The following is a 288,358-nucleotide window of genomic DNA, read 5'->3' as shown; positions in this document are numbered from 1 at the left end:
AATTTTTAGAAGTAGGAGCTCAAATTGTTTGGGTACAGACCTGGATAGTAAGACAGAACTCTGCAGGTTTACTTTGCAGTAGATTGCAACACCGCCCCCTTTGGCAGTTCTATCTTATTAGAAAATGTTATAGTTAGGAATGGAAATTTCAAGGTTTTTGGTGGTCTTCCTAAGCCAGGATTCAGACACGGCTAGGACATCCGGATTGGTGGAGTGTGCTAGGGCAGTGAATAAAACAAACTTAGGGAGGAGGCTTCTAATGTTAACATGCATGTACCAAGGCTTTTACGGTTGCAGAAGTCAACAATTGAGAGTGCCTGGGGGATGGCAGTGGGGCTAGACACTGCAGGGCCTGGATTAACCTCTACATCACCAGATGAGCAGAGGAGGAGTAGGATAAGGGTACGTCTAAAATCTAACAGAACTGGACGTCTAGCACGTTCAGAACAGAGAGTAAAAGGAGCAGATTTCTGGGCACAGTAGAATATATTCAAAGCATAATGTACATTCAAAGGTATAGTAGGATGTGAAAACAGTGGGGGTAAACCTGAGCATATAGTGATAATGAAAGAGATATTGTCTCTAGAAATAGCATTTAAACCAGGTGATGTCACTGCATGTGTGGGAGGTGGAACTAAATTGTTAGCCTTAGCGTTCTGAGCAGTGCTAGAGGCTCTACAGTGAAATAAAACAATAGTTACAAAAGGTAGAGGCAATGCATCATGCTTAGCAGCCACAACTGTCAGTAAGAGTGTCCATGATTGAGTCTTTGAATGAAGAGATGGAGATAAAACTGTCCAGTTTGAGTGTTTGTTGCAGTTCGTTCCAGACACTAGTTGCAGCGAACTGAAAAGACGAGCGACCCAGGGATGTGTGTGCTTTGGGGACATTTAACAGAATGTGACTGGCATAATGGGTGTTGTATGTGGAGGATGAGGACTGCAGTAAATATTTCAGCTAGGGGTGAGTGAGGCCTAAGAGGGGTTTATAAATAAGCATCAGTTTTAAGCACCAGTTTACAGAGGAGCATAGAGTGCAGTGACGTGTCCTAAGGAGCATTGGTGGCAAATCTGATGGCCGAATGGTAAAGACCATCAAGCCGCTTGAGAGTACCCTTACCTGTCGATCTATAAATTACGTCTCCGTAATTTAGCATGGGTAGGATGGTCATCTGAGGGGTTAGTTTGGCAGCTGGGGTGAAAGAGGAGCGATTACGATAGAGGAAACCAAGTCTATATTTAACTTTAGCCTGCAGTTTTGATATGTGCTGAGAGAAGGACATTGTACCATCTAGCCATACTCCCAAGTACTTGTGTGAGGTGACTAACTTAAGCTCATAAATGGCTGAGAGAGCTTCCTACTGCCTGAGCTATGTTGTTGATGTAAATTGAGAAGAGTGTGTGGCCTAGGATCGAGCCTTGGGGTACTCCCTTAGTGACAGGCAGTGGTTGAGACAGCAGATGTTCTGACTTTATACACTCTTTGAGAGAGGTAGTTAGCAAACCAGGTCAAAGACCCATCAGAGACACCAATACTCCTTAGCTGGCCCACAAGAATGGAATGGTCTACCGTATCAAAAGCTTTGGCCAAGTCAATAAAAATAGCAGCACAACATTGCTTAGAATCAAGGGAAATGGTGGCATCATTGAGGACCTTTAAGGTTGCAGTGATACATCCATAACCTGAGCGGAAACCAGATTGGATACCAGAGAGAGTACTATAGACATCAAGAAAGCCAGTCAGTTGATTATTGACAAGTTTTTCCAACACTTTTGATAAACAGGGCAACATAAAAATAGGCCCATAACAGTTAGGATCGACTTTATCTGAATTCAGGCTGTAACACACCAAAATATGCAATAAGTCAAGGGGTATGAACACTTTCTAAAGGCATGTATGTCGACCTCCCCCTTTGGATCAAAGGCGTAAGAGGATGTGAGAGATGTAGGATCTGGTGCTGTGTTTAAGTTTTAGTCTAGTAATCAGCTTGAATTGGGCTCGACACAATATTGCAATAGTTTAATCAGTGTAAACGTTCAAAATGGCTTATGGAGGCCAGGAAAGAACCTGTTAACCAAACAAAGTGATTAACAGGGAGTGTCACAACAACATTGTACCTCATTCCCCCTGCAGTCTCCCTGGGAACCGAAGAGGAGGACTAAGTGATTAACAGGGAGTGTCACAACAACATTGTACCTCATTCCCCCTGCAGTCTCCCTGGGAACCGAAGAGGAGGAGACCTCATTCCCATGTTGGGAGCCGGTCGGAGGGGGAGGAGGATGGGGGACACCGGGAGGGAAGGTGAGTGCCCAGAAATGAGGTCCTGCTCTGAAAGTAGCCTCTGTGTGGTAGGGCCTATCATTACGTCCCTTTTACTAGGCCACTGCCAGGGACAATCCCACCCTTTGTGCTCTGTTATTGCACCGGGCTGTGGACTGTACTGAATGGCAGTGGGAGAGGCAAGCATAAATCTCCGGCCCAGCAAAGCTACATTCAGTCAGCTAGCGGGGGACACCAGTCCGTCAATGGGACAATACATGTTTTTTTTTCTATTTCATTAACTGCTAAATAAAATGACCCAACAAATGCCCCGGAGGCTTCGACCTCTCAAACCAATATTAACTTCTCAAAAAGCATTAAGGTTTTGTGTTGTGTGTAAGAAATGCAGATTGGGTGGATCAGGAGTCAGATGTGTGCACAAGCCACAACAGAGGATGTGGGTTATTGTAATGGGGACCAACAGGGAATCTGTCTCAAACATTTTTACTATACAAACCAATAGCCAAAACTGCCATTGTTCTCTTTATTCGACCACCAAGCCCGGTTTCCCGATAGCGATGGAATTTTGGCTTACTAGTGTTTTAACATACATCTTTCCTACAATGGCCGACGATGTAACATGCGTTTCCCAAAACACAATGCAGAAAGAACGTTCGCTAAGTGCATCGTTGGACCATGTGTCGATACTGACAGGATTGAAAGAAAGACAGCGCTGCTCTCCGATCAGCTTTCTCCTTTCAAACCTTACGTTAACATTGGAATTGTTCCACAATACTGACTATGGATCAGCTCCTACAGAGGTATTATCACCTAATGCTTACCCTATAATAATGCACTCAATCACAGAATCATTTGGCAAATCATTCAAAACACCTCTTCAAATTGGTGGACTTGGCTATTTCAGCCACACCCGTTGCTGACAGGTGTATAAAATCGAGCACACAGCCGTGCAATCTCCATAGACAGACATTGGCAGTAGAATGGCCCTACTGAAGTCAGTTCGTCAAACTTCTGCCCTGCTAGAGCTGCCCCGGTCAACTGTAAGTGCTGTTATTGTGAAGTCGAAACATCTGGGAGCAACTTCGGCGAAGCTGCGAAGTGGTAGGTCACAAAAGCTCAAGTGCTGAAGCGCGTAAAAATCGTCTGTCCTCGGTTGCAATACTTACTACCGAGTCCCAAACTGCCTCTGGAAGCTATGTTAGCACAATAACTGTTCGTCGGGAGCATTATGAAATGTGTTTCCATGGCTGAGCAGCCGTGCACGCAAGCTTAAGATCATTATGCTCCTGAGTGGCGCAGCGGTCTAAAGCATTGCATCTCAGTGCTAGAGACATCACTACGGACCCTGGTTCGATCCTGGGCTGCATAACAACCAGACGTGATCAGGAGTCCCATAGGGCTTCAATATGGCACAATTGTCCCAGCATCGTCCGGGTTAGGGGACAGTTTGGCCAGGATAGACTGTCATTGTAAAATAAGAATTTGTTCTTAACTTACTTGCCTAGTTCAATAAAGGTTAAATACAAATAAAAATGTGCAATGCCAAGCGTCAGCTGGAGTGATGTAACGCTTGCTGCCATTGGACACTAGAGCAGTGGAAACAAGTTCTCTGGAGTGATGAATCATGCTTTACCATCTGGCAGTACAACGGACAAATCTGGGTTTGGCAGATGCCAGGAGAACTCTACCTGCCCCAATGCATAGTGTCAACTGTAAAGTTTGGTGGAGAAGGAATAATGGTCTGGGGATGTTTTTCATGGTTCGGCCTAGGCCCCTAAGTTCCAATGAAGGGAAATCTTAACTGTACAGCATGCAATGACATTCTAGACAATTCTGTGCTTCCAACTTTGCGGCAACTGTTTGTGGAAGACCCTTTCCTGTTTCAACATGACAATGCCCCTGTGCACATGTCCATATAGAAATTATTTGTCAAGATCGGTGTGGAAGAACATGACTGGCCTGCACCCAGCCCTGACCTCAACCCCATTGAACACTTTTGGGATGCATTGGAACGCCAAATGTGAGCCAGGCCTAATCGCCTAACATCAGTACGCAACCTCACTAATGCTCTTGTGGCTGAATAGAAGCAAGTCTCTGCATTAATGTTCCAACTTCTAGTGGAAAGCCTTCCCAGAAGAGTGGAGGCTGTTACAGCAGCAAAGGGGGGACCAACTCCATATTAATGCCCATGATATTGGAATGAGCGACGAGCAGGTGTCCACATACTTTTGGTCATGTAGGGTATATTGATGCAAAAATTATAGACAGTGTAGCCTACAAATAGAACTCAATGGACTGAACATGACATTTATTTCAATATGATTGAAATCAGTGGCTGAAAAAGTACCCAACTGCCATACTTGAGTAAAGTAAATACCTTAAAAGTCTAAAAGTTTTATACTTTAACCTGTTGGGGCTAGGGGGCAGTATTTTCACGGCAGGATAAAAAACGTACCCGATTTAAACTGGTTAATACTCTTGCCCAGAAACGAGAATATGCATATAATTAGTAGATTTGGATAGAAAACACTCTAAAGTTTCTAAAACTGTTTGAATGGTGTCTGTGAGTATAACAGAACTCATATGGCAGGCCAAAACCTGAGAAGATTCCATGCAGGAAGTGCCCTGTCTAGCAATTTGTAGTCATTCTGTTGCATCGCTATCAAAAATACAGCATCTGTGCTATTACACGACACTTTCTAAGGCTTCCATTGGCTCTCTAAAGCGTTCAGAAAGCGGAATGACGTGTCTCCTGTCTCTGGGCAAAGTACAGCAGCAGAGTTTGTAAGTGGCCTGCCTGGGGACAGTGAGACTGAGATGCGTTCACGAGACTTCTCAATTTTTTTCTTTCAGTCTTTGAATGAATACAACGTTGTCCGGTTGGAATATTATCGCTATTTTACGAGAAAAATAGCATAAAAAATGATTTTAAACAGTGTTTGACATGCTTCTAAGTACGGTAATGGAATATTTTGATTTTTTTTGTCACGAAATGCGCTCGTGCGTTACCCTTCAGATAGTGACCTGAACGCACGAACAAAACGGAGGTATTTGGATGTAACTATGGATCATTTGGAACCAAAACAACATTTGTTGTTGAAGTAGAAGTCCTGGGAGTGCATTCTGACGAAGAATAGCAAAGGTAATCCAATTTTTCTAATAGTAATTCTGAGTTTAGGTTGCCCCAAACTTGGTGGGTGTCAAATTAGATAGCCTGTGATGGCCGAGCTATGTACTCAGAATATTGCAAAATGTGCTTTCGCCGAAAAGCTATTTTAAAATCTGACATAGCGTTTGCATAAAGGAGTTCTGTATCTATAACTCTTAAAATAATTGTTATGTACACTGCTCAAAAAAATAAAGGGAACACTAAAATAACACATCCTAGATCTGAATGAATGAAATAATCTTATTAAATACTTTTTTCTTTACATAGTTGAATGTGCTGACAACAAAATCACACAAAAATAATCAATGGAAATCAAATGTATCAACCCATGGAGGTCTGGATTTGGAGTCACACTCAAAATTAAAGTGGAAAACCACACTACAGGCTGATCCAACTTTGATGTAATGTCCTTAAAACAAGTCAAAATGAGGCTCAGTAGTGTGTGTGGCCTCCACGTGCCTGTATGACCTCCCTACAACGGTTGGGCATGCTTCTGATGAGGTGGTGGATGATCTCCTGAGGGATCTCCTCCCAGACCTGGACTAAAGCATCCGCCAACTCCTGGACAGTCTGTGGTGCAACGTGGCGTTGGTGGATGGAGCGAGACATGATGTCCCAGATGTGCTCAATTGGATTCAGGTCTGGGGAACGGGCGGGCCAGTCCATAGCATCAATGCCTTCCTCTTGCAGGAACTGCTGACACACTCCAGCCACATGAGGTCTAGCATTGTCTTGCATTAGGAGGAACCCAGGGCCAACCGCACCAGCATATGGTCTCACAAGGGCTCTGAGGATCTCATCTCGGTACCTAATAGCAGTCAGGCTACCTCTGGTGAGCACATGGAGGGCTGTGCGGCCCCCCAAAGAAATGCCACCCCACACCATGACTGACCCACCGCCAAACCGGTCATGCTGGAGGATGTTGCAGGCAGCAGAACGTTCTCCACGGCGTCTCCAGACTGTCACGTCTGTCACATGTGCTCAGTGTGAACCTGCTTTCATCTGTGAAGAGCCAGTGGCGAATTTGCCAATCTTGGTGTTCTCTGGCAAATGCCAAACGTCCTGCACGGTGTTGGGCTGTAAGCACAACCCCCACCTGTGGATGTCGGGCCCTCATACCACCCTCATGGAGTCTGTTTCTGACCATTTGAGCAGACACATGCACATTTGTGGCCTGCTGGAGGTCATTTTGCAGGGCTCTGGCAGTGCTCCTCCTGCTCCTCCTTGCACAACGGCGGAGGTAGCGGTCCTGCTGCTGGGTTGTTGCCCTCCTACGGCCTCCTCCACGTCTCCTGATGTACTGGCCTGTCTCCTGGTAGCGCCTCCATGCCAGAACCACTCCTTTATTGGGGGTGTCTTGCTAATTGCCTATAATTTCCACCTGTTGTCTATTCCATTTGCACAACAGAATGTGACATTTATTGTCAATCAGTGTTGCTTCCTAAGTGCACAGTTTGATTTCACAGAAGTGTGATTGACTTGGAGTTACATTGTGTTGTTTAAGTGTTCCCTTTATTTTTTTGAGCAGTATATTTTGTCAACGTTTATCATGAGTAATTTAGTAAATTCACCGGAAGTTTTCGGTGGGTATGCTAGTTCTGAACATCACATGTTAATGTAAAAAGCTGGTTTTTGATATAAATATGAACTTGATTGACCAAAATACATGTATTGTATAACATAATGTCTTAGGAGTGTCATCTGATGAAGATCATCAAAGGTTAGTGCTGCATTTAGATGTGGTTTTGGTTTTTGTGACAAAAATGCTTGCTTTGAAAATGGCTGTGTGATTATTTTTGGCAGGGTACTCTCCTGACATAATCTAATGTTTTGCTTTCGCTGTAAAGCCTTTTTGAAATCGGACAACGTGGTTAGATTAATGAGAGTCTTATCTTTCAAATGCTGTAAAATAGTCATATGTTTGAGAAATTGAAGTTATAGCATTTTTGATGTATTTGTATTTCGCGCCACGCGATTCCACTGGCTGTTGACTAGGGTGGGACGCAAATGTCCCACTGGCCCAGAGAGGTTAAATATATCAAAAGTAAATGTAATTTCAAAAGTATACTTAAGTTTCAAAAGTAAAAGTATAAATAATTTCAAATTCCTTATATTAGGCAAACCAGACAGCACAATTTTCTTGTTTTTTTTATTTTACGGATAGTCAAGGGCACACTCAGACATAATTTACAAATGAAGAATTTGTCTTTAGTCAATCCGCCAGATCAAAGGCAGTACGGATGACCAGGGATGTTATCTTCATAAGTGCGTGAAGTACTTTTGTGTGTCAGCGGAAATATATGGAGAAAATAGTATATTATTTTATTTAGGAATGTAGTGAAATTAAAGTAAAACTTGTCAAAAATATAAATAGTAAAGTAAAATACAGATACCCCAAAAAACTACTTAAGTAGTACTTTAAAGTATTTTTACTTAAGGACTTTACACCACTGATTGAAATATATATGCTACTGTATTTATTTTTTATGCATTCATCTCTGTTTTCATTTCAAGCATATTTTATCCATTGCTTGTTCAATTGTAAAGACTTTGGCAACTTTGTATTTGTAGTCAACTTCGTTCCCACGTTATCAGCGACCGATTAACAGCTTGATTATATGTTTAGCGGAGATCCTCTGTGCATGAAAATGCATCTAACGACGCACTTAGCTGTGGTCTGAGGCAGTCGGTAAATAACGATGGTTTTTGGAAACAGCTCAGAGATTCTAACGATGGACTTAGCCTTAAGATGCTTTTGAGAAACTGGGCCATGTACGGTTCATAAACATGCTCATCGTCGAAAATTTGCTTGGTGTGTCGATAAACCTAGTGTTAAACAACATCTATGGAGCATGTTTCATTGATATCATTAGTCTTGAACATATATTCTTATTTAGACAAATCCTTATGTGTCTTGCAGGATTCTGCCAACAAAAAGGCTTCCATTTAAACATTCTAATATTCACAATTCTCCAGAAAGCCCCAATTACTGTTTGTAACAGTTTGATAACCCAATCCTTTCAGGATTGCTACAATTAGTGTGCAGCAGTGTATTAGGAGTCTATACTGTCTTATTCCTGTGTCCTCTGTCTGAATCCTCTCCGTCATTTTTTGTTTGTATCTTTCTGCAGCACTCAAGTCTGGCTGGCCGAGCATGTAGGCATATGCCCTGCTATTCTCTAATTGGATCTTTGTATTCATCTGGGGATTGACTCAACCTAGCTTTCAACAAATGTCAATCCAATCTCTCAATGGATGGAGGCTTTCATAATGCAGGCAGACAGAGCAGAGCTAGGGGAAAAGGTGCGAAAGACAGGAGGTCACACTCCTGATTCTGCACAGGCTTAGCAGGAGCAACTCTGCACCCAGTCATGCTTCTGTTCTGTTGAGACATACCAAAACAATCTTGAGTTAGTTGTTGTTGTTGCGAAAGCCCACAGTTCCTAGTTGAATGTCATAATACAGTAAACCATAGTTCTAATAGTCACTCACTTCTCCCTGAACCAGTACCACCAGGCATTAGGATCCTGGCACATTCTCTGGTGGCTGCAATCAAAGGAGCTCTGAGTGGCAGAATGGCACATTGGTCCCCGCCTAGGGCCCCTCTCAGCTCAGTGTGTTTAATCTACACATCTCTCAGGCTGCATATTGGGGGGCCGGACAGATAGATAGACAGACAGACAGACAGAGACAGACGGGCTGACAGGCAGATACAGACAGACAGGTGGGCAGACAGACAGACAGGCAGACATGCAGACAGACAGGATGGTGTCAGGCCCTCCTGGAGGTGTGACAGGGACAACTGTGTTTGACAGCACTTGTTTATTGCTTTGGATATGAGCGAAAGTTGATTGTTTAGAGCCTTCATGTGGTGCTATGTTTGTTGTCTCAGAGGTCTCATTCTCATTCTGCAATATAACAATGGATAATGGTATGTCAGATTTAGGGATTTTCATTACATTTATGTCATTAAACCTAATAGTTGTTGACATGTGAGTGCAGAATTTTTATAGATTTCATGATTACCTTAATATCCAACATATTATGATTATAGGAGATGCACATTTGGCTTTTGCCAATCCCACTCCAAGCCATCCAGGACATGTCAATAAGCACTCCTGCGAGCAGGAAAGTGTTATTCTCACCTTCAATTAAAATACAAACTACATTGACAATTGAGCAGTTTTCATGTAGCAAAATATTACCGATATCTCACTTGCACATATTCATTTTACTATAACCTGTGAGACATGATTGACAGAAAAATAAAACTTAAGAGCATAACCCTCCGAGCAGCTCGGCAATTACACAAAGGGAAGTCTGACATTTTGTGCTGAGACAAACAGCATGGTACACCATCAAGCTGGCTTTTTAAGAGCTCAGTGTCCATGGCAACGGTTAACCCAGGAGTTGGAGGATTTTATTCATAATTAAGAATGTTTGGGGAGTGGAGGGTGAGGTGCCAAAAACCAACAGCTCTGCCTCGGGTTTCTGTCAAGATTTACATCAACAATTCACAAGGCAAAGGCAAGAGCATTCAAAGTGGCCTCCTTACTGTCAAGCCACATAACCCTAAACAACTCATATGCCTTGGAAATGTATACTGAACAAAAATATAAACGCAACATGCAACAATTTCAAACATTACAGTTCATATAAGGAAATCAGTCTATTGAAATAAGTTCATTATTCATTTCACAAACAGATATGCATCTGTTAGTCACAGATACCTTAAAAATAAAAGTAGGGGCGTGGTTCAGAAAACCAGTCAGTATCTGGTGTGACCATGATTTGCCTCATGCAGCGCGACACATGTCCTTCGCATAGAGTTGATCAGGCTGTTGATTGTGGCCTGTGGAATGTTGTCTCACTCCTCTTCAATGGCTGTGTGAAGTTGCTGTACATAGGTGGGAACTTGAACATGCTGTCGTACACATCGATCCACAGTGTCCCAAACATGGGTGACATGTCTGGTGAGTATGCAGGCCATGGAAGAACGGGGACATTTTCATCTCCCAGGAATTGTGTACAGATCCTTGCGACATGGGGCCGTGCATTATAATACTGAAACATAAGGTGATGGTGGCGGATGAATGGCACGACAATGGGCTTCAGGATATCGTCACAGTATCTCTGTGCATTTAAATTGCCATCAATAAAATGCAATTGTGTACATTGTCTGTAACTTATGCCTTCCCATTCCATAATCACACCACCACCATGGGGCACTCTGCTCACAACGTTGACATCAGCAAACGCCATACGCGTGTTTTGCGGTTGTGAGGCCGGTTGGACGTGCTGCCAAATTCTCTAAAATGACATTGGAGGAGGCTTATGGTAGAGAAATTAACATTAAATTATCTGGCAACAGCTCTGGTGAACATTCCTGCAGTCAGCATGCCAATTGCACACTTCATCAAAACTTGAGATATCTGTGGCATTGTGTTGTATGACAAAACTGTACATTTTAGTCTTGCCTTTTATTGTCCTCAGCACAAGTTGTACCAGTGTAAAAACCATGCTGTTTAATCAGCTTCTTGATATGCCACACCTGTCAGGTGGTTGGATCATCTTGGCAAAGGAGATATGCTTACTAACAGGGATGTTAACAAATTTGTGCACACAATTTAAGAGAAATTAGCTTTTTGTGTGTCTGGAAAATTTCTGGGATCTTTTATTTCAGCTCAAAAAACATGGGACCGGGAGACACGTGATGCCGCGGAGCTGAACAGACGTTGACAAACCGAGCTCTTGAAATTTATCCTATTATTACCTAAATAACAACGTTGAAACAATATTCTAACATCGGCTGATAAATTGTCAAATACTTACCTTCCCAAAGAGCCATGGACCTCCGACCGAGAGGCAAGAAGGACGACCAAAACGTCGTTGAATCCCAAGACAACGATAACGCCACAGCTAGCAAGTTTAGCATTAGCCCTCATATCTCAGACGACGGTTCCAGACTATTGCTCTCGGCAGCCTCGCAAGACATGCTGGCTACTCTCCTCCGGGAAATTCAGGATGGTAACAAAGGTCTTTCTATGAAAATTGACAAGAAATCGGCTGAACTCCATTCTTCCATCGACGACCTGAAATCCTCCATGAATGATCTCCTTCTGAGAACGACTGAGGCCGAGATGCGCATTAGCACAGTTGAGGACACCGTCGCTCGACATGACCAGGTTCTGATAGAACTGCAGAAGGATAATGCCTACCTCAAAAACAAAGTAGACCAGATGGAGAACCAGAGCAGACGCAGTAATATCCGTGTGGTGGGATTGAAAGAGGACAGCGAGGGCCGTGACCCGGTCCGCTTCTTCACTCAATGGATCCCGGATGTCCTAGGCATAATCAACTTCACCAAGCCGCTGGAAATCGAACGCGCCCACAGAACATCAGCGCCGAAACCCCGGCCAGAGGAGCCCCCACGTGCCGTTCTGGTCAGGTTCCTCCGTTTCCAAGACAGAGAGAAGATACTGCAACTCGCAAGAGCCAAAGGGGACATCACCTTCGATGGCAAGAGGGTCAGCCTTTTCCCGGATATGAGTGCCGATCTCGCCAGACGTCGCAAGCAGTTCAGACCTGCCGCCAAAGCACTGAAGGAGAAGAACATCACCTGCTACCTCATCCACCCTGCGCGGATGAAAGTTCAGTACAAAGGCCGATGCCATATCTTCAACACACCGGGAGAAGTATTCACTTTTCTCAAAGAACCGAACCGCGACTGAAAAACGGTCTCTCTGGGGGATAAGATCCAATCTGTTTGTTTTCTCTTATCTGGACTGATCTGCTGATATCGGAGCCGTCTACCCCGCTATCCGGTCGCTATAATTGATTTGTACATTTTCAACTAACCGTTTTTCCCCGGGGTGAGTTCTATTACATTTACAGGAGACTATATTTTGGTTTAGTCAATATCCACTGGACGAAGCAATAAGTGGGTTTAGGCCCACCGCTTCCCCCCCATTTATGTTTCTCCTCTCCCGAAAAGAGACTCAAGCAGCCCTTACCGTGGGCAGTAATTATTCAGCCATAAATGCCTATTCACAACGTTTGTTTTCAATTTAGAGAGCTCGCAGGTTTTAGTTTACGCCAAGGTTTAGCTAGTAAGAGTAAGGTGGAAAGCGAGCAGCAACGTATCTCTACAAGTGTATTCATGTTTGATTGTTGGGATTGTTGTTTTAGTCTGACAATCGGGGTGGGTGGGTTTTTTCCCCCTTTTTTCCATGTTTATTGTTGTTTCCTTCCTAAAGAGGCACATAGGTCACTTCTGTGTTCAAACCAAAGTTGAAACATTTCCTGACTATTTACATATGAGAGATTTCCATTCGGTTACATATTTCAAACCCAACCTATGCTTAATCCACTAAAATATGTCACATTCAACGTAAAAGGCCTTAACAGCCCGATTAAAAGGAAAAGAGTCTATACATACCTTAAGAAATTAAAGGCCGATATTGTGTTTCTACAAGAAACACATCTTACAGCCAGCGAACACAAGAAATTGAAGAGGGAATGGGTAGGACAAGTTTTTGCGTCCTCTTTTAATTCCAAAGCAAGAGGAACTGCAATTTTGATAAGTAGACACATCCCCTTCTGCGTCAACAACACCATCTCTGATCCCTCGGGCAGGTTTGTTTTGGTGCAGGGGCATATGTTTTCAGAGTCTTGGACCCTGCTGAATATTTATGCTCCTAACTTCGATGACCATATGTTTATACAGAATGTCTTCCTTCAGGTCGGTCAAGCACCACCAGGATGGCTACTGGTTGGAGGAGATCAACATTTTTGTTTAGATACAGTCCTTGATAGGTCCTCGGATAAACCCTCCCTTCTTACCAAAGCCGCCAAGCTCACCATGTCATTCATGAAAGATCTTAATTTACTAGACATCTGGAGACAGTTGCACCCACAGGATAGGGACTACTCTTTTTATTCACACCCACACAAGACACACACACACATAGATAACTTTTTACTATCGACCCAACTGTTTCATAGAGTGTTAGATATCGAGTATCTCCCCAGATTGCTTAGCGACCATTCTCCTCTGGTATTATCAATCTCCATTCCTAACAAGGTAAACGGAGCATATAGATGGAGACTAAATCCTACACTCCTAAAGCAACCAGAATTTTGTGCATTTATCAAAGAGCAGATCAATATTTTTACTTTGACAAACAAACCCTCCGCTCCTGACAGTTTCATTCTTTGGGACACATTGAAAGCCTATCTGAGGGGACAGATCATTTCCTATACTAAAGGGTTGAAGAGAAAATACGGTGCGGAACTGAATGTCCTTGAATCTGAAATCTCTGAGCTGGAGAAAACCTACCAAAGAGGCCCGACTAAAGATCTATATAGGCTTTTGGTAAATAAAAAACTGAAATATAATATTCTGAACACATATCAAGCTGAGAGGGCCATCACTAAATCAAAACAGCGTTATTACGAGCTTGGAGAGAAAGCTCACAAAGTACTGGCATGGCAACTGAAAGCAGAGGAAAGTAAGAGGACAATTAATGCTATAGAAACCCTTACTAATGAGATATCTTTCGACCCTACCGAAATTAATAATACCTTTAAGAAATACTATGAAGACCTCTACACTTCCCAATCAAGCGATGATCTGTCGGAGATCGACTCCTTTCTCTCCTCTCTCAACCTCCCATGCCTGTCAGAGGAAGACAGAGAGTGCCTGAGTGAAAACTTCTCTGTTCCTGAATTGGTGGAAGCCATTAAATCCTTACCTTCTAATAAATCTCCTGAGGAGGATGGCTTCCCTCCAGAGTTCTATAAAGAATTTAGGGAGCTGTTGGTCCCCTACCTCATGGAGGTACTTAAAAAAGCCGGGGAAGACAACTGCTTTCCAGAGGCTTTCTCTCAAGCAGTGATTACTGTAATCCACAAGAAAGGGAAAAACCCGCTAAAGTGCGCCTCCTATAGACCAATCTCTCTCCTTAACACAGATTGTAAACTGGTCACCAAGATGCTATCTAAGAGACTGGAGTCATGTCTTCCCCTGTTGGTCAACCCAGATCAGACTGGCTTCATAATTAATAGACTGTCCTCCAATAATCTCAGAAGGTTCTTTGATATAATTCACCTTGCTAACAAAAACAAAATACCTAGTGTCGCAGTCTCCCTCGATGCTGAAAAGGCCTTTGATAGGGTTGAATGGCCATACCTCTTTCGCGTCTTGGAAAAGTTTGGTTTAGGTACCGTTTTTGTAAATTTGATAAAATCACTCTACAAATCTCCTAAAGCTAGGATTGCTACCAATGGGATTACTTCCTCCTCTTTCCCTCTCTATAGGGGGAACAGACAAGGTTGCCCAATTAGCCCCCCACCTCTTTGCCCTCGCCATCGAACCGTTGGCTGAGGCTATTAGATCGTGCCCTGACATACATGGCTTTGAGGTGGGCCCCCATACCCATAAACTATCACTCTTTGCGGACGACCTTATCTTATTTCTAACAAACCCAGAACACTCCCTCTCTCACTTGCAGATCCTACTACAGTGTTATAGCTCTTTCTGTGGATATAAGGTTAACTTCGATAAAAGCGAAATCTTACCGCTGTCTGTCTTTGACCATCATAGCATCAAGCACAAGTTTCCTTTTCGATGGTCGCCTCTGGGCTTCACATATTTGGGCATAATGGTGGATGGTAACCTGAACAACCTCTATAAACTCAATCTGGCCGGCTTGTTGCAGAAGGTGGAGGGTGACCTGTGTAGGTGGATGGACTTGCCTCTCACCCTACTGGGTAGAATCAATGTGATTAAAATGAATATCCTGCCCAGATTTCTATATTTGTTTCAATCTCTCCCTATCCCTGTGCCCGCAGCATTCTTTTCCTCTCTTGACAAGCTGACCAGACGGTTTATCTGGCATGGCAAAACCCCGAGGGTTAGCCTGGACAAACTGACCCTGGATTACGGTCAAGGGGGCTTAAACCTCCCCAATTTTAGAATGTACTACTGGGCTGCTCAATCTAGGTTTCTGGCTCAGAGGTTTGACAATGGTCCCTCCCCCTCATGGTTGAACATTGAAAAGCTTGAGATGAATGATGACACGGGGGCAGAATTGTTTTACAAATGGGACAGAAAATCTATAAAAACCATCACAGACAACCCTTTAATCATACATTCTGTCCTGGCATGTTGTAAACTGCATGAGCTGTTCGGACGAGGGGGATTTCTCTCCCCTAAAACCCCTTTATGGAACAATAGATTGATCCCTATGTTTTTCCAGAATAGTAACTTTAGCCCATGGTCTGATAAGGGGATCACTCTTCTGGAACACTGTTATGAGGAGGGAGTTCTTATGTCTTTTGAACAGCTGAAACAGAAATACCACTTGTCTAACAGGGACTTCTTTAGCTACCTACAACTACGAGACTTTATTAGGGTGACTCTCAAGGGACAATGGAACCTACCTAAGATGTCACCTATTGAACAATTCTGCCATGCAGACCAACCACTACTCAAGACCATTTCCCGTGTTTACGATGCTCTAATGTCAGTACTAACACTGCCTGAGCTAGATAAACCCCGACTTAGATGGGAAAAGATCTGGGTATTGATCTTGATGAGGGCCTATGGAGTGACCTATGCAGGGATGGTGTTACATCCACATTGAACTCCAGATACAGATTGATCCAGTTTAATTTCCTCCATCAGCTCTATATCACCCCATCTAGACTGCACAAGTTCAATCCTGATATCTCCTCCCTATGTTTTAGATGTGGCTCAGATGAAGGAACATTCCTCCATTCCACTTGGCAGTGTTCAAAACTACATGGTTTCTGGCAGGGGGTATGCGATACCATATCCTCAATCCACGGGGTTGCATTCCCTTTAGACCCCGAGGTCTGCCTACTGGGTAACTATACTAACACCAATCTTAGGCAAAGTCATACTATAAAGCTAACAGAAATATTGCTAGCGATTGCCAAGAAATGTATTGCCTTGAAATGGAAATCGGATTCCCCCCTACCAGTGGCAATGTGGCTATCGGAAGTTAATAGTTGTATCCCACTGGAGAAAATCACTTACTGCTTGAGGAATAAGTTAAAGACATTTTACAGAATTTGGCAACCTTTTATTGACTATATGGAGAATCTCCCCCCACACCACATTGATTGAATCTCTATATAATTCTTATATAATGTTTCACACATAATGTATAATATGTAGCTTACAGCAGGTGACCATATGAATCAATGTCTCATTATTATTATTAATATTTATTTTATTATGATTTATGTATCATGTATGTTTTTTATGTATTATGTATGCCCGTATATATAATTTTTATTTTTTTATTACGCTCGTCTGTTACCGTCACTTTGTCCTTTGTTGTCTAACATATTTTCACTTTTGTTTTGAATGTTCTTAATTGGAAAATGCAAAAATAAAATATTAAAAAAAAATAAAAAATAAAACATGGGACCAACACTTTACATGATGCGTTTTATATTTTTGTTCAGTGTATTTAGGGAGTTCATGTTGATTTCCAGGAAATCTGTACGTTTTACAATTAGTCCCTTTCACTGAAAGTATACAGCAAGTATGCAATACAGTTCATACATAGGACTGTATTGACCATTATTTAAACATGATCAATATGTTGATACAGTTAGAAATCTAATATGGACATTGCATGTATATTTCACACCCTGCAGAAGTTTTCTTCTATCATGTAACTGGATCTGACATTCCCCTTCTCTCTCTATGAATCCACCAATGGTTCTCGACAATGATTTTATTCATAATACGTTTTTCGCAAAGCAGTGCGACACAAACAACAACACAGAGTTACACATGGAATAAACAAAGATACAGTCAATAACACAATAGAAAACGTCTATATACAGTGTGTGCAAATTAGGTAAGATAAGGGAGGTAAGGCAATAAATAGGCCATAGTGGCAAAATAATTTCAATTTAGCAATTAAACACTGGAGTGATAGATGTGCAGAAGATGAATATGCAAGTAGAGATACTAGATACAAAGGAGAAAAAATAACAGTATGGGGATGAGGTAGTTGGATGGGCTATTTACAGATGGGCTATGTACAGGAGCAGTGATCTGTGAGCTGCTATGACAGCGGGTGCTTAAAGTTAGAGAGGGAGATATGAGTCTCCAGCTTCAGTGATTTTTGCAATTCGTTCCATGTTCCATACTTAAACATGTATTGTAAATGTTTATCAGCACAGCATTATGACAGCATTTTCTAAACTGCAGATCTGGAAGGAAAGGCGGCCAAAGGAGGAATTGACTTTGGGGGTGACCAGTGAGAAATACCTGCTGGAGCACGTGCTACGAGTGTGTGCTGTTATGGTGAACAGTGAGCTGAGATAAGGCAGGGCTTTACCTAGCAGAGACTTGTAGATAACCTGTAGCCAGTGGGTTTGGCGACGAGTATGAAGCGAGGGCCAACCAACGAGAGCGTACAGGTCGCAATGGTGGGTAGTGTATGGGGCTTTGGTGACAAAACGGATGGCACTGTGATAGACTGCATCCAGTTTGTTGAGTAGAGTGTTGGAGGCTATTTTATAGATGACATCGCCGAAGTCGAGGATTGGTAGGATGGTCAGTTTTACGAGGGTATGTTTGGCAGCATGAGTGAAGGATGCTTTGTTGCGATATAGGAAGCTGATTCTACATTTAATTTTGGATTGGAGATGCTTAATATGAGTCTGGAAGGAGAGTTTACAGTCTAACCAGACACACAGGTATTTGTAGTTGTCCACGTATTCTAAGTCAGAGCCGTCCAGATTAGTGATGCTGGACGGGCGAGCAGGTACGAGCAGTGATCGATTGAATAGCATGCATTTAGTTTTACTTGCGTTTAAGAGCAGTTGGAGGCCACGGAAGGAGAGTTGTATGGCATTGAAGCTCGTCTGGAGGTTAGTTAACACAGTGTCAAAAGAGGGGCCAGAAGTGTACAGAATGGTGTCGTCTGCGTAGAAGTGGATCAGAGAATCACCAGCAGCAAGAGCGACATCATTGATGTATACAGAGAAGAGAGTCGGCCTGAGAATTGAACCCTGTGGCACACCCATAGAGACTACCAGAGGTCCGGACAACAGGCCCTCCGATTTGACACACTGAACTCTATCAGAGAAGTAGCTGGTAAACCAGGCGAGGTAATCATTTGAGAAACCAAGGCTGTCGAGTCTGCCAATAAGAATGTGGTGATTGACAGAGTCGAAAGCCTTGGCCAGGTCAAAGAATACGGCTGCACAGTACTGTCTCTTATCGATGGCGGTTATGATGTCGTTTAGGACCTTGAGCGTGGCTGAGGTGCACCCATGACCAGCTCTGAAACCAGATTGCATAACGGAGAAGGTACAGTGGGATTCAAAATGTTCGGTAATCTGTTTGTTAACTTGGCATTTTGAAGTCCTTAGAAAGACAGGGTAGGATAGATATAGGTGTGTAGCAGTTTGGGTCTAGTGTCACCCTCTTTGAAGAGGGGGATGACCGCAGCAGCTTTCCAATCTTTGGGAATCTCAGACGATACGAAAGAGAGGTTGAACAGGCTAGTAATAGGGGTTGCAACAATTTTGGCAGATAATTTTAGAAAGAGAGGGTCCAGATTGTTTAGCCCGGCTGATTTGTAGGGGTCCAGATTTTGCAGCTCTTTCAGAACATCAGCTATCTGGATTTGGGTGAAGGAGAAATGGTGGGGGCTTTGGCGGGTTGCTGTGGAGGGTGCCCGGGCAGTTGACCGGGGTAGAGGTAGCCAGGTGGAAGCATGGCCAGCCATAGAAAATTGCTTATTGAAATTCTCAATTATAGTGGATTTATCGGTGGTAACAGTGTTTCCTAGCCTCAGAGCAATGGGCAGCTGGGAGGAGGTGCTCTTATTCTCCATGGACTTTACAGTGTCCCAGACCTTTTTTGAGTTAGTACTTCAAGATGCAAATTTCTGTTTGAAAAAGCTAGCCTTAGCTTTTCTAACTGCCTGTGTATATTTGTTCTTAACTTCCCTGAAAAGTTGCATATCACGGGGGCTATTCGATGCTAATGCAGAACGCCACAGGATGTTTTTGTGCTGGTCAAGGGCAGACAGGTCCTATTTATACATTTTTTTGGAGTGGGGCATGCTTATTTAAGATGGTGAGGAAGGCACTTTTAAAGAATAGCCAGGCATCATCTACTGACGGGATGAGGTCAATGTCATTCCAGGATACCCCGGCCAGGTTGATTAGAAAGGCCTGCTCTCAGAAGTGTTTTAGGGAGAGTTTGACAGTGATGAGGGGTGGTCGTTTGGTCGCAGACCCATTACGGATGCAGGCAATGAGGCAGTGATCGCTGAGATCTTGGTTGAAAACAGCAGAGGTGTATTTGGAGGGTGAGTTAGTTAGGATGACTTCTATGAGGGTGCCCGTGTTTACGGATTTGAGGTTCATTGATAATTTGTGTGAAATTGAGGGCATCAAGCTTAGATTGTAGGATGGCCGGGGTGTTAAGCATGTCCCAGTTTAGGTCACCTAGTAGCACGAGCTCAGAAGATAGATGGGGGGCAATCAATTCTCATATGGTATCGAGGGCACAGCTGGGGGCAGAGGGAGGTCTATAGCAAGTGGCAACAGTGAGAGACTTGTTTCTGGAAAGGTTAATTTTTAGAAGTAGAAGCTCGAATTGTTTGGGTACAGACTTGGATACTAATACAGAACTCTGCTGGCTATCTTTGCAGTAGATTGCAACACCGCCCCCTTTGGCAGTTCTATCTTGGCGGAAAATGTTATAGTTAGCGATGGAGATTTCAGGGTTTTTGGTGGTATCCCTAAGCCAGGATTCAGACACGGCTAAGTCATCCGGGTATGTTTGTTAGGCTTCTGTGCAGTGTCTTTAAATACAATGCTCCTCCTACCCTCCTTATTCATCTCCTTGGCAAGAGTCCATTGTCCTGATAATATCCCATCATGGGTTGATGTCTTCTTTTGTATTCCAATGTACTGAGTGAATGTATTAATACAGTCATTTACCATTCTCATTCTCAGAGTGGAAACGTTGTTTGCAGAGTTCACAACCTGCTACACTTGTGAAAAACAAGTGTTTGAAAACATGCTTTCAAATTGCCTCCAGCTGTCCATCACTACTGTAAACCGAGAATTGTATTCTAAAAATAAAAACACAGCATCTACAGTGGTACAAGTATATTATTGAATTTGATTTAAAAAAATACAACTCTTTTAAAATGCATATGTTTACTAGGCTACTGTGCAGTCTGACAAAACCAACAGGACAAATATGTTTACTGTAGCCTACATAGTAAACATCATACAAGTGCCTAATTCCTTACTTAAGTGAGAGCAGGCCATGTCCAGACTTTCTCAGTGACCTCAAGTACTCATTAACTGTCTTTAATGCTTTTTCATCTTTGGTCCAATGCATCAGCTGTCGCCCGTATCTCTGCCCAGAGAGAATGTTTCTCTTTCTGCTGGTCTGCCTTCAATAACTCAAACTCAGTCTTCAAAGTTTGAATCTGATCCATGTGCACCTTCTTTAGATGAGCAGAATAATACCGTCCTGAGCCCCCATCGATTACAGTGGCCTATGATAGAAACAGTAGATCAATTATGAATTACAAGTGACTCCTACACACAAATGCTGCATATAGAAACACATTTTAAGAATCTAGCAAAACTCACTGCTTCCTTGGGAACCATGTCCACTGATCTCCATAGATTATTGTCGGCATGGCTGTATGCTCTGCAAACACACATTCACATTTTTAGTACACAATTATCAATTTTATTACCCAGTATGCCTACACATTTATAGGCTATGTATTTTTTGTTGTTGTGAAAATACACTGAAACAAAAATACCTTTAGTTTTGGTGATCCTCTCAGCTCCGGCTCATTTTCAAGTTTCGACCCAATTGTTCGTCTAACAAACAAAGCACTTCACGTGCTGCAGGCCCAGGCATGGATCAAAGCTGGCAAGACATTCAATGATGTCATCTTCACTGACTAATCAACCATGGCCCTTGAGCAATTTGCTCAAAATTGCTACAGAAAAAAAGATCAAGCAAGCCGAGTCTCAAACATCCCCTCAAAATCCATGTGTGGGGAGCAATTTCTCGCCAGGGACCAGGTCCATATTTGATTTTTGATGGTAAATTTAGCTATATACAAAGCAAAAGGTTACATAAAATATTGTAGTTGAGATGTAGTTGAAATAAACATCTGCATTTTGAAAGTATTTTTTATCATTATTTCATTAACGAAAGCATTTAAGATATTGATGAACAAATACTGTATATGCGGCTGTATGTGTGTTACATGGTCCAGTTACGGCATCTTCTTAAAAAGTAGATGAAGAAAAAAGTGAGTTTTTTGTGTGAAATTGCTTTATCCGACATTTTACGGTTGCAGGAGGATTGGTGATCACCGAATCAGTAGGATTTTAAGCAAACACTCAAATAGGCAACAGAAGCAGGAAAAGCATAGGCCTGAGTGACTCACTCATCCCTGGCTTTCATTCAAAATAAGTTATAAATCTAATCCTTCTAACCCACCCCCTCCCCCTACCCTCCCCCCAAAAAAGATATAGATGTACTATTGTAAAGTGGTTGTTCCACTGGATATCATAAGGTGAATGCACCAATTTGTAAGTCGCTCTGGATAAGAGCGTCTGCTAAATGACGTAAATGTAAATGTAAAATGTTATATGTGCTGTGAAAAAGTATTTGCCCCCTTCCTGATTTCTTATTTTTTTGCACATTTGTCACACTTAAATGTTTCAGATCATCAAACAAATTGTAATATTACACAAAGATAACCCAAGTAAACACAAAATGCAGTTCTTAATAAGTAATAATTGTATTTATTAAGGGAAAAAAACTATCCAAACCTTCATGGCCCTATGTGTTAAAGTAATTGCCCCCCCCCTGTTAAATCATGAATTTACTGTCGTTAATCAAATTTTTTGGAAAGCTGAGTTTAATTTCACTAGCCACACCCAGGCCTGATTACTGCCAGACCTGTTGAATCAAGAAATCACTTGAATAGAACCTGTCTGACAAAGTGAAGTAAGCCAAAAGTTCTCAAAAAGCAAGACATCATGCCGCAATCCAAAGAAAATCAGGAACAGATGAGAAACAATGTAATGGACATCTATCAGTCTGGAAAGGGTTACAAAGCCAATTCTAAAGCTTTGGGACTCCAACGAACCACGGTGAGAGCCATTATCCACAAATGGAGAAAATTTGGAACAGTGGTGAACCTTCCCAGGAGTTGCCGGCCTAGCAAAATTACCCCAAGAGCGCTGTGACGACTCATCCAAGAGGTCACAAAAGAACCCACAACAACATCTAAAGAACTGCAGGCCTCACTTGCCTCAGTTAAGGTCAGTGTTCATGACTCAACCATAAGAAAGAGACTGGGCAAAAATGGCATCCATGGCAGAGTTCCAAGGCGAAAAAGACTGCTGACCAAAAAGAATATAAAGGTTCGTCTCACTTTTGGCAAAAAAACATCTTGATGATCCGCAAGACTTTTGGCGAAATATTCTGTGGACTGATGAGACAAAAGTTGAACTTTTTGGAAGGTGTGCGTCCCGTTACATCTGGCGTAAAAGCAACACAGCATTTCAGAAAAAGAACATCATACCAACAGTCAAATATGGTGGTGGTAGTGTGATCGTCTGGGGTTGCTTTGCTGCTTCAGGACCTGGACGACTTGCTGTGATTGATGAAACCATGAATTCTGCTCTCTAACAAAAACTCCTGAAGGAGAATATCCGGCCATCTGTTCGTGACCTCAAGCTGAAGCGCACTTGGGTTCTGCAGCAGGACAATGATCCAAAACACACCAGCAAGTCCACCTCTGAATGGCTTAAAAAAAACTAAATGAAGGATTTTGAGTGGCCTAGTCAAAGTCCAGACTTGAATCCGATTGAGATGCTGTGGCGTGACCTTAAAAAAGTGGTTCATGCTCGAAAACCCTCCAATGTGGCTGAATTAAAACAATTCCGCAAAGAAGAGTGGGACAAAATTCCTCCACAGCGATGTGAAAGACCCATTGCCAGTTATCGCAAATGCTTGATTGCAGTTGTTGCTACTGAGGGTGGGATAACCAGTTATTAGGTTTGAGGGGCAATTACTTTTTCACATAGGGCCATGAAGGTTCGGATAGCTTTTTTCCCTTAATAAATACAATCATCACTTAACTGCATTTTCTGTTTACTTGGGTTATCTTTGTGTAATATTACAATTTGTTTAATGATCTGAAACATTTAAGTGTGACGTGCAAAAAATAAGAAATCATGAAGGGGCAAATACTTTTTCACAGCACTGTATATGCAGGGTTAAAGACACATTCTTTCTGATTGTCATTAGCATGCAGTCTCTCCTCTCACTACAGCTAATTTTGTTTGAATTATTATTTGAATTATAAAAAATGTATATATTTGTAGGGGTTGATGCATTTTTCGTAGGGCAAATCTGGTCTGTGATATTGAGTTGGAAATGTAAAACTTTAGAGTACTTAAGTATTGAATACATTGAAAGTTTGCCATGTTTTGGCCATTAGGCTACACTTTACAATAGGACTCAATTCTGATTGACCTCAGCATCCATCGGTAGTCTAAACTGTGACACAAATTGGGGGATTTTTCATACCTAGCTGAGCAATTAGACTATCCTTTTGTAAATTAATGGTGGGAACGTTTCAGCCAGTCACTCTCCTATCGCACTAGAGTCCTGTATTAGGCAAAAAATCAGCTGCCAGCTATTGTGAAAGAATACTTGTTAATTTTGTTGATTTCCTCTATCGCTTCAAGAGGTCTACTGTCCACCTGGTAATTTGGAGGTTCCAAAGGATAAAGTATCACCTTCAGATGGATGTGTGGATTTAGAGAGAATCCAATTGCCTCTGTCTTTAATTCATGGGGTGGTTTCTTTTTAGCCAAATGTTGAATAGACATGCAGACAATTTAATTAATGCAGGGAGGAAAAGAGGAATAATAGCCTACTGTCTGTATTCATAAAAACAATTAGGCTAAATAAATTGATATTCATTTGTTGGGTAACTGATCGGCTCTCAGAACACATTAAGAGGCGGCTTCTATCTTCAATAAAATCATTCATTCAGAAGGTTAAACCAATAGGTTTTAGGCCTGCAGTAAATTAAATTAGATTACCAGATATATTTTTCATTAGGTTATAATAATCCATAACTTCTGGGAATGTTATAAAGTCTAAAAGTTCTGGGTGAAGTTAGACATTTCGCTGTCAGAAGTATTAAAATCAACTAATGTCAGCCTTTATATGCTTTATTATCTAAATGTTGAAAGTGCGTGTGGGCGACGGAGAGAAAGAAAATGGTGCAGTTTGAGGCCATGTGGCGGAGAGTGATGAGGGTGCTGGAGAGGGGAAGAGAGCAGGTGGTTCTGGGCAGGTGTTATGTAGTTGTCGTTTGTATGTGTATGTTTTGTATTGTCTAAAAATATAAAATGAAATCTTAAAAAAAATATATCTGGAAAAATTACACGCTTGCAACACGCACCTGATTATTCATTATGAATAGGATATATTTGATTTGTTTCATTTACATTCTTCATTGTAACCACAAGGTCACAAATATTTGAACACACACAACATGAGCAGATTAACTTGTTCAAAACATTTCTTTATTAAAGACAATCAGAAAGAATGTTGGTACTCATTTATTTTGATCCAAAGACACGAAAGAGTGAGTAACTCAGCTTTATGTTGCGAAATAGCCTACTAAATAGGTGAATATATTAAATTGCCTAAATAAAATAGTACATTTCATAAATAAATGAAGTAGCTCAGGTCTTGAAAGTATGGGCAACATTTCCCCCCTCCCTATCCTCGCTGGACTCGCTTTCATTCAGTTTCTTCAAAGAAGGACTCTGTGTTTCAGAAACTCACTTTATATATCAATCTTTCACACTGTGGTAAATAAAGCCAGTTTGTTATTTATAATTCTTTCTTTCTGTTCTTGTCACACCCTTATCTGTTTCACCTGTCTTTGTGCTTATCTCCACCCCCCACAAGGTTTCTCCCATCTCCCCTCATTATCCCCTGTGTATTCATACAGTTGAAGTCGGAAGTTTACATAAGCATAGTCATTAAAACTCGTTTTTCAACCACTCCACAAATTTCTGGTTAGCAAACTACAGTTTTGGCAAGTTGGTTAGGACATCTACTTTGTACATGACACAAGTAATTTTTCCAACAATTGTTTACAGACAGATTATTTCACGTATAAATCACTGTATCACAGTTCCAGTGGGTCAGAAGTTTACATACACTAAGTTGACTGTGCCTTTAAACAGCTTGGAAAATTTCAGAAAATTATGTCATGGCGTTAGAAACTTCTGATAGGCTAATTGACATCATTTGAGTCAATTGGAGGTGTACTTGTGGATGTATTTCAAGGCCTACCTTCAAACTCAGTGCCTCTTTGCTTGACATCATGGGAAAATCAAAAGAAATCAGCCAAGAACTCAGGAAACAAATTGTAGACAGCCACAAGTCTGGTTCATCCTTGGGAGCAATTTCCAAATGCCTGAAGGTACCACGTTCATCTGTAAAAACAACAGTACGCAAGTATAAACACCATGGGCCACGCAGCCATCATACCGCTCAGGAAGGAGATGCGTTCTGTCTCCTAGAGATGAACGTACTTTGGTGTGAAAAGTGCAAATCAATCCCAGAACAATAGCGAAGGACCTTGTAAAGACGCTGGAGGAAACAGGTACAAAAGTATCTATATTCACAGTAAAATGAGTCCTATATCGTCATAACCCGAAAAGCCGCTCAGCAAGGAAGAAGCCACTGCAACAAAACTGCCATAAAAAAAAACACACTATGGTTTACAATTGCACATGGGGACAAAGATCGTATTTTTTGGAGAAATGTCCTCTGGTCTGATGAAACAAAAATAGAACTGTTTGGCCATAATGACCATCGTTATGTTTGGAGGAAAAAGGGGGACGCTTGCAAGACGAAGAACACCATCCTAACCGTGAAGCACAGGTGTGGCATCATCATGTTGTGGGGGTGCTTTGCTGCAGGAGGGACTGGTGCACTTCACAAAATAGATGTCTTCATGATGCAGGAAAATTATATGGTTATATTGAAGCTACATTTCAAGACATCAGTCAGGAAGTTAAAACTTTGTCGCAAATGGGTCTTCCAAATGGACATTGACCCCAAGCATACTTCCAAAGTTGTGGCAAAATGGCTTAAGGACAACAAAGTGTAGGTATTGGAGTGGCCATCACAAAGCCCTGACCTCAATCTTATAGAAAATGTGTGGGCAGAACTGAAAAAGCGTGTGCGAGCAAGGAGGCCTACAAACCTGACTCATTTACACAAGCTCTGTGTGGAGGAATGGGCCAAAATTCACTCAACTTATTGTGGGAAGCTTGTAGAAGGCTACCCGAAACGTTTGATCCAAGTTGAACAATTTTCAGGCAATGCTACCAAATACTTATTGAGTGTTTGTAAACTAATTGAGTGTTTGTAAACTTCTGACCCACTGGGAATGTGATGGAAGAAATAAAAGCTGAAATAAATCATTCTAACTACATTCTAAACTGAGTTTTTCACAATTCCTGACATTTAATCCTAGTAAAAATTCCCTGTCTTAGGTCAGTTAGGATCACCACTTTATTTTAAGAATGTGAAATGTAAGAATGTAGACTTCGATTGGGGAAGCAGATGGTTCCTGCTGGGCCACCTGATGAAACACCTGTAAATGTATCCCACAACAATTGTGACATTGCTTCTTCAGGGTACACTCTTCAGACAAGTGGGCATGGCCACACCTCGAGCAACATTTGACATCTTTTATCCACTCCTCTATCTTGTTCTTAGATTCTCCCTTGATCTTCGGGCACCTGGTGATGAAGTGTTCACTGCTTTTACAGAAGAGATGGTGGATAGTGAACTTGATATGGGTTTCAGTTGCAGGAGGTACTGCTGAATGAGTGTGCTATGTACTCCTGGATTCAGGGGGTCTGCACTGTGATAGGTGTTGGTGGTTTGACCCTTGAAATTGGGGGTCTGCCTCTCCCTGTTATTGATGATAACACTGGACCAGTCTGTGGGACCAGTTGCTGAGTGAATGAGGAACGGATGTCACCAACCTTCTCTTGAAAGTGGTTGACAAAGTCGTCCGCAGAGAGGGAGGGGAAGGGGGTGGAGGATTAAGGAGTATGGAGAAGGAGGAAAATAAAACGGCAATGTATACCTTGAAGTTGTGTGCACCACCCAACAATTATTGATTTATTTAGTTTGACCAAAATTTTACCTTGAGCCATGGAGTAGCCCCTATATAGTCTAACTATCTAAGATAACAAACTTACTGTAGCTCTACTGCTTTCTAATTCAAATACCTTCTCTGTATATTCTAGCATGTCATTTATTCCCACCATAATATAATTATATATACAGTGGGGAGAACAAGTATTTGATAACCTGCAAAATCGGCAGTGTTTCCTACTTGCAGGGCATGTGGAGGTCTGTAATTTTTAACATAGTGTGGCAAAGAAGGGGGTCGAGTGATAAATGCCAGATAGGAGGGCAGAACTAATAAACGGGCTCTGCCCGATCACTAAAATGGCCACCCCAATCAGAACTACAGATCACAAAATGGCCCGACTGCCAAAACTACAATTCCCAGAAGCAAGGGGAACCCTCAGAAGGTGGAGCCGACCCACAGATAAAAGGTCAAGAAAAACCAGGAAGAGAGAGAGAGGGCGGGAAGGATCTATGAACCATAGAGAAAGAGACAATTACATTGGCAGGATTTACCGTGTATGGGCTGGACTGTTTTGGACTTACCTGTTGGCGTTTAGACCTGGACCTACCGAGAACCAGATTTGTGTACCGAACCCTGCTATCCTTGACCTTACCTGCGGCCTGGGTGGACCAGGACAGCGAAACAAACACACAGGTACTGTCATGTTCGAAAGACCTTTCATTCTGGGCTGACTTTGGTGACAGTTTCCCACTTCATTTGTGACAAACGCTCCTAACTTTGAAGAGGTTTGCCACAATAGGTACACTTCAACTGTGAGAGACGGAATCGAAAACAAAGATCCAGAAAAAAAAAAATATATATAAAAAAAAATCATACAGTGTGATTTGGGTAATAAGTATTTGATACATCAGAAAAGCAGAACTTAATATTTGGTACAGAAACCTTTGTTTGCAATTACAGAGATCATACGTTTCCTGTCGTTCTTGACCAAGTTTGCACACACTGCAGCAGGGATTTTGGCCCAGTCCTCCATACAGACCTTCTCCAGATCCTTCAGGTTTCGGGGCTGTTGCTGGGCAATACGATCTTTCAGCTCCCTCCAAAGATTTTCTATTGGGTTCAGGTCTGGAGACTGGCTAGGCCACTCCAGGACCTTGAAATGCTTCCTACGGAGCCACTCCTTAGTTGCCCTGGCTGTGTGTTTCGGGTCGTTGTCATGCTGGAAGACCCAGCCACGACCCATCTTCAATGCTCTTACTGAGGGAAAGAGGTTGTTGGCCAAGATCTCGTGATACATGGCCCCATCCATCCTCCTCTCAATACGGTGCAGTCGTCCTGTCCCCTTTGCAGAAAAGCATCCCCAAAGAATGATGTTTTCACCTCCATGCTTCACGGTTGGGATGGTGTTCCTGGGGTTGTACTCATCCTTCTTCTTCCTCCAAACACAGCGAGTGGAGTTTAGACCAAAAAGCTCTATTTTTGTCTCATCAGACCACATGACCTTCTCCCATTCCTCCTCTGGATCATCCAGATGGTCATTGGCAAACTTCAGATGGGCCTGGACATGTGCTGGCTTGAGCACGTGGACCTTGCGTGCGCTGCAGGATTTTAATCCATGACGGCGTAGTGTGTTACTAATGGTTTTCTTTGAGACTGTGGTCCCAGCTCTCTTCAGGTCATTGACCAGGTCCTGCCGTGTAGTTCTGGGCTGATCCCTCACCTTCCTCATGATCATTGATGCCCCACGAGGTGAGATCTTGCATGGAGCCCCAGACCGAGGGTGATTGACCGTCATCTTGAACTTCTTTCATTTTCTAATAATTGCGCCAACAGTTGTTGCCTTCTCACCAAGCTGCTTGCCTATTGTCCTGTAGCCCATCCCAGCCTTGTGCAGGTCTACAATTCTATCCCTGATGTTCTTACACAGCTCTCTGGTCTTGGCCATTGTGGAGAGGTTGGAGTCTGTTTGATTGAGTGTGTGGACAGGTGTCTTTTATGCAGGTAACGAGTTCAAACAGGTGCAGTTAATACAGGTAATGAGTGGAGAACAGGAGGGCTTCTTAACCTGTTGGGTCTAGGGGGCAGCATTTGCACGTCTGGATAAAAAAAATGTACCCGATTTAATCTGGTTACTAATCCTACCCAGTAACTAGAATATGCATATACTTATTATATATGGATAGAAAACACTCTAAAGTTTCCAAAACTGTTTGAATGGTGTCTGTGAGTATAACAGAACTCATTTGGCAGGCAAAACCCTGAGACATTTTCTGACAGGAAGTGGATACCTGATGTGTTGTATTGATTTTAAACCTATCCCATTGAAAAACACAGGGGTTTAGGAATATTTTGGCACTTCCTATTGCTTCCACTAGATGTCACCAGCCTTTACAAAGTGTTTTGAGTCTTCTGGAGGGAGATCTGACCGAACAAGAGCCATGGAACGGTGATGTCCCATTAGACACCTGGCGCGCTACTTCATGTTGGGTACCCTCGTTCCAATACGTTATAAAAGGCTATGCATTCGTCCACCTTGAATATTATTCATGTTCTGGTTAAAAAAGGCCCTAATGATTTATGCTATACAACGTTTGACATGTTTGAACGAACGGAAATATATTTTTTCCCCTCGTTCATGACGAGAAGTCCGGCTGGCTTACATCATGTGCTAACGAGACGGAGATTTTTGGACATAAATGATGAGCTTTTTTGAACAAAACTACATTCGTTATGGACCTGTGATACCTGGAAGTGACATCTGATGAAGAGAATCAAAGGTAATGGATTATTTACATAGTATTTTCGATTTTAGATCTCCCCAACATGACGTCTAGTCTGTATCGCAACGCGTATTTTTCTGGGCACAGTGCTCAGATTATTGCAAAGTGTGATTTCCCAGTAAGGTTATTTTTAAATCTGGCAAGTTGATTGCGTTCAAAAGATGTAAATCTATAATTCTTTAAATGACAATATAATATTTTACCAATGTTTTCTAATTTTAATTATTTAATTTGTGACGCTGACTTGACTGCCGGTTATTGGAGGGAAACGATTTCCTCAACATCAATGCCATAGTAAAACGCTGTTTTTGTATATAAATATGAACTTGATAGAACTAAAAATGCATGCATTGTCTAACATAATGTCCTAGGAGTGTCATCTGATGGAGATTGTAAAAGGTTAGTGTATCATTTTAGCTGGTTTTATGGTTTTGGTGACCCTGTCTTTGACTTGACAAAACATTACACACAACTCTTGTAAATGTACTGTCCTAACATACTCTAAATTTATGCTTTCGCCGTAAAACCTTTTTGAAATCGTAAAACGTGGTTAGATTAAGGAGATGTTTATCTTTCAAATGGTGTAACATAGTTGTATTTTTGAAAAATTTGAATTTTGACATTTATTTGGATTCAAATTTGCCGCTCTTGAAATGCACCTGCTGTTGATGGAGTGCACCACAGGTGGCACGCTAGCGTCCCACCTAGCCCCAAGAGGTTAAAGAAAAACTAACAGGTCTGTGAGAGCCGGAATTCTTACTGGTTGGTAGGTGATCAAATACTTATGTCATGCAATAAAGTGCAAATTAATTACTTAAAAATCATACAGTGTGATTTTCTGGATTTTTGTTTTGGATTCCGTCTCTCACAATTGAAGGGTACCTATGATAGAAGTTACGGACCTCTACATGCTTTGTAAGTGGGAAAACCTGCAAAATCGGCGGTGTGTCGGGTACTTGTTCTCCCCACTGTATATACAGTACCAGTCGGAGGTTTGGACACACCTACTCATTCCAGATAATTTTTTACTGTTTTCTACATTGCGGAATAGTGGTGAAGACATCGAGCTGTGGAGTAGCATATGTGGAGTCGTGTATTGGCCGGGGGAGTGTTAAACAAATAAATGTTTATATTTGAGATTCTTCAAAGTAGCCACCCTTTGCCTTGGTGACAGCTTTTCACACTCTTGGCATTCTCTCAACCAGCTTCATGAGGTAGTCACCTGGAATCCATTTTAATTAACAGGTGTGCCTTGTTAAAAGTTTATTTCTGGAATTTCTTTCCTTCTTAATGCGTTTGAGCCAATCAGTTGTGTTGTGACAAGGTAGGGATGGTATACAGAAGAAATCCCTATTTGGTAAAAGACCAAGTCCATATTATGGCAAGAAAAGCTCAAAAAGCAAAGAGAAACGACAGTCCATCATTACTTGAAGATATGAAGGTCAGTCAATTCAGAGATTTCAAGAACTTTGAAAGTTTCTTCAGGTGCAGTCGCAAAAACCATCAAGTGCTGTGATGAAACTGGCTCTCATGAGGACCACCACAGGAAAGGAAGACCCGGAGTTACCTCTGCTGCAGAGGATATGTTCATTAGAAATAACTGCACCTCAGATTGCTGCCCAAATAAATGCTTCACGGAGTTTAAGTAACAGACACATCTCAACATCGACTGTTCAGAGGATACTGCGTGAATCAAGCCTTCATGGTCAAATTTCTGCAAGGAAACCACTACTAAAGGACACTAATAAGAAGAAGAGATTTGCTTGGGCAAGGAAAACAGGACCAATGGACATTAGACCGGTGGAAATCTGTCCTTTAGTCTGATGAGTCGAAATTTGACATTTTTGGTTCCAACCGCCATGTCTTTGTGAGACGAGGAGTAGGTGAACGGATGATCTCCGCATGTGTGGTTCCCACCGTGAAGCATGGAGGAGGAGGTGTGGAGGTGCTTTTCCGGTGACACTGTGATTTATTTAGAATTCAAGGCACACTTATCCAGCATGGCTACCACAGCATTCTGCAGTGAAACACCATCCCATCTGGTTTGCGCTTAGAGGGACTATCATTTGTTTTTCAACAGGACAATGACCCAAAACATACTTCTAGGCTGTGTAAGGGCTATTTCACCAAGGAGATTGATAGAGTGCTGCATCAGATGACTTGGCCTCAACAATCACCCGACCTCAACCCAGTTGAAATGGTTTGGGATGAGTTGGACCGCAGGAAAAGAAAAACAGCCAACAAGTGCTCAGCATATGTGGGAACTCCTTCAAGACTGTTGGCCTTCCCTGTAGATCAGTTGGTAGAGCATGGTGTTTGCAACGCATGGTGTTTGCAACGCCAGGGTTGTGGGTTCGATTCCCACGGGGGGCCAGTACAAAAAAATGTTTAAAAAAATGTATGAAATGAAAATGAAATGTATGCATTCACTACTGTAAGTCGCTCTGGATAAGAGCGTCTGCTAAATGACTAAAATGTAAATGTAATGTAAAATGAGAAGGTGGGAAAGAATTTCCTAGGGTAAGAGGCAGATGCTTGACATTTAGTGGCTTTAGCAGCAGACATGGAGGAACATATGGAAGAGAGAGAGTGAATGGATGATAGACCCTCAGGAAGTTTAGTTTTCCTCCATTTTCACTTAGCTACCTTGTTTTGTAAGCTAACAATGAGTCCCTGACCCACGGAGCAGGAGCGGAGAGTTGAGCCAGCCGTGAGGTAAGGGGACAATGAGAGTCAGAGGATGCAGAAAGGGAGGAGAGTAAGGTCGAAGAGGCAGAATCAAGAGACAGGAGGGAGAAGGATTTAGCAGAAGGGAGAGATGATAGGATAGAAATGGAGAGAGTAGTAGGTGAGAGAGAAGATTGTGATGGCGCATGAAGGGGCTAGGTGGCTAAGGTTGGAGGAAAGGGAGACAGAAAGGAAAACAAAGTAGTAATCAGAGACCTGGAGGGGGTTGCAGTGAGATTAGTAGGTGAACAGCCTCTAGTAAAGTTGATGTCAAGTGTATTGCCTGACTTGTGATTTGGAGGGGATTGGGAAAGGGTGAGGTCAAAAAAGGCAAGGAGGGGAAAGAGAGTTGGAAAGAAATTAATCGAAGGCAGATGTCGGGAGGTTGAAGTCGCCAAGTACGTAGAGTGGTGAGCCATTGTCAGGTAATGAGCTTATCAAGGTGTCAAGCTCATTGAGGAACTCTCCAAGGGCCCCTGGTGGGCGATAGTTGACAATGTTAAGCTTGAGTGGACAAGTGACAGTATGGAATTCAAATGAGAAGATGGACAGGTGAGAGAGGTAAAAAAGAGAAGAAAAAAAATTGGTGTCCTAATATGCAAATAAACAATATAATTTAAGACGGATAATAGTGTGTTCATTAACAGAGATAAATAAGAAAGAACGCGCTTTCCTCCACACACTTGGAAACACTACAGCCAAAATGGGAGCCACCTAGAAAAATAATTTCTGGGTCATTTTTCCAAAAACCAGCCTGACACTGTTTCTAAAGACTGTTGACATCTAGTGGAAGCCTTAGGAAGATTACAATCTGGGAGGACTTGGCCTTATTATTAAAATACTAGCCATTGAAAATAGTGGTAAGCTGACATTTTTTGGGGGGTGAGGGGGTTGGGGGGTGGTTTGTCCTTGGGGTTTCACCTGCCATATCAGTTCTGTTATACTCACATACATTATTTTAACAGTTTTAGAAACTTTAGAGTGTTTTCTATCCAAATCTACCAATTATATGCATGTCCTCGCTTCTGGGCCCGAGTAACAGGCAGTTTACTTTGGGCACACTTTTCATCCGGATGTCAAAATACTGCCCCCTACCCCAGAGAGGTTAAATGAATTTGTATTAAAAAAATTATAATAAATAAAAACAATAAAATTAACCTGTTGGGTCTAGGGGGCAGCATTTGCACGTCTGGATAAAAAAAATGTACCCGATTTAATCTGGTTACTAATCCTACCCAGTAACTAGAATATGCATATACTTATTATATATGGATAGAAAACACTCTAAAGTTTCCAAAACTGTTTGAATGGTGTCTGTGAGTATAACAGAACTCATTTGGCAGGCAAAACCCTGAGACATTTTCTGACAGGAAGTGGATACCTGATGTGTTGTATTGAGTTTAAACCTATCCCATTGAAAAACACAGGGGTTTAGGAATATTTTGGCACTTCCTATTGCTTCCACTAGATGTCACCAGCCTTTACAAAGTGTTTTGAGTCTTCTGGAGGGAGATCTGACCGAACAAGAGCCATGGAACGGTGATGTCCCATTAGACACCTGGCGCGCTACTTCATGTTGGGTACCCTCGTTCCAATACGTTATAAAAGGCTATGCATTCGTCCACCTTGAATATTATTCATGTTCTGGTTAAAAAAGGCCCTAATGATTTATGCTATACAACGTTTGACATGTTTGAACGAACGGAAATATATTTTTTCCCCTCGTTCATGACGAGAAGTCCGGCTGGCTTACATCATGTGCTAACGAGACGGAGATTTTTGGACATAAATGATGAGCTTTTTTGAACAAAACTACATTCGTTATGGACCTGTGATACCTGGAAGTGACATCTGATGAAGAGAATCAAAGGTAATGGATTATTTACATAGTATTTTCGATTTTAGATCTCCCCAACATGACGTCTAGTCTGTATCGCAACGCGTATTTTTCTGGGCACAGTGCTCAGATTATTGCAAAGTGTGATTTCCCAGTAAGGTTATTTTTAAATCTGGCAAGTTGATTGCGTTCAAAAGATGTAAATCTATAATTCTTTAAATGACAATATAATATTTTACCAATGTTTTCTAATTTTAATTATTTAATTTGTGACGCTGACTTGACTGCCGGTTATTGGAGGGAAACGATTTCCTCAACATCAATGCCATAGTAAAACGCTGTTTTTGTATATAAATATGAACTTGATAGAACTAAAAATGCATGCATTGTCTAACATAATGTCCTAGGAGTGTCATCTGATGGAGATTGTAAAAGGTTAGTGTATCATTTTAGCTGGTTTTATGGTTTTGGTGACCCTGTCTTTGACTTGACAAAACATTACACACAACTCTTGTAAATGTACTGTCCTAACATACTCTAAATTTATGCTTTCGCCGTAAAACCTTTTTGAAATCGTAAAACGTGGTTAGATTAAGGAGATGTTTATCTTTCAAATGGTGTAACATAGTTGTATTTTTGAAAAATTTGAATTTTGACATTTATTTGGATTCAAATTTGCCGCTCTTGAAATGCACCTGCTGTTGATGGAGTGCACCACGGGTGGCACGCTAGCGTCCCACCTAGCCCCAAGAGGTTAAACATAAAAATTAAGGAAGGTACCATAGTCTTAGAAGAAGGCTAGAGCTAGTCTTAGAAGAAGGCTACAGTGAGGGCAGAAAAAGTTCCACTGACATTTGTCTGTAGGCATTTATGAGATGAAGGACCACTGGTAATATCACAAGGTGTTTTTGAGCACGAGGTGTTATTTGATATGTATAGGAAGTAGCTGCAAGAGAACCGTTAAAGATACATATGTATGCATAGGAGGTAACAACAAGAGAATCATTGAAAATATTTCAGGAGTAATGAGGGAGACTACTGAGTGTGTTTGGGAATAGTACTAAGTGAATGTGGATGTGAGTATTGTGTGACTGACTAATTGACTGAACAGGGGTTTAGCCCCGGTGTGAGAGTTGTGTGAGAGCGGGATGATGTGTTAAGCTGGATGTTTTTTAATGAGTTCAACAAAGGGTTTAAGTATGGCAAAGAGAAATAGTAAGAGTAGGATGGAGGATCTGTGCTGTGAACCAAAAGGTATGTGTAGTGTAATATCAAAGAATTTGGTAGGGGGTTCTGGACCAAACAGAAGACTGGACAAGATGGACAGATGGAGATTTCCCTGCTGATGGGAAACTGATTGGGTGGCCTGGGAAGGAGAGGGAAAGTGGTCAGCTTCAACAGCAACTTGCTATTTCCCATACTTGGCTACTGCAATGACAATACCAAGAAAATAACAAATTCCCATTGAAGCCATGCCTGTGGTATTACAAGATAATTCACACATTGATTGGCTAAAAGATATACCTAAAGAACTGTGGGCTAAATCAAGGGCCGACATTGGGTGCATGAACAGAGCTGCCCCAGTTGTGGTTGTTCCAAAAAATTATGCTGTATATGCTAGAGGACCCCTTGTGCTTAACACTGTTACAATTTTATCCCAGGTTCTTCCAGGTAGTTGTTGTTTTTCAGTAGTTGATTTAGCTTATGCTTTTTTTAGCATCCCTATGGCTGAAGAGTCCCAGGAGTGGTCCTCGTTTATGTTTCTTGGTAAAAAAAATTGACATGGACGGTGATGCCTCAAGGCTACATTGAATCACCGGCCATCTTTGCCCATGAAATGTCTCGAAACCTGGAGGGTTTTGTTGCTCCTTGAGGGAATATTTTGATTATTATTATTTTTTTACTGAACTTTATTTAACTAGGCAAGTCAGTTAAGAACAAATTCTTATTTACAATGACAGCCTACTGGGGAGCAGTGGGTTAATTGCCTTGTTCAGGGGCAGAATGACAGATTTTTACCTTGTCAGCTCAGGGACTCAATCCAGAAACCTTTTGGTTACTGGTCCAACGCTCTAACCACTAGGCTACCTGCCCCATAAGATTTGTTGGTTTGCTCACGATCAGAGGAGATATGTCACAAGGACATTTGGCATTGTTGATTTTTTTTGGCTAGAAAATGGTCCTTAAGTTTCCCCCAGTAAGATGCAATTATGCCGGAGCTCCGTTAAATATTTGGGTCAGGACATTACTTCTGAGGGTTGTGCCCTCTCCAAAGATATATTAGAAGCAATTTTTTAAGCTTTGCCTAAAACTGTTACCAAGCAGTGCATGATGTCTTTGCTGGGTGTGGCTGGTTACTGTCATCCATGGTTGAAAGACTATGCAGAGATAAACAGATTGTATTTATGGGAGAAAGATGGAGGCGAGTGAAGTTGTGGTCTGGACTAATGAGGCTGAGGTGGCATCTGTAAAATTGAAACAAACATTAATGTCTACCCCTTGCTTGGTTTGCCAAACAATACTAGCAGTTTTGACACAGTATCATTGGGTGGGATATAGACCTGTTTGTTATTCTAAAATACTGGATATTGTAATCAGGGGAATGGTTTCTGGTTTGAGATCAGTATTAGCTTCTACTGAGGCTGTTTTGGTATGTGCCCCATGCTGTGCATGCAATTATTACACAAGAAAGAACGCCTGCGAGACTGCTAGACTATCAGAGAATTCTGTTGACAATGTCCCATGTTACTCTGAAACAATGTACAATTCTTAAACTTGGACAAAACAGAGATGCTAGTTCTAGGTACCAAGAAACAAAGAGATCTTCTGTTGTATCTGACAATCTTAATGGTTGGACAGTCGTCTCAAATAAAACTGTGAAGGACCTCGGCGTTACTCTGGACCCTGATCTCTCTTTTGACGAACATATCAAGACTGTTTCAAGGACAGATTTTTTCCATCTATGTAACATTGCAAAAATCTGAAACTTTCTGTCCAAAAATGATGCAGAAAAATGTATCCATGCTTTTGTCACTTCTAGGTTAGACTACTGCAATGCTTTACTTTCTGGCCAGTTGGATAAACTTCAGTTAGTGCTAAACACGGCTGCTAGACTCTTGACTTTTACCAATTTCTTTTATCATATTACTTCAGTGCTAGCCTCTCTACACTGGCTTCCTGTTAAGGCAAGGGCTGACTTCAAGGTTTTACTGCTAACCTACAATGCATTACATGGGCTTGCTCCTAACTATCTTTCAGATTTGGTCTTGCCGTACATACCTACCCGTACGCTACAGTCACAAGACGCAGGCCTCCTTACTGTCCCTATAATTTCTAAGCAAACAGCTGGAGGCAGGGCTTTCTCCTATAGAGCTCCATTTTTATGGAATGGTCTGCCTATCCATGTGAGAGACGCAGACTCGGCCTCAACCTTTAAATCTTTATTGAAGACTAATCTTTTCTGTAGGTCCTATGATTGAGTGTAGTCTGGCCCAGGAGTGTGAAGGTGAATGGAAAGGCACTGGAGCAACGAACTGCCTTTGCTGTCTCTGCCTGGCCGGTTCCCCTCTCTCCACTGGGATTCTCTGCCTCAAATCCTATAACAGGGGCTGAGTCACTGGCAAACTGGTGCTCTTCCATGCCATCCCTAGGAGGGGTGCGTCACTTGAGTGGGTTGAGTCACTGCTGTGGTCTTCCTGTCCGGGTTGGTGCCCCTCCTTGGGTTGTGCCGTGGGGGAGATCTTCGTAGGCTATACTCGGCTTTGTCTCAGGATGGTAAGTTGGTGATTGAAGATAACCCTCTAGTGGTGTGGGGGCTGTACTTTGGAAAAGTGGGTAGGGTTTTATCCTGCCTGTTTGGTCCTGTCTGGGGGTATCGTCAGAATGGGCCACAGTGTCTCCCGACCCCTCCTGTCTCAGCCTCCAATATTTATGCTGCAATAGTTTGTGTCGGGGGGCTAGGGTCAGTCTGTTATATCTGGAGTATTTCTCCAGTCTATCCGGTGTCCTGTGTGAATTTAAGTATGCTCTCTAATTCTCTCTCTCTTTTTCTCTCTTTTTCTTTCTTTCTTTCTTTCTTTCTTTCTTTCTTTCTTTCTTTCTTTCTTTCTTTCTTTCTTTCTCTTGGAGGACCTGAGCCCTAGGACCATGCCTCAGGACTACCTGACCTGATGACTTCTTGCTGTTCCCAGTCCACCTGGTCGTGCTGCTGCTCCAGTTTAAACTGTTCTGCCTGCGGCTATGGAACCCTGACCTGTTCACCGGACGTGCTACCGGTCCCAGACCTGCTGTTTTCAACTCTCTAGAGACAGCAGGAGTGGTAGAGATACTCTGAATGATCGGCTATGAAAAGCCAACTGACATTTACTCCTGAGGTGCTGACCTGTTGCACCCTCTACAACCACTGTGATCTTTATTATTTGACCCTGCTGGTCATCTATGAACATTTGAACATCTTGGCCATGTTCTGTTATAATCTCCACCCGGCACAGCCAGAAGAGGACTGGCCACCCCTATAGCCTGCTTCCTCTCTAGGTTTCTTCCTAGGTTCTTCCTTTCTAGGGAGTTTTTCCTAGCCTCCATGCTTCTACACCTGCATTGCTTGCTGTTTGGGGTTTTAGGCTGGGTTACTGTACAGCACTTTGGGGCATCAGCTGATGTAAGAAGGGCTTTATAAATATATTTGATTGATTGATTGGTACAGTCTGGCCCTCTGTATTAGCACAGGAGTGCTAATAAGAACAGAAGGTTGTCCTCTTGTAAGAAACCCGATAGAGGGTGAGATGAGTCCTGAGCCTAAGGGTCCAATGCAGTCCCGGAGTAGTGGCCAAGGAGTATATGGTCATCAGAGAAGGAGAGCCCTGCAGGGCCCTCAAAACCATGATAACAATCTGTTCCTTTCTAGAGCAGAAATGGTTGCTAAGCCTACATCCGGACAAAAAGACTGTTGGGTGTGTGAGTTGGGGCCAGTTAAGGTAGGAGCAGGTTTAACACTTGTGGGAGTTCCCATAGGGGTAAATCTGATTATGCAAATGGATGTACCTTTCGTAGTAGAGATACAATGTAACCCTGACCCCATGACGTTTTTCACAACCATGCAGGCCCACTGTCTTTCACTAGGCCAGATAATACTTTACTTCCACCCATTTCAGTGACAGGAGGGATGATAGCCCCTTGGTGTATTAGAGGAAAAGGAGATAATACTTTGGGTGAACTAGAATGTAATTGTACAATGTATTACAACGGATCCAATACCTGTAAGTTAATCATTAACAATGCTGACACCGGGGAACCTGGTAATGTTACTTATGGTATTTCAGTCTATAATGTTATTATCCCTTTCAGGAGCCCCAAATGGGACCTATTGGTTGTGTGGTAAGATGGCTTACCATAGCCTTCCCCTGAACTAGGAAGGTACTTATACTCTTTGGTTTGTGGTGACAGCTATGAGAACCGTTCCAAACAATAAAAATAATCTGAAGGCTCTGTTTAGAGACAAACCTCCTGGAATGAAAAGAGATAAGAGGTCTCTGGCTGACATCACTCACTCTCAGGCACCTGCTTCCAGGTCCTTTGGTGTGTTTTTTTCCCTGGGTATGGAGTTGCATGTGCCCTAGACCAAATTCGTTATATCTCTCAACACGTAGAGAAAATTGTCAATGCTACTCAAAATGCCATGGAACAATTGAATGGGGAACTAAAAGAATTGCGTAAGTTGGCTCTGACTATCTTTTGGCAGGTAAAGGGGGCACTTGTGCAATAATTGGAGATGAGTGTTTCACTTTTGTCCCAGATCGGTACTCTAATGTTACTGATCTTGCCGAATACATTGCTACTGTGGCAATTTCCCATAGCCAGAGAGGACACTTGCAACTTGGTTGAAATCCCTGTTTTGAAGTTGGGGATCCCAATTGACCAATGGGCTGCAGCGTGGGTTTTTTGCTTAGTCTGCCTAATTGTATTGCTAACATGCTGTAAGGCTATTTGTAGCTCTCTGGCTAATTAGGTCTAAGCAGCCATCATTTTTAATGCTCCTCAAGAGGATGGTGAGACTGATGAGCTGCCAACGCTGGATGAGCTTCCCTTCCCCCTATAGATAAGGAAGATGAGTAATAATTGAAGGTTGTTTTTGTTTGACAAGTTTTGAAGGTAATGCAATCTCAAAGAAAAATCTGTTTCCATTACATGGAACACTGTCCAGAATTGAAGTAGACCCAAGTAAATGTTTTAGTACAAAATATTGAGCTGATAAGTCAGCACCAACTTTTTGAAGTACCTAGCGGATTTGTTAAACAACAGGGACAGGGACAGTTAGTACAGAACAAATGTCAATGCAACCCAATTGTGGTAAGAGCAATGGTTAAATATTGAGAGATTTATTTTCAGATCCCTTGTGTGTGTATTTTTGATAGATTAACTCCAGTTGCTAGAAATATAACCTTGCCAGTAGATTTGAGCTTTATTATGATGATAATATTTCCATAAAATAAATGAAGCATGTGTGTAACTGTATGAGGTCAAGGTCTTAACCTGTTTAGGATAGGGGGCAGTATTTTCACGGCCGGATAAAAAACGTACCCGATTTAATCTGGTTATTACTCCTGCCCAGAAACTAGAATATGCATATCATTGTTTGATTTGGATAGAAAACACCCTAACGTTTCTAAAACTGTTTGAATGGTGTCTGTGAGTATAACAAAACTCATATGGCAGGCCAAAACCTGAGAAGATTGCATACAGGAAGTGGCCCTCTCTGACCATTTCTTGGCCTTCTATAGCCTCTTTATGGAAAATAGAGGATCTCTGCTGTAACGTGACATTTTCTAAGGCTCCCATAAGCTCTCAGAAGGCGCCAGAATGGGGAATGATGACTGCAAAAGTTTTTGCATTTTTGAGGTATTTGAATATCGCGCCACGGGATTACACTGGCTGTTGAGTAGGTGGGACGCAAGCGTCCCACCGAGCCCATAGAGGATAACAAAAGAAATCCAGAGAAACACATGTCAAAAATTGTAGAAAATGATTTGCATTTTAATGAGGGAAATAAGTATTTGACCCCTCTGCAAAACATGACTTAGTATTTGGTGTCAAAACCCTTGTTGGCAATCACAGAGGTCAGACATTTCTTGTAGTTTGCCACCAGGTTTGCACACATCTCAGGAGGGATTTTGTCCCACTCCTCTTTGCAGATCTTCTCCAAGTCATTAAGGTTTCGAGGCTGAAATTTGGCAACTCGAACCTTCAGCTCCATTCACGGATTTTCTATGGGATTAAGGTCTGGAGACTGGCTAGGCCACTCCAGGACCTTAACCTGTTGGGTCTAGGGGGCAGCATTTGCACGTCTGGATAAAAAAAATGTACCCGATTTAATCTGGTTACTAATCCTACCCAGTAACTAGAATATGCATATACTTATTATATATGGATAGAAAACACTCTAAAGTTTCTAAAACTGTTTGAATGGTGTCTGTGAGTATAACAGAACTCATTTGGCAGGCAAAACCCTGAGACATTTTCTGACAGGAAGTGGATACCTGATGTGTTGTATTGACTTTAAACCTATCCCATTGAAAAACACAGGGGCTTAGGAATATTTTGGCACTTCCTATTGCTTCCACTAGATGTCACCAGCCTTTACAAAGTGTTTTGAGTCTTCTGGAGGGAGATCTGACCGAACAAGAGCCATGGAACGATGATGTCCCATTAGACACCTGGCGCGCGAGTTCATGTTGGGTACCCTCGTTCCAATACGTTATAAAAGAGTATGCATTCGTCCACCTTGAATATTATTCATGTTCTGGTTAAAAAAGGCCCTAATGATTTATGCTATACAACGTTTGACATGTTTGAACGAACGTAAATATATTTTTTCCCCTCGTTCATGACGAGAAGTCCGGCTGGCTTACATCATGTGCTAACGAGACGGAGATTTTTGGACATAAATGATGAGCTTTTTTGAACAAAACTACATTCGTTATGGACCTGTGATACCTGGAAGTGACATCTGATGAAGAGAATCAAAGGTAATGGATTATTTACATAGTATTTTCGATTTTAGATCTCCCCAACATGACGTCTAGTCTGTATCGCAACGCGTATTTTTCTGGGCGCAGTGCTCAGATTATTGCAAAGTGTGATTTCCCAGTAAGGTTATTTTTAAATCTGGCAAGTTGATTGCGTTCAAGAGATGTAAATCTATAATTCTTTAAATGACAATATAATATTTTACCAATGTTTTCTAATTTTAATTATTTAATTTGTGACGCTGACTTGACTGCCGGTTATTGGAGGGAAACGATTTCCTCAACATCAATGCCATAGTAAAACGCTGTTTTTGGATATAAATATGAACTTGATAGAACTAAAAATGCATGCATTGTCTAACATAATGTCCTAGGAGTGTCATCTGATGGAGATTGTAAAAGGTTAGTGCATCATTTTAGCTGGTTTTATGGTTTTGGTGACCCTGTCTTTGACTTGACAAAACATTACACACAACTCTTGTAAATGTACTGTCCTAACATACTCTAAATTTATGCTTTCGCCGTAAAACCTTTTTGAAATCGTAAAACGTGGTTAGATTAAGGAGATGTTTATCTTTCAAATGGTGTAAAATAGTTGTATTTTTGAAAAATTTGAATTTTGACATTTATTTGGATTCAAATTTGCCGCTCTTGAAATGCACCTGCTGTTGATGGAGTGCACTACGGGTGGCACGCTAGCGTCCCACCTAGCCCCAAGAGGTTAATGTGCTTCTTCTTGAGCCACTCCTTTGTTGCCTTGGCCGTGTGTTTTGGGTCATTGTCATGCTGGAATACCCATCCACGACCCATTTTCAATGCCCTGGCTGAGGGAAGGAGGTTCTCACCCAAAATTTGATGGTACATGGCCCCGTCCATTGTCCCTTTGATGCGGTGAAGTTGTCCTGTCCCCTTAGCAGAAAAACACCCCCAAAGCATAATGTTTCCACCTCCATGTTTGATGGTGGAGATGGTGTTCTTGGGGTCATAGGCAGCATTCCTCCTCCTCCAAACACGGCGAGTTGAGTTGATGCCAAAGAGCTCCATTTTGGTCTCATCTGACCACAACACTTTCACCAGTTGTCCTCTGAATCATTCAGATGTTCATTGGCAAACTTCAGACGGGCATGTATATATTCTTTCTTGAGCAGGGGGACCTTGCGGGCGCTGCAGGATTTCAGTCCTTCACGGCGTAGTGTGTTACCAGTTGTTTTCTTGGTGACTATGGTCCCAGCTGCCTTGAGATCATTGACAAGATCCTCCCGTGTAGTTCTGGGCTGATTCCTCACCGTTCTCATGATCATTGCAACCCCACGAGGTGAGATCTTGCATGGAGCCCCAGGCCGAGGGAGATTGACAGTTCTTTTGTGTTTCTTCCATCAGTGAATAATCGCACCAAATGTTGTCACCTTCTCACCAAGCTGCTTGGCGATGGTCTTGTAGCCCATTCCAGCCTTGTATAGGTCTACAATCTTGTCCCTGACATCCTTGGAGAGCTCTTTGGTCTTGGCCATGGTGGAGAGTTTGGAAACTGATTGATTGATTGCTTCTGTGGACAGGTGTCTTTTTTACAGGTAACAAGCTGCGATTAGGAGCACTCCCTTGATGAGTGTGCTCCTATTCTCAAGCTCCTAACCTGTATAAAAGACACCTGGGAGCCAGAAATCTTTCTGATTGAGAGGGGTCAAATACTTATTTCCTCATTAAAATGCAAATCAATTGATAACATTTTTGACATGCATTTTCCTGGATATTTTTGTTGTTATTCTGTCTCTCACTGTTCAAATAAATCTACCATTAAAATTATAGACTGATCCTTCCTTTATCAGTGGGCAAACGTACAAAATCAGCAGGGGATCAAATACTTTTTCCCCCCACTGTAAGAGAACTGAAGAGACCGCCCTGGCAGACTTGTACAATGTAAGTGTGTTTGTTGTAACATCTTCAGTTAACTGACAATAAAGAGTGATTTGTTTAATATTGACTTCAGGTGTCCCTGGTTTTGAATTTCCACCACAGTACATAGTAACAAAATACATCAGATATTCAGGTAGAGAACTCACTATACTGGAGTATCATGGGATGATGACTGCCAGACAATGAATTGTTTGGTGTGTTGAATGTGTGTGTCGTGAATCCTGCTTCCAGAGTCTGTTTTCTGCCTGAGCTGCCTGTTTTCTGTTTTGGAGTTGTTTCCTGAGGTTTCTGAACACACCCTGTCTGGTTGCCGGGCGACGAAGCTAGGCGGGAGATCTCTCGATTACCCGCAACTGCATCTTATCAGCCATCTGCACACCTGGTCCTGATCATCACCTCTTATCTTCATAAGCTCTGACCTGACATCCATTCCCTGCCGGATCGTTAGCAATGAACAGTATGTTGTGTCAGCGTATCAGCCTCATGTTACCTGAGTTAGTTTTGTTGTTCTGTACTTTTTGCCGGTTACTCACCCCCGTTTACTCTGTCTACAGTCATCCCCCCGGAACATTCAACCCCCTTGCCTGGTCGTCGGTGGTTTCAGTGACATCATTGGATCTGCCTATTCACTCACCTCAGATGCCGCTCCGTCTCCTGGATTATTCCATTCTCACCTCGAGTCTGTAAATAAATACTCACCTTCATTTTACTCACCTTGTCCTGGTCTGCTTCTGGGTTCAGCTTTAGAGAAGCGTGACAGTGTGTCAGTCATTTGGTGGTCACCTGACCCGTCAGGTGAGCTGTCAGGTGACATGGGTGCGATCTTGGATAGGCACTTTGCCACTTTGACAGTGAACTTGGTATTAAACATGGGATTATTTGCAAAAATGGTAGCATCAGTTCATCTGACGCTGGGGAAGTATACTGAACAAAAACATATACGCAGCATGCAACAATTTCAAAGAGTTACAGTTTATAAAAGTAAATCAGTAAATTTAATTAAATTGTTGGTCACAGATAGCTTAATGGTAGGGGTGTGGATCAGAAAACCAGTTAGTATCTGACCTGACCACCATTTGCCTCATGCAGGACAACACATCTTCTTCACATAGAATTGATCAGACGGTTGATTGTGGCCTGTGGAATGTTGTCCCACTCCTCTTCAATGGCTGTGCAAAGTTGTTGGATATTGGCGGGAACTGGACGTGCTATCGTTCACGTCAATCCAGAGCATCCTAAACATGCCAATAGGTGACATGTCTGGTGAGTACGCAGGCCATGGAAGAACTTGGACGTTTCAGCTTCCAGGAACTGTGTACAAATCCATGCGACATGGGGCCGTGCATTATCATGCTGAAACATGAGATGATGGTGCCAGATGAATAGCACGACAATGGGCCTCAGGATCTCATCTCGGTATCTCTTTGCATTCAAATTGCCATCGATAAAATGCAATTGTGTACTGCCCTGCCCTGCCCATACCATAACCTCACTGCCACCATTGGGCACTCTGTTCACAATGTTGATATCAGCAAACCGCTCCCCCACACGACGCAATGCATGTGGTCTGCGGTTGTGAGGCCGGTTGGACGTACTGCCAAATTCTCTCAAATCACGTTGCAGGTGGCTTATAGTTGATAAATTAACATTCAATTCTCTGGCAACAGCTCTGGTGGACATTCCTGCAGTCAGCATGCCAATTGCACTCTCAATGAAAACTTGAGACATCTGTGTTATTGTGTTGTGTGACACATTTTAGAGTGACCTTTTATTGTCCCCAGCACACGGTGCAGCTGTAGACTTCCCTATAGCTCAGTTGGTAGAGCATGGTGTTTACAACGCCAGGGTTGTGGGTTTGATTCCCACGGGGGCCAGCACAGGAAAAAAAAAAATGTATGAAATGTATGCATTCACTACTGTAAGTTGCTCTGGATAAGAGTGTCTGCTAAATGACTAAAATGTAAATGTAATGATCCTGCTGTTTAATCAGTTTCTTGATATGCCCCACCTGTCAGGGGGCTGGATTATCTTGGCAAAGGATTTAAAAAAATTGCATTTATACACTGCTCAAAAAAATAAAGGGAACACTAAAATAACACATCCTAGATCTGAATGAATGAAATAATCGTATTAAATACTTTTTTCTTTACATAGTTGAATGTGCTGACAACAAAATCACACAAAAATAATCAATGGAAATCCAATTTATCAACACGAGGAGGTCTGGATTTGGAGTCACACTCAAAATTAACCTGTCTGGGCCAGTGGGACACTTGCGTCCCACCCTAATCAACAGCCAGTGGAATCGCGTCGCGTGAAATGCAAAACCTCATAAATGCTATAACTTCAATTTCTCAAACATATGACTATTTTACACCGTTTTATAGATACACCTCTCCTGAATCGAACCACGTTGTCCGATTTCAAAAAGGCTTTACAGCAAAAGCAAAACATTAGATTATGTTAGGAGAGAACACAGCCAGAAATAATCACACAGCCATTTTCAAAGCAACTAGCATGCATCACAAATACCCAAAACACAGCTAAATGCAGCACTAACCTTTGACAATCTTCATCAGATGACAATCTTAGGACATCATGTTACACAATACATGCATTTTTTGTTCGATAAAGTTCATTTTTATATATAAAAACAGCATTTTACATCGGCGCGTGACATTCAGAAAATCTTTTCCCTCAAATGCTTCCGATGAATCAGTGCTACAATTTACAAAATTACTATTCGAAAACATTGTTAAAATGTAATATTGTCATTCAAAGACCTATAGATTAACATGTCTTGAATGCCACTGCTTTGCCAGATTTAAAAATAGCTTTACTGGGAAATCACACTTTGCAATAAACGACGTGGTATACCCAGCAAAATAGGCTAGGCTATACATGTTGGAGCCATCTTGGAATGATCAACCATCAAAAATACTATTGTAAATAAAACCTTACCTTTGGTTATCTTTATCTGAAAGCACTTCCAGGAATCCCAGGTCCATAACAAATGTATTTTTGTTCGAAAAAGTTAATCATTTATGTCCCAATTGTTAGCGCGCTCCGAAGGCTACTGAAAATGTACCGTGCTGAGTAGGACTTGTCGTCACGAATGTACAAAAAAATAATATTTAAGTTCGTTCAAACATGTCAAACGTTGTATAACATAAATCTTTTGTGCCTTTTTCAACCAGAGCTTCAGTAATATCCCATGGGGACGTTTGCATTGTCTTTCAAAACGTTTCAAAAGGGGAGGGTAGCCATGGGCGGCGAAGTCATAATGGTAAATGGCCCTCCACCTGTGACCACTTTCCACAGCCTCTCTTTCAGTCAGTTTTGATAGTAGGAGACTCAAACCACTTTGTAAAGACTGGGGACATCTAGTGGAAGCCTTAGGAAGTGCTAAATGATTCATAAGCCCCTGTGTGTTTCAATGGCAAATGTTTGAAGTGATATCCACACATCAGATTTCAGTTTCCTGTCAGGATTTGTCTCAGGGTTTTGACTGCAATATGAGTTCTGTTATACTCACAGCACCATTCAAACAGTTTTAGAAACTTTAGGGTGTTTTCTATCCAAATCAAACAATTATATGCATATTCTAGTTACTGGGCAGGAGAAGTAACCAGATTAAATCGGGTACGTTTTTTATCCGGCCGTGCAAATACTGCCCCCTATCCCCAACAGGTTAAAGTGGAAAACCACACTACAGGTTGATCCAACTTTGATGTAATGTCCTTAAAACAAGTCAAAATGAGGCTCAGTAGTGTTTGTGGCCTCCACGTGCCTGTATGACCTCCCTACAACGCCTGGGCATGCTCCTGATGAGGTGGCGGATGATCTCCTGAGGGATCTCCTCCCAGACCTGGACTAAAGCATGCGCCAACTCCTGGACAGTCTGTGGTGCAATGTGGCGTTGGTGGATGGAGCGAGACATGATGTCCCAGATGTGCTCAATTGGATTCAGGTCTGGGGAACGGGCGGGCCAGTCCATAGCATCAATGCCTTCCTCTTGCAGGAACTGCTGACACACTCCAGCCACATGAGGTCTAGCAATGTCTTGCATTAGGAGGAACCCAGGGCCAACCGCCACAGCATATGGTCTCACAAGGGGTCTGAGGATCTCATCTCGGTACCCTAATGGCAGTCAGGCTACCTCTGGCGAGCACATGGAGGGCTGTGCGGCCCCCCAAAGAAATGCCACCCCACACCATGACTGACTCACCGCCAATCCGGTCATGCTAGAGGATGTTGCAGGCAGCAGAACGTTCTCCACGGCGTCTCCAGACTCTGTCACGTCTGTCACATGTGCTCAGTGTGAACCTGCTTTCATCTGTGAAGAGCACAGGGCGCCAGTGGCGAATTTGCCAATCTTGGTGTTCTCTGGCAAATGCCAAACGCCCTGCACGGTGTTGGGCTGTAAGCACAACCCCCACCTGTGGACGTCGGGCCCTCATACCACCCTCATGGAGTCTGTTTCTGACCGTTTGAGCAGACACATGCACATTTGTGGCCTGCTGGAGGTCATTTTGCAGGGCTAGTGCTCCTCCTGCTTCTCCTTGCACAAAGGCAGAGGTAGCGGTCCTGCTGCTGGGTTGTTGCCCTCCTACGGCCTCCTCCACGTCTCCTGATGTACTGGCCTGTCTCCTGGTAGCGCCTCCATGCTCTGGACACTACGCTGACAGACACAGCAAACCTTCTTGCCACAGCTCGCATTGATGTGCCATCCTGGATGAGCTGCACTACCTGAGCCACTTGTGTGGGTTGTAGACTCCGTCTCATGCTACCACTAGAGTGAAAGCACCGCCAGCATTCAAAAGTGACCAAAACATCAGCCAGGAAGCATAGGAACTGAGAAGTGGTCTGTGGTCCTCATCTGCAGAACCACTCCTTTATTGGGGGTGTCTTGCTAATTGCCTATAATTTCCACCTGTTATCTATTCCATTTGCACAACAGCATGTGAAATTTATTGTCAATCAGTGTTGCTTCCTAAGTGGACAGTTTGATTTCACAGAAGTGTGATTGACTTGGAGTTACATTGTGTTGTTTAAGTGTTCCCTTTATTTTTTTGAGCAGTGTACTTTTGTTCACTGTAGATCTACTTCTTCTACTTCCAGTGCCGACAGTGATGGCGCCTCGCTTCACGTTCCTAGGAAACTATGCAGTATTTTGTTTTTTTATGTATTATTTCTGACATTGTTACCCCAGGTAATCTTAGGTTGTATTACATACAGTCGGGAGGAATTATTGGATATAAGAGCAACGTCAACTCACCAACATTATGACCAGGAATGTGACTTTCCCGAAGCGGATCCTCTGTTTGGCCTACCACCCAGGACAATGGATCAGATCCCAGCCGGCGACCCTAAACAACGACGCCGTGAAGAAGGGGCAGACGGAGCGGTCTTTTGGTCAGGCTCCGTAGACGGGCACATCGCGCACCGCTCCCGAGCATACTACTCGCCAATGTCCAGTCTCTTGACAACAAGGTAGATGAAATCCGAGCAAGGGTTGCATTCCAGAGAGACATCCGAGACTGTAACGTTCTTTGTTTCACGGAAACATGGCTCACTAGAGACACGCTATCTGAGTCGGTACAGCCACCTGGTTTCTTCATGCATTGCGCCGACAGAATCAAGCATCTCTCTGGTAAGAAGAAGGTGTATGCCTTATGATTAACGAGACGTGGTGTGATCATAACAATATACAGGAACTCAAGTCCTTTTGTTCACCTGACCTAGAATTCCTCACTATCAAATGCCGACCGCATTATGTACCAAGAGAATTCTCTTCGATCATAATCACAGTCGTATGTATCCCCCCCAAGCAGACACATCGACGGCCCTGAAAGAACTTCATTGGACTCTATGTAAACTGGAAACCACATATCCTGAGGCTGCATTTATTGTAGCCGGGGATTTTAACAAGGCTAATCTGAAAACAAGGCTCCCCAAATTCTATCAGCATATCAATTGTGCTACCAGGGGTAGCAAAACCCTGGATCATTGTTATTCTAACTTCCGCAACGCATATAAGGCCCTCCCCCGCCCTCCCTTTGGAAAAGCTGACCACGACTCCATTTTGTTGCTCCCAGACTATAGACAGAAACTGAAACAGGAAGCTCCCGCCCTCAGGTCTGTTCAACGCTGGTCCGACCAATCGGATTCCACGCTTCAAGATTGCTTCGATCATGTGGACTGGGATATGTTCCGCATTGCGTCGAACAACAACATTGACGAGTACACTGATTCGGTGTGCGAGTTCATAAACAACTGCATCGGTGATGTCGTACCCACAGCGTCTATTAAAACTTTCCCCAACCAGAGACCGTGGATAGATGGCAACATTCGCGCAAAACTGAACGCGTGAACCACTGCTTTTAATCAGGGCAAGGTGACCGGAAACATGACCGAATACAAGCAGTGTAGCTATTCCCTCCGCAAGGCAATCAAACAAGCTAAGCATCAGTATAGAGACAAAGTGGAGTCGCAATTCAACCGCTCAGACACGAGAGGTATGTGGCAGGGTTTACAGTCAATCACGGACTACAAAAGAAAAACCAGCCCCATCGCGGATCACGATGCCTTGCTCCCAGACAGACTGAACAACTTTTTGCTCGCTTTGAGGGCAATACAATGCCACTGACACGGCCCGCTACCAAAACCTGCGGGCTCTCCTTCACTTTAGCCAACGTGAATAAAACATTTAAACGTGTTAACCCTCGCAAGGCTGCAGGCCCAGACGGCATCCCCGGCCACGTCCTCAGAGCATGCGCAGACCAGCTGGCTGGTGTGTTTACAGACATATTCAATCAATCCTTATCCCAGTCTGCTGTCCCCACATGCTTCAAGAGGGCCACCATTGTTCCTGTTCCCAAGAGAGCTAAGGTAACTGAGCTAAATGACTACCGCCCTGTAGCACTCACTTCCGTCATCATGAAGTGCTTTGAGAGACTAGTCAAGGACCATATTACCCCCACCCTACCTGACACCCTAGACCCACTCCAATTTGCTTACCGCCACAATAGGTCCACAGATGACGCAATCGCCATCACACTGCACACTGCCCTAACCCGTCTGGACAAGAGGAATACCTATGTAAGAATGCTGTTCATCGATTACAGCTCAGCATTTAACACCATAGTACCCTCCAAACTCGTCATTAAGCTCAAGACCCTGGGTCTCGACCCCGCCCTGTGCAACTGGGTCCTGGACTTCCTGACGGGCCGCCCCCAGGTGGTGAGGGTAGGTAACAACATCTCCACCCCGCTGATCCTCAACACTGGGTCCCCATAAGGGTGCGTTCTCAGCACTCTACTGTACTCCCTGGTCACCCATGACTGCGTGGCCATGCACGCCTCCAACTCAATCATCAAGTTTGCAGACGACACTACAGTGGTAGGCTTGATTACCAACAACAACGAGACGGTCTACAGGGAGGAGGTGAGGGCCCTCAGAGTGTGGTGTCAGGAAAATAACCTCACACTCAATGTCAACAAAACAAAGGAGATGATCGTGGACTTCAGGAAACAGCAGAGGGAGCAGCCCCCTTTCTACATTGACGGGACAGTAGTGGAGAGGGTGGAGAGTTTTAAGTTCCTCGGCATACACATCACGGACAAACTGAAATGGTCCACCCACACAGACAGCGTGGTGAAGAAGGCGCAGCAGCGCCTCTTCAACCTCAGGAGGCTGAAGAAATTCGGCTTGTCACCAAAAACACTCACAAACTTTTACAGATGCACAATCGAGAGCATCCTGTCGGGCTGTATCACCGCCTGGTACGGCAGCTGCTCCGCCCATAACCGGAACGCTCTCCAGTGGGTAGTGAGGTCTGCACAACGCATCACCGGGTGCAAACTACCTGCTCTCCATGACACCTACACCACCCGATGTCACAGGAAGGCCAAAAAGATCATCAAGGACAACAACCACCCGAGCCACTGCCTGTTCACTCCGCTATCATCCAGAAGGCGAGGTCAGTACAGGTGCATCAAAGCGGGGACCGAGAGACTGAAAAACAGCTTCTATCTCAAGGCCATCAGACTGTTAAACAGCCATCACTAACATTGAGTGGCTGCTGTCAACATACTGACTCAATTCCACCCACTTTAATAATGGCAAAATTGATGTAATCAATTTATCACTCGCCACTTTATATTTTATAATGTTTACTACCCTACATTACTCATCTCTTATGTATATACTGTACGCTATACCATCTACTGCATCTTGCCATCTTGATGTAATGTATCACTAGCCACTTTAAACAATGTCACTTCATATAATGTTTTCATACCCTGCATTGCTCATCTCATATGTAGTTACTGTACTCTATACCATCTACTGCATCTTGCCTATGCCGTTCGGCCATCACTCATTTATATATTTTTATGTACATATTCGTATTCATTCCTTTACACTTGTGTGTATAAGGTAGTTGTTGTGAAATTGTTAGGTTATATTACTTGTTAGATATTACTGCATGGTCGGAACTAGAAGCACAAGCATTTCGCTACACTTGAATTAACACCTGCTAACCATGTGTATGTGACAAATACATTTGATTTGATTCGAGATAAAGGGCTTCATTGACAAAATCGCAAACTATCCCTTTAACAGATTAAGATTATAAAATCAATACGCTCTGGCATTTTGTCATCTTTTCTGATTCATGTGGATGTTTATCTTTCTGATTCATTCCAATTATTAATTTGCCACTTTATCATATTTGATCTGTATCTTATTATATTTGTAATGTGCAAATATGGTTGCACAAAGCTGTTACCTTGTCAAATCTCAATTCAAGTGTGGGTGGATGGGTGTGTGTGCCCTAGATTTCATGTTAGCACATGCCAAGTGGGCTTTGGCAAGAGATAACATTTCCCATTTTCCTCTTAATTATGGATGATAATGTTGGCTCTAATTAATATCCCTGTCATTAATGTGCTCTGACACATTCCCTCCTCCATTGTGCCTTCAGCACCACAGCACTGGCTAGTAGTGTTGGTTGGTGCACAGACCAACACTGGGATAACTCTCACAGCAATGTCTTGCTTTGACGACCTCCCTCTTAATCCTTAATGGTATATTATTTTTCATTCTAATGTATGTTTGTTTCCGATCACAAGATATGTCTTGTCTTATACTGTAAGTGCCCTTTTCTGAGCTAAAGAAGTGTCTTCGTTTAGTTGAAAATGTGAATACCAACCAACCCTCTGATATTGAAATTGTGGTTTTACGTTTTGGTGAACCATGATAGTTGGAGCATGCTATTAGGTTTTGGGTGAAAATCATTCCAGAGAGAATGGTGGGGACACGTACTAGACAGTACATGTACCATCTCTATGACTGTGTACTTACTTTCACTGGACAGAAGTGCACAAATAATTGATGGGAATTATGTTTTTTATAGAAAGCTGAGGGAGTGTTGTCGCCCGTGACGTCCCTTGACTCATGGTGAGCCTTTCTCCTCTTGTCTTCCAGAGTGTGGACATCGTGTTTTTGGAATTCAGCCACCAGGAGCTGCTTGAGTTCTACAACAAGGTCAGTGCTGCACGTTCCACATGACTGACTGCCTAACACCCTCAGACATGTTGCCTTTCTCCTAATTGTCAAACAAACATTCTCTGTCTCATTGCAGCTAGAGATGGTTCCGCAACAGTTGGACTCCCTCACTTGATGCGGGTCCCATTCTATTTTTACATGTTTGTGTGATGACAGCTTTGCAAGTAGACGTGTCGTCGTTAACATTCCCAATGCACACTGACAAGACCCCTGTCCTGATAATGTGCTGGTATAATGGGAGATATCTCATGTTTCCCTGTTTTTAGAGTGGGAAGGATGTGCATATAAGACTGTAATCCAACTTCACTTTGTCATTCAATTGAGTTGTCTTTTTCTACCTGTCTTTTGATTCACAACATGAATGTTTTTTAATTGTGAAATGCAGGATATGTGTACTTACGGATATTTCTGTATGAAATGGCACTAATGTACAAACCTGTCAAGAAATTATGTATATGTAATCTTTAGCAGTAGGTGAATACAACCATTTTGTAATCTAAAAAGACGTTCCCTCATTATTTCTCATCCTACCCCATCTTTGGTTTCACCAGATAGGGATACAGAGGCACTATACAAATCCTCGTCTCCACTGTTTGCAGAAGAGAGGTTCCCAGATACTGCATATTCTTTTCAATAAGCGTTACAAAATGGAGCAGTATCAAATGTGCCATTCAATGATCTGAATTGTCCAATGGTCAAGGTTTCACCAAAACAGATAGCTACAGGTTTTCCTCCCAACGTCTCAAATTACTCTCCTGTGAAGTTGACATCACTCCGAACAAAAGACGAGTATAACTGTATTCCCCACCGTCTCTAGAGAGCCAATAAAACACTTTATGGCCTTGTTTCACATTTATGAAGTAGATTTTTATTGAGAGAAGTTACCATTTCAATTAGCTGTTTCCTCCTTAAGAAATGTGTAGCCTTTGGTTGTTGATTGTTGTTGTTGTTTTTGTATCAAATTTAGCAGGCAGCATTTGTGTTAATGGGATAATAAGCATGTAGAATGGGATCTATAGCTGTTGTAAAATGGATCAGTTAGTCACTCACTTAAGAGTAGGTTCTGACAGCTGCTCCATGCTTCTCTGCCACAGGCAGGACATGTTGGAGAATAAAAAAAAACTCTTGCTATACATTGGTCCTCTTTGAATGAACTCTGAAGTGAAGATGCCAGGCGCTAAGCACTCTGAACCTGATATTGAAATGCAAAAAAGGCTCCACCTAGTTAACAATTCTTGGGAGAGAGAGAACGTTTTTGTAATGTTACCCGTAATGTTCCCCTAATGTTTGAGTGTCCAGTTTTCTGTTACTTACCGGAACTATGTTAGCAAAAACCTTCTGAGTAGATGTTTAGAATGTTTTGGTGTTAAAGTAAGGAGAACATTTCCTTAATGTCAAGCAGAACTCATCTAGAACGTGGTTACAATGTTTTCAGAATATACAACATTCATGTCCTAGACACAATTTATGGGACACTGCAAGAACATTCATGTGTCCAGTTTTCTGAGGGTTGGGAGAATATTCCATCAACGTCACATCAAACATACACAGAAAATGGTTTCTCGAGGACTAGAGTTGCCCATCCTTGCATTAAGGGAATGGTCTCTTGGAAACATTCCTTGCACATCATTGGAACATTCCTATGAAAACGTAAATTACCTAATGAGATTCTTAAGGGAATGTTCTCTAAAGTTGTGGTAATATTTGTTGCTACCTGGGCAGTCACCTCTCTTTAGAAAACCTCTCTAGTGTTCTGTAATGGCTGTTATTTTACCCAATTTACAGTTTTGCCACCATGTGAAAAAACACCAAAGTCACTGCCTGAGGGAGCTGTGTGTTCCACAGCACGAGGAACAGATGGCATATCGCAGCCTGCCATGGAAAAAAGTATTGGTGCTAAAAGTCTCCAACTGAGAGAAAGCAAAACACAGAACAGAGAGTCCTTCTCGAGTGTCTGTGCATGTGCGTGTGTGACGCTGCGGAGGCCTGTTGGACAGTATTTATTTTATTTTTATTTAACCTTTATTGTAAACACGAAGCATTCAGGTTTTTATGGACAAGTGTCAGGGGTGGCCTGAACTAATCCTGGATAAGACTGGTCGACTACTGTGCAAAGAATGCTGGCCCTGAAAGAATGGCAGCTCTGGTACAAATGGGCCAAGAAGACGCAGACAGACAATTGAACCCAATTACAAACTGACAATGAAAAAGAAACTCAATGGTCTGCACACAATCACCACATCAACCATAAAGATGGACAATAACATGGAAAACAGAATAGGGAAGGAAGTTGAAGGAACTGCAGATTTGATGGAAAATGTCTTTGGGGCACCAGGCTAATGCTTCACAGAACAATAATAGCAACTATATTAAAGTCAAATCTTGCTTTTAGTGGCAGATAATAGGACACAATTTGCTCTTTTTATAGATTTTTAATACAGGTCTCTGTGTGGAGTTATGCAATCCGTATCAGGGCTAGCCTATGTGAGTTGCATGGCTAACAGTGAGCTAGTGCATGCTGAGAGATAGTTGTTTCCCATAAACAATATAACAAGTGTTCTATCTATATGGTGTCTCCACTGTGATGGATGATGTGATGTAATGGCATGGCGGGCCAGGATGGGGTGGGGTGCTCTGGATCCACAGCCAGCTGGGACCGGGGGCATCACCAGCCCTGAGGATGCACACAGCCCCACAACCGCACCATCCACCCCTCCAATGAAGCCAGACTCATCAGCCCACTTACTGTACTGTAGGGCCCGCAGGGTCTTCTCAGCCTCAGTCCGAGCCCTGAGCCTTGCCAACAATGCCTCCTCATATCAGACCCAGTGCTCCCTTATCACACACGCTCATGCCTGAAATCAGCAGAAGGGGCCGAATCATCCCAAGGGTCTGGAAAACAAGCGCCATTGTTGCAGCTGCACTGCTGCTGTCTGAGTGGAGGCCAGTGTCTGCTGAGGACGTCTCCAGTCTTCTTGGCAGCGCCGCTCCATGATAGTAGTGTCAGTACACACTAGCTCCTTCTTTCTCCTCACCCGTTTCTTCAACCGTTGCCTTTTCTCTTCCACTCTGTTAGATCATTGCTTTAAGTCGTTTGCTTTCTCTTTCTCTCGCTCTCTCTCGGTTTGCTGCAGATGTCCTTGTTTTTGTGTTGCATAAAGTGTGGCGGCGCTCCGTTTTGTTGCAGTACATTGGGTAAATAGTTGGAGTCACAGATGGGAGGTGGTGGTGGTACACATGGCAGGTTCAGGGAGAGAAGAGCCCTCTCCGCCCTCTGCTAACACACTGAGGGGTGGCCGTCAGCGCAAACATACTGCTCAGCCCGCAGACACTCCATCAAACAACCAATCCTCGCTTTATTTTCATTTCCTATTTTTTTTTTTAATATTAATTTGTGTTTGTGATCATGCTGTGAGCCATTTATTGAATGCTAACACATTTAAAAGATAGCTTGTAAATGGGACCAGGCTGTGTCTGAGTGCCGAAAAACAAGACTGTTGATATCACTGCGAAATTATGTTTGTCTAGATAGCACTTGTGGAGTTACAAGCGAAGCTGCCATTTCCTCAGTAATAGAGGAGTGACATGAGAGAGGGATGACCACCTGCAATGATCTTCCTGTGTAATTTGTAGCTGTCTTTGTCTGGGGACATAGTTTTTTTGCTTTTCAGTACTGTCAATGCTGTGTGAGAGGGCCCTACAAAAATAACCTGCTCATTCATATTTTACCACAGCCAAGTCCTAAAATTAGGAGAGTCAAATAAATTCTTAAAACTCTGAGAAAACCCATTTAATTCTTGAGATCTTATAATCCTTACCACCCACTGGGCAGACCATGCCATTTCAGCATGGAGAATTGGGTAATACTTGGTAGATACGTTGATCAATGAGTTTTCGACCTATTTTCACCAACTCAAAAAGACAGCCATGAGTTTGTTGAATTCTCTATGTGTTATCAGTATGCTTTCAACTATAAAAGCACAACCAAATTCCAATGGAAAATCACTGTCTGATTTTTGGTTAAGTTGTCACCTAAATGTGTTATCACTGCGATTTCAACCACTTAAAAGCACACCAAAGTTCAAATGGGAATACAGATATTTTGGCAGATATTTTGTTTATTTATACAACTTCATTTGTTATCACTGTGCTTGGTCTAATAGCACAAACAAATGACCTGGATTGCAGTTAGTTGAGATTACATTCAAGTAGAGTACATGGTGCAAGTGATCAATGCCGTTTGAGATTCAGTGCAGATTATTATAGGAATTGTGAAGATTTCAGCAGCCCTGCAACCCTGAGCATGGACGCTTTCTATGATTACACAAGAAGACATTTATTGTTACAGTAAACAAAAAATGTGGCCATGGATGTGTTAGTCATTTTAAGGTTGAATAAATACTGTTATATTAGTTTGTAAAATAGCCTTAACAAGGCTATTTATTTACTGTCTTACAAAAGTAGTATTGAATTGTGTTTGGTTGACAACGCAGCCTTCTCTCAACACATATCAAAGCTGCAGGCTAAGGTTAAATCTAGACGTGGTTTCCTCTATCATAATCACTCTTCTTTCACCCCAGACATAATTTATAGATCGGCATGTAAGGGTGCTCTCGAGCGGCTAGATGTTCTTCATCATTTGGTCATCGGATTTGCCACCAATGCTCTTTATAGGACACATAACTGCACTCTATACTCCTCTGTAAACTGGTCATCTCTGTATACCCATCGCAAGACCCACTGGTTGATGCTTATTTATAAAACCCTCTTAGGCCTCATTCCCAATCTGAGATGCCCACTGCAGCCCTCATCCTCCACACCCTTTCTTCCTGTCACATTCTGTTAAAGGTCCCCAAAGCACATACATCCCTGGGTCATTCCTCTTTTCAGTTTGCTGCAGCTAGCGACTGGAACATGCTGCAAAAACATTCAAACTGGACAGTTTTATCTCCACCTCTTCGTTCAAAGACTCAATCATGGACAATTACTGAAAGTTGTGGCTTCTACGTGTGATGTATTGTTGTCTCTACCTTCTTGCCATAGTGATGTTGTCTGTGTCCAATAATATTTGTACTATGTTTCGTGCTGCTACCATGTTGTGCTGCTGCCATGTTGTGTTGCTACGATGCTGTGTTTTCATGTGTTGCTGCCATGCTATGTTGTTGTCTTAGGTCTCTCTTTATGTAGTGTTGTGGTGTCTCTCTTGTCGTGATGTGTGTGTTGTTGTCACAGTTGTCGTAGTGATGAGACCAAACCGCAGCAGGTATGTGTATGCTCATCTTGACGTTTATTAACTCAGAATGAACGTACAAAAATAACAAAAAGAACAAACGATCAACAAAACAGTCTGGCAAGGCACAAGGCTAAACACAGAACAATCTCCCACAAATGACAAACACAAACACACCCTAATATATGGGACTCTCAATCAAAGGCAAATAGACAACACCTGCCTTCAACTGAGAGTCCCAACCCCAATTAACCAAACATAGAAACAGACACACTAGACTAAACATAGAATACATGAAAATCAAACAGTGCCCAAACACCCCGGAATACTTAAATCAAATGCCCCTTCAACAAACACACCACCCCGAACCACATAAAACGAATACCCTCTGCCACGTCCTGACCAAACTACAATGACAATTCACCCTTATACTGGCCAGGACGTGACAGTACCCCCCCCCCTAAAGGTGCTAACCCCGGAAGCACCTCATGAATAATAAAAACCCCAAACAACAACAAAAAAATCCCCCTAAACTAAAGGGAGGGAAGGGAGGGTGGCTGCCGTCACCGACAGCACTTGTGCTACACCCCCCCTCCCCAACCCACCTATGCAGGTGGTGGTTCAGGCTCCGGCCTATTGTCCTCCAGAGTGCCGACCGACCCGATCAGCCTCGGACTGTAGGCAGACTCCCCCTGCTCCGGATCATGGGCAGACCTCCACCTCTCCACCCTGTATGTAGACTCAGCAATTAAACAGTTAATCTCTTTAAGTTCTAAATTGTCAGGCTTACTCAGTTCAAGGTTGCTGCTAGACTCCCTTGGGTTTTGGTCATCGGCAGACTCTGGGCAGATGGGCCACTCTGGCAGCGCCGGGCAGTCTGGCCACTCTGGCATCTCCGGGCAGTCTGGCCACTCTGGCATCTCCGGGCAGTCTGGCCACTCTGGCATCTCCGGGCAGTCTGCCCACTCTGGCATCTCCGGGCAGTCTGGCCACTCTGGCATCTCCGGGCAGTCTGGCCACTCTGGCATCTCCGGGCAGTCTGGCCACTCTGGCAGCTCCGGGCAGTCTGGCCACTCTGGCAGCTCCTGACTAGTGGGCGGCTCTGGCGACTCCTGACAGATGGGCGGCTCTGGCGACTCCTGACTGACGGGCAGCTCTGGCGACTCCTGACTGACGGGCAGCTCTGGCGACTCCTGACTGACGGGCAGCTCTGGCGACTCCTGACTGACGGGCAGCTCTGGCGACTCCTGACTGACGGGCAGCCCTGGCGACGTCGGACTGGGATGACGCACTTGAAGCCTGGTGCGTGGTGCTGGTACTGGACGTACCAGACTGGGAACACGTACCTCCAGGCTAGTGCGGGGAGCGGGAACAGGACGAGTCGGACTGGGCTGACGCACTGCCGGGTCCGCACGAGAGACAGGAACTGGAAACACCGGGCTATGGAGGCGCACAGGCGGTCTTGATCTTACCTCCTGCACATCCCGTCCTGGCTGGATGGAACTAGTAGCCCTGTCCGAGCGGGGTGCTCGTACAGGGCGGACTGGGCTGTGCAGGGGCCTGATGGTTGCCGTGCATAGAGCGGGAGTTGGGTAGCCTGGTCCTCGGAGGCGTACCGGCGACCAGATGCGCTGCGCAGGCATCCTCCTACCAGGCTGGATGCCCACTCTAGCACGACACCTGCGAGGGGCTGGAATAACGCGCACCGGACTGTGCGTGCGTATGGGTGAGATAGTGCGCTCTTCAGCGAAACATGGCGCCCTCCACCTCATACGCTCCTCCATATAACCACGGGTAGCTGGCTTCTGGCTCTTCCTTGGCCTAGCCAAACTACCCGTGTGCCCCCCCAAAAACATTTCTTGGGGGTGCCTCTCGTGCTTCAACGCCAGTCGTGTTCCTCGGTAACGTTCCCGGTCCTTACCAGCCTTTCGCCTTTCCTCCCTCTCTCTTACCACCTGTCCCCATGGAAGGTGATCCTTTCCTGCTTGGATCTCCTCCCAAGTGCAGGAGCCTTCTCCTCCCAAGATCTCCTCCCAAGTCCATATCTCACCATAGTCCAACTCAAATTCCCTCTGCTCCTTCCTCTGCTGCTTGGTCCTGGTTTGGTGGGAGATTCTGTCACAGTTGTCGTAGTGATGTGACCAAACCGCAGCAGGTATGTTTATGCTCATCTTGATGTTTATTAACTCAGAATAAACGTACAAAAAGAACAAAAAGAACAAACGATCAACAAAACAGTCTGACAAGGCTAAACACAGAACAATCTCCCACAAATGACAAACACAAACACACCCTAATATATGGGACTCTCAATCAAAGGCAAATAGACAACTCCTGCCTTCAACTGAGAGTCCCAACCCCAATTAACCAAACATAAAAACAGACACACTAGACTAAACATAGAATACATGAAAATCAAACAGTGCCCAAACACCCCGGAATACTTAAATCAAATGCCCCTTCAACAAACACACCACCCCGAACCACATAAAACGAATACCCTCTGCCACGTCCTGACCAAACTACAATGACAATTCACCCTTATACTGGCCAGGACGTGACAGTTGTCCCATATTTTTATTTTCTTTTGAATTTTTTATCCCAGTCCCCGTCCCCGCAGGAGGCCTTTTGCCTTTTGGTAGGTGGTCATTGTAAATAAGAATTTGTTCCTAACTGACTTGCCTAGTTAAATACAAATAAATATAAAAACATAAATATAAAAATGTAAAGGAGATGTATCTACTGCTTAGATAGTTCCATCTAAGCCACTGGCTTAATCCTGTATTTTTTTACTTTTATTTTTGGTTGAGATGGGGGAGGCGTTAATCCAACACATAATTTGTTAACTTGTCGACAAGTTAATAGGCTATTTAGGCCTTTTTCTCTTTATTCAGATTACAACTGCTCACTTTCGGTTATTTGAAAACAAAATCATTTCCAAAATATTGAAAAATAAAAAAATATAAAAAAATGCATGAAATGAAATGTATGAATTGTATTCACTACTGTAAGTCACTCTGGATAAGCGCGTCTGCTAAATGACTAAAATGTAAAAATGTAAATGTAAAAAACAAGCCATAGAAAGTTGGTTGCAATTTCAGTTTAATCCACCTGAAAAGACAGAACAAATAATACAACAAATATTGTGGTTAAACTCAAATATACTAATTGATAAAAAATGGTTTATTTTAATATAAAAAAGGTATAATCTTTGTAAATTCTATCATAAATAGGACTGGTGGAGTTATGTCACACACGCAGCTAACACAGATATATGGAAATGTCTGCTCTACCCAAAATTACAACCAACTAATTGAGGCATTACCGCAAAAATGGAAGAGGCAAGTGGAAGGGGGAAAAAGTAAGGAACTTATCAGTCGGCCCTGCATTAAAGACCAAAATTGGTTAAAGAAAAATGTGATGAATAAAAAACATATACCAGTTTTTAAGGACCAAAAAATTGACATATGTGACATATAATTTGCAAAATAGTTGGGAAGAGATTTTCAATGTACCGATTCCATGGCACATGGTTTATGAATTAACATGCAAAACGACGCCGGATTCAAAACTTCAAATTTTTCTATTTAAATGATTGTACAAAATTCTTGCAACCAATGTAATGTTATGGGGATACAACCTTCCCAGCTCTGCAGATTTTGCTACGAGGAGGCAGAATCATTAGATCATTTATTTTGGTACTGTCCATATGTAGCTAATTTTTGGTCACAGTTCCAGGAATGGCTGAAGAATTGCAACATTTACCTAGAGCTAACACTGCAGATAGCAATACTTGGTGATTTGAAAAGTCATAGTCAATCGATCAATAATATAATAATTATTTTTAATTATCTTCAATTTTAATTATCTTTCATTTACAATCTGCAGAAACTATGAGAATAGAAAGGTTCAGAACTTTTGTGAAGCATCACAGCACAGTTGAAAAATATATGGCAAATAGAGATCCAATGTGGATGGTGTTAAGAGATAGATGGAAGGGGTTGAATGGAGCTGAAGGGTAGGACTAAAATCAACAAGGTAACAAATGTATAACATACGGGGTCGGTAAAATGTATATAGGTTCAGAGATTTTGTGAAATAGAACAGTTACAAATACATGGCAAATAGAAATCAAACTAGATGGACATCAGACATAGAAGAAGGCCAGGACTAAAAACAAACAAAATATAACTATTGAAAAATTGATTGTGTCCGTAAAATGTACAGTTGAAGTGGAAAGTTTACATACACTTAGGTTGGAGTCATTAAAACTCATTTTTCAACCACTCTACAAATTTCTTGTTAACAAACTAAAGTTTTGGCAAGTCGGTTAGGACATCTACTTTGTGCATGACACAAGTAATTTTTCCAACAATTGTTTACAGACAGATTATTTCACTTATAATTCACTGTATCACAATTCCAGTGGGCCAGAGGTTTACATACACTAAGTTGACTGTGCCTTTAAACAGCTTGGAAAATGTCAGAAAATGTCATGGCTTTAGAAGCTTCTGATAGGCTAATTGACAACATTTGAGTCAATTGGAGGTGTACCTGTGGATGTATTTCAAGGCCTACTTTCAAACTCAGTGCCTCTTTGCTTAACACCATAGGAAAATCAAAAGAAATCAGCCAAGACTTCAGAAAAAAATTGTAGACCTCCACAAGTCTGGTTCATCCTTGGGAGCAATTTCCAAAAGCCTGAAGGTACCACGTTCATCTGTACAAACAATAGTACGCAAGTAACACCATGGGACCACTCAGCCATCATACCGCTCAGGAAGGAGACGTGTTCTGTCTCTTAGAGCTGAATGTACTTTGGTGCGAAAAGTGCAAATCAATCCCAGATCAACAGCAAAGGATCTTGAGAAGACGCTTGGAGGGAACAGGAACAAAAGTGTCTATATCCACTGTAAAACAAGTCCTATATCGACATAACCTGAAAGGCCGCTCAGCAAGGAAGAAGCCACTGGTCCAAAACCGCCATAAAAAAAGCCAGACTACGGTTTGCAACTGCACATGGGGACAAAGATCGTACTTTTTGGAGAAATGTCCTCTGGTCTGATGAAACAGAAATAGAACTGTTTGGACATAATGACCATCGTTATGTTTGGAGGAAAAAGGGGGATGCTTGCAAGCCGAAGAGCACCATCCCATCCGTGAAGCATGGGGGTGGCAGCATCATGTTGTGGGGGTGCTTTGCTGCAGGAGGGACTGGTGCACTTCACAAAATCGATGGCATCTTGAGGCAGGAAAATTATGTGGATATATTGAAGCAACATCTCAAGACATCAGTCAGGAAGTTAAAGCTTGGTCACAAATGGGTCTTCCAAATGGACACTGACCCCAAGCATGCTTCCAAAGTTGTAGCAAAATGTCTTAAGGACAACAAAGTCAAGGTATTGGAGTGGCCATCACAAACCCCTGACCTCAATCCTATAGACAATTTGTGGGCAGAACTGCAAAAGCTTGTGTGAGCAAGGAGGCCTACAAACCTGACTCAGTTACACCAGCTCTGTTGGGAGGAATGGGCCAAAATTCATCCAACTTATTGTGGGAAGCTTGTGGAAGGCTACCCGCAACGTTTGACCCAAGTTAAACAATTTTAAGGCAATGCTACTAAATACTAATTGAGTGTATGTAAGCTTCTAACCCACTGGGAATGTGATGAACAAAATAAAAGCTGAAATAAATCATTCTCTCTGCTATTATTCTGATATTTCACATTCTTAAAATAAAGTGGTGATGCTAACTGACCTAAGACAGAGTATTTTAACTAGGATTAAATGTCAGGAATTGTGATAAATGTAGTTAAAATGTATTTGGTAAGGTGTATGTAAACATCCGACTTCAATTGTATATAGTATGTATAAGCTGGAAGTAGAAGCTTAAGTGTTGTTGTTTAATAGTTTACTCCAATTAGGGGAGGGGTGGTAGGGTTTGCAGTGAATAATAAAAAAATATATATTTAAAAGATGCGTTAAAAATACTGCTATATACCGAATTGTAAAAGGGATATTGAAATGTGTTTGGTTGTCAACGGAAACAAATATAAACCTTGTATCTTCTGCTTCGACAGCTCCATCTGTGCCACCGAGTCTGGATTTGATTCCAGTTTTTCTACAAGCGTCTCCATTTCAACCAAAAATTTAAGAATAGGACAAAATCATACTTTATATTTTTGTAATTTAGCAGAAACACTTATCCAAAGCAACTTAATTTACAATCTACATTTTTGTACTTTTTACTATTGGTCCCATGTTGGAATTGAATCCACAACCCTGGCATTGCAAGTGCCATGCTCTACCAACTGAGCAACACTGGACAAACATTCAAAGCACTTTAAATACAGTTTCATTTGATTTCAACTTATTCTTTAACTTTTATATTTTTTTTGAGATGGAGATGTGAATCCAAAATATTTATTATTTTGGAAAGGTTCACCCATTTTGAATGCTATATTGATTTTATGCATTTCTGAGTGATGTTCTATCGGTTCCCTGGGTCATTTCATGTTTTCATGTGTATCTGAGTTATTGGCATTCAAGCAGGCAGAAATCCCGCCAGTATTATGTAGCGCTGTGATAAAGTCGCTCTCACTACACTGGAAGTTGATAGGAATACGACTTTTAGATAGTGAAAATGTCTATCATACATGTCAGATTTCAATACTGGCCGATGTCAAGATGTATTCTCTCGAATGAGCCATTGATAATATTTTGGAGATTTTCCTACCTCGAGAAATGTGTAATTTAATGGAGGGTCTAGCACATTTTTCCTTTAGTCCAGGGTGCATTGCATGGTGCAGTTGCCACATATATTAAAGAAAGGAGATAGGAATACAATTAATGAAGGAACGTATAACGCCCCACCCAGCAAACTGGTGAACAATGGCAATCATGTTGTCATGCTGTGACAAGCGGTTGCTAAGCTAATCGTCACAGCAAACCCTTCTCAAAATAGGGGATATGTCAAGAAACGTGCCTATTTTCCTTGAAAGTACGTAATGTCACGATTCCAATGCTATACGATACTACAGATAACAAGTTAATTATCTCATATCTTTGAAAATATTTGTAATGTTGTACTTCTTGTTGACGAAAATTCGTTCTAATATTGGGTTTTTGAGCTAGTGCCCAATAGACTCCCATTCACTCCTTGAAGCAGAGCTCTCAGAGCTTGACGTAGCAAGGGCAATGTTTCCCATCTCCTCAAAAGTAGATCTGCCAATACGAATGTTAGACTTCATTCTGTGAGGCACATCGATCTGCAGGTTGAACATGGTGAGATTGTAGACTCCTAAATTGATATTGCAATTTGTTTTTACAGCTAACTAGCTACGTTACATGCTGATATTGTCTTTGGTATTATTGTGTGTAGTGTAGCTACATTTGCTACCTAGCAAACCAGCCAGCCCTTAGAGAGATCATTGCACTGTGGATGTTGTTGTCAACTTGAGCTGCAAAAATGTCCACAATGATTTTCCATGTTGCTATCCAACTTTGTTATAAGGAGAAAATAAAAATGTGTTCACAAAAAATATTGTTCTCACTTTTGAGTGTTATTTAACACTGTAAATTAAAGGAATTATGGTTGTGGGTGGACTTTTCCTGTAAGAGTCTATTTACCCACCCCTGCGTCAATTGCATTAAGGTTATAAAAAAATCCACATCAAAATCCATCAATTTAAGCTAGAGATATCCGTTTTTTTGCGTGGGCTGCATCTCAATCCACCGCGTCTGCCTATATCAGTATTTCACATCAGTGGTGGAAGTGGCAGAGCTACAGCGCTGTTTGTCAGACCAGGAGACATCCCAAAAATTGGTCTTCTCATGAAAACGGCTGTAGCATCCGAAAAGCCTATGCTAACTAATGTGAAGACTATATGGAAAGGTTAGACTCTCATGAACACAATGTTGTCACGGGACTCGTCTTAAGGTAACCCGGTACAGGTAAAAAAAAATGTATGGAAGTATGGAGGCAGTTTTGTTCAAACAAAAAAAGGGGTTAAATATGTGTCCAAAAAACTAAAATATTTCCTGAGCTTTCTTATATCTCCTTGCCACGGTATCTCTGTGTATTCAAATTGTTTGTTGCCCGTAGCTTACGCCTGTCCATACCATAACCCCACCGTCACCATAGGGCACTCTGTTCACAACGTTAACATCGGCCAACTGCTTGCCCACACAACGCCATACACGTGGTCTGTAGTTGTGAGGCCAGTTCGACGTACTGGTTACCATGATGACATAATCCTGTGGTAGAAATTTAACCCTCAAAACAACAGTTTATGTAGATCATTTCTTCTCCAAATCCAATGTATTTTCCACCAAGATTCCACATCACATTATGTTGCCACGTTACGTTGAAACAACATCCTAAACCCTCACACACCAGAGTTTAGTCTACCCCCACAGCATCCATATTATTACACACCAGCTAATCCTGTTTCCCAAATCCAAGTACCTATGGTTCCAGAGAGAAAATCCTATTGCCTCTGCACATTTTTCCACCTGTTTACCATAGAAGAATCCTTCACTCCAGAATCTTTGTCTTTCTGCAGCTTCCTAATACTGAAATCTACCCCATACCATGGTCTCCCGAGTGGCGCAGCGGTCTGAGGTACTGCATCTCAGTGCTAGAGGCATCACTACAGACCCTGGTTTAATCCCAGACTGTATCACAACCGACTGTGATTGGGAGTCCCATAGGGCGGTGCTCAATTGGCCCGCGTCGTCCGGGTTTGGCCGCGGTAGGCTGTCATTGTAAATAAGAATTTGTTCTTAACTGACTTGCCTAGTTAAATAAAGGTTAAATGAAAATGTTGTCCAACTTTACTACTTGTTGTTTTGGCCTGCTGTTCAGTGCCTGCCTTGCACACCCACATACATAGTCTTTGTTTGAGTCTGTATGTTTGGCTGTTTGCTGTAACTAACTTGCTTGTTTATTTATTATTCTGTTCATTTATTTATGCAGGAATTAAGTATTTATGGGTCTTTATTATGTCCTGTATAATATGAGTGTGTCTCCTAATTTGGAAATGAACAAATCTTTCAATAGCCAAATGATGCCGTCTTCAACCAAAGTGGAAGGACAGCTGTTACAGGACTGCTGTGCCAAATGCAATTTATTAAGTAGTGTGCGAACATGCGTGTGTGTGTGCCTGTAATTGTGCCTGTGTGATCCAGTCATTCTTTCTGCCTGTGTCCCTGTTTGTGCTTGTGTATTTGCTTGTACATGTGTCTGTACTGTAGCTATCATGCGCTTGCATGCTTCCTTGTTTGTGTTTGCGTGTTTGTTTGTGCGTATGTGGGAGGATATTGTGGGATGAAGAGCAGATTAAGGAGGTGTGTCATTGCTTCTAGGCAGGGAAGTGTGCATGTGCATGAGTGTGCTAATGAGATTGACAATGCTGGTTAGGAGCCATGCCGCTTGCTGTGCTCACACACGACACACTACCTCCCTCAGCCCAGCTCAGCCAAGCCCTCCCCCTCACTAACCCCTACTCTCATCCCCCTTCACCTTATTTTACTGGGACTTCTCAGAAACAAGCAATTAGAACTGTACTCATCTCATTACACTTCTGTAGACTTGAATGTTAGACCACGCAAAGAAAATATCAGTCCTCAAATTAGTAGTCCTAGAATTTGTTTTTGGCATGGTCTCTAATGGTCATGGTCTTTAACTGTTACGGTCATGGTCTTTTACAGTATTTCACTGATGTTATAGATGTGACACAACTCATCGACTTTGAGTTAGTAAGTTGCATAATGTTACGAACCCGCTCATAGCCCGTAACAAAGAGTGAGACAAAGCGGAGATAAAGAAATAACAAAATTATATTTATTAAGCAATATATATATATATATTTATATATATATATATATAAGTGACAATGGTGTGTATAGTCAGTAGTGTAAGTGAGTGGATGAGTGCATAGATGATGATAATGAGGGGTGTTGAGAGGTGCCAAAACAAATGAACACAAAGAAGCCTTAAAATGCCACAACAAAAATGTGTGTCTGCGTGGAGAGAGTCTCCTCGATATATGGGGGAAAGGTATATTTATCCCCGGGACACACCCATTTCGCTGACAACCTTTCCAGCTCCGCCCACCGACATCCTAATAAGGAAAACAAGAGCAGAGAGAAAGAATACGGCAGACAGAGTGGGAGGGTCGTCACAATAAGATCATGCAAATTGGACGTTTTGCCTACACTACTAATAAAAGACTGTGAATGATGGTAAATAACTAGCTACTAAAGTAGGCTATATTGTCTGATGAACATTTTCCGGTACCATGTTGACGTAGTGGATAAAAGAGCTTTGTTGCTGTCAAGCTAAAGTAAGTTATAGCTTAGCGTGCTCTCAATGCTGCAGTGGCGATCATGGTTAAATATTACTGTGCACCAGTAAAAGGATCATCCATTTACTGCAGAAGAGTTAATTCCTCTTTCTGTGATGCTACTGTGCTATGATCGGCTCATGGACATGTCACAATATTAACAGGTTTGAAGTATGTGTGCGAGACTAGAGCCACAGTTCTCTGCTAAACGAGTAGGTCTGACAACACATAAAGTCTGCAGTGCTTACAGTCTACTCTACATAATGCCATAATGTGCTTGGCTGAGGCACTGCAGGGTCGGCAGCTACGTGAGGTGTGAGTAACTTAACGTGCATGATTACTACCCATTCAGCCAATGTGAATTACCATCCCACTGGGAACACCACTTAATTTCAACATGGAAATGTGGGTAATATTTGGTTGCGACGGCCAGATGTTTGTTGAATTCACAATGTGTTATCACTATACTTTCGACCATCTAAAACCATCAACAATTCCAGTGGAAAAAAACAATGTCTGATTTTTGGTTTAGTTGTCATCTAAATGTGTTATCACTGTACAACAAAGTTCAAATGGGAATACAATGTGAGATATGTTGTATCTGCACAATAACTTAATGTGTTCTCACTGTGCTTCATCTAATAACACAACCAAATGACCTGGAATGCAGTTGAGATGACATCAAAGGTACGTAGTGCAAGCAGGGCCCTAGCTACATACAGTATGAGGACACCAAATAATAATAATACAAATAAAATGTAGGGACTCAGTCGGGGTCTAAACTTACTTTTGAGGGTTAGAATATTAGAATACATAAAGTGCAATTTCAAAACTTGGTTGTGCATCAGCAGTTTTCCTCTTATATGTCACTCACTGACAGTCACTTAATGAGCCCATGGTAGTTTTTAGATTGGTAAATTAGTGTAGTTAGTCTAGCCAGCTATATAAACTTGTAGTAATCATGGCCAAATTACCGACCGGGCATGCAGGGCACATGCCCAGGGGCCCAGACTTCCTGGGGGCCCTCATTGATTTTGTTATTCACTCTCATTCCGATATCGTATTAACATTTGTAAATGCTATGTAGGGCTAAATAGTATTATTATGATATATGGCTTATAGAGTATGGTTAACTTTAATTTGCTCTGTTAAACCTACCCTTTGGAATGACTTCGATGGCAACTGTGAATCTACACTGAACATAAACTCAACATGTCAAAGTGTATGAACCTCGCTTTGTGCACGGAGGCATTTCTATGCTGAAACAGGAAAGGGCCTTCCCCAAACTGTTGCCACAAAGTTGGAAGCACAGAATCATCTAGAACAGGCCTGGGCAATTCCAGTCCTTGGGGGCCTGATTGGTGTCACACTTTTCCCCCATCCCTAGCAAGGGTACATTCTTCAGCGTGCCCCTTGTGTTAAAGACCACATGTTTTTCCAATCGTGTGAAAAAACCACTGGGAGGATTTCATCTGCTTAGTACAGATTTTGATTCTGAAATGTATAATTGCAATAGAGATCAGAACTAGATTGCAATATACACTGAGCGTAAAAAACATTATGAACACCTGCTCTTTCCATGACATAGACTGACCAGGTGAATCCAGTTGAAAGCTGTGATCCCTTATTGATGTCACCTGTTAAATCCACTTCAATCAGTGCAAATGAATTGGGCTCTCGAGTTGCGCAGCGGTCTAAGGCAATGCATCTCAGTGCTAGAGGGATCACTACAGACACCCTGGTTTGAATCCAGGCTGTATCACAACTGGCCGTGATTGGGAGTACCATAGGGCAGCACACAATTTGTCCAGCGTTGGCTGGTGTAGGCCGTCATTGTAAATAAGAATTTGTTCTTAACTGACTTGCCTAGTTAAATAAAGGTGAAATAAAAAGATGAAGACGAGGAGACCGGTTACAGAAGGTTTTTTTAAGCCTTGAGACAATTGAGACATGTATTGTGTATGATAGGTAGTAGGTGCCAGGCGCACTGGTTTGAGTTTGTCAAGAACTGCAACGCTGCTGGGTTTTTCACTCTCAACGGTTTCCCATGTGTGTCAAGAATGGTGCACCACCCAAAGGACATCCAGCCAACTTGACACAGCTGTAGGAAGCATTGGAGTCAACATGGGCCAGCATCCCTGTGGAATGCTTTCGACACCTTGTAGAGTCCATTCCCTTACGAATTGAGGCTGTTCTGAGTGCAAATGTATTGATTATGATAAGAAGTTTATGACACCAGTAATTCACTGTACTGAGAAAAAATATATTAATAGACAAGCATTATATATATAAAAAGAGGAGGCACTACAGAAATTCTCAGACTGCTTAGAGAGGTTTACTTTATGGATGGAGACATGTTTTCAGACTATTTATTGAAGTTTTAATTTATTTAGTTGTTTTCAGGGAAAAGCACCAGTGCTCCACCATCTGCAGGGGGAGGAGGGCAGATTGACCCCAGGGAACATTGACTCAGTCTGGGCTGAAGGGCTGCCTCCATGGCCCCCCACCAGACATCATCCATGGGCCACTCTAGATCAGTCTAGATGAAGACACAAGGGTCTCTATCTCCAGTCCACCAGCCGAGACAACGGTATCCCTGGCTGCACTATAATCCTAGCTGTATTTGTTACTTCATTATGCAAGGCTGAAAACCTCTAGCCAGCCCCATTAAAAAGCACCCCTCTGACTGTTCCATCTAGTCAGGGCGGAGGAAATACATAACATTATCTGGGTGTAGTAGGAGATGTACAGCCAGCCAGCCAGCCAGCCAGCCTGCCTGGCCTTATCATGTATCTGTAGATGTGTGCGGATAGCAGTTGATCTCCAGAGGCGTTAAGAGATGGCCCATTTAGAAGGTGATCTTTGCGGTACTGTGCAACGCTGTCTAAAGGTACACTACTAGTTCAGGCCTTGTGCTACTAGCCTATATGTACCATAGAAGCATGGTGAGAGCGGCTGTGATGTGTGCTTTGCCGTGGTGGATCAGCTGCATTGTCAGCATAATGAATGCAAGTGGACAAGCATGCATGCAAATGGGGCCCTGGCTGAGAACAGCTGGGGAGATGGAGAGGGAGAGGACAGACCCCTGGGAGGTTTCACCCCCCTCATCTATTATGGATGAAGAAGAGATGGGGACGGAGGACGAGACAGAACCCTAGCTAGCTCACAGCTGGGAACCAACCAACGCATGCCCGCCCTGGTCATGGTATTCAGCCCTACTATCTCACACATCACACATCATCAGCACAGCAACACATCTGAGAACTCACACATTATGACTCACATGGACCTGCATTAGTGCATGGAGAGGGAGATGTGTGACGTTTGGAAAAAATATTAAATAAATTCTGGAAAAAATTGTGCAGAATTAGTGTAAATATGCAACATCAATGTGTAAGAAATAATTGTTAATTTCTGTACATTTTTGCTCACATTGATATTTCAGCATTAGATAGGAACTCAACATATTACTATATAGCATGATTGCATACAATTATTTTTCAACAATACATTCTGTGTTAAATCAATGGAATTGCGGTAATAAATCATTCTCCCCTGTATCTATCAATGATCTGTCACTTTAATGGTTGTGAGCAAACAATGAACAACCCTTAACAGTAATCTCCATAATAATTACAAGAAAAAATAGCAATAAGTGATGGGATAAACGTCTCCAATGGGTTTGGTTCCAATCATATTGTCATAAGGATGAGTTGTCTCAGGCACTCACTCTGCGCTCCCTAATGTGCCTCAGACCAGGGCTGTGTCCCAAATAGCACCCTATTCCCTATGTAAAGCACTATTTTTGACCCAGGCACATAGGGCTCAATATTAAATGTCAAAAGTGACTAATGATCCACCTAGAATCTGTCCGGCCCCTTGAACTCCCTTGTAATGACATGAAATAGGTTTGACACAGAAATTACAATAAGGACTTAGTGTGGTATAAGCTCTTTATTATAAGACAATTGGTTTGCGGTCAGATAATCACAAATGAGACTAAAGAGTTGATTTATTCATTGAATCCTTTAGTCATGCATGTGCTACAGTAAATTATTTCATATTCAGTGATTTTGATTGTAAGCTCTTGAATTTGGGGCTGTGATTATTTGAACTTCAGTCACGTCTCCATATTTGGGAATCGAAATCCTCCCAAACACACTTGACAGTCTATCAAAATCTCTGAATTTATTAATTTCCACACATAAAAACATAATCGTGCCAAAATCATAATGATGATACCTAACCTTGTACTAGGCAACTTCAAAATCTTTCATCGGTTGCGGAAATAAATCTCATCCATGAATTTCCATCCTGTGTGACATAAAAATCAATGGGAGTGCTCCATGCCGGGCCACCTCTGGCGTATAATTACGACACTGGTGACCTCCAGCTCCTCAGTCATCCTCCACGAGTAATCTCCACAGCCCTGGGTGACCCTGGCCACAGCTGTGCCCCCCTGATTATAGCAGAGACATAGAGAGAGAGAGAGAGAGAGAGAGAGAGAGAGAGAGAGAGAGAGAGAGAGAGAGAGAGAGAGAGAGAGAGAGCGTCTGTCTGTATCTGTGGGTGTGTGCGGGGAGGGGACAGACATGACAGCCGTTCCCCATACTGCCAGGATCAGGTGACAGGGGTGGTGGCAGGCAGAGAAGGAAGGAGGAGGGGTGTTGCACGAGGGGCCATTATTCGCCATGTCTGTCTGCGTGTCCAGTGGGGATGTATTCCAACAGGGTGCAGGCCTGGCCAGATAGTTTGGCTTTAGTTTTTGCTCGTCACACATCATGTGACTACCTCCAAGTAATCCTTAGAATGATTATCAACAATGAGTTGTAATGTGTAGTAAATATAGCAGAGCATCATAACAGCACGGCAGGCAGCGGCACGGGGCAAGGTAAGGCAGGTACATGGTGTAGCTAGCGAGGGTAATCTCAGTTTTGGAACAGATGCCAAGTTGAAAATCCTTTCACAACATGGAGAACAATACATCTTGACAAGTAGCTAGGGTTTTTGCGACTTGGTGTTGTTAGAACTCTTCACACCAACGTTTCATCTCACTTTCTTAGTCTGAAGAGAAAGCAACACATTTACATTTACGTCATTTAGCAGACGCTCTTATCCAGAGCGACTTACAAATTGGTGCATTCACCTTATGATATCCAAGGTGATTGAATCCAAGGTCAATGATATCTTTCCACTATACACCTGGGAGATGAACACACACACACACCCACAGCAAGTCTGGGTACAGAGACATCAGACAAGGCCTGATAGCAGAGGGGATGTCACTGGGGCGGTTGCAAGATCAAATCCCCGAGCTGACAAGGTAAAAATCTGTCGTTCTGCCCCTGAACAAGGCAGTTAACCCACTGTTCCAAGGCTATCAATGAAAATAAGAATTTGATCTTAACTGACTTGCCTAGTTAAATAAAGGTAGAAAAATAAATGTATGAAGATGCAGTAAGTGATTCCTATTAGTGGAATGGTGGTGGATTAGCTCTGTTCATTCAGGACTCTGTAATTGGGTGACAGACAGGCAGTTGTTCAAGTGTCTGTTTGTGTATAATTTTGTTTGTTTTGTCAGTTTGAGATAATTACATGGCATGGAAGTGCAAAATGTGTCTGACCATTGGGGAGTTGTTTGTGTCAATTTTGTTTGCAGACAAAAGTTTTGCACTAGGCAGTATTTTTGTGGCCCTATCTAAAGTTAGGTGAGATGTTTCCCTGCATGTGTTCGTGTCCTATCAATCATACCAGCTCCAACTATGTGTCTGTATCTCAAATGGTATTTGGCATCCTTCGATAAACGGCCATGTTGGTAGACTTTCGGACAAGACAGGTGGATGAATGATTCTGGTGCCAGTTCTTCTTGACTTTAATATGCCATGCTAGCTAATGTGTTCATAGTCCTTTATCATGCCATCCATTTCACCATAGCCTTGAAGGCACGCACAGCCACCGTGCTGGTGACACGCTCATTAATAATGTCCGTGACTGTTTGTCAGTGTACTTTACTGCTCTAGCTTGACGCAGCTCTCTGAAAAGTGTAGGGCAAAAAATTATACCAAATAAATATGAAATGATACTTTATATAAAATAAATAAATCATAGAATGACAAAGCCATAGAACAACATACATCTTGAAATCAGAGAAAAGGAAACAATATGATAAAACCAGTGTGTCTGTAGGAAATGTAACTTTCACAACCAATTTTCAGTTACGTGATAACTTTCACATTTCTATGTTTCTTTTAGTTTTGTGTCAGTTGAGTGAGGTGAGAGTTTCTCTACATCGCTCCTTTGACCTCCCACTCTACCACTGTTAATTACAACAGGAAGGGGAACAGTGGTCAGTCTGCGCTTTCTAGCTATACATACCCTTAACAACATTCAGTCACAATTTATCAGAGTGGTCATCATAATGCCAACTGCCATTGGGATGACTGACAATAATCCCAGTCAAACCAGATATCTTACTATTACCCATCATCATGAGGCATGAAACTCATTAAACAATCATTAAGATCTATTATTTCACACTTCTTGAACCAGGTGCTTGTTCCTGATCATGCTACAAAATGGACTGTCACGTGAAAGAACCTTGGAGTGGCCATCAGAATACCCAGAAAACACTGTCATGATTTGAGGTCTGAGTTCTTCCTGACCATGCAACCTTACCAGGAAGAACTCTGGGCCCCTGTTATTTTCAATAGAAAAGGGTCTTAATTTAATCATGACAGTGTTATGAGGACATTGTGCTGCTCCTAGTCAGGTTTCAGCGTATAAACCTATTCCGAGGATTACCCCCCTGCTCCTGTTAGATAGAGCCAGTCAGTCAGTCACTCCCAGTCCTAGGCAGTGGCTTCTGAGTGAGGGGGAGGACCATGTCCAAGTCCCCCTGCTCTGCTCTGCTCTGCTCGGCTCTACTCCCTCACGTTTGATCCCCCTGCCAACCATTATGCTAAGCCACATGTGTGCTCAAGATTTGCACTGAATGCTTCTTCTCTCCTCATTCCCATAGTTCATTCCCCTCTTCCCACCACCACCATGAAGCCCTCAAATTAAACAATGGAACAACCCTGTCCTGCACATGTCACATCAACCTTCCCTCTTTTTATTTGTGTTCTAAAATCTCAATGCCACAGTTGTAGTACCTAATTGTCAAGGGGCCCCAGCATGCTCTTCTTCTTTTGTGTGATTCTGATAGAGATTTCTCAGGGATGTTGTGTCTTGAATACGCATGACATAGGAATTCATATAAGCAATCATTATGTGCCAGCCACCAACATCATAGATTCTTGATTTTACATTCCATTCTCAGTTTTGCTTTGTGTTAGGTTTTCCTCCTGTGGTTTGGGCTAGCAGGAGGTTGAATAGGGTAGAGGACTTAGGGACCGTGCTTCACAATCATACACTGTAAAATAGACACACAATACCATTATGAGAAATAAACCACAACAAACCAGTGAAAATTATCATTAAAGGGGCCATTGGTAGTTAATGACTTGTTGAACTGTATTAATTCAAAGGGACATTAAGAGGGACATTGTTGTACTGTATAGTCTCTGTGATGGTTACTCTTTTGGCTGAAACAGTGGACCAGTGGCAGGGAATGTCACACATACTAAGAGGATGTAGGGCATTACGAGATGTATCAGTAGTGGGAACTGATAGCTGGATGAGAGGTCAAGGATTACTCCACTAAGCTTGTTGTGACCACAGATTGTGGGGCAGCAGAACTCAAAATGAGCACAGAGCCTTGCCAGCAGGGATTGGAGACGTGGTGGTGGAAGGGGGGTGTTATGTCTGTGCTTGTGCGTTTACTGGCAAACACTGAAGCTATCGAGTAGTCCCGCCGTTGTGTCACAGTAGATCACGATCCAAACAGAATTCCCATATATTTGTTTTCTTCCAGGAGAGTATTTATAACATGCAGCAAATGTTATTACGTGCCTATTTTTCTTTGTCCATTATCAGATGCACTATATATACAAAAGTATGTGGACACCCCTTCAAATTAATCGACGTTGCTGACAGGCATAACATACAATTGACCACACAACCATGCAATCTCCATAGACAAACATTGGCATTAGAATGGCCTTACTGAAGAGCTCAGTGACTTTCAACGTGGCACCGTCATAGGATGCAACCTTTTCAACAAGTCAGTTTGTCAAATTTCTGACCTGCTGGAGCTGCCCCGGTCAACTGTAAGTGTTGTTATTGAGAAGTGGAAATGTCTAGGAGCAACAACGACTGAGCCGCGAAGTGGTAGGCCACACTAGCTCACAGAACGGGACCGTCGAGTGCTGGATCTCGTAGGGAGTAAAAATCTTCTGTCCTCGGTAGCAACACTCACTAGCGAGTTCCATACTGCCTCTGGAAGCAACGTCAGCACAATAGCTGTTCGTCGAGAGCTTCATGAAATGGGTTTCCATAGCCAAACAGCCGCACACAAGCCTAAGATCACCATGCACAATGCCAAGCGTCGGCTGGAGTGACGCAAAGCTCGTCGCCATTGGACTCTGGAGCAGTGGAAACATGTTCTCTGGAGTGATGAATCTCGCTTCACCATCTGGCAGTCCGATGAACGGATCTGGGTTCGCTACCTGCCCAAATACATAGTGCCAAATGTTTGGTGGAGGAGGAATAATGTTCTGGGGCTGTTTTTCATGGTTCGGGCTAGGCCCCTTAGTTCTAGTGAAGGGAAATCTTAATGCTACAGCATACAATGACTTTCTAGACGATTTTGTGCTTCCAACTTTGTGGGAACAGTTTGGGGAAGCCCCTTTCCTGTTTCAGCATGACAATGCCCCCGTGCACAAAGCGAAGTCCATACAGAAATGGTTTGTCGAGATTGGTGTGGAAGAACTTGACTGGCCTGCAGATACCTGACCTCAACCCCATCGAACACATTTGGGATGAATTGGAATGTCGACTGCGAGCCAGGCTTAATTGCCCAACATCAGTGCCTGATCTCACTAATGTTCTTGTGGCCGAATGGAAGCAAGTCCCTGCAGCAATGTTCCAACATCTAGTGGAAAGCCTTCCATGAAGAGTGGAGGCTGTTATAGCAGCAAAGGGGGGACCAGCTCCATATTAATGCCCATGATTTTGGAATGAGATGTTCAACGAGCAGGTGTCCACATAATTTTGGTCATGTAGTGTACATATACATTACCTTATATTACATTGTCATTTTATATCCAGCAATGGGCTGTGAGCAATTTGTCTGTTTATTAGCAGGCCCTGATCTCTCTCTATGTGTATTTTTTCCAAAAGCTTTGTTGTTCCTGAACATATCTGTTTAACTGGTTTAACAAACACAAAGACATATGGTAGTTGCATAAGATAACGTTTGCTTTGAATTTGTGATGATATGGAGCTGTTCCAGTGTCCTTTTTTAACTTACTATGGAAAAGAGCTGATTGTGTACTTATTGTGCTCTCTACCACTGACCGTATTGCTATATTAGTGGTGAAAATGTGACTCAAAGGTAATATAAAGGTGAATGAACAATACAAGATTGTGAGAGAACAAGGACCCTTAATGTTAGCATCACATCCTTGTAACCTAATCTCTACGCATTAGTGACTCACCTTCATATCATAAAGGTGATGTTGAATGAATGACTCCAACCTGTAAACCAGTTAATGGCTCCAGACTGATTCTTATCAGCCTGTTTATTCACACTGAAATACTGCCAACAATTCTCCAAAATATCTTGGATCAACATAACATAGGTTTTAAAGTGCTACCTCCTGTACTCTTAGCATAAATAAGAACCATAGCACGGAAGTTAGCTGTATTTTCCCATAAGTTAAAAGCATTTTATCTGTTCTGTTGTACTAACATCAGAGCAAGCATCTTTTTTATAGTATGTTTTGCTCTCAAATCACGGAAATACAACCATCTTCATGACAATATATTTTTTTTTATTACATTTTGCATTTATTAAAGAGAATGTTTTTTACAACATACATTAAGCTGTGAATCAGATGTTAAGTGGAGTAGGGCAAAAAACCTTGTGACATCACAATATCTTACAAGCTTACAGAGTTCAAAACGAGTTGAGTCTGTCTCAGTTGCATCTAGCAGTGTATAGCAAGGGTGAAAGACAAAGGCACACACACCAAAGAGACACACTTTCCACAGTAGCCATGTAGACCGTGGCTAGAGATGCAATCTGCACTATCGGGGTGGAAAGTTCAAATGACCTTTCCTTTACTAAACCTAATCTGATCATGATGCATGTCGCAGTCGCTGCAATCGAACCCTATAAGCATCTATGTACACGTTAGTTCAATTAACACATACTGTATATGCCTCAGAAGTGGAAATATCCTACTCGTTCTTCTTGCATTGGCTGTGGATGAGAAATAGTTGGCTTTCCTCCATTGTAAATGGAAATCTGCTTGAGATCAAGAAACTCACCTATCTACACACAATACTAAAGGAGTGCTCTGTTGATTTGGGGAGATGTGATCAATAAAAATGTGATCAGATTGGTCAATGAAACTCTCATTCATAAGACCTTGATAAAGAGAGTTAGTTCAAATTAAATTACTCTAATCGCCCTGGAACATGTGTTTTTAAAAAACATCTCCTAATATTTTTTTTAACTCTTTTCTATCACAGGAACCAGCCTGCTTTTCACTGCCTAGAAACTGAAGTGTTATCATGTCCACTAGGAACCTGGTGCCATGTCTGTACAGTCTACTGGTGTGTTTTTCATATGTTAGTGTTTGATTATTGCTGTGCACCAGCAAGACCCTAAGAGGCCATTTCAAGAACAAACATGAATCCCTCCAATCAAACAGCAAAGTAAAAAATTCAACACACAACAACTTCATCGACATTGCCAGCACAACAAAAAGGGTTGCTTTAAGCACATCATTGGCACTATCAGAAATGAACCACAAAGAAGAATAGGTCTGTATATTTCTAGGGAACAGAATTACAACAAGAACACATTCTTTATTTGCCTTTATCAAACCAGTGAAAGATGACATAAGAAAATACAAAGAGGAGACATAGTTACCAGCTAAAGAAAATGTCACTACTCAGGGTGTAAGGCACAACTTTACATGTGGAAGAGAAACAGGCTATCAACAGATGTAATTCAATCAGAGGACTGCATGATGCGCCTAGAGAAAACAAGACATTTCAGTACCTGCCAAAATGGCCGCTCTCCACACCTGGCAGAGCGCCCAACATCCTCACGCTTCTCTTTTTCATGTGGGGAATTCCACGTTTTTTTCCCTTTGCACTTTTATATGCAAGAGTGAACCTTGTTAATACACAGTGAGCCAGAAGCCAACCGGGAGAGAGAGACTGACTGCAAAACCACAGTGCCAAACGTATGTAGATGCCCATGGAGGAGTGATCGAGGGAGTGAGTTTCAGGAGTTCTATTTGTTTGTATTTTTCTGACTTCTTTAACATGGGAGGTTCTGCTCCATCATGTAGGTCCCATCTGGCACAGTTAAATAAATATATCCTCCATACAGAGGTCACATATATCCCAAGCTTCAAAAACCCAAGGCGCTTGAAGACTTAGTGGACCTTTTGTGTCAAGAAAGTTGTACTGGCTCCAGTTGATTGACTTTAAATAATTTCATTGTTGATTAATTCATATTTAAATAACTCTTCTCTCTGAGCCTAAAATGTCAGTATTTTCTTCAAAAGCACTTATTAAAAATAAATACAACAAGCTATTACTATTAACAGTCATGTGTTATTCAGTAACCAATGCAGTAGAAGATTCTCAGACCAAGGCTTTTTTCAACCAACGCAGAACTTGATTGCTGTGTCCAGTAGCTGTAACACTGAGAGGCATTTCACAGTTTTCCACGTAAACTGAAGCTGTCATTCCAGTCGGAGCTCGCTGTGCCCAAGTGCTTGCTGGGAGAACACCCCAGTCTCCACTATATAATTGCTCCACTTTTCTCTCACTGTCTATGTGCGTTTAGCAGTCAGTTAAGAAAACAAAACATCAGTCAAGTCATAGTGTTCAAAAGTCCAACACAGCCACCGTCTTGAATGCTACAGGGGTGACTGTTGCTTGTCAATTAAATATTCATGAAAGTCATTTTCTTCTCAGTAGCAAGTGTTCACGTGTTTCTGAGGAACTGGGAGTCAACAGCCTGAGCTTAACATTAACCATTTGTAGAATATTTACATATATATAAAAGAAGAAAAAAAATCTTTAAAAAAGTGTGTTGTGTTTGCTGTACACAGACCAAGGACAAAAGGAGATGCAATTGTGTTTCCTGTTCTGTATTCTAAGCGTGCTGATTATGTGCAGGAGTCATTGGAATTGACTTTCGTTGAGAGGGACACTAAACAGGGTTTGGGCGGTACGTCAGGCTTGAGGTGTTTGACCCCGGTCCGGGGCAATGAACCGTAAGAGCTCATGCTGGGCTGTCGGGAGTGGGACATCCCCTGGGAATTCATGAGCATGGAGTCCACCCTCTGTGGGGCGGGGGGCGGCGACTCCACGTGGTTAAAACTTTGGTGTCTGGACAGGTGAGAGGAGTTGGACGAGTTGGTGTTGTGCTTTTTGAGGGCAGAGCCTTTCTGGGCACTCATCGGGTAGCCCCGCTTGTACTCATGGCCATAGACGGAGGAGTGCACCTCGAGCCGCTTGCCCATCTGGGGCACGGCAGGGGGGATGGTGAGGGAGGCCTCCCTTTGGGGCACTCGGGGCGGCAGTCCGTCGCTCTCCACCAGGTTGAGGCTGTGGCAGGGGCTCTTTAGGGCCTTGTACTCCAGTGTGGCACCCTGGTCACCCAGGCTCATCTGGCTGAGGTCGCTGCGGTGGGGCTGCTCTACATACTCATGCTGGTAGGCCTGCTGATGCTGGAGCTGTGGCAGGGGAAGCACTACCACACTGGGGATGTGGCCTGGGGAGGCCCTCAGGGGCAGGTCAGTGGGGATGACTGGGGAGCCCATGGTTTGCAGGTCCTTGGTGCAGGCATTGATCAGATTCTGGTTCCTCTCCCACTCGCGGCTTCCCCGGCTGGGCTTGCGTCGGGGCTGCATGGGGGTGGACTCTGGGGTGGGCATGCCAGCCAGGTCCAGGTGGTGCTGGTCGGCTTTGATCAGAATCTTACCATTGGTGAGGCGGCCGTTGTGCATGAGCGGGGTGAGGATGGCCTCTGGGCGACTGTCCTTGGCCCCGGTCTCAAACAGGCCTGTCAACTTGGTCACGCTGTTCATGGAGCCCCTCCTGTCGTGGTCTTTGTCCTTACGCCCAGACAGCTCAATGTCTCGTCGCCGGTGGTCACACACACAGTAGACGAGGATACCAGAGAAGATGGCACCCATGGCGAAGGCCAGGATGACAGCGATGGCCAGCAGTGTGACAGGGACCAGCTGGTCACGCCCCTTCTGGTAACTCTCGCGGATAACTCCTGCAAAGACAAGGATGAAATTATTTCAAATATATCAGCAAATTAATTAGTGATCAATGATATAGGTGAAAATCAAATGGTTAAATTAATTGACGAAGAAAGCACAATTAATAACGAAGCATTTGTCCTATCTAATTTGTCCTATTTGCAGCAGGACTGTAGACTCTTGTTTTTGAGAAAATGTTATCAGCTTAAATCCAGCCTTACACTTGGCAAAAATGATGTTATGGCTTCTACAAAGAATTAAAAGATTAAACATCGGCAGCTGAAATGAAAAAAAGATATTAGATAAATGAACGTTCAAAGGGAAAGCTTATTTTCTTTGATGCAAATAGAACTCGTTTTATATGGCTATGATACAATCTCATATATCAGAGAATATATTACATTTATGATTAGACCTCCAAATCAAAGGAGCTGTGTCATAAATTTCTTAGAGGTCACTTTCCAGGACAATCAATTTAAAAAAAAAGAGGAGAAAAAAAAGACAGGCGGTTATGGGCTACTAAAGTGATGATTCAATAAAAGTGCAGCAGAAGAGATGACAAGCATCTTGGCAAAGAAAGGGAGGGAGAAGATACTGCATCAAGTGAAACGGCAGTGGGTTGTTTTTAATAAAATGGGCCAGCTCCATTAGAAGTCCTCTTCACTATAAACATGGAGAGCGATGAATGTGTTAACTAATGCCCATCCATGCTCCTAGAGTTACAGAACCTTCAGAACTACCACTACCAGAATTACTCACATCATATGTATATACTGTATTTTATACCTATTACACCTTGCCTATGCCGCTCGGCCATCAATCATCCATATATTTATATGTACATATTCTCATTCACCCCTTTAGATCTGTGTGCATTAGGTAGTTGTTGGGAAATTGTTAGACTACTTGTTAGATATTACTGCACTGTTGGAACTAGAAGCACAAGCGTTTCGCTACACTCACATTAACATCTGCTAAGAATGTGGAGGAGACACAAAATACATTTTTTGATAGATTTTTTTTCACCCATCTACACACAATATCCCACAATGACAAAGAGAAAACAAATTTATTGAAAAATGAAATACAAAAATATCTCATTTACATAAGTATTCACACCCTCAAGTCAATACTTTGTACAAGCACTTTTGGCATGATTACAGCTGAGTCTTTCTGGGTAAGTCTCTAAGAGCTTTCCACACCTGGATTGTGCAACATTTTTCCATTATTCATAAAAACAATTATTCAAGCTCTGTCAAATTCTTTGTTGAGCATTGCTAGACAACCATTTTCAGGTCTTGCCATATATTTTCAAGTAGATTTAAGCCAAAACTGTAACTCAGCTACTCAAAACAAAAACATTCACTGTCTTCTTGGTAAGCAACTCCACTGTAGATTTGTCCTTGTGTTTTAGGTTATTGTCCTAGTGAAATGTGAATTCTTCTCCCAGTGTCTGGTGGAAGGCAGACTGAACCAGGTTTTCTTCTAGGATTTTGCCTGTGCTTAGCTCCAGTGTAGATGTGGCCTTTTGTTTTAGGTTATTGTCCTGCTGAAAGGTGAATTCATCTCCCAGTGTCTGGTGGAAAGAAGACTGAACCAGGTTTTCCTCTAGGATTTTGCCTGTGCTTACCTAAAAAAAAAAATCCAGAAAAACTCCTCAGTCCTTAACGATTACAAGCATACCCATAACATGATGCAGTAACCACAATGTTTTAAAATATGGAGAGTAGTACTCAGTAACGTGTTGTATTGGATTTGCCTCAAACATAACACTTTGTATTCAAGACAAAAAGGGAATTGCTTTGCCACATCTTTTTATTCTGTACAGGCTTCCTTCTTTTCACTATGTCAATTAGGATAGTATTGTGGAGTAACAACAATGTTGTTGTTGAGCCATCCTCAGTTTTCTCCTATCACAGCCATTAAACTCTGTAACTGTTTAAAGTCACCATCATGGTGAAATCACTGAGCGGTTTCCTTCCTCTCCAGCAACTGAGTTAAGAAAGACACCTGTATCTTTGTAGTGACTGGGTGTATTGATACACCATCCAAAGTGTAATTAATAACCATGCTCAAAGAGATATTCAATGTCTGCTTTTTTTATTTGTACCGTTCTACCAATAGGAGCCCTTCTTTGCAAGGCATTGGATAACCTCCCATCTTTGTGGTTGAAACTGTGTTTGAAATTCACTGCTCAACTGAGGGACCTTACAGATAATTAATTGTATGTGTGGGGTATGGAGATGAGATGGTCATTCAAAAATCATGTCAAACACTATTATTGCACATTGAGTGAGTCCATGCAACTTATGAGACTTGTTAATTAAGCACATTTTTACTCCTGAACTTATTTAGGCTTGCCATAATAAAGGGGCTGAATACTTATTGACTCAAGACATTTCAGCTTTTCATTTTTGATTAATTTGTAAAAAATTCTAAAAACATCATTCCACTCCAATTTAGGCCTGTGGTCTCTAAGTTAATGTCTTGTGACTGAAATTACATCTGGAGATGTTGTTATATTTGAGAAGTGTTGGACTGAAACGTTTGACTTACAGATAAACATAGGGCCGAATAGACAACCAAACAGCACTTGAGGTTAGCAGCTCTAAAATATGTTGTAAAAAAAAAATGCGTGTGCCGTATATGAGCAGTTTTCTGCCAGTACTGGCTTATTCCATTATAATCCTTCTAAAACATAAATACGTATGTCTCTGTCTCACTTGCTTACTTTTGGAAGGGCATGGAAAACTTTGTTAGAAAACTTTAGTGACATTGAATTGAAGCATATTAATCGTCCACAATGGTGCAGTTCACAGAGTTGGATTTGACTTGAGAACAACACAGTCAGACGGCTGAGAATGTCAGACCTAAGCATCCATTGTTGAGAGAGGAGTGCTGTGGAGCTGGCAGTCTGTCTTCTCACAGTGTAGGAGGAGGCATTTCTCAACCAGCAGTGACTTGGTCTCCATCAAACATAGCTCCCCTGCCTAGAGCAACTAGGGGGGATTTAAAAACAACCCCAAGGCCTCCCGAGACCTTTGAAGATTTATATCTTTCATGTATGAAGTCAATTGTTTCTCATCTTAACTTCAAAGAGGGCGCAACCATAAAGGACACTAGGCCTCAGACAAATCCGAAGATGGCAGTCTTTTAAATCAAGGTGGCTTTATTCATTTGAAGGGCTCATTCATCAAGGAAACTGACATTCAACTTTTTACTACTAGAATGTTCTTGGATGACCTTGAGCCCCAGAGTATCAAGGACAGTGTTGAGGCTCGACATTTACAGTAACTTTACAACCCTTGACTTTTTCCACATTTTGGTGTGTTACAAAGTGGGATTCAAATGGATTTAATTGTAATTTTTTGTCAACGATCTACACAAAATACCATTTAATGTCAAAGTGGGGAAAAAAATCCAACATTTGTAAAAAAAACAACACCTGAGTCACCTTTGGTAGTGATTACAGCACACCTGGATTGTACATTATTTGCACATTGTTGTTTTAAAAACTCTTCAAGTTCTGTCAAGTTGGTTGTTGATCATTGCTAGACAGTCATTTTCAAGTCTAGCCATAGATTTTCAAGCCAATTTAAGACAAAACTTTAACCAGGCCACTCAGTAACACTCAGGAACATTAAAATGTACAACTCCAGTGTACCTTTGGCCTTGTGTTTTAGGTTATTGTCCCGCTGAAAAGTGAATTTGTCTCCCAGTGTCTTTTGGAAAGCATTGTGAACCAGGGTTTCCTCTAGAATTTTGCCTGTGTTTAGCTCCATTCTGTTTCTTTTTATCCTAAAAAAACTCCCTACTCCTTGCCGATGACAAGCATACCCATAACATGATGCAGCCATCACCATGCTTGGAAATATGATGAGTGGTGCTCGGTGATGTGTTGTGTTTGCCCCAAACATAACACTTTGTATTCAGGACATAAAGTAAATTTCTTTGCCACATTCGTTGCAGTTTTACTTCAGTATCTTTTTGCTAACAGGATGCATGTTTTGAAATATTTGTATTCTCTACAGGCTTCCTTCTTTTCACACTGTCATTTATGTTAGAAGTGGAGTAACTACAACATTGTTAATCCATCATCAATTTTCTCCTATCATAGCCATTAAACTCTGTAACCATTTTAAAGTCACCATTGGCCTCATGGTGAAATCCCTGAGCCGTTTCCTTTATATCCATGCAATTTATTATGTAACTTATTATGTAACTTAAGGACATTTTTACTCCTGAACTTATTTAGGCTTGCCATAACACAGGGGTTTAATACTTATTTAGCTTTTCAGTTTTCATTCATTTGTAAAAATTAAAAAAAGATATAATTCCACTGACATTATGGGGTATTGTGTGTAGGCCAGTGACATAAAATCTCAATTTAATAAATTTTAAATTCAGGCTGTGACACAACAAAATGTGGAAAAAGTCAAGGGGTGTGAATACTTTCTGAAGGCACTGTAAAGCTATTTTAATTATTCATTGCCTAAAAATGTGTTCTTATCCAAGGTGACTTATATAATCTAGTTTTGACTCTCATTGTCAGATTACAGTGTGAATAGCCACCAGGAGAATACATTTCCTGTCCAACAATCTAATTTGAATTTCATATCTCCAAAAGCCTTAACACAGATATTTAATACGCATTCCTACGTGTCTAAACAACCCAGCACTTCCTTGTAAATGAGAAACATTGTCATCTAGTGTGACAGAGATGTGTGAACATTCTCATAGACAATCTTTTAATCTGTGTAGCTAGTGGAACCCTGTTGTTGCTTATACTGCCTACTTTGTCTGGGCAGACTTCAAAGCCACTTGTACTTCATAGCATGGTTGTCCAGAGCTGTAACCTCTACATACACAGGCATTGTCTGAAAATGATAAAATCTCAATCTCACTGAAATGTGTTCACTGATGTGTCACTGCCACTCGCTGAAAGACTAAATGGTGCAAACACAAAACACAGTACATACCCCGTTGACGAAGGGAGGATAAAAGGAAATGCTTTGAGGTTACAGTACATCTACCATGCCTTGGAGAGAACTCATTTCTGTGTTCAAAGATTACGGTTGTGGTCATGGTTGTCTTTTCAACTTGGAGGAAAAGGCAGACCATCACATCCAGCTAACTATGTTCACACCATTTGGATCTATTCCGCATCTGTATTATATGGATGAATCAGCAAAAACTAGTTAATGCTATTATCTCACCACCCAACTCAGGCATTACCAATGTACTAACCTCCCAAGATCAAGGAAATTCGCCTACTCTCCAGTAACTCTAAGGTGGGAGTGCTTTGCTTTACTGAAACATGGCTAGATAGTTCGATAAAAAACGCTGAGATTGAAAATAAAAATTATATAGTAATTAGAATAGACCGCAATCGCAAATCGGGGGAGTTTGTACTTATGTAAGATCAAATATTGGGTTCAACTACAGATTTAGTTTTAAGCCATGATGAGACTGAAGCTGTGTCGCTGGACATTCTATTACCAAAATGTAAACCCATTATAGTCAGAACCTGTTACAGACTACAAGACCAGTTTTATGAATTGTTGGAGGTGACTTGCTCTAACTGTACAGATTTTGGTAAATCAGAGGTTATTGTTACTGGTGATTTTAATACAGACATGCTTAAAAAGGACAATGTTACTTTTAAAGCTTTTAATAATTGTTTTAATCTGTTTGCCTTACACCAGCTGATTAATGAGCCCACCAGGGTCTGCCCTTCTACCCAAACCATCCTTGACCTTGTGTTGGTGTTGGATAGATCAAGGATGTCAAACAGTGTAGATGTATGGTCCCGTGTGGCTCAGTGTGGTCCTGTGTGGCTCAGTTGGTAGAGCATGGTGTTTGCAACGCCAGGGTTGTTAGTTCAATTCCCATGGGCGACCAGTACGGAGAAGAAAAATGAAATGTATGCATTCACTACTGTAAGTCGCTCTGGATAAGAGCGTCTGCTAAATGACTAAAATGTAATGTAAACTATGGGCTCAGTGATAATTCCATAATTTTTTGTAGTAGGAAGGTTCAGAAAAAGTTTTTAATTGTCATAACTCAATAAAAATGTGGTCTATGAAGAACTATAGTGCAGATGCTTTTGTTAATTGTTTGAGCAAATTGGACTGGTCTACTGTATTGAAATGCAATGAGGTGGAAATGCCTGGGGCAATTTTAAATAATTGTTTTTAGATGCTGTTGACAAGCTGGCTCCAGATAAAAAAAATATGAATTTTAAGCAAAGAACAGAACCATGGATAAACAATAACATTTTAAAGGCAATTAAGCTAAGAAATGAACTCTTTCTGGAGTTCAGGAAATCCAAGGCAGATTACGTTTTTATAGACTATAAGAAATTACGAAATGAGGCTAACAGGATGATAGAGAAGGCCAAGAAAGATTGTTTTAATGACAAAATAGGTGAGAACAGGAACAATCCGAGTAAAATATTGATGTGTCTGAAGCTGTTAGGTTACACTAACAGATTAAAGAACAAAGCTCGAAATCTTAGCCTGGACATTGGAGGAAAGGTTACATCAGACAAGACCATGGTTGCAGACAGTCTGAAAAGCTACTTCACAACTATAGCTAACACATTGTTTAGCAAGTTACCTTGTCAATCAGGTTGTTATATAAAATATATATATATTCAACCTTTATTTAACTAGGCAAGTCAGTTAAGAACAAATTCTTATTTACAATGATGGCCTACCCCGGCCAAACCCGGGCGCCGCTGGGCCAATTGTGCGCCGTCCTATGGGACTCCCAATCACGGCAGGATGTGATACAGCCTGGATGGGGAGAGTCAAGCCCAGCAGTTTCGAGTTTTAATCGAAAAAGTGTCTGAGTCAACTGTGCTACAGAAGCTGAAAAAACTTGACCATGCCAATGGAATTGGCCTTGATAACATTCGTGCCAGATTTCTAAGAGATGCTGAGGTAATTATCACCCCCTGCATAACTCACATTGTAAATCTGTCTTTTAAACTAGGAATTTTAACCAGTCAACTAAAACTTGCAAGGGTCATTCCTCTATATAAAAAGGGAATAAACTGGATCATGGAAACTATCGGCCTGTCTCAATCCTGTGTATTTTATTGAAGGTCATGGAAAAGATTGTTTAAGCAGACTGACAGGAATAGTTCCTTAGATAACCTACTACAGTATATGAGCTCCAAGCTGGCTTCAAGAAATCACGTTCCATGGAGGGAAAGTTTGTGGTATGGTTATGCTAGATCTTTAAAAGGCATTTGATACAGTGGATCACGTGATTCTGTTAACCTGTTAGGGCTAGGGGGCAGCATTTGCACGTCTGGATAAAAAAAATGTACCCGATTTAATCTGGTTACTAATCCTACCCAGTAACTAGAATATGCATGTACTTATTATATATGGATAGAAAACACTCTAAAGTTTCTAAAACTGTTTGAATGGTGTCTGTGAGTATAACAGAACTCATTTGGCAGGCAAAACCCTGAGACATTTTCTGACAGGAAGTGGATACCTGATGTGTTGTATTGCCTTTAAACCTATCCCATTGAAAAACACAGGGGCTGAGGAATATTTTGGCACTTCCTATTGCTTCCACTAGATGTCACCAGCCTTTACAAAGTGTTTTGAGTCTTCTGGAGGGAGATCTGACCGAACAAGAGCCATGGAACGATGATGTCCCATTAGACACCTGGCGCGCGAGTTCATGTTGGGTACCCTCGTTCCAATACGTTATAAAAGAGTATGCATTCGTCCACCTTGAATATTATTCATGTTCTGGTTAAAAAAGGCCCTAATGATTTATGCTATACAACGTTTGACATGTTTGAACGAACGGAAATATATTTTTTCCCCTCGTTCATGACGAGAAGTCCGGCTGGCTTAGATCATGTGCTAACAAGACGGAGATTTTTGGACATAAATGATGAGCTTTTTTGAACAAAACTACATTCGTTATGGACCTGTGATACCTGGAAGTGACATCTGATGAAGAGAATCAAAGGTAATGGATTATTTACATAGTATTTTCGATTTTAGATCTCCCCAACATGACGTCTAGTCTGTATCGCAACGCGTATTTTTCTGGGCGCAGTGCTCAGATTATTGCAAAGTGTGATTTCCCAGTAAGGTTATTTTTAAATCTGGCAAGTTGATTGCGTTCAAGAGATGTAAATCTATAATTCTTTAAATGACAATATAATATTTTACCAATGTTTTCTAATTTTAATTATTTAATTTGTGACGCTGACTTGACTGCCGGTTATTGGAGGGAAACTATTTCCTCAACATCAATGCCATAGTAAAACGCTGTTTTTGGATATAAATATGAACTTGATAGAACTAAAAATGCATGCATTGTCTAACATAATGTCCTAGGAGTGTCATCTGATGGAGATTGTAAAAGGTTAGTGCATCATTTTAGCTGGTTTTATGGTTTTGGTGACCCTGTCTTTGACTTGACAAAACACTACACGCAACTCTTGTAAATGTACTGTCCTAACATACTCTAAATTTATGCTTTCGCCGTAAAACCTTTTTGAAATCGTAAAACGTGGTTAGATTAAGGAGATGTTTATCTTTCAAAGGGTGTAAAATAGTTGTATGTTTGAAAAATTTGAATTTTGACATTTATTTGGATTCAAATTTGCCGCTCTTGAAATGCACCTGCTGTTGATGGAGTGCACCACGGGTGGCACGCTAGCGTCCCACCTAGCCCATAGAGGTTAATCAAACTAAGAGCCATGGGCTTTAACAACTCAGCCATAAAATGGGTTAGCTCTTATCTCCAAGGAAGAAAATACATAGTGGATGTTGGATGGGACAAAACCTTGAACTGTGGGGTACCCCATGGGAGTGTGCTGGGTCCACTTTTCTTTCTACTGTAAATGATCTGAAATCTGCCTGTACATGTGACGTTTTCCTCTATGCAGATACACTACAGTTCAAAAGTTTGGGGTCACTTAGAAATGTAGCTGTTTTTGAAAGAAAAGCCAATTTTTTGTCCATTAAAATAACATCAAATTGATCAGAAACACAGTGTAGTCATTGTTAATGTTGTAAATGACTATTGTAGCTGGAAACGACTGATTTTTAATGGAATATCTACATAGGCGTACAGAGGCTCATTATCAGCAATCATCACTCCTGTGTTCCAATGGCACGTTGTGTTAGCCAATCCAAGTTGATCATTTTAAAAGGCTAATTGATCATTAGAAAAACCTTTTGCAATTATCTTAGCACAGCTGAAAACTGTTGTTCTGATTATAGAAGCAATAAAACTGGCCTTGTTTAGACTCATTGAGTATCTGGAACATCAGTATTTGTGGGTTCGATTACAGGCTCAAAATGGCCAGAAACAAATAACTTTCTTCTGAAACTCATAAGTCTATTCTTGTTCTGAGAAATGACGGCTATTCCATGTGCGAAATTGCCAAGAAACTGAAGATCTCGTAAATCGCTGTATACTACTCCCTTCACAGATCAGTGCAAACTGGCTCTAACCAGAATTGAAAGTGGAGTGGGAGGCCCTGGTGCACAACTGAGCAAGAGGACAAGTACATTAGAGTGTCTGGTTTGAGAAACAGACACCTCACAAGTCCACAACTGGCAGCTTCATTAAATAGTCCCCGCAAAACACCAGTCTCAACGTCAACAGTGAAGAGGCGACTCCAGGATGTTGGCCTTCTGTTTCTCAAACTAGACACTCTAATGTACTTGTCTTCTTGCTCAGTTGTGCACCGGGGCCTTCCACTCCTCTTTCTATTCTGGTTAGAGCCAGTTCGTGCAGTTCTGTGAAGGGAGTTGTACACAGCGTTGTACAAGATCTTCAGTTTCTTGGCAATTTCTCGCATGGAATAGCCTTAATTTCTCTGAACAAGAATAGACTTACGAGTTTCAGAAGAAAGTTCTTTGTTTCTGGCCATTTTGAGCCTGTAATCGAACCCACAAATGCTGATGTTTGTGGGGTCATTTTGCACTTCCTAAGGCTTCCACTAGGTGTCAACAGTCTTTAGAACCTTGTTTTATGCTTCTACTGTTACTGGGCAGAGAATAAGAGCTGTCTCAAGCCTGGGACCAACGAGTTGTTTACTGCGCAAGCACGCAGGCATGACGCTCCTTCTTTTTCCTCTGTAATGAATACGCTATTGTCCGGTTGGAATATTATCGCAGATTTATGTTAAAAAGACCCTAAGGATTGATTGTAAACATCGGTTGACATGTTTCTACAAACGGTAATGGAACTATTTGACTTTTTGTCTCTGGTTTTACGCTCGCCTTTGGATTAGTGATCTGAACGTGCGAACAAAACGGAGGTATTTGGGAACAAAAATAACATTTCTTGTGGGAGTCCTGGGAGTGCATTCCGACGAAGATCATCAAAGGTAAGTGAAGATTTATAATACTAATTCTGAGTTTAGTTGACTCCAGAACTTGGCGGGTAACTGTATAGCTTGTTTTGATGGCTGAGCTCTGTACTCAGAATATTGAAAAATGTGCTTTCGCCATAAAGCTATTTTAAAATCTGACACAGCGGTTGCATTAAGGAGAAGTGTATCTATAATTCTTTCAATAACTGTTGTAAATTTTATCAACGTTTATGATGAGTATTTTTGCAAATTGATGTGCTCATTCACTGGCAGTTTTGGAGGCAATACATGTTCTGAACATCACGCGCCAATGTAAAATGGGGTTTATGGATATAAATATGAACTTTATCGAATAAAACATACATGTATTTTGTAACATTGAGTCCTGGGAGTGTCATCTGATGAAGAACATAATCTAATGTTATGCTTTCGCCGTAAAGCCTTTTTGAAATCAAACACTGTGGTTGGATTAAGGAGAATTTTATCTTTAAAATGGTGTATAATACTTGTATGTTTGAGAAATGTTAATTATGAGATTTTTGTTGTTTTGAATATGCCGCCCTGCACTTTCACTGGCTGTCGTCATATTGATCCCGCTAACGGGATCAAGCCATAACAGGTTAATCAATTTTAGAATAAGGCTGTAACGTAACAAAATGTGGAAAAAGTCAAGGGGTTTGAATACTTTCCAAATGCACTGTATGTAACTACTTTAACTTGGCCCGGGATAACCATAACTATTCCACTAGAAGGAGTGAAACCGACGTTGTTCCTTTTAGATGTATTAGTGGTATGGGGAAAGAAACCTTTTTGTACTCAGCTACTATTCTTTGGAGTAGTCTTCCAAGAATTTGAAACGTATAACCTCCATAGGCAGTTTGAAGTTCTCACTGAAAAATTTGCTAAATAGTAGCATGTCTCAAAAGTGAGTCGTAAGACTACAGTACGTGGGTGAGAAGAAAATGCCTGGGATAGCATGCTATGGTCTGCTGCCTTTTCATGCCTATTGTGTATCATATTGTGATTGTCTTGTATATTTTAGGGATTGATTATTGTATACATTAGGGGTGTTTGTCCAGGGATGTTTATTAGGAAATGGAACTTCACTAATTAGCTGATTTTATGAAATAAGGAACAATTTTGTCTGTCACTGTTTGTTGCCACTACCATTGCTGCCTAAACTTCTGGGTAAGTCTAAGAGCTTTCCACACCTGGATTGTGCAACATTTGCCCATTATTCTTTTCAAAACTCTTCAAGCTCTGTCAAATTGTTTGTTAATCATTGCTAGACAACCATTTTCAGGTCTCGCTATCGATTTTCAAATATATTTAAGTCAAAACTGTAACTCGGCCACTCAGGAACATTCACTTGTGTTTTAGGTTGTTGTCCTCCTGAAAGGTGAATTGTACAACATTTTGAAAAAGTCACAGAATGTAAATACTTTCTGAAAGCACTGTAACAGGCAAAAAAGAAACGTCTGAAACTAGATCTCCTACATACTGATCTTGACAAGAAGAAAAAAAAACTGTTGGGGGAGGTTCTCTTCTGCACTGTTGAACCAATCCAGTAAATGTGGAGGAGGAGTTAAGATGGAGTGCCGCCTTGTTAACGTCCAAATGCGAAAGACGTGCCACAGGCTCTCTTTCCATTTTCCTCTGAAAACCGGAACATCCGGTTGTTGGGTACTCGGCAGAGGATACCAATGTACAGATCCTTTCAACATCCAAGCATACCCTCAAGACATGCTTTGTCCACCAAGAGCCAATGTAAAAGGAAACACTTGACCATAAACCGATTCATGATAGGAGTTGTTATGGGCATATTGGAGACTTCACTGAATTCATACACAATTACTGTACACCTATATACAGTCAAATATGACTGTATTTACATATTCTCTCTGCTAAGCTACACAATATATGTATATGAAACTCTTTAGTTGGCGGCTCGGAAAGGCTATCTCTCTAGTTCAGGGGTGTCAAACTCATTTTGCCCGTGAGCAGTATTCGGTCTTTACATAGGTCCGGAGGGCCCCACTGAAAATTCTTTACATTTCTTTGCTGTCAAAAAAATAGTAATCTATAAAAAATGTTAAATAATCGATACTCCCTGACTATCCAGAGTGAAGAGATGTAAGTCCAATCAAATTTCTTCAGTTTCCATTTGATTTTAGTCCCAATTATAATTTTTTTAACCCTCCGCAGGCCGTATTGAATGGGCCTTGAGTTTGACACATGTGCTCTAGTTGATTGGGCATATATCCTTCTCTGTTGGCTGTGTTTACACAGGCAGCCCAATTTTAATATTTTTTTCCACTAATTGGTCTTTTGACCAATCACATCAGATCTTTTCACATCAGCCTTGGAGTCATGGCTACATGCACCTATGCACATATAACAACTAATTTTGTCAAAGAATTACAACTGAAAGACCACCGATTTATGATCAAGAACATTGTGCTCAAGCTAAGCATGTGATGATCTATTCAGATCAAACTTATGCTGCGGAAATGATTCATTCATTTAATTGCAGTGCAATTTACGGTGAATAATTTAAAGAGAGCGACTTGGGTTTAAATGTAAGACCACCTTAGAAAAAGACAAAGAGGATGCAGAGGCACTGTACTGTATGTGGTCTCTGATGCAAAGGAAAAGGACAACCTAGAGGGGCAACATAATGCAAGCTAATTGGGAGAAAGGAAACCCGTGGCTTGAAGCTTCACATAAAAGGCTCAAAAGTAAAAGTAACAGGTCAGATAATTTTTTCAGACTTCTGCAACCAATATTTCTGAGAAGTCTAAAGAAATGAAACATATAGTACCAGTCAAAAGTTTGGACACACCTACTCATTCAAGGGTTTTTCTTGATTTTTACTATTTTCTACATTGTAGAATAATAGTGAAAACATCAAAACCATGAAATATCACATATGGAATCATGTAGTAACCAAAAATGTGTTAAACAAATCAAAATATATTTTAGATTTTAGATTCTTCAAAGTAGACACCCTTTGCCTTGATGACATCTTTGCACACTCTTCTCTCAAACAGCTTCACCTGGAATGCATTTCCAACAGTAATGAAGGAGTTCCCACATATGCTGAGCACTTGTTGACTGCTTTCCTTCACTCTGCAGTCCAACTCATCCCAAACCATCTCAATTGGGTTGTCAGGTGATTGTGGAGGCCAGGTCATCTGATGCAGCACTCCATCACTCGCCCTATTGATTAAATAGCCTTTACACAGCCTGGAGGTGTGTTGGGTCATTGTCCTGTTGAAAAACAAATGATAGTCCCACTAAGCGCAAACCAGATGGGATGGTGTATCACTGCAGAATGCTGTGGTAGCCATGCTGGTTAAGTGTGCCTTGAACTCAAAATAAATCACAGACTGCATCACCAGAAAAGCACCCCCACACCATCACACCTCCTCCTCCATGCTTCACGGTGGGAACTACACCTGTGGAGATCATCCGTTCACCTACTGTGCGCCTCACAAAGACACGGCGGTTGGAACCAAAAATCTAAAATGTGGACTCATCAGACCAAAGGATAGATTTCCACCGGTCTAATGTCCATTGCTCGTGTTTCTTGGTCCAAGCAAGTCTCTTTTTATTATTGGTGTCCTTCAGCAGTGGTTTCTTTTCAGAAATTCGACCATGAAGGCCTGATTCACGCAGTCTCCTCTGAACAGTTGATGTTGAGATGTGTTTGTTACTTGAAGCATTTATTTGGGCTGCAATTTCTGAGGCTGGTAACTCTAATGAACGTATAACTCTGGGTCTTTCTTTCCTGTGGCGGTCCTCATGGGAGCCAGTTTCATCATAGTGCTAGATGGTTTTTGCAACTGCACTTGAAGAAATGTCTTACAGTAATGATGGACTGTCATTTCTCTTTGCTTATTTGAGCTGTTCTTGCCATAATATGGACTTGGTCTTTTACCAAATAAGGCTATCTTCTATATACCACCCCTACTTTGTCACAACACAACTGATTTGCTGAAACATATTAAGAAGGAAAGAAATTCCACAAATTAACTTTTAACAGGGCACACCTGCTAATTGAAATGCATTCTAGGTGACTCCCTCTAGTCATGAAGCTGGTTGAGAGAGTGCCAAGAATTTGCAAAGCTGTCATCAACGCAAAGGGTGGCTACTTTGAAAAATCTCAAATATAAAATATATTTTGATTTATTTAACACTTTTTTGGTTACTACATGATTCAATATGTGTTATTTCATAGTTTTGATATCTTCACTATTATTCTAACATGTAGAAAATAGTAAAATATAGAAAAACTTTTGAATAAGTAGGTGTGTCCAAACTTTGACTCGTACTGTATATAGACTCAATAGGAGATGGCATATCATCCCAGTTCACCTAAATATTACATTACAGTATATACAATCGGAGGCTTCCTGAGTAATTTTGTTATTTAGACATTACAATACAGGAAATTAGATCGCTGAGCAGTGAGGACCTAATTTATATTATTCCCTTTATTCAGAGTTTCCTAGTAGACTTTCCAGCCTGATAATGGTGAGTGTTCAAACTGAAATGACATCTTGGCACAGTAATTGGCACCACTCCAAGGTTGTGCCTCTATCATGCCACTCTCCTTGGTACACAGGTGCCAGTCAACTGAAGCTGAAAATAACCGATCAAGATGCAACTGGCTAACTGTCTGTCTATTCCAGGTGTAAAATACCAACACTGAAGGTAGTGAAAAAACATCAGAATTGGGCTGCCTGTCTAAACATATCCAATGATGCTCCTGTGTAACTTCATGAGGTTAAACAATACAACACAAAATATGTATCCATGGAGGGATTAGAACAGTGACTGTGCAACAGACGACCAAGGCCACAGAGCGACGGGAGAGAATTCCTCCTCCCTCCCTCCCTCCCTCCCCTTCCCACCTTCCCACTCGCCCGGTCTGGATAGCTTTGGTAATGAACCCATAAATTGGAGAGACACACAGAGATGGCCACAGGTCGACGGGGCAGAGGGAGAGAGGGGGAGGACGGGACTCATTGCCTCAGACAGGGGATAGATAGATAGATAGATAGATAGATAGATAGATAGATAGATAGATAGATAGATAGATAGATAGATAGATAGATAGATAGATAGATAGATAGATAGATAGATAGATAGATAGATAGATAGATAGATAGATAGATAGATAGATAGATAGATAGATAGATAGATAGATAGATAGATAGATAGATAGATAGATAGATAGATAGATAGATAGATAGATAGATATGACTTCAGTTGGTAGAGGGTAGGATGCTCTATAAATATGGTTAGTAATAAATTTGCACTACATAAGGTACAGCCTTGGAACATTCCATCTCGACAGATGAAAGGTCCTGTGGAAGGGAGACTGTTCACAATGGTAGCAGATGGTGGTGCGGGGGGAGGTAGAGGGGGAGGGAGGGTCGCGGGAGGGAGAGGTGGGATATCACACGGATAGATGAGCCCAGACACAACGGTGCTCAAATGTACTGGGACAGCAATGGCCACCAAGCAACATTGGTGCTCTTTTCTGGCAGAGGGTGAACTATTAAATATCCACAGTGCGGATACTCATTATTTTACCATTCTAATCATTCCAATGTGTTGCCCTAATACATATTGGTACTGTAATATTCATTAACAGATCCCACAAATGAGTGAGCTTCAAAATAGAAAGTTGGACTTTTATATCATTTTAATTGCAAGCAAGGATGAATCTGGGGGCTCAGAATTTGGGGAGTTATACATCTGCAATATTTATTGTTTAATTTTTTTAATGAATGTCAATGCAACCACATTTAGTTCCAAAACATCTGGTGATGAAGAATTCAGATTTCCCTGTACTGTATGTTCAGTATTCATGTTCATTTGGCTAAGATGGAGGCTAAGATGGAGGTTATGCTTTGAGACAGTGGATGTCATACCCTATAACCTTAATGTGTTAGATTGGCACTCAGCACTATGTTTTCACAGTACATTTGGCACCTGGAGCTAGGAATGAGAAGAGAAATGCACCTGCACATGGGAGAGGGATAAGGACATAAGGAGATGAGTACTGTTGAAAGTGGTGCTCAATTGCCATGCAGCGATGGTTTAAGCTGCATGAAGGCAAAACGGAGCTTAATACATCAAAGTAATCCAAGCAAGAACATAAATAGTCAAACCAGAGTTTAAAAACCAAGCCATGCAAACAGTCACAGAACCAAAACAGACAATATCATCAGAGCTCACTTTCATATAAGAAAAGCAGCTACAGATGAAACTGAACTGATAATACAGAGACAAGCTGCAAAAGTGACGTTGAAAAGAAAATAGAAAAAAATACTGTGAGAAGCTTGAGTTTGAATGTGAGCCCTTGTTGCTGTTAACTCGGTTGCCATGATGGACGGGGCCAGCCAGGACCCAGGTAACAGCAACGAGGGTAGCAACACCACGGTGATGCTGTTTAAGCATGCTGTATTCTCTGCCACCATTGTGTCTGTCTGGTCTGCCTACAGGTGTCTGCTTCCAGCTTCCAGAGAGGAGAGCGACAGGAGAGAGACAGCTAGCTCACTGAGCTTCACCTAGACTGCATCACCATTCTCCACCCTTCCAGTCTTTTCTCACAATTTCCATCATGGATGGTGACAATGACAATGGAGGAAACTCCCTCTAGTCAATATTTTCACCAATGCTTTCAAATCTGTAATGGGAAGTGCTCACTTCAGGAGAAGGGTGGAGAATTGTGACCCATCCCTACAGTACAACCCCAGAGACCTCACACACTGCCACGTACCAGAGAGAGAGATAGACTCCTCCTCCCTGATGACCTCACCCTAACACACACCTTCCTCTAGCTGTACTCCTCATTGGTGTGTGTGTGTGTGTTTTGTGGATATCTATGAGGCCACCGGTCACCTCTAATCATCCTTATTGATTATCAATATCTACTCATGGCAACCACTTATCTAAGAAGATGACTCAGGTAATGTACCAACGAGACACTACATTTGGTGTAATGGGACTTGTAATGGTTTTCCCGCTCTATTACGGTACATGGCATTGATCATGCCAGTGTAATCATGTCTGTGTTTTCTCCCGGCATCTTTATGTGTCTGGGTTTAAAGTGACCTTGAGCCAGCTGGGATGTTAAGACAGCAAAAAAGGGCATTCAATGTCATGTCCCTGGACAAGATAAAACTGGGGCCATCTTCTTGTGGAAATAAATACAGTGAAAATCTTCCCTTTTTTCCTCAAGCGTAATGGTCTGTATATTACATCTCCTCAGGGACATTAGAGTCTTTGTTGAATAAATCTCTCTCTCCGGGGCGTGGCAATTTGTTCTCTCCTGACACTGTTTCAGTTCCGGGCTAGTCAGCTGGAAGCAGACACAGTAAATCTCATCCCTGCCACAGGAGAAATTGACTTTTCTATTCCAAGGCTTACCATTGGCATCCTGCTGGGTCTGAGAGGGCACTGCCATATAGGGGTCCCTGTTATCTGAGGGCATGGGGGTGTCCGCCTGCTCCACCATGCCGCCCCGACCCAGTGGTCCTCCTGCAGGAGGATGGGCCGTAGTGGGGAATGGGAGGGTGGGATGGCCTGCCGGACACAACACATGTTAACTCTCCTCACACTCTCTCTCACACAGATGTACACACACACACACACACACACACACACACACACACACACACACACACACACACACACACACACACACACACACACACACACACACACACACACACACACACACACACACACACACACACACACACACACACACACACACACGAGGAGCAGATGGGCTGTGAGAAGCTACAAGACAGTGTGCCTGCCTGCCTAGTGAGGCGACCCTGGACAACTGATTGCTGGACCCTGTATCTCTAGGGAGCTGTGACCTTGCAGGAAGGGAGCGATAGAGAGTCTCTGAGGAGAGGAGAACCTTTCCTTTCCTCACTCACATGTCACGCTGCTGCTGGCAAGAACTGAACCGCCTCTCACACAATCTCCTCAGGGAAGCATACCTTTGATATGAAGAGCAAGAAAAAGCCCTATCCCTCCCTAACAATCCTCCCTTCTCTTCACGTCCCAGGCTCTCCTCTACCCGTTACGTTTCAATGTCAATCTATCAGCTATATTTAGTAGAGCGTTTTGAAAAAGCCCAACTTCAAGACCAAATTAATCATGAGGGGTAAGATATTAATGTCCTCTAACCTAAATTACCCTTCTGATTACACTCCTTAATGACACCATGCACTTCTGGCCTATCGCTGGCCACAGTTAAAACAGGACTAAAATTAGACCCTACCATACTCCGTTATTTTTCTATGTTATATCAATATCGTTCTACCTCCGCCTTAAGTTCCAGTCTGTATACTTTGGTAGCTCCTCTGACAATAAAACCATATAAATCACATTATCACATTACCATCCCCACGTCTCTCCTGTTTAGAGCAATAATTTGAGGCTACTCCCAGGCGGTGAGCGACCATACTGTAATCAACAGCTCGTATGTTAATCAGGCCAGCTCACAGTAAACCATTTTAACACGCTTTCTCATGAGTGGTGGTTGTGGATAGAGAGGCTGGTGGGGGAGGGGGAGTGGTGGTAGTGGGCCGGGATTGTTGCTGTTGGTCTTCCATGCACAACAGCCCCGCAGTCTCCGCGTGGCAATAATTAAAATGATTTATTTAACAATGCACCGTGGGCTGAGAGATTAGCGTGACAGGACTATTTTATAATTCATTTTCCACGGCCAGGGGAAGTGCAATTCAGGCAGATGACACACATACGGAGTCGGAGGATCAGCTCCTTGGAAAAGAAAATCCGAAACTGCCGACTTGTGCAGATACCTTTTTTTATAAATTAATTAGAGGCAGTGGCTTGTCTGGGGGGGGCATTTGCAGTTGCATTTAAATATTATATCAACAGTCTGCGTCGGAACCTGAAATGCCTGGGTTTGACTGCCTCAAAAACACAGTCAGACCTTGGGGAGAATAAACACACTACTGTTGAGCTGCATTGAAATAGCAAACGCTTTGTATTTGACCCGAAATCTGACAGGAAGAAATGGGGGAAATGGGGGAGAAATACAGGGGGTAGAAAAGAAGGAGTGTGGGGGGTATTTCTGGAATGACTTCAAAAAAATTGCTATTCTTGTCATTCCTTATGGGAGTGTGAATCTTGAACAGCTCAAGTGTGATGTGTGAGGTGCAATGGAAGACTGTGACATCACTGCAGGCTAACCAAGACTGTTTATAATTTTTCTTCATAAGCCTGGGGGGGAAATGGTTTCAATCAACCAGCACCAAGAATCAAGCATAAACACAGTCAACCACAGTGAACCTCAGAGGCCTTTTCTATTAACAACAAGATCCATCCAATTAGGGAATAAAAGGTCAGGACAAATCAATACTATTGCATTGCAGTCTAGGGATCTTTCACAGCAGAGCAGGCCAGGGCAGGAGGAGGGTGGAGGGGAGAGAAGGTCTGGACTCTGAACACTAGGGAGTGGATTTAGGGAGGGCGCTAGAAGCTACAGTACTACACGTTAAAACAGACTGGGGGAAAACAAAAGGAAAATGACCATGGCGAGCCCTTTCATGACCCTGGCGAGCCCTTTCATGACCTTGAGGACTGGACAGAACATCTACAGAAAGAAAAGAAATGAATTAAATTAAAGCTCAATTCATTTAGTCTCCTGTGAAATAGTGGGCAGGGTTTCATTTCGGTGAGAGCAAAGAATTGCTAGAAGTAAAGAGCTGAAAATAAATAAGGTTGAGGGTAGGTATCATCTTGTTAATTTAGTGTGGTTACTTACCGTTGAGGGCCACAAACGTATCTAAAAAGTCAAAGGAAAGATGTGTTAATGTTTTCAAAGAGCAAAAGCTAAAGCTGCAAGATGAATGATACATTGGCATGATCATTCAATAGCTTTTCATTCATCTCTTTAAAGTAATTGAAGAACGTAACTGAAAATAGGAATTCTTATCTATTGTGATCTATAGTGCTTCTCTGGTTAAAGGATTGTGAAGTGTTCGTTTTATTGTTTTCTTCTAATTAATTGGTATTAACCAGAAACTAACACAGAGCTACAGTGAGGGAAAAAAGTATTTGATCCCCTGCTGATTTTGTACGTTTGCCCACTGACAAAGAAATGATCAGTCTATAATTTTAATGGTAGGTTTATTTGAACAGTGAGAGACAGAATAACAACAAAACAATCCAGAAAAACGCATGTCAAAAATGTTATAAATAGATGTTTCATTTTAATGAGGGAAATAAGCATTTGACCCCCTCTCAATCAGAAAGATTTCTGGCTCCCAGGTGTCTTTTATACAGGTAACGAGCTGAGATTAGGAGCACACTATTAAAGGGAGTCCTCCTAATCTCAGCTTGTTACCTGTATAAAAGACACCTGTCCACAGAAGCAATCAATCAATCAGTTTCCAAACTCTCCACCATGGCCAAGACCAAAGAGCTCTCCAAGGATGTCAGGGACAAGATTGTAGACCTACACAAGGCTGAAATGGGCTACAAGACCATCGCCAAGCAGCTTGGTGAGAAGGTGACAACAGTTAGTGCGATTATTCGCAAATGGAAGAAACACAAAAGAACTGTCAATCTCCTTCGGCCTGGGGCTCCATGCAAGATCTCACCTCGTGGAGTTGCAATGATCATGAGAATGGTGAGGAATCAGCCCAGAACTACACGGGAGGATCTTGTCAATGATCTCAAGGCAGCTGGGACCATAGTCACCAAGAAAACAATTGGTAACACACTACGCCGTGAAGGACTGAAATCCTGCAGCGCCCGCAAGGTCCCCCTGCTAAAGAAAGCACATATACATGCCTGTCTGAAGTTTGCCAATGAACATCTGAATGATTCAGAGGACAACTGGGTGAAAGTGTTCTGGTCAGATGAGACCAAAATGGAGCTCTTTGGCATCAACTCAACTCGCCGTGTTTGGAGGAGGAGGAATGCCATCCCCACCCAAGAACACCATCCCCACCGTCAAACATGGAGGTGGAAACATTATGCTTTGGGGGTGTTTTTCTGCTAAGAGGACAGGACAACTTCACCGCATCAAAGGGACGATGGATGGGGCCATGTACCGTCAAATCTTGGGTGAGAACCTCCTTCCCTCAGCCAGGGCATTGAAAATGGGTCGTGGATGGGTATTCCAGCATGACAATGACCCAAAACACACGGCCAAGGCAACAAAGGAGTGGCTCAAGAAGAAGCACATTAAGGTCCTGGAGTGGCCTAGCCAGTCTCCAGACCTTAATCCCATAGAAAATCTGTGGAGGGAGCTGAAGTTTCGAGTTGCCAAACGTCAGCCTCAATTACTTGGAGAAGATCTGCAAAGAGTAGTGGGACAAAATCCCTCCTGAGATGTGTGCAAACCTGGTGGCCAACTACAAGAAACGTCTGACCTCTGTGATTGCCAACAAGGGTTTTGCCACCAAGTACTAAGTCATGTTTTGCAGAGGGGTCAAATACTTATTTCCCTCATTAAAATGCAAATCATTTTATAACATTTTTGACATGTGTTTTTCTGGACTTTTTTGTTGTTATTCTGTCTCTCACTGTTCAAATAAACCTACCATTCAAATTATAGACTGATCATTTGTTTGTCAGTGGGCAAACGTACAAAATCAGCAGGGGATCAAATACTTTTTTCCCCTCACTGTATGTGCTCTACTCTAGTCTATACAAACAGTTGTTGTATAGGCCTCTTTAGTGATGTAATTTTATTTTATTTAACCTTTATTAAACTAGGCATGGGGCTGTGTGTGTGTGTGTGTGTGTGTGTGTGTGTGTGTGTGTGTGTGTGTGTGTGTGTGTGTGTGTGTGTGTGTGTGTGTGTGTGTGTGTGTGTGTGTGTGTGTGTGTGATGTGTGTATTTTCTGCTGTTTGTGGTGGGGTGAAAGACCCGTCCCTATCCTGTAGGACAGAGGCACATTGAGCCCAGATCAACAGAGGGAAGAGGCCTGCTTACTTTGGCAGTCTCCCAGTCCATCTGTGTTGCCATGCTCCACGTCCTGCTCGAAGGCCGATCTGCATAATTAACAGAGACATCATGGTGAAATACTGAGCACAGGCCTGGACAGATCTGGACTCACACAGGATAAGCACAGGCACAATCAGCCAGGAGGACAACCCGACTGTCTACCATCACTATCGATATAGATCTACGGTCCAATCATCTAATCACACACATCGGGACCAGGGGCCAGGCCAATGAGGAGAAAGGAAGGTGGACACTAGGGCAGCGGCAGCTCTAGTGAAAGAGAGGCCATTTTCTCCCAGCCATACTCAGCTCAGACCCGACTCTCCTGAAGGACCACCAACCATGCAGTGAAACAGAGTGGCCAACTGTCAGAGAGATTACAGTCACGGATGACAGCCCACACTCCGTAAATCACTGCTCACAATCAGAACGTGGATCATGCTCTACACAGGCCAGTCTACAAGGCTTCAAACCAGAAGAAGGATCTTAAATCAAATAATTTGGTCTGAAATGCAGAAAGAAGAAATGCACAACAAAATCCATCTCTTGGTATCTCCTAATCTGATTTGCCTATCATAGACATTTAGTTACAAACCAGACGCACAGTTGCATGAACAAAACCATAAAACCTTTCCACACACATGCTGCATAGTTTTTAATCTGATCTCGATGTATCTAGCATTAGCTTTCTCGGGGAATACGCAAGAGGGAGGTGCAAGTGGGAACCTGTTATTATACTATAGTACAGGTGTTAGCATGGGGAGGAGTAGTCAACAGCAGAACCACATCATATGCAAGCTGTTCAGGGGGAATATGCAGGTGACGAGGGACCAATCTGTTTTCAGACATTAAAAGAGGCATCTTGACATGAAAGAGCTGGCAAATCATCCCCCAAGTCCAGATGGATGTGGAGAGGGAGAAAGAGAGAGTGAGAGAGAGAGATATATTGTAAATATCCAAAATAAGCTTTGGCAATATGTACATTGTTACATCATGCCAATAAAGCAAATTGAATTTAATTGAATTGAGAGAGAGAGAGAGAGAGAGAGAGAGAGAGAGAGAGAGAGAGAGAGAGAGAGAGAGAGAGAGGGGAAAGAGAGAGAGAGAAAGCGAGAGAGAGGGGGAAAGAGAGAGAGAAAGCGTGAGCGGGGGGTAAGAGAGAGGGGAGAGTGAGAGGGGAGAGAGAGCGAAAGGGGGGAGAGAGAGAGAAACCTAGTCTCTCCAGGGCCTGTTCGTATTAAGGCCTTTTGTTAAACACTGGGACGTGTCCGTCCAAATGCTATCAATAGCTTGCCACAAAACCAACAGATAATAGCTCTCGAATCCCCACTCACTCACTTAGAAATATTGTACAGTAAAAAGTGAGGTCATCTAACCTCCTAATGCCTCTGTCTACTCAATTTCCAAAGTGGAAACTCAATCAGAACAGTCGAGAGGCCCAGGCTTTAGAAATAATAATAGGATATCGTAATGTAGCATGCGAGACCAATCATTTGGCTGGGATTAAATTCATTTAACATCAAAAGCTGTTCCTTTATTATGACTTCATCTGTAAAATTGGTTTCCACCCACAGAAACCTCATATGCTGTTTGTTCAAAATGCATCTAGTTCTGTGTCATAAATATAGCTACAAATTATGGTGACCATCAACCCCCTCCTCGCAAACCGATGACCCAGTCCCAGCCTCAGCGCCAGAGCAAATATCCCTTTCCTTCCATCAGCCTTTCCAATGACCATTTCAGCTAGAAGAAAATATAGAGCACCACAAAAATGTGACTAATCATAGAAACTGCAACTGTATAGATAGAGTGAAGTCATTGAGGTCACCAGTCATCATATGGCACAGATTGTATTATGACTACTGTACATGAAATTGATAGTATGATAGTGGAATGAGCAGGAACGCACTTTGGGTCGAGCACCACCTGTCTGCATGCTCCTTCGGACACCCAGCCGCAGTAGGGATCCCTGGAGGCAATACATGATCTGGAGGAAACACACCACAGTCACACACAGCTCTCATCACAGCGTTTATTAGCCTTTCTTTTACTTTCCTGAAGACTGATTAGTTATGACATTACAAATGCATTACAAAAGTCCTGAATCTAAGAGAATGGATGGATTCAGGGTTTTATTTCTAAACATACTTCTTGCATTTGCCATGCCTCTCACAGCGAGAGAGAGGCACCTTGACCACACAGGAGGTGAAGGCCACAAACAGAGAGTGGCCCTGGTTGTCGATCTGCATGCTGACGATACGTTTGTCGTCCACACCATCGATGCTGCACCTGGATGGGGAGTTAGAGTTAGCGACAAGGCAGAGAGCGAGACAGACAGACAGATGGATGGCATGAGTTGTCAACACTAAGAGCGCATTTAAAACAGCTCCAGTCTTTGTTGATAGGAGCTCAAAGCCCCACCCAAGTGTCTTTGTCTGCGGGGTATAAGAGAGCCCCACGCTAATCCCCCTGTGCAGAGCATCCATCTACCCCAGAGGAGGGATTTACCTCCAGCCCTGCATTAGAGCCCTCAATTAGAGCTTATAGTCCATCTACACTATATAGTGCGCGGTGGGCAAACCCAGATCCTGATCCAACCCAGCAAGTCACTTGAGCTATCCACTCGGGCCAGATGGTTGCGGGCCAGAGACTGCTCTGCCTATGCTACGAGGACAGGGGGGAGAGGGAAAGAGGGGGCTCTTACTTTTTCCACACCCACCCATGTCACGTGACGCTACGATGTTGGATAACAAACGCCCGTCACCTTAAAAGCCCTGCCTCTCATCCCCACACACTGACTCTACCCCATCATCAGGCCTGTCATGTAAATATTTGCATTGGCAAGGTCCCAGGCAGATTTTTCCCTCATTTACTTCCATTCCAAATATTCCAAAAGCCCCTTCATAATGTATTAAGGAGAGATCTCAGTCTGGCTTTAAAGACTAACGCAGTCCCTCTCTGTTTTCTTTAATCATCCTGCATTTGTAAGAGTAAAGCTTTGCGGTCAGAGCCCCCGTTACTGAAGCTCCAGGGCCGGCTCTTTAATTTAAGAGCTGTGGTCAGTGCAGTGCAACCTGATGAAACGCTTTAAATGATAGAGTAGCCATCTGGTGGGCTGGGGTAGTGCTGCTGGTTTAGGTAGCATGGCTGGCTAATGGAATACACACTTCTCCGGGTTATACACGTTGAGCTCCTCCAGAAAGAGACTGTCATTCAGCAAACCGCTGTTCATCTTGGCCAGGAATTTCAGAATGATCCCCTTCTCCGAGCCCAGGAAAACGACGGTGTGATTCCGATAGGGTCCCGCAGCGTTGTCCACGGAGATCCGGGTGAGCCGGTATCTGGAAGGGATATGAAATACCGGGAATAACACATTTATGGATTTCCTGATTTAATTTTTGGGCCTGAACTCCACTGAGTGTTATTTAGAAGAATATCCAATTACATTTAGACCATGGAGCCCCTAGTGTTATCATAAGGATGTATAATTTGCAGATCCATATGCAAATACATTTTCATAGCTATTCATTCAGTGAGATGGAAATGATTAAAGACATTATGCAGTAATTTAAGGACCCCACATCCTCTCCATCTGGCTGTTTAAAGACATCTCTTCTTTACACAGGGTCACAAGATATAAAACATGTGCAATGCCTGAACGCTGGAATGAGAGCACAAGATGATTTTACATTACCGGAGTAAATGCGCACATCACAATCAAATTAATGAGAAGAGGCCTTTTCTCCCACTCAGACTGCTTGGTTTGAAATGACATTGAATGTCTGTGTTCACTATGCCCATGGTTTTGTACCATAAACAATAAAAGCAAGTATTATATGGTTATGTCCTATTGAGAATAACCCCAACCTCAAGAACTATGCCCATGATTTTGTCCCATAATGGGAAATCTTAAGAGGGACAATCTACAGATTGTGACTGGCCAGGTGCTGGAACATACTGTACATCGGGGAACGGAATAGGTTTTCATAGTTGGATAGGAAAAGCTTGAATTCAGAGATGTCCCTTTGGGGAATAGATGAGAAAGTCCTATTACAGAGTCAGTTTTCAGTTGACTTCCTGTATCAGAGTCATACTACACACAGAGGCTGTGACATAGATACTTAAACCGCCTCTCCACCATATGCCCTCATAAAAGTGACTGCTTTAGACTTGTATAATGCTTTTAACTGCTGACATTGCATGTAACATAACACTTTGCTATGTGCCCTGCCATTTAAATCACAAATGTTACTACGATGCATTTATATAAAGATTCCACCGGTTATTACAAATAGTAATGCATAATGCATGCATGACGTTGATGAAATCCACCCATAACCCAGACCTATCTGGCAAGCTAGCTAGCGTACCATCCTAGCTAGTGATGCTATACTCACCGCACCATGGTCTTGAGAAACCAGGGCCTGTTAGCGATAGAGGGGACAGCTTCATCCATGAGAGGGTGCTGCTTGATGAAGTTCAGGGTGTCGTCAGGGAACTCGTTGGACACCTTGTACTTCTCTAAGGACGAAGCGCCAGCACAGCACCCGGGCCTGAAGTGGATGAAAGCAGCACGGAATCAAACAGGAGAGAGTCCTAGAGCGGCCATTTGATCTCTTTATAAGGACAGAGGAGCAGAGGAGAGGGGCCCTGTAAAAGTGGAGCTGCCTTCAACAGGAGATCCGTTCAAAGACATCTCACCTCTCGACAGCCATAAAAAAGGTTTTACTGTACTACGGTACACCCAGGCCAAAGAATCCACCAAGTTATCCACATTGAAACGGTCTGATTCAATCTCTTTTCCATGGTAGACACTGCAGAATGTAATAAGGTCTACAGTACATAAAGAGAGCACCAGAGGCAGGTCAGTCAGGGAGACGATGACACATGGCATGTCTGCTGCTGCTGCAGAAGAGACAGTAAAAAAAACCTGGGCAACATTGTGAAAACTCCCTTCTGTTTGTCTGCCGATAACGTTGACAGAAATGAAATTGAATAAACAAGATGTAGATTTCAGATCTCATTAACACCTGACCTTGTTTTACACAAACATATCATTTTATGCTAATCACCAGGGGTGGTATCCTGTTGCTCTCCACATCATCAGCCATATGGGGATATACACCACTTACGATCCCCCTCCACAGATCTCGGTTTTTAGAGAAAAAGAGCTGCTCTTTGCCGGGTAATTAGGAACGCAGAGATGGAGATTTATCAGGCTGGTGCATTTGTAGAAGTAGGCAGCCATCTGGAATATGATCTCATGCTTTGTTTGCTGATATCGAGCTTCTTTCATGCTGCGGGTGTGGCTTTGTTTGTGTGTGGGAGAAGGGGGCATACCTTGGTTTTGGAACTTTATCCTCAGGAACAGGTGTCCAGGTGGAATCAGGGGACTTCTGCTCTTTGAAACGTCCCATGAACGCATTGGCCACCTCAGCCATGTCATAGGCGCAGACGGCCGACCCAGGAATGCTGTAGAAACATCCCACCCCCCCAAAAGAAAATCCTCAGTCCGATTGTTAGGACTCCACTCTGTGCAAACTGTGCATAGCATAGCTCTGAATCACTATTTCCCAGTCATTTCTTATGGGCATTTCAGCTGCCTTGGCATTAAGAGACAGCATGTACAAGGACAGGATTGTGACGGTTACAGAGCTGTTATTCTGTTAACCTCATGGCCAAGGCTGTAAATCTTAGTAATCAGCCAGCGTTGGCTATGTACTGAGCGAGAGGCAAGCCATGCTGCCAAGGAACTTGGTTAAATTAATGGCTAATAAATCCTGAATGCTACCTCCAGTCAAAATCTGTTCCCTCTCATTTCGCTCACTAACTGCGATTCATGCCCGGATCAAATTCGAATTATAGAAATTCCAAGCCGCTTCATTGACTTTTAATGCCCATTAACCATGCTCAATTGCATTGTCACAAGCAATTGTCTTACTGCCTAAAAACCACCATAAAATGGGAATTACAATATGTAGCAGCTCTACCGCTCCTTTGTAATTTCAATTTAGATAAAAACTCACACTTAAATTATTCTACTTTCACAAATATGAATAATGCAGGAATTACATTACACACCTGACCAAAGGGCACACAACTACTGTGACAGTGAGTTACGCGCTGGGGTGGCCTGGGAAATTGATTTCCTTCTGTGTGTCTGCCGGCCCTCGTACCTGTTGTAAGGTGTGGAGAAGGTTGCCATGACAACATCGCGTCCGTTGATGTGGATGACGTCGGTGACGGCCTGCAGAATGTTGAAGTAGAAGTGGGAGTCTCCTGGGATGGAGCAGTTGAGACGGGTCTTTAGGAAGGACGTCCACTGTTTCTCTAGAACTCTCTGGGAGCCGCCCCGGTCGTTCTTACACACCCTGGCCACACGGGGGAACACCACCTGCACAACGCACACACACTCAGTGGATATTTCAGACACACCCAGTTTCAAGTTTTAAGTTTTAGTAGTCTTATGTACGGGATACACATGGCATACACCATCGAACAAAATGCTTACTTGCAGGTTCCTGTCGACAATGCGACAACATCAAGAAATAATAAAAGATAAGAAAATGAACATAAAGTAAATGGCTCAGTAGAATAGAATAAACATTTTAGCATAAGCATAATACAGGAAGGGACAATTTATAGTCCAACATTTACACGTGTTTTGGGGAAGGGGGGATTGGGGGCAAGTTTTAAATTGTGCAGTGAGTAACAGTATAGCTTCCGTCCCTCTCCTCTCCTTGGCTCAAACCAGAGACCCTCTGCACACACGAAGCATCGTTACCCATCGCGCCACAAAAGCCACGGCAAGGGGAACAACTACTTCAAGGTCTCAGAGCGAGTGATGTCACCGATTGAAACGCTGTTAGTGTGCACCCCGCTAACTAGCTAGCCATTTCACATCAGTTACACATGTGTGCTATGGAATGGAGAATCAGAGCAGGTGGTCAGTCCAGTTCAAGTGTTCAGAAGTCTGTTGGGTTGTAGATAGAAACGGTCTCTGAGCCTGTTGGTATCAGACCTCATGCTCTGATACCGTCTGCCCGATGGTAAGGGAGTGAACAGCTCATGGCTGGGGTGTGTGGGGTCCTTGATGATCCTGCGGGTCTTCCTCAGGCACCATTTGGATAGGTGGGAGCACGGTTCCAGTGAGGGCCTTGTGGTCCCGTACCAGGCCATGATGCAACCGGTCAGGACGCTGTTGATGATGCAGCAGTAGTATTTAGAGAGGACCCGGGGTGGCATGCTCAATTTCTTCAGCCGCCTTAGGAAGTAGAGACACTGTTGCGCCCTCTTGACCAGAGTGGTCCATGACAAGTCCTCAGTGATGTGGACACCGAGGACCTTAAAACTGCTGACTCACTCCACTGCAGTCCCGTTGATATGGATCGGGGCATGTTCCCTCCTCTGGTTCCTGAAGTCAATAATCAACTCCTATGTTTTGCTGACATTTACACCACACACCTGTTGTCTGGCTGTTCTCCTTATTCCCCAACCAGCTCACTCACAGAAGGTACAGCTTATTACTATTCGGTCTACATAACTAGGCAGATCTCTTAGACCAGAGCCATGGTCTTGTAAATATAAATCCTGCATAAATATACAACAGCCCACATTATTAATGACTGTGGAACTTCTTACATTTCAGATTGTCAAAAGAAACTCCAGTTAATCAATCAGAAAGTACCATTCCTCTACCGCAATCAACCAAACCACTTTGCGCACTACTCCACATGCTTCGTTATATTGATATCCCTTTCAAAATAACCAGAGGATTTCACTTGGTATTTGGTATTCATGTGCAGTACAACATGTCAGTCGAAATTGGGTGAATAGACCCCCCCCCGCCCCCATTTAATCAAAAATACATAATGTTTATATAATTATAAAATTTCCTTGTAGGTACCCAATTAAACCTTCTCCATACAAACTGAAATGAAAGAAATAATCGAAACATCTTTCATATCCCTCTGGTCTAAAACCTTGAATGAAGAATAAAGTAATTTTCCTTTCCTCTCTTTTCCTGTCTGTCTCATTTCGGAGAAAAACTTCGAAACGCTTTGAGGAAACAGCACGAGTGAGCAACAGGTCAAACAGTAGCATGGACATGCAAGTCAGAGAATATATTTAGACTTCAAAATGACTTTCCAGACGGCATTAACATGTTTTTCAACTATTTTTAGGCCTACATCCTGCAAATGTTTTTCTGTATCGAAAAAGGTTGACCATTTTGGTCTTGCTGAACGCCCTTCCAGATACTTGATACACCCACTTCCTGTTTACTTCCCAAAGCGCTTCCTTTCTCTCCTGTTCAGCAGGAAGTAGCCCTGATCCGAGAAGAAGAAAAGGGACAGACAACCTCAATCAACTTACCTTTCCCATTGTGTTGTACTCCATGGCAATTTCTCGATAGAAGAAGTAGATGAAGTCACCGTAGTTAACTGCCTGTACAAAATAAGGCTCTGGGAAAAAAAGAAGGCATATCATCACAAAACAGATCAGACACCCCATTTTACACCCAATACCTAAAGCATCAATCACAGTCTGCAGTGAGGCACAGCCCAGGCACAGCACAGGGAGTAGCTCAATCCATCATCTCTATTAGGGGGTTATTTACATGTGGGGGGGAATGAGGGATCTCCCCATTCAGCTTTGACAACCTGGTCATGTTCTTTTCGTTCCCAGGGGCAGCCAATTTCCTGAGTACATAACTGCTATGGAACTGGTTGTGAGAGTGACAGCAGCAAATAAAGTGTGCTGCAATAGCAAATCATCCCTCAAATCACCCCCCTTTCACTCTAACTCTGATTTGTTTTCCAACCCGTCATTCATTGTCCATGTTATCACCTCTTTCAACCCTCAGGTCCATATATCCGATGGCTCTCCTCACCTTTGAGACACTTGGAGTCATGTTTGACAGTGCGCAAAGTTGGGCTATCTCCAAGGCTACGATAAATGACTGCATCAATCGCTAGGAAATCTGTTACTGTTGCGGAGTAGAGCTTTCCATCTGGAGGGAGAAGAGAGGGATAAGAAGTCAACCGCCATACCAGTCATGGGCCAAACACACAAAGATGCTGATGTTGATCACTGGATGCACAAACATGTAGAGAACCCAAGACGAGAGAAATGGATAAACACAGAAACATCAGGCTCATTGACAGAAAACAGACACACACACACACACGGTCCTCGATGCGAACAGTATCCGCAGCGAGGATGAACTCAGCTCTTCAGGTTCAAATGGATGGCTGCATTGGAAACTTTAACTACATAATTGAACAACATGGTCTCAGAGCAGTGGTGGAAAAAGTACCCAATTGCCATACTAAATAAAAGTATAGATACCTTAATAGAAAGTTACTCAAGTAAAAGTAAAAGTCAAATATACTTAAGTATCAAAAGTAAATGTAATTGCTAAAATATACTTAAGTATCAAACATAAAAGTATAAATCATTTCAAATTCCTTCTATTATGCAAAGCAGGTGGCATCATTTTCTGGTTTTAAAAATGTATGGATAGTCAGGGGCACACTCCAACACTCAGACATCATTTACAAAAGATGCATTTGTGTTTAGAAGGCATATTAAGATGGTGCCGGAGAAGAAGGCTGACGTTTTACGTGTCCCCAACCAATAGTTTTTTGTTCGTTTCTTTGCATTGTTTGTAACTTCTTTTTTTGACTTATTTTGTACACAATGTTGCCGCTACCGTCTCTTATGACCGAAAATAACTTCTGGACATCAGGACTGCGATTACTCACCACAGACTGGCAGAATCCTTTTTTCCCTTTAACGAGTCTGACGAGCCCAACGAGAATGATATACTGCTCTCCCGGGAACAGGCCCAGATCCCAGTGATTTGCGTGAAGAGAAGGCAGAGAAAAAGGGGCCAAAGGTCGGGCTGCCTTCTGAGAATTTGTAGGCGATCGAATAAACCCCCACTTCCTTCCATTCTGCTAGCAAACGTGCAATCTTTGGAAAATAAAATAGATGACCTACACTATCAACATACTGGTTATACGCTGTACTGGCAGGATAGAACAGCTGCGTCTGGCTAAGATAAGGGGCGGCGGACAATGTATTTTTGTAAATAACAGCTGGTACATGATATCTAAGGAAGTGTTGAGCTATTGCTCGCCTGAGGTAGAGTATCTCATGATAAGCTGTAGACCACACTATCTACCTAGAGTTTTCATCTGTATTTTTCATAGCTGTTTACATACCACCACAGACTGAGGCTGGTACTAAGACCGCATTGAATGAGTTGTATTCCGTCATAAGCATACAAGAACACGCTCACCCAGAGGTGGTGCTCCTAGTAGCCGGGGACTTTAATGCAGGGAAACTTATATCCGTTTTACCAAATTTCTATCAGCATGTTAAATGTGCAACCAGAGGGGAAAAAAACTCTGGACCACTTTTACTCCACACACAGAGATGCATACAAAGCTCTCCCTCGCCCTCCATTTGGCAAATCTGACCATAATGCTATCCTCCTGATTCCTGCTTACAAGCAAACATTAAAGCAGGAGGCACCAGTGACAATGAAAAAGTGGTCAGATGAAGCAGATGCTAAGCTACAGGACTGTTTTGCAAGCACATACTGGAGTATGTTCCGGGATTCTTCCGATGGCATTGAGGAATACTCCACTGTTGTCCCCATAATGACCGTACGTACATACCCCAACCAGAAGCCATGGATTACAGGCAACATCCTCACTGAGCTAACGGCTAGAGCTGCCGCTTTCAAGGAGCGGGACTCTAACCCGGACGCTTATAAGAAATCCCACTATGCTCTCTGACGAACCATCAAACAGGCAAAACGTAAATACAGGACAAGGTTCGAATCGTACTACAACGGGTCTGACGCTCGTCTGATGGGGCAGGGTTTGCAAACCATTACAGGCTATAAAGGGAAGCACAGCTGAGAGCTGCCAGATGAGCTAAACTACTTCTATGCTCGCTTAGAGGCAAATAACACTGAAACATGCATGAGAGCACCAGCTGTTCCGGAAAGACTGTGTGATCACGCTCTCCGCAGCCGATGTGAGTAAGACCTTTAAACATGTCAACATTCACAAGGCCGCAGACTGATTACCAAGGTGTGTACTGCGAGCATGCGCTGACCAACTGGAAAGTCTCTTCACTGACATTTTCAACCTCTCCCTATCTGAGTCTGTAATAGCAACATGTTTTAAGCAGACCACCATAGTCCCTGTGCCCAAGAACACTAAGGTAATCTGCCTTCACGTCTGTAGCCATGAAGTGCTTTGAAAGGCTAGTCATAGCTCACATCAATACCATTATACCAGAAACCCTAGACCCACTCCAATTTGCATGCCCCCCAACAGATCCACAGATGATGCAATCTCAATTGCACTCCACACTGCCCTTTCCCACCTGGACAAAAGGAACACCTATGTGAGAATGCTAATCATTGACTACAGCTCAGCGTTCAATACCATAGTGCCGTCAAAGCTCATCAATAAGCTACGGACCCTGAGACTAAACACCTTCCTCTGCAACTGGATCCTGGACTTCCTGACGGGCCGCCCTCCGCTGGTAAGGGTAGGTAACAACACATCCGCCACTCTGATCCTCAACACAGGGGCCCCTCAGGGGTTCGTGCTCAGTCCCCTCCTGTACTCCCTGTTCACTCATCACTACAGGCCAGGCACAACTCCAACACCGAAATTAAGTTTGCCAATGACACAACAGTGGTAGGCCTGATCAACGACAACGATGAGACAGCCTACAGGGAAGATGTCAGAGACCTGGCCGTGTGGTGCCAGGACAACAACCTCTCCCTCAAAGTGATCAAGACAAAGGAGATGATTGTGGACTACAGGAAAAAGAGGACCGAGCACGCCCCCATTCTCATCAATGGGGCTGTAGTGGAGCAGGACGAGAGTTTCAAGTTCCTTGGTGTCCACATCATCAACAAACGAACATGGTCCAAGCACACCAAGACAGTCGTGAAGAGGGCACGACAAAACCAATTCCCCCTCAGGAGACTGAAAAGATTTGGCATGGGTCCTCAGATCCTCAAAAGGTTTTACAGCTGCACCATCGAGAGCATCCTGACTGGTTGCATCACTGCCTGGTATGGCAACTGCTCGGCCTCTGACCGCAAGGCACTACAGAGGGTTGTGCGAACGGCCCAGTACATCACTGGGGCCAAGCTTCTTGCCATCCAGGACCTCTATACCAGTCGGTGTCAGAGGAAAAATCATGGGCATTAATATGGAGTTGGTCCCACCGTTGCTGCTATAACAACATCCACTCTTCTGGGAAGGGTTTCCACTAGATGTTGGAACATTGCTGCGAGCAGCGGGTTCCATTCAGCCACAAGGGCATTAGTGAGGTCGGGCACTGATCTTGGGTGATTAGGCCTGGCTCGCAGTTGGCATTCCAATTCGTCCCAAAGGTGTTCAATGGGGGTTAGCTCAGGGCTCTGTGCAGGCCAGTCAAGTTCTTCCACACCGATCTCAACAAACCATTTCTGTATGGACCTCGCTTTGTGCACGGGGGCGTTGTCATGCTGAAACAGGAAAGGGCCTTCCCCAAACTGTTGCCCCAAAGTTGGAAGCACAAAATCGTCTATAATGTCATTGTATGCTGTAGTGTTAAGATTCCCTTCACTGGAACTAAGTGGCCTAGCCCGAACCATGAAAAACAGCCCCAGACCATTATTCCTCCTCCACCAAACTTTACAGTTGGCACTATGCATTGAGGAAGGTAGCATTATCCTGGCATCCGCCATACCCAGATTTGTTCGTCGGACTAACAGATGTCGAAGTGAGATTCATCACTCCAGAGAGCACGTTTCCACTGCTCCACAGTCCAATGGCGGCGAGCTTTACACCACTCCAGACGACGCTTGTCATTGCGCATGGTGATCTTAGGCTTGTGTGTGGCTGCCCGGCCATGAAAACCCATTTCATGAAGTTCCCACCGAAAAGTTATTGTGCTGACGTTGTTTCCAGAGGCAGTTTGGAACTCTGTAATGAGTGTTGCAAGCGAGGACAAACGACACATTCTGTGACTTTGTGTGGCTTACCACTTTGCGGCTCCTAGACATTTCCACTTCACAATAACAGCACTTACAGTTGAGGCAGCTCTAGCAGGGCATACATTTGACGAACTGACTTGTTGGAAAGGTGGCAGCATATGACAGTGCCATCACTCTTCAGTAAGGCCATTCTTCTGCCAATGTGTGTCTATGGAGATTGCATGGCTGAGTGTTCTATTTTATACACCTGTCAGCAACGAGTGTGGCTGAAATAGCCGAATCCACTAATTTGAAGGGGTTTCCACATACTTTTGTAAACTCAACAAAAAAAAAAAATATTTCAGGACCCTGTCTTTCAAAGATAATTCGTAAAAATCCAAATAACTTTACAGATCTTCACTGTAAAGTTTTTAAACATGGTTTCCCATGCTTGTTCAATGAATCATAAACAATTAATGAACATGCACCTGTGGAACAGTCATTAAGACACTAACAGCTTACAGACAGTAGGCAATTAAGGTCACAGTTATGAAAACGTAGGACACTAAAGAGGCCTTTCTACTGACTCTGAAAAACACCAAAAGAAAGATGCTGCAAGAAGGCATGAGGACTGCAGATGTGGCCTGGGCAATAAATTGCAACGTCCGTACAGTGAGACGCCTAAGACAGCGCTACAGGGAGACAGTATGGACAGCTGATCGTCCTCGCAGTGGCAGACCACGTGTAACAACACCTGCACAGGATTGGTACATCCGAACATCACACCTGCGGGACAGGTACAGGATGGCAACAACAACTGCCCGAGTTACACCAGGAATGCACAGTCCCTCCATCAGTGCTCAGACTGTCCGCAATAGGCTGAGAGAGGCTGGACTGAGGGCTTGTAGGCCTGTTGTAAGGCAGGTCCTCACCAGACATCAACAACAACGTCACCTATGGGCACAAACCCACTGTCGCTGGACCAGACAGTACTGGCAAAAAGTGCTCTTCACTGACGAGTCGCAGTTTTGTCTCACCAGGGGTGATGGTCGAATTCGCGTTTATCATCGAAGGCATGAGCGTTACACCGAGGCCTGGACTCTGGAGTGGGATCGATTTGTAGGAGGGGTCTGGGGCGGTGTGTCACAGCATCATCGGACTGAGCTTGATGTCATTGCAGGCATTGTCATTGCAGGCAATCTCAACTCTGTGTGTTACAGGGAAGACATCCTCCTCCCTCATGTGGTACCCTTCCTGCAGGATCATTCTGACCTGACCCTCCAGCATGACAATGCCACCAGCCATACTGCTCGTTCTGTGAGTGATTTCCTGCAATAGAGCCCAGATCTCAATCCCATTGAGCCCAGATCTCAATCCCAGATCTCAATCCCATTGAGCACGTCTGGGACCTGTTGGATCGGAGGGTGAGGGCTAGGGACAATGCCAAGAGTGGGGAAACATCTCACAGCAAGAACTGTCAAATCTGGTGCAGTCCATGAGGAGGAGATGCACTGCAGTACTTAATGCAGCTGGTGGCCACACCAGATACTGACTGTTACTTTTGTTTTTGACCCCCCCTTTGTTCAGGGACACATTATTCAATTTCTGTTAGTCACATGTCTGTGGAACTTGTTCAGTTTATGTCTCAGCTGTTGAATCTTATGTTCATACAAATATTTCCACATGTTAAGTTTGCTGAAAATAAACGCAGCTAACAGTGAGAGGACATTTCTTTTTTTGCTGAGTTTATATATAATGTATAATACGAATTGCAATTCGTAACATATCAAAATGAGTGATGGACATCCAGAAATTAATACATACAGTACCATACAAAACGTAACATATCATACTAAATGGAGGGTCTTGGCTTTACATACAGAATAATATGAAATGCCCTGAGACCAGGTTGAATTGAACAAAAACCTCATAAATCGGTTCACAGTGAATATCAATGGGAATGAATCACTAACAGCTCCTCGGTTGGAGGAGTTGTAACCCACCAATGGAAATCTGACTCATTTGGGGTTTCGTCTTTTTGATTCATTTTAAATCCCCACATTCGGGAGAAGATTCCAATTTTTGGGGGGTGCAAAACCACTTATTGTGTTTACAAGCTGCCCACAATCTACATCTGCCAAGCAAAAGAGTCTTCCCAGAAACACGGAACAAATGTGGCCCAGAGTTCAACAATTTGTTCAACAGCATGTAACAGACTGCCACTTATTCCTGACATAGTTAGTATATTGATATCAAAATGGGCCACAAAGTATTAAATGAACGATAGTATACCTAATGCAACCTTGCATTAAAATAGAGAAAGATTCTCCTATCTAGCTAATGTTTAATGACTAAGAGTAAAGGAACATTTGCCTAATACATTTAAGTAATTACTGTGAGCCATATTGATACATTGTAAATAAATACACATTCTTGACCTAGCATTCATACAAGTGGTTTAATTTCTCTTAGTATTGGATAGAATATGAAGAACTTTAATGTCCCCGAGAGGAAAGTTGTCTTAGATACAAAGTACTGCTCAGTGGAGGCTCCTCAGAGGAGGAAGGGGAGGACCATCCTCCTCAGTGAATTTCATAAAAATGCAAATTGCTAAACATTTAAAAAGTTCTCCTTTTTAGCTAAACCTATACTAAATATAATCACGTCACCAAATAATTTTTTGCAAAGGTCTTGTGTAGCCGGAGGACAGCTAGCCTCTGTCCTCCTCTGGGTACATTGACTTCAATACAAAACCTAAGAGGCTCATGGTTCTCACTCCCTTCCATAGATTTACACAGTAATTATGACTTCGAGGACGTCCTCCAACCTATCAGAGCTTTTCAGTATGAACTGACATGTTGTCCACCCAATCAAAGGATCAGAGAATTAATCTAGTACTGAAAGCATAAGCTACAGCTAGCTAGCACTGCAGTGTATGAAATTTGGTGAGTAGTTGACTCAAAGAGAGAAAGACAATAGGTGAACAGTTTTTAACAAATTAATATCTTCCAAAATGAAGGAGAAGCAAGAGAGAAATAGAGAGATTGTCATTTTTTTTCTAAGTTTCACTTACTTAGCTAGCAAATGCAGCTAGCTAGTTTAGCCTACTGAAACACCCTGCTCAAACAGAGGGATACTATGTTAGCTAGCTGGCTATGACTTTCCAACACAACACTGGAACTCTTCCAAGTCAAGGTAATGTCACCGGCATCGTATTGAACAGACCAAGGAGCAGCATGAATAGTGCTCATTCTTGATACTTTAATGAGAAACACTTTACAAAATAACAAACAACCAACAGTTCCGTCAGGTACAATAATTAAACGGAAAATAACCACCCACAAAACCCAAAGGAAAACAGGCTCCCTAAGTATGGCTTGCAATCAGAGACAACGAAAGACACCTGCCTCTGATTGGAAACCATACTCGGCCAAACATGGAAAACGAAACATAGAAATAGAAAACTAGAACAAATTCCCCTAGAACCAAAAAAACCCAAAACACACACAACAACCCCCCTGCCACGCCCTGACCATTCTACTATGGCAAATTACCCTTTTCACTGGTCAGGACGTGACAGGTAAGCTTTTGGTATTACTAATTTATTGCCACCGGGGCCCGCCAGTGTAACTGCTTACTGCTTACTGCTTACTGTAACGTTACTGCATGATTGTAGCGGGTTTACAAACGTGTTAGTTCTATTAGCTATGCTGACTATGACGTTACTTTAGCTAATATGGTGACAACATGTAGGCTGTGTGTAGCGATTTGGCTTGGAAAGGTTTTTTCCCCTTGTCACACAAGCATGGCAAGGGAAGAGGTGAGCGAAGGGAAGAGGTGAGCGGAGTATAGCGCATAGATGCGGCAAGGAATACAAAGTGGCTGCTATCAAAGTAAAATGTGTTTACGTGTGATCTGAGGTGTATTCAGGGAGGCCAGTGCCCTTGTGACAACAATTTTGGACCCCCTTGTGGCCCCCCTAAATGTGGAGTATGAAATAATTTTTACATAACAAATTTTTGCTATCGTTCTTTTTTTACATCCGTTATTAGACAGTGGCAACGCGGAACACTAATGATTATGAACATGGTCTTTTGCCTGCTAATGCCTGCAATGCAGTGAAGAAAACAATATGACAACAATAACGTCTAATGTAACTGGCCCCTCTAACAGTACAACTGGCCCCAGCGCGGCCCCCCCAGTTGAAATGGTCTAGAACCGCCACTGGTAGCAACCTCATGATGGGTATAGAGAAAATTTGAGTATCATGTAGTAGCCTAAACCTATCGCTGTTACATTGAACTGGGTGAATGGAATATGAATGAAAGTCATCCAATATGCTGTAATAGAAATAAGGCCACGCTCATGAAAAAACAATATTCCTCCCTCATATTAAAATGCACTGATCGCCACTGGTACTGCTGTATACAAAATAAACACAGTACATTACACACTCAACATAATATATATATTGCACTCATATTGATGTGGTAATACAAGCTTTAAAAGGCTACGTCTTTAGGCTAAAGTGTACCCTATATTTTCCCAGGCCACATCCACATTCCAGTAACAAATTAGTTATGGTCTCTCACCCGCAAACAGGGCGATGTTAGAGTGTTTGGCATCGTATGGGCACCGTGCCATCCCACTGATCTCCTCCCCTAGATGTTCCATGGTGTCCATCTGCAGTGGGGGAAGGGAAGAAGGTCAGAGGAAAATCCACCCAAAAGCTACCAGTCACCCCATCCCATCCCAACCCAACCCATCCAAACCACAACCCAACCCTATCCTCATTGGAAAATGATGTTATTGTGTTAAATATGGCACCATATTCCACACAACATTGCAGCAGTAGTGGCAGTGGCTGAGTATCATATCCGGGTGAAAGGTCAGTTACCTCCCCCATGGGTGCCCGTGTCATCCCCAGTAGGCATGAGTCTTTCATACGGGGCATAGGTCAAGATCACTGTATGCTAACAAAGCTAACAAAGTTAGCATACTCTTGACAAAGACTGCAGCTTGCCAAGAAAGGCGAAGTGCTTACACTGCCCTTTTTGGTCTCTAAACAGGTCATTTTATTTTCTATTCCTGTCTCGGTGGAAACAGCTATCATCTGCCCACTAAAAAGGTCACACACACTCTCACTAAGTGCAGAAAACCCTGCCAGAGAAATAGATGAAGCTGTTTGGGCAGTGAAAATGACTCGTGACCTTTTATTAAGACAACTAACACCAGCAGTGGATTTTTCTCTCGGCTATCAAGATATGAATAATTGTATAAACAGAGACCCATTAAAGGATACACATTTTTTGAGACAGGAAATTGCAATTACATTTATTTTCTATTAAAGATATGGCGTAGCTAGTCTGAGGGCACTCATTTCAACTGTATCACTGTGGGTGTTGATGCACTATGCTGTCACTGTGGGTGTTGAGGCACTATGCCTGAGTCTCTTGGACTGTCTGTTACTTGGACTGGGTTCTGCTGCAGCATTGGTGGAGGGAGGGAGGCCCCCCTTCTGCCTGTTTAATTTCACAGTGGCAATGACCTCTGTCTACTGTGGGCTTGGCTCTCTGTCAGTGATATATTCCTGCAGTTTGAATAGGAGGAAGAGACTCCAAGGCAGTTGGGAGATATATGAGGTCAATCCACTATCAAACAGCAAGGAGAAAAGGGATACACAATGATGTTCTTGCTCCTGAAGACATTCTTTGATTTTTCCATAAACAATTAGAAACATGGAAAGCTATACCTAACCTTGAGGATATAAATTAATTCATTAACTCAATAATTAAAGCCCGATATGAAAATTAATAATACAAATACAAAATAAAGACATCTCTAGCATGGCCTTCAGGTGGTTGCTTCCACAGTGGAAAGGGGTCTTGTAAGTCGTTGCATGTCTATGTTGCTATCCTATTGGGTTTATCACTGCTATGGGAAATCATAGTGTGCACAATTTCAGTGCAATGACTCTCCCGCTAAGACAGTCACACTCCATTTCTCTGCTGCCTGTCGGGCTAGGGCTGAGGCTGAGGCTTTACACCATGGCTGATCTATATCACCTGGGCCTTCTCAGGACTGTTCCCCTGCTCCGCCCAGCAACATGTGACGTAATGGACACCCATAGAATATCAGGCAGCTAGGGAGGGAGGCTTTATTACACAAAGCAAGCTGGACCTTAGCTCAGGGGAGCGGCCCATGGCTGCCAAGGTGTCTGTCTGAGCGTCCCTCAGGAGTGTGGGGAAGGGTGTGGGGTGTTGCTGCCGTTGACAGCAACATTTGTATAGCCCTCCCCCCTCCCCGTGGCTCTGATTAATGTGGGATGAGGTTGGCCCCCGAAACAGAAGCTCTTTCAGGCCTGTCAGGTCGGCGAGATGGTGAGGCAAACTGTGGCCAAGGTGGATGCATGCGCACACATACTCTCTCCCCCTTGATCAAAACCAGGCTGAGCATTGAGGAGTGGACGCACCTCAAAAGCCTGGAATCGGTCGGCTGGGAGAGCCTGGCAATGGCCTACAGCCAACAGGCACAGCCTGTTCATTTCACCTCTTCCCCATAACGTTTACACATTTTACAGCGCCACTCGTTAAGTGTTACGGTATGTCAGTGAGGATGTCAGCTTTCCGCAGACAATATACCAGTAATAACAATTAAAAGGGTCTGAAATGGGAGCAGAGGAACTGTAAAAATAACCATGCCTATAAAATTTGTGCATACACTCAAGAATGCTCAAGTGAGAACACAAGCCTTTTCTGTGCTTTGTTGAGACCAAAAACCCAATGAAGCAAAGAGTCTTGTTCAGCGGTAAACATACCTCACGATAAACAACAAATCCCTGATCCCCAACAACACCGTCAAATCAAGTCTACTGTGGCACCAATTTATTTCCCAACATGCCAACAACAACTGCCTTCTAGAGATATCTTTCCTAAGGATGACATATAAGGGGAAAGGGGGATACCTAGTCAAGTGAATGCATTCAACTGAAATGTGTCTTCCGCATTTAACCCAAACCCTCTGATTCAGAGAGGTGGCAGGGGGCTGCCTTAATCAGATGGTGCTCCTCTCTAAAGAAGACAGGCTTAATAATTCTGCCAAAGCCAAAGCCAAAGCCAAAGCCAAATCTTGAAACTATTCCAAAAATGCCTTGACAACCGTGGTGGCCGCCTGTCTTGATTAGAGCATCATATTTCAATATAACTGCTATGACTATGTCAGCCTAGGTTTACCTGCTTTTAAATCAAACATGACAAACTACATGTAGAAAAAGAGACAGATCTGACATGGGCTTTTGAAAGTAATCCATCAATGTCCATCTCTCCACAACTCTTCTCCTTTACGTTGTACCCATATTGGTGAAATACAGCACTGTGTGTGTAGCATATTCTTAACAGGTGAAGTCAGAGCATGGGTAGTAGTGAGCAATGCGAGCTGTACCTTGTAAGTTCGACAGGAGGGGTTGAAAGCATTTGTTCCGCATACAAACAAGGTGTCATCGTTTTGCTGCAGGAGGACCTTGATGAAATTGTGACATTCATCCTTGGGGAGAAAAGGGAGAAAAAAATGTTAATTGTGACTGATCCATTCTTGTGCTGAATAGAAACTAGAGCGAAACGACATTGACAGCTACGTTCAAAGAAATTAATGATGGCGACTGACTAGTTTATGTTCATGGAATGCTATTAACTGTACAGTATATTATTTGATGAGAATGTCAAATGCACGGAAAACAAAAACATGCACAATAACATGAATTACACAATAAAGGAAATGGGTGGATTTGTCCATGCCATAATAAAAAAATAACAGGTAAATATTCATTTCACGATAGAGTATTCATATAGAAGCATTTGAAACAGCAAGGCATTCTGAGATGACATAAGTAGGTTTAAATGAATATGCACTTGCATTTTCCTGGTAAGGTCCCATGGTCAAGAAAACCTCCTGGCCCTAGTTATTATTATGCATTCTGTGACATTCAGTACATTGAGGAGAGGGAGAATAAGTAGATCAGTAGTCTGTACCTTGTGCTTCCCCTTCATTCGGCAGGTGTCCACATCTGCCTGTCTGGACTTCCATGTCAGTTTCTGTGGAGAGTAAATTGATGGGGAATCAATTGAGATCTCTGCTTAGTTACCATGGTCATCATTCCTCAAGAGAGCCAGAGCCCGGCCCGGAGCACCAGGCAGTCACCTCGCACGATTGGCTGCACTCTGCTTGTGCCCAGTGGGTCCTCTCAAGGCTGCTCTGAAGCCAGCGAGCTGCCATTCCACAGCAGAGTAGCCTCTACTACAGCTACAGTACAGTGTTAGTGTTTGGAGCCTGGCCACTGATTAAAGACTACTGCTAAACAGGCTCTCGGTGATCAATCTCTCTGTCTCAGATTCCGGCTTGCTCTTATTATTTGCCACAACTAGGTGGATCACACAAACACAGAGGAGACACTGAGGTTGGAGGTTGGGGGATGTTACATACAGTGGGGAGAACAAGTATTTGATAACCTGCAAAATCGGCAGTGTTTCCTACTTACAAAGCACGTAGAGGTCTGTCATTTTTATCATAGGTACACTTCAACTGTGAGAGACGGAATCTAAAACAAAAATCCAGAAAATCACATTGTATGATTTTTAAGTAATTCATTTGCATTTTATTGCATGACATAAGTATTTGATACATCAGAAAAACAGAACTTAATATTTGGTACAGAAACCTTTGTTTGCAATTACAGAGATCATACGTTTCTTGTAGTTCTTGACCAGGTTTGCACACACTGCAGCAGGGATTTTGGCCCACTCCTCCATACAGACCTTCTCCAGATCCATCAGGTTTCGGGGCTGTCGCTGGGCAATATGGACTTTCAGCTCCCTCCAAAGATGTTCTATTAGGTTCAGGTCTGGAGACTGGCTAGGCCACTCCAGGACCTTGAGATGCTTCTTACGGAGCCACTCCTTAGTTGCCCTGGCTGTGTGTTTCGGGTCGTTGTCATGCTGGAAGACCCATCCACGACCCATCTTCAATGCTCTTACTAAGGGAAGGAGGTTGTTGGCCAAGATCTCGCGATACATGGCCCCATCCATCCTCCCCTCAATATGGTGCAGTCGTCCTGTCCCCTTTGCAGAAAAGCATCCCCAAAGAATGATGTTTCCACCTCCATGCTTCACGGTTGGGATGGTGTTCTTGGGGTTGTACTCATCCTTCTTCTTCCTCCAAACACGGTGAGTGGAGTTTAGACCAAAAAGCTCTATTTTTGTCTCATCAGACCACATGACCTTCTCCCATTCCTCCTCTGGATCATCCAGATGGTCATTGGCAAACTTCAGATGGGCCTGGACATGCGCTGGCTTGAGCAGGGGGACCTTGATTTTAATCCATGACGGCGTAGTGTGTTACTAATGGTTTTCTTTGAGACTGGTCCCAGCTCTCTTCAGGTCATTGACCAGGTCCTTCCGTGTAGTTCTGGGCTGATCCCTCACTTTCCTCATGATCATTGATACCCCACGAGGTGAGATCTTGCATGGAGCCCCAGACCGAGGGTGATTGACCGTCATCTTGAACTTCTTCCATTTTCTAATAATTGTGCCAACAGTTGTTGCCTTCTCACCAAGCTGCTTGCCTATTGTCCTGTAGCCCATCCCAGCCTTGTGCAGGTCTACAATTTTATCCCTGATGTCCTTACACAGCTCTCTGGTCTTGGCCTGTTCAAACAGGTGCAGTTAATACAGGTAATGAGTGGAGAACAGGAGAGCTTCTTAAAGAAAAACTAACAGGTCTGTGAGAGCCGGAATTCTTACTGGTTGGTAGGTGATTAAATACTTATGTCATGCAATAAAATGCAAATTAATTACTTAAAAATGATACAATGTGATTTTCTGGATTTTTGTTTTAGATTACGTCTCTCACAGTTGAAGTGTACATATGAAAAAAATTACAAACCTCTACATGCTTTGTAAGTAGGAAAACCTGCAAAATTGTCAGTGTATCAAATACTTGTTCTCCCAACTGTATGTACATAAATCTAATTTTTACATTTACATTTGACATTTTTTTTACATTTTTAGTCATTTAGCAGACGCTCTTATCCAGAGCGAATTACAGTAGTGAATGCATACATTTCATACATTTTTTTTTTCTGTGCTGGCCCCCCGTGGGAATCGAACCCACAACCCTGGTGTTGCAAACACCATGCTCTACCAACTGAGCTACAGGGAAGGCCCTATCTCAGGTTTCTCTCTTGGCCCCGTCCCGCTGACCAGCAATGACGCATGTGGGTTGGTGCCTGATAGGATAACGTGCTTAGTGGGGTCACAGCGTTGCAGTGTCTCACGCCAGACAAGCCGCTGGAGCGGGACTGGACAGGACGGCCCGCCAGGTAATTAGGCGAGTGTTCGGTACGGTCACCCAGAGGACGGCACAGAACAACACGTCTTCCCCCAAAAAATACTCACCTTGCTGAAAAAGATCTCCTCGGAGTTGGCGGTGTCTGTATCCAGTGCGTATATGTGATCCCTGAAAGAGAGGAAATAGACAGGCACTCAACAACAACAATTCAACCATTTCTCCACCAGTAAATCTTAAACGGTTCATATTTGTCTAAACTTTGTTCAAACTGGAAAAAAATAACAATATACAAAGGGGCTATTTACTCTGTCAGACAGAAGCAGTCAACAAAAGTTTACAGTGCTGCTGCCGCCCAGACAAAAGCCTCTTTGTTCATGGGAAAGGTTTGTTGGGGGGGGGGGGGGGTTGCCAAGTCACTCTATGCTGTTCAGGTCAATTAAGCATTATGTTCAGCCATAGGAAATCTGTACTAACACTCATTAAAGTGCAGACAAGACCTATGTGTTTCACTGGTAATACAGACTTTCCTACTCGCATATGGAACACATAAACTCAGGAGTTAACTACCTTTCTGCCAGACTGTGTTTACTGACCATGAAGAAAGGCTCTGAGAGTGATTGACACGCTTGTTTGTGGAGGGAAAGGTGACCGTGCTTAACGCTTTAACCACTTTTGAGATTCATTTTTTTGAGATGACTGTGTGAATGTAGTTTTAATCAAATTCTGTAACAGACACTGTCTGACTTGGGCTTTAATTATGACTCCCAACCTGCACAGAAGTTTGCTGGAGTCTGGAGGAAAAGCAATTCTGAAATTAATCCACTTATATGAGTTTCCTGGGGCTCCGGCATCTCCTAGATCAGTGGTTCCCAAAATGTTTTATAGCCCCGTACCCCTTCAAATGTTCAACCTCCAGCCGTGTACCACCTCTAGCACCAGGGTCAGCGCACTCTCAAATGTTGTTTTTTGCCATCATTGTAAGCCTGTCACACACACGCTATACGATAAATTTATTAAACATAAGATTGAGTGTGAGTTTTTGTCACAATGCGGCTCGTGGGAAGTGATAAAGAGCTCTTATAGGACCAGGGCACAAATAATAATATAGTAATAGTCAATCATTTGCTCTTTATTTAACCATCTTACATATAAAACCTTATTTACATCCATTGGTATAAAACCTTAAATCTCTGAAACTGGAAACACTTATCTCCCTCACTAGCTTTAAGCACCAGCTGTCAGAGCAGCTCACAGATCACTGCACCTGTACATAGCCCATCTATAATTTAGCCCAAACTACTACCTCTTCCCCTACTGTATTTATTTATTTTATTTATTTTGCTCCTTTGCACCATATTATTTATATTTTATCTTTGAACTTTCTTCAAACTACAAATCTACCATTCCAGTGTTTTTCTTGCTATACTTTATTTACTTTGCCACCATGGCATTTTTTTTTGCCTTTACCTCCCTTATCTCACATCATTTGCTCACATTGTATATAGTCTTATTTTTTTTTCTTCTACTGCATCATTGATTGTATGTTGTTTTACTCCATGTGTAACTCTGTGTTTTTGTATGTTGTCGAACTGCTTTGCTTTATCTTGGCCAGGTCGCAATTGTAAATGAGAACTTGTTCTCAACTTGCCTACCTGGTTAAATAAAGGTGAAATAAATAAAATAAATAAAAATTTGTTTATCGAAAATTGTGAATAACTCACCACAGGTTAATGAGAAGGGTGTGCTTGAAAAGATGCACATAACTCTGCAATGTTGGGTTGTATTGGAGAGAGTCTCAGTCTTAAATCATTTCCCACACAGTCTGTGCCTGTATTTAGTTTTCATGCTAGTGAGGGCCAAGAATCCACTCTCACATACGTAGGTATGTGGTTGCAAAGGGGATCAGTGTCTTAACAGCGCAATTTGCCAAGGCAGGATACTCAGAGCACAGCCCAATCCAGAAATCTGGCAGTGTCTTCTGATGAAATAACATTTTCACAGAACCACTTGTTGCAATTTTGATGAGGTCTCTTGTTCAGATATCGGTAAGGGAACTGGAGGCAGGGCATGAAAGGGATAACGAATCCAGTTGTTTGTGTCATCCGTTTTGAGAAAGTACCTGCGTAATTACGCAACCTACTCACTCAGGTGCTTCGCTATATCACATTTGACATTGTCTGTAAGCTTGAGTTCATTTGCACACAAAAAAAATCATACAATGATGGAAAGACCTGTGTGTTGTCCTTGTTAATGCAGACAGAGAAGAGCTCCAACTTCTTAATCATAGCCTCAATTTTGTCCCGCACATTGAATATAGTTGCGGAGAGTCCCTGTAATCGTAAACTCAGATCATTCAGGTGAGAAAAAACATCACCCAGATAGGCCAGTCGTGTGAGAAACTCGGTTAATGTGATTGGATGTTAATTATTTGACTAGGCTACCTGTATTTGACATTGTGTTGTTAATTTGTTGAACACTAGATGGTTTAATTTAATTTTTGGCAGTGAAAGGAGGCTACTCAAGCAAGAAAAAAAACTCACCCAAATGTATAGCACCGTTGAAAAATATAAATGGACTGTTTGAAAATGTGAAGCAATTTTTTTTAACAAAAATATATATTTTTTTAAATATATATTAAAAAAAAAATGGGAATCAGCCTAACCCTAAACCTAACCCCAGTTTGGGAATACCTGTCCAAGAGGATAAAACCTAAGTTATGTTATCAGCGCTACGTCGTAAATTGAATAGTTAATCTTGAGAGCGTAGCATTTGGAGAAGCTCCACCCTCTCTCTCTCTCTCTGGGCTGAGACAGTTGCAATGAAACTACACTACATTACCAAAAGTATGTGGACACCTGCTCGTTGAACATCTCATTCCAAAATCATGGGAATTAATATGGAGATGGTACCCCCTTTGCTGCCAAAACAGCCTCCACTCTTCTGGGAAGGCTTTCCACTAGATGTTGGAACATTGCTGCAGGGACTTGTTTCCATTCAGCCACAAGGACATTAGTGAGGTCAGGCACTGATGTTGGGCTGATTAGGCCCGGCTTACAGTTGGCGTTCCAATTCATCCCAAAGGTGTTCAATGGGGTTTAGGTCAGAAATCTGTGCAGGCCAGTCAAGTTCTTCTGCATCGACCTCGCTTTGTGCACAAGGGCGTTGTCATGAATGTTGTCACAAAGTAGGAAGCACAGAATTGTCTAGAATTTCATTGCATGATGTAGCGTTAAGATTTCCCTTCACTGGAACTAAGGGGCCTAGCCCAAACCATGAAAAACAGCCTGAGACCATTATTCCTCCCCCACCAAACTTTTCAGTTGGCACTATGCATTCGGGGCAGGTAGCGTTCTCGTTCATCGGAATGCCAAATTGTGAAACGTGATTCATCACTCCAGAGAACACATTTCCACTGCTACATAGACCAATGGCGGCGAGCTTTACACTACTCCAGCCAACGCTTGGCATTGCGCACAGTGATCTTAGGCTTGTGTGCAGCTGCTCGGCCATGGAAACCCATTACATAAAGCTCCCGATGAACAGTTCTTGTGCTGACGTTGCTTACAGGGGCAGTTTGGAACTCGGTAGTGAGTGTTACAACCGAGGACAGATGATTTTTACGCGCTACGTGCTTCAGCACTCGGCGACCCCGTTCTGTGAGCTTGTGTAGCTTACCACCGCGGCTGAGCCATTGTTGCTCCTAGACAACTTACAGTTGACCGGGGCAGCTCTAGCAGGGCAGAAATTTGACAAGCCGACTTGTTGGAAAGGTGGCATCCTATGACGGTGCCACTAGAAAGTCACTGAGCTCTTCATTAAGGCCATTCTACTGCCAATGTTTGTCTATGGAAATTGCATGGCTGTGTGCTCGATTTTATACACCTGTCCGTAACAGGTGTTGCAGAAAGACAAATCCACTAATTTGAAGGGGTGTCCACATACACTATATATACAAAAGTATCTTCTTTCTGGGAGAAAGTTCACTCTTATCTGCACTGGCAATTAATTGCACTGCACAGCTGCAACAAAAATTTGATTCAAGCTCGGGCCACAGACATCCTCCTCAAAATGTTCTTCATTAAGATTCTCTGGATTCTCTCTCCACCACATGCTTTGCCTAATTGATCCAAATTGGAGACATTGTTCCAAAAAGTCCATATTTCCAATCATTTGCTCCCTCCTGTTGATGTGGACAGTGTTTCAGAGCCTAGTGATTCCAGCAGTCGAATCAGAGCAGAGCTCCAGCAGAGATAAGACAGAGCCAAGCCATGCGTCATGCAAACATCCTGGCAGGACAATGCTGGAGCTGTCTCTGTGTCAACACCAGCAGTCAAACACTGTCTGCACCTGGGCTCATGTCAGATCAAGTCCCCATTCATTTCCTGCTGGCCTCCATTCCTCCACTAAAAGATATGGTCGAGCTCTTAAATATACAGCAGGTCAGATCGCCTCTCATCTCCACTGCGCTCTATGTGGTAGTGTAACTTCTAAAATACATCTTGTAAATTTCCATGGTACAGTATATTAGCCGTAGTACATTGGCCATATATCACAAACCCCCGAGGTGCCTTATTGCTATTATGAACTGGTTACCAATGTAATTAGACCAGTAAATAGCCATTGTTTGTCATACCCATGTTATACGGTCTGATATACAGTACCATGGCTTTCAGCCAATCAGCATTCAGGGCTTGCACAACCCGTTTTTTATGTGAAATTAATTACTGCGGAGTGGGCTCTGTACTTCCCGAAAATAGGTGCGTAAGAATGTTAGTTGGATGGAAGGTATGTAAATATCCACACGGCTCCAAACATTGAAAGTTGAAAGTAACGCTTTGGTGGGTCTAGGGGGAAAGAGGAGGACTTGGACATCGAACCATGAGAACAGAGGGGCTTTGTGCTAGGGAATGTCGTTTTCATAACACCCCATTTCTTCTGGGGGGAACTGCAGGCCAGTGCGTTCCATCTGGTGACCCTTTGTGAAACAATCTCGCGCTCGGATGGCAGAAAGGGGGCCCTGATTAGTATGCATCCCACACCTATCGCCTCCAAATGGAACCCCCCCACCCCCCCTCCCCATATTCCACCCTCTTAATAACTAGATCATGTGTGGTAGGGGGGGCATTGTACATTGTTTCACTCACATCCCAACACAAGTGTATGGGAGGGTAGAGAGGCAAAATGGGCACCATTACACTCAGGAGTGGCTTAAAGAGGAGCCTCATTGAGTATTTTCTGGCTGTCCTTTTGGCCGAGTCTTATTTACATTTTGTACAGGCAGAACACTGCAGTGGAAAAAATTACGGCCTGGTTCTGAGGCAGAGGAAGTGTAATCCGCGTCATTAACGGGCTTTAACAGGATTTGATGGTGACTAGAGTAATTGAGACCCATGCGCCTCCAGTGGGGCAGCCCAAAGAGACCTAGGGTTTTCAGGAGGACCGGGGATATGCTTTCACATGCACACAGGCAGACTTTCCCATTCCCACCCTTATTGAGGGGCGTAAACAGAGGGTGGGTGCCGTTGCCATGGTTAGCGGGAGTTGAGGGCAGGGAATGGTGACTATGCCCAGCATGCGGCATGACCTGGGTCTTGGGGTACCTGCTGGCTGCTATTGGCAGGCTAGCAGTGGTCGGTTGATCGTCTCTGCGGGCAGACACCAGGACAGAGCTTAAGTCCGGGCTAAGCCTCAGTGTCTGCTCTTCCTCTGATCACAGAGTCGGCCCTGGACAGGGCTAGCAAACACACGCCCACACAGCAGCACCACAAGAACACACTCAACATACAGCAGGGAGTATGCCTATGACAACCCATGCCAGGCTGAGTATGGGCAGTGCACAGAAGGAGCCAGACTGCCCTGAACATAAATCTTTTTGGTTGAAAAGACGTGAAAATATGTATTTTCAACATCTTGTGCTCACTGGGTGGTGACATTAATTCCCACGAGAATTTATTAGAATTCATGACAACATTGATGTATGCATACTTTAGCTTAGAAATATGGTCAATTAAAGCAGACAAATATTACAGCTATCTCATAATGTCATTGTTCATCACCATGAGAATTACTAGATAGGCCTATGACACAAATTGTTCTTAACTGACTTGCCTAGTTAAATAAAGGTTAAATAAAAAATAAATAAAATAGACTAAAAAGATATTACTTAAAAGTAAAATATTTGGTTTTCTTCCCACTAAGATATTAGACTAACAGCTAGTCAAACGTGTAATATCCTGGCATGTGGATTATGTCTTTAATAAAAAGGAATTGAGAAAATTATACAGAATATTAAACCAATCTACAACAGACATAAACTGAATGCATAATTATGGAAGAATTAACATATTACAAGCCACAAATTACTAAAGAGAATGACCTAATCAAGATTACTGTTTAAAACTACTCCCAAAAATACCAAATAATGTCAATTACAGCATATGCTGGAGCTCCAGCATTGCCAAAGATTACGTTTTTTTCTCCAGATTACAATTTTGGCGGTGGATATGTTTGCATGTCCTGCTGCTAAAAGAGCTTGTGGTGTTATTGCTAGCGTAAAACAAGAACCAAAAGGATGTATACCATTCACAAAATGGCCTGAAACAGAGTTGGGTTTTGGACACGGTTTCCACTGACCATCTGCAGGCTGCACACTGAGATGTTTGGTCTTCAGGCGTGGCATAATGGCCATAACACTGGACCCTCAACACCTGGCCCTCAACACTGGTCCACAACAGACACATTTCACTGGGTTATGACTATACACCGGCAGCCCAATTCTGGCAAAAGAGCTGATCTGATTGGTCAAAAGACCAATTGTGACCCGATTCAGGAAACTAGGCATATGTCTCAAGTCACGACTTCACATGAGAGCCTTTTGAATGTAGTTTTTTTTATGCGTTTTTTGGGGGGGCAGAAATGCATTCTCGAACATGTGAACTTTCATGTGCCTTAATTAATATCAAACTTGTATGTCATCTGTAAATACGAATACAATTTTTAAATTACGAGCCTAGTTGGTTTAGCCACAGAGAAAGTCAGCAACCTTCCCGCTAGCCATGATTGGCTGAAATAATGAGTGTGCTCGACATGCCGAGAGATGAGTTTGGATTGGTCTGTGGTGTTGCATCTTGTGACTTTAAAATGAGCTGCTCGTAATAGTATTTTTGAAAGATATAACGTTAGCCATGGAGAACTGCAAATATGCTTCTACTGCTCTCAATAGCATTGCTGCACTGGATTTATCAGGCACTATCGACAAAGGTCAGTGGGAAAAAGTTTTGATGGACTACTTTCTGGACGACGAATGCTGACTCTCTCACACTGAAAATAACACATTTTTGAAATCAGTGCAACACAAAGGGCCAAACAAGCTGTGCAAACTAAACAGAAACAACACAGGATGTCTTATAAAAGGGGTTGCAGTCTGCTGTGAAGCTTTCATCCACGTATACCGGTAAGAATCTAGTTACAGATTCAGATATTAACGTTATACGTTTCTAATTTTGTCAGAAAGTTGTTTTCATTGCAAGCTAAAGCTTGCTGTTAGCTAGCCAGCTGGAGTTCGATGGCTGGCTTGCTAACTAACATTAAACCTAACGTTATTTGTTTAACTTTAGCTTGCTATGACAATCGGTTTGTATTGCTAGTAACGTTACTCTATGGATTGGGATTATAGTTAATTTTTTAGCTAGCTAACGTTAACGTAACTTGTCTAAACGAAAGATCCCAAGTTAAAACTTGCTGTTAGCTAGCTAATGTTAGCTGAGGTTAGGTGGCTGGCTTGCTAGCTAACATTAACTTATGTGTATGAGGTGTGTGTAAATTTAGTGATGTATTCTCAGAATGCCATTTTGCATCGCTAGTTTTAGCCTAATATTTGCTAGCTAACATTGAACCTATTGGTTAACTTTAGCTAGCAATGACAATCGGTTTGTATTGCTAGTTAAAGCTTGCTGTTAGCGGGCCAGCTGACGTTAGATGTCTGGCTAGCTACAGTAGCTAACATTACCTGTGTGAACTGTGTGTAGTGATATAATGCTGACATCCTTCCTCCCACAGGAAGGGCGGCAGCGTAGCCTAGTGGTTAGAGTGGTGGACTTGTAACTGAAAGGTTGCAAGTTTGAGTCCTTGAGCTGACAAGGTACAAATCTGTCGTTCTGCCCATGAACAAGGCAGTTAACCCACTGTTCCTAGGCTGTCATTGAAAATAAGAATGTGTTCTTAACTGACTTGCCACACTTAAATAAAGGTGAAAAAAATAGATGGTCTTCCTGTAAAATCACCACCTGGATGCAGCTAGACAAACTGTCCTTTTGAGAAGATCAGGGAGTTTTGTGACGAAGAGGCTATGGACATCACATGCCCTGCACCAAAGTCAAGGGCAGGACAGAAACAGGCTCTCCGAATATAGATTCCCTTCATGTGTGGTTTGGACGGACCAGTCATCAGCACTATCTGCAGTGCCTCTATTCACATGACACTCTCCTAACACACAAGCCATACACTGCTGCTACTATTTTTTGTTTATCCTGCTTCTCAGTCACTTTATCCCTGATTGTATGCATTTAACTACCTCGTCTATCACTGATATCGTTATTGATATTGTTCTTGTACATACTGTATATTGTACTTGTGTTGACACTATCTATTTCTGATATTGCTACTATGCAAGTAACCATTTGGCTGTACCGTTTACACCTTCGGTAGAGACAATCCACATAGCCAGACTTAGCAAAATATTGATATATAAAATGAATATTGATATGTGTGTTCGTAACATGATTTTGTGACATACCACATCAATATCATGTGATCGTATCAAGTGTCCACCACATAAATATATGGCACATGCGTCTGTTTATGTAATGTACATGTGCACCTCACTCAGGTTTCAATTCAATTTGCATGGAATACTATGTGATAAGTGCATGTGTAACAGTATATAAAGTATGCTAATGTACTGGTATGAAGGCACTTAAGTAAATACTTTAATGTACTACTATTGGTATTATTTTGTGGTATCTGTACATTCCTTTACTATTAATTTACATTTTTTACATTTTAGTCATTTAGCAGACACTCTTATCCAGAGTGACTTACAGTAGTGAATACATACATTTCATTTCATGCTTTTTTGTTTTTGTACTGGCCCCCCATGGGAATCAAACCCACAACCCTGGCGTTGCACACACCATGCTGGCGTTGCAAACACCATGCTCTACCAACTGAGTCACAGGGAAGACCTTGGCAACTTTCACTTCACTACATTCGTAAAGAAAATTCAGTACTTTTTACTCCATATAACAGAACTGATTTGGCAGGCGAAACCCCGAGGACAATCCATCTAGGAATGTATTTTTTGAGGTCATTGGACTTTTCAATGCTTTTCTATGGCAAAGTCTAATAATTAGGACCCAGATTGCAGTTCCCATGGCTTCCACTAGATGTCAATAGTCTTTAGAAATTGTTTCATGCTTGTTTTTTGAAAAATGAAGAAGTATTCGTATTGTTTCGAAGTATCCCTCAGAAGGACTCTAGTCTTTTGGCACGTGCTCCTCGTTCTTTTTCTCCGGTATTGAACACAGTTTATTTAGTCTTAAATTGTATGAATTATTTACATATTAGGGTAGCTGAGGTTGGATTAGAAACGTTGTTTGAATTGTTTGGACGAAGTTTACAGGTAACTTTTTAGATTCCTTTGTAGGCATGTTGGGCGAGTTTGAACAGGTGTATTTCTGAATCAAACGCGCCAAATAAATGGAAATTTTTGGGATATAAAGAAGGAATTTATCGAACAAAACGACCATTCATTGTGTAACTGGGACCCTTTGGATTGCAAAGATGAAGATCTTTATCGCTATTTCTGACTTTAGTTATGCCTCTGATTGGTTGGAAAATGTTTGTGGCGCGCTCCGGTGAGGGCGCGCACTTGGTTATTTATCTCCGGGAATGAACATACTATTTTCCGTCTTAAATTGTATAGTTTATTTACATATTAGGGTACCTGAGGATTGATTAGGAATGTTGTTTGACTTGTTTGGAGGAAGTATATTGGTAACGTTTGGGATTAATTTTGCATGCATTTTGAACGAGGGGAAACCGGTGGATTATTGAATGAAGCGCGCCAACTAAATTGACTTTTTGGGGAAATAAAGAAGGACTTTATCGAACAAAATGACCATTCATTGTAACTGGGACCCTTTGGATTGCAAAAAGATGAAGATCTTCAAAGGTAAGTGATTTATTTTATCTCTATTTGTGAGTTTTGTGACACCTGTGCAGGTTATGAATTCATGTTAATTCAGGAAGTGGGTGAGGCGCTGTCCTCAGACGATCAAATGCTATGCTTTCGCCGTAAAGCCTATTGTAAATCGGACAAAGCGGTTCAATTACCAAGATTCTAAGCTAAAGAATGGTCTATAACACTTGTATTTATATGAATGTTTAATATTACTACTTTTGTTTTTTGAATTTCGCGCTCTGCAATTTCACCGGATGTTGTCGAGGTGGGACGCTTGCGTCCCAATAATCCGAAAGAAGTTAAAGCATTTCTTTCATATAAATTTAGACAAGTGTGTCTGGGTAAGCGTCATCTAATATATTTTTTCAGGAATTTTTCATTATTGAAGGCTACTGCCACTTTTCGTCTTAATCTTTACTACACTACTCACTGTTTAGTACATTTTGTAGCTCTGAGTTTCTACATTTATCTAATGTAAAAAATAAAAAATACAAAAATGTTGCTACATAAGACCGAATCCAGGTGGTGAGTAACAATTAGTGGAAAAATAATCCGAATTGGGCTGCCTGTGTAAAGGCAATTTATGGGCCTCTGCTGAGATCTGATTAGACAAAGTTTTCATTGTATTGTTTGTACGGTTGGCCTGTTGACTTACTCTGAATTCTGTTTTTGCAATGACCATCCAACTATGTGCTTTATACTGTTGGTCATCTAGTTGTTAATATTTGTTTGCGCTCAGCAATCTCGATGTCCACTTTGCTTTGGTGACATAATTCTATCGATTCAAAAAATTCTCCCAGTTAAAATCAATCTACTCTTCTCAACGACAGCAATTCCAACAATCCCTGTGTCACATTCCCCCCTCGCCATGTGTCCGTCGGAATTCCTGTCTCCTTTAAATATGCTAGTGAGAGACACACCTTGTTGTCCTCACACCACCCCCAATAATAAAACCCTCCCTTTCTCATTTCTCCCAGGCCTGGTATAGAGCAGGTGGGAGGCAGCAGTCAGACCAAAGGCTAGGACTCCAAAGCGCCCAACACCTCCTTAATGAACCACAGATGTGTTAAACAGTCCTGCTACTTAGGAACCAGGCTTCAATGGCCCCTTATTTTGTCGCGCTTTCAGAAAACAAAGCAACCCATTGTTGCTTTCAAAAGCATCCAATCAATCGACTATGTAATTAGGCCAATACAAAAAAAGACACAGATCCGTATCATCTGTATCCTCCAATGCATTGGAAAATGCTGTGGCTTTGTTCACATTGCAACATGTAAGGTCTATTATTTTATTTTTTTCACTGTCCAAGCAAGCTAGTACATTTGAGTTTCAGAAAAAGAATGATACACAATGAAATGAAATCAATATCCTTCCCCATGGAGAAAACTATTGATGCAGACTCTGGCATGTCTGTCAGACAACCTCATTTTCAACCTAGACCCTTTATTTATAGCCTGTGTTCAGTGGGGCCACAAGGTTGCAAGAAAGTTCTTTGAGGTGCTTGGAAGAACTTTTACAGCAAGACTGATAGACTATAATAATAAGATTAATACAAAGAGAAATAGCCACAAACAGTATCATACTTAAAAGAGAATATAGTTTATCCGCTGTGCACCTCTGTCTGCCGCAAGATACCAGTCTGGCTAAGTCAGTGTCTTTTTTTAAGTCTCTTCGACACACACATTTACATTAAATCAATGGAATTGTATTCAATGGATTTGAATCTAGTTGATTTTAACTGAATTGAACTGGCATATCTTGTTTTGGTTTTATATTTTATACCATTTCTTTGTGTGCGTATACACTTAAACAGAAATGGGATGTACAAAATTATTATTATTATTAATATGTTACTTCACCCCCCCCCAAAATACATTTCAATAATGAAATCAAAATAACATTCACATACAGTACAATGAAATTACCTGACATTACACAAGGAACGGCCTCACATTATTGGATTAAAATAGCATCACATATTCACAATTCATTGAAATCTCATCTGATATGACTTTGTGGGGAATATCAAAAACTGGAACTGATATGAGAGCTAGTGGCCTGCGAGAAAAATGGCAGGAACTGACCTGGCAGCGATATACAACGTTCGGTTCATTATTATGATGAGCTGGATATCCAGTTTGTGCCGTTGTGTATTGTTTCTTCCAGGTTTGTGACCAACGAAAGCCGGATACTGCTTTGTATCTGTGAGGAGGGGGAACAAAAACAATAAATATCAGAATCAATCCCCCCCCACACACACACAGGCAATATGTTTTTTTTAAATCCTGATAGAAAGAAAGATCTTTCTGAGGTTGCTGGAGGATGCATGGCTGGGAGGAATATAGAGACTTCCCAAACAGAGAGAAAGCGCAATAAACCTATCTTAGGCTCATATGGTATTTACACTATCACACACTACATGAAAGCCCCAACAGGAAAATACAGGATTATCCTTTGATGTAGGGTGGGCTCCGTTTCAAATTCTGCTTTAACTCCTATTTTTTTTTATACCCTGGGCACCAAACTACATTCTACCTTCCAAAAGCACTCAGAGTGAAGGGGGGGGGGGTTGGATAGCAGGGTGTTTGGGGGGAGTTGGAAACAGCTCGGGGTACTCACAGTTGCCATGTGAAATACTGATTGGCTCAGAGTCTTCCGGGAAGCCAGCCCTGGCAATCTTCAGTAGTGTGAAATACAGCAACAAGGCCTCAGACCTCATTGTAGCACTGCTGGTTCCTTCCTCGATAAGTTCTTAACTTTAGCCTGCAAAGAGAAGACAGAGAAGAAAAAAGATTATGGAACAAATACAGCATCTGAATTAGCTGTTTCTGTTTTTCATAGCGATGCAATCTGTCAGAGATATATATATATATATATATATATATATATATATATATATATATATATATATATATATATCAAGAGAGCTGCATTGCAAGCAATCAAACAACAATTGGATTAGCAGGGCAATATTATTCATAGAACGATGGCAGGCCGGGTCTTAATGAAGTAGACCTGTTGTGATTAACTGAGCAGCATCAGGAGTGGTAGTTCGACTGGACTGCATCCTGGCCAATATGCTGAATTAATTGTAGCGCTTCTATGATTGGATCCTGGTGTCTGGGCAGACTTAATAGGGCAGCACCATTTTTTTGTACATAATTATTACTAAGAGTTGGCCCCTGATTGCTAACTGTATTTACAACAGCCCGTGACCATGCTGGTGTTTCTTGTGTGTTGTGGCAACAAATTATCTCAATAAATCCTCCCTGACAATTACTGCAGCCTTAATCTAATCAAATATAAGCATTTAATTCAGAGACCTTTTATCCTGAGCCAAACGGTAGATGTTTTTTGGGGGGGTTGTATGATAAAAGTTGTTTATCCCCAGCACATTTGTTCACTGGCTCTGTATTGTTTGTTGGAGGAGAAAAAGAGGAAAATAGAAAGAGAGAGAGAGAGAGAGAGGGAAGGATGGGTTCTCTCCAAGCTACTGTGAATCTCATTCAGAAAGAGAGTGAAAACATTATTCACTGGAAGATTCACTTTAACAGTGAGGAGAATACAAATAAAACCAAGGGAACGACCTTGGTCGTTGAATTTCCTTCTCGCTAAGGCTATTTTTTCCCTCACCTCACCTACTTTATAGACATGCTGGCACAACAATAGACAGGCCTGGGTATAAGCCCTTGGAATCTCTGTTAGCCCTGTGCATTTTCTTTTTTCAAACCAATATGAGATTCTGCACATAAACCACTATGGGGGCTGTTTTGTTTCATGAACCTTAACCAGGAAGTCGAGCAATAATTGATTGATGAGCAGGATGGGGCAGGAGACATGCCAGTGTTCCTATGGAACTGTCTATTGTAAATGACAAATGGAGTCGACAGAGCCAACAAACACAAAAGTAACACAGAATTGCTAACTGAATAATATACCATGAAATGATACATGGGAGCTGAATCGATTATGATGTTCCAGAAAACAGCTTTATCATTTCTAATTTAGACACTGCAGGGCACAATGCGGCATTGTTGTGCTTCCTAACTGCAGACAGTTCTTTCTGACAAATGAATGTTTGATAGTTAATCTTAGTCATCATAAATCATCTCACAGGACAGAGCTCAATTCACAACCAATCTCTTCATCATATCAAAACCATCCAACAGGGCATCATATAATAGCGAAAATAAATTGAGCACAAAATTATTTAACTACAGCGTGCTCTTCAAAGCCCTTTCATTACCTTCCGACACACACGACTAAACCCAGGGGAATGTGGTCTTTGCTGAATTGCAGTCACTGTGGCAACTAAATTGTTTCAGTCTGTTCAGTCCTGGTGTCAAATGCTCTTTTGACGACATCTCTCCGCCTCTGACTACTGACTGAGATGAATGATTACACGTGCAAACTTTCAGAGTGAATTATTATTTTGCCTCCGAACCAAATGGGGGGTTGAAGTATAGAATCCCTCAAAATCCCTGCTGAAAACGACCACAAACCAAGCACAGAGGTGTCCTGTATTTTTCTTACTGTTAGTAATAATACACGTCAACATTCTGAAAGCTTACACCCTATACACACACTTTAAATTATAAAGTGTCTCTTGTTTTTGTGGAACATAATGGCGGGCTAATCAAGACCAATACTGGCAGAGAGCCAGCAGCAGATACTAAACAACAAGAGAACCCTCTCAGAGTGAAGAAATTGCGCCATGCTCTAGCCATAGCTAGGAATGACTACCGCTCCACTGTGAGTAAAACACAGCCAATCCAGGTTTAGACCCATAGTCCCAAACACCCTTAAATTCCTCCATAAACATATTACCAGCCTAACAATATTATCTTTGCTGTTGCATCAACACGTTAGCTAGGGACATGCGGCGACCATACACAATAACAGGCATGTATTTCATCTACAACATTCACGAGAGGGCACCATGAAAATACAGCATAACTCCTGCGCATGTTTATCTTGTTCAGCGTCCTGAGGTGTGGCATGTCTATCATTAAACACCTACTCATTCATATTCAGCATACCCTACACTACCCATTGAGTTGTCTAATGGGCAAGGAGGAGGCTGGGATTTAATGAAATACCTGCAGATGTGCAGCAGTGGTAGTGGTTGAAGCCCCAATGAGAGTCCAACAGATAAACAGTTCAGGGGTGACTGACGGACAGTTAGGTCACTTACACCAGCCTCTGCAGCTCTCGCAGTGTGGGAATAGCCCTGACATCAGCCTGGCAAGACCAGACATGGACTGTACACAGGGGTGTGAACACAGGAATATACCACACTAACAACACCCAGCACTGAGTAAAGTAGTGAAGAGAGAGAGAGGCTTCTGGACTGAACAGCTCCACCCAGGGTGAGAAGGATCCACTGATGGCATCCATTATCTGATGATGGGGCAAATAAAGTGTTGTGTTCCTATATCCTATGGAGGGAGACCTCAGGGTGGATGCAAAAGCAGTAGAAGTTAATGATCAGCCAATTTCCCCAAACTGCTGCTTATTCAGTCAATCAATGCTTGATTAGTAGAGCATAATAAACAGAATAATAATTTGGCACCCTACTATACACCCTACTGTAACCCTACAGTGCCTTCGGAAAGTATTCAGACCCCTTGACTTTGTCCACATTTTGTTACGTTACAGCCTTATTCTGAAATGGATTAATAAAAACAATTCCACAGCAATCTACACACAATACCCCATAATGACAAAGCGAAAACAGGTTTTTAGACATTTTTGCCAATGTATAAAAAAACGACAACAGAAATACCTAATTTAAATAAATAAGTATTCAGACTCTATGCTATGAGAATTGGCATTGAGCTCAAGTGCAACCTGTCTCCATTGATCATCCTTGAGATGTTTCTACAACTTGATTGGAGTCCACCTGTGCTAAATTCAATTGTTTGGACATGATTTGGAAAGGCACAAACCTGTCTATATAAGGTCCAACAGTTGACAGTGCATGTCAGAGCAAAAACCAAGCCATGAGTTCGAATGAATTGTCCGTAGAGCTCCGACACAGGATTGTGTCGAGGCACAGATCTGTGGAAGGGTACCAAAATGTCTGCAGCATTGAAGGTCCCCAAGAACACAGTGGCCTCCATTATTCTTAAATGAAAGAAGTTTGGAACCACCAAGACACTTCCTAGAGCTGGCGACCTGGCCAAACTGAGCAATCGGGGGAGAAGAGCCTTCGGGGAGGTGACCAAGAATCCAATGGTCACTCTGACAGAGATTTCCTCTGTGGAGATGGGAGAGACTTCCAGAAGGACAACCATCTCTACAGCACTCCATCAATCAGGTCTTTATTGTCGTGGCCAGACGGAAGCCGATCCTCAGTAAAATGCACATGACAGTAGGCTTGGAGTTTGCCAAAAGGCACCTAAAGACTCTCAAGAAACAAGATTCTCTGGTCTGATGAAACCAAGATTGAACTCTGTGGCCTGAATGCCAAGCGTCACGTCTGGAGGAAACCTGGCACCATCCCTACGGTGAAACATGGTGGTGGCAGCACCTGAAAATAGCTATGCAGCAACGCTCCCCATCCAACTTGACAGAGCTTGAGAGGATCTGCGGAGAAGAATGGGAGAAACCCGCTAAGTACATGTGTGCCAAGCTTGTAGCGTCATTCCCAAGAAGACTCGATGCTGTAATCGCTGCCAAAGGTGCTTCAAAGTACTTCGTAACCGGTCTGAATACCTATGTAAATGTGACATTTCCATTATTATTTGTAATACATTTGCAAAAACGTATTCATACAAACCTGTTTTTGCTTTGTCATTATGGGGTATTGAGTTAAGACAAATATTTACTAAATGAACTAAAGTAAAAACTTAAATAGCACGTTGAGGGAAAGGTTGTCCTGGCACCACACTTCCAGGTCTCCTCCCTATAGGCTGTCTCATCGTTGTTGGTGATCAGGTCTACCACCATTGTGTCGTCGGAAAACTTAATGATGGTGTTCGAGTCGTGCTTGGCCATGCAAGCATGGCAGATGTGTTGTTGCCTGCCCTTACCACCTTGGGCGGCTTGTCAGGAAGTCCAGGCTCCAGTTGCAGAGGGAGGTGTTTAGTCCCAGGGTCCTTAGCTTAGTGATGAGCTTTGAGGGCACTATGGTGTTGAACGCTGAGCTGAAGTCAATGAACTGCATTCTCACATAGGTGTTCCTTTTGTCCAGGTGGGAAAGGGCATTGTGGAGTGCGATTGAGATTGCGTCATCTGTGGATCTGTTGGGGCGGTATACAAATTGAAGTGGGTCTAAGGTTTCTGGGATGATGGTGTTGATGTGAGCCATAACCAGACTTTCAAAGCACTTCATGGCTACAGACGTGAGTGTTACGGGTCGGTAGTCATTTAGGCAGGTTGCCTTTGAGTTTTTGGGCACAGGGACTATGGTAGTTTGCTTGAAACATGTAGGTATTACAGACTCGGCCAGGGACAGGTTGAAAATGTCAGTGAAGATACTTTCCATTTGGTCAGCGCATGCTTGGAGTACACGTCCTGGTAATCCGTCTGGCCCTGCGGCCTTGTGAATGTTGACCTGCTTATAGGTCTTACTCACATCAGCTACGGCGAACGTGATCACACAGTCGTCCGGAACAGCTGGTGCTCTAATGCATGCTTCAGTGTTGCTTGCCTCAAAGCGTGCATAGAAGTAATTTAGCTTGTCTGGTAGGCTCATGTCACTAGGCAGCTTGCGGCTGGGCTTCCTTTTGTAGTCTGTAATAGTTTGCAAGCCCTGCCACATCCGACGAGTGTCGAAGCGGGTGTAGTAGGAGTCAATCTTAGTCCTGTATTTACGTTTTGCCTGTTTGATGGTTAATCTGAGGGCATAATGGGATTTCTTATAAGCTTCAGCTCTAACCTTTAGCTCAGTGCTGATGTTGCCTGTAATCCATGGTTTCTGGTTGGGGTATGTACGTACAGTCACTGGGGGACAACATCATCGATGCACTTAAATCAAATCAAATTTTCTTGGTTACATACACATGGTCAGCAGATGTTATTGCGAGTGTAGCCAAATGCTTGTGCTTGTAGTTCTGACAGTGCAGCAATATCTAACAAGTAATCTAACAATTCTACAACAACTACCTAATACACACAAATCTAAGTAAAGGGATGGAATAAGAATATGTACATATAAATATATGGATGAGCAATGACCGAGCAGCATAGGCAAAATGCAATAGATGGTATAAAATACAGTATATACATATGGGATGTGTAATGCAAGATATGTAAACATCATTATTAAAGTGGCATTAATAAAGTGACTAGTGATCCATTTGTTAATGGCCAATAATTTAAAGTCTGTATGAAGGCAGCAGCCTCTCTGTGTTAGTGATGGCTGTCTAACAGTCTGATAGCCTTGAGATATAAGCTATTTTTTAGTCTCTCAGTCCCAGCTTTGATGCACCTGTGCTGACCTCACCTTCTGGTTGGTAGCGGGGTGAACAGGCAGTGGCTCGGGTGGTTGTTGTCCTAGATTATCTTTTTGGCCTTCCTGTGACATCGAGTGCTGTAGGTGTCCTGGAGGGCAGGTAGTTTGCCCCCGGAGAGCCCTCTGGAGAGCCCTACGGTTGTGGGCGGTGCAATTGCCGTACCAGGCGGTGATACAGTCTGACAGGATGCTCCCAATTGTGCATGTATAAATGTTTGTGAGTGTTTTAGGTGACAAGCCAAATTTCGTCATTCTTGAAGCCGGTGACTGATGTGTTATACTCCTCAATGCCGTCGAATGAGTCCCGGAACATATTCCAGTCTTTGCTAGCAAAACAGTCCTGCAGCTTAGCATCTGCGTCATCTGACCACTTCCGTATTGAGCGGGTCACTGGTGCTTCCTCCGTTAGTTTTTCCTTGTAACCAGGAATCAGGAGGATAGAATTATGGTCAGATTTGCCAAATGGAGGGCGAGGGAGAGCTTTGTACGCATCTCTGTGTGTGGAGTAAAGGTGGTCTAGAGTTTTTTTCCTTTTGTTGCACATGAAACACGGTGGTAGAAATGAGGTAAAACATGTTTAAGTTTCCCTGCATTAAAGTTCCCGGCCACTAGGAGCGCCGCCTCTGGATGAGCATTTTATTGTTTGTTTATGGCTTTATACAGCTGGTTGAGTGCGGTCTTAGTGCCAGCATCGGTTTGTGGTGGTAAATAGACAGCTACAAAAAATATAGATGAAAACTCTCTTGGTAAATAGTGTGGTCTACAGCTTATCATGAGTTACTCTACCTAAGATGAGCAAAAAAATCTCGAGACTTCCTTAATATTTGATTTCGCGCACCAGCTATTATTGACAAATAGACACAGATCGCCACCCCTTGTCTTACCAGAGGCAGCTGTTCTGTCTTGCCGATGCACGGAAAAACCAGCCAACTGCATATTATCCATGTCGTCGTTCAGCCACGACTCGGTGAAATATAAGATATTACAGTTTTGAATGTCCCGTTGGTAGGATAGTCTTGAACGGAGCTCATCCAGTTTATTCTCCAATGATTGCAGGTTGGTCAATAGGACTGATGGAAGAGGTGGGTTACCCACTCGCCAACAAATTCTCACAAGGCACCCGGACCTGCGTCCCCTGTATCGGCAGCTTCTCTTCATGTGAATGACAGGGATTTGGGCCTGGTCTGGTATCTGGAGTAAATCCTTCATGTCCGCCTCGTTAAAGAAAAAATTTTTGTGCAGTTTGAGGTGATTAATCGCTGTTCTGATATCCAGAAGCTCTTTTCGGTCATAAGAGACAGTGACAGAAACATTATGTACAAAATAAGTTACAAACAACGTGAAAAAACCCCACACAAAATAGCACAATTGGTTAGGAGCCCTTAATACTGCAGCCATTTCCTCCAGCACAATTCATTCCGCCATTCATTAGCCTGGTTTGTAGTATACAGTATACCTTTTGATCAGACACATTATAATGACTGGCACTGCTGCTTACTGTTGTCCAACAAGGGTAAATTCATTCTAAAGATGATCGAAATCAACAATTAGGCGATCCTTGGCTGAATAAACACTTTGTAGGCTCTCTTTCAAGTCCAATAGCACTGATCTGCACATTACAGATGAGGAGAATTTCTAGCAAACTGGATTTGCTAGACATTTTTTCCTGATCTGCTAGGATTTTTTCCTGATCTGACAGTACTGTACCACTGAGGCCTTTCAACACATCCTGAGGTGGATGTCTTGAACTGAACCGAACAGGGCAGGCTTGGCGTTTTCCACAGGAGCGTCGCCGAAGTAAACATAACCAAGGCGGTCACTGACAACACAGGGTCAGCTACAGTCCAGGGAGCTTCAGCACTGCACTGCACAGCAAACAGTATTAAATACCATGTGCCATATAACCCACTCTCATGTCTCCTGCTCTCTTCATCTCCCGATGCTGAGCGGCAAAAAGCAGTCTGTGGTGCAAGCTGCTTCTTCACTTTGCCTGGAAAATCATTTATGAAGGCCCCCGACTGGTGCTTAGAAGATTGACCCCAAAAAGAATGAGGTTACACATTTAAATATCAGAACCTTTCCCAGTGCTGCCAATCACGCAAGATGATACAGGCCACACAATTTAATCAATCTGGAGCGGGTTGATACTGAGACGGCTGGCAGAAGGGAAAATTATTACAGATAAGGTGGCTTGGTATCAGACGACTTTTCCCTTTCGATACAATTATCTACCTCCTCTAATAGAGCTCTGTCTTCTTCTCTGATGTATTCCATTCTTGTAATCATGCTGTTTACCCATGTATTTCCATTCCTTCTTTTTAAGGAACTGGATCTGGAGAGTGAGCAAAATGTGTCGGCACAACCAAGATCATCAGCCCTCTCTGATATTCTGTTTGACCAAACAAATGCACCACTCAGAAGGGCAGGGTGAAAATATACTGGGCACAATGGCAAAAAAAATCACAAAAGCTAAATGTCAAATTACCTAGAAAGATGCCACAATGACAGCCTAGCACACTGTGTAAATGTGATAGGGCTCTGAATTGTCACACTGAATAATTCCAATTTGCTGGCAAACCATTTGATGCTAACTGCTGTGTGCCTGTGACTAAACTTGAGCACTGAGAGCAGATTTTTTTCACATCACACTCAAATCTATGTCCCCAAAAAATACAAAGGGTCCGGGAACAAACTAGGGCTACGACATCACCTCACAATATCAAGCAGGGGTGTATTCATTACGTAATGCAACATAAATCGTTTACCGTTTAAGAATCATTCGGAAGCAAACAGATACAAAAATAACGGGGAGGACCTACCTGAATATGTCTAATAGAAATTGTTGTTTTCGTTGCAAAACATTTTCCATTTGGAGTAAATGGTTTCTGTTGCAAAACGTTTTGCAACAGAATTTGTGTAATGAATACAACCCCACAACACATGAACGGCTGCTTTATGCGAGTAAACATGCACAAGAACGGCTGCTTTATGTGAGTAAACATGCACAAGGAATCAATCGAGTAACTGAGACAAGCTGTGCGGTTGAGTGCAAAATAAATAAGCACTGCTGTGGGTCTCATTGAAAGTGTTGACTCTACGAGGTATGAATCCCAAAATGACTTTGAGTACGGAGAAGAGTCTGAGGGATGGGTCAGTTCTGGAGGGAGCTCTTGCAGTAGATAAATGAGAAAACAATAAAACAATGACATTCATTTTCAGTGGGAATTATATATTCACAGGTCTTTTTCCCTCAGAGGCAAAAGTCTAAATGAGAAAAGTCTTCACATCAATACAGTTGCGAGATCACATTTATCAATTTGACTGGTATAAATGCATGAGAGATTTGTGGAGTGGAAAGGTGTGATGTTATGCCATCCACACTCAGCCCTTGACCACGAAGTAATAGAGTTAGAGAGGAAATATACTGGTGTGGTGTGCAACGTTTCCAACCTGAAAACAGCTCCATCAACATTTACAACTCCTGCAAGGGGAGAGAAACCCCTTCAGAGTGATTCAAGCAAACGACCATAACCCTACCATATGTCCATGTTTACAAAAACATCTGCACAAATACACTTCCACAAGCTCAATGCCATGTTTTTCACATGGTTCCATTCACTTGTCTTGCTAACAAACAGGTTGTTACAGTATTCAAGATGGATGTGTGAGCGAGCAGTTGTTGCATCCATCTGTGTGTGTGAAGACCGGAGAACACACATTTTGCTCACTCCCTCGTGTTTATAATAGGTGTGATATTGACTTTTGTCTGGGATTCTCAACCCTGGATTATTCCCTTTCTACATGAGCACTCCCACAGACTTGGTAAATGGCTGGCTGCTCTAGCAGAGCCATCTGATCTGAACAAGTATGATGCTAATCTCCTCAAGCTAATAGGCAGGCCAGGGGAAATGAGATAGCATGGCAGCTAGAAGTCACTCTGGACAACTGGACATCAAATCCTTGCAATGAAAACAACAGAACCTAATGGAATTTTAGAAAAAAGGGTTCCAAAAAGGTTTCTTTGGCTGTCCCCATAGGAGAAGCCTTTTTGGTTCAAGATAGAACCATTTTTTGTTTCAGGTAGAACCCTTTTGGGTTCCATGTAGAACAGGGTCTACATGGAACCCAAAAGGGTTCTACCTGGAACCAATAAGGGTTCCTCAAAGGGTTTTCCTATGGGGATAGCCGAATAACCTTTTTAGGTTCTACAAAGCACCTTTTTTTCTAAGAGTGTACCGTTGGAATGGTGCAGCCTAGCCTGTTGTAGTGGTACGTCAGGACGTGAAGAGACTGCTAAGGTGGGAGGGGAGAGAGCACTGACGAGACAAACCCCCTCACCTGCTCTGTGACTTAGCCTTGCTCCACCTAATTGGATATTGTGCTTTAGAGACCAGTGTCTCTACTACTGAACTAAACCTTGACTGATTAGGCCCAAGCCAAGCCAATCAGGGCACAGAGCTCACTGAATGTCAACATTTGCAGATGCAATTGTACTGTACCATTAGCAGTACAGTGAAACCATTTAAGCTTACATATATGGGGCTAAACTTATTGGTTCATATTGGTTAAGACCATTTCATTGTTACAGTCAACACTTGTTGAAGCTGTATGATATCAGTCATTCCCAATATGATAATATACCCAGCATCATGTTGTTGAGTCAAATACAGGAACTCTTTCCTAATGCGATATACCCCGCATCATGTTGTTGAGTCAAATACAGGAACTCTTTCCTAATGCGATATACCCCGCATCATGTTGTTGAGTCAAATACAGGAACTCTTTCCTAATGCGATATACCCCGCATCATGTTGTTGAGTCAAATACAGGAACTCTTTCCTAATGCGATATACCCCGCATCATGTTGTTGAGTCAAATACAGGAACTCTTTCCTAATGCGATATACCCCGCATCATGTTGTTGAGTCAAATACAGGAACTCTTTCCTAATGCGATATACCCCGCATCATGTTGTTGAGTCAAATACAGGAACTGGGAGCAGCTTGGCATGTATTTTCTTGGGAAATAAGCAGATTACTGATGCTGGTGTATGCTTCCTCTAACTGATTGAAAAGTCCATAAAGAGCAACCGATCGTGAAGTTTCACCAACGTACATGTACTGTATGTTACACTACAAAGGTCAGAGGAGAAAAGCAGATAAAGGAACATTTTCAAAAACAAGAACATCCTTCAGATATTCTACAGGATTGTAGACAAACTGATGTAATGCAAGTGCAAGTCCACGGGCACATAGCCTAATTGCATGCTTGGCTGCTTATCCCACTACTAACTACACCAGCTAATTATAAATGTAACAGTGTGTAACACTAATAATACATGTTGTTGACTGAAGTTACACTACAGCAACCCATCTCGGACCATGGCCCCTGGCCAGAATGTGAATCTTATGCTGAACAGTTTTATCACATAAAATAAACAGCAGCGGCCCACCAGAGTGAGACCCCCATACTAGTTGGAGCCAGTGAATACTGCAGGGTATACAAGCTCCCATTGCAGCATCTCAATCACACGGATGGCCCGGTGGGATGAACCGATACACTTTATCTCCCTCCCATCATAGGTGTTACCTAAGGACGATTGACGGTTCTTCAATAAGTAATTGTCCTTGCTGTGTCACAGGACATTTTTGATTGCTAACTTCTTATATCGGCTCTGTCATTACATTTTTCTAATGGAAATGTTTCATTAATTCAGTCACCGGGGCAATAGATCATGGCCATAAATTTCCCTAGAGGGCCTGAGGAGGGCATGTTGTCTTAGCCTTGCTTTCAAGGAACACCCAAGGCAGGCAGTAACATGTACATAACTGGAACAGTAAAGAAATAATATGCAGGGGGGAAGATTGGTAAACTGACAGAAAAAACAATTGGTTGTAGTTTACAATCACTATGCGTAATTGGCAATGACATCCTCATAACACCATAACAGAAATTATCGTCGTATCATTTAACATATTGCCTTCATGTGAGACATTTTACAGGAACAATGTCACTATTCACAGTTACGTTCACTGAAAAAAAGTATTATTTCCCCTCCCAAAAAAACGTATTTTAACTGTTGGTATCCTCCTTGTAAACCTACAAGCTCCACCTCCGAATTCAACAACTTCCTGTTGCTTTCATGTTGACCTTTTAACCTTCTCCATTACCTCCTTCTCGCACTAGATCTAAAGACATCCCGTTTACGAGTTCCTGTCTGACCAGACTATGGAAGATAAAAGTGAAGCGAGAAAGAGAGAGAGAGAAAGAGAGAGAGAAAGAGAGAGAGAAGTTCTGTGCTGTGGGTTCACACCAGTCTAAGTGAGTGAAGATGAAGGATGGAGATCCTTCTTGGATAAAGAGACCGTTCCTGCATGTGGGGAGTATCAGTGTCAGCGTTCTACCTGCAGCTCCCAGCCCTAAGTCTGGAGACGCGGAGGAGACTGAACCTGTCAGCCTCACTCTGTGATGTTTGCCTAATGCCAGGATTACCGCTCCTTTCAGCCAGAAACCCAGCCTGCCAGCAAATAAACACCAGGCATGGAGCAGCTTAAACCAACTTCTGTAAACTGTACTCTGATATCGCAGAGAGAGAAAAAGAGGGAGAGAAACTTAAAAAAGTATCCCCTTATGCATACCAGACGAATACGTAAAAAGTCATTATTTAGAAGATAGACACTGTGGCCGAGCACTTTTCTCAAGTGTTTGATCAATCATTTAGGTACACTACATAGGGGAAAGCTCAGTGGTTAAACTACCTCAATAGATGTCAGGAAAACAGTATCAGTTCATAATGGTGCATGAATGAGATGAGGCATGTGTAGGTAATCACACCAGCATTCAGCTCATTTGTAAGAAAGATGCCAGACAACGGAAATACTGTGTATAGTGTCATGTCAATAATGCTGTAAATATCACATATTTTTGTATAAGGGTTAACATATAGCTGTTTCCTTGACAATGTATATACAAAATACACTTCACAGCTTGCTGTTGCATATAATGAACCAATATAAATCCACGCCATAAACCGACAGCCAACAAATAAAATATGAATTCCAATTTCTGCATAAATTGTTTCCCCCGTGGAATACATCCTCATCTTATTCCATAGGGAGCTATGTTCACGAGTAGACTTCCATTAACATTTCATCCTGATTCCCTCTGTCAATGTGATTCATCATCGCTGGCTGGATGCTGGCTTCCCTGTCTGGGCCTTGAGATAAACACACTGGCCTGGGTTTGTTCATGCAGCTGCAATATCCACAAGGATGAGCACAATCTCAGTGAACTGCACCGACCAAGGCTATTCTGTCTAAGGCTCTCTGACAGAATAGTTTCTGTCTAAGGCTCTCTGACAGAATAGTTTCTGTCTGTCTGTCTGTCTGTCTGTCTGTCTGTCTGTCTGTCTGTCTGTCTGTCTGTCTGTCTGTCTGTCTGTCTGTCTGTCTGTCTGTCTGTCTGTCTGTCTGTCTGTCTGTCTGTCTGTCTGTCTGTCTGTCTGTCTATGTCTCTCTCTCTCTCACACACTCACTCTCTCTCTCTCCTTTTATTTTACATGTTTCTGGTTGACAGGCAGCTTAAATCTGGGGTAAGATTTGGGTTGGGCGGTATCCAGATTTCCATACCTTCATACCGTTGCTGTATACGGTATTATCTGCAGTGCACACAAGGAGCTCTATTTTTTCTTTTTTTCGAACAGATTACTAGCGAATTCCCATAGCGGTCGCTAGCTAAATGCTAACAAGCGCAAGTGAACATAAACTAAATGCAAGAACAGACAACTGGCGCGTAAAGTTACATCTCAAAAGGCTACTCACACTTGTCTCTGCTGTAATCAAGAAGCTTGATATTGCAAGCTAGCCACCTAACGTTATAGCTAGCAAGTTAGCAAACCAAATGCATACTGTAGCTGGAGCCCTAAACTGGAGAAAATGTATTTGGCACATCTTAGATAGCTCATTTATAGTTATAAAATATTTAGCTGGCAAACATTAGTAGTGAATTTGAAGCACCAATCTTGTGCTTCTCAACAGTGGATCATCATTTCGCCATGTGCGCTTCGTAAACAAACATGCCCTGTGACTGGTTCAATATATTTTTTATAATAAAAAAAAAAGCTAAATGTATTTATTTTCTTTGTTGGGACGGTATTGGAAATCATACCGTCTGTACTTCAAAATACCCCAATATACAATATAACCTCTTAGAAAAAAGGGTTCCGAAAGGGTTCTTTGGCTGTCCCCATAGGAGAACCATTTTTGGTTCCAAGTAGAACCCTTTTTGGTTACAGGTAGATCCCTTTTCGGTTCCATGTAGAACCCTCTGTGAAAAGGGTTCCACATGGAACCCAAAACAGTTCTACCTGGAACCAAAAGGGTTCTACCTGCAAACAAAAATGGTTCTGCAAAGGGTTCTTCTATGGTGACAGCCGAAGTACTATTTAAGTTTCTAGATATCACCTAATTTCCCAAGAGTGTACCGCCTAAGCCTAAACTGAATAATGTAAATCAACTTAATGGAATTGAAGACACACAGCGACTATCTCTTTGAGACAGATTAGTTTCAAAATATCCACTCAACTAATGGCAACAGCAACTGTGCCTCTGCTGCTCTGCCCTGCTATCCTCTGCTATCCGTTGCTATCTCCTGCCACACTGTCCTTGGAGAGACGACATTCTCTCTTCCCCCCAATGAGGTAATAACCAGCCTATACAACAACCGCCCCCACCATACCACCAACATGCTTAATCCAAAGACAAGCTTTGCATCCAGGAGTGCAGATAGCAATTACTGTCTGCTAGCAGTAACAATGAAATCTGTGTCTGCTTTACTGGCAGTGTCAGGCCCTAAGACTTAAGAAGATAAGCCCGCTCATCCTCTGCCTTAAAACATTTAACTGTTTGTGCATTTAATACTGGAGACATGCAAATTTGGGGGGAAACAATGGACAAGCAGCCATCCTGCCAGACATTTCTTAGGCCTAATACCTTGTCCAAGTCCTTTACTCACGCTGGCTTAGAGTACTCCTCTGAAGCTACCAGGCTACTTATTTCCTGGGCTTTGAATACACAGCAATAATAGTGTGGTATTTGCATAGTGGTACATATGTCAACATGATTTATTTTATTAAAAGGTGTCAGCTTTAGAAACACATTATTCCTGTACTATGCAAATATTATGACTGCTTTAACGCCATTTTATTTACTGTAGGACAGTATACAACATTAAGTCACTTCTCTTTCTGTGAGTAAGTACAAAGAATCTAGGGATTACTTTCCTCATCAAGAAAGTACTGTTGAAAGAAAGTGGGGCTGACAAATAAAAATAATGGAGAAATTGATAAATTGGGGGGAGAAATCAGTATTACTGCATGAAATTGTTAAACAATGCAGGGCCACATTACAGTATCGAGCATTTCAGGTGAATCCTCCTTGGAGTGGCTCATTGAGGGGATTAGTGAAAGCTTTACTCTAGAGGCTGCAAGATACGGCTCTATCTGGTGGGAACAGACCCCCCCCCCCCCGCCCAGTACTACAAATCAAAGTAGCTCCTCTTCATTCAACTGTACAAGATTAAGCCACCTCCATAATGCCTGAATGAATTAACATTTTCCATTTAGAACTAACACTCTGCTACTCTCTAGTTGATATTTGTCTGTTTTATATTTTATACGAATTCATTCAGAGCAGCGAGCTTGAACATTTCATTCCTACAGGCTTCTGAAATGATGCCTCTGTAAAATTGGCTTGTGGCACATTGACACGGTGCATTCTAATTGCATCGTGTGGTGGCTCAGAAAAAGTAACTATGGCGGAGAAGTACTCCTGTCTTGGACTGCTTTGGAACATATGGTTATTGCTTTTGGCCCTATAAGATGGCTCTATCAAAAGAAATGGCAACAGTATTCCCTATGTGTGATATGAGGCAGCCAGGAGTGGATAACAGAGTTTAATCCACGGCGTGCCTCAGCCATGAGCTACTCCAGGCCAGGGGAAGATGGGGGCGGTGAGGAGGGGGGTTAAAGGAGTCATTGTCCTTTTAGGAACAGATTAACTATTTAAAAAAAGGTGACGTCCATCGCTGCTCGGCAAGCTCTCCATCTAATCAAGGTCTGCCATAAGCTCATTGAGAGCAGCTCGGCGCTGCAATAAAAACGCCCGCGCAACCATGCCAAAAGTGTAATGAAATACGGCCAGCAGGGCTGCTGCTGATTACAACTCATTATACTGCTCCAATGGCATGAATGAACGAGAGAAGAAGGGGGACAGGACACATGGGATATACACTCATGTTTACTTAATGCAACACAAAGAGAGACACTGAAACATGGAAGCTTGGAAGAGCAAATAAATGCCAGCAAAGTCTGAGTTCAATTAACACAAGGACATGCAGCGTTGTGCATATGCTGTCATTCACTCAGATTAAAGGAGGATAATCTCTGTGATAGAAGACAATATAAATGCATTCATAATGCATTACACACAGGAGGCTCATAGAAAGTGTTAACCAAACCTTTACTTTCTAAACTGTAAAGAAAATCCTTCTAAACTCCCTATTGAGGGGACACATTCCTTACATCCTGCTACACTCTTCCACATGACACAAGAACTCCCTGAGAGTTATACTACCCCCGTCATCCCCTTCATAACGATGCTGCGGTGACTGGTGAGAGAGGGAGAGAGGGAAGAGCAAATATACAGCCATTCATTGTACAAGGCTTGTGGAGTCTCCAGGACCCAGCTATCTGGCATTCCTCCCAGAGTGGTGAGGATCGCTGCCATTAGATTCAGGGGGGCCCCACGGGATTGGCCCCTATGGCATGACCTCAGAGCATTCCCTGCTCCAGTCAGGGTTTCGTTCCTCCCTCTCCCGCCTCCCCCGACTCCCTGTTTGATTCCAAGTTGGCTTTCTCCTGCCCCGATATACAGTAGCCCTGATTATCCCTGCCAGTGAACCTTTCCAGGATCTGTCCACTAGTGATGATGTCACTGTCACTGCGGTGCCACTGTGGTGGCAATATTTGAGGGCATCTTGTTGTGGAGTCAAACACCTGCGTGTTAAGGCTGGAGAAATAGTGCTGACTAACTTGTATAGTATGTCGGAGTAAGCGCTCAAGGCAAAATAACATCATTACGTAATATTAATTTGCCGAGAAACATAGAGAAAGCTGCATAATTCATAGATATTACAAGATATCATCAAAATAAATCAAATACTAGAACATTGAAAACAAAGTTTTAAATAAACAGAGAGAGCTGTGCTGGTTATCCAAAAAAAGGTAAATTATAAGAATATAGCATTCATCTTTAAGAATAACATTATATAATTTTATACAATACATCTCAGATGGCTCCTTCTCCACAAAAAGGGCAGACTCCGGAATCTTCACAAAATTGTGTGGGGAAGGACATTTCCAGTACCAGCCTTGTAATTACAAGATTCTGAAGCTCAGCCAGCTTTCATACAGGGTAAAGAGGAATAGCACAGTCAATTCCTCTAGTCTGCAGCCCTCACCCTTAAAGACGAGATAAGGAAATGTTAGAAACTATATCCCTCTCGGGGGGTTTAGCCATTTAGTTGAATTTGCATTTTAACAACCTTTCTGAGTAATTGAAAAAGTGGAGTCAGACCAGTCTTGATCTCTGACATGGTAATTACTTTAAATTTATGCTTGAGTTTCAGTCACGTCTAGAAACGACAGCTGGCTTTGAGAGTCTGTAATGACCTGCATATGGCTCTGGCTTCTTGTTGAGATATCAAAATGCATTTTGTTGGGCATTTCATCACTGATTATAAGATCCAGTAAAGTTGTCTAATCTTTTAATGGCTGCTGAGTGGGAGTGGGAGGGCTCAGGCTGTTTCATGTGGTTTCCTCCCCCAAAATGGGCTTCAGTGAAGGGGAAGCAGCATACACACAGCTTAATTCTAAGCTTTTGAATCCATGCTAGTGGGTGTGTGTGTGTGTGTGTGTGTGTGTGTGTGTGTGTGTGTGTGTGTGTGTGTGTGTGTGTGTGTGTGTGTGTGTGTGTGTGTGTGTGTGTGTGCGCAAGCACGCGTGTGTTTGAATATGTGTGCTTTATATGAGTGTGTGTTGGGAAAAGAAAACTAGAGCCCCATCATCTTAGATAAATAAATAAAAAATGTTAGCTGCAAGCCTGTTTTATACCCCCTCCCCCCCTACATATTTTTTTAAAGCAAAAAGCTTTTGAAGGCCCTTCTAAGCTTCTACGCTGTAAGAGTAGTACCCTACCACAGTCTTTACTCTCCGTTGTAAAAAGCTTTTGAAGGCCCTTCTAAGCGTCTACGCTGTAAAAGTGGTACCCAACCACAGTCTTTACTCGCCGTTGTAAATGGTTGGATCTTTGCAGTCACCCCCAAAACATGGCAGCTGACAAGAATCTGCAGTCTGACCACAATCAGAGACTACTATGATGACACACCAAATGTGTTTTGATGGATCACGGGAAAAGAGCAAGAATAGGCTTTTGTAGGCTACCGTCCAAGCAAGCTATGTCTTCCAATGGTGCGACTGCTGTCGACATCCAAAGATTATACATCCAATTTGAATAAACGCTTGGAGGTTAGGATGACACCAGTGGTGTAGCCTACTGTCCATACGGATATCACTTATTATTGAAATCTACATAGCCCGATGATGTGAATCACACTACTGCTCTCTCATTTAGCTATTTGTGGTTGTTGTGGATGGCTGTTCACAAATGTATAAGTGTATTTTAACCCAATAATGATTGAATTGGAGAAGTTAAAGCTGCCTTTCAATCACTGTTTTTGCGAAAGATTCGCTCTTGCAACAGTTCCTCCCTTCTAAACTCTGTGGTATTGTGTTCCATACTGTCAAAAACAAGTTTAATTTAAGAAGACCCTGAGTGAGGCTTTTATTGCCCAATCTAATTTGTGCTGATTAATAAAAACAAATCCATAGGCCTAATGGACACATGCGCAAACTCACACACTTTTGATAGACTTAAACAGCTGCAAATGATCGAGATTTCAAAGTGTCACCAATAAATGGATCATATGGCATTCATTTTTCACATCTAAATAGCACTTTCCCCATAGTGCTCAAAGCATGCCATTCCATGAGAGCAGAATTTATTTTTCAACACGAAGCAATCAGCCCTCCGTGAAAACAAAATCATAAACAACAGAGTAGGCTAATAAATCCTTCATTTTTGGGTTATGCTCAGGTAAAACAATTTGTCTAATCTATATTTCCAAGTCATATTCTTGAAGATCAAGCGATATTAAATTAACTGGAATGACTGGAAATCTGACAGACTTTGGTTTTTAATGTAAAAATATAGACTAATATTATTATTTTCTGTATTGAAGTAGAAAGCAATGGGTCAGAAGAATCCTACATAACCCATAAAGTAAAATACAACATCCATTTATGGCCAGCTATGTAAACTCTAACACTGATTTATCCTGCAATAGATGTTGTTCAATTGGTAATATACATTTTTGTCTTCTTCGAATGTATCTGAAGGGGAAAGTCATTTCAAAGTAACTGAAAGTAATCAGAGTAATCCAAAAAGATAACTAATAACTGTAACTGATTACATTTAGAAAGTAACCTACCCAACCCTGTGTGTGTGTGTGTGTGTGTGTGTGTGTGTGTGTGTGTGTGTGTGTGTGTGTGTGTGTGTGTGTGTGTGTGTGTGTGTGTGTGTGTGTGTGTGTGTGTGTGTGTGTGTGTGTGTGTGTGTGTGTGTGTGTGTGTGCGCAAGCACGCGTGTGTTTGAATATGTGTGCTTTATATGAGTGTGTGTTGGGAAAAGAAAACTAGAGCCCCATCATCTTAGATAAATAAATAAAAAATGTTAGCTGCAAGCCTGTTTTATACCCCCTCCCCCCCTACATATTTTTTTAAAGCAAAAAGCTTTTGAAGGCCCTTCTAAGCTTCTACGCTGTAAGAGTAGTACCCTACCACAGTCTTTACTCTCCGTTGTAAAAAGCTTTTGAAGGCCCTTCTAAGCGTCTACGCTGTAAAAGTGGTACCCAACCACAGTCTTTACTCGCCGTTGTAAATGGTTGGATCTTTGCAGTCACCCCCAAAACATGGCAGCTGACAAGAATCTGCAGTCTGACCACAATCAGAGACTACTATGATGACACACCAAATGTGTTTTGATGGATCACGGGAAAAGAGCAAGAATAGGCTTTTGTAGGCTACCGTCCAAGCAAGCTATGTCTTCCAATGGTGCGACTGCTGTCGACATCCAAAGATTATACATCCAATTTGAATAAACGCTTGGAGGTTAGGATGACACCAGTGGTGTAGCCTACTGTCCATACGGATATCACTTATTATTGAAATCTACATAGCCCGATGATGTGAATCACACTACTGCTCTCTCATTTAGCTATTTGTGGTTGTTGTGGATGGCTGTTCACAAATGTATAAGTGTATTTTAACCCAATAATGATTGAATTGGAGAAGTTAAAGCTGCCTTTCAATCACTGTTTTTGCGAAAGATTCGCTCTTGCAACAGTTCCTCCCTTCTAAACTCTGTGGTATTGTGTTCCATACTGTCAAAAACAAGTTTAATTTAAGAAGACCCTGAGTGAGGCTTTTATTGCCCAATCTAATTTGTGCTGATTAATAAAAACAAATCCATAGGCCTAATGGACACATGCGCAAACTCACACACTTTTGATAGACTTAAACAGCTGCAAATGATCGAGATTTCAAAGTGTCACCAATAAATGGATCATATGGCATTCATTTTTCACATCTAAATAGCACTTTCCCCATAGTGCTCAAAGCATGCCATTCCATGAGAGCAGAATTTATTTTTCAACACGAAGCAATCAGCCCTCCGTGAAAACAAAATCATAAACAACAGAGTAGGCTAATAAATCCTTCATTTTTGGGTTATGCTCAGGTAAAACAATTTGTCTAATCTATATTTCCAAGTCATATTCTTGAAGATCAAGCGATATTAAATTAACTGGAATGACTGGAAATCTGACAGACTTTGGTTTTTAATGTAAAAATATAGACTAATATTATTATTTTCTGTATTGAAGTAGAAAGCAATGGGTCAGAAGAATCCTACATAACCCATAAAGTAAAATACAACATCCATTTATGGCCAGCTATGTAAACTCTAACACTGATTTATCCTGCAATAGATGTTGTTCAATTGGTAATATACATTTTTGTCTTCTTCGAATGTATCTGAAGGGGAAAGTCATTTCAAAGTAACTGAAAGTAATCAGAGTAATCCAAAAAGATAACTAATAACTGTAACTGATTACATTTAGAAAGTAACCTACCCAACCCTGTGTGTGTGTGTGTGTGTGTGTGTGTGTGTGTGTGTGTGTGTGTGTGTGTGTGTGTGTGTGTGTGTGTGTGTGTGTGTGTGTGTGTGTGTGTGTGTGTGTGTGTGTGTGTGTGTGTTGTTTTGTTGGTGGTAAAACGGGTGAGGAGGTATATGTTGCCTAAGTTATCATCACAATTACTTGACTTCAATGATATGTTCTCAGACCGTACGGGTGGAACACTAATCATGGCCAAATGGAAAGGGGGTAAATTATAAATGATCCATGACCTACTCATTGCTCACAATTCACTGATTCATAGTCTTTATGCCTTTAAAGATAAAGTATCAAGATTAGGTCATCAGCTTCTTCACACAAAAAAAGCACTGACTCCTAAATGGGTGAAAAAGCCTAAGAGACCATAAAATCAGCAGTTGAGAAATTAGCCATTTTCTCATTCAGCATATCCCTTCTTGAATCACATAGCTTTGCAGCCCTTACCCAGCCAGTGTAATGTCTCTGAATGTGCTTTTAGAGGCCAGGTGCTAATTACACAGAATACATTATCCTCAAAAAACATATAATTCTTCTGCCAGCGTAATCAACATGGAGTATGTTAAAGACCCACTAACGTCTATGATTCCATGATTCAGGAGCAATAACGACCTCTCCCTGTATCCTAACGCAGCTGAAGACATTCAGCGTATAGAATAATCAATACTCTCTCCCAGACTGAAGCACTCTTCTGCTTGGCAGAGCCAACTGGCTTATTGTCCTTGGGTCAGGGGGAACAATGTCAGCCCACATGGGGCCTCCTCTCGGTCCCAGTGGAGAAAACAAGCAGGGATATTCAGGAACATATTTCAATGTTTCAAGTGAGAGGAGCTCTGTAAAGAAATGGCTCACACATGGGTGGCTATGTGGGTCAAGGCTAACTTGTGAAGGCCAACAATTGGCAGGATCTGTTCCCCCAAACCGGTGAGACCCCCTTCGGCTCAGCTCTTCCCAGTACAACATTGTATAGGAAACCTGCTTCCCTCTTCCCCCATTTGTGCCTTCTATAACTCCCTCCAGACACCTTTTTGAGAGCCCAGAACAAAAAGGAGCTAGCTGGGATGACCAATTAGCCAACCCCCATGGGAAACATAGCCAATGAATAGAGGGACCTCCAAACAGTTCATACATATAACCTCAGTTATGCCTATGAAGCCTTAACTGTTAACAGTGCAGTATAATGCTTCTAGTTTTTTAAATCAGTATACTGTACGTCTGGATACCACAGTTACACGTTGTTATGAAATTCAATACCATGTTTGTCTCGGTATGTCTCACAAGGTAAACAGCAGTGCATGCTGGCTTTCCAGGTCAGTTGAGGTGGATTTTCCCATCAATCACCAAGTGACACTAACAACAACAGTGCCTTAACATCCATTATCTAAATAAACAAGGCAGCATGCTGGTGGCATAACCTGCAGATGGACAAGCCATATAATCAAATGTGTTGAGTGAGTAAATTGATGTGCTACTCACAGGGTCTCTTTCATCAACAGCTTTTATGGCCATTTGACTTCAAACCTTTTCAGAGAAAGAGAAGGTCTTTGTAGTCATTACTCTATATTCAAGCTACAACCATATTTGCTGTGGTGCCACATCCATCCTAATGGTATTGTACATTTTAGACATCCTTTAATTACAATGCAGCAACTTCATTTGCAGATTTTCCAAACAGTCCTACTACAACATCCAAAATAGCTGATCTGCTCTCCATCATACTCCAGAGAATTTCTTCAATACACCTGGATATCCACTACAGCAATACCGACAGCACCACAGGCTTATCTTTTCATTTTTGGTACATCTATCTTGAATAAATTACTTCTACACAGGCATATGCACAGACACCCACAGCCACATACAAACTGACCCCAGGACTAACCTCGATTCCTTCCCCTGGTTCTTTCACCTCAGGCCACAGAATTCAGACTGACCACTGAGTGTCTGGAATGTAGGCCAAATCTGGACATGAGGTCTCCCCACCAGAGCTGGCTTCCCACGGTGGAACTGTCGCTGGTACTAACTCACGCCAGTAACATCATCCCAAACTATACCACACTCCAGGCCTGTGTGCACCACTCTGAGGAAAATAAACATCGGCAAAAGTCATTACAAAAACATTCCCCTCTCCCTTTTAAATCTCAGAGAAGCAAAAACACTTGGTGAAAAAGAATTATCTTCACGGTGAGTGACGCACATACGGTTTTGTTATTCATAATCAACCGTGCTCAGGCAGGCTATTTAATGCACCATTGGTCAGTCAGTGAGAATTTTATCCTTCTTTTAGTCAACACGCCAGAGAAATACCGACCTGAATTTTGCAACAACATAAGCCAGAGTGCCTAAAATTCAACATGATCTTCTCATGTGGAGATTAGAGAGTTCTTGAGTGAAAAAGTTGACAGGGCTATGTGAAGTTAAGGGCAGGGGTGAAAGTAAGGTGGTACGGTCCGGTACGGTGTCCCGGCAAAATAAATAGTGGGGGTACGCTGGTAAAACGTGAGCCTATCATAATTAATACAACATGCCCAATAAACTATAGACTATTAGACCATTATTTAACATTACTGTATGTCAGCCGCATGAAACATTTGCGAATTGACTGGAAACCGAGTGGTATACTCTCCAAATTGCATTGTGGTTTGAGTAAAACACTTACATTTTGTCAAGGCAGAGATGAGTGGCCGAGATGCTCACAGACAAGGCGGAGATGACAAGACCGAGATCGAGGCGCGCGTGGACAACAGTGCTTGCATCAACTCAGGCTACAAGTGTAAGCCTAATGACAATCACGTAATGGCATTACAATACGCGTTGGTGTTTGTTAACAGATGTCTCTTTCCTTTAATCAAAATGTGGGTGCACAGTGCACTGTTGTGGTTTGGATGGTGAAATGATTTTGTGAGTGGACGGGTAGCCTGCAGGAGCGCCTTTGTTAAGTGATTGTTTGACAATCAGATGAAAACATCATGACTGGTTGTGTTTATGCCACATTAAAAGGCGTAGGTGGCGTGTCCATAAGGCTAGGGGAAGCTAAGCTTTCCCTAAAGTAATTTGAACTAAATTGCCAAAATTATATATCCTAATTAGCTTACTCCTGTCTATACATAAATAAATACAATTATTCAAAATAGGCTACTACATCAGAAAGCATGATTTGGCCACAGAGGATCATTAGCTTCTTAAAAAACAAAGCTGTGGATTGTTTTAAAATGGCATAGCCTACTGTCGGAAGGGCCAGCAATTTGTGCAACTGTCACGCCCTGACCAGGTGAACTCTTCTATTTTGGTCAGGGTGTGGCATTTCTATAGTTTATTTTCTATGTTTTTGGTATAGCCTCTGGGCGACCAAAAGTTCACTAGTTGTTGAGGAATATATAAGTTCTTTTTTGTTTTCTTGACGTGTTATTTCAGTCTGTAATAAATAACATATTGTATTACGATCGTCAGAACAACCTAAAAGGACCAAGCAACGCGAGGGAAAGGAGTTCTGGACCTGGGAGGAGATCATGTCGGGGAAAGGACCCTGGCGGAAGGATTCCCAGGTTGAGGAGGTGATGCCAGCCGGTGGAAGGAGTCGCAGGCGGCGGTCGAGGAGGCCCGGAAGACACCCCCAAGAATTTTTTTGGGGGGGGCTAATGGGGTGGTCCGGAAGGGCAGAGGAAGAGCCACTGCTCTCGTGGGGGATAACGGCGAAGGAGGAGGCAGAGATGTGGCAGGTCCTGGAGGACCTGCGTAGGGACAGCGTGGAGGAAGAGCCTTGGGTGGCAGAGGTGCGCACGGTATCGCCAGTGCGCCTGCACAGCCCAGTGCGCTCTGTGCCAGCGCCCCACATTTGCCGGGCTAGGGGGAGTGTTCAGCGAGGACGTGTTGTGCCGGCTCAGCGCTCCTGGCCTCCGGTGCCCCTTCTCGGTCCGATGTATCCTGCGCCGAGGACGCGCACTGTGTCTCCGGTACGGCTGCACAGCCCAGTGCGTTCTGTGCCAGCGCTCCACACTTGCCAGGCTAAGGTGGGTGTTGAGCCAGAACGGGTGATGTCAGCTGTGCACTCCAGACCTCCAGTGCGCCTCCTCGGTCCAGGATATCCGGCGCCGCTTATGCGCACTGTGTCACCGGTGTGCGGTCACAGTCCAGTCCGGCCCGTCCCTGCTCCCCGCACCAGGTTAGTGGTGCGTGTCCCCAGTCCTGTCCGGCCCATCCCTGCTCCCCGCACCAAGCCAGTGGTGCGTGTCCCCAGTCCTGTCCGGCCCATCCCTGCTCCCCGCACCAAGCCAGTGGTGCGTGTCCCCAGTCCTGTCCGGCCCATCCCTGCTCCCCGCACCAGGTTAGTGGTGCGCGTCCCCAGTCCAGTCCGGCCCGTCCCTGCTCCCCGCACCAAGCCAGTGGTGCGTGTCCCCAGTCCAGTCCGGCCCGTCCCTGCTCCCCGCACCAAGCCAGTGGTGTGTGGCCCCAGTCCAGTCCGGCCCGTCCCTGCTCCCGCACCAGGTTAGTGGTGCGTGTCAGTCCTGCCGGCCCGTCCCTGCTCCCCGCACCAGGTTAGTGGTGCGTGTCCACAGTCCTGTCCGGCCCATCCCTGCTCCCCGCACCAGGTTAGTGGTGCGCGTCCCCAGTCCAGTCCGGCCCGTCCCTGCTCCCCGCACCAAGCCGGTGGTGCGTGTCCCCAGTCCAGTCCGGCCCGTCCCTGCTCCCCGCACCAGGTTGGTGGTGCGTGTCCCCAGGCCAGTCCGGCCCGTCCCTGCTCCCCGCACCAGGTTGGTGGTGCGTGTCCCCGGTCCTGTCCGGCCCGTCCCTGTTCCCCGCACCAGGCCCACGGCGCGTGTCCACAGTCCGGCACGGCCTGTGTCCGGTCCACCGGTGACCAGTCCTGTTCTGGTCGGCGGCTCCGCTCAGCTCCACCGTGGTCCAGTCCGGGCCAGAGGGGTAGGGCTAGGGTGGAGGCAGGGGGAGAAACACGCCCGGGGCCAGAGCCTCCACCGAGGGTGAGGCGCCCACCCGGGTCCCCCCCTCCTAATAGACTTTAGGTTGGTGCGCCGGGAGTACGCACCGTTGGAGGGGGGGTACTGTCACGCCCTGACCAGGTGAACTCTTCTATTTTGGTCAGGGTGTGGCATTTCTATAGTTTATTTTCTATGTTTTTGGTATAGCCTTGCTTTGGGGCGTATTTCTATGTTGGGTTCTGTCGATTCCCAATCAGAGACAGCTGTCACTAGTTGCCTCTGATTGGGGAATCATATTTAAGTTCCTTTTCCCCCCACGATGTTTGTGGGTTGTTGTCTCCTTTTTGTTGGAGCAGTAGCGATACGTTTATTCTCTGTTTTGACCGTGTTATTTCAGTCTGTAATAAATAAAATGAGTTCGCTCCCAGCTGCGCCTTGGTCCACTTCTTCCTTCCTGCACGACGATCGTTACAGCAACGTGCGCTGCAAATACCAAATAGATGATTGTTGAGTTGCAACTGTCAGTGAAAAGCAGAGAGACCCAGCCAGACATATCGCAATATTTCAAAATACAATTGGGGAAAAACTGTTTGGTAAGCAAATGGCTATTGCTTTAAAGAGATAACAATGAAAAGACTCCAATCTTAATTGAGCAAACAGTAGCCTATCTTATTGGCACCAGCGGAGAACATCGGCCATATCCCGATGAGTGTGCATATGCAGACTTTATTATTGGGTCAGTGCCACTTTTGTTTGTTTTTGGATAATAATTTCCTCCTCCAGGTTAGATTATTTGTGTGTCCCCTTTTCAAAGGCCAATTATATGGACAACATAGTTTTGATTTATCTGTTTGTCAGTGTCAGCAGAGTAGGCTACCGTGTACGTTTTGTAGTATAAAAACAAATGTGTGTGCGAACTTGGGTATCCCGTACCGGTAAGAAATTAAATCTACTTTCACCCCTGGTTAAGGGTGTAATTGAAAAGTTTTGCCCATGATGTACTTTCATATTGACCTGTAATATGAAGGTGAAAACACCACTTTGTCGATCCCCACAGTCAGAGCGGGCTGCTATAGATCAATAACTCAATGTTCCCACAGCATGGGAAGTTCAGGGTGCCTTAAAAACAAAGTCCGATATCTTAAGCACAACAAATTTGTAACATACAGTATTGTACGAATTAGATTCATAACATATTCATCAAATTGCCCCAAAAAATGTACATTTGCAGGACGTAACATATCATACGAAATGGATGACATAGTTCACAATTGGATGACGTAGTACACAAAAAACGGGGACCAGTTTTGGTTCGTGAGCACCACTTTCAAAACTACTGGTTGAAATTAAACAAAGGTTCCAGAGCATCACTTTAAAATAGCTACAGAGATTGGAAAACCTTTCTATTCAGCAAGGTCTGGGAAGGTCTCCCTGGTCGCCAGCTCTGATTATAGGCCACCTCCAGGTTGAGACAGATGGAAGGAGGACTGCCAGCCTTCCTGTGGCCTTGCACCTCACCTTTTAACTTGGTCTCTGCAGCCAAGATAGCTTTAATCTGGCATAGACATACAACGACAATAACCACATCCACTTAGGACTTGGTGTCATAAACAAAACCTACCGGGGTCACTAAGTGTTCTCGGTTTCAAGAAAATATGACTTAATAACAATGATTAGAAAATCTCACATAAACAGCTGATGTCTCACTGGATGAAGGACACAGACAAACATTTGTAACTGGCAACAAAAAAAACGAAATAAATATTCCTCAACCCCGTCATGGTAATGGTTACTGTATACAATAAATAGGAAATCAACAGAAATGTAATTATAATGATGATACTTCTTGACAATGTCCTCATTAAAAGAGGGAAGTTCAGTGCATCCATCTATTGTTCTGTGTTTACCAATAAAACAATGGGTTTTATACTAACTAGAAATGCCAGTGAAGCGTGTTGGCTGTGTTATAAGGAAGGCTCCTCTTCCTTTCACCTTTCTACCCTTCAATCTCTATGGAGGGCCAATTAAGCTACCTAAACAGTACATGCTGTCACATTCCATTAAGGAGCATACAATGAACGACTACTTTCATTAAAACAACTCCATTTGAAAAGTTCAGAAAGAATTACCATATGAAATGTGTGGAATAATGTATAACCTTGACAGATCTCCACTGGGACAAAACTGTCAAGCACTGTTATTTGAAGTGTACAATGAGCGCTTGTGTGCCCCGCTGCTGTATGCGCAGGATGCAAGCACCGTTGCTTCACAGGGGGCACACAGACACACACACACACACACACACACACACACACACACACACACACACACACACACACACACACACACACACACACACACACACACACAATGAACTTCCCATCATACTGGGCACTGAGAGGCCAGGCAAAATCATGGAGATCTCTTTATGTAACGATGCCATTACTTATCCACACTTGAGAATGTAAAGGTGAATGCAATACCACCACCTTCTTCTGATTCTCTATCATATCAGTCCTCTGACCCAATAATCCACCACATCCAACAGCATCCATATCCTGAACAGAGGAAATATCATGTTGTTGACCCTATACACAACATGGGCCTATTTGTCTTATCTGTTTTTTTTGGGGGGGGAGTTTGGTGAATAGGTTATTATGATCAACTTCTAGCTTACATTCTCACCTATGGGGTGGGTGGAAACATAATCTGAAATGGAGAACTTTAATCAGTTGTAGTTCCATTGACAGAAAACATGTTCAGCATATCACAGAAAACATGTTCAGCATATCACATGTAGGATTTTTTTAATGTATTTTTTATTTCACCTTTATTTAACCAGGTAGGCAAGTTGAGAACAAGTTCTCATTTACAATTGCGACCAGGCCAAGATAAAGCAAAGCAGTTCGACACATACAACAACACAGAGTTACATATGGAGTAAAACAAACATACAGTCAATAATACAGTAGAAAAATAAGTCTATATACAATGTGAGCAAATGAGGTGAGATAAGGGAGGTAAAGGCAAAAAAGGCCATGGTGGCAAAGTAAATACAATACAGCAAGTAAAACACTGGAATGCTAGATTTGTAGTGGAAGGTAGAAATAGAAATAATGGGGTGCAAAGGAGCAAAATAAATAAATAAATACAGTAGGGGAAGCGGTAGTTGTTTGGGCTGAAATTTTAGATGGGCTATGTACAGGTGCAGTGATCTGTGAGCTGCTCTGACAGTTGGTGATTAAAGCTAGTGAGGGAGATAAGTGTTTCCAGTTTCAGAGATTTTTGTAGTTCGTTCCAGTCATTGGCAGCAGAGAACTGGAAGGAGAGGTGGCCAAAGGAGGAATTGGCTTTAGGGGTAACCAGAGAGATATACCTGCTGGAGCGCGTGCTACCGGTGGGTGCTGCTATGGTGACCAGTGAGCTGAGATAAGGGGGGACTTTACCTAGCAGGGTCTTGTAGATGACCTGGAGCCAGTGGGTTTGGCGACGAGTATGAAGCGAGGGCCAGCCAACGAGAGCGTACAGGTCGCAGTGGTGGGTAGTATATGGGGCTTTGGTGACAAAACGGATGGCACTGTGATAGACTGCATCCAGTTTATTGAGTAGGGTATTGGAGGCTATTTTGTAAATAACATCGCCGAAGTCAAGGATCGGTAGGATGGTCAGGAAACACCATTTCATATACTGCATACATGTGATAGTCAAACATGGCACCGTTTGAGGACTTCTAGCAGACATCTGACTCCAACAACATGAAGGAAACCTAATCACTCTGTCTTCCACAGGATCAGCCACTCATCTGACCACTAGGATATCTGACCCACAGTACATGTCCAACAGATACTTTATACACCATGCCCTGCCCATTAGATACCAGAGTGGCTCACATACCCAGACCATGCCATAACCCACCCAAAGGGCACTTAAGCAAAACAGCAACAACAACTGTTTTATAACTTGGTTTGTCATCTTGAGTTTCAACCGTCACAATGCCATAAAAGGCTTATGTTATCACTGGCATTCTCTGGTATCTAGTCAAACGTCAGCGCCCAACTCTAGAGACTGAGGACTGAGATCTATATCCACATTATCCAATACAAAGACACACGTACAGTATATCTATTCCCCGGGCAGTTTGTGATTGTTTTCAAGTAAAATGTAACTCCACCTTAATTATTCTATGTTAGGCCCTTTTTTCTCTATTCATGCCTTCTGAATAATAACCTCCTCTTGGGCCGATTTCAATCTTATTGGCAACTAGGGCAAGGCCGTTCTTATGACCAGCCCACATGACGATGACAAAACACATTGGCCCATTTGAACAACATGAGTTCTTTGTCAAAGCTTTTGGCTCTGGGGGAGCGAGGAGGAAGTTGTTTGAGAGTACAGGACAAACAGGAGTATTAATGCTTTCATTGATTAGTATCTCTGTGTCCGCTCAATAACCTCCAAGATGTAATACAATGCGTCCAGGTGAATAAATAATCATTACTAATGGCTATAAAAAGCACCCAAGATTCTGCTAACATTCTTTTGGCCAAAATCAATATTCCTCCAACCGCAACCTGTCTTCAATTTCAATATGGTGGCGTGAAGAATTAGGAACTAAAACTGTGTGGGGAATTGTACAGTGGGGAAAAAAATAGAGCCACGCTCCGTTCATACTTCCATTCAGGAAATATATTAGAGTGATGCGGCTGTAGTATTTACTCTATCAATTAGTCCAGCATTATAGCCATGGAAATTACCGTGATGCAGTAATAACTGTCGACATTGCCTTAAGGGAAAGCAATGAGCACTTTGGATAGAAAAATCACGCCTTATTACTACACTCATGGTGGAGCTGAGAAATATGGGGTCCTTGGGTAATTCATCTGGTTGTCTGTTACTCTGAAACAATCACAACCATCCCTAAGAGATACTGTAGTTGGCACTACCATGAGTCCTGATTTTCCTGAGGTAGTTCTTGAGGTAGTTGTTAAGCAGATGACTTTTAGAAGAATTTGTTGAAATCAGTAACTCAATTGATCTCCGCTTTCATGGAATGACATGGAGTGACTCTTACACCAATCATTGCTATTTACTTCTGTAGTCATTCTTGCACAAATAATATTTTGAAACTGAAACCCTGATTCAACAACATAACCTTTTCTACAGCGTCCATTATCTTTGACCATTAATTTGCCAATGACTCAAGCACAGTCAGGAGCAGCCAGCCTGTATAACACAAGGCCACATTAAGCCATTCACCTGTTAGTGTGAGAATTGAGTGATTACACAACGGCGCCACCATTTAACAGCAATGACCCATCTTATCTACCAAGGCCACATTAAACTGTGTTTGCTTTAGATAATGTCTACATACACCATGCAGGGGAATTTAGTTAGCTGGCTAGCTACTGGGACATAGGCCCAGTATGGACGCAGGCAGGCAGCTGCACCTCAATGGGTCTACAGAGGAAAATAAATCCAAACAGCATCACCCTGAGAGGAGTGGAGATCAAAGTCAGGTAGAAAGAAATACTGCTCCAGAAACAACAGTACCAGAGGATCCTTCTCTTATGTAGGTCAGATGATGAACAGGAGCTGTGCTGCGCTGCCTGTAGATTGTCTCCTCCCTTCCTCTCTGGTTACCTTGCATTAGCTCATGTGCACTAACCGACTGACAGGGGAGCCAACCGAAACCTAAGAGGGGGTGACTAATGAATTGCTGATGGTAATTTTTCATAATTAACTAGCTACTTAAAATGGACAGTCGTTGAGGAACCTGTTTGAACTCATAAAAAATGACATGCGGAAGAAAACAAATGGGAGAATGCTCTAACAGATTCTGTTTGTGAAGCATGCTGATGTTTATTGTCATGAGTCTTGTCCTGGAGGCAGAACTGAGTGATTTATCCTTAGGCCAACTGCAATGTCAAAATTGGCTATATTGTAAAAATTCATGACAATAAAAATGTGCTTTTAGATCTTAATTTAAAGTCAGGGTTAGGCATTAGTGTTAGCAGTGTGGTTAAGGTTAGGGTTAAGGTTAGGTTTAAATCAGATTTTATGACTTTGTGGCTGTGCCAGCTAGTGACCATTCTGCAGAGTTGCCTCCAGAATAAGATTCATGAAAAACCTGCATTTGTGAAGTCAAACCATATTCTCAGCGACTGCTACACCTGAGAACAGGGCCATGCATCTTAATACGGTCTCCAAGCGCAATTCAATAAGCAAGCGTTCAATTATCTTAGTAGCATAATCAATAAAGAGCCGAGTTGATGGTTGTACACAGGATGTAAACGAGTGACGTTGATCTAAATACTACCATCTAAACACATCAAATGGCTAGCGCAGCCAGAGCATTCACATTCATCTGAAATGCATAGTAAAAGTGTGGTAGTCGTCAACAGTGTTGTGAATACTGTTTGTGCATTTCTCAATAAAATGTAGAGCTCAATCACAACAACACGCCTCATAATAACAGCATATTCCTCTGCCTGCACACACTAACCTTGCGCTGCTTGCCTAATAAGATGAGAATTTAGATAATGAACACATCACTATGCATGGAACAATGCAGCATCCGCTGCCATACATTTAATCAGGGTTGAGTGAAATGTGAGCAAGGGGGACATTGTGTGGCCTCTATGAGAGTGATGATAAGTGTTCCCAGCCCACCGGTCCACCTGAGCTGATGGATAGGCAGGAGTGCTGAAACACTGGGGGCCTTGTGGTCGTGTGCGTCTCCTACCAGCCACACGACCACGCCACATGACTGCAATTTGTTCATTAGGTAGGTCATAAATGTACACACAGGTATTATTGTTCACTTTCTTGTCCTGATTGGATTCAGAAATGGAAGAAGACTCTCTGGGTTTTTATTTGTAGCCAGCAACTGTGACTGAGCCTTCTTTGTTGTGTGTCTGTAGTAACATCCTTTACTTAGAGCTCATGAAAAATCTACGTCAATTTAATTTATCTTTAAATAAACTAACATGTAAAAGCAGTCAATTGATGAGATTGCTTTCATATAGGTAAAATAAGGAATGTGGAAATACTGTCCCTCATAAAGCACTATTGCAAATAATCTGTCATATTCTGAAAGTTTACATGACTTGGAAGGGCATTACAAATGACATTTTCTGTATTAAATAACACTTACTAACCACGGGTGTACTTTGATAAAAGTTTTCGAGATAGACCTTGCCTCAGAGCAGCATCCCTCACATAGCCCTTTACACAGTGCATTTCTTCACATAAATAACAGACTAGCAATAGTCCACAAGCCCTGCCCCCTCGCCAGTCACCTGCACCTAAAAAAATTATGTCACTGAGTCTACAATCATATCACTTTAAAGCCATAAAACGTCTGCATGGGTAAATTGAGCAAACGGGCCAATTCTCCATTGTAAACCCATGGTAGGATTCCCTCCAGAAAGGTCACCCAGATGAGAGAATTGCAGTGTCTAAATCACCCAGGCTTGGATTACATCCCAATGGCACTAACAATGACAAGGTTCTTTCTTCTTAATGTGGCCCACATGAAAGGCCAAGAAGAAAGTCCCATGATTAGAGTGCTTTGCCCACTATCTCCCCTGAAAATACCACAGGCAAAGTTGAATATGATACAGCAACAATATGGCCACATTAAACCATTACAAGAGTAAACAGATATTACAGACTCATTTGGGAGGTACAACACGGCCAAGAAAGACCATCTTAGAGGAATGAAAAACAAATGCTCAACACACTGGTAGCCTCAACATACTGATATCTTTCTTGGTGGAGAGTGATGCCGTCTTCTACAAATTCTCTACGGTTTGTTTTCTTAAACCAGACAACAAAATGAGTCTCTCCAAACACATTCTGTGTAATAGTGGAGGCCAATTCTATCTCTGAGATCACCCATTGCAAACCCAGGAGGACAATAAGACCCATATTGTCTCCAGTAAACATACAGTAGCATCAGCCTCTTCAGTGAAAGACACATGATTCCAGGGATGAGGCTTACTGTGAAAGCCTCCTTACATTTTCTTCCTCCTTCTATAGAGGGAGTGCACCGCTGTGAGACGAAAGTGGAAACCATTTTGCCTTTTCAAGCAGACACCCATGGAGAGTGCTGATCCGAGTGCTGCCCTGCAATATCTCCTGGCCTTCTCTGGGCACCCCAACACCGTATCAGGCCCTGAAACTATGGCAACTGAATAAGAGAGCAGCCTCAATGATTAATAGATGAGAAATGCAGTGCCAATCGCGATGGGCCTAGGGAGGGGGATAGATGCACGCTCCTCTCTGTGATCCACTGCCACACACCGAGGCACAGAAGGTGGAAGGAGGGCCTGCAAAGCACGCAACAAGCACCCCCTTAACACAGTGTCATGGAACTCTCCCAGGACAAGCTGCTGAAGAGCATCCATGTAGTCCTATGCAAGCATCGATGCATACCTCATGAGCACCCAATGAGCTAAACACAACCGGAAGCCACAGTTGTTCATAATGGAGTGTTCACAGCGAGCGCCGTTTGTGACTCATGGTCACTCACCTGTTTAAGTACAGTACACATTCAGGAAAAGACATTTAACTATTTACAGTTGAAGTCGGAAGTTTACATACACTTAGGTTGGAGTCATTAAAAGTCGTTTTTCAACCACACCACACATTTCTTGTTAACAATCTATAGTTTTGGCAAGTCGGTTAGGACATCTACTTTGTGCATGACACAAGTTATTTTTCCAACAATTGTTTACAGACAGATTATTTCACTTATAATTCACTGTATCACAATTCCAGTGGGTCAGAAGTTCACATACACTAAGTTGACTGTGCATTTTAACAGCTTGGAAAATTCCAGAAAATGATGTCATGGCTATAGAAGCTCCTGATAGGCTAATTGACATCATCTGAGTCAATTGGAGGTGTAGCTGTGGATGTATTTCAAGGCCTACCTTCAAACTCAGTGCCTCTTTGCTTGACATCATGGGGAAATCAAAAGAAATCAGCCAAGACCTCAGAAAACAAATTGTAGACAGCCACAAGTCTGGTTCATCCTTGGGAGCAATTTCCAAACGCCTGAAGGTACCACGTTATTCTGTACAAACAATAGTACGCAAGTATAAACACCACGGGACCACGCAGCCATCATACCGCTCAGGAAGGAGACGCTTTCTGTCTCCTAGAGATGAACGTACTTTGGTGCGAAAAGTGCAAATCAATCCCAGAACAACAGCAAAGGATGTTATGAAGATGCTGGAGGAAACAGGTACAAAGGTATCTATATCCACAGTAAAACGAGTCCTATATCGACATAACCTGAAAGGCTGCTCAGCAAGGAAGAAGCCACTGCTCCAAAACCGCCATAAAAAAAAGCCAGACTACGGTTTGCAACTGCACATGGGGACAAAGATCGTACTTTTTGGAGAAATGTCCTCTGGTCTGACGAAACAAAAATATAACTGTTTGGCCATAATGACCATTATTATGTTTGGAGGAAAAAGGGGGAGGATTGCAAGCCGAAGAACACCATCCCAACTGTGAAGCACAGGAGTGGTAGCATCATGCTGTGGGGGTGCTTTGCTGCAGGAGGGACTGGTGCACTTCACAAAATAGATGGCTCATGAGGAAGGAAAATTATGTGGATATATTGAAGCAACATCTCAAGACATCAGTCAGGAAGTTAAAGCTTGGTCACAAATGGGTCTTCCAAATGGACAATGACCCCAAGCATACTTCCAAAGTTGTGGCAAAATGGCTTAAGGACAACAAAGTCAAGGTATTGGAGTTGTCATCACAAAGCCCTGACCTCAATCCCATAGAAAATTTGTGGGCAGAACTGAAAAAGTGTGTGTGAGCAAGGAGGCCTGCAAACCTGACTCAGTTACACCAGCTCTGTGAAAAGGAATGGGCCAAAATTCACCCAACTTATTGTGGGAAGCTTGTAGAAGGCTACCCAAAACGTTTGACCCAAGTTAAACAATTTAAAGGCAATGCTACCAAATACTAATTGAGTGTATGTAAACTTCTGACCCACTGGGAATGTGATGAAAGAAATAAAAACTGGAATAAATCATTCTCTCTACTATTATTCTGACATTTCACATTCCTAAAATAAAGTGGTGATCCTAACTGACCAAAGACAGGGAATTTTTACAATGATTAAATGTCAGGAATTGTGAAAAACTGAGTTTAAATGTATTTGGCTAAGGTGTATGTAAACTTCCGACTTCAACTATAAGCTGTGTTGTCTGGCATCAGATTAGGTGCCTTATACAACACTTGTCTATCTCAGCCAGTTTATACTGTGTTTGCGAACACATAGCCCAGAGAAGTGGATAATTTCTGATGAAACACAGGCAGGTCGGCTACATCAACTCTCCTCCTAGGATTGCCTGTCACAATTTAATTGTGTTAATTTCCATAAACAAAGTATTGCTTAAGAGCAGCAGTGAGCATGTCAAAAGACACTCTGCCAATTCAGTCAATGGCTTAAGAGGTCTGTCAAAACCCAGCTCCACACTGTACATCCTTGGCTATTCTGACACTAAAAAGGACCTCCATTATGTTAATTTAACAAGTCTAAGGGAAGGGAATTTTACAAGGCCTATTAATTCAAGAAAAATAAATAGTTCATTGAGAATCTAGGAGGGGGGGGTTAATGCAAGGTGAGAAACAGACGCTACAGTAGGTTACAATTTAACCAATTATTACACTTGAAATTAGTTATACAGAACAGGGTGAACCATATCCCACAACCAAATACAAACAGTGCTTTGGATTTCACTGAATATATTATTGTCAGAGCAATGGTCAAGTTTTTGATGTTATGGGATGGGTTTTGCTATTTCACCTTTGAGTGAGGCTTTCCCACTAAATATGATGCCAATGTCATGATATTTGCAATATGGGGAATAATGTGTGGGAAACAACTTTCTCTGAATGTCATGCAGCTTCTGAACACCAGCATGCTATTTATTTCATTTGAGCTTGACACCATTCTATTGTGGGGGTGGATGGAGGATGCAAGGTGTTTAACATTTTCTATCAGTAGGAGGCACACAGAGAGCTGCTCATGGAAATAGAGTTGTTGGAAAATATCCCCACAGACACACAAAAAAATTGAATTTTCCATTTGGCAAGAAGGTGAAAGTTGCTACAGTGAAAGATGGTTCATGTCACATTCAAACTTAGCCTATATCCTGCCACTGGGCCCCTGAGTGGCACAGTGATCTGAGGCGCTGCATCTCAGTGCAAGAGGTGTCACTACGGTCCCTGGTTCAAATCCAGACTGATTCGCCCATAGGGCGGCACACAATTGGCCCAGCGTCTTCCGGGATAGGCCGTCATTGTAAATAAGAAAAAAAAAATGTTAATTTGTTCTTAACTGACTTGCCTAGTTAAATATGGGCTACATGAGATATAATTTCCCCAAAGGATTATGGTATTAAAATGTATATTATTTTGCTATCAGTGGACTACTATGGTAGCCCGTCTACAATGCGATGAAAGCTGAATTTTAAATGATTAAAGTATAAAGAGAACTGCAATAAAAATAATAAATAAATAAAGGGTTAATCATAAATAAATCACATGTTGATGAGTGTGAGGATTTTAATGCTCTCATACACAAATTGTTTAAACAACAAAAAATACACTGGATGCACATTAATAAAACATACAATCATATAAGATGCAGTAATACACAAATCTATTGGACCTACAGTATTGTCACTAAATTAGAACACAATGATTAACAAGGCCTCGCTTTGGGTAACTGAGTTCAATTCATTACACATAGGCTTGCCATTGATCAATTATTCAAGACCAAGCACGTTTATCTATCCTTGACTGACAAATGTAAATACAAACCTACACCCCTGCACAGCGGATCCAAGCACACAAGTGTGACAAATCCACATCAGTCACACACAATGCCAACCTCATTGCTATTGTTGGGAAGCTGCAGATCAAATGTTCCACAGAGCATTGCTCCAAATAGAGGCACCACAATGCATGCTGGTGTTTTGGTTTTCTCCTCTTGTCTGCTTGAAGAAAAAACAATGCTTTCTCCAAAGGTAGTCAGTCACACAGTGGCAGACACACATGTACACATACATCAATGGCAGGATGATCTGCTTTCAGAGTATGTCTTGTAAACAATGTATCATGGCAGGTGTTTCAAAATGGCTCCAGGACTATTGCCCATCACTGTAATAATATTGTAGTGTATATCTCATAGAGATACGTATAGTACATATCTTCTACAGTATCTCGTCTCAACTTTACTGTTACACCATATATCCATGCTGTCACGTCCTGACCAGCAGGTGGAGTAGGTGTATAAGTTTTGGTCAGGGCGTGGCAGAAGGAGTTGTGTTTTGTATGTTCTGTCTAGGTTGGGTTGTTCTATGTATAGTTAATTGGGGTGGACTTCCAATTGAAGGCAGGTGTGTGGTGTTGCCTTTGATTGGGAGTCCTATATTAGTTGGGTGTGTTTGTCTGTGTGTTTGTGGGGAATTGTTTGTGAGCACTGCGTTTATTGAGCCTGCTACACTGTCTAGTCGTGAGTACTGGTTATTGAGACCGCCAGTGCGCCTCTACGGTCCGGTGTTTCCCGTTACACGCACTAGCCTTGAGGTGCGTGTCTCCGGGCTGGCACGTCCAGTACCAGCTCCACGCACAAGGCTTCTAGTGCGTCAGTCCAGCCCCGCCAGTCAAGAGTCGCCAGTGCTGCCCGTCAGTCAAGAGCTGCCAGAGGGGCCCGACTGCCCGGAGCTGCCAGAGTGGGCCCGACTGCCCAGAGCTGCCAGAGTGGGCCCGACTGCCCGGAGCTGCCAGAGTGGGCCCGACTGCCCGGAGCTGCCAGAGTGGGCCCGACTGCCCGGAGCTGCCAGAGTGGGCCCGACTGCCCGGATCAGCCAGAGTGGCCCATTGGCCAGGATCAGCCAGGTTGGCCCATCTGCCCAGAGTCTGCCGATGACCAAGAATCAAGGGAGTCTAGCAGCAACCCTAAACTGAGTAAGCCTGACATTTCAGAACTTGAAGTAATTAACGGTTTAATTGATAAGTCTGCATACAGGGTGGAGAGGAGGAGGTCTGCCCATGATCCAGAGCAGGGGGAGTCTGCCTACGGTCCGAGGCTGATCGGGTCGGTCGGCACTCTGGAGGACAATAGGCTGGAGCCTGAACCACCACCTGCATAGGTGGGTTGGGGAGGGGGGGGTGTAGCACAAGTGCCGTCAGCCACCCTCCCTTTAGTTTAGGGGGATTTTTTAGGTTTGTTTTGGGTGTTCTGTGTTTTCTTTTGAAGGTGCATTCGGGGTCTGCACCTTTAGGGGGGGGGGTAGGTGTATACAGGTGGTCAGGACGTGGCAGAAGGAGTTGTGTTTTGTATGTTCTGTCTAGGTTGGGTTGTTCTATGTATAGTTAATTGGGGTGGACTTCCAATTGAAGGCAGGTGTGTGGTGTTGCCTTTGATTGGGAGTCCTATATTAGTTTGTCTGTGTGTTTGTGGGGAATTGTTTGTGAGCACTGCGTTTATTGAGCCTGCTACACTGTCTAGTCGTGAGTACTGTTTATTGTTTTGTGGATGCTTTACGTATTTTCATTAAAAGAATGAGTATCCACATACCCGCTGCATTTTGGTCCTCCCTTCAACACCACGACGAAATTCGTGACACATGCGGTAGTGCCGAGAATGGGAACGCATCAAATATTTTTTCCAGTGATTTCATGAAATAATGGATCATAGACTATCCTTTTTCCTATCAATGTTTTTACAAGACCATCCAATCTTACAAATAATTCTCCCAAAATATCACATATTACTGTTGCAATAACAGATGACGTGAATAAATATATTTTGCTCACAGTCATTTAGCACTATTCCTAATTTTGTTGTTATAAACACACAAGGGATGGGATATTTCACCATATCGAGAAACATCCCTTATCCTTGACTAGATTCCCATTGTAAATACAGCAACCCCAGACATATTCAAACTGGCTGAGAGAGCTGAGGTGTTAGCAGCCCTTCGTGTTGCATGAGGCCTCCCTGCCCACCTAATAAAAAATAAGGGGCAAACTAAGCATCCAGTATATATGGCTGCTCACACCAGCTGTATCTCTTTCTAAAGGAAATACAATACATACATGTAACACATATTTGATGCCCAATGGAGGAATTACAACAGTGACCATCCCTGAAATGGCCATTAAAGCCTGTAGTCACCAAACCCACCCTGTGTGGACAACGCTTCACTCCTAATCTCTATCTCTGTGTGTGTGTGTGGGAGAGAGAGAGAGAAAGGCAGAGAGAGACAGAGAAAGGCAGAGAGAGAGAAAGGCACAGAAAGTGAGAGAGAGACAGAGAAAGGCAGAGACAGGCAGAGAGAGACAGAGACAAGTGGTGTAACTACAACCATCTACAGTACATCAGTTAAAGAAATGTAAATCTGAAATCAGTTGGACCCAATTGTGGTTAAATAAAAGTGAAAATACATTTATGAAATAGCTACTGTATATTTAAATCCATATCAATAAATAATGTATGATGTGTTGAAGAATGATAAAGGCCAATACATTGAAATAACCTGCTGCGATAATATACCTTGTTTTCCACTTGAAAAGACACAGGTGATATTCGTTTAGCCAACACTGACAATCCAAATGCCCGTCTGTCTTCTCACACATGACAATTGTATCTCATTGCGCAGCCATGGAGGGCACAACAACGAAGGAGAGCTCAGATGATTTAAGTAGACTATAATGTTGAGTCCTGCTAGCCTAAGTTCACAGCACAGTAAAAGCAAGGGAGAGTTTGTCTCCATAAATGACAGGCGTTGAAATTATAAACAATTTCACCACCTGGGGAAAATTGTCGGAGAGTTGTCTATAATAAACTATAATTTCTGAAGCTTTACAAGCACGTCGAAATTGTTCCAAATGGTATTGAATGGACCCGTGACAGCTTGGGTAATAGGCTACATGTATGACTTACGCACAAACGTTCTATATTTAAATGTATCTTTACGAGATAATCCTACACTTTCCCAATGAATGGTTATTGATTAACTGCAACAGACAGATATTTCATAAAGTTACTGAAGTGACGTAGACTACCTTGTTATACGCGCGTTGTGCACTTGTAATAGCCTACAGTGATTTGGAAAACATTAGGCTGTAGTTTATAGGCTCTACGGAAATAGGCTACTATTATGCACATACAAGGTTAAAAATCAAAATACAATACCTTCAGCTCATGAATGGATATGACTTGGTGTAAATGTATTGGTCGTCCTTTAATCCATTAAAACGAATGCTCAAAAAGCAGTTCAGACAGTGCTCATTTCGAGAGAAAAAAAACTATACGAACGCTACTTTTCTAAACCTCTTGGGCTTTTTTTGTTACATGCCGCTCTTGTAGGCTACGCACCTCTTCAAATCGGAATATCCATCGGAAATCCTCTTGAAACCCAGCGGTTTTAAAAACTCATTTGAGAAAACTGAGCAGGACCAACCTGGCGTTCAAGAATTAACAATGGAGCGTTCCGAACCATTCGTGGCAACCGAACTCAGTCCCCTAACAAAAGCTGCTGGTCATCCTATTTGGAGATGAAGCCTTCTTACTAGTGCACAGCGATCCCAGCTGTCACCCGCTACACACAGGGAGGAGCTATAAGCCCTAGACTGGAGCGTGCTGGTGGAATAGGATCTTTTGTTTCATGGGTGCCTCTTATGACGACTGTATTTTTAGATGTACACTGGTATTCCATGAAAAGACATTGACATAATGCAAAAATCTAATCATTATAGCCTAAATGACAAAATAGAATAATTATGTACAGCCTATTATTCGTTTAAGAGAAATAACAACAAACGACGTATTACATTTATATAGGCAATGGAAACGTAAAGCACAAGCCTAGCTGGCTTGCACGGAAACTGTCAGATGCCCACAGTTACGCATTGTACCCCCATTGCTTTGAGAGTTCCGTGCCGGGCCAATGCGAAACGGAATGCAATCATGTTCAAAGCCTCTCTTGTCTTTATCTATGGGAGACCCCAGTCCGGTGGTCCGGTCCTCTCCTGGCACTGCACAAGGTTTATTCGCCCTTTAGTCGGTTCCACATAGTCGTTTGTGGGGTCCTTATCACACACACGTGTCTAGTTAAATAAAGGTTAAATAAAAATGCATAGATACAATTATCAGAATAACAGTAAATCCCTCTGAAGTTGCAGTTACTTTTGTTTTTATGTCTACTACACGAAAAACAAAAACATGTTATACTCTAGATTGAGGCAAGACACATTGAAATCAGGCTTACCATCTGTTACAAGGTGTTTACACTCTAGAAGGCCAAGGATTCATAATGGCTCATGCTCAGATTGGGAGTGTTGGCTTTATGAAATAACAGCCCAACGGGGATGGCTACATTAGTTATGTCCCTTAAACTATAGCCACTTGGCCAGATGCTTGCTGCAACAAATTGTATTTAGACATGCTGATATAATTTACAACCTTCCTCATGGTTCCAGTCCAGTAATGTAAACTGATTTATGCCAGCATTTCGCCTTTATCTTCATGAATTATGGCGAATTCAAGTCTGCAATTTGAGTAACTCACTATTACATAATTACAGTGCAGGTGGATCCTTGTGTGTGAGTCAATGGCCAAAAGATTATAAACTATTATCCCAGATAAATGAGTAGGCCTACACACTGTTGTCTCTTTCAAGTTGTTGTGCCATATGTTCTCGGCCTACATTTATTTGATAGGGTGGACAACATAAAAATGATTTAACGGTAAAATGGTATAATGCTGCGAAGGTCAAGTGCATTTGACATAAATTAACGAGATTATGAAGGATGTCACACCTGTAATTATATGTGGTAATATTATTTATACCATGGCTGCCACCATTACAGAATCAATGTATACAAACATGACATAACCATACTGATGACATCACTAAATGGAAATAACAGGACAAATAAAACAAAACAAAACATATGCTTATACTAGCTTGAAACCCTTAGATATCCAATAAAATAAAATAAAATAACATTTTATTGGTCACATACACATGGTTAGCAGATGTTCATGTGAGTGTAGTGAAATGCTTGTGCTTCTAGTTCCGACAGCGCAGTAATATCTAACAAGTAATCTAACAATTCCACAACTACATGTCACGGAACCCCCTGGTACTGATGCTCATTCTGTTCACCAGTTCCGGAGGTCTACGTCACCGGCTTTGTAGGCTTCACTGAACGGGATTCATTATCATCAACCCCGGACTGTCTTGTCTGCTTACACACACCTGATACCCATTTCCCCTGATGAGTAGGTTATATATGGGGCACCAGCGTAGCCTTACTAGCATTGGACTAGTAACCGAAAGGTTGCAAGATCGAATCCCCGAGCTGACAAGGTACAAAAATCTGCTGTTCTGCCCCTGAACAAGGCACTGTTCCTAGGCCATCATTGAAAATATAAATTTGTTCTTAACTGACTTGCCTAGTAAAATAAATATGTGTTCCCTCTGTTATTGTTCACATGTCCGTTGGTCGAGTGAGTACCTATGCGTTGGTGCAGCTGTTATAATCTCTTTGGGATCGGTGTTTTGCTAGCATGCCACTACGACAACATCCGGTGAAATTGAAGAGCGCAAAAATACAAAAATCGTAATATTAAACATTCATGAAAATACAAGTGTCTTACATCGTTTAAAAGCTTAACTTGTTGTTAATCCAACTGCGTTGTCAGATTTCAAAAAGGCTTTACGGCAAAAGAATACCATGCGATTATCTGAGGACAGCGCCCCACATCAAAATACTTTTTCAAACCAGCACAGAAATCACAAAATCACAAATAGCGCTAAAATAAATCACTTACCTTTGAAGATCGTCCTCTGTTTGCAATCCCAAGGGTCCCAGCTACACAATGAATGGTCGTTTTGTTCGATAAAGTCCCTCTTTATATCCAAAAAAGTCTGTTTAGTTGGCGCCATTGATTTCAGTAATCCACTCTTTCAACATGCATACAAATGAATCCAAAAACGTACCGGTAAAGTTTTTCCAAACAAGTCAAACGATGTTTCTAATTCATCCTCAGGTACTCTAATATCTAAATCATAAAATTTAAGACGGAGAATAGTATGTTCAATAGGGAAGATAAATAACGAAGAGCGCACACCTCATTCACGTGCGCAACTAGACTCCTTTTCTAATGAGGGACACCTTGGAAAAACTACAACTACTTGTTAATTTTTCAAAAAACAAGCCTGAAACCCTTTCTAGAGACTGTTGACATCTAGTTTAAGCCATAGGAACTGCACTCTGGTTCCTATCTATTTGTTTTTCCCATAGGCTAGCATTGAAATGCCATATCAGTTCTGTTACACTCACAAACATTATTTTAACAGTTTTAGAAACTTCAGAGTGTTTTCTATCCAATGCTACGGGGTGAACAGGCAGTGGCTCGGGTGGTTGTTGTCCTTGATTATATTTTTGGCCTTCCTGTGACATCGGGTGCTGTAGGTGTCCTGGAGGGCAGGTAGTTTGCCCCCGGTGATGCGTTGTGCAGACTGCACCACCCTCTGGAGGGCCTTGCGGTTGATGGCGGTGCAGTTGCCCTACCAGGCGGTGATAACAGACCGACAGGATGCTCTCAATTGTGCATTTGTAAAAGTTTGTGTTGGTTTTAGGTGACAAGCCAAATTTCTTCAGCCTCCTGAGTTTGTCCGTGATGTGTACGCCTAGAAACCCAAAACTTTCCACCTTACTCCACTGCTGTCCCATCGATATTGATAAGGGGGTGCACCCTCTGCTGTTTCCTGAAGTCCACAATCATCTGATTTGTTTTGTTGACGTTGCGTGAGAGGTCGTTTTCCTGACACCCCTGGGAGACCCAGGGCCTCAAGCTTAATGATGAGCTTCGAGGGTACTATGGAGTTGAATGCTGAGCTTTAGTCAATGAAGAGCATTCTTACATAGGTATTCTTCTTGTCCAGATAGGATAGGGCAGTGGGGTGGTGGAGGGATGGCGATTGCATCGTCTGTGGACCTATTGGGGCGGTATGCAAACTGAAGTGGGTCTAGGGTGGCAGGCAAGGTTGAGGTGATATGATTCTTGACTAGTCTCTCAAAGCACTTCATGATGACAGTCATTTTGTTCAATTATCTTTGCCTTCTTGGGTACAGGAACAATGGTGCCCATCTTCAAGCTGGGGAGCGATTGAATATGTCCGTAAACACACCAGCCAGCTAGTCTGCGCATGCTCTGAGGACGCGGCTAGGGATGCCGTCTGGGCCAGCAGCCTTGCGAGGGTTAGCACGTTTAAATGTCTTGCTTATGTCGGCCACGGAGAAGGAGAGGGTGGGCCCGCAGTCCTTGGTAGCGGGCCATGTTTGTGGCACTGTATTATCCTCAAAGCGGGCAAAGAAGGTGTTTAGTTTGTCTGGAAGCAAGACGTCAGTGTCTGTGACGGGGCTAGTTTTCTTTTTGTAGTCCGTAATTGCCTGTAGACCATGTCACATACGTCTCGTGTCTGAGCCGTTGAATTGCGACTCCACTTTGTCCCTATACCGACACTTTGCTTGTTTGATTGCCTTGTGGAGGGAATAACTACACTGTTGATATTCAGTCATGTTCCCAGTCATCTTTACATGGTTAAATGCGGTGGTTGGTGCTTTCAGTTTTATCTATCCATGGTTTCTGGTTAGGGTAGGTTTTAATAGTCACAGTGGGTGCAACATCTCCAATGCACTTCCTTATAAACTCACTCACCAAATCAGCGTATAAATCGATATTATTCTCTGAGGCTGCACGGAACATTTGCCAGTCCACGTGTTTTGCGTGGGTATGAATACACTTACAGTAGGTTATACACTTGGGCTAGCTTGAACTCTTAAAATATGTCCATGCACAGTACAGTATCAAAGCTTATCTTGCTGTGAAGATACAGCCATCCTAGTTATAGTAATCCTGAGTTTTATGCATGGAAGATATAGTGCCGATCTGGGAAGACGCAACCAATGATGCATCAGCTTTTTGACAGAGGCTAGATCCCAGGACACTGGAGATGGCCATTGTTTATCTAAATCATGAGGCTGGTAACAGGATGCTCAGGCTTCGGTTAGATTTAAGTCTGGACTTCCTTTTGTTAGCTGCTGTGGCAATGAGACAGCTAAACTGAGCAAAAAAAGAAACGTCCTCTCACTGTCAACTGCGTTTATTTTTTGTGGCATTATTTTTTGTCATGCTGGAGGGTCATGTCAGGATGAGCCTGCAGGAAGGGTACCACATGAGGGAGGAGGATGTCTTCCCTGTAATGCACAGCGTTGAGATTGCCTGCAATGACAACAAGCTCAGTCCGATGATGCTGGGAAACACCGCCCCAGACCATGACAGACCCTCCACCTCCAAATCTAACCCGCTCCAGAGAACAGGCCTCGATGTAACGCTCATTCCTTCGACCATAAATGCTCACCGCTGGTGAGACAAAACCGTGACTCGTCAGTGAAGAGCACTTTTTGCCAGTCCTGTCTGGTCCAGCGACGGTGGGTTTGTGCCCATAGGTGACGTTATTGCCGGTGATGTCTGGTGAGGACCTGCCTTACAACAGGCCAACAATCCCTCAGTCCAGCCTCTCTCAGCCTATTGCGGACAGGCTGAACACTGATGGAGGAATTGTGCATTCCTGGTGTAACTCGGGCAGATGTTGTTACCATCCTGTACTTATCCCGCAGGTGTGATGTTGGGATGTACTGATCCTGTGCAGGTGTTGTTACACGTGGTCTGCCACTGCGAGGACGATCAGCTGTCCGTCCTGTCTCCCTGTAGCGCTGTCTTAGGCGTCTCACAGTACGGACATTGCAATTTATTGCCCTGGCCACATCTGCAGTCCTCATGCCTCCTTGCAGCATGCCTAAGGCACGTTCACGCAGATGAGCAGGGACCCTGGACATCTTTCTTTTGGTGTTTTTCAGAGTCAGTAGAAAGGCCTCTTTTGTGTCCTACGTTTTCATAACTGTGACCTTAATTGCCTACCGTCTGTAAGCTGTTAGTGTCTTAACAACCGTTCCACAGGTGCATGTTCATTAATTGTTTATGGTTCATTGAACAAGCATGGGAAACAGTGTTTAAACACTTTAAAATGAAGATCTGTGAAGTTATTTGGATTTTTACGAATTATCTTTGAAAGACAGGGTCCTGAGAAAGGGATGTTTCTTTTTTTGCTGAGTTTATGTAGGAACTGTATGGGGCCCGTCAGATGCAGTTTAATAGACAAGAGAAAAACATTCACCCATGCTCCAAGAGACAGTTATTATTATCTTGCTGTTGTCTGACGAAGCACATATTGGTTCAACAAACTACACAATGATTTGTGATCATCAATTACGACTTTTAGATATTTTATTATTGCTTACTGTGGAATAGTTAATAATATTCTCATGTTACTTCACAAGGGGATGTGTCAGCTTCCAGTTTACGTGCATAACAAACATTGGAGCATAGCATGCATGACAAGTTGAAATGGACTTATGAACTACAGGTGGAGGATCTTCTGAACAGACAGACAGACAGACAGACAGACAGACAGACAGACAGACAGACAGACAGACAGACAGACAGACAGACACGTATAAATGGCACTTGACGATGATCAGAGCAGTCATCTCATTGCGGCAGGAAAAATATTAATTCGGTGGCATTGGAGAGGGAATGGCATTCTTTAACACCCTCTCAGCTTCACAACATTTAATTGGTCTCAGAGAAAATTGCAGTGAAAACGTTTTCTCATCAACACATAGGCCACCATACTCTCAGTAACAGGATATCAAGATATAAATCAATTTATATTCTGCACAGGTAATAAGCATTTTCCATCATTATATATTCTACTAAATCCCAACAGGATAATTTTCTCCACTAAGCCACTGTGTGTGCAAGTGATGTGTTGAAAGTGATAAATAGTATGTTACCAATATGCAGTGGAGAAAAAAAGTACCCAATTGTCATACTTGAGTAAAAGTAAAGATACCTTAGTAGAAAATTACTCAAGTAAAAGTGAAAGCCAGTAAAATACTACTTGAGTAGAAGTCTAAAAGTATTTGGTTTTAAATTGACTTAAGTATCAACAGTAAATACAATTGCTAAAATATACTTAAGTATCAGAAGTAAAAGTAAAAGTATAAATAGTTTCAAATCCCTTATCTTAAGCAAACCAGGCGGAACAATTTTCTTGTTGTAATTTACTGATAGACATGGGCACACTCCAACTTTCAGACATAATTTACAAATGAAGTATTTGCGTTTAGTGAGTCCAACAGATCAGAAGCAGTAGGAATGGCCAGGGATGTTCTCTTGATAAGTGCGTGTATTGGACCATTTTCCTGGCCTGCTAAGCAGTCAAAATGTAACAAGTACTTCTGGGTGTCAGGGAGGTGTGGGGAGTAAAAAGTGCATTATTTTCATAAGGAATGTAGCGGAGTATAGTAAAAGTTATAAAAAATATAAATAGTGAAGTAAAGTACAGATACCCCAAAAAACGACTTAAGTAGTACTTTAAAGTATTTTTACTGACTAAAAGCTGCAGACATCTACCTCAGCATATTAAATGAATGAAAGGCTGGTGAACTATAATGGCGAAACGGTCTAAAGCTGAGGTAGAGATTCACTCAGAAACTTGCACCTTGAGCCTGAGCTAGAGCATGCACCAAGGCTTGCATATGCATGAATAAGTCAGTGTTTCTGCTCTGAGTCCCTATAATGAGGAGTGACAGTTAAAGAGCCCAGTGTTTTGGACTACAGTGGCACCTGCCTGCCATCATGACTCTCAAAATGGACCTTTTGCAGAAAAGAAGCATCTGCATCAGGTACTGGGTAACTGGATCAGGACCCGCCCTGCCTTGGTTCTGTGCGTCAAGTGCATCTTTGAGTCCCTGGGTTAGGGAGTCTCCAGTAGCCTCATCTCCAGTCTCAGCCCCACATGGGAGGCTAGCTGTGGGTAAACCAGCTGATTAAATGACAACAGTGCTCAGTCCTTGCTGAATAAATAATCCTGCCAGTGCAAACACACGATAGTGCTCATACATTTTTCAGCCAATTCATTTCAGTCACTCTCTCAATGTGGATGCGAATGTGCATGTAAGGCTGGTGTGTTCCACCCATTCAACAGAGCCACTGCATATTTTATCATCATAGGAACTGTCGATTGAGTCATTTATTCTTTCTCAGTGGTCTAGGGAGCTTGTTTTTTTCCCATGATCTGCAGCTTTGTGTTTTTTGCCCATGGTTGAAACTAAGGTGAAGGTGCTATGTGTGGAAAGCATGGGTTTCTGCTCTGAAATCAGTGCACCTTCACCATGTTGTATCTGCAGACCTCTACTGTATATTAACTGTAACAATGTTTTAAATTAACTAAAAGGAATCAAGAGTAGAGGTCTGCAGAAACTGATATCCACCCATGATTAAACATCACGATTAGGCTTTTGACTTTCCAGTGCAGACAAACCTGACTTTGAACTGATTAATGATTGATGTGTCAGATGAAAGCAAGGTAGGTCATTGTGGGTGAGGGTCTACATGGACAGCATAAATCACCAAGGATAATAACCAACTAACATTATTAAAGATAATGGACCACTAGACCATTTTCAGGTGCATTCAAGGTCCATAATGCAAAAAAAAAAAAGGTATTTATACAGTCACTTACCTTTAGGACAGAAACATTTGTGATCTATTTAAGATGTAAAGCATACATCTAATGTTATGGTATACGCAGTTTTGTGCTGTAGTGGGCTATTGATATCAAATGATTTACCGTGATGGCTCAATATTCAGTAAACAGACAACAAACAGCATGGTGCCCAAGGAAATCAATTCATCTTCACTATATTTGAGATATTTATATTCCCTGACAATGGTTTGATATATCAGAAAGTCGGTTCAGTTAACGTTCCTATTACTGCTTTTCATCAGAATAAGTTCATTTACAAAATCACTTTTTCTCTCCCTCATATTATCACTGAGGCAATACATTTATGAATAAATGTATGAATCAAATAATATCTACACTATCTAGAGAAGGGACACGAATAAAATACTCTCTGCACATCTGTCTTTCATTCTCGACTAGATTTCAGATACGTTGGTGAGAGTGCAGTATCTGAGTAAGAATTGCTCAGAGCATCTGCTTATCTCCTATTTTTAAATCATGTAAAAATATTCTCCTCTTCTCATTAAGCCTTGTTCACTTTGCATTTTCAGAGACAAGAGGGAGGCTGCCAGACAACGAATGACACAAAGGCATTTGAAGAACCGGAAAATCAACAAAGTCATAGCTACACTCATAAGGTATACAGACTGTATAACCATAGGTGAAGAGTGCTGTGAAATGTAGCCATAAATCGTTTGAATTTCAAAAACATTTTAACCTGTTAGAAACCAAGTTGGTGCCAAAACAAAATCCAATCTGGTTTAGAGATAAAGAATGCCGTCTGCCACTGGAGTAACAGCTCCTACTGTATGTTAGTGCAGTGCAGACTGAAATACTTAATTAATTGTACATACATTTGCATAATTGAAAATGACCATTTAACAACATTTCATCTTGATGGCTAACCTTATACAACATGCATACATTATAGTACTTCATTATACTCCATATTGTTGTTAATTACCAACATTCATTTGAATTAAAATGTAAATGGAACTTTTCAGTGTCAAAGTGAATTAATCAAATCATCTGATGTGTTATTTATTTAAGTCTCAGATATAGACAACCACAAATTAACTACCCAGAATAACAAAAAGAGAAAGCAGCAGACGATACCTGAGCTATCCTCTGTGAAAGAGTACAGGTGTAGGATCTTAATTTGACCATTTTTGTAGGGGTTGATACATTTTTTGTTAGGGCAAATCAAGTCTGACATTGTTCTGTGGAAATTGCAAACTTTAGAAGCCTTTTAAACCTTGAATACACTACATGTTTACATTTCTTGCAACAACAGGGTGATCAAATTAAGATCCTACATATATAGTTCTGTTGTTGTCAGCACAAGGATGTCAGGCAGGTGATGGAAGGATAATGACAGTGGGAGGAGGCTGCTTGACCCCTGGCGACCTCTTCCTGGACGCTGCTGCTGGGAAGCGTTTCAGGAACTTGTGCAGTTAATGTGATGGGATATCCTGCTGCTGCCAGCCCTTCTTCCTCATACAGTAATTGTTCCCACAGCCCCAATCACCTTTTCAGGATGCTGCACTTGAAGTGCACACAGACACCTCCAGGTGACTCAACAACAAAAGCAGCCAAGGACGCTTTCACTTAGGTCATTAACACATGCAGCAGACACTGCTGTAACCATAACACAGAGAAGATGAATTCAAAACTCAAAAATGCCGATAACAAAAGCAATGTCATCATCATGGTACGGTTGGCCTAGTCCTCTGAATGTGGCGTAGTTGCTGAGTGAGGACAGTTTCACACATTTATGCCAAGAACATAGCTCAGCATTAAAGGGGTGTTTAAAGTACCCTAATTCACCAAAATGATATCATTTACCATTTTACAATTACTGGAGGCAAATGCTAATGGTTTAGTCTATAAAGAATGACTGTTCTATTTGCCATTATGCTTCATTAAGGTTTGATGCATATGGCCTTCTCAGATATTTCTGTGGAAATTCTCTTGTGGAAGTGCTGCATTTCTGTTCTTCAAACATCAAAGGATGGCCACACTGATACTTCAAGCACATTTTGGCTTTGCCCTCCTACCTCTGATCCAGTAATTATAGCTCGCAAAAGACATCAACGTTATTACTAGTCAAGCCTGGATATAATAACGCCACAAAACACTTCAAAGAGGAGAGGAAATAAAAGCCTTGGATTATGCATTATGAATGGTTCAACCTTCTAATGCTAACGGGAACAGTGTATGGAAACCTGAAAGAGAACCCTACATTGATTAACAACACTTTATATTGTAATTTGCTGTACTTCTAATACAATGAGATCTCATACAATGATACAACATAAATTTAGGCCAATGGTCTTTGAACAACTTCCATAAACAAACTTTTTCCATAAGAGAATTGTCCTGTTTTAAAGGGAATATTCCACTACGCGTTACATTTGTTTAGAGGCTGAGGCAAAACTGTTTTGGAAAGCCAGGAAGTTCTTGACACTGAAGTACTTTAATGTTTCAACACTGCCCTCTTGTGTATGATATTTAACATACAAATGTACACACTAAAATAGGTTCAACATGCTCTTTATTTTACACTTTTATCAGACATGATGTTTATACTGTTAGAACCTTAATTTACATAACAACATTAGATTAGATATTTATAGTGATTTAAATTTGCTTTGCGTACAAAAGTGTATTGTGACAAACTGAACAGAGCCAGAACAACAAACACATCTGGCTCATTATTGCTCCTCCCCTACAAATACAGTCCATCACTTTCAGTTATTGCACTAATAACTTTAACTTATAACTTTAAGTTATTTTTGTATGTATGTTCTTAATTAACACATTGCCCATACGTGATCTCTGTATATTGCACACACCTTATAGTCAGTGCTCAGTAATTGCAATTCTTTGTACATTGCACACTCCATAATGTCACACCCTGATCAGTTTCACCTGTCCTTGTTATTGTCTCCACCCCCTTCAGGTGTCGCTTGTTTTCCCCAGTGTATTTATCTCTGTGTTTCCTGTCTCTCTGTGCCAGTTCGTCTTGTATGTTAGTCAAGTGAACCAGCGTGTTTTTCCCTGTACTCCTTTTGCTATTCTCTTTTTGATAGTCCTCCTGGTTTTGACCCCTGCCTGACTCTGGACTTCTTTCCCGCCTGCCTGACCTGACCTTGATTCTGCCTGCACTTCGGTACCTTTTGAACTCTGAACTGGTTTTGACCCTTTTGCCTGTCCATGACCATTCTCTTGCCTTCCCCTACTGGATTAATAAATATTGTAAGACTCCAACCAACCCTCTGCCTCCTGTGTCTGCATCTGGGTCTTGGCTTGTGTCATGATACAGAATGATTTATCAACACTTCCTATAGGCGTACATCCCTATAGACCCCCACTGTTCTCCTTAATGCCTGTTAAGTAGGATAATTGAGCATGAGGTTTAAAAACTGGTTGGCCCTGAGGAACCTGAAGCACCGTTTAGGTGTCGTCTGAGAGCTATATGCATGATATCATGATTGGTGGTCAAACCCATTTAGTTATTGGTGTGTCAAATGAGAAGGACAACAGAGCTCAATCAGCCCTGCTTTGCTACACAGTTGATGGATACAGACCAGGAGGGATTTGTAATTGTTGTTCGCTTTTACTAGCTGAGCTCTCAGTAAGTAAGGAGTGATACCAGTAAATCGGGTATGGGTTAAATGTCCCCTATCCAGCTGTTGCATTTTGGCTAGAAGGATGTAGGTTCGAAGGTGTTGAAAGCGAAGGAGAAATCTATAAAGAGTTTGTCATAGGTCTGTGACTGATCTATGTGTTTGAGGATCAGATGCTGCAGCTATTTCTCTAAGCAAATTGGTATGGGTCCAGTTTCATGTCCACTGTGGTAAGTGATTGAATTACACATCTCTGTTTTCATCAGTACTGGGGCACCTTGGACCATTGAAGATTAGGGATGGGGAAATAAAAATATAGAATGAAATATAGAAATATGTATTTTAAAATGCTATCTTTTCTTAGTTTCCTTCCTTAATTATTGCCAATGCATATAATTATTTGCCTTGACAGTGTAGAATATCTATTTAAATATCTATTTGATCCGTGCACTCACTAACAAAGTCAGCCACCATCGAGGCCTCTGAGAATGAAATATTATCCTGATAAACAAGTTCAGATTATCTAACATATCACATCTGGGGCAAAGCTTTTTAAACGTTCTCTAGAATTTCTCAGTCAGTGAGTTTCTATTCCAAGTCTTATTCAAAGTGTAAAAAACAAAGAGATATTATCAGATGGTGTGACATGTTTATTCTGAGGGAGATGAAACCTACAGTGTGTGTGTGATCTAACTTTACAATACTTTTTGGTTCCAAAAGTCCACACAAAGATAGTAAAAAAGGACAATTCTAACAAGTGGGGACATTTTGCTGGCCCCTGAAAAGGAAATATGCTGCTTTAGGCTTAGGGGTTAGGTGTAGTGTTAGGGTTACAGTTAGGGTTAGAATTAGGGTAGGGTTAGGAATTATGGTTTAGGGTTAAGGTTAGGGTTAGGTTAAGGGTTAGGTCCCCACTTGGATAATAAAGCCAATGTGTGTGTGTGTGTGTGTGTGTGTGTGTGTGTGTGTGTGTCCATGCGTGCATACTCATTTGTGTGTCCGTGCGTACGTGTGTGTGTGTGTATGTGCCGAGTGGTGCCAGAATAACAACGTATCCCTCAACGTAACCAAGACTAAGGAGATTATTGTGGACTACAGGAAAAGGAGGACCGAGCACGCCCCCATTCTCATCGACAGGGCTGTTGTGGAGCAGGTTGAGAGCTTCAAGTTCCTTGGTGTCCACATCAACAACAAACTAGAATGATCCAAACACACCAAGACAGTCGTGAAGAGGACATGACAAAGCCTATTCCCCCTCAGGAGACTGAAAAGATTTGGCATGGGTCCTCAGATCCTCAAAAGGTTCTACAACTGCACCATCAAGAGCATCCTAACTGGTTGCATCACTGCCTGGTATGGCAACTGCTCGGCCTCCGACCGTATGGCACTACAGAGGGTAGTGTGAACGGACCAGTACATCACTGGGGCTAAGCTTCCTGCCATCCAGGACCTCTATACCAGGCGATGTCAGAGGAAGGCCCTAGAAATTGTCAAAGACTCCGGCCACCCTAGTCATAGACTGTTCTCTCTGCTACTGCACGGCAAGCGGTACCAGAGTGCCAAGTCTAGGTCCAAGAGGCTTCTAAACAGCTTCTACCCCCAAGCCATAAGACTCCTGAACACCTAATCAAATGGCTACCCAGACTATTTGCATTGTCCCCCCCCTTTACACCACTGCTACTCTCTGTTGTTATCATCTATGTATAGTCACTTTAATAACTCTACCAACATGTACATATTACCTCAACCCCACACATTGACCCTGTACCGGTATCCCCCTGTATATAGTCCCGCTATTGTTATTTTACTGCTGCTCTTTAATTACTTGTTACATTTATTTCTTATTCTTATCCATATTTTTTTTAACTGCATTGTTGGTTAGGGGCTCGTAAGTAAGCATTTCACTGTTGTATTCGGCGCATTTGACTAATACAATTTGATTTGATTTGAGATCCATGATGAAAACCTACCCCAGAGTGCTCAGGATCTCAGACTGGTGCGAAGGTTCACCTTCCAACAGGACAACGACCCTAAGCACACAGCCAAGACGACGCAGGAGTGGCTTTGGGACAATTCTCTGAATGTTCTTGACTGGGGATTTGTTTATTACGTTACTTAGATTGACGCATGGGTGCATCAATAGACTTAAGGATTCTCAGATTGAGTCCTTCCAGATAGTGTAATACTGTACACCACATTTCATAATGGGATAACCAATATTATGGTCAATACCGTTTAACATAAAGCAAAGCTATTAGAGTAGTGCAAATATGGTCTATATTTGCACATCTATAAAAAATATTGATCTGTATGCACAGTGGTTACTGCAATCTAGCCAGAGGTATTATCAGGGAGTCTGGTGTTATTGCAGTTTGTATCCTGGCAGGGATCTTTGGTCAACTACCTCTTGTCTGACAGTGTGCCTGCCTCCATTGTCACAGTGGAAGTGCATAGAGGGTATTTCAAGCTCAATTAAGTGGTGCAGAGATAAGTGGGACAGACAATCTCCTCATGAATAATTAAAAGGCTGACATGTCATTGACATTAAGATGGTTTATTAAACAGAAGTGTATGGCAGTTGGTGAAACTATTGACTGTGCTGAACAGAAGTAGGTCACAACGTTATTAAATATGCAGTTCAAGCCTCATACTAAATATTACACACACATCAAATCAAATCAAAGTTTAATTGTCACGTGCGCTGAATACAACAGGTGTGGACCTTACAGTGAAATGCTTACTTACAGGCTCTAACCAATAGTGCAAAAAAGGTATTAGGTGAACAATAGGTAGGTATAGAAATAAAACAACAGTAAAAAGACAGGCTATATACAGTAGCGAGGCTATAGAAGTAGCGAGGCTACATACAGACACCGGTTAGTCAAGCTGATTGAGGTAGTATGTACATGTAGATATGGTTAAAGTGACTATGCATATATGATGAACAGAGAGTAGCAGTAGCGTAAAAGAGGGGTTGGCGGGTGGTGGGTGGGACACAATGCAGATAGCCCGGTTAGCCAATGTGCGGGAGCACATTGGTTGGTTGGTCGGCCCAATTGAGGTAGTATGTACATGAATGTATAGTTAAAGTGACTATGCATATATGCTAAACATTGAGTAGCAGCAGCGTAAAAAGAGGGGTGGGGGGGCACACAATGCAAATAGTCCGGGTAGCCATTTGATTACCTGTTCAGGAGTCTTATGGCTTTCGGGGTAAAAACTGTTGAGAAGCCTTTTTGTCCTAGACTTGACATTCCGGTACCGCTTGCCATGCGGTAGTAGAGAGAACAGTCTATGACTAGGGTGGCTGGGGTCTTTGACAATTTTTAGGGCCTTCCTCTGACACCGCCTGGTGTAGAGGTCCTGGATTGGCAGGCAGCTTAGCCCCAGTGATGTACTGGGCCGTACACACAACCCTCTGTCGTGCCTTGTGGTCATAAGGCCAAGCAATTGCTGTACCAGGCAGTGATGCAACCAGTTAGGGTGCTCTCGATGTTGCAGCTGTAGAACCTTTTGAGGATCTGAGGACCCATGCCAAAACTTTTTAGTTTCCTGAGGGGGAATAGGTTTTGTCGTGCCCTCTTCACGACTGTCTTGGTGTGCTTGGACCATGTTAGTTTGTTGGTGATGTGGACACCAAGGAACTTGAAGTTCTCAACCTGCTCCACTGCAGCACCGTCGATGAGAATGGGGGCATGCTCCGTCCTCTTTTTCCTGTAGTCCACAATCATCTCATTTGTCTCGATCACGTTGAGGGATAGGTTGTTGTCCTGTCACCACACGGCCAGGTCTCTGACATCCTCCCTATAGGCAGTCCCGTTGTTGTCGGTGATCAGGCCTACCACTGTTGTGTCATCTGCAAACTTAAGGATGGTGTTGGAGTTGTGCCTGGCCGTGCAGTCATGAGTGAACAGGGAGTACAGGAGGGGACTGAGCACGAACCCCTGAGTGGCCCCTGTGTTGAGAATCAGTGTGGCGGATGTGTTGTTACCAACCCTTACTACCTTGGGGTGGCCCGTCAGTAAGTCCAGGATCCAGCTGCAGAGGGAGGTGTTTAGTCCCAGGGTCCTTAGCTTATTGATGAGCTTTGTGGGCACTATGGTGTTGAACGCTGAGCTGTTGTCAATGAATAGCATTCTCACATAGGTGTTCCTTTTGTCTAGATGGGAAAGGGCAGTGTGGAGTGCAATAGAGACTGCATCATCTGTGGATCTGTTGGGGCGGTATGCAAATTGGAGTGGGTCTAGGGTTTCTGCGATAATGGTGTTGATGTGAGCGTTGACCAGCCTTTCAAAGCACTTCATGGCTACAGACGTGAGTGCTACGGGTCGGTAGTCATTTAGGCAGGTTACCTTAGTGTTCTTGGGCGCAGGGACTATGGTGGTCTGCTTAAAACATGTTGGTATTACAGACTCCAACAGGGAGAGGTTGAAAATGTCAGTGAAAACACTTGCCAGTTGGTCAGCGCATGTTCTCAGTACACGTCCTGGTAACTCGTCTGGCCCTGTGGCCTTGTGAATGTTGACCTGTTTAAATGTCTTACTGACATCAGCTGCGGAGAGCGTGATCACACAGTCTTCCAGAACAGCTGGTGCTCTCATGCATGTTTCAGTGTTATTTGCCTCGAAATGAGCATAGAAGTAGCTTAGCTCATCTGGTAGGCACATGTCACTTGGCAGCTCTCGGCTGTGCTTGCCTTTGTAGTCTGTAATGGTTTGCAAGCCCTGCCACATCCGACGAGCGTCAGAGCCAGTGTAGTACGATTCGATCTTAGTCCTGTATTGATGCTTTGCCTGTTTGATGGTTCGTCGGAGGGCATAGCGGGAGTCCCGCTCCTTGAAAGTGGCAGCTCTAGCCTTTATCTCAGTGCGGATGTTGCCTGTAATCCATGGCTTCTGGTTGGGGTGTACTCCTCAATGCCATCGGAGGAATCCCGGAACATATTCCAGTCTGTGTTTGCAAACAGTCCTGTAGCTTAGCATCTGCTTCATCTGACCACTTTTTTTATTGATCTAGTCACTGGTGCTTCCTGCTTTAATGTTTGCTTGTAAGCAGGAATCAGGAGGATAGAATTCTCGTCAGATTTGCCAAATGGAGGGCGAGGGAGAGCTTTGTATGTGTCTCTGTATGTGGAGTAAAGGTGGTCCAGAGTTGTTTTCCTCTGGTTGCACATTTAACATGCTGATAGAAATTTGGTAAAACAGATATGTTTCCCTGCATTAAAGTCCCCGGCTACTAGGAGCACCGCCTCTGGGTGAGCGTTTTCTTGTTTGCTTATGGCGGAATACAGCTCATTCAATGCTGTCTCAGTGCCAGCCTCAGTCTGTGGTGGTATGTAAACAACTACGAAAAGTACAGATATAAACTCTCTAGGTAGAAAGTGGTCTACAGTTTGTCATGAGATACTCTACCTCAGGCGAGCAATAGCTCAACACTTTCTTAGATACCAGCTGTTATTTACAATTGCCTACCAACTCTCAGAAGGCAGCCTGCCCTCTGGCCCCTTTTTCTCTGCCTCCTCTTCATGCAAATCACAGGCATCTGGGCCTGTTCCCGAGAAAGCAGTATATCATTCCCATCAGGCTCGTCAGACTCGTTAAAGGAAAAAAAGGATTCTGCCAGTCTGTGGTGAGTAATCGCAGTCTATGTCCAGAAGTTATTTTCGGTCATAAGAGACGGTAGCGGCAACATTATGTACAAAATAAGAAAAAAAATAAGTTACAAACAACGCAAATAAACAAACAAAAAAACACAATTGGTTGGGGACACGTAAAACGTCAGCCTTCTTCTCCGGCGCCATTGTCAGACTTGTCCTTAACACTGTCTTTTAGGGGTGATAGTCTGCTGCTTCAGGCCTGCTCACTTGGGCCAACTTCACTGACCCTGATACTATTCCGGGTGGGTGATTTGCTTGTTTGAATTTGATCACTTGGGGCAAAGTCACTGACCTTTATACTGCTTTTGGAGGACGTTTCTATCTCATCAGCCAAGGGTTGCAAGCTACCATCCTCAGAGTGGCAAGGGTCTCCTTCAGTCATTATTGCTCTGAAATTTGGAATGCTCCATGTGACCGAAGTCACTAGTTCTAGATTCCTGCTCGCTTTCAGAATCTCCCATTGACTCGGTATCTCCATTACACTCTTGTTCTATCAACGATGACCCGGAGGCGTCCATAGCCTCATCGACTACTTTTTGAACTGCAGAGGATCCAGACTGCAGTTCCCTGGTCATCACTGCCCCCATCCACATCCGGTAGTAGGTTTGGTTTCATAGTTCTGGCATCTGCAAAACTCTCCTCTGAAAGGATGGAGGGAACGGTTGTATCCTCTTCAGCCTCTCCAATCAGAAGAAAGTTCACAGGAAGTAAGAAGTTGCGGTGTACAACCTTGCTCTTGTCTGTGGAAGGGTTGATTACTCTGTAGATGTGCAGATCTGGGTTGCTCCAGCTGATTACATAGACGGTAGATTCCCACACATCTGCCAATTTCCATTTGCCCCGTTCTTTCATGTTGGCTAAGAGAACTTTGTCACCGACCTCCAGGGTTCATCTTCTCACCTTCTTGTCATATTCTCTTGCCTGCTTTTTCTGTGCCTTTGATGTGTTCTTCTGTGCGACATGCACGGCCTTCTGAAGATCTCTTTGAAAGAAGTCTACAAATTCGCTGTTACCCAAAACGGTCTCGTCTCTCAGAACACTTCCAAACATGGCGTCGACCGGTAGCTGTGGGGTCCTCCCAAATACTAAGTAAAAAGGGGCGAACCTCGTCGTCTCATGTACGGTACAGTTATATACAAACATGAGAGTTTGTATCATCTGAGGCCATTTCACTTTCGTCTGTGGAGGCAAGGCTCGAATCATATTCCTCAAAGTACAATTAAATCTTTCTGTTTGCCCATTGCACATTGGGTGACACGGAGTTGTGTGAAATTTCTTCACTCCTGCCAGGTCCATTAACTCTGATATCAGCTTGCTCTCAAAGTTGGCCCCTTGGTCGCTTAAAAGACGCTGAGGAAAACCGTAAAGACAGAAAAAGTTGTTCCACAGTTTCTGGGCAACTTGTTTAGCTGTCTGATTTGTACAAGGGAAGGCGTGAGCTACTTTGGTAAAATGGTCTGTTACTACTAGTACGTCAATACTCTCTCCATCCTTTCCTTCAGCCGACCAGAAATCGATACAGACCAACTCTAGTAGCGCACTTGTCTTAATCAATTGAAGAGGAGCTCTTGCCTCAAGTCTTCTTGACTTGCTCACAACACAGCGTCTACATCTCATGACATAGTCTTTCAACTGTTCATCCATACCAACCCAAAATAACCTCTTCTTTCCGGTTTTGTCCTTTGATTTCCAGTACAGTATTCCATCCAACTTCTCCCAATGTTTCAAACGTTTCTGCACGTTCACTGTTTCATGTTCTCTTTCACGACGTGATGGTCTCAGTTTCCTCTCCACATAATAGGTAGCACAAGCCAATGTCTCATCTACTTGTTGCTTCTTTTTGAGATCTCCTAGTGAAAAAGCTGGGAGCACTGGAAACCTCCCTGCAGCATATGTTGGGATAGCTGCATCAGAGGGACAGTGCACATGGATATTACCCCCTTTTGGTACAAGCTGTTGTCAAGGAGTGCCTTCACTTCATCACCAGAGACCTCAGCAGCCTTTGTACCTTGATTGGACCCTGTCATGCCACTGTTTGGCAGGGCTTGGCAATTCACAGACAGCCAGAGCGTCTCTTGTACATTCTCTGCTGTGACGTGTTGCGTGGTACCATCCCTGACGAACGGCACATGGCTCAGTAAGTCAGCGGGTATGTTCTGTGGCCCAGGTATGTATTTCAGATCAAAGTCATACGGGGCTAGCTTCGCCACCCACCTCTGCTCACAGGCATCAAGTTTAGGCTTTGTCAGTATGTGAGTGAGTGGGTAATTATCTGTCAGGACAGTAAACTGGTCACCTTTTAGCCAGTCACTACATTTTTCACACACGGCCCATTTCAATGCAAGAAACTATTGACGATGGGCTGGATATCTTGCTTGAGGGATTTACTAGCAAACGCAATGGGTCTACTTTTACTCTTGCCCTCTGGGATCTGGCTCAGAACAGCGCCTAGGCCATCAATTGAAGCATCAGTCGAAGGGTTTACTAAAGTCTGGGTGAGCTAAAACTACAGCCTTTATCACAGCTGCTTTTAACTCATCAAATACAAGTTGACACTCACTCGTCCAGTCTTCGGGTGTCAGCCTACGGGACGGCCTACTCAGTCTTGTCATTTTTATCTTTTCGTTTGGTTTTATGTCCCGCTGTTAAACAGCATAGTGGCTTGCCAATTTTTGAAAACCCTTTGATAAAGTAGGAGTAATAGTTCATCATTCCGAGAAATGACTGGACCCTCTTCAGTCCAGGGTTTTTCCCATTCATCTCTATGAGATCAGTGGATGTCATTTCACTGATGGCTGTCACTTTTCCCTCGTCAGTCTGGATCCCCTTTTGAGATATCACATGGCCTAAGAATTTCACAGAACACCTAAGGAAGTGGCACTTCTTTGGGGCAAGCTTCAAGTTGTTGTTTGAGAGTCTACTGAAAACCAACTCCAACCGTTCAAGTGCTTCTTGTTCATTTTTACCAAAGACTAGTAAGTCATCTAGATAGTTCTGATCCCCAAAGATTGACATCATCATCCTGGCAAACATAGCTGGGCTGTTGCAGAGGCTCTGAGCCATTATGTTATATTCGAAAAGGCAAACTGGTGTGGAAACAGCTGTGTATTTACAATCTTCATTGTAAAATCCCGATGTCAGATCCATTGTGCTGAAAAGGCCGTTTCCGCCCAATGTTGCCCATCACATCCAACGAGTCCTTCAGGAGTGGACATTTTCGAGCTTTCAGTTAAGACATGTTTCGAGGCAATGTATGCTCAGCAGATTAACTTATCATCCAGGCCATTGAACCAGTATCAATGAGTCCTCTTAGTTCGACTGAACATTGCACAGTCACTGGTGCATAGAACAGATTATCATTGCCGGTTATTCTCTGAGTACGTTGATATATCACATTTGTGTCGCCTTGATTTTTCTCATTGCAAACTAAGCAAAAAAAGAAACGTCCTCTCACTGTCAACTGCGTTTATTTTCAGCAAACTTAACATGTGTAAATACACTGCTCAAAAAAATAAAGGGAACACTTAAACAACACATCCTAGATCTGAATGAAAGAAATAGTCTTATTAAATACTTTTTTCTTTACATAGTTGAATGTGCTGACAACAAAATCACACAAAAATAATCAATGGAAATCCAATTTATCAACCCATGGAGGTCTGGATTTGGAGTCACACTCAAAATTAAAGTGGAAAACCACACTACAGGCTGATCCAACTTTGATGTAATGTCCTTAAAACAAGTCAAAATGAGGCTCAGTAGTGTGTGTGGCCTCCACGTGCCTGTATGACCTCCCTACAATGCCTGGGCATGCTCCTGATGAGGTGGCGGATGGTCTCCTGAGGGATCTCCTCCCAGACCTGGACTAAAGCATCCGCCAACTCCTGGACAGTCTGTGGTGCAACGTGGTGTTGGTGGATGGAGCGAGACATGATGTCCCAGATGTGCTCAATTGGATTCAGGTCTGGGGAACGGGCGGGCCAGTCCATAGCATCAATGCCTTCCTCTTGCAGGAACTGCTGACACACTCCAGCCACATGAGGTCTAGAATTGTCTTGCATTAGGAGGAACCCAGGGCCAACCGCACCAGCATATGGTCTCACAAGGGGTCTGAGGATCTCATCTCGGTACCTAATGGCAGTCAGGCTACCTCTGGCGAGCACATGGAGGGCTGTGCGACCCCCCAAAGAAATGCCACCCCACACCAAACCGGTCATGCTGGAGGATGTTGCAGGCAGCAGAACGTTCTCCACGGCATCTCAAGACTCTGTCACGTCTGTCATGTGCTCAGTGTGAACCTGCTTTCATCTGTGAAGAGCACAGGGCGCCAGTGGCGAATTTGCCAATCTTGGTGTTCTCTGGCAAATGCCAAACGTCCTGCACGGTGTTGGGCTGTAAGCACAACCCCCACCTGTGGACGTCGGGCCCTCATACCACCCTCATGGAGTCTGTTTCTGACCATTTGAGCAGACACATGCACATTTGTGGCCTGCTGGAGGTCATTTTGCAGGGCTCTGGCAGTGCTCCTCCTGCTTCTCCTTGCACAAAGGCGGAGGTAGCGGTCCTGCTGCTGGGTTGTTGCCCTCCTACGGCCTCTTCCACGTCTCCTGATGTACTGGCCTGTCTCCTGGTAGCGCCTACATGCTCTGGACACTACGCTGACAGACACAGCAAACCTTCTTGCCACAGCTCGCATTGATGTGCCATCCTGGATGAGCTGCACTACCTGAGCCACTTGTGTGGGTCGTAGACTCCGTCTCATGTTACCACTAGAGTGAAAGCACCGCCAGCATTCAAAAGTGATCAAAACATCAGCCAGGAAGCATAGGAACTGAGAAGTGGTCTGTGGTCTCCACCTGCAGATCCACTCTTTTATTGGGGGTGTCTTGCTAATTGCCTATAATTTCCACCTGTTGTCTATTCCATTTGCACAACAGCATGTGACATTTATTGTCAATCAGTGTTGCTTCCTAAGTGGACAGTTTGATTTCACAGAAGTGTGATTGACTTGGATTTACATTGTATTGTTTAAGTGTTCCCTTTATTTTTTTTAGCAGTATAGATCTATTTTCATATTGTTGAGTTATCTTTATACATGTATTGTTTGTTGTCACTTAAGCATCCTAAGTATTTGATCTTTTTGGTCGTCCACTTAAAGGATTGCTGTACATCATTTGGTATTATTTGCCATCATTTTAGTTTTTTTCCACACTAATTTTATAACCTGAGATTTTAGATTGTTCTGTATATATTTTTTAGTAAGGGGGCATTGAGTTTTCAATATTGGTAAGGTATATCAGGAGATCATCTGCAAACAAGTTAAGTTTATATTAATGTTTACCAATACCTGTTACATTTGCATTTGGGTCCTGTCTAATTATTTCTGCAAGCTGTTTAATTGCCAGTGCAAACGGGGGGGGGGGGACGGGGACGGGGGGGGGGGGGGGGACAGTGGTCCCGTGTGGCTCAGTTGGTAGAGCATGGTGTTTGCAACGCCAGGGTTGTGGGTTCGATTCCCACGGGGGACCAGTACGGAAAAAATGTATGAAATGTATGCATTCACTACTGTAAGTCGCTCTGGATAAGAGCGTCTGCTAAATGACTAAAATGTAAATGTAAAAATGACAGGGGGGGACGGACATCCCTGTCTTGTGCTCCTTTCTAAAGCAATTTCATCAGATAATGTATTATTTATGTATGTTTTTTCTTTAGCATATTTATATAATATTTATTTTAAATGTATTATTTCAGCTGGAAAGTTGAAGGCTTCCAAAGTTTTGAATAGAAAAAGCAAGTCGGTATCATTTAAATCCCCCCCCACAAATAATCTATCTTTTTTTTATTCACAAAAATTCAATTGAGCCACTCACATGGTATGTTTGCTTACAAAGAGCATATGGAGCAAACGTGATGATCAACTAATGTTTTCCAGCTAAATATCATATACCTCCAAGTTAACTACCCAAGATGTGCAAAATACATTTTCTCCAGCTCAGGGCTCCAACTAAGCATTTGGTTTGTTTACTTGGTAGCTATAACGTTAGGCGGCTAGCTTGCAATATCAATCTTCTTGGTTACAGCAGACAATCAATCCACTTCTGGATCCAATCCAATCCATAATCCACTTCTGGATCAAACGTGAGTAGCCTTTTGAGGTAGTTGTATAACCTTACATGTTTGGCCTTGCATTTAGTTTATGTTTGTTGCGCTTATTAGCATTTAGCTAGCATCCACTATGGGAATTTTCTAGTACTTTGTTAGCATATCAATATAAATATCGCCCCTTATGTGCACCGATGGTAATACCGTATACCCCAGTATGGTATACGGTACCAAGGGAATACACCAAGGCTCGATCCTAGGCCCCATGCTCTTCAATTTACATCATCAACATAGCTCAAGCTTTAGGAAGCTCTCTCATTCATCTATATGCAGATGCTAGTCTTATACTCAGCTGGCCCCTCCCCGGATTTTGTGTTAAATGCTCTACAACAAAGCTTTCTTAGTGTCCAACAAGCTTTCTCTGCCCTTAAACTTGTTCTGAACAACACCAAAACAAAAGTAATGTGGTTTGGTAAGAAGAATGCCTCTCTCCCCACCGGTGTGATTACTACCTCCTGAGGGTTTAGAGCTTGAGGTAGTCACCTCATACAAGTACTTGGGAGTATGGCTAGATGGTACACTGTCCTTCTCTCAGCACATATCAAAGCTGCAGGCTAAAGTTAAATCTAGACTTGGTTTCCTCTATTGTAATCACTCCTCTTTCACCCCAGCTGCCAAACTAACTCTGATTCAGATGACTTCGTAAGTATACATCTATGGTAGACGGAAACAAGTTCTTATGTGAGCACATGCAGATTTTCACTGACCTTCTTCAGCTCCATGGTTGGGGTATGCTTGGCATAGCAAGCGCACTCGGTTATTCAATACTGAATTCTATGTTAACATATTGTTTAATGGCTCAATCAGTGGAGGTTGCTCATAATAATGTCCAGAATAGAGTAAATGGAATGGTATCAAACACATGGTGTTCATGCGTTTGATACCATTCCATTCACTCCATTCCAGCCATTACACTCCATTCCAGACAGTATAATGAGCCGTCCTCCTCTCAGCAGCCTCCACTGATCTCAATAAAAAGGTCAGCCATGCCATAGATGTTTTACACTGTAGCCTAGCCAGTACGCCTTAAATCAGGCGGAACTACCACCAATTTTCCCTTGGGGAAATAGTCTATTCTATTCTGTGCTTTGCAGCAGGGGAAGGAGACTCGGCTGCAACATGTATTTGAGGAGGATCTCATTCTGAGCAGTGATCTGACAGATGCCACTCAGGAAGCTCCCGTTACAGACATTAGTAGGATAAGGAAACACACTCACTACTATAACCTTCACTTTGCTCTTGTGTCCCATCTCATTCAGTGTAATAAACATGTCATTGTGTGTTTGTTTTTCTCCTGCAGCCTCCAGCCAGCCAGGCTTCTCTGCCCGCTTCTTCCTGGTAGTGGTAGAGTTTACCCAGACTGGCAGGTCCCTCCTGCATATGTGGCATCTGCAACTGGCAGCTCTCCCAATCATTATGGGTGTGTACCAACAACTCCACTCAAAGATTCATTTATATCTTAAAGCGTTGTGTGCAAGTCAGCTAGCTTTAACTTGGCTAGCAATTTTTGGCTCCCATCTGTTTTTGTGTGTCCTTACAGACGAGACCAGTGGTCCACCTGAGAGGGCAAATGTAACCTCATCAACTCTGAATTGCCCCTTTAACTTTGACATGTTCACTTCCCCTGCGGCCCAGAAGAACAAGCCTTGCACATCCAACCTGCAGAGTGCCTGCCGCCTCACCCTGACCACTCACAGGCTGTACAGTTAGGAGCTGGCTCTTCCAGACGGTATGAAAGTGATCAATGTCACACCTTCAGCAGGTAAGAGAGAGCACTGAAACACAGTCACACTGCCCTTCACTCCTGTATAACGGGGCAGTCCAGTTTGTTCCTCCATGGGAATGTAATCAACTCCCAAGGCGTTGGCTAATTCTATTGAACGGAACCAGTTACACTGAAATTGGATTAGTGTGGGGGATGGTCTTAATTGCTAGGCTGGTGTTTTAACTGTAGATTTCCGGGTTCATATAGCCCAAGTCAATTGTACTGAGTTTTTGTACGAGCTTACCCATGAAGTGTGGTTAAACTAACTACCTAATTATTGTTCTTGTTTCAGGTCATCTGACCGCATCCTCCCTGCAGCCGGCCGGTGGCGCTTCGTATCTCCTGGCCACGTTCTGTTCAGACGTGAAGGTGAGGTTCTGGAAATACAGGGTGGCTGCAGTGGAGCCAGACGCCCAGGAGCTAACGTACACCTGGGATGAGTGGCCTCTGCTGGTGGAAGAGGGTCTGGACAACAGCCGTGCCATTACTGTGCTGGGCACACCAGTAGAGCTCAGCTGTTGTCACACCAGCCGCATCGCAGTGGCCTACCGACACAACCCTAGCCCTCAGCTAACCCTAACCACCTAAGCCATAACCCTCAGCCAGGTGTCACGTAGGGATATTCCAGTGTGAGTCCACAGGCAGCTCCCACTTGGTGCTAGAGCAGACCCTCATCCTGGATGCCACCACTCCCACAGACAACAACATGGAGAGTGGTACCAAGAAGCTGAATCTGCAGAATAATAATCTGGACATCTACCAGCCCAGTGATGACTGCCTGGGGACCTCTGGTAAGAGTCTGGTCCAACTGGACTGGGTCTCCAGGGAAGACTGCTCCCACATTCTCACTGTGGGGATTGGTTCCAAAATCTACATGTACGGCCTGCTCTCTGGTAAACCTCCCGAGCTGGGACTGTCTGAGGGCCACAGGGAGCAGAGCTCCTCCCACCTGGTCCTACTGCGCTCCGTGGACCTTGTCTCCTCCGTGGAAGGCTCCCCGCCCATCCCCATCTCCCTGTCCTGGGTGAAGGACGGCATCTTGGTGGTGGGCATGGACTGCAAGATGCATGTGTACTCCCAGTGGCAGCCTCCTGCTCTGGCCAAGTCCACGGCTCCCAACACCACCATGACAGAAATGGGCAGCGTCCATGACCAGCCTGGCCCAGGAACTGAGTGGTTAGAGGACAGCTTATGACCTGCCTGCAGAGATGGAGGACTAGGGCTGTTTGAGGCAGCGCACCACCTGTTCCCAACGCTGCCCCAATACCACCCGGTACAGCTGCTGGAGCTCATGGACCTGGGGAAGGTTCGGCGGGCCAAGGCCATCCTCTCCCAGCTGGTCAAGTGCATCGCTGGAGAGATCGTGGCCCTCGAAGACAATGACACCAACCAGGAGAAGCGTCTCCGCTTCCGCACCATCAGCATCGGTGGCAGCACCACCAGGGACCCCAAGCCCTTCAGCAAGGGTGAGAGTTACTCAGAGATTGAGTCCATCACTCCACTGCCCTTGTACGCGCTGCTGGCGGCCGACGAGGACTGTTCTCCCAAGCCCAAAGACAAGGTAGCCAGCTTGAGTGGCCACGGGTCCAGTCAGACGGACGCCTACGATGAACTTTTCCAGAGCAGCGGGGTGTGTGTGGAGGACCTGGAGCCCATGGACAGTGACCAGGAGGATGGCAGTGCTAAGGTCATAGACCAGTCCCAGTACAGTCCCACCTTCTTTGGGCCCGAGCATGCCCAGGTCCTATCCAGCACCCTGCTCCACTCCAGCCTGCCGCGTCTGACCCGCATGGAACAGATGTCCCTCAAAGGCCTTGCCAACACCATCACTACCACAAGCACCGGCATCAGGGCGAGTGCACAAACTGCCCTCCACAGTCCTTCTCCAAATAAATGTTGTTTTATAGACTAATATAAACCATATCTCAAGGGGGTGTATTTGTTTTACTCTGGTAGAAGGCCTGTGAGGAGAAGTACTGTAGATGGTAATGTTCTTTTCATTGACTAGGTGGAGAAACTTTAGATGAGTGCGGTCTGAAGTTCCTGCTGACCACCCTGTCCATCGCGCCCAGCTGCTCCGACAAGGTAGGCAAGGCTGAACTCAACAGTATAGCATACAGAACAGTGGGTTTGATTCCTGCATGGGCCACCTATACTGATTTAGCCAATTTATTGTGGGGTTTCCCCTTGACATGGTCAAATATACTAAAAAGACTTTAAAAAATCTTTTCATGAACCATGAGTCAGATTGACTCCAGATTTGGTATATAGACTCAATGAATTGGCCTCTAATTAATTTGAGAATGGTTAGATGCGGCATTGAAAGTCTGCCACGCTACACCACTAGATGGCACCGTATCACACCAGGGCTATAAGAACTGACCCGATGGACATGGGGCCATGAAGTTTGGTATGTAAACCATATGTATAGCTCCTTAGAACAGTGTTTCCCAAACTCTGCCCTGGGGAACCCAAGCGGTGCACGTTTAGTTTTTTGCCCTTGCGCCAGTGGTGGGAAAAGTACCCAATTGTCATGCTTGAGTAAAAGTAAAGATATCTTAATAGAAAATGACTAAAGTGAGTCATCCAATAAAATACTACTTCAGTAAAAGTCTAAAAGTATTTGGTTTTAAATATACTTAAGTATCGAAAGTAGAAGTAAATAATTTCAAATTCCTTATATTAAGCAAACCAGACAGCATCATTTTCTTTTTTTTAAATTTACAAATGCAACCTGTGTTTAGTGAGTCTGCCAGATCAGAGGCAGTATGGATGTTCTGTTGATAAGTGCGTGAATCGGACCATTTCTGTCCTGCTAAGCATTCAAAATGTAATAAGTACTTTTGGGTGTCAGGGAAAATGTATTAAATAAAAAGTACATTATTTATAAGTTGTCAAAAATATAGATACTCCAAAAAACTACTGAAGTACTTTACAACACTGCCTAGCACTACACAGCTGATTGAAATAATGAACACATCCCGCTTTGATTATCTGAATCATCTGCGTAGTGCTAGGGTAAAAACCTAAATATGCACCCCTTGAGGTCCCCAGGACCGAGTTTGGGAAATGCTGCCTTAGAGGCTGTGTGAATATAAAGTTACTGCAACCCATAGAGAATTATAGAGCCTCTAGCGGCCTGTATTAGCATGGGCAGTGCCATTGAGGGCTTCAACCATTTTAATGTAGTCAACTGGGTGGGACTTCCAACTTCATTGGAGTCATGTCCAACCGGGTCATCAGGAGGGATCAGCCAGTCGCGAAGAAGAAAATTGTCTACTTCAAAATGGACATTGCTTCAAAGGTGCGGCCCATGCGCACAGACACCATAATGGGATCTGTATAGGGATGCTTTATTTATTTGTATTAGCTGAAATCACTTTGGATAAATTACCATAATATTAGTATTATATGATCAAGTTTCAAAGTTTATTCGTCCCATGCACAGGATACGACGGGTTTACAACAGTACAGTGAAATTCTTACCTTGAGAGCTCTTTCCAACAATACAGTGATAATAATTATAATAATAGAAAATGGAATACAAAAAATGAGAGGTAAAGAAACATGAGAATGCAAGTATATACAGGTCAGTGCAAGTACCTTATTTGATGTGCAGGGGAACTGGAGAAGTTGAGGTGGGTATATAAATACAATGGCAAGAAAAAGTATGTGAACCCTTTGGAAATACCTGGTTTTCTGCATAAATTGGTCATAATTTGATCTGATCTTCATCCAGGTCACAACAACAGACAAACACAGTCTGCTTAAACTAATAACACACAATTATACGTTTTGATGTCTTTATTTAACAAACAGTGTAAACATTCACAGTGCAGGGTGGGAAAAGTATGTGAACCCTTGGATTTAATAACTGGTTGACCCTCCTTTGGCAGCAATAACCTCAACCAAACGTTTTCTGTAGTTGCGGATCAGACCTGCACAACGGTCAGGAGGAATTTTGGACCATTCCTCTTCACAAAACTGTTTCAGTTCAGCTCTCTTGAGGTCATGCCACAGCATCTCAATCAGGTTGAGGTCAGGACTCTGACTGTGCCACTCCAGAAGGCCTATTTTCTTCTGTTGAAGTCATTCTGTTGTTGATTTACTTCTGTGTTTTGGGTCGCTGTCCTGTTGCATCACCTAACTTCTGTTGAGCTTCAATTGGCGGACAGATAGCCTAACATTCTGCTGCAAAATGTCTTGATAAACTTGGGAATTCATTTTTCCGTCGATGATATCACGCTGTGCAGGCCCTGAGACAGCAAAACAGCCACAAACCATGATGCTCCCTCCACCATACTTTACAGTTGGGATAAGGTTTTGATGTTGGTGTGCTGTGCCTTTTTTTTCTCCACACATTATGTTGTGTTCCTTCCAAACAACTCAACTGTAGTTTCATCTGTCCACAGAATATTTTGCCAGTAGCGCTGTGGAACATCCAGGTGCACTTTTGCAAACTTCAGACGTGCAGCAATGTTTTGTTTTGGACAGCAGTGGCTTCTTCCGTAGTGTCCTCCCACGAATACCATTCTTGTTTGGTGTTTTACGTATCGTAGACTCCTCAACAGAGATGTTAGCATGTTCCAGAGATTTCTGTAAGTCTTTAGCTGACACTCTAGGATTCTTCTTAACCTCATTGTCTTATTGATTGGACCTATTAACCTAGGGGTTCACATACTTTTACCAACCTACACTGTGAATGTTTAAATGATGTATTTAATATAGACAAGAAAAATACAATAATTTGTGTTGTTAGTTTAAGCGCACTATGTTTGTCTGTTGTGACTTAGATGAAGATCAAATTTGATGACCAATTTATGCAGGAATCCAGGTACTTCCAAAGGGTTCACATATTTTTCTTGCCACTGCAGTTACTGGTAGTAGGATATACATGTATAAAGGGCTGAAAAAGTGACTGGTAGCAGGAATATATAAATACTTATGGTAATATACTAGGTATTTGTGTGTGTGTAAGTAACAGGAGTAATAGTGACCAGTAGCAGGATAAATCAAACAACCGTAGCTCCTGAGGCCTGGTGCTGTGTAGACTTGTGTGATGATGGATTGTCTGATAACCTGTATTTGGTTCTCCAGGCTTGTCCACCTGTCACTACGCCTGGGCTTTCCACTCTGAGGCTGAGGAGGAGCTTCTCAACATGCTGCCTGCCCTGCAGAAGGGAGACCCCACATGGCCTGACCTACACGCCATGGGCGTAGGCTGGTGGCTCAGGAGCACCAATAAACTCCGTTGATGTATTGAAAAGGTGAGCCCAAGTGCTTTCAGAAAGTATTCACACCCCTTGACATTTTCCACATTTTGTTCCAGCCTGAATTTAAAATGGATTAAATTGAAAGTATGTGTCACTGGCCTACACATAATACCCCATAATGTGAAAGTGGAATTATGTTTTTTAAATGTTACAAATGAATTGAAAATGAAAAGCTGAACTGTCTTGAGTCAATAAGTATTCAACCCTTTGTTATGACAAGCCTAAATAAGTTGAAGTTAAAATTTGCTCAAGTCAAATAAGTTGCATGCACTCACTCTGTGTGCAATAGTGTTTAACATGATTTTGAAAGACTTCCTCATCTCTGTACCCCACACATACAATTATCTGTAAGATCCTTCAGTCGAGCACCCACAAAGACCAGGGAGCTTTTCCAACCACAAAGACTAAATAAAAAAGCAGACATTGAATATCCCTTTGAGCATGGTGAAGTTATTAATTACTCGTTGGATGGTGTATCAAAACACCCAGTCACGACAAAGATACAGTCGTCCTTCCTAAATCAGCTGCCGGAGAGGAAGGAAACTGTTCAGGGATTTCACCATGAGGCCAATGGTGACTTAAACTTAAAACAGTTAGCGTTTAATGGCTGTGATTGGAGAGAGCTGAGGCTTGATCAACAACATTGTAGTTACTCCACAATACTAACCTAAATGAGAGTGGAAAGAAGGAAGCCTGTACAGAATAAAATATATTCCAAAAACATCCATCCTGTTTGAAGGAATACCTAGGATAGGATAAAGTAATCCTTCTAACCCCCCCCCCCCCCCCCCTTAAAAGATTTAGATGCACTATTGTAAAGTGGTTGTTCCACTGGATATTATAAGGTGAATGCACCAATTTGTAAGTCGCTCTGGATAAGAGCGTCTGCTAAATGACTTAAATGTAAATGTGCAATAAGGCACTAAAGTAAAACTGCAAAGAAATTAACTTTATGTCCTGAATAAAAAGCATTATGTTTGGGGTAAATCAAACACATCACTGAGTACCACTCTTTGTGTTTTCAAGCATGGTGGTGGCTGCATCATGGTATGGGTATGCTTGTCATCGGCAAGGACTATAGAGTTTTTTTAGGATAAAAATAAAGGGAAAAGAGCTAAGCGCAGGTAAAATCCTAGAGGATAACTTGGTTCAGTCTGCTTTCCAACAAACACTGGCAGACATTCACTTTTCAGCAAGTAAATAACCTAAAACACAAGGCCAAATATATAAACTGGAGTTGCTTACTAAGACGGCATTGAATGTTCTTGAGAGGCCTAGTTTCGAATTAAATCGGTTTGAATATCTATGGCAAGACTTAAATGGCTGTCTTGCAATTATCAACAACCAACTTGACAGAGCCTGAAGAATTTTGAAAACAATAGTGTGCAGATATTGTACAATCCAGGTATGCAAAGATCTGACTTACCCAGAAATACTCACAGCTGTAATCACTGCCAAAGGTGATTCTAACATGTATTGACTCAGGGGTGTGAATACTTATGTAAATGAGAGGTTTCTGTATTTAATTTTCAATACATTTGCAGAAATGTCTAAGAGCATGTTTTCAATTAGTCATTATGGCGTATTGTGTGTGTGTGTGTGTGTGTGTGTGTGTGTGTGTGTGTGTGTGTGTGTGTGTGTGTGTGTGTGTGTGTGTGTGTGTGTGTGTGTGTGTGTGTGTGTGTGTGTGTGTGTGTGTGTGTGTGTGTGTGTATGGGTGAGAGAAAAAAAATGTAATCCATTTTGATTTCATGGCTGTAACACAACAAAATGTGGAATAAGTCAAGGGGTTTGAATACTTTCTAAAGGCATTGTACATCTTTATATATGTAGTTATTGATTGATTGTCCTTCTTTTATATCTCAAAGAATAAGACAAAGTCCGGTTTTGCTGCACTACTGAATTCAGTATTGTAAATGAGTGTGTGTGTATTTACAAATGAGCGTGTGTGTATGTACATATTCGTATTCATTCCTTTACACTTGTGTGTGTATAAGGTAGTTGTTGTGAAATTGTTAGGTTATATTACTTGTTAGATATTACTGCATGGTCGGAACTAGAAGCACAAGCATTTCGCTACACTTGCATTAACACCTGCTAACCATGTGTATGTGACAAATACATTTGATTTGATTTGGAAGGACCTATATACTCATGCTTTTTTTATACCTCTGTTATTCATCAGGTAGCAAAAGCATATTTTCAAAGGCAGAACGATCCTCTGGACGCCGCCATATTCTATCTCGCTATGTAAAAGAAAGCGGTGGTCTGGGGACTGTTCAGGTAATGTCTTTGAGAAGATCTTGAATATCATTCCCCAAAACTCCTGACAAGATTGGAACAATTCTTTCACATTATAGAAAGTCAGTCTAATGACAACTTGTGTTGTTCCGTCAAGGTCTAAGAAGAATGTCAAAATGACAGCTTTCTTCAGCAACAACTTCAGTGAGGACCGTTGGAGGAAGGTTGCTTTAAAGAACGCCTTCTCTCTGCTTTAAAGAACGCCTTCTCTCTGCTGGGGAAGCAGCGCTTCCAGCACTCTGCATCCTTCCTCCTACTGGCAGGCTCCCTCAAGGATGCTATGGAGGTAAACATGTCCTCATATCGCTGTAAGCAGATAGATATATCTTTAGTGTGCCACCTTTTTCATACAAAGATTTTCAGGAGAGAGTTAGCTACGTTACCTACTTTAATTTTTTATTTTTTTTTTCTTCTTAAATAATAAATTAAAAAGGTGTTTTTGAGCATTTTATGGAAATTATGTATGGCCAGGCCATGGGTACAGGTGACCTTGTTGGATATTCCTGTGAGGTATTTTTCTGTGCTGCTACTGCAATTGCTTTCAACACTAATGCTGGGTGGGGGTCGGCTTGCCTTGTTCAGGTTTGCCTGGAAAAGATGCAGGACCTGCAGCTGGCCCTGGTGATCTCCCGGCTATACGAGTCTGAGTTTGAGACATCCTCCACCTACAAGCACATCCTGCAGAAGAACATGCTAGGCCAAGCCCGCCAGCTGCCTGCCCACCAGGACCCTTTCCTGCGCAGCATAGCCTACTGGGTACTCGAGGACTACAGCCGGCCACTTCTCACTCTGCTTGAGAAGCCAGCTGCCCTAAACCCAGGCTCCTTCACTTAGTCTGGCCACACCACTCAGCCTGGTAGTAGTTGGAGAATTATCTTTTTCAGATTTGAGGTTCAATAATTTTGTCAGTTATTTTGAGGTCAATTAATGATAGAGCTGTGATTTGCAGGTACCTAGTCCATGTCCCCCTGTAACCCTGAGGTTTTCAACTTCTACACCTACCTCCGGACACATCCGCTACTGCTGCGCCACCTCTCCAGGGTTGGTCTGATGGCGCAGGGCCGCATTGCCCACTCCATCAGCCTGGTGGAGAGGAGGCTGTTCTTTACGGCAGCCTACGCTCACATGCAGGCCGGCTGCCCTATGCTGGCCCTGGAGGTCCTCTCCAAAATTCCCAAAGTCGTCAAAAGATCAATGGGACAGCGACAAGGAGGAGAAGGACGATGATTATGAACCAAAGGGCTTGGCCATGAAAAACACCAGCACTAATAACAACAGCAGCGTCTTCCAGGACGCCGTCTATCCGTTGACGGAGACACCACTAGAAGAGGACAACATACTCATGCCCTCAAGGGACATCCTGGCCACTCAACTCAAGTTCAGCGCCCCCCTGAAGATCCTGACAACAGAACTACGGACGCTGTCCACAGGGTACGAGCTAGACAGGGGGAAGCTGCGCTACCAGCTGTGCCAGTGCCTGAAGAGGGAGGTGGTTGCCCTGCAGAGGTGCTGCAGCTAGAGCTGGCCCAGGGCATGGCAGGACCAGGGAGAGAGGAGGCCCAGGCCCAGCCTAGAGAGGTCCAACACACTCGCAGATACTGGCTCCAGAGCAACCAGCCTCTCCTGCGCATGTTCCTCAGCTACTGCAGCCTGCACGGCTCCCACGGGAGGCTTGGCCTCTGTGCGCATGGAGCTCATCCTGCTACTGCAGGAGTCCCAACAGGTACAGCACACACAATGTATGTTGTAATTCTTACACATAGGCTACATGTTGTCAATCTTATCATATATAGGAACAAATTGATGCCATATCTGCATACTAGTATCTGCATATCTGCAAACCCTTCAAACAAAAAACTATGAACACAACTAAGAAAAAGGCTCTTGCATCTCGGTACTTGACAGCAAGTGTCAGAGGAGGGATAGGGAGGAAGCATAACTATACAAACACTAAAGCAAAGAACCATAACAAAACAAAAGCGTGCTGTTTAGTCTGTTGGTGTTTGCCTTAAAGCAGCAAACCGTGGTTTCCAGCGGGTGGCTGTGGTTTCATGTAGCTGATAGGTGCCATCAATGACATCTCCAGTGTGTGGCTGTGTGACAGGCGGGGCTGATTCTGATTCTCAGCTCTCTTCCCTTCTGAGAGGCCTTGTCCTACTTTTAGGGAGATTTGGAGAAATATGATTTGCGTCACAGACACCAGGAACACACACACTGCTCTCCTCTGAAGCCTTCGTAACATCAGATGCTCGTGTCATACCATGACAGGAATTCCTCTGACTCAACTGTCTGAGATGACTTACTTTTTGTTTGACATCAAAGCAGCAAGTCTCTGAGAAAGTTGTTCATCAGAATTGGTGGAATGAATGCACCCTTGATCATACGCAAACACAGTTCACTTTAATAGCAGCCACATAAAAAAAAACATGATACCTTGGATTGTTGTATTCTTTCTCGCATATACACGCTTTCCTCTCACTTTTTCCCTCCGCTTGTGGACTTCAGTGCACAACATATCAGCTTCCTGTGACCAGGTGAAAAAACCTTGCATGCCAAACCATATCCTAACCGCTAACCGCTACACACAATCTACATCTTTGTCACCATATTACTGTCATAGTTCCAGTAGCTATGTTGACTAACGTGTTAGTAAACCCCCTACAATCATTTTTATGCAGTACAGTGTAAAGTCAGCAGCAAGCAGTCTAGGAGTTACACCGGCGTGCCCCAGTGGCAATTAATTAATAAAACCAAAAGCTTACCTTGACTTGGAAGAGTTCCAGTGTTGTATAGCCAGCTAGCTAACATAGCATCCCTGTCTGTTTGAGCTGGTTGTTTGAGTAGGCTAAACTAGCTAGCTGCATTTACTAGCTAAGTATGTGAAAGTTTTATAAGATTCTAGCTCTCTTGCTTCTCCATTTTTAATAAATGTATTTGTTCAAAACTGTTGTCTTTCTCTCTTGAGTCAACTACTCTGCACATGTTATGCACTCCAGTGATAGCTAGATGTAGCTTATGCTTTCAGTACTAGATTCATTCTCTGATCCTTTGATTGGGTGGACAACATGTCAGTTCATGCTGCAAGAGCTCTGATAGGTTGGAGGACGTCCTCTGGAAGTTGTCATAATTACTGTGTAAGTCTATGGAAGAGATGAGAACCATGAGCCTCCTAGGTTATGTATTGAAGTCAATGTACCCAGAGGAGGACAGAAACTAGCTGTTCTCCGGCTACACCATGATGCAACCCTACAGAGTGCTGTTAAGGCTGCTGTAGACCTTCATTGCAAAACGGTGTGTTTTAATCAATAAGTTGGTGACGTGAATATATTTACGCGAGTTCTGTGCCATCTCGGCCCAGGGCACGAACGCCGCCCAGGGCCGGTCTTGGTAATAGGACCGCAGGAACCTGCCCACATCCGGGTTTACTCTCTCCACCTGCCCATTACTCTCGGGGTGAAACCCTGAAGTAAGGCTGATCGAGACCCCCAGACGTTCCATGAATGCCTTCCAGACCCTAGACGTGAATTGGGGACCTTGATCAAACACTATATCCTCAGGCACTCCATAGTGCCGGAAGACTTGCGTAAACAAGGCCTCCGCAGTCTGTAGGGCCGTAGGGAGACCGGGCAGAGGGAGGAGACGACAGGACTTCGAGAACTGATCCACAACGATCAGGATCGTGGTGTTAGAAAATCCACCAACAGATGCCACCAAGGCCATTGTGGAATGGGTAAGAGGTGTAGCTTCCCTCTGGGCAGGTGCCTAGGAGCCTTACACTGGGCGCACACCGAGCAGGAGGAAACATAAACACTCATGGTCTTAGCCAAGTGTCACGACTTCCGCCGAAGTCGGCTCCTCTCCTTCTTCGGGCGGCGTTCGGCGATCGACATCGCCGCTCCATTTTTCATATTTCCATTTGTTTTGTCTTGTTCCATACACACCTGGTTTTCATTCCCTAATCACACTGCATGTATTTAGTTCTCTGTTCCCCTCCATGTCTTAAATTGTATTTATGTTATGTGGGTATTGTTACGTGCCATACTTTTGTCTATGTTCCGTGTTTGGGCACATTTATGTACTTTTGTGCTTTCGTTGGACCGGAATAAAAAGTGTGCTGTTCACTACAATCTGCTCTCCTGCACCAGACTTTGCCTCCAGTACACACCCTTAACACACAGCCACGGGAACAATGGGGATCCCTAAACTATGGGCAAACGATCTATCAATAAAATTCCCAGCCGCGCCTGAATCTACGAGCGCCTTATGCTGGGAATGCGGGGAATACTAAGAAAAAGTGACATACAAAAATATATGTGCGACAGAGGGCTCTGGGTGAGAATGGTGCCGGCTCACCTGGGGTGACTCCAGAGCGCCCTGCCTGCTGCCTCGATACATAGGGCAACCAACCCGGCACCGACCGGCAGTCAGTCTCCCTGCACACCGCCCCTCCCAGCTCCATGGGTATCGGAGAGGGGGTGTGGGGGGATGGAACCAACAGACCCCGATCTGAACGTCCGCGGGACCAGCAGGTTATCCAACCGGAAGGACAGGTCCACCAGCTCGTCGAACGTGAGGTGGTGTCTCTGCAGGCCAACTCCTGACGGCTGTCCTCGCGCAGACTGCAGCGATAATTGTCGATCAGGGCCCTGTCGTTCCACCCCGCGCCGGCAGCCAGGGTCCGAAACTCCAGTGCGAACTCCTGGGCGCCCTTCGTCCCCTGCCTCAGATGGAATAGGCGTTCACCCACCGCTCTATCCTCGGGCGGGTGGTCGAAGACTGCCTAGAAGCGGTGGGTTAACTCCTAAAACTGGTCCAACGCCGCATCCCCCTCTCTCCACACGCCGTTGGCCCACTCCAGGGCTTTCCCGGTGAGGCACGAGACGAGGGCGGAGACCGTCTCACGTCCCGAAGGAGCCGGGTGGACGGTTGCCAGGTATAAGTCCAGCTGCAAGAGGAATCCCTGGCAGTTCGCAGCCATCCCATTGTATTCCTGGGGAAGGGAGAGACGAATCCACTGGTAGCAGGAGAAGGAGGGGCGGGTAGTGGAGACCCCGGCTGTGCTGGTGGAGGCGCTGGGAGAACTCCCTGTCTCTCCCAGCGGTCCATTGTCTGGACAATGCGATCCATGGCGGTGCCAAGATGTGAGAGACGGAATCTAAAATAAAAATCCAGAAAATCACATTGTATGATTTTTAAGTATTTGATACATCAGAAAAGCAGAACATAATATTTGGTACAGAAACCTTTGTTTGCAATTACAGAGATCATACGTTTCCTGTAGTTCTTGACCAGGTTTGCACACACTGCAGCAGGGATTTTGGCCCACTCCTCCATACAGACCTTCTCTAGATCCTTCAGGTTTCGGGGCTGTCGCTGGGCATTACGCACTTTCAGCTCCCTCCAAAGATTTTCTATTGGGTTCAGGTCTGGAGACGGGCTAGGCCACTCCAGGACCTTGAGATGCTTCTCACAGAGCCACTCCTTAGTTTCCCTGGCTGTGTGTTTCGGGTCGTTGTCATGCTGGAAGACCCAGCCACGACCCATCTTCAATGCTCTTACTGAGGGAAGGAGGTTGTTGGCCAAGATCTCGCGATACATGGCCCCATCCATCCTCCCCTCAATACGGTGCAGTCGTCCTGTCCCCTTTGCAGAAAAGCATCCCCAAAGAATTATGTTTCCACCTCCATGCTTCACGGTTGGGATGGTGTTCTTGGGGTTGTACTCATTCTTCTTCTTCCTCCAAACACGGCGAGTGGAGTTTAGACCAAAAAGCTCTATTTTTGTCTCATCAGACCACATGACCTTCTCCCATTCCTCCTCTGGATCATCCAGATGGTCATTGGCAAACTTCAGACGGGCCTGGACATGTGCTGGTTTGAGCAGGGGGACCTTGCGTGCACTGCAGGATTTTAATCCATGACGGCGTAGTGTGTTACTAATGGTTTTCTTTGAGACTGTGGTCCGAGCTCTCTTCAGGTCATTGACCAGGTCCTGCCGTGTAGTTCTGGGCTGATCTCTCACCTTCCTCATGATCATTGATGCCCCACGAGGTGAGATCTTGCATGGAGCCCCAGACCGAGGGTGATTGACCGTCATCTTGAACTTCTTCCATTTTCTAATAATTGTGCCAACAGTTGTTGCCTTCTCACCAAGCTGCTTGCCTATGGTCCTGTAGCCCATCCCAGCCTTGTGCAGGTCTACAATTTTATCCCTGATGTCCTTACACAGCTCTCTGGTCTTGGCCATTGTGGAGAGGTTGGAGTCAGTTTGATTCAGTGTGTGGATAGGTGTCTTTCATACAGGTAACAAGTTCAAACAGGTGCAGTTAATACAGGTAATGAGTGGAGAACAGGAGGGCTTCTTAAAGAAAAACGAACAGGTCTGTGAGAGCCGGAATTCTTACTGGTTGGTAGGTGATCAAATACTTATGTCATGCAATAAAATGCAAATTAATTACTTAAAAATCATACAATGTGATTTTCTGGATTTTTAGATTCCGACTCTCACAGTTGAAGTGTACCTATGATAAAAAGTACAGACCTCTACATGCTTTGTAAGTAGGAAAACCTGCTAAATCGTCAGTGTATCAAATACTTGTTCTCCCCACTGTAAATATACACACACACGCACACACACACACACACACACACACACACACACACACACACACACACACACACACACACACACACACACACACACACACACACACACACACACACACACACACACACACACACACACACACACACACCCATTGATTCTTAAAGAACATAACCCAGAAATTCCTCATAAGCTTAGTTCAACAGTCATACACCATCACAACCCAAAATATAAGCTTGTTTTACGCCAATGTTTGTAAATCATGATATAAAATATATCATTTTGATATCATGGATGGTTAGTCCTTGCATCCAAAGCTCTGTCTGTGAGAGTGGGCACATTTCTCCTACCCCATCCTTCAGCTTTTTACTAAAGCAGGGGCGAGAGTGGCCTTTGTTTCAACAGCTGATTGCTGCTTTTAGGAAACTGGGCTCTGATCTGCTGCATCAGCCTCATTCATTTTTTTAATGTACAGCAGTTGTATGAATTTTGGATCTATCGTCCCTCCACCTGCCATTGGCATGTCAAGCCCACAGATCTGTAAATGAGTAAGTACTTTGTTTTGAACTGTGCCCAACAATTCCCCCTGTCGTGTGTACAATGAAGCAATGCAGTCAGACTAAATTAGCTTTTTCAAACACTTGCTTTGTGCTAATGCTTTCGAACACACCCACCACAGTCGTGTTAGAGGTTTGTCAAAAGGTTCACTCTAAAGTTAACCCATAGTCGATGATTCCGTCTGGCGAACATCTGAAAATCTTTGTTAGAAGTACGCTGGGCCTTTTATATTGTCACACCGCAGACATTTTCACAGTTCATTCAATCTGCTCTGTCCACCACAAAAGCACTTTAATTTCTGATATTGCGGACTTAGCCTGTAGACTTGTGAAATCAGTGTAATGTTACAGCAAACGGCTCTTTTCATGCAAGCTTAGAGGATTTAGCAGATGCAATGCACTATAATAGGCCCTTCACTATAGCAGTGTTAGCATTTTTCCCCCTGTGAGAAATGGAACTCCTCTGCCTCCCTCTCAGTCCCAACTCATTTAATATCTAGTGAAGGTACTTTGATGTCAGAATACACTTCTGCGCTTGATCTATACTGTAGCTCCTGAATTCTTTATTGTAACCAGAGGGTGAGCAGCACTGCATTTGTATTTAATAGTGTTAAATGGATCAACACTTGTCAGTTGCCTCCAGTCATCTGCTGTGCAAAATGTCTCCTCATTCAGATAAGATTAAACATTTACAGTGTGCTCCATATACAGTAGCAGTCAAAATTTGGACACACCTACTCATTTAAGGGTTTTTCTTGATTTTTACTATTTTCTACATTGTATGATACTAGTGAAGACATCAACACTATGAAATAACACATATGGAATCATGTAATAACCAAAAAAGTATTAAACAAATCAAAAGATATTTGAGATTCTTCTAAGTAGCCAACCGTTGTCTTAAAACTTCTTTGGGATCTGGGGGCAGTATTGAGTAGCTTGGATGAATAAGGTGTCCAGAGTAAACTGCCTGCTACTCAGGCCCAGAAGCTAGGATATGCTTATTAGTAGTAGATTTGGATGGAAAACACTCTGAAGTTTCTAAAACTGTTTGAATGATGTCTGTGAGTATAACAGAACTCATATGACAGGCAGAAACCTGAGAAGAATCCAACCAGGAAGTGGGAAATCTGAGGTTTGTAGTTTTTCAAGTGATTGCCTATCCAATAAACAGTGTCTGTGGGGTCATATTGCACTTCCTAAGGCTTCCACTAGATGTCAACAGTCTTTAGAACATTGTTTCAGGCTTCTACTGTGAATTGGGAGAGAATTAGAGCTATTTGAACCAGGTGTCTGGAAAAAGGGCATGAGTTCAGTCATGCGCACGGCCGTGAAAGCGAGCTGAGTTCCTTTTCATTTCTGAAGACAAAGGAATTGTCCGGTTGGAATATTATTGAAGATTTATGATAAAAACATCCTAAAGATTGATTCTATACATCATTTGACATATTTCTACAAACTGTAATGCACATGTTTTTACTTTTTCGTCTGGACTTAGTGCATGCGCCTTCTGCATTTGGAATAGTGTACTGAACGCGTGAACAAAAAGGAGGTATTTGGACATAAATATGGACTTTATCGAACCAAAACAAACATTAATTGTGGAACTGGGCTTTCTGGGAGTGCATTCCGATGAAGATCATCAAAGGTAAGTGAATATTTATAATGCTATTTCTGACTTTTGTTGACTCCACAACATGGCGAGTATCTGTATGGCTTGTTTTGGTGTCTGAGCGCTGTACCCAGATTATCGCATGGTGTGCTTTTGCCGTAAAGCTTTTTTGAAATCTGACACAGCGGTTGCATTAAGGAGAAGTGTATCTTTAATTCTATGTAAAACACTTGTATCTTATGTCAACGTTTATGATGAGTATTTCTGTAAATTGATGTGGCTCCCTGCAAAATCACTGGATTTTTTAGAGGCAAACATTACTGAACATAACGCGCCAATGTAAACTGAGATTTTTGGATATAAATATGAACTTTATCGAACAAAACATACATGTATTGTGTAACATGAAGTCCTATGAGTGCCATCTGATGAAGATCATCAAAGGTTAGTGATTAACCTGTTAGGGCCAGGGGGCAGTATTGACACGGCTGGATAAAAAAACGTACCCGATTTAATCTGGTTACTACTCCTGCCCAGTAACTAGAATATGCATATAATTATTGGCTTTGGATAGAAAACACCCTAAAGTTTCTAAAACTGTTTGAATGGTGTCTGTGAGTATAACAGAACTCATATGGCAGGCCAAAACCTGAGAAGATTCCATGCAGGAAGTGGCCTGTCTGACAATTTCTTGCCCTTCTTGATTATCTCTATCCATTACAGAGGATCTCTGCTGTTACGTGACACTTCCGACAGCTCCCATGGGCTCTCAGAAGGCGGCAAAAAGCTGAATCGTGGCTTTGCAGGCTCTGGCTGAAAAAAAGTAGCGCGTTTGGGTAGTGGCTGGTTACAGTACTGTGAGACTCAGGCGCGTGCCCGCGTCGACCCCATGCCTTGTTTTCTTTCGTCTGTTTACCTAAACGCAGATTCCCGGTTGGAATATTATCGCTTTTTTACGAGAAAAATGGCATAAAAATTGATTTTAAACAGCGGTTGACATGCTTCGAAGTACGGCAATGGAATATTTAGAATTTTTTGGTCACGAATTGCGCCATGCTCGTGACCCTTATTTACACTTCGGATAGTGTCTTGAACGCACGAACAAAACGCCGCTATTTGGATATAACGATGGATTCTTTTGGACCAAACCAACATTTGTTATTGAAGTAGCAGTCCTGGGAGTGCATTCTGACGAAGAACATCAAAGGTAATCAAACTTTTGTAATAGTAAATCGGAGTTTGGTCAGGGCTAAACTTGGTGGGTATCTAAATAGCTAGCCGTGATGGCTGGGCTATGTACTCAGAATATTGCAAAATGTGCTTTCACCGAAAAGCTATATTAAAATCGGACACCTCGATTGCACAAAGGAGTTCTGTATCTGTAATTCTTAAAATAATTGTTGTGTTTTTTGTGAACGTTTATCGTGAGTAATTTAGTAAATTCACCGGAGGTATGCTAGTTCTGAACGTCACATGCTAATGTAAAAAGCTGGTTTTTGATATAAATATGAACTTGATTGAACAAAACATGCATGTATTGTATAACATAATGTCCTAGGTGTGTCATCTGATGAAGATCATCAAAGGTTAGTGCTGCATTTAGCTGTCTTCTGGGTTTTTGTGACATTATATGCTAGCTTGAAAAGTGGGTGTCTGATTATTTCTGTGCTGACATAATGTAATGTTTTGCTTTCGTTGTAAAGCCTTTTTGAAATCGGACAGTGTGGTTAGATTAACGAGAGTCTTGTCTTTAAAATGGTGTAAAATAGTCATATGTTTGAGAAATTGAAGTAATAGCATTTCTAAGGTATTTGAAAATCGCGCCACGGGAATACACTGGCTGTTGCGTAGGTGGGACGATTTCGTCCCACCTAGCCCAGAGAGGTTAATTTTATCTCTATTTCTGCATTTTGTGACCCCTCTCTTTGTCTGGAAAATGGATGTATGTTTTTTTGTGACTAGGCACTGACCTAACATAATCATATAGTATGCTTTCGCCGTAAAGCCTTTTTGAAATCAGACACTGTGGCAGGATTAACAAGAAGCTAAGATTTAAAATGGTGTATAATGCTTGTATGTTTGAGGAATTTGAATTATGAGATTTTTGTTGTTTTGAATTTGGCGCCCTGCAATTTCACTGGCTGTTGTTTAGGTGGGACGCTAGCGTCCCACATATCCCAGAGAGGTTAATGACAGCTTTGCACACTTTTTAAAACTATAATTTTGATATCATGGATGGTCAGTCCTAGCGTCCATAGCTCTGCCTATGAATTTGAGAGTGGTTACATTTCTCCTATCCCATCCTTCAGCATTTTACTAAAACCAGCTTCACGAGGTAGTGACCTGGAATGCTTTTCCTTCAGTTTACGGTCCAACTCATCCCAAACCATCTCAATTGGGTTGAGGTCAGGTGATTGTGGAGGCCAGGTCATCTTGGTCAAATAGCCCTTACACAGCCTGGAGGTGTGTTGGGTCATTGTCTTGTTGAAAAACAAATAATAGTCCCACTAAGCACAAACCAGATGGGATGGCATATCGCTGCAGAATGCTGTGGTAGCCATGCTGGTTAAGTGTGCCTTGAATTCTAAATAAATCAGTGTCACCAGCAAAGCACCATCACACATTCTCCTCCATGCTTCACGGTGGGAACCACACATGCGAAGATCATCCGTTCACCTACTCTGCGTCACACAAAGACACGGCGGTTGGAATCAAAAATCTCAAATAGGACTCATCAGACCGAAGGACAGATTTCCACCAGTCTAATGACCATTGCTCTTGTTTCTTGACCCAAGCAAGTCTCTTCTTATTATTGGTGTCCTTTATTAGTATATATTTTTTTGCAGCAATTCAACCATGAAGGCCTGATTCACACAGTCTCCTCTGAACAGTTGATGTTGATGTGTATGTTACTTGAACTCTGAAGCATTTTTGGGGCTGCAATCTGAGGTGCAGTTAATTGGTGATTTCTGAGGCTGGTAACTCTAATGAACTTATCCTCTGCAGCAGCGGTAACTCTGGGTCTTCCTTTCCTGTGGTGGTCCTCATGAGAGCCAGTTTCAATATATTGAATATATTTTGATTTGTTTAATACTTTTTTTGCTCACTACATGATTCCATACAGTATGTGTTATTTCATAGTTTTGACGTCTTCACTATTATTCTACAATGTAGAAAATAGTAAAAATGAAGAAAAACCCTTGAATGAGTAGGTGTGTCCAAACTTTTCACTGGTACTGTATGCCTCATCTTTAACGCCCTGGCCATAGAGAGGGTTTTTTTAATCTTTTTTTTGGTTAGGCCAGGGTGTTACATTGGGTGGGTGTTCTATGTTCTTTTTCTAGGTTTTTGTATTTCTGTGTTTTGGGCCGTGTGTGGCTCCCAATCAGGCACAGCTGAAGTTCGTTGTTGTTGATTGGGAGTCACACATAAGGAGCATGTTTTTCCTTTGGGTTTTGTAGGTAATTGTTTCTGTTTGGTTTTGTACCTAGCAGAACTGTAGACTGTCGTTCATTTTCGTGTTTTGTTTAAAGTGTTTCTATTAATTAAATATTGAATATGAACACTCATTCCGCTGCGTATTGGTCCAGCTTTTCCGACGATGACTACTCTGTTTCATCTGACGACGAAGACGTCATCACAATACTCTCGAAAATTTATGGACAGTTCCTTGTACTTCATGATATAGTTTCTGCTCTGACTTGCACTGTCAATTGTCGGTACTTATATACCGTAATTTCCGGACTATTAAGCGCACCTGAATATAAGCCGCACCCACTGAATTTAAAAAATATATATATTTTGATCATAAATAAGCCGCACATGTTTATAAGCCACAGGTGCCTACCGGTACATTGAAACAAATGAACTTTACACAGGCTTTAACGAAACACCACTTGTAACAAAAATAAATAGGCTTTAACGAAAAACGGCTTGTAACAAAAATAAAAAATAACCAGTTAGCTTTAATTGTCTTTTTGCACTGGGTCAATTCCTCACGCTGCTGTTTCCAACGTCTTATCATCGACTCATTAAGACCAAGCTCCCGTGCAGCAGCTCTATTTCCTTTTCCAACAGCCAGATCAATCACCTTCAACTTGAAAGCTGCATCATATGCATTTCTCCGTGTCTTTGCCATGATGAGGGTGACAAAATGACTACCATAATCAGAATGATGGGAAGTTTGAGAGCGCTCGATTTAATCTAAACAGTAAACAAAAAAGTTGTTTGACCTTAACCCGTTCTGCAATTTCATTGGTCTAATGAAAGCTTCATGCCGCAAAAAAACTGAGCACATCACAGAATGTATTTCTTTGGAGAAAAAAAATTTAAAGCGGGAAAAATCCATATCTTAGCCGTGTTTTAAGCCGCGAGGCTCAAAGCGTGGGAAAAAAGTTGCGGCTTATAGTCCGGAATTTACGGTAGGCGTGTTTCTTTCTAAATCATGTCCATATACAGACAGGTATGTGCCTTTCCAAATCATGTCCAATCAAATTAATTTACCACAGGTGGACTCCAATTAAGTTGTAGAAACATCTCATGGATGATCAATAGAAACAGGATGCACCTGAGCTCAATTTCGAGTCAATTCTTTCATAACTGCTCAAAAAAATAAAGGGAACACTTAAACAACACAATGTAACTCCAAGTCAATCACACTTCTGTGAAATCAAACTGTCCACTTAGGAAGCAACACTGATTGACAATAAATTCCACATGCTGTTGTGCAAATGGAATAGACAACAGGTGGAAATTATAGGCAATTAGCAAGACACCCCCAATAAAGGAGTGGTTCTGCAGGTGGGGACCACAGACCACTTCTCAGTTCCTATGCTTCCTGGCTGATGTTTTGGTCACTTTTGAATGCTGGCGGTGCTTTCACTCTAGTGGTAGCATGAGACGGAGTCTACAACCCACACAAGTGGCTCAGGTAGTGCAGCTCATCCAGCATGGCACATCAATGCGAGCTATGGCAAGAAGGTTTGCTGTGTCTGTCAGCGTAGTGTCCAGAGCATGGAGGCGCTACCAGGAGACAGGCCAGTACATCAGGAGACGTGGAGGAGGCCATAGGAGGGCAACAACCCAGCAGCAGGACCGTTACCTCCGCCTTTGTGCAAGGAGGAGCAGGAGAAGCACTGCCAGAGCCCTGCAAAATGACCTCCAGCAGGCCACAAATGTGCATGTGTCTGCTCAAACGTTCAGAAACAGACTCCATGAGGGTGGTATGAGGGCCCGACGTCCACAGGAGGGGGTTGTGCTTACAGCCCAACACCGTGCAGGACGTTTGGCATTTGCCAGAGAACACCAAGATTGGCAAATTCGCCACTGGCGTCCTGTGCTCTTCACAGATGAAAGCAGGTTCACACCGAGCACGTGACAGACGTGACAGAGTCTGGAGACGCCGTGGAGAACGTTCTGCTGCCTGCAACATCCTCCAGCATGACCGGTTTGGTGGTGGGTCAGTCATGGTGTGGGGTGGCATTTCTTTGGGGGGCCGCACAGCCCTCCATGTGCTCGCCAGAGGTAGCCTGACTGCCATTAGGAACCGAGATGAGATCCTCAGACGCCTTGTGAGACCATATGCTGGTGCGGTTGGCCCTGGGTTCCTCCTAATGCAAGACAATGCTAGACCTTATGTGGCTGGAGTGTGTCAGCAGTTCCTGCAAGAGGAAGGCATTGATGCTATGGACTGGCCCGCCCGTTCCTCAGACCTGAATCCAATTGAGCACATCTGGGACATCATGTCTCGCTCCATCCACCAACGCCACGTTGCACCACAGACTGTCCAGGAGTTGGAGGATGCTTTAGTCCAGGTCTAGGAGGAGATCCCTCAGGAGACCATCCGCCACCTCATCAGGAGCATGCCCAGGCGTTGTAGGGAGGTCATACAGGCACATGGAGGCCACACACACTACTGAGCCTCATTTTGACTTGTTTTAAGGACATTACATCAAAGTTGAATCAGCCTGTAGTGTGGTTTTCCACTTTAATTTTGAGTGTGACTCCAAATCCAGACCTGCATGGGTTGATAAATTGGATTTCCATTGATTATTTTTGTGTGATTTTGTTGTCCGCACATTCAACTATGTAAAGAAAAAAGAATTTAATAAGAGTATTTCATTCATTCAGATCTAGGATGTGTTATTTTAGTGTTCCCTTTATTTTTTTGAGCAGTGTATTATATATAATTATATATATATATATATATATATATATATATATATATATATATATATATATATATATATATATATATATATATATATAAATTACAAACATTTCTAAAAACATGTTCGTTGTCATTATGGGGTATTCTGTGTAGATTGAGGATTTTTTGTATTTATTTAATACATTTTAGAAGAAGGCTAACGTAACAAAATGTTGATTAAGTCAAGGGGTCTGAATACTTTCTGAATGCACAGTATTACAATCTATGGTGAGACAGCGTCGAGTCCCAGCCCTTGGCTCCAGTCAGCGCTGTGTTCAAACTGTTCTCTGTCTGGCAGTGTCCTCTCAAACTTTGTCTCTCTCTGTCATTAGTGACGACTTCCTTGTGATCCATGCCCGGGATGACTTCAACACCCTCCACGGCACCACCCCCTACACCCACAGCAGCCCAGGGACACCCATCAACATGCCCTGGCTAGGGAGCCTGCAGACAGGGAGAGTGCTGTGGTGAGGCACATGGTGCTTTTGCTCTGGTTCCTTGTTTTTACCACTGATATACAGCACAACACAATGCAGTAAATTCTACAAATTCTACATTACCAAAAGTTTGTGGACACATGCTCGTTGAACATATCATTCCAAAATTCATGGGCCTTCATATGGAGTTGATCCCCCTTTTGCTGCTATAACAGCCTCCACTCTTCTGGGAAGGCTTTCCACTAGATGTTGGAACATTGCTGCGAGGACTTGCTTCTGATGTTGGGCGATTAGGCCTGGCTCGCAGTCGGTGTTCCAATTCAGTGGGGTTGAGGTCAGGACTCTGTGCAGGCCAGTCAAGTTCTTCCACACTGATCTCGACAAACCATTTCTGTATGGACCTCGCTTTGTGAACGGAGGCATTATCATACTGAAACAGGAAAGGACCTTCCCCAAACTGTTGCCACAAAGTTGGAAGCACAGAATCGTCTAGAATGTCTCTGTATGCTGTAGCATTAAGATTGCTCTTCACTGTAACTAAGGGGCCTAGCCAGAACCATTATTCCTCCTCCACCAAACTTTACAGTTGGCATGCATTCAGGCTGGTAGCGTTCTCCTGGTATCCGCGAAACCCAGATTCGTTCGTTGGACTGCCAGATGGTGAAGCGTGATTCATCACTCCAGAGAACGTTTCCACTGTTCCAGAGTCCAATGGCGGTGAGCTTTACACCACTCTAGCCGACGCATTGCATTGCGCATTAGTATCTTAGGCTTGTGTGCGGAAACCCATTTTATGAAGCTCCCAACAAACAGTTCTTGTGCTGACGTTGCTTTCAGAGGCAGTTTGGAACTCGGTATTGATCGTTGCAACCGAGGACAGACAATTTTTTTACGCGATACGCGCTTCAGCACTTGGCGGTCCCGTTATGTGAGCTTGTGTGGCCTACCACTTCGCAGCTGAGCCATTGTTGCTCCTAGACGTTTCCACTTCCCAATAACGTAGGCACAAGAACTGTTTGTCGGGAGCTCCATGAAATGGTTTTCCATGGCCTTAGCAGCCGCACACAAGCCTAATATCACCATGCGCAATGCCAAGCGTCATCTGGGGTGGTGTAAAGCTCATCGCCATCGGACTCTGGAGCAGATGAAACGCGTTCTATGGAGTGATGAATCACGCTTCACCATCTGGTAGTCCGACAGACAAATCTGGTTTTGGTGGATGCCAAGAGAACGCAACCTGCCCCAATGCATAGTGCAAATTGTAAAGTTTGGTGGAGGAGAAATAATGGTGTGGGGCTGTTTTTCATGGTTCAGTCTAGGCCCCTTAGTTCCAGTGAAGGGTGATCTTAACACTACAGCATTCCAATTACATTGTAGACTATTCTGTGCTTCTAACTTTGTGGCAACAGTTTGGGGAAGGTCCTTTCCGGTTCCAGCATGACAAAGCGAGGTCCATAAAGAAATTGTTTTTCGAGATCTGTGTGGAAGAACTTGGGACACCGTCTGCGAGGCAGGCCTAATCGCCCAACATCAGTGCCCGACCTCACTAATGCTCTTGTGGCTGAATGGAAGCAAGTCCCTGCAGCGATGTTCCAACATCTAGTGGAAAACCTTCCCAGAAGAGTGGAGGCTGTTATAGCAGCAAAGGGGGGACCAACTCCATATTAATGCCCATAGTTTTGGAATGGTATGTTCGATGAACAGCTGTTCACATATTTTTGGTGATGTAGTGAACGTCCTGTGTGGTTTGACAGATAGCGATACCGTTGTTTTTGTTGTTGTGATATTTTAATTTGATTTTTTTACATACTGTACATTGCCTTCAGTAAATTATCTCATAGCTCATAGATAATATATCCATTTATAAAGTGACCAATGATTCGAGTCTGTATGTAGGCAGCAGCCTCTCCGTGTTAGTAATGGCTGTTCAAGTCTGATGGCCTTGAGATTGAAGCTGTTTTGATGCACCTGTACTGACCTCGCCTTCTGGATGGTAGCGGGGTGAATAGGCAGTGGCTCAGGTGGATGTTGTCCTTGATGATCTTTTTGGCCTTCCTGTGACATCGGGTGCTGTAGGTGTCCTGGAGGGCATGTAGTTTGCTCACGGTGATGCGTTGTGCAGACCGCACCACCCTCTGGAGAGCCTTGCTGTTGATGGTGGTGCAGTTGTCGTACCAGGCGGTGATTCAGCCCGACAGGATGCTCTCAATTGTGCATCTGTGAAAGTTTGTGTGGGTTTTAGGTGACAAGCCAAAGATGTTAGTACGTTCTGAGGGTTGAGCTTCTCCTGCACTACCTCCATTAAATCCTCATTGGATACAGTAATTGTCACGTCTGTTTTGCCACTGTATGGGCCTTTTTATGAAAGGCACCAGAATACAGTCTTGTCTGACAACTCAGGAAGGATTTCTGCGGAGTCATCAGCAGCATGTAAGTCCACGTAGGCACCTGACAAGATCACAGCACCGCTGTGTTTGACCTGTGTATATTCTGTATCGCATGCAAAGAGATTACTGGACTTCATTTGGGTCATTCTATCATTCTCAATGGATCGCTACTAACTTCTAGCACAACCATAATAAACTGCTTACTTTGCACAATGTGAATTATGTTTCCTTCTTTACACATCTGTCTGTAGGGACTGGCCCGGTAGCACTGGCTTTATAAAGCGAACCTGAGGGATATGGTAGTGACCAGGAAAAAGCAGTAGTTTAAAAACATAGTTAGGACATATAAATGTTTACATTTTAGTCATTAAGCAGAGGCTCATTTCCAGAGCAATTTACAGTTAGTGCATTCCTTTTTAAGGTAGCTAGGTACGTCAACCATCTCACAGTCATAAGTAAGACTTTGCTTAATATAGCAACTATTAGAAAAGTCAGTGCTGGTTTAAAAAAAAAGATGGAAAAAAAGGCAAGTTAGTGCAAGAAAAAGTTAACAAAGGGTAGGGTGTTTTTTATTTTTTTCTTGGTTAAGTGCCCAGCTTCCACAGATGTACTATCTTAATTTGACCGGTTTCTCACAGAAGGAAAATAATCCTGCAGCAACAGGAAATGTGAATTATGTGGATTACCGGTGTAATTAATGGACATTTTGTTGGGGTTGATACATTTTTACTTAGGATAAATCAGGTCTGACATTTTTAAGTCAAAATTACAAACTTCAGAAGCCTTTTTAAACCTCAAATCCACTACAATTTGAAATTCCTGCTCCCAGGAAAGTTCTCTGTGATAGAGTGATCGAATTAAACGCAGAAATCCAGTAGAAATCCACTTTTTTCGAGGTGAAAGATGATAGATAGCCAGAGCTTACCCATGATGTTGCACTGTGATTGAAGTCAATAAGTCATTGTTTTAGTCAAAAGTATGATATATTTGGTCTTGAAGTGACAAATCTGAACTGCCCACTTCGTGCAAATCCGTGTGAATGCGGTGTCTTTTTCTATGACATACAAATTATTATTTTCAGTTTCATTTCTGGGGTTTTATTGAATACACCAGCATGGCATTGTTTATTTAAATCAGATAGAGCAAATTAAATGAGCCAAACAGCCTTGTGTCCACTTGGCTACCTAAGCCATGGAGCAAATTTAAACCAGAAAATGTATCCGAAATGTTCATAATCCATTGGATAATGTCAATTTTCACATTTATGAGCTAGTCTGTATTAAACAAATTATACAGAACCAGTCAACATTTAGGACACACCTACTCATTCAAGGAATTTTCTTTATTTTTACTATTTTCTACATTGTAGAATAATAGTGAAGACATCAAAGCTATGAAATAACACATATGGAATCATGTAGTAACCCAAAAAGTATTAAACAAATCAAAATATATTTTATATTTGAGATTCTTCAAAGTAGCAACCCTTTGCATTGAAGACAGCTTTGCACACTCTTGGCATTCTCTCAACCAGCTTCACCAGGAATGCTTTTCCAACAGTCTTGAAGGAGTTCCCACATTTGCTGAGCACTTGTTGGCTGCTTTTCCTTCACTCTGCGGTCCAACTCATCCCAAGCCATCTCAAATGGGTTGAGGTTGGGTGATTTTGGAGGACCTGCCCTCCACAATGTCATGTCACTCAGTTTAGAAATATCCTACGTTTAGAAATATCCTACAGTGATGATACTGATTCGATATGGGCCCATATCTAGCCAATATGGGCACTTGTTTGATGCTTGAAAAATACATTTGGCCAGGGTACTAGTAGTACTTAATCTACTCACTTAAATAGAAGACCCAAACATAAATAAATACACACCTGGTTCTTTGTGGTGTCGGTCATAACTGCATCAAGGGCTCTGTTTGGAGGTGCCACTGTGCGCTGAAAGAGACATTAGGTTTAAAGAAGATGGTAGATATCAACCATTTTGTTCTAGAAAAATAATGGTACTTCTGAAATGTCACAGATTGGAAGAGTTACCATTGCTTTATCAGATGTTCTCTTTCCTCCAAAGCCACCAGCCCCCACGATAAACAGTGAGTACTGGTTGTAGAACACCAACTCTTTCCCACTGTACGTGTGGACTGTGGAGAAAGACAGCTATGTTGTCATAATGTTCAGAGTCACCAATAATGAGAAATGATAAAGACCTTCCACACGACAAGTAGAGAAAATATTATTTCAGCTTTTGCTGAAAGAATCTCTAGATTGCATATATTTGATTGCCCTTCAAATCTTACATTCCTCCACTATTTGTTTAAAGAATCAAACCGAGTCATTTCTCTGCTCATCTCATGCAACCCTGTGGAACATCAAACAAAAATAGTAATTCTCAATATATACCTCAACAGAAACTCAACACAATTTTCACTCTAATTATCAGGGAAAGGGAAGAGTAACACAACTAACCATCCAGGAGAATGACTGCTCCAGATCCTTTGTCTAACACATCTGCGACTGCAGCCTGAGAGGTCAGATTTCCTGCAAATGCAGACAAAACCATTTCAAATCACAGGCTTTTGTCAGCAGAAAAATGATGTTGTGCTCAGAGATACTTAGAATCTGTAATGGGACATACCCAAAGTGGGTAATGGAAAAGCTCCAGCTACTGCTCTCCATGCAACAACTGCGAGAGAGTGACAATATCAGAACGAACAAAGGTGAGTTCATAGATAATTACATAGCGGTTTCAGTATTTCCCATTCCGTTTCAAGCAATATAACATTTTAAGCTATCAAAATGCATGATTTACCCACTGAATTAACTGTGCGCAAACAGCAACACTATAAGTGCTCTTCAGTGTATTAAACCAATAGATGGTTGCCAATACTGTGTCGGATGAGTGTTTCCTGGAGCTTTTACCCTGGTGAGGTCAAAGTTGAGTCCAGGCACGGAGCCCAGCCCTAGATCATGGCCGCCTGGGAGGGGATGACACAGAAGGTAGGCAGACAGCTGAAGTCCTCGTTGCCCTCATACAGGAACTTGAGGTGGTCCTTGGTGGACAGGCCCACTCCCAGGTCGTACAGGATGCATTGAGCTTGGGAGTAGCTGAAGGATGACTCTGGAAGCTTCTGTCCCACCACCTCCATCTGAAGGGGAAGCACAGCTAAAATCAGCACAGTATGAAGTGACATGAGCCATGATGTTACTCATCATTGCCTTTAGACAGAACCAGGCCCTGTAGGCCAGCTGGGGACACACTGACTGACATCAGCCAGAGAGAGTTTGACTTGGCCACTTGGCTTCAGAAAGACACTCCAAACAGACAAACATGTGTCTTTGAAGACATTGGTCCACAGTAGGAGACCACATAGCATCATTATGGGGCCATCTGTCACCAACAGGCACAATGTCACTTCATTCCAGCCCAGTACGGTTGACCTCTCCACTCACAGGACTGATCCCAGATGCAGCAGTGGCGGCAATAGCGCTGGTGGGGTTGGGGACAATTCCCTCATCAGTCTCCACTCGACAGCACCTCCCCCAACGTGGCCAGTGACTCTTAACCGGCAACAGGGAAGAGAGGAGACTAATTACAGTCACTCAATAAAGTTGTTATAGAACAAAGTACTCTTATAAAAGGTACAAATAAGGAGCACTACAAAGTCATGGTAATGAGGCACTCTTTGGGAGACTGCCACCTCCATGCTGCTGCTACACATCCAAGGGCAAGCCGAGGGAGAGAGAAGAGAGAATAATGATGAACACTTGCCATGTTCTCGTCTCTGCCTGACCCCTAAGGCGCACTGCACCGCTATATATGGTACTGTACTTTTCCCTTTGTTCAAAGATGGGGGGACTGGTGGTGGTGTAATTTACATTCCGTGTCATAGCAGCACAAGCCAATGTGTTTGTTCACTGGAAAGCTAGCTTGTTGTCTCTTCTCTCATCGGTTTGTGCCCTGATGCTCCTCTATCTTAGTTTACACTTCAGCATACTGTTTAGAACTTGGACCTTCTCCAATGAAATCAGTTTCAGTACAGTGCCTCAATGGTTACAACATCAAAAGAGTTCTGGCATTCGCTGCAGGTGGAATATTATTGAGATGTTTGATTTAAATCTACCTATTCATTTTCTACATTTTGCACTACTGTTTGAAAAAACATATGTTGGTTTGAATTCAATATATCCATGTATTAGTCAACGGCAATTATCAGTAACATATCTGGCAGAGGCAAAATATGGCGTAGGTGTTATGGTCTAAGGACTGCGTGAGTTTGTTACCACTAATGTTGGCAGGTTTGGTGGCGTTGGTGAAGTCACAGATGTTGTCCCACTGGTCTCGCACTGACTCAGGAGACATGCCCTGGTTCTTGTGCCTCACGATGCGGCCCTGGGAACGCTCCCATCGCACTACACACACACGCACATTTGTGGAAATTGAATATTGTAGAACGATGCAAATACTCCCAAAGGAGAATAATAAATTCGACAGACATTTTCCAATCCAGCCAGCCCCAACCTGAACAGGAAGAGAACATTAAAAGAATAATCAGTAAACATTCAGAGTAAGACGAAAGGCATAGCGAACAGGTGATACATTTCTCTTTCAAACCTCCAACAGGCCCCCATTTTCTTGACACTGCTCATGAGACAGCCATAGAACAAGGGGGAAATGTATTCGGCTTTCAAGGACTCCAAGAGATCTATGACAGAAAAAGTATAGTAGTTAGTTGCTAATATTATGACATGACAGAGTATACAAATCATGATGATAAGCCAGCCCTTTGTTTTGATATAAAACATTATTTTATTGAATCTGTCTCTTAAACTCTAGGGAAATCAAGGTTACTGACATATGGGACAATATCACACTCGGCTTTCATACTGGGTATAAAAGGACATCACGTGGCAGATGCCAAGAAGGAAATCACAGATGCCAGTCTGCCAAGCAGAGGCATCCAAAAAATCTACGACGCCTCAGTAAATGCTCAATCCACAAATCAACAAGGTCATTTTTCAGAGTGTATGATTGATTCATCTCTATTTACTCATTTTGTGCATACATTTGTTTGACAATAGCAGTTGACTTCAAGTAGCACATTTACATGTCGATATTAATTGTAACACATGGAATATTGCATAATTATGCAACAGATCAACTCAAATCATTGAGCCTTAATAAGATGACAGTAATATGTGCTGCTCAGCCTGTTTTTAGAGACGTTTCTCAGCGACTCCTCTGACCTGGCGGCAAAACAGTCTCTGTGAGGCGCGAGCCCGCGGTCGGGGTGATGGTGTTATAGTGGATATTGTGCTTTTGACCCTTGATGGCCAGGGTGTTGGCCAGTCATAGCTTCGCCGCGCTGTAGTTCGCCTGCCCAAAATTGCCATAGATGCCAGCAGCCAATGATGTCATAATGATCCTGGGCACAGACAGGGCACCGTGAAATGTCAGTTTAATTCAGTGCGACAGTGTTGAATCAATGTGCCACGGCTGGTGCAGTCGCGCAGCAATAACAAGAAAACACAATATGACACAGCAACTGCAAAGAAATCAGACCGCTTCACTGCCTGCCAAAAGCCAACAACGACCACAAAAAACATTTTTAGGGCCGTTTTGTCACTCATTCTTGGTGCCATTGCTGCAAATCAGAGGGGATCATAAGGATGGATTTTGCTATATGAATCTGTAAAGAAAGGGCCTGGAGTGGAGTGCCGCAGGTACTGCAGGATTTTGTTCCAACTAAGCACCACACCAGGGGTGTGTTCAGTTTCCTTTAACAATTGCTACTCTACGGTAGGGTTTGTACTGAATGACACGTTTTTCCAAAACGTTCTTGTACGTTTTTGAAAAAAAACTGTGATACGTTTGCGCCGTGCCAAGGTGTGGCTTGAAGCAATGAATGACGTATTTCAAGGGCAGCAGTGCATTTTGAACCCACAACCCAACCCTGTTATTTACATTTTAGTCATTTAGCAGACACTCTTATCCAGAGCAACTTACAGTAGTGAATACATACATATCATACATTTCATTTTCATTTCATGCATTTTCTTTTCTTTTTTTCTTTTGTACTGGCCCCCCGTGGGAATCGAACCCACAACCCTGGCGTTGCACACACCATGCTCTACCAACTGAGCCACAGGGAAGGCCCAGTACAGCACAGTTTCCGATCAATTGAACGTTCTATTACGTTTTTATGTACTGAACACAGCCCTGACCAACTGAGCTAATTGATCAATTCAGTGATTGCCTAAATTCAACACACCTGGTCTTCCAGGTTGGTTAAATCAAAAACATGAAGTGTCTGCAGCACTCCAGGACCAGGGTTGCCTAGCCCTGCTCTATACTCTGTACCTGTCATTGCCTAATTGCTTTCTGAAAATATTTATTATTATTATTTTTTTTTAAATTAGGATCCCAATTAGCTAATGCCGTAACGCTAGCTAATCTTCCTGGGGTTCAACACCAATTAACAAGACATTACAAACAACCATAAATCAAGACTTCCCAAACATTCAACAAGTAGACAATACAGACAATTAAAATACCTGACAGGATACCTGACATTCAGTTGATGCTTTCTATTTCCTATCCAGTCATATGGTCTATCACATTAGATGTTCTTTTATTTTTTTCTTGAAGGTGGATTTACTTTTTCCCCTGAGAAATATGGATTGGTAAAGAGTTCCATTCAGCTATGGTTTATATAAAACTATAGATTTAAGGCAATTTGTCCTTGGCTTGGGTTGTCTTAGCTGCCCTGAATTTGCCTGTCTGGTTGTAATGCGTGTTGCTAGTATGTACTAACTGGCTAATCAACCCATAGGCACTCAATTGAATAGGTGACAGCATGGCACAGGCCATACAAACGCTCCACACCGCGTGGCCGCTGCCGCTCTAACCTGGTGGTCCCAGCGCGCACGACCCACGTGGAGTTCCAGGTCTCCGGCAGCCTCTGGAACTGCCGGTCTGCGGCCAACAAGGCTGAGTTCATCTCAGCCTATGCTACCCTCCAGTCCCTAGACTTCCTGGCGCTGACAGAAACATGGATCACCACAGATAACACTGCTACTCCTACTGCTCTCTCCTCGTCTGACTACGTGTTCTCGCATACCCCTAGAGCATCGAGCCAGCGGGGTGGTGGCACTGGAATCCTCATCTCTCCCAAGTGGACATTCTCTCTTTCTCCCCTGACCCATCTGTCTATCTCCTCATTTGAATTCCATGCTGTCACAGTTACCAGCCCTTTCAAGCTTAACATCCTTATCATTTATCGCCCTCCAGGTTCCCTTGGAGAGTTCATCAATGAGCTTGACGCCTTGATAAGTTCCTTTCCTGAGGATGGCTCACCTCTCACAGTTCTGGGTGACTTTAACCTCCCCACGTCTACCTTCGACTCATTCCTCTCTGCCTCCTTCTTTCCACTCCTCTCCTCTTTCGACCTCACCCTCTCACCTTCCCCCCTACTCACAAGGCAGGCAATACGCTTGACCTCATCTTTACTAGATGCTGTTCTTCCACTAATCTCATTGCAACTCCCCTCCAAGTCTCCGACCACTACCTTGTATCCTTTTCCCTCTCGCTCTCATCCAACACTTCTCACTCTCCCCCTACTCGGATGGTATTGCGCCGTCCCAACCTTCGCTCTCTCTCTCCCGCTACTCTCTCCTCTTCCATCCTATCATCTCTTCCCTCTGCTCAAACCTTCTCCAACCTATCTCCTGATTCTGCCTCCTCAACCCTCCTCTCCTCCCTCTCTGCATCCTTTGATTTCCTCTGTCCCCTATCCTCCAGGCCGGCTCGGTCCTCCCCTCCTGCTCCGTGGCTCGACGACTCACTGCGAGCTCACAGAACAGGGCTCCGGGCAGCCGAGCGGAAATGGAGGAAAACTCGCCTCCCCTGCGGACCTGGCATCCTTTCACTCCCTCCTCTCTACATTTTCCTCTTCTGTCTCTGCTGCTAAAGCCACTTTCTACCACTCTAAACTCCAAGCATCTGCCTCTAACCCTAGGAAGCTCTTTGCTACCTTCTCCTCCCTCCTTAATCCTCCTCCCCCCCCCCCCTCCTCCCTCTCTGCGGATGACTTCGTCAACCATTTTGAAAAGAAGGTTGACGACATCCGATCCTCGTTTGCTAAGTCAAACGACACTGCTGGTCCTGCTCACACTGCCCTACCCTGTGCTTTGACCTCTTTCTCCCCTCTCTCTCCAGATGAACTCTCGCGTCTTGTGACGGCCGGCCGCCCAACAACCTGCCCACTTGACCCTATCCCCTCCTCTCTTCTCCAGACCATTTCCGGAGACCTTCTCCCCTACCTCACCTCGCTCATCAACGCATCCTTGACCGCTGGCTACGTCCCTTCCGTCTTCAAGAGAGCGAGAGTTGCACCCCTTCTGAAAAAAACCTACACTCGATCCCTCCGATGTCAACAACTACAGGCCAGTATCCCTTCTTTCCTTTCTCTCCAAAACTCTTGAACGCGCCGTGCTTGGCCAGCTCTCTTGCTATCTCTCTCAGAATGACCTTCTTGATCCTAATCAGTCAGGTTTCAAGACTGGGCATTCAACTGAGACTGCTCTTCTCTGTGTCACGGAGGCTCTCCGCACTGCTAAAGCTAACTCCCTCTCCTCTGCTCTCATCCTTCTAGACCTATCTGCTGCCTTTGATACCGTGAACCATCAGATCCTCCTCTCCACCCTCTCCGAGCTGGGCATCTCTGGCACCGCGCACGCTTGGATTGCGTCCTACCTGACAGGTCGCTCCTACCAGGTGGCGTGGCGAGAATCTGTCTCCGCACCACGTGCTCTCACCACTGGTGTCCCCCAGGGCTCTGTTCTTGGCCCACTCCTATTCTCGCTATACACCAAGTCACTTGGCTCTGTCATATCCTCACATGGTCTCTCATATCATTGCTATGCAGATGACACACAATTAATCTTCTCCTTTCCCCCTTCTGACAACCAGGTGGCGAATCGCATCTCTGCATGTCTGGCAGACATATCAGTGTGGATGACGGATCACCACCTCAAGCTGAACTCTCGGCAAGACGGAGCTGCTCTTCCTCCCGGGGAAGGACTGCCCGTTCCATGATCTCGCCATCACGGTTGACAACTCCCTTGTGTCCTCCTCCCAGAGTGCTAAGAGCCTTGGCGTGACCCTGGACAACACCCTGTCGTTCTCCACCAACATCAAGGCGGTGACCCGATTCTGTAGGTTCATGCTCTACAACATTCGCAGAGTACGACCCTGCCTCACACAGGAAGCGGCGCAGGTCCTAATCCAGGCACTTGTCATCTCCCGTCTGGATTACTGCAACTCGCTGTTGGCTGGGCTCCCTGCCTGTGCCATTAAACCCCTACAACTCATCCAGAACGCCGCAGCCCGTCTGGTGTTCAACCTTCCCAAGTTCTCTCACGTCACCCCGCTCCTCCGCTCTCTCCACTGGCTTCCAGTCGAAGCTCGCATCCGCTACAAGACCATGGTGCTTGCCTACGGAGCTGTGAGGGGAACGGCACCTCCGTACCTTCAGGCTCTGATCAGGCCCTACACCCAAACAAGGGCACTCCGTTCATCCACCTCTGGCCTGCTCGCCTCCCTACCTCTGAGGAAGCACAGTTCCCGCTCAGCCCAGTCAAAACTGTTCACTGCTCTGGCACCCCAATGGTGGAACAAGCTCCCTCACGACGCCAGGACAGCGGAGTCAATCACCACCTTCCGGAGACACCTGAAACCCCACCTCTTCAAGGAATACCTGGGATAGGATAAAGTAATCCTTCTAACCCCCCCCTTAAAAGATTTAGATGCACTATTGTAAAGTGGTTGTTCCACTGGATATTATAGGTGAATGCACCAGTTTGTAAGTCGCTCTGGATAAGAGCGTCTGCTAAATGACTAAAATGTAAATGTAATGTAAATGTAATGTAATATGGTGAGAATTCAAACCAAGCTTTCAGAAGGCAAGATTAAGCAATTGCTATGTTGCAGTTTAGCTTCCGTCCCTCTCCTCACCCCTACCTGGGCTTGAACCAGGGACCCTCTGCACACATCAACAACAGCAACCCTCAAAGCATCGTTACCCATCTCTCCACAAACACCCTTGCAGAGCAAGGGGAACAACTACTTCAAGGTCTCAGAGCGAGTGACGTCACCGATTGAAACGCTATTAACGCGCACCCCGCAAACCAGCTAGCCATTTCACATCAGTTACACTTATGCCTATCCCTACAGGAGTGCCTAGGGGGTAATTTGGATTTCAGCAGAGGAGTCTGCTCTATTTCCTTTTACATAGGCAACATGGTGCTGGGTCTGACCGTTGACCTTTACTGTACAGTACATTACTTCCCAAACTTCTGGTTCTTCATGTGGTTCCAGGCAGCTCTAGTGACCATGAAGGAGCCTCTCAGGTGAAGTCTATGGATGAGGTCTGAAATACAGGGAACGAATGTTGCATTAAATCAAATGAAATCAAATTGTATTAGTCACATGCGCCGAATACAAAAGGTGTAGACCTTACAGTGAAATGCGTACTTACGAGCCCCTAACCAACAATGCAGTTTTAAAAAATACGGATAAGAATAAGAAATAAAAGTAACGATCACTGGTGGTTATCCTGATCTAGGATCAGTTTTGCCTTTCAGATCCTAATGAATAAGGTGATATGGACAGGGGGGACCTAAACATAGATCAGCACTCCTACTCTGAGACACTTTACGGATACAGGCCCTGGTCAATCTCATTACTACTTAGACCGCAACTATATTTGTCAACCTGTTGTATTCGGCGCATGTGACTAATAACATTTGATTTGATTTTGAATTATTTATAACTTGTCAGAAATGTCCAGATCAACTAGCCCATGTCAGCTAAAGGTTTTTTTATGAGGTTTTTTTTAGCCCATAGATATTGTTGTGATTTTTTGGTCACTGAAATATCACATGAATACACATTAGACATGGAAAAATGTATAGAATTGCAAGACAATTTGTTTTAAAACTGCAACATTTTCTTTGCACCATGACAAGAAATAAGCTTTAAACCTGCAAAATTCTCTCCACCAACAAGAAGGGAGTGAACAGTTTGTGTCATGAAGGTCATTAACTGTGTGTGGAGAAGACATTTTGAAATTGCGCCTGGTGTAGTATTCTTACACTCAATAGTAAATTGAGACCCGATTCAGTTCCAGAAAAAAAAGCGACCGCTAATGTTGCTTATGCCTGGAACCGGCACTGACTTTAATACAGTACCTTCAGAAAGCATTCACAACACTTTACTTTTCCACATTTTGTGTTAGAGTCTGAATTTAAAATGTATTAAATATACATTTTGGGTCACTGATCTTCATACAATACCCCATAATATCAAAGTGAAATTTGGTTTGTAGAACATTTTAGAAATGAATAACAAATTAAAAGCTTTAATGTCTTGATTCAATAAGTAACGGCATTGAGTTTCCTGAAAATCTAAACAAAACCATAGAGACCCATTCGGCTTAGGTACTAAAATACAGGGTGAACTCCATGTACTGTTGCCATGTTTTGCAATGCCTTGTTCAAGCATGAACTCCACCTCACTGCAGAGCTTCTCTCTCTTTTTAGGATTCACTCGATAGGCATGTTGTTTGATTAGGGCAGAGTCCCCAACATCAATGTCATGCTTTAGTTACATTTGTCTGAGTTGGCACATCTGAGAATAAACCCTGATATTCTAAAAGCAGTACAACAATGTTGCCTTTTTCTAACAACACATACAGTTGACCGGGGCAGCTCTAGCAGGGCAGACATCTGACATACTGACTTGTTGGAAAGGTGGCATCCTATGGCGGTGCTACATTGAAAGTCACTGAGCTCTTTAGTAAGGCCATTCTACTGCCAATGTTTGTCTATGGAGATTGCAATGCTGTGTGCTCGATTTTATACATCTGTCAGAAAAACAGCTTTTTCTCTTTCTCATTTTTCTGTTTCAACTTAGGCCACTGAGAGACAATGTGTCCTTTCTCACGGCAGTAACGACAAACTGGCAGATCTAAAAAAACTCTTCTCTCACGATCTTTATCTTTGGGCAGTGTAGAAAAAGACTGCATCCTCGTAGTAGGAGGTGACTTTTCTGGATTGCTTTTGCCGTAAGGATGCAGCTAGCAACTGGAACGGGCTGCAACAAACACTCAAACTGGACAGTTTTATCTCAATCTCTTCATTCAAGGACTCAATCATGGACACTCTTACTGACAGTTGTGGCTGCTTTGCATGATGTATTGTTGTCTGTACATTCTTGCCCTTTGTGCTGTTGTCTGTGCCCAACAATGTTTGTACCCTGTTTTTGTGCTGCTGCCATGTTGTGTTGCTACCATGTTGTTGTCATGTTGTGTTGCTACCATGTTGTTGTCATGTTGTCGTCTTAGGTCTCTCTTTATCTAGTGTCATGTTGTGTTGCTGCCATGCTATGTTGTCGTCTTAGGTCTCTCTTTATGCAGTGTTGTGTTGTCTCTCTTGTCGTGATGTGTGTTTTGTCCTATATTTCTATTTAATTTATTTTTATTTTGAATCCCAGCCCCTGTCCCTCCAGGAGGCCTTTTGGTAGGCTGTCATTGTAAATAAGAATTTGTTCTTAACTGACTTGACTAGTTAAATAAAGGTTAAAAAAAGGATAACTACTGTGTGTTTTGTTTGTGAAGGTAGTTTTATGTGTCAACACAAACCCATTTGCAAGAACTGCAGCTTTCTCAAGAGTGAGATCCTTTTGCTCATAAATGTAGGAAGCAACGCTTTCGTGAAGGCAATTCTTGAACTGCTCGAGAAGTATGAGTGTCTTTAAATCCTCAAGGTCCTTGACCTCTTGAGAACCACGCCACCGATCAAAAAAACATGGCTTTGTGATTTTGTTTTTCGTAATTTACGTAATTTAATTATGTTGCTCCAATCTCTCCTCACATTCTCTTTCCTTGTGCTCAAGCTCTAATTTCTGTTGCTCCAATTTTGCCTTTAGTTCTAACTCCCTCAGCTGCACATCTACAGGACTCACCCCACTACCTGTAGCACGCTTTTCATCTCTCTCCGAGAGGAATTCCTTCTCCACCAAAATAATACCTATCAACTCTTTGACTATTGTGTTTGGATCACCAGATGCCACTTTGATGTCATAATACTTTACAATGATGAGCAGATTCACCTTTATACATTTATCTAGCATCTCACATGTAGGGCTTTTTTATTTATAAGCCTGTGTGTTTATGCAACTTTTAAAATTATTCCACCAGTCTTATTACCCCCTTGGGTGGATGTCAGTGACAGAAAACTACCATAAAAGTGTATTTTGAACACTCAAATATCTGGGTACAGGAGAGCTTCTAAGTAGGTGATTAGAGCGACTATCATACTCATGGGAAACAAAATCCCGGACGAGCCCCCATTTTGTTACGTTCCCACAAGACAAATTCCAAATGTCGCTCACAACAAAGGGAGCAGATACCTTTATAAAACAAATGGGCCTCAGGATCTCGTCACGGTATTTCTCTGCATTCAAATTGCCATCGACAAAATACAATTGTGTTCATTGCCCGTAGTTTATGCCTGCCCATACCATAATCCCACTGCCACCATGGGGCACTCTGTTCACATCGTTGACATCAGCAATTCTCTAAAACGACATTGTGGAAAACCCTACATGTGAGATGCTAGATAAATGTATAAAGGCGAATGGTAGAGAAATTAATGTTAAATTCTCTGGCAACAGCTCTGATGGACATTCCTGCAGTCACCATGCCAATTGCACTCTCCCTCAAAACATCTTTGGCATTGTGTTGTGTGACAAAACTGCACATTTTAGAGTGGCCTTTTATTGTCCCCAGCATTAGCTGCACCTGAGTAATGATCATGATATTTAATTCGCTTCTTGATATGCCACACCTGTCAGGTGGATGGATTATCTTGACAAAGGATAAAATGCTCACTAACAGGGATGTAAACAAATTTATGCACAAAATTTGAGAGAAATAATATTTTTATGCAGATGGAACTTTTCTGGGATCTTTTATTTCAGCTCATGAAACATGGGACCAGCACATTACATGTTGCCATTATATTTTTGTTCAGTGAAATTATTTTATATACATATTTCTTGATACTTCAAGGGGTCTTAAAATTCAAAATCAAATAGCAACATGATCCTTGGTATGACATTCTTAAAACAATTCCATATAGCTTAGTAGAAGCCCCCCCCCTTGGGCTTAGACTGTAATGGGTTAACTTTAACCCTAGCCTAGCTAACATTAGCATGCTAGCTAACATTAGTCAACTAGCCACCGAGCTAGAATTGGGTTAATATGAGATGAAAGTCTAGTGCCTAATGAGTTCAGGAAGCCAAGCTAGTAGAGATCTGTGAGAAAGAAGTCCACAGCTATGGGGGCAGATGTTTTGATCGAGAGACCTTTACAAAATATGCACATTTTCTCTAACACTAAAGGACTGTACATTTTATATAATCAGTGGTATAAAAAGTACCCAAAAGTCATACTTGAGTAAAAGTAAAGATACCTTAATAGAAAATGACTCAAGTAAAAGTGAAAGTCACCCAGTAAAATACTACTTAAGTAAAAGTCTAAAAGTATTTCGTTTTAAATATACTTAAGTATCAAAAGTAAATGGAATTGCTAAAATGTATTTAAGTATCAAAAGTAAAAGTAAAAGTATTCATAATTTCAAATTACGTATATTATGCAAACCAGACAGAACAATTATCTTGTTTTTTTATTTTATTTACGGATAGACAGGGGTACACTACAACATTAATTTACAAACAAAGCATGTGTTTAGTGAGTCCGCCAGATCAGAGGCAGTAGGAATGACCAAGGGATGTTCTCTTGATAAGTGCGTGAATTGGACCATTTTCCTGTCAAAATGTAACAAGTACTTTTGGGTGTCATGGAAAATGTATGAATTAAAAATTTAATTATTTTCTTTAGGAATGCAGTGAAGTAAAAGTTGTCAAAAATATAAATAGTAAAGTACAGATACCCTAAAAAACTACTTAAGTATTACTTTGAAGTATTTTTACTTGAGAACTTTACACCACTGTTTATAATGAGGGATACCTGGATAAAATCTGACCTCTGGAATGAAAATATATGGCCCTCCCTTCAGTGAAATATATTGTTGTGGATTTTCTTACACAGGGACACTCAACGTCAATCTTCAATCAATCATTGTTTATTGTTAGCACGCAGGAGACGTTCCAACAAACTTGATGCACCATAGTGAATGTCTGTCAGGAGCTCTAATGGGGCAGTCCTATTAGTTATCTTATATACTTACACAGAAAGTGATATTTGCATGATTTAGCTTATTCATTATTCATAATAATGTATCATTATCGTTTGGTTCATTCATGTGACCGACCAATACTGGGTCATGCATGTGACAGACCAATACTTCATGAGGCTTCTTCTCTCTAAGCTGTGTCATGACGTTGCCGTCTCTCAAAGTACAGAGAACACAGTTGAACCCCCTCCCTTTGCCCTCTGGGTTTTCTATGCACCATCCCCCTACCTACCTCCCCCCACCCAGGCTGTGGTGAGAGGGGTCGTAAAATTCCAAAGGAGAATGTCCGGCCTCATGGCCCAGTTTTGAGACAGAGAGGGGTTTCATAGAGAGACAAAGGAATTCTTCCAACTCACAGAATTGGGGAACCGAACAACATTTATGTTCTGGAGAAGGTATAAAAGATCGGTGAAGAATCCAGCTACGAACTGGTCCGCTTGGTACAATTTTGTGATACTCATTGGAGACAATATTGCCATATTACCATACTAAGGTTTATATAATAGCCTCAGCTATGGGACTTGCATCGAAATGGTTGTATACAATGATTTAATAAGATTAAAGCTATTTGGAATATGTTGAGAGGCTATGTACTGATGTTAATGTGATAGAATTGTATTTCCGTTCAAAGCTTAACTCAGTCATCGGCACGCCCCCAGAGACACAGACAGGACAAGGCGTCATGTGACAGCCTGTTCTATGTTCAAGTATAAAACCCCCACCTAGAAGTTCTTTCTGGAGACCAGCTTACCTCAGAAGAGAGAGCCAAGGTTTGACCATGCAGTCCTCTGCTGAAGTTTAACCATCCCACGTGGTTACATTTTTAGACTATCGATACCGACAGAATAATAACAAGTCTTTGATATTAATTAATAGTCTGCAGCTAGAAATTTGATATCATCGAACGCGAAGACCGACGAAACATCCATTCTATAACGACATTAATGAATGTCGCTTTGAAAGATCCATCCTAACCGAGAGAGAGAGAATGCAGACAAAAACTCTCCAACAGGACAAAAACTCTCCAACAAGGATCCCGACGACACACTGAGTGTAAATATATATTGATTGCAATTGTTCCTGAATGAGTGAGCGTTCATGTGCAAAGGATTAGCATATCAATTGTTAATATTTATCAACTCTGTAGGGTCTTCTCAGCTGACCCCCCTTGTTGGTTTAACAAGCCGCCATGCCGGTTTAGCCCACTAGGGCATATTACTCTACCAATTCTTTGTGACAATAATTACTGTTTGTATGCTTTCTGTGAATTACTTTGTTTAGTAAATAAATGATTTTAAGACAGTTGATGTATAGATGACTTAGTGAAGACTGGGTTCGTGCAGATACAACAATTTACGACATTTGGAATGAGACTGACGCTAGGTAAAATACACCATTTAAACCAGAAGATAATCGGTGAGATACTATAATATAATATATAATGTTATAATATAGGAAAGTTATATTAGGAAAATTATAACTTTGTAATCTGAATATTTTCCTTGGTGCCCCGATCTCCTAGTTAATTACAGTTAAACGATTTATCAGTTTAATCGCGTGATAATAATTACAGGGAGTTATTTTGTTAAACATGTCTTCAGTTTAATGATGCCCAAAGACACGACAGCTGAGAACTTGAAACTTGAGATATATTTAATTCTCAAAACAAGTGTCTGGGCGTACTGCCAAATTGCAGATACTGATAGTGAGGATTCGCTCAGTCAGTCACTTGCATGAACACAGAAATTGGTAAATAGAAAAGCACTAACATAAAATGTTCCATCACAATATTGCCGTGGAAATTCAACACAGGTCAATATTAAATGAATCATTCTTTATTATCAGCAAGCTAGAGAGGTCGTAGGCAAACTTAGATGCATAAAATACCAGTCTAAAGTGAGCTCTCCCGAGGCAGTCCTGTTAGTTATCTTAAATACTGCTTACACAGACAAGCTACATAGACATGGTTCCTAGGGTTGGTTCCAGCATGTCTCGAGCACGTCACCTGTCTTAATATATAGAAAATATTCTGGGCGTTCTGCCAATGGGTCTGAGGAGGGGGTCATGACCGTCTCCCCCTCATATCGCTTCCCAGCACCTACCTGAAACAATGATTGTATGAAACAATATGTACAATTCAAAGCGGTCTCCAGACTAAACATTTTAAACATTTCCACAATATTTTTACCCTCCCTGAACGCTTGCAAAAAAGTGACCCTCCCCTATACCCCAAATAATAATTTTAACATAAAGTGGATAGCAGAGAACATGCCTACCATTTGCACTCACTTCTAGGACGGGCCAGCCGACAGCGAGATCATTTTTATTTGTCAAACAGCAGACAAGCATCGGTGATCATGTCACCAGAATAAAACCCTCGATATTTATTGGAAAGGGCCATCAAGCTCATCATCTTGAACATTCACAATCATGTAACGTCCATTAACATGTATTTAATCTGTAGCCAGATAAACTGCTTGCTTTCCTGAGTCATAGTGGGAGGACCACACAACATATCATCTCATGACTACAAGATTACTTCGATATGATGGCTATTATATCAATATTTGCGCATGAAAGCGTTTCCATTGACATTTCTCATATAATTAATTTTACCTATTCAAAAAGATGCCACCTTGTCTAGAGTACTTAGTTTTGTCCACATTTGGAAAGTTTACCGAAAATGTTTGTTTCCATCAGGCCTGTCATTACATTTTTTTCCCGACATGTACTTTACTCGCGTAAAAAGTTTGGATGGACACCTGCTTATTGTCATACTGAGATCAACTTGGTCTTGAATTCAAACAAACAATAGCCCAGTCCAATGAAGGGACACACATACTGTACAATATTAGGAGGCAATATATACTGCTCAAAAAAATAAAGGGAACACTTAAACAACACATCCTAGATCTGAATGAAAGAAATAATCTTATTAAATACTTTTTTCTTTACATAGTTGAATGTGCTGACAACAAAATCACACAAAAATAATCAATGGAAATCCAATTTATCAACCCATGGAGGTCTGGATTTGGAGTCACAAAAAATGAAAGTGGAAAACCACACTACAGGCTGATCCAACTTTGATGTAATGTCCTTAAAACAAGTCAAAATGAGTCTCAGTAGTGTGTGTGGCCTCCACGTGCCTGTATGAACTCCCTACAACACCTGGGCATGCTCCTGATGAGGTGGCGGATGGTCTCCTGATGGATCTCCTCCCAGACCTGGACTAAAGCATCCGCCAACTCCTGGACAGTCTGTGTTGCAACGTGGCGTTGGTGGATGGAGCGAGACATGATGTCCCAGATGTGCTCAATTGGATTCAGGTCTGGGGAACGGGCGGGCCAGTCTATAGCATCAATGCCTTCCTCTTGCAGGAACTGCTGACACACTCCAACCACATGAGGTCTAGCATTGTCTTGCATTAGGAGGAACCCAGGGCCAACCGCACCAGCATGTGGTCTCACAAGGGGTCTGAGGATCTCATCTCGGTACCTAATGGCAGTCAGGCTACCTCTGGCGAGCACATGGAGGGCTGTGCGGCCCCCCAAAGAAATTCCACAACACACCATGACTGACCCACCGCCAAACCGGTCATGCTGGAGGATGTTGAAGGCAGCAGAACGTTCTCCACGGTGTCTCCAGACTGTCACGTCTGTCACATGTGCTCAGTGTGAACCTGCTTTCATCTGTGAAGAGCACAGGGCGCCAGTGGCAAATTTATCAATCTTGGTGTTCTCTGGCAAATGCCAAACGTCCTGCACGGTGTTGGGCTGTAAGCACAACCCCCACCTGTGGACGTTGGGCCCTCATGGTGTCTGTTTCTGACCGTTTGAGCAGACACATGCACATTTGTGGCCTGCTGGAGGTCATTTTGCAGGGCTCTGGCAGTGCTTCTCCTGCTCCTCCTTGCACAAAGGCGGAGGTAGCGGTCCTGCTGCTGGGTTGTTGCCCTCCTACGGCCTCCTCCACGTCTCCTGATGTACTGGCCTGTCTCCTGGAAGCGCCTCCATGCTCTGGACACTACGCTGACAGACACAGTAAACCTTCTTGCCACAGCTCGCATTGATGTGCCATCCTGGATGAGCTGCACTACCTGAGCCACTTGTGTGGGTTGTAGACTCCGTCTCATGCTACCACTAGAGTGAAAGCACCGCCAGCATTCAAAAGTGACCAAAACATCAGCCAGGAAGCATAGGAACTGAGAAGTGATCTGTGGTCCCCACCTGCAGAACCACTCCTTTATTGGGGGTGTCTTGCTAATTGCCTATAATTTCCACCTGTTGTCTATTCCATTTGCACAACAGCATGTGAAATTTATTGTCAATCAGTGTTGCTTCCTAAGTGGACAGTTTGATTTCACAGAAGTGTGATTGACTTGGAGTTACATTGTGTTGTTTAAGTGTTCCCTTTATTTTTTTGAGCAGTGTATATACCGTATATATATATATATATATATATGTTGTTGAGAAAAATATATATATATTGGTTCTACCGACAGATAGTCTTCTCGTTTCAGCAGTAGGCATTTGCTTTCCAAACTGTACGTTTTTCCTTCGATTGTATTTTGCAATCTGCAAAAAAGCAAACTAACAGCGGCAACCAACCATAGAAATAAATATAGGCCTAATCCATAGATGGCAGTTCCATTCAAGTCAGGACTGGCATCCATTTCTAGTGTACCTATAAGTCAGTCAAACTGCAAGAGTAAGAGGTTACAAAACCCTTCTATGGATTACAAGGCAACAAGCTGTAGCCTATATTTAGCGAGCAAACTGCAGCCTTCCTGACTGGTAACTGCCAAAATAAAGGAAACACTTGAGTAAACATACTGTATACAAAGCATATGTTATGTATTTTCCTGGCATGGTTTAGGTCCACTTGTAGAATATAAACCAAGGTGCATTGAAGCTATTCAGCAGTTTATGATGGAGCAAAACCCTTTAAGACACTTTATGATGGTGTTTTCTTAATTCTAGCATATTTTTTTATTTAACTAGGCAAGTCAGTTAAAAACAAATTCTTATTTACAATGACAGCCTAGGAACAGTGGGTTAACTGCCTTGTTCAGAGGCAGAACAACAGAGTTTTACCTTGTCAGCTCGGCGATTTCATCTAGCAACCTTTCAGTTACTGGCCCAACACTCTAACCACTAGGCTACCTGCCGCCCCAGGTCAGTCAATCTGGAAAACGTGCTTGTCATAATTCTTAATCCGCAGTTATTTTTATAAACTACTGATCCTCTGTAGCTAAATTGTGCTCTCTGGTGTATTTTGAACATTAAGAGCAGGCTCCTGTGGCTGGATGAACAGTTATAACACTAATTCAATTTATATATTTTTTGCCTCTTGGGCCCCAGCCCCTGACTCACACAATTGACCAGTCACATTTATTTATAATGAGGTTTATTTTTTATTTTGTATTAATTAGGTACCCAATCAAGGCAGGGCCCCCAGTTACCCACGTGGGCCCCCCTATTTCCTCTCCTCCCCCCATCTGATGATTAGCAAAGTGGCAGCAGGCAGCAGAATGCTGTCTACACTCATTGAGAGCAGGATCTTGAGTCTTCCTGTGGTTGGCAGTTGCAGTAAAAAAATATATTGCTCCCGAGTGGCGCGGTGGTCTAAGGCACGGCATCTTAGTGCAAGAGGTGTCACTACAGTCCCTGGTTTGAATCCAGTCTGTATCACATCCAGCCGTGATTGGGAGTCTCATAGGGCGGCGTACAATCGGCCCAGCATCGTCCAGGGTAGGCTGTCAATGTAAATAAGAATTTGTTCTTAACTGACGTGCTGTCACGGTTGTCGTAAGGAGTGGACCAAAACGCAGCGGGAAAATGTAGACTCATCTTCTTTTTTATTTGAAGAAGGAAAAACAAAATAAACACGAATACAAAACAAACGACTCCAAACAGTCCCGTCAGGTGCAACAAACACTAAACCAGGAAATAACTACACACAAATCCCCATAGAACAAACACCCCTATAAATAGGACCTTCAATCAGAGGCAACGAGAAGCAGCTGCCTCCAATTGAAGGTCAACCCAATAAACACCACATAGAAATAGACCAACTAGAAATAACAGAAATACACTAACATAGAACATAACCCAAACAATCCCGAACCACACTAAACTAACACCCCCTGCCACGCCCTGACCAAACTACAATAACAAACAGCCCCTTTACTGGTCAGGATGTGACAGTACCCCCCCCCAAAGGTGCAGACCCCGGATGCACGTAAAACAACAACAACAAAAAATAAATAAAAAAATAAACCCCAACACAAAAATAATCCCCTTAACTAAAGGGAGGGAAGGGAGGGTGGCCACCGTCACCGACGGTTCTTGTGCTACACCCCCCCTCCCCAACCTCCTACTACGGAGCTGGCTCAGGCTCCGGCCTTACTCCCCAACCTAACCTGTCCACCCCCGCTAACTGCTTATTATTATTTACCCCTCCCGAAGTCTCTGGACTAAGGCGCATCGCTGAAGACCTCGGGCTGAGGCGCGACTCTGGGAGCTCTGGACAGGAGGGCGACTCTGGGAGCTCCGGACTGGAGGGCGACTCTGGGAGCCCCGGACTGGAGGGCGACTCTGGGAGCCCCGGACTGGAGGGTGACTCTGGCTGCGACGGTTCCGGACTGTGGGCCGTTTTTGCTGGCTCCGGACTGTGGGCCGTCTCTGCTGGCTCCGGATTGTGGGCCGTCTCTGCAGGCTCTGGACTGTGGGCCGTCTCTGCAGGCTTTGAACTGTGGGCCATCTCTAGATGGGGTACTGTTGCCGGAAGCTCTGGACGGGGCACTGTCACCGGAAGCTCTGGACGGGGAACTGTCACCGGAAGCTCTGGACGGGGAACTGTCATCGGAAGCTCTGGACGGGGAACTGTCGTCGGAAGCTCTGGACGGGGAACTGTCGTCGGAAGCTCTGGATGGGGAACTGTCGGAAGCTCTGGACGGGGACTGCGCACTGAAGGCCTGATGCGTGGGGCTGGCTTTGGAGGTGCCAGACTAAGGACACGCACCACAGGGCTAGTGCGAGGAGCAGGAGCAGGGGCAGGACGAACTGGACTGGGCTGACGCACTGGAGGCCTGGTGCGTGGTGCTGGCTTTGGAGGCGCCAGACTGGAAACACGCACCTCAAGGCTAGTGCAAGGAGCGGGAACTGGATACACTGGGTCATGAGTAGGCACCGGCAGTCTGGAGCGCACCATCTGCACAACCCGTCCTGGCTGGATGGTAACGGTAGCCTTGCATGAGCGGAGTGCTGGCACAGGGCGAACTGGGCTGTGCAGAGGCCTGATGGCTGCCATGCGTAGAGCAGGCATATGGTAGCCTGGGCCGAGGAGGCGCACTGGTGGCCAGATGTGCTGTGCAGGCATACTCCTACCCAGCTGGATGCCCACTCTAGCACGGCACTTGCGAGGGGCTGGGATCGCTCGCACCGCACTGTGCGTGCGCAAGGGCGAGATCGTGCGAACTTACGCATACACCAGTGCTCTCATGATCCGTTGCTCCCCATAATAAGCACGGGGAGTTGGCTTAGGTCTATTACCTGACCTAGCCACTCTCCCCGTGTGCCCCCCCCAGAATTTCTTGGGGCTGCCTCTCGCACTTGCCAATCGGCGCGTATAACGCCTCATAATGGCGCCTTTCCTGCCTCCAGCTCCTCCTTAGGGCGCTGGTACTCCCCAGCCTGGTGCCATGGTCCTGCCCCGTCCAGGATCTCCTCCCATGTCCATGAATCCTTATATTCCCCCTGCTGCTCCTTCCTCCACTACTTGGTCCGTTTTGGGGGGTAGTTCTGTCACGATTGTCGTAAGGAGTGGACCAAAACGCAGCGGGAAAATGTATACTCATCTTCTTTTTTATTTGAAGAAGGAAAAACTAAATAAACACGTATACAAAACAAACGACTCCAAACAGTCCCGTCAGGTGCGACAAACATTAAACCAGGAAATAACTACCCACAAACCCCCATAGAACAAACACCCCTATAAATAGGACCTTCAATCAGAGGCAACGAGAAGCAGCTGCCTCCAATTGAAGGTCAACCCAATAAACACCACATAGAAATAGACCAACTAGAAATAACATAGAAATACACTAACATAGAACATAACCCAAACAACCCCGAACCACACTAAACAAACACCCCCTGCCACGCCCTGACTAAACTACAATAACAAACAGCCCCTTTACTGGTCAGGACGTGACACGTGCTTAGTTCAATAAAGTACCAGTCAAAAGTTTGGACACACCTACTCATTCAAGGGATTTTCTTTATTTTTACTATATTGTAGAAAAATAGTGAAGACATCAAAACTATGAAATAACACATATGGAATCATGTAGTAATCAAAAAGGTGTTCCAAAAATCAAAATATATTTTACATTTTAGATTCTTCAAAGCAGCCACCATTTGCCTTGATGACAGCTTTGCACACACTTGGCATTCTCTCAACCAGCTTCACCTGGAATGCTTTTCCAACAGTCTTAAATGAGTTCCCAAATATGCTGAGCACTTGTTGGCTGATTTTCCTTCACTCTGCAATCCAACTCATCCCAAACCATCTCAATTGGGTTGAGGTCGGGTGATTGTGGAGGCCAGGTCATCTGATGCAGCACTCCATCACACTCCTACTTGGTCAAATAGCCCTTACACAGCCTGGAGGTGTGTTGGGTCATTGTCCTGTTGAAAAACAAATGATAGTCCCACTAAGCACAACCAGATGGGATGGCGTATCGCTGCATTATGCTGTGGTAGCCATGCTGGTTAAGTGTGCCTTGAATTCTTAATAAATCACAGACAGTGTCACCAGCAAAGCACCCCCACACCATCACACCTCATCCTCCATGCTTCACGGTAGGAACCACACATGCGGAGATCATCCGTTCACTTACTCTGCGTCTCACAAAGACACAGCAGTTGTGAAACCATGTGAAACATTTATTTGGGCTGCTACTTCTGAGGCTGGTAACTAATGAATTTATCCACTACAGCAGAGGTAAGCCTGCATCTTCTGTCAGTTTCATCATAGCGCTTGATGGTTTTTGCGACTGCACTTGAAGAAACTTTCAAAGTTCTTGACATTTTCCATACTGACTGACCTTCATGTCTTAAAGTAATGATGGACTGTCATTTTTCTTTACTTATTTGAGCTGTTTTTGCTATAATTTTGACTTGGTCTTTTACCAAATAGGGCTATCTTCTGTATAACACCCCTACCTTGTCACAACACAACTGATTGGCTCAAACACATTAAGAAGGAAAGATATTCCACAAATGTACTTTTAACAAGGCACACCTGTTCATTGAAATGCATTCCAGGTGACTATCTCATGAAGCTGCTTGAGAGAATGCCAAGAGTGTGCAAAGCTGTCAAGGCAAAGGGTGGCTATTTGAAGAATCTCAAATATAACATATATTTTGATTTGTTTAACACTTTTTTGGTTAAAACATGATTCCATATGTGTTATTTCATAGTTTTGATGTCTTCACTATTATTCTACAATGTAGAAAATAGTAAAAATAAAGAAAAACTCTTGAATGAGTAAGTGTGTCCAAACTTTTCATGGGTACTGTATGTAATATATAATAGATATATAATATACAATATATATTTCCTTAATTATTATTATTAATAATTTTTCTGCCTCTTGGGTCCCTCACAAGCCTGGGCACAGGGGCTTCGGCCCCGGTAAACACCTGCATTAATCCGGCCCTGAGGCTATAGATCATTTGATTGAGACCACACTAGGCACACTTGATATTAGCGCCCAGCAGAAAGTCAGGGATGAGGGGCAGCATCGATATCGAGATATAGTAAGCAACTAATTATCAAACACTGAGCAATAGGACATTTAATCGATTATAAGTGGCATGACCCTCCCCTGGACTAAATAAAAAAATACTAAACCCTCACCCTGACTGAAATTGAAAAAGCATGACCCTCCCCCATTTTTTTCCTGGTAACAATTGAAAATATTTCAACCTCTCACTTATTGGTTTAAGCAGTTTTCACTATTGTTGAATCAGGTTTGCTAGTGTTTGTCACGGGCATCGTAAGGATTGGACCAAGGTGCAGCGGGAATATGAATACTCATCTTTTTATTTTGAAGGAGAAACAAATAAATCACGTATAGAAAACAATGAATGACACTAAACAGTCAGGTCAGGTGCACAGACACAAAACAGGAGACTACCCACAAATTCTGTCACGTCCTGACCAGTATAGAGGATATTTTGTTATTGTAGTTTGGTCAGGACGTGGCAGAGGGTAGTTTATTTATGTATTACGGGTTTTTTTGGTCACTGGTCTATGTTTGTATTTCTATGTGTATGTTCTAGGGTAGTTTTTCTATGTGTAGGTTGGGTGCTGGACTCTCAATTGGAGGCAGGTGTTTCTAGTTGCCTCTGATTGGGAGTCCTATAAATAGGTGTGTGTTTTGTTTGTCACTTGTGGGTAGTTGTTTGAGAGCACTGCTTTTGTTGAGCCTGCTTCTTTGTTCCTGTCGTTAGTTTGTTTATTGTTTTTCCGTGGTGTTCGCATTTTTTATAATAAATATGTTGAGCACGCAACCCGCTGCGTTTTGGTCCCATTCTCTTTTCCACGACAGCCGTGACAAATTCCATAGAAAAAACACCCCTCTTAAATAAGACCTTCAATTAGAAGCAACTAGGAGCAGCTGCTTCCAATTGAAGGTCAACCCCATTAACTAAACATAGAAATAGAAAGACTAGAACTAACATAGAAATAAACTAACAAGAACATAGCCCAACAAACCCCGAAACACTCTAAACAAACACCCCTCTTACATAGGAACATAGCCCAACAAACCCCGAACCACATAAAACAAACACCACCTGCCACTTCCTGACCAAACTGCAATAACAAATAACCCCTTATACTGGTCAGGACGTGACAGTGTTGGAATGCCTAGATCAAATATGAGGGTCATGAAGACCATTTGGGATACACTGGGTTAATTCAAGGTAACTAAATGTAATCAAAAATGTAATCTACGTAATCCCCAAAAGTAATTATTTGTCATGAGAGGGCCATAAACAATAACTAGTAATAGTTTATACTTCAAGAAAAGCTCAAGTACACAGTACAAATACTGTATGATAAATAGGATGTATTTCCTATAAAGAAAAACTATGAAAATGGCTTGAAATGACATATATGCTTTCCAAATATAGTATAATACAATTATAAAACGACTAACTATAAGATTTGACCTTCATTATAACTGTAAAATACATATTTGTATGTTCAGGGATGGATCGAAATTTACAGAATGTTTACTTGGAGGAAAATGGGGAAGGGTCATACTTTTTAAATTTCAGTCAAGGGTAGGGATTAATATATATATATTTTATTTAGATCAGAGGAGGGTCATGTAATCTGTAATTGATACAATTTTGATATTTCTCAGTGTTTTAGAAGTAGTTGTGCCCGGTGCCGCCCCTCATCTCTGATTTTCAGCAGGCCACGAATATCAAGTGTGGCTATAGGCTATTTACTGTGGTCTCAGTCAAATTATCCATAGCCTATAGGCTATGAAGTGCATTGTCGGAGAAGCACAGAGCAAAGTTATAATTCTAAAATAGCTGCTGGAATGGTGTAAATTAAACTAGACTGCATTACACACTGTAGTGGATATTGCAACCCTGAGCCCCGGCCTGCTCTGCTCTTGCTGATCAAAACTTTTTTTTGTGCCGCCTACCCAATGTTGTGCTGAGTAGGCCTACCGTGGCAGTTCAGGAGGAGAGTCAAAGAATTCTTCCACACATTTTTTGGGATTATGCCTTCCCTGTAGCTCAGTTGGTAGAGCATGGTGTTTGCAATGCCAGGGTTGTGGGGGCCAGCACAGAAGAAAAAAAATGTATGAAATGTATGAAATGAAATGTATGCATTCACTACTGTAAGTCGCTCTGGATAAGAGCGTCTGCTAAATGACTAAAATGTAAATGTAAATGCCTATTCCAAAAAAAGCAATATCTTGCCTTGGACTAGCCTATATCCTATGTTATATTCCGTTTGAGAAGGAGAGCGCAAAGATGAAAAGGATTCAACTTTGATAGCCTGCTACTACTATAATGTATTTGAATAAAAACAATATGTTTCTTCTCCATTATATATTCATCAGAGAGTTATTGACTTCACAGTAAGCCAGATTCAAGTAACTTACTTTGTGGTGCTGAAATTTGAAGCATCAGCCGTGGAACAATCAATCAGAAATGGAAAGCTCATGGTGCTGAAAGTAGGCAAATTGGAGTAGCCTAGGCATAAATAATTTCAACCTTCTTCATTTAAATTAGACTTTACTAACAACTAACAAGAGGGCTTTGTGTTGGAGCGTATTTCTTCCTATTTAAGAAAGAAGAGATAGGCCTACATGTTTGACAGACAGAATTAGGATATAGGCTGCTATATCCATAGATTTTCTGGCCAATTCCTCCACCCAACATGCACACTTTAAAATAGCCTGCCTCTGTGTCAGTAAAGGGCTGTGAAGTTAAAAGCAGGACTCGAATAGAGGAGGTTTGAGAGAGTATGCCATAGGCCTAAAGAAAATGGCAAACAGATCTGTTTATTTACAGCGCTTTGGTCCTGTCACGTCCTGACCAGCAGAGGGAGTAATTGTATTAGTTTTGGTCAGGATGTGGCAGAGGCTTTGTGTTTTTGTATGTATTTTTACGTTCTGTCTAGTTTAGTTTTTCTATGTTTAGGTTTGGGTGTTGGACTCTCAATTGGAGGCAGGTGTTTCTAGTTGCCTCTGATTGAGAGTCCTATAATTAGGTGTGTGTTTGGTTTGGGTTTTGTGGGTAGTTGTTTTTGCATTGCTTTTAGTATAGCCTGCAAGACTGTTGTACTGTCGTGTTTCTTAGTTTTTTTCGTGTTCACTAATAAATAACAATGATGAGCACGCAACCCGCTGTGCCTTGGTCCATTCCTGACGACAGATGTGACAGAACTACCCACCATACCAGGACCAAGCAGCGGAGGAATTCTGGCGAGGACTGGGGAACACGGCGGGTAAGGGAGCCCGAGAGGCAGCCCCAATAATTTTTTTGGGGGGGGGCACAAGGGCTGTTTGGCGGGGCGAGGTTGGAAACCCAGGCCAGCTCCCCGTACCCTTGTTGGACAGAAACAGACTGGACAGGTCCCGTGCTTTGGGGTAGGTGCTATGGTAAGGCCGGGTATTTTCAGGCCGGTATGCGCAGTACCAGTGCCCCGCATGTGCCAGGGGAGAGTGGGCATCAAGCCTGAAGGGGTGATGCCAACCCTGCGCTCGAGACCGCCAGTGCGCCTCTACGGTCCAGTGTTCCCCGCTACACGCACTAGCCTTGAGGTACGTGTCTCCAGGCTGGCACGTCCTGTACCAGCCCCACGCATCAGGCATCTAGTGCGTCAGCCCAGCCTCGCCAGTCTGGGGCCGCCAGAGCTGCCCGCCAGTCTGGGGCCGCCAGAGCTGCCCGCCAGTCAGGAGTCGCCAGAGCTGCCCGCCAGTCAGGAGACGCCAGAGCTGCCCGCCAGTCAGGAGTTGCCAGAGCTGCCCGCCAGTCAGGAGTCGCCAGAGCTGCCCGCCAGTCAGGAGCCGCCAGAGCTGCCCGCCAGTCAGGAGCTGCCAGAGCTGCCCGCCAGTCAGGAGCCGCCAGAGCTGCCCGCCAGTCAGGAGCTGCCAGAGCTGCCCGCCAGTCAGGAGCCGCCAGAGCTGCCCGCCAGTCAGGAGCCGCCAGAGTGGCCCGTCTGCCCGGATCAGCCAGAGTGACCCGTCTACCCGGATCAGCCAGAGTGGCTGTCTGCCCGGATCAGCCAGAGTGGCCCGTCTTCCCGGATCAGCCAGAGTGGCCCATCTGCCCGGATCAGCCAGGGTGGCCCGTCTGCTCGGATCAGCCAGGGTGGCCCGTCTGCCCGGATCTGCCAGGGTGGCCCGTCTGCCCGGATCTGCCAGGGTGGCCCGCCTGTCCTCCGGCCCAGCCCGAGTGGCCCGCCTGCCCTCCGGCCCAGCCCGAGTGGCCCGCCTGCCCTCCGGCCCAGCCCGAGTGGCCCGCCTGCCCTCCGGCCCAGCCCGAGTGGCCCGCCAGTCCTCCGGCCCAGCCCGAGTGGCCCGCCTGTCCTCCGGCCCAGCCCGAGTGGCCCGCCTGTCCCCCGGCCCAGCCCGAGTGGCCCGCCTGTCCTCCGGCCCAGCCAGAGTGGTCCGTCTGCCCGGGTCAGCCAGAGTGGCCCGTCTGCCCGGCGCAGCCATCGGCGCCACCTAAGTGGGCGACGCCGGAGGTAGAGCGAGGTCCACGTCCCGCACCTGATCCACCTCCTATATAGGTGGGTTGGGGAGGGGGGGGGTGTAGCACAGTGCCGTCGTTGACGGCAGCCACCCTCCCTTCCCTCCCTTTAGTTTAGGGGGATATTTTTTGTTGTTTGGGGGTTTTTGTCTTTTCTTTTAGGTGCAGTCGGGGTCTGCACCTTTAGGGGGGGGTACTGTCACGTCCTGACCAGCAGAGGGAGTATTTGTATTCGTTTTGGTCAGGATGTGGCAGAGGATTTGTGTTTTTGTATGTATTTCTAAGTTCTGTCTAGTTTAGTTTTTCTATGTTTAGGTTTGGGTGTTGGACTCTCAATCGGAGGCAGGTGTTTCTAGTTTCCTCTGATTGAGAGTCCTATAATTAGGTGTGTGTTTGGTTTGGGTTTTGTGGGTAGTTGTTTTTGCATTGCTTTTAGTATAGCCTGCAAGACTGTTGTACTGTCGTGTTTCTTAGTTTTTTTCGTGTTCACTAATAAATAACAATGATGAGCACGCAACCCGCTGCGCCTTGGTCCATTCCTGACGACAGATGTGACAGGTCCATGATGCTTTATGCTGGAAACAATATGTATAATACCCGGGCAAGACGTGACAACAATTCACTATCAATTGATTAAGATATTAACTTTTTGTACAGTAGCATATGTTTAAACCCAGACAGCTTTTAGTGAAACACTTGTGACCTCCTCTGGTTGGGTTAAGCCACGGAAGAAGAGTAGCCAGCAGTTAAAGCTTAAATTTTTCAGGGTCAGTAGGCCGGCTCTGTCTATTGTTGAAAGCTAGGCCTACGTTTTGAAAGTACCATGCTCAGATAATGTCTCAGGGACAGTTACGTTGCAAACAAGACACACTGATTTGGCATTGGAGAAATATGATAAGATGAACACATAAGGTTATCTCTCTGTCCATTCTTAGCTTGTAATTTTGTTAATTTGTGTGGTATGAAAAAATATTCTGCTAATATGCTAAATGACTTATGAGAAAATAATTGTATACATTTTTATAAAAGGCACATTTTTCTTGGACCTGCAAATACGATGTTATATTCATGCAATGCTTTTACTATAAAGGAGATATTTCCACCTCTACTCTTGTCCATGGTGGTCTGTGGACCCACAACCTTCTGGGGGGGGGACCTTTTGCTGTCTGGCAGCAAAACAGCTAGTTCAGCCTCATTTACTGCCTTTTAAAAAAACATAGCTGATATGGCTGACTTGCGTAAACAAATGTGGTTTCCACTGACAATTGAGATGTACAAACTACGGCATAAGGGGACGATGGGCACGATGAGCGGATAAGAGGCAATCCGTAATTTCAATGAATACATTAATGAGCGAGCTAGAATGGATGTAGTCAATATAACTATTTGTTCAGCACTTTGAAATGTACATCGACAGAATTCAGAACATGGGCCGTTCTTACAGTACTCTCCCTGTACACCAAGTCAGAACCGTAGGATAAATAAAGGGGGCATATAAGCAGACAATGAAAGCTCTTACAATATTCAGTGTTTATATTTCTCTAAAACAGGCTATAGGCTACATGTGCACCACCAAGTCAGAATATAGGTGAAATTAGGAGGGGAAAAGAGACCAAATTATTAGGGTGAGGCACATGGGCTACTAACAGCTTACTACACAACATGCACTTAGTATGACTTTCTTAGCAACAGTATAAATATCTCCCTGGCATATTTCATCATTTATGTGGCAGCATACAAGACATCTATGGACTCACCTTGTTGTGCTGTGCTCACTTGAACAGGAAGGTGGCGCGGCGGTCCTTCGTGGGCAAATTTTGTCATCAAACTTTGTCATCAAAGTCTGGCATTCTCTGGATTTATGGTGCTTTCAAGAGAACTGGGAACTCTGAAAATACAAGGTTGACTCATGATGATGTTAGAAAGAGGCCAGAGTTCCAGACTTGCAATTCCAATGTTGGATGACCGTTCAAAACATATTTTCCCAGTCGGAGCTAGTTTTTTTCAGTTCGCAGTTGTCTTGAACCCAGTGAAATCAAATTTCCCAGTTCTGTTTTGAGTGTGGCAGAAGACATGCTGGATTGACACCATGGCCAATGTTGAATGTTTATGCTTTTAAGCTTGGAAAAGAGACCCTTAAACCCAGACTTGTGACCACACACCCACTCCACTGAATTGATTGCTTTGTAATGCTTGCAGTTAGCCACTGATTACTTCCAAACCATTCATTGTTGAATTTGCGATTTCCAACTTGTGTAATGTTTATGCCCAATGGTCAATGAGTACCGATATGTTTATCTATAATTTCTCTTCATATGACAAGGATTAAAAAGGATTTGCCAGTAGATTGTCGACGTGATTCATGATGATGACTGCTAGCTTGCTAGCTAAGATTTTGAAAGTATCAGTCCAATCAAAGCTGCTATAGATATAACGTGATTTGACATAATTCTATCTGTGGCCAATGACCTTGAGCCTTATTGGATGGGAACTTCTAATGTAACTCTATGGCAGCACCCAAGGGGCTTGAATTTTCAAGCTCTACCCTTAGATTTGGCAGTGACGTAGTGTCCCCATGAGTGACAGAACACTGAGCCAATCACGGCGCAACTAGAGAACCTTTTCAACTCCGACGCTCCAAATTTTCCACTGCCTGCCCCACCACCAGAGAAAACACTGAGCTAGGCTGAAACACCTGCATTTTGGAGCTGACTTACTCAAGAAAGCAAAAAAGAGACCAAGTTTGTATGCAGCTTTATTAACTCAATAAAAAAGGAGGACCATATAAAAGGAGGACCAAACTGATATGTGACACGTATTAATGCCAAAATAACATGCAAATCAAGCATCCCCAAAAAATATATAGTGCATTTGGAAAGTATTCAGACCCCTTGAATTTTTAAACATTTTGTTACGTTAATAAAGCCTTATTCTAAAATTGATTAAATTAATGTTTTTTCCTTATCAATCTACACACAATACCCCATAATGTTTGCATATTTATTAAAAATAAAAATCAGAAATACCTTATTGACATAGGTATTCAGACAATTTGCTATGAGACTCGAAATTGAGCTCAGGTGCATCCTGTTTCCATTGATCATCCTTGAGATGTTTCTACAACTTGATTGGAGTCCACCTGGGGTAAATTCAATTGGTTGGACATGATTTGGAAAGGCACATACCTGTCTATATAAGGTCCCACTTTTGACAGCAAATGACAGAGCAAAAACCAAGCCATGAGGTCGACGGAATTGTCCGTAGTGCTCCGAGACAGGATTGTGTTGAGGCACAGATCTGGGGAAGGATATCAAAAAATGTCTGTCGCATTGAAGGTTCCCAAGAACACAGTGGCCTCCATCATTCTTAAATGGAAGAAGTTTGGAACCACCAAGACTCTTCCTAGAGCTGGCCGCCAGGCCAAACTGAGCAATCAAGGGAGAAGGGCCTTGATCAGGGAGGTGACCAAGAACCCAATGGCCACTCTGACAGAGCTCCAGAGTTCCTCTGTGGAGATGGTTGTCCTTCTGGAAGGCTCTCCCATCTCTGCAGCACTCCATCAATCAGGCCTTTATGGTAGAGTGGCCAGACGGAAGCCCCTGCTCAGTAAAAGGCACATGACAGCTCGCTTGGAGTTTGCCAAAAGGCATCCAAAGACTTTTAGACCTTGATAAACAAGATTTGGTGGTCTGATGAAACCAAGATTGGCCTTCCCTGTGGCTCAGTTGGTAGAGCATGGTGTTTGCAACGCCAGCATAGTATGTGCAACGCCAGGGTTGTGGGTTCGATTCCCACGGGGGGCCAGTACAAAAACAAATGCATGAAATGAAATGTATGCATTCACTACTGTAAGTCGCTCTGGATAAGAGCGTCTGCTAAATGACTAAAATGTAAAAAAAAAAAATGTAAAAAATGTTAACTCTTTGGCCTGAATGCGAAGCGTCAAGTCTGGAGGAAACCTGGCTCCATCCCTACGGTGAAGCATGAGGGTGACAGCATCATGTGCTAGGGATGTTTCTTCAATGGCAGGGACTGGGAGTCTAGTCAGGATCGAGGGAAAGATGAACGGAGCAAAGCACAGAGAGATCTTTGATTAAAACCTTCTCCAGAGCGCTCAGGACCTCAAACTGGAGCAAAGGTTCACCTTCCAACAGGACAACCATCCAAAGCACACAGCCAAGACAATGCAGGAGTGGCTTCAGGACAAGTCTCTGAATGTCCTTGAGTGGCCCAGCCAGATCCCCGACTTCAACCCAATCGAACATCTCTGGAGAGACATGAAAATAGCTGTATAGTGACACTCCTCATCCAACCTGACAGAGCTTGAGAAAATCTACGGAGAAGAATGGGAGAAACTCGCCAAATACAGGTGTGCCAAGCTTGTAGCATCATACCCAAGAACACGTGAGGCAGTAATCACTGTCAAAGGTGCTTCAACAAAGTACTGGATAAAGTGTCTGAATACTTATGTAAATTTGACATTTCAGTTGTTATTTTTATAAATCTGCAAAACTTTCTAAAAAACTTTTTTTGCTTTGTCATTATGGGGTATTGTGTGTAGATTGATGAGGGAAACATATATTTTTTTTCAATTTTAGAATAAGGCTGTAACGTACCAAATGTGGAAAAAGTGAATTGGTCTGAATAATTTCTTAATGCACTGTATATACAGTACCAGTCAAAAGATTGTACACAACTACTCATTCAAAGGTTTTTCTTTATTTTTACTATTTTCTACATTGTAGAATAATAGTAAAGACATCAAAACTATGAAATAACACATATGGAATCCTGTAGTAACCAAAAAAGTGTTAAAGAAATAAATATATTTTAGATTCTTCAAAGTCTAACTCGGGGTCTTCCTTTCTTGTGGCGGTCCTCATTAGAGCCAGTTTAATCATAGTGCTTGATGGTTTTTGTGACTGCACTTGAAGAAACTTTCAAAGTTCTTGACATTTTCTGGATTGACTGACCTTCATGTCTTAAATTAATGATGGACTGTCGTTTCCCTTCATTTATTTGAGCTGTTCTTGCCATAACATGGACTTGATATTTGTTGCCCGATTCAGGAAACTAGGCGTATGTCACAAGTCATGACTTCACAGGAGAATTGTTAGAACGTAAAAAATATTTCTTGATCAAAATGCCTTTTTTTGGCAGAAATGCCTTCTCGAACATACAAACTTTCATGTGCCTTAATATCAAACTTGTATGCCATCTGTGAATACGAATAAAGTTATTAAATGACAAGCCTAGATGGTTTAGCCTCAGAAAAGCACATTTTTTTGTCCATTAAAATTACATCAAATTGATCAGAAATACAGTGTAGACATTGCTAATGTTGTAAATGACTATTGTAGCTATTCTTATTCTTGTTCTGAGAAATGAAGGCTATTCCATGCGAGAATTTGCGAAGAAACTGAAGATCTCGTACAACACGCAATACTATTCCCTTTACAGAACAGCGCAAACTGGCTCTAACCAGAATGGAAAGAGGAGTGGGAGGCCCCAGTGCACAACTGAGCAAGAGGACAAGTACATTACAGTGTCTAGTTTGAGAAACAGACCCCTCACAATTTGTCAACTGGCAGCTTCATTAAGTAGTACACGTAAAACAACAGTCTCAACGTCAAACGTGAAGAGGCGACTCCGGGATTGCAAAGAAAAAGCCATATCTCAGACTGGCCAATAAAAAGAAAAGATTAAGATGGGCAAAAGAACACTGGACAGAAGAACTCTGCCTAGAAGGCCAGCATTCCGGAGTCGCCTCTTCACAGTTGACGTTGAGACTGGTGTTTTGCGGGTACTATTTAATGAAGCTGTCAGTTGAGGACTTGTGAGGCATCTGTTTCTCAAACTAGGCACTGTAATGTACTTGTCCTCTTCCTCAGTTGTGCACCAGGTTCTCCCACTGCTCTTTCCATTCTGGTTAGAGACAGTTTGCGCTGTTCTGTGAAGGGAGTAGTATACACCGTTGTACGAGATCTTCAGTTTCTTGGCAATTTCTCACATGGAATAGCCTTCATTTCTCAGAACAAGAATAGACTGACAAGTTTCAGAAGAAAGTTATACGTTTCTGGCCATTTTGAGCCTGTAATTGAACCCACAAATGCTGATGCTCCGGATACTCAACTAGTCTAAAGATGGCCAGTTTTATTGCTTCTTTACTCAGAACAAAAGATTCAGCTGTGCTAAACTAATTGCAAAAGGGTTGTCTAATGATCAATTAGCCATTTAAAATTATAAACTTGGATTAGCTAACACAACGTGCCATTGGAACACAGGAGTGATGGCTGCTTATAGTGGGCCTCTGTACGCCTATGTAGATTTTCCATTAAAAACAAATCTGCCGTTTCCAGCTACAATAGTCAATTACAACATTAACAATGTCTACACTGTATTTCTGATCAATTTGATGTTATTTTAATGGACAATAAACATGCTTTTCTTTCAAAAACAAGGACATTTCTAAGTGACCCCAAACTTTTGAATGGTTGTGTATACTAGTACGATTTTCTGATATTACACATTTCTAATTTTGACAGAAAGGGGTTTAATTTCAAGTGTACTGTTAGCTAACTAATGTTAGCTGGCTTGGTCACTACCTAACATTATGTGTATGATCTTATTCTTCGTATCTCAGACACATTTGCTAGTTTTAGCCATAGAATGTGGTTGGTTAGCTACCTGCAGATTCATGCAGGGTAGTAACGTCATGAGTTATGATTATGGTCCATTGTTTAGCTAGCTAGCTACATGTCTTAACAAAAGACTCTACTCTAATTTTGACATAGTATTTTAATTTCAAGATAGTGTACTGTTAGTTGGCTAGCTAACGTTAGCTGGCTGGCTCGCTAACTAACGTTATGTCATGCGTTGGGATTCATTGTTTACGTAGCTAGCTATCTATCTACATTTCTTAAAGGGATCCCTTATATCCCACTCCCGCTCGAATCCCGTTAACGGGATTGATTTGATAACATCCAGTGAAATTGCAGTGCGCAAAATTCAAAAACAGAAATACTCAAAATAAAAATTAATAATACATAGAAGTGTTATACATCAAAAATAAAGCTTACCTTCTCGTTAATCCAGCCAAGGTGTCAGATTTTAAAAAGGCTTTACGGCGAAAGCAGACCATGCGATTATCTGAGGGCAGCACCCCGCATACAAACACATGAAAATCAGATTTCAACCAGGCAGGTGCGCGACAAAAGACAGAAATAGCAATATAATTAATGCCTTAATTTTGAAGATCTTCTTCTGTTGGCACTCCAAAATGTCCCAGAAACATCACAAATGGGCCTTTTGTTCGATAATGTCTTTCTTTATGTCCTAAAAATTTCCATTTATTTGGCGTGTTTGATTCAGAAATACACCGGTTTCAACTCGCCCAACATGCCTACAAAGTATCTAATAAGTTACCTTTAAACTTGGTCCAAACATTTCAAACAACATTCCTAATCCAACCTTAGGTACCCTAAAACGTAAATAATTGATCAAATTTAAGACGGGATATACTGTGTTCAATACTGGATAAAAACAACGTGAAGCGCGTTCCAGGTCACGGGCACCAAAAGACTTGAGTCCATCTGAGTGACACATGGAAAGAACAGGACTACTTCTTCATTTCTCAAAAGACATATATCAACCAATTTCTAAAGACTGTTGACATCTAGTGGAAGCCATAGGAACTGCAACCAGATTCCTATTAAAAAGGGCTTCCCATAGAAAATTAATGGAAAACACATTGACAACAACAACAAAAATTCCCTGGATGGGTTGTGCTCGGGGTTTCGCCTGCCAAATCAGTTCTGTTATATTCACAGACATTATTCAAACAGTTTTAGAAACTTCAGAGTGTTTTCTTTCCAAATCTACAAATAATATGCATATCCTAGCTTCTGGGCCAGAGTAGCAGGCAGTTTACTTTGGGCACGCTTTTCATCCGGACGTGAAAATAGTGCCCCCTATCCCTAAGAAGTTCTAAAAAAAGACTCTCAACTTAGTGTGCCAGAGGGCAGAATAACTGATGCATTTTTTAATGCTCAACACCCGTTTAATATGTCCGGTGTCAGTAAATGTTGGAAACAAAGAGCAAATTCAATTGTTGCCATGAGCACAGTTACAGTCACCAATGCTCTGGATAACATGAAAAAAGCCTAACCAGCTCTGCTAGGGCGAGTAAAATGGTCAGAGTGGGGTGTTCTCTCATTAAGTGTCTGGAAGTAGCTAGCCAATGTTAGCCAGTTAGCTTGGGTGCTTGACTGTAGTTGTGATGTCAGTGCTTTTGGAACAACCCTACTTATTGGCCAGAGCGTCCAATGTGCGCTCTGATCGTGAAACCACAGAGCGATAGGGCAAGTAATGTTCAGTGAGCTGTTCTCTCTCTCTTAGATGTCTGGAAGTAGCTGGCAAGTTAGTACAGAACAGTTGGATCCAGCCTTAAAGAGATGGGTGGGGCTAAGGCTTAAGAGGGTTGAACAATGCTCAATGGGTGTAGACAAAGAAGGGCTCTCCAATAGTAGTATCAAAACATTGAAAGACGGTTTTCTCAAAAGTGAGTTTACAAGTTGATCAACTTTCAAAGCAGAATTACTTTCCCATTGTTTCCTCAAATGCAATGTATGATGTATCATTTTGTAGCTCTGAGTCGCTACTTTTATTTTAAAAAAACTGATATTCAAATGTTGCTACATAAGACCAAATCCAGGTGGTAAGTCACATTTTCCCAATTAGGGCTATCTTCTGTATCCATTACCAGCCCAACCTTGTCACAGCACTGATTGGCTTAAACGTATTAAGAAGGAAAGAAATTCCACAAAGGAACTTTTAACAAGGTACACCTGCGACGGTAGTCCTTCCTTGTAAATAAGAATGTTCTTAACTGACTTGCCTTGTTCAATAAAGGTTAGATAAAAAATATATATATATATATTGAAATGCATTCCAGGTGACTACCTCATGAAGCTGGTTGAGAGAATACCAGGAGTGTGCAAAGCTGTCATCAAGCCAAAGGTTGGCTACTTTGAAGAATCTCACATATAAAATATATTTAGATTTGTTAAACACTTTTTTTGGTTACTACATGATTCCATATGTGTTATTTCAAAGTTTTGATGGCTTCACTTTTATTCAACAATGTTGAAAATAGTAGAAATAAAGATAAACCCTTCAATGAGTAGGTGTGTCCAAACTTTTGACTGGTAGTATATATATTCACAATTTTGAAGATGCCTAGTCAGGTCCAGCATGATAACAGAATGACAAGGAACAAGGTAAATAGGATAGAATACAGCAATCCAATCCATGCTCAATATTCTAATCATAACGGTCCGTTGGCTGCGCCAGGCATCCCGTTGATCAGATTCTCTCTCAAAAAATATATTTATATTCTATACAACGACAGTCCGATATAGTATAGGTTAAATTCATAAACTGCAGCTACATTACTGAATAAATGACAAGTGAAAATCATTCAATTTTCACATTGCATCTATATATATATATATATATATTTATTTTTTATTTTTTATTTTTTTTTTTTTTAAATCATTATTATATATATTTTTGCTAGAAAGTAGAGCTCAAAACGTGGTCTAAAGTTTGCTGGGAGGTGAGCACATTCTCATTCTCATTCACATTTTTTATAAATGCCAACTTTGCGTGAAAACTGGCGCACGCACATTTTGGGGTATATTTTGTACATACTGTACACATGGTTTATAAATGAGGCCTAAGGTGATCTGCTTCTGCGGCGCGTGCGCGTGTGTCATGCGACTACAGCTCTAAGCGCAGCCGTATAGAGACCGTTCTCTCCCCCGACGTCGGCTATCAGACACCATGGAGGCTTCGATGAAGATGCAATGTGAAAATGGAATGATTTTCACTTGTCATTTATTCAGTAATGTAACTGCAGTTTATGAATTTAACCTATACTTTATCGGACTGTCGTTGTATAGAATATAAATATATTTTTTGAGAGAGAATCTGATCAACGGGGATGCCTGGCGCAGCCAACGGACCGTTATGATTAGAATATTGAGCATGGATTGGATTGCTGTATTCTATCCTATTTACCTTGTTCCTTGTCATTCTGTTATCATGCTGGACCTGACTAGGCATCTTCAAAATTGTGAATTTGCAGTGCTTGCCACAAGGAAATGTGACTATCAGCATTTGGTTTTTGAGAAAATGTGAATGGTAACAGTGGAATGATCATGAGCGACTGTCGACAAACACCTCTTCAGCAACATTATATTGTATATGTTTCTTAAGATAATATCATTTTTGCTATGCTCTGTTGCGCAGGCGTGCTCGTCAGGACGCTATCACTGCACTTCACTACATTCTTGCGTGATGTAGCCTATAGGAATGTGAAGAAAACGGAGCAATAAAATGCACCGACAAAATGGTCTTGCTTCGCCGAAAGGATTTATTAGTGATCCTTAAAATACATTGTGCCAACGAAGAATGTCAGGGACATCAAATGCAGAATCTTCTGACGGAGTAGTCTCCAAAGTGAAAGTAAAAAAGCAGATCAAGACAATCATGAAGGATTTGGAGACCATCCTGGGAGACTTGAGGGATGTGGCCAAGGAACTCAAAGAGGTTAGTGGAATAGGTTTCCTTATGTCTGGCTTAAGTGGCTTTTAGGCTATTTGAGATGAACATACATTGTTTTTTATTTCATGCTGGTATGGTTGGGGTATTGTTTTTCTATTGATGGGGAGCAAAACAAGCTTGTTCTATAATAAACATCTGAAGGCTCAGATATAAATAATTAAGTCCAGGGCCTACAAACATTGCATTGGCCTATCATATGTGACAATATATCTTATCAGTGAACATGGGATATATTTAGGACAGGTTGTCTGTACGGAGGATGACAACGTAGCTGCGCCTTGGTGCGCATGCTTTGAATTAAGCGCACAAATGAATCATGATTCATTGTTAATCTTGAAGTTCACCGGGATGGTTTTGCATTTCATTTCATCATCTTAATACTGTCTAGCCTAGGCCTACTGTTTCCTGCCTGTTTCCTGAGAATTGTCTCCTGCCAAATTATACAGCAGCTCTCTCTAGGCACCTTTTTACAATATCAGGATTTTGTCAGTGCTGTCATTGGGTCTAAGTTATTTAAGCTGAATAACAATTGCAATTTTACTGCATTTATTCATTCATCTCATGCTTTCTTTGTTTTCTTTTAATTGCACACATTGATCATAATAATCTTTGTTGTCTACCATCTTCCATAACCCACAGTCTAACGTGCTTTGACGTGGATGTCGCCAACCTATATGCTTTTGTGAGAATAGAGCTGTCCAGCCTGCTGGGGCTGAAATACTCGCCCCTATCTGACAGGTTGTCACTTGGATAAGACCTACGTAGAAGATTTTTCTTACATTCTGAATTAAAATGGATATACGGCACACGTCTCCTCTGAAATAATGGTCCTCTTTCAACCTTTTCAACGAGTATTTGAATGGAATAGTAGCAGGGTTAGTGTGTTCTGTTCAGGGAAGCATGCACAATCTGTTAGTCTAACAACACTGCTGAAACAACCAACCTAGAGGGTTGTCAATATCAAAGCCAATATTTCAGTAAATCCCATTCAAATGCAGTTATCTACTGCAACTCACACACTGTACTGGCTGGATTCAAGCCTATGTTTAAGGGGAGCTGAACCCAGATGCTTGACACGGAGAGAGAATCAACATGCCCTACAGCATGTGGCACTGGATACTGTGACTCTTTTTGTGTGGCCCACTAAATAATCAATTTATGACTGTGCATGGAGATTTCACTCTACATGAGCTTTTCGCCCAGCCTCGGTTTAATATTCCATGAAATGTAGATATGCGGATATTACTTCAATATTACTTCAATGTCTTTAATTACTTCAAAATGTCATGATTTTTAAAAAGGTATACTGTATGGATACTGTTCACAGACATGGTTTGGCAAAGTATTGACTACCACTGTAATGTGAGTACTAAAATGTTTTAATGATATGTAAGTTATCTCCATAGGTCTTAATAGGTATTGTGTCAGTTATGGATTACAAAGTCATTTCAGACTATCCCTAATAGTTTTGAACATTGTGTCTTTTGATGCATGCATATCAGTAATAAGGGTTTGTTTCTAGTCAAAATTAGTAAAGATACCTAAGGGCAGATGTAGTCATTCACTACGAAGAGATGTCTTTGCAATTTTCACTGACTATGTATATTATTATCACCTCAACCATGAATGTATGGGAGGCAGAGTATGTGCTTTCAGCGATTTCAATTGAATATGTCCACTATGTGTAAGTGCATACACACAGAATGAATTCTTATCTAAACATGTTAGTACTGCTAATTCATAGCCAGAGGGTCCCACTTTTGAGTCTGAATACAATTTGGTGGGTTGTGTGGGTAGTTTCCCCTTACCTTACAAATACATAATGAATCAGATAATATTGTTGTGTTGCAAGTGAATCTGGCTTGAGATTACCAAATGTTAAAAGTTATTATAATAATGCATTATTTTAATAGCTAGGTTGCACATCAACAAGTGCTTCATACGGTGACATTTTGGCTGCTGCTGTATTTTCTACACTAATAGTCTGTTACTTTGATGTCTGTCAAGCTAAATATAAGTACTGTCCATGATAGCTCTTTTTCCTTTCTACTGGTGCAGGTTGTGCATGAGATCGACTCCCTCACATGTGACCTACAGCTGGAGGAGGCGATGACGGACAGTTCCAAGACAGACACCCTGAACAGCAGCTGTAGCAGCACCACCACCACCACCACAGCCTCCAGCATTGACAAGATCAAGATCTACCCTGACGACGCTATCTTTAGGCCCCCGTCTGTCAGCCCTGCTGTCCTGACTGTGCTGAAGAAGCCCCACCCTCCTCTGCCGCCTCCCAGGCTGACATCTATCAAAGCGGAGGAGAACAACAAGAATCCTCCATCAGGGAACCTACTAGCCAAGGCTAACGGGACTCTTATGTGCAATGAAGTTTTCACAGGGAAGCCAAACAGAGACTTATTGTACTGCATCTCAAATAGTATTCCAGAGAAAGGACTTACACCCATGCCTTTGCTACGGCATGAAGAGAGCAAATGCCACCAGGCCACCAGGGAGCGCGTCCGATTCAGTGAAAAGGTCCAGTATCACGGGTACTGCCCTGACTGTGACCTGCAGTATGACGTCAATAACACAGATATACACTTACAGACACAATTGACTGATGAAATGAGCCCTGTCCATCAGTGTTCCTCCTCCTCACCACCACCCCAGCTCCTGTTGGAAAATGGTGGCCTCAGCGTCAGCCATAGTTTCCCTCCTGCAAACTTGCCTTGTGTGCCTCATCCTAACCCTTCCCTGAAACCACAGAAAACCATCCTCCGAAAATCAACCACCACAACGGTTTGAAAATCAACCACCACAATGGTTTGATGTTAATCACCCTTAATTAAACATTTAAAAATTATTTATAGCGTTCTATTTCTATTTTACGAGCTTTCTACTCCAGTCAAACGTGGATTATCTAAACAATGAGAAAAAAAGAGAGACAGATAATGCAGAAGGAGAGAATGAATGGTGAGTGAGTGCCAAACGACAACTGTCCTTGGGGTGTAAGGGGGTTTGGCAGGGTTGGGTTGAGAGAAGTGAAGTTACATTGACTCATATTTTTGAAGGGATTCAAGAAACAGGAAGCTGTGTTAGAACATGTCATTAATTTATGCTCTAGGTTAAACAAGAAACCTAGCTTCCCTCAAATCCGCCCGCTGCCCAACACACTCTGTCTGACAGTATGGCAATGAGGTCATACCTTTTCTCACTCAATATCGCTCCACTCTCACACTTCACTTGAAGGATACAAATACTGTATTATATTGTATTATATATATTGTATGCTCAAAAAAAGTGTTAATTGGCCACAAAATCAACATTTTGCAATGGTCATCTCAGTCTCTGGACATAAACCCCATTGAAAACCTGTGATTTGAATTGAATAGCGCCATCCAAATGAGCAGATGAAGGATATCAAGGATCTGGAAAGATTCTCTATGGAGGAATGGTCTAGGAAGCTTTCCAACGTGTTCTCCAATCTCATAAAACATTTTAGAAAAAGGCTGTGTCGTTATCCTTGTAAGGGGAGGGGGCCTAGAGAATTATTAGCAGGAGTGCCAATACATTATGACCCCTATCTTTTTGAGATTTGTTTTAATTTCTTGTTCAACAAAATGTCTTTCTCTGAAAGTATTCATACCCTTCAACTTATTCCATATTTGATTGTGTTACTGCCTGAATTTAAAATGGTTAAACAAAACAAATACATGTCCACCCATCTACACACAATACCCCATACTGACAAAGTGAAAACATGTTCTTAGAAATCTTTGGGCATTTATTGAAAATAAAATACAGAAATATATCATTTACATAATAAGTATTTACACCCCTGAGTCAATACATGTTAGAATCCCCTTTGGCAGCGATTACAGCTGTGAGTCTTTCTGGGTTAGTCTCTAGGCGCTTTGCACACCTGGATTGTACAATATTTGCCCAATATTCTTTTCAAAATTCTTCAAGCTCTGTCAAATTAGTTGTTGATCATTGCTAGATAACCATTTTCAAGTCTTGCCATATATTTTCAAGCAGATTTAAGTCAAAACTGTAACTCGGCCACTGTCTTCTTGGTATGCACCTCCAATGTAGATTTGGCCTTATGTTTTAGATAATTCTCCTGCTGAAGGGGAATTCACCTCCCAGTGTCTAGTGGAAAACAGACTGAACCAGGTTTTCCTCTGGGATTTTGCCAGTGCTTAGCTCCATTCCATAAATTGTTTTTATTGTGAAAAACTCCCCAGTCCTTAACAATTACAAGCATGATACAGCCACCACTATGCTTGACAATATGGAGAGTGGTACTCAGTAATGTGTTGTTTTGGATTTGCCCCAAACATAACACTTTGTATTCAGGACAAAAAGTTAATTGATTTGCCACATTTTTTGCAGTATTACTTTAGTGCCTTGTTGCAAACAGGATGCATGTTTTGGAATATTTGTATTCTATACAGGCCCTCTTTCTTTTCACTCTTTCAATTAGGTGAGCATTGTGGAGTAACTACAATGTTGTCGATCTATCCTCAGTTTTCTCCTATCACCATTAAACTCTGTAACTGTTTTAAAGTCACCATTGGCCTCATTGTGAAATACATAAGTGGTTTGCAACTGAGGTAGGAAGGACGTCTGTATATTTGTAGTGTAGTCACTCTCCAAAGTGTAATGAATAACTTCACCGTGCTCAAAGGGATATTCAATGTCTTTTGTTTTTTTACCCATCTACCAATAGATGCCCTTCTTTGCGAGGCATTGGATAAGCTACTTGGTCTTTGTGGTTGAACTTGTATACTCCTGAATTTATTTAGGGTTGGCATAACAAAGGTGTTGAATACTTGACTCAAGACATTTCAGTTTTTCATTTTTAATTCATTTGTAAAAATGTCTAAAAACATAATTTCACTTTGACGTTATGGGGTATTGTAGGCCAGTGACAAAAATCTAAATTAAATCTATTTCAAATTCAACACAAAAAAAATTGGAAAAAGTCAAGGGGTGTGAATACTTTCTGAAGGCACTGTAGCTCAGTTTTTGTATTATTTATTTTATACAGACTTTTTTGCTCATCTTTATCAAGGCTGCCAATAATTATGGACCTGACTGTATATAACAATTCATCAGATGTTGGTATTTTGGTCTTAATTGACCCCATAAATGAATAGAACTGTAATCAAACAGTCATACCAATGTGTGTATGTGGTAGGGCTTTACTATGTTATGATGCCATTCAAAACCTATGAAAGGGCATGAAAACAAAGACATTTAGAACCTAAAATGGTTATTTTGCTGTTAATTTGTGCATGAGAACCCTTTGAAGAACCCTTTTTGCTTCCAGGTAGAACCCTTTTGCTTCCAGGAAGAACCCTTTTGGGTTCCAGGTCAAACCCTTTTAGGTTCATGAATTACCCTTTCCACAGAGGGTTCTACATGGAACCCGAAAGGGTTCTACCTGAAACCAAAAATGGTTCTCCTATGGGGACAGAAAAATAACCCTTTTGGAATGGATGAAATTAGGCATACCCTGGAGGTGGATGGAAATAGGGGCACCTCCTACTAGCAAGGCTTCTAATGAGCAGGACTAGGCTATTACTGTGCTGATAGAAATCTTTCATACTGCCTTTGTACCAACACAAATGTTGACAATGCTCTAAAACCGACATGGAAAAGCAGCATGTGTTTGAAATGTGTGTGAGTGTGAACAAAGACAAAAAGCGGAGCGTGACATTTTATGTTGATGTGACTCAATGCATGATCTCTTTGCTCTAATGGACAAGCTTACTAACTGCGTTCACCATTTAGATAAGGATTTGTGCTTATTCAAGCATTTAAAAAATTAGGAATGCCATGAAAGATGTAGAAATGTCAGCCCCGCAGGCTTGTGTGCCCGGTCACATTGTGGATGAGATTAGTAGAAACATTTTATTCTAGAGAAATCAAATGAAATCAATGTATTTACCTTCATCAAGAAGTACAGCGCTATTGAAAACTAACAAATGAAGAACAATTTCCAGGAAATACATAAATACATAATATAGCCTACTGAAAGGAAATGCTGAGAGATCAGAAAAGGGCTTCCACAAGAGTGTGCCCACACGAGCCATATAAAGAGATATCTATCACAGTGATGACTCCCACCCACCCAGCTAGTCCTGTATGTGTGTAATTCCTGTATGTTCCTGGGGGTGAGAGACTATTTTAGACATTTAAAATTATTGTGTAAAACTGGTTGTGCAAAACTCCAACATTCTATGTGACATGATTGCTTGCCGCCTGGCAAAGATAAATAGGCATACATGTACACAATTACAGTACTGTAGTGCCAATGAACAATTAGCTATCATATTCTGCCATATATAGGCTACTACAGTGCTAGAAAAAAATTGTTGATATACTCAACATGTATCATTGGGTTATGTCTTTCTTTGCTTCCTCAATCAAAATAAGATGAAAAGACATTAAACTAAATGAAAAGTGAAATATGGCAAGACAAATAATACAGTTTTGTGCCAGAGGCTTTCCATCTATAATGAAGATATCAAAAGGTCATTACGATACAAAATAGTGCTGAACTACATTATCAAACACCAGAGTTCTAACAATAAATCTTGCACGTTAGATATGGATGCTCTGTTAGCTTATTCCCCCTACTACCATATTGCACATAGGAATGGTGGAAAGGGAATGTCCTCTTGCAGTCGTTTGTGTGTGTGTATGCATGCACGTGTGTGTGTATGTGTGTGTGTGTGTGTGTGTGTGTGTGTGTGTGTGTGTGTGTGTGTGTGTGCGTGTGCGTGTGTGTGTGTGTGTGTGTGAGAGAGAGAGAGAGGGCATGAGTTTGAGAAATGTTGTTGTGAAGCAAACTTAATCAGAGATTATTATGCCCCTTTGGAGACTATTAAAAGCAGAGACATCAGCTGCATCTCCTTTTTTTAAGGGAAAACAATATTACAATTTGGACTTGTTTATCACAGCTATGGTGACACAGCTGTCTAGATATACACTCAAGAATTTGTCAAGTGTAAGAATTGATGCATGTGTATGTTTTATAAGAGAAGGTTCTATTTTGTCCACTCTTTTGCGATTAGATGAAAAAAAGGTGTACAATGCAGCCTTGAATGCTCTGAAAGGAATTGTGCAACAATGTCTGACAAAAAAACTTTTATTTGAATTGTGGTCATGTTCTTTTTTAATATGTTCATTCCCATAGCTGCAGCTGTTTATGCAAGTTTAATTGCATTTCCCTCTTATTGTCAGAATGCTCATATGCATTTGTTTTCCTTGTTTCCCAAGCAGGTCCTTCTGGGTAAGAGTGGAAACAGCCTTCACTGACATTAAGCTGATCAACTTCAGTTCATCATACAGTCACTGAGAACGAGGCTCCCTACCTTTGACAGAACATCCCCCAGAACCCCCGAGCCATGGCCAAATAACTCATCCTCACAGAGCAAGAACATTGGAAGTCCTCAAGGCATAGTCTTACTCACGGAGAAGTATGTCAGAAGTTCAAATGTAATGGAAAAATAAGATGAAAACATTGTGTCCAAGTGGGACTGGTTCATTTACAACTGATTTTAAGATTTTCTGTTTAATCATAGGTTAAACTGATGTCCCCAGCATTCGGAGAACTCTTCCGGGTGGAAGTCTACTCATAACAGTCTCAACTCCTGTTGAGAGGGCAAGAGAGTGCGCGCGAGAGGGAAAAAACCATGGTCAATATTTTAAAGCTGTAATTTGAACAAGAAAATACCCACCCAGTTACCCTTTTTTGCTCTTTGAATTGTGGTATATTTGCCTTGAAGATAACATATTTGACATAAACATCCAGTGAAATTTGGTCATCTGCAGTGACTGCTCTGAAGATAGAAGCCGCAACATGGTCCTCTAACGTCTATACTGTAGTAGGGTGTGAGAAACATAAATGTGTCCTTTTGCAAATCCTACATACAATATGAGACAAGTTGAATGGCTCAGAAATTGTAATGGAGGCTGGTCACTCATTTGTGTTCAGAATATGTTGTGCATATTGAAATCTATGTATGTTCAATGTCATGCAAGTTACTTGCAAAGATATGTAATACAGCTTTAAACACCTTTCAAAGACAGAATTATTTGCATAAAATTGTATTTGTATATATTTCGAGTCATTTTCTACAGAGATTTTAACATAAAAAAATCTAATATTTTTGATATTCCATGGGATGAGAGTAGTATTTTGAAGAAGACTGTCATACTTTTGAAATACATTTATCTCTGCAGGGCATATGTGGATATTCTATTTCTATAGTGAGAGAGTATTTATATAGATAAAAAACATGTTATCGTTATGTTACAGGGTGTAAAAAAATGTGTAGCACATGAAAGCAAACTAGATTAAACCAAATACAGTACATTGTTGTGCTCATCAGAGGAGGCATGATGCTGAATGAATGCAGGACTGATTCTTCTTCCACCTCATCCTGTCATCATTGTGGTCTCCTATGCATTTACTGGAGAGGCTGTTGAGACGTGCTGCCCCTTCCACAAACTGGAGTGCACCTCACTTTTGCCCACCCTTAGCTGATGTGGACTTTGTGACTGTGTCCTTGTCTCTCTGGACCACTAATGACTTCGCTTTGAAGAGGATGGAACGTAACAAAACAAACTTTGTCAATGACGTGTCGGGAAAACAATGTACATGTCCACATCTTTATAAATAATTTGCACTTTGCACTTATGTTAGTCTTTATACTTTGTGGACTTTTCCCTTTAATATGTGAATTACAGAATAATTTCAAGTATGTGTGTTTATTGTGTTGATTTTACATTTCAATGCCTGCTTTTAAAGCTTTTTGAAAGGTCAATGACCTACAGTATATCACCCTCTGTAGGTCAAATGAAAAATTAACTATTACTGCAAGCTACTACAATGTCATTATCTCAATGTCAGTGTTCACTTTCTAGAAGTGTAAAATGAGAGATGCTCTGGGAAACCCAATTCCAACTGAACAAACATAAGAGGAAAAAGGAAGAAAAACAGAATAGATATTTTAATAATTGTATTGCATGAACCATGAGCTTGTGTGAGCCATCCACTGTCCCAAGTAGACCTTCAATGTAACTTCCACCGACTTCACTCCTCGTCTTTCGTCTACAGTCGGTTGCTTTCGCCTTACCACTCAAACGAGTCCAATGACTGTATATATATGTCAAAGGAATTTTCTATCCTAATGAATAATTAACAATCAATAAGCCTTGACTAATCCCCAGGGTTTGTAAGACACTGGGTTAATAATTAGGCAAGGACTCAGCTTTCTGCAAAAGGTCTTGTACAGTTTATTCAGAGAACGTTCTGAATAAACCGCACACACATCCACACCCAAAAGTAGATAACCTATGCACACACATACGCACAGACAGTAGGTGAACAGTATCTCTTCCTTGACCTGCTACCACTGTTCCAGCACTACCTGTTCCTTTCCCCATAGATTAGGAGAACCTTGAAGGCTCCTCCCGGTATCTCACACACCCATGTCTAGACTTGATGGGACTAACGTTTAGTACATTGACTTACAGTTTATTATCCATGCTACATAACTACTAATTCATAATGGATTATTGATTAATTTACCTTCATTAGATAATTCTCTTATCAATATATGAATGGACAAACCCATCGATCACGGGACACCATTCATTCCTATCTGAAGACTCAATAGCGCATTGAAGCCAAATGAAGTCAGTTAAGATGGCGTCTCATGGAGACATAACATGCGCAGTTTGAGCTACTCCAGGAAGTGAAGTTGCAGGCTAGCTCAGTACTGCCTCCTCTCATTGAGTAACTCAAGTTGATGGCCGACCGGGGCACTGTAGGCTGCCATTAGCAACAAAGATATCCTTATAACTACTTCTGTGTGCTCTTTTTTATCATCAGTTCAAGGACTTATAATGGGTGTATTATAAGCAATTATTGGTACCGTGATTGTCTTCCAATTTTTGTTTTTGTTTACATGAAGATTGACCACGAAGACTGCGATTTTTCTATTCATTTTTTTACATTTTTACATTTTAGTCATTTAGCAGACGCTCTTATCCAGAGCGACTTACAAATTGGTGCATTCACCTATAATATCCAGTGGAACAACCACTTTACAATAGTGCATCTAAATCTTTTAAGGGGGGGGGGTTAGAAGGATTACCTTATCCTAACCCAGGTATTCCTTGAAGAGGTGGGGTTTCAGGTGTCTCCGGAAGGTGGTGATTGACTCCGCTGTCCTGGCGTCGTGAGGGAGCTTGTTCCACCATTGGGGTGCCAGAGCAGCGAACAGTTTTGACTGGGCTGAGCGGGAACTGTGCTTCCTCAGAGGTAGGGAGGCGAGCAGGCCAGAGGTGGATGAACGGAGTGCCCTTGTTTGGGTGTAGGGCCTGATCAGAGCCTGAAGGTACGGAGGTGCCGTTCCCCTAACAGCTCCGTAGGCAAGCACCATGGTCTTGTAGCGGATGCGAGCTTCGACTGGAAGCCAGTGGAGAGAGCGGAGGAGCGGGGTGACGTGAGAGAACTTGGGAAGGTTGAACACCAGACGGGCTGCGGCGTTCTGGATGAGTTGTAGGGGTTTAATGGCACAGGCAGGGAGCCCAGCCAACAGCGAGTTGCAGTAATCCAGACGGGAGATGACAAGTGCCTGGATTAGGACCTGCGCCGCTTCCTGTGTGAGGCAGGGTCGTACTCTGCGAATGTTGTAGAGCATGAACCTACAGGATCGGGTCACCGCCTTGATGTTGGTGGAGAACGACAGGGTGTTGTCCAGGGTCACGCCAAGGCTCTTAGCACTCTGGGAGGAGGACACAAGGGAGTTGTCAACCGTGATGGCGAGATCATGGAACGGGCAGTCCTTCCCCGGGAGGAAGAGCAGCTCCGTCTTGCCGAGGTTCAGCTTGAGGTGGTGATCCGTCATCCACACTGATATGTCTGCCAGACATGCAGAGATGCGATTCGCCACCTGGTTGTCAGAAGGGGGAAAGGAGAAGATTAATTGTGTGTCATCTGCATAGCAATGATATGAGAGACCATGTGAGGATATGACAGAGCCAAGTGACTTGGTGTATAGCGAGAATAGGAGTGGGCCAAGAACAGAGCCCTGGGGGACACCAGTGGTGAGAGCACGTGGTGCGGAGACAGATTCTCGCCACGCCACCTGGTAGGAGCGACCTGTCAGGTAGGACGCAATCCAAGCGTGCGCGGTGCCAGAGATGCCCAGCTCGGAGAGGGTGGAGAGGAGGATCTGATGGTTCACGGTATCAAAGGCAGCAGATAGGTCTAGAAGGATGAGAGCAGAGGAGAGAGAGTTAGCTTTAGCAGTGCGGAGAGCCTCCGTGACACAGAGAAGAGCAGTCTCAGTTGAATGCCCAGTCTTGAAACCTGACTGGGCATTCAACTTTCAGCCTTATTCACTATAATAAGGGATCCTGTTTTCTGCTAACAACGTCACCTTGAAATGTTGTACCTTCAATGAGAGGGGGCAGTCATTTTCCCCAAGCAGTTACCCATACTTCACGCTTCGACCAAAGATGGTGGATAAATTAAGATAGTTCACGCAGAACAGTTGAAACTGTAGCAGCAGCACAACCAGGTGGACTGGGGGCAGCCAGGATTCATCAGGCCAGGTAGTACTGAGGCATGATCCTAGGGCTCAGGTCCTCCGGTAGGAGAGGGAGAGAGGGAGAGTGATAGAATTATAGGGAGCATACTTAAATTCACACAGAACACCAGATAAGACAGGAGAATTACACCTGATATAACAGACTGACCCTAGCCCCCCGGCACAAGGACTATTGCAGCATAGATACTGGAGACTGGGACAGGGGTGGGTTGGGGGACACTATGGCCACATCCGACGATACCCCCAGACAGGGCCAACCAGGCAGGATATAACCCCACCCACTTTGCCAAAGCACAGCCTCCACACCACTAGAGGGATATTAACAGACAACCAACTTACAACTCTGAGACCAGGCTGAGTATAGCCCCCGAATACCTCCTCCACCTCACCGCACAAGCCCGAGGGGGCACAAAACCGAACAGGAAGATCACGTCTGTGACTCAACCCACTCAAGTGACACACCCCTCCTAGGGACGGCATGGAAGAGCACTAGTAAGCCAGTGACTCAGACTCCGTAATAGGGTCAGAGGCAGAGAATCCCAGTTGGAGCCGGCCAGGCAGAGACAGCAAGGGCAGTTTGTCGCTCCAGTGCCTTGCCATTCACCTTCGCACCCCTGGGCCAGACTACACTCAATCATAGGACCTACTGAAGAGATGAGTCTTCAGTAAGGACTTAAAGGTCAAGACCGAGTCTGCGTCTCTCATGGGTAGGCAGATCATTCCATAAAAATGGAGCTTTAGAGGAGAAAGCCCTGCCTCCAGCTGTTTGCTTAGAAATTCTAGGGACAATAAGGAGGCCTGCGTCTTGTGACGGCAGGACCAAATCGGAAAGATAGGTTGGAGCAAGCCTATGTAATGCTTTGTAGGTTAGCAGTAAAACTTTCAGCCTTAGCCTTAACAGGAAGCCAATGCAGTGAGGCTAGCACTGGAGTAATATGATCAAATGTTTGGGTTCTAGTCAGGATTCTAGCTACAAAGTAGCCTATGCTTACCTGGCGGAATATCATGATTCTTTGCATCAATCCAGTGGCCATTTGTTTTGCAAACTCCATCTCATGTGCGCTACAGAAACACCGCTAACCAAACAACAGTGCAACGTACCTGCACACTTGCATTAAATGGTAACTACTAAAAAAATCTAAATTTCAAGTTTTTTTCGAGGGGGGAAGGGCCGTGGTCAGGGAGGTGACCAAGAACCCAATGGTCACTCTGACAGAGCTCCAGAGTTCCTCTGTGGAGATGGGAGAGCCTTCCAGAAGGACAACCATCTCTGCAGCACTCCACCAATCAGGTCTTTATGGTAGAGTGGCCAGATGGAAGCCTCTCCTCAGTAAAAGGCACATGACAGCATGCTTGGAGTTTGCCAAAAGGCACCTAAAGGACTCTCAGAACATGAGAAACAAGATTCTCTGGTATAATGAAATCAATATTTAACTCTTTGGCCTGAATGCCAAGCGTCACGTCTGGAGGAAAGCTGGCACCATCCCTACGGTGAAGCGTGGTGGTGGCAACATCATGCTGTGGGGATTATTTTCAGCGGCAGGGACTGGGAGACTAGGCAGGATCGAGGGAAAGATGAACAGAGCGAAGTACAGAAGGATTCTTGACGAAAACCTGCTACCGAGCGATCAGGATATGGTGGATTAAGATAAATCCAATGCAAACAAAAATGATCTCTATCTTTTAACTGACAGATTTTATGTTTTTTTTATTTTATTATGCTAATTAGAATTCCGCGGGGGTGTGGACATCGACTTAAGTCTTTTTTCAAACCAGCTTGCATAAACCTAAAACAGACCCTTACCTTAACCCTAACCTTAACAAAACCTTTAACTCTGACCCTAACCCTTACCCTAACCACATTTTTTATAGATTCTGTCCTTATAGCCTTTTCCAATTGACACACTCCTCAAGCACTTATCCAGTTATTGGTCTTCGGATTAAGGAAGGAGAGGAGAAGCCATTGACT

The 288,358-nt window shown here is 42.8% G+C and overlaps 2 protein-coding genes, 1 non-coding gene and 2 pseudogenes across 10 annotated transcripts; 3 read left to right on the top strand and 2 right to left on the bottom strand.

Moving 5' to 3' along the window:
- Window positions 1–46,788: 46,788 nt before the first annotated feature.
- Window positions 46,789–46,864, top strand: trnav-uac (transfer RNA valine (anticodon UAC)). The gene has a single exon. It is a non-coding gene; the product is annotated as a tRNA-Val (tRNA).
- A 33,182-nt stretch (window positions 46,865–80,046) lies between these two features.
- LOC106580184 (semaphorin-6A) lies at window positions 80,047–183,867 on the bottom strand. 6 transcript variants are annotated; one of them, XM_014160957.2, is made up of 21 exons: window positions 183,458–183,865; window positions 165,171–165,368; window positions 142,106–142,249; window positions 141,571–141,688; window positions 129,354–129,414; window positions 126,933–126,995; window positions 126,346–126,447; window positions 123,498–123,588; window positions 114,802–114,921; window positions 114,285–114,373; window positions 112,088–112,305; window positions 111,252–111,383; window positions 110,309–110,464; window positions 109,079–109,252; window positions 108,060–108,200; window positions 107,821–107,898; window positions 105,900–105,958; window positions 103,719–103,739; window positions 103,485–103,547; window positions 101,339–101,494; window positions 80,047–83,546 (listed from the first exon to the last, which is right to left on the bottom strand). In XM_014160957.2, exons 3-21 carry the CDS (start codon window positions 142,203–142,205, stop codon window positions 82,429–82,431), a joined length of 3,060 nt encoding a protein of 1,019 aa, XP_014016432.1. In that variant the 5' UTR covers window positions 142,206–142,249; window positions 165,171–165,368; window positions 183,458–183,865; the 3' UTR covers window positions 80,047–82,428. The 6 variants fall into 6 exon arrangements, with proteins under 6 accessions (XP_014016432.1, XP_014016433.1, XP_014016431.1 ...); XM_014160958.2 differs by lacking the exon at window positions 165,171–165,368 and having other exon boundaries at window positions 183,641–183,867; XM_014160956.2 differs by lacking the exon at window positions 165,171–165,368.
- Window positions 165,965–218,672, top strand: LOC106580241 (dmX-like protein 1; annotated as a pseudogene).
- A 13,456-nt stretch (window positions 218,673–232,128) lies between these two features.
- LOC106580242 (peroxisomal multifunctional enzyme type 2-like) lies at window positions 232,129–246,604 on the bottom strand (annotated as a pseudogene).
- A 27,217-nt stretch (window positions 246,605–273,821) lies between these two features.
- On the top strand, window positions 273,822–283,530 carry LOC106580185 (protein Largen). 3 transcript variants are annotated; one of them, XM_014160964.2, is made up of 4 exons: window positions 273,822–274,741; window positions 276,815–277,726; window positions 282,047–282,243; window positions 282,349–283,530. In XM_014160964.2, exons 1-2 carry the CDS (start codon window positions 274,604–274,606, stop codon window positions 277,556–277,558), a joined length of 882 nt encoding a protein of 293 aa, XP_014016439.1. In that variant the 5' UTR covers window positions 273,822–274,603; the 3' UTR covers window positions 277,559–277,726; window positions 282,047–282,243; window positions 282,349–283,530. The 3 variants fall into 3 exon arrangements, with proteins under 3 accessions (XP_014016439.1, XP_014016440.1, XP_014016438.1); XM_014160963.2 differs by having other exon boundaries at window positions 273,823–274,741; window positions 282,044–282,243; XM_014160965.2 differs by having other exon boundaries at window positions 282,047–283,530.
- The last annotated feature ends 4,828 nt before the right edge of the window (window positions 283,531–288,358 follow it).

Source organism: Salmo salar, chromosome ssa20 (genome assembly GCF_905237065.1).
Source record: "Salmo salar chromosome ssa20, Ssal_v3.1, whole genome shotgun sequence".
Lineage (NCBI taxonomy): Eukaryota > Metazoa > Chordata > Actinopteri > Salmoniformes > Salmonidae > Salmo > Salmo salar.
The sequence above is the reverse complement of the archived record's forward strand: the minus strand, read 5'-3'. Positions and strand labels throughout refer to the sequence as shown.

Coding starts and splice junctions, on each gene's coding strand:
- LOC106580184 (XM_014160958.2), bottom strand. CDS start 142,205: ATGAGGTCTGAGGCCTTGTTGCTGTATTTCACACTACTGAAGATTGCC. Junction 112,306..114,284: donor AGTACAACACAATGGGAAAG/GTAAGTTGATTG, acceptor TGCGTTGTGCAG/GTGGTGTTCCCCCGTGTGGC. Junction 107,899..108,059: donor AGGCATGGCAAATGCAAGAA/GTATGTTTAGAA, acceptor TGTTTCCTCCAG/ATCATGTATTGCCTCCAGGG.
- LOC106580185 (XM_014160964.2), top strand. CDS start 274,604: ATGTCAGGGACATCAAATGCAGAATCTTCTGACGGAGTAGTCTCCAAA. Junction 274,742..276,814: donor TGGCCAAGGAACTCAAAGAG/GTTAGTGGAATA, acceptor CTACTGGTGCAG/GTTGTGCATGAGATCGACTC.